The sequence below is a fragment of the Homo sapiens genome, chromosome 8 (assembly GCF_000001405.40).
Source record: "Homo sapiens chromosome 8, GRCh38.p14 Primary Assembly".
In the NCBI taxonomy this organism is placed as follows: domain Eukaryota; kingdom Metazoa; phylum Chordata; class Mammalia; order Primates; family Hominidae; genus Homo; species Homo sapiens.
Genome location: NC_000008.11, coordinates 36,754,965 through 37,043,322, shown reverse-complemented (window position 1 = coordinate 37,043,322; position 288,358 = coordinate 36,754,965). Strand labels below are relative to the sequence as shown.

Sequence of the window (288,358 nt, the reverse complement as noted above, 5' to 3'; positions counted from 1 at the left end):
TTATAAAACCACCAGTTCCACTCCCATGATAACCCACTAATTAATGCATTAATCCATTAACCCATGAATGGATTAATACAGTCATAATATCAGAGGCTTCCTGACACAGTCACCTCATAAAGTATCCACCTCTCAATACTGCCATATTGGGGATTCCATTTCAACATGAGTTTTGGAAGGGACAAATATTTAAACCACAGCTCACAGTGAGGCTAAGTAATTGTTCCAAGATCACAGAGCTAGAGAGAGGTTGAGCTTGATTTAAAACTTATTTTCTTGAGTTCTTATCCTATCCAAGTCCATCTGGCTTCTGTACTTGTCACTCCCTCTGCTCTGCTTTTAGCAGAGTCATCAAAAAAATTACCTGCCAGACTTGAGTAGCATTTCTGAAATGTTGCTTGTTTTGTCAGCAGTATTTCACACTGTTGACCACTCACTCTTTTTCTGAAATGCTTTTCTTCCTTAGGTTGGTGACTCTGTTCTTCCTATTAAGTGTTAATTTACTTGGCATTATTTTACCTGATATATTATAACAGATAGTAATGCCCACAGCTCATATTTATTAAATGCTTCATATGTTCTAAGTCCTTTACACTGTCTCCTAATTGGATTTGTATCATTCAAATGGGAAGTATCTCAATAGTGGGAATTATCTTTCCCACTATTTGGTGGATGAGAAAGCTGGGGCTCTGAAGAGTTCACTACATTGGATACAGTGTATTGGACACCGTATTGTGGTGCCAGAATAAAAACCAAGGCTCATCAGGTTCTAAGCACCTGATGGCTGGATGCCTGTGTCTCTCAATGAGTGTTTTTTGTGCTCTTTTTTTTTCACTCTACACACTTTCCTTGAATAACGTCACTCTAGGTCATGCTTCCATTCACCTCCCAAATGCCGATGACTTCTGTATCTCTCTTGAGCTCTAGGGCCTTGTACAGATGCTCCTTGACTTATGACTGGGCTATGTCCCCATAAAGTCATTGTAAGTTGAAAATATAATAAGTTGAAAATGAATTTAATATACCTAACCTACTGAACATCATAGCTTAGTGGGACTTACCTTAAACATGATCAAAGCACTTTCAGCACAGTATTCAATAAGTTACATGAGCTATTCAATCCTTTATTATAGACAGGCTTTGTGTTGATGACTTGACCCAGTGTCTTGAAAGAGTATCATACTAGATATTACTAGCCATGGAAAAGACTAAAATTCAAAATTTGAAGTATGGTGGCTACTGAATACATATCACTTTCCCACCATCATAAAGTAAAAAAAAAAAAAAAAAATGTAAGTCAAACCATTGTAATTCAGGGACCATCTATATTCAAATGCCTACATGGGCATTGTCACCCAGGTGTCCCCTAAGGCCTTCACACAAGCTCCAGACTGCCCCGTTCATCTTCACTGTGTCACCTGATGCTGTCACCTTCTGTGCAATTTGTCTAAGCCGGAAACTGAGAGGAGTTCTTAGAGTCCTTCTTCTCTTGACCTGTTCCACATCCAAACCTAAGGATTCTTCCTTCTAAAAATCCCTCTCACTTATCTCATCCATTCCTAAGTTCTCCCTGCTTCCCCTTGAATGCAGGCTCTCAGCTCCTCTCCTGTAGCCCAGGAGGACCCTCCTTACCTGCCTTCCCTCCTTCTAGCCTTAGGGCCTCTGTCTCATCTGCACCTTAGGATCTCCTCAACGTCAAGTCGGGTCACATCACGGTGCTTAGAATTCTTAGAGGCCATCATAATTGTTTCCTTCTATGCTTGTTTGTTTAAGCAGTGGAATCTGATTTGCATTGAAAACTTGTAAGGAACCTGATGTTTAAGACAGGCAAAGACCATAGAAGGAGGCACAGAAGGCTTTCTCTTTGGCCTTCCCCTTCTTCCCTGATGGACTTCATTCAATCATGCTTTGTATGTGTTTACTGAGTGCCAAGTCTGCCTGAGCACTGTTCAAGGAACTGGGAATAAACCAGTGAATTGAGATAAACCTAAGCAACTCCTTCACAGAGCTTGCATTCTAGCCATGGTAGACATAGAAGGAACAGTTAAGAATAAATTAAACAAAATTTAACAGACACACGAAATCATTTAGGACAGGTTATTCCCGACCGGCAGGAGAGAGATGTTGGCCTGACCAGGATGAGTCAAATGGAAGACAGACTCTCAGCATACAGCAGACAGGGTTTTCTGATGGAGTTGTGGAGCAGATCCAAAGCATAGGTTGAAGACTTGAGGGCATGTGAGATAAACCTCTGCACACCTTTACAAAGTGGAGAGCGTCCCTCGTGACCAAGTCCTCTGCACATGTCCATCCTATGGGCTTTCCTAGCCTCTGCACATCATATGCTGCCCTTGTGCTTGTGACATGCGAAGCCCAGGACCCTCTTCCCAGCCTTTCTGTGGGCTGTTCCATCTTCCTAGATCTTGAACCCCTTGCAAACTCCACCTTTAAATCCCAGCTCAAATGCCTCTCCTTCTTTTCTTCTTCCCCAGGTCTGTCTAGATGCTTCTTTATGCTTCAATTTAACTTGTTCTTAACTCCATTAAAATATGTACTTGGTGTATAGTATCTAGTTGCTCCTTTCTCCCCTAAGACGTTGAGCTTCCTGAATGTCAACCCAGAGTTGTTTCAGCTTGTTACTATGATACTGGTATGTAATGAGTGCTTTACAAACACCTATTGAACAGTAGATAAATGCATTCCAACTTCAAAACCCACTTCAGAGTATTAGTGGTACTTTAGAATGTGAGTTCAATTTTAGTAATAAGATCCTCAGGGCTAAATTTTCCTCTAAGTTTTTCCATAGTGAGAGTGAAATTTTGGAATGTGACTCCAATGGAATAATTGCAACTTTGCTTTTATAAGAGTGTTACAAATAAAGTATCCACCAGTGAGTACCCTGAGTTGGGAGAACAGGAGCCAGAAGAAGCATCACATGGAATGAAAGATGGGCCATCTCTTGTTTGGGACCCATGGGCCACTTGGGGAGCTTTCTTGAAGTTAAATGAAATAGTATAAATTGACTTTTTGCTACAAAACCTTTAAATTTTACAGCATATGAAAAGTATATGTAGGACACCGGCCAGTTTCAGCATACCAGAAATTATCTTGTATTAATAGATGTATGATGAGACTCATGGTCTATGATTTACACACTGGACACTTTTCCTAAACTGGGAGGTTTCTTTAGGAATGGAGAACTATACTTCCAGGGCAAACCTTGGCTTGACACCATAGCTGAGGTGTGATTTGTATAATCACTTGTCTTCTCAAAGGTGAAAACAAAAACAACACTAGGATCAAATACTCCTTTATTTTTTTCTATTTTCTTTTTTATGTTTTTGAGATTGTGTTTCACTGCTGTTGCCCAGGCTGGAGTGCAATAGCATGATCTTGGCTCACTGCAACCTCCACCTCCCTGGTTCAAGCGATTCTCCTGCCTCAACCTCCCCAGACTAGCTGAGATTGCAGGCACGCACCACCACGCCCTCCTAGTTTTTGTATTTTTAGTAGAGCCAAATGTCCATTGTTAGCAAAAGCTTGGTTGCAAATTAATTTTCAAGTGCATTTGTAGTAGTTGTTTATTTAAAACCAAGGAGTAATGTCATATCACAGATGTGAGCTGTGGCATCTGCATGTTCCTGAGAATGGGAAAGAAAAATTCCGACGTGCCTTTTCTTCCCAGGCAGTGTGTCTGACACTTCACATATTTTATCTCATTTAATTCTGACAATAGCTTTTCAAGGTATTTTATTCCCGCTTTTCCAGTGAGAAAGTAGAGGCTTAAGGTCACATAGCTAGTTGGGAAAGAGAGCCGGTTTTAAAACAAAGTGCTGTCAAATTACAAAGTTCTTTCTATTACACACTTCTGCCTTCCTGCTTTGGTTATTTCTCATAATGAAACCTTTTGTTCCACAGACACATGCACTGTTTAAATAAGCTCTTTTGGTGGTGTCTATAAATCATCTTTGAGTAAGGTGACCTGATGTCTATGTTTGGCCTGGATACCACTGGTTTATGCCTGTTGCCTTGGTGAAATTATTAATAGCACCGCCTTCCACTCTCAGAATTTCCCAGTCTGGAAGGTAAATTAGATGGTCACCCTCTCTTTGAACTTGCAGATCATACCACTTACTCAATTGCTTCATGGTGAATCCTTTGCCCAAGCTCTAGGGGTAATTTTTTCCTCCTTTGCTTCTCAGCTCCTAGAATCAATAGGTCTTTAGAAATGTAGGAGAAAATTCCAAACATAATCATTATACCATAAAGTCAACATGACAATGTAAGCTGATTTTAGTTCACTGAACAGATTGACTGAAGATTTTTCCAGTTGTTCATCTGGAGAACCAGATTTAAACTGTGTTGTGTTAGAAACATTGATATGTTAAAAAAGATATATACACATATCTTTTTGAGTATATATATGTGTGTGTGTGTGTATAAAAATTTTATGTATACACACCAGACATATACACACACATATCATGGTGGAAAGCAGTTCTCTGTAGGGCTGACAGTTGTCAGGCAGAGACCCTGTGAATTTCAAATAAGGTACAAGTTGATTCTCTAAGCCCTATACAAAAATAACTTATTCTCTTTCTTGAGATCTGGGGTTTCCCTTTGATGGTAAAGAATGCTCCTGTTTTAGGTTGTCCAGGTGTGAAACTAGACAAGCCGACCTTTCTTTTGGCTTAGTAAATCTGGTCATGAGGGTAAAGATCTGGAGATAAACCTTTAAAATATGGGCTAAGCAATACCCCAAAGCCACCCCCTGCTTCCCAGCCTTGTAAGGGTAGCCATTCTTCATCTGTATGAGTTATTTCTGTGGGACTCCTCTTCCTGTATTGCTCTTGTTAATTGAATTCCCTAGTGGGATGAAAGCATTTCTGTGCTGGCTTGAGAACAGAAGAGCCCAAATGCATCAACTGTAAATACTGATGACAACAGAATCTCATCCCTCCTGTTGTTATTTATTTTGAGATTTTTGCTGGGGCAATAGTTTTACGTTTGACATTTACATAGGTCATGGTGAGCTAATAGCCATCTGCCATCTGGGGACTCTTTTATAATGAACATTATGGAAGACTATGGAAAAATTCTCTGGCATTTCTGATTTGCACACAAGCTGGGATGTGGTTGATCTTGACAATATGCTATTCCAGCTCACATTAGTCATGTGCTTGACTAAAGTGCTCACTCAGCCTCATACACACAGGCATGGTTTCCTAGGAGCCTGGGCTGGGGTGAGTCAAACCTAATTTTTTCATCAGTCTCAGATACATCTTTTGGCAGTGAAGATGAATTCTGGCCTTAAGTTCAGAACTTCAGGGAATCTCACAGTGGATCTAATGGCACCTGGACAAGACAATGTGCTTTCAATGAACCTCCTAAGTTAGTGTTATGATTTCAAAAGAACAATGACTACAGGAGACCATCCTGAGTGTGTTGCCTGCAGATGGCCTGTTTCCATTAAAAGAGCATATACTATTTATTTAGAAGACCTGAGACCATTCAAATCTAGGCATTCACTTGAACCCTTTCAGCCTCCATTTCTTCATCTATGAAATAAAAATAAAATGTCAACTTCATTTGTTTTGAAAATTACAGGACATTGTAAATAGCAAACACTGAGCACAGGCCTTGGTAAATAAAATTCTGTCCCCCTTCAACACTGAATTATTCATTTTGCTTTTTATTCTTCATCTACTCTGTCTTTCTAGTAACCAAGAAAGGTAGACATAGGTGGGGAGGAAGAAAGGAGAAAAACTTCTTTTTTTAACCCATGCTGCTTCTGCAGCTCTACCAGGAATACCCTGGGCAGTGAATCTAGTAATTAAAAGGGTCCAAGCAATTCTGGATGGTTTGTGGATTTTGGCAAGGTCAGCTCCGTCTTTCCCAGAGGTGTATGTTCAACAGCCCATGGAGTAGAAGACAAGAGAATGCGTTCATACTCCCCATGACCAATGAACAAACCTGGGCTACTTGGTGAGGCCATAGGGAAGAAGATGAAGGTGGGTAAGGACTGTCAGGCCACATCCAACGGAGGTGTGTCTTACAGTGAGGAGGTAAGCCTATGTAGGTGGAACGTCTCTCTCTCTTTCTCTATTGGCAACTTCATGCTGCACAGTGGGGGATATGCACATTGCTAGGGTCCATTCTTGCTGTTTTTAGGTAACTTCAGTTCTTTTGAATATGCAGTAAGATGTTTTCCAAATCATTCTGAACCCAAAGATGGATAAGAAAAGAAAGACTGTAGACTAGCACACCCGATTTTATTCGCAGCATGAGAACTGGCTTGTCAGACCAGAAAACTCTTCACCATGTCTCCATCCCACCTGCTGTTTCTTTGATGATGGAATGAATGCCTCTTATTCTATCTAAAGTGAACAAAGGTATAGCATTTGGATCTTCTGTTACCAATTATACTGCTGAGATGAGATTTCTGATGGGACCATTTGCTGATCCTAGAGCTTAATGGTTTTTGTTTTGTTTTGTTGTTGTTTGCTTACCGATATGGAGTGAAAGAAAAGCTTCCTTCTACCTGCTGGAGATTTGCTAAAATAAGATAAAAATAGATTAACGGAAGAAAAGGCATACACGTTTATTAACATGCACAGGGGAAAATCACAAGTGAGTGAATACTCCACAGATCAAAGAGACTCAGAATCTTTTTTTTTTTAGACAGAGTCTAGCTCTGTCACCCAGGCTGGAGTGCAGTGGTGCAATCTTGACTCATTGCATTTTCCACCTCCCAGGTTCAAGTGATTCTCCTGCCTCAGCCTTCTGAGTAGCTGGGATTACAGATGTGCACCACCACGCCCAGCTAATTTTTATATTTTTAGTAGAGAGGGGTTTCACCACATTGGCCAGGCTGGTCTGGAACTCCTGATCTCCAGTGATCCACCCACCTTGGCCTCCCAAAGTGCTGGGATTACAGGCTTGAGCCACTGCACCAGGCCGAAACTCAGAATCTTCTATGCTGTTCTATGTATGGGAGAGGGATATGGGGGAATGTAGGCACTCTTGAAGATAGTAAGTGACTTTTAGGAGAATTGAATGGGCCCAAAGAGCAGACAACAGTTTGAGGCAAAGTTCCTCTGAGCTCTGGGAGCAGTAATGACAAGTTATGGGAAGGTGAGAGGTGGAACTTCAATGTGAAAAGGGTTGTCTTATTATGTAGATAAAGCCTCCCAGGGAATCTCTTGGAGCTGCCTTCGGAAGAATAGATAAAAAGTCAGTCTGGGCATGGTTGCTGATGATTTTTAGTCTCTTTTCTTCTTCAGTGGTTAATTTTTCCTGGTTGTTTGATGAAATTTATAGGGGGGGGGGTTTCAAGATAACTGCAAACAAGTTTTTCTCAGTTAGATAAAAGAACTTCCAGAGAGAACCCCTTCCTGTGCTTTGGAGGTGGTTGGGTAGGAGCTGGAGAAGGTGAGAAAGTCCTTGATTCAGAGGTATCTTCTTAAGCCTTCCAGTTTCTTTAATTCAAAAGTGCTCAGCATGACCAAGCTCCATTCTTTGGGGTATCACTGTCTGAGCGCCAACACCAATGATGTTACTGGAATTGAATTTTAAACATCTCTGCCTATGCAGCATTAATCTAGTAACTTGAGAACAGTCATCTCCAGCCTCAGACAGAACACATTCCTCTCCCTCTTTGCTTTATGTTTATTCTCTTTTGTTAGCTCTGTATTTATGTATTTCCTCCACCAGTCAACAAGCTTTGCTTAGGACAAAGGCACATCATTTCAACTTGGTATGTTCTTAGCAGCTAGCACAGTGATTTGCACATAAGTATTTAACGAAAGTTTATTTAGGAAAGAAAGAAGTGACATTGGGTAGCGTAAGGAACCTGCTTTTGCCCTTGAACCACTGCATCTTCCAATCTCAGTATAAACAGCCACCCCTCAGAGAGGCCTTCTTTCATCATCCATTCTAAAGAACCCCACTCCTGTATTTGTTTTGTCCATATCACTCTCTCTCTCTCACTCGCTCTCTCTCTCTTTTTCTTTTTTCTATATGGCATTTAGCATCATCTGTAATTGTGTTTATGTAGCTGCCTCTTGACTTATTGCTCGTCTTCCTCTGTGGACTATAGTAAACTCCATGAGGGGAAAATCTCATCTGTTTTGTTCATCACTGGATAGCCATACCAAGCAGTTGCCTGGCACATAGTAGGCACTTAATAAAAATAACTAATGAGTAAACAAAGCACCTGTTTAAAATGCTGATCTAAGAGCATTTTCTAGTGACTATGAGACCTAGTGTAGCCTGGTTTTCTACTCTTGGTGAGAGAGGAGGGAAGGGAAGGAGGGATCAAAGTAGAGGCTGTGCTCCTCTGCAGCAGGATGAGCTAGGCAGTCGCGGACTTGGGTTTCAGCCCTGCTTGCCCCATTAACCAGCCAACCATCCTTAGAGAACTCACCTCTGGATAAGTTTCTCTCTGGGTCAAGGAAGGGTTCGCAGTAGCTTATATGAAAGGAATTCTTCAGCACTACCACACCCTTTGGAGCAATAAATACACCTAGGGATGACTTTTCCCTCAGGGCTAAGCATTCCTGTGTCTTTTAATACATGTTAATAAATGTAAACAAACACAAACTATTTATCTACTCCAGACACGTAAGGTTCTTTAACCTTTAGAACTTATTAGGAAAGGATGGTGCTCTTTGGGGACGTTGGCTATAATACACTTTCCCCTCCCAAGAGCTCTTATACACAGTGCTTATTTCCTACTACCAAGATAGTAAAAGGCACCTCCTTGTTATTATGTGTGGATAGGAGGAGAAGGGAGTAAGTATGAAGGGGAGGGTGCGGAACTGACTTCTGATTCATACAAAGGATGTGAAAACTGCATGTAAAAATCCAGGCTTTCTGTTTTCCAAAGGAATATAGATATCTGTGGTATATCAGTGAGTTTCAGACACACAAAATAATTAGGGAGATATTGAAAACAAAGAGACTGGAGGCATTTAGCAACAATAATTATTAATATCAAAAAAGAGTGAATGCCTAATATTCTGTGTTCCCTGATGAAATAATGCAACAACAGCACTATAAGCTTGCCAAAAGGACCGAACAAGAGTCTGATCAATCCTTTTGGTCCAATTTAAATTTGTATTCCCAATTTATAGGGAATACAAATTTCCAGAAGAAACATAACGAACTGCATCCTGAGTTTGCAAAATTCAAACTTTAAAAACTCTACAGGTCTAATAGGCCCAGGGTCTTCAATAGATAACTATATAGAAAACAAAAGGATGGAGAAGAAGTCTGTAGACTAAGTGAGATTTAATGGACATAAAAAAAATTGTTTTCATTGGCAAGATTAAACTTTAGCATCAAAGAATGGACACATAGTGTTTGAATATAAAGAAAGGCAAAGAGCTGATTACTGTGGATTTCAAGATACTGGCTACTTTTGGAATGAGGGAGGGAGCTGTGATTGGAATGGAGCTCATAGAGGGGTTTTTGGTGTGGCTGACCAAGTTCCATTTCTTGACTTGGGTACAAGACTATTTGTCTTATAATTCTTTGAGTGTTACATTTGTTTAGTATGGTTTAATTTTAACATGAAATAGTTTTAAAAAAAAGGAAAAAATGTACACACATACTGAATTCACACTTTAAAAAATTAAGCATATGAAAAGATATTCATTGTTTTTGGATAAAATAGTTCAATATCATCAAGATAGTAGTTCTCCTAATTAAAACATTGCCATTGTTATTCTGGAGCTAGAGAGGTTAATACTAAAGTTTTATGGAAAAAAAGCATGCCACGATATTTAGCAAAACAATAGAAGGAAGATCTCAGAGGATGACTCCAGATGTTGAAAGATACTATAAAATCTCTGTAATTAATATATTGTAGAACTAGCATGGAAAAGAAAAAAGCAAAAAGAAAAGTAGAATGCAAAAGAAAGTAAAAAAAAAAAAACAAATCTGAGTACATCTGGAAATTTAGAATATGATAAAGGTGGCATATCAAATCATTAGAACTAATATGAACTTTTCTATAATTGATGTTAGGATAACTGAATAGCCATTTAGACAAAGATAAAATGAATCCATTTTAGAAACATAAATGTAAACGTTTAATTATATAGGTATTTTTAATGGGTCAATTTTTCTTTTACCTGGTTTTAGGGAAAGGCTTTATACTGTAATTCAAAATCAAGATGCAAAAAAAGTTTAATAAAATTGCCTACATTAAAACAATACATGGCAGAAAACAATGTGAGCAAAGTCAAAAATAAGTGAATTGGCAGAAAATATTTGGAACATATACAACAAATAATGGACTAATAAACAAGGAACTCTTAAAATTGAAAAAAAAGACCAAAGTTATATAGAAAAAAAAGCAAGGCATACGAATAAAATACACACAAAATACCATTATTATTCTTCATAGAACTAGAGAAAGCCATCCTAAATTTCATATGGAACCAAAAAAGAACCCACATACACAAAGCAAGACTAAGCAAAAAGGACAAATCTGGAAGCATCACATTACTTGACTTCAAGCTGTACTACAAGGCGATAGTTACCAAAATGGCATGGTACTGATATAAAAATAGGCATGTAAACCAATGGGATAGAATAAAGAACCCAGAAATAAAGCCAAATACTTATAGCCAACTGTTCTTTGACAACCTACAAAAACCCTAAAGTGAAGAAAGAACACCCTATTCAACAAATGGTGCTGGGATAATTTGCAAGCCACATGTAGAAGAATGAAACTAGGTCCTCATCTCTTACCTTATTAAAAAAAAAAACAACACTCAAGATGAATCAAAGACTTAAATCTAAGACCCCAAACTGAAAACCTGTGGAAGATAAGATTGGAAAAACTCTTCTAGACATTGGCTTAGGCAAAGTGTTCATGACCAAGAACCCAAAAGCAAATGCAACAAAAATAAACAAACAAATAAATAAATGTGACCTAATTAAACTAAAAAGCTTCTGTGTAGCAAAAGAAATAATCAGCAGAGTAAATAGACAACCCACAGAGTAGGAGAGAATATTCACAAACTGCATCCAACAAAGGATTGACATCCAGATTCTACAAGGAACGCAAACTAATTAGCAAGAAAAAACAACCCCATCAAAAGGTGAACAAATTGAATAGACAATTATCAAAAGAAGACATACAAATGGCCAAAAAATATATGAAAAATGCTCAACATCACTATCGGAGAAATGCAAATTTAAACCACAATGCCATATCACCTTACTCCTACCAGAATGGCCATAATTTAAAAATAAAAAACAATTGATGTTGGCGTAGTTGTGGTGAAAAGGGAACACTTTTACACTGTTGGTGGGAATGTAAACTAGTACAACCACTATGGGAAACAGTATAGAGATTCTTTAAAGATCTAAAAGTAGAATTACCATTCCATCCAGCAATCCCACTACTGGGTATCTACCCTAAGGAAAAGAAGTTATATGAAAAAGACATTTGCACACACATGTTTATGGAAGCACAATTTGCAATTGCAAAAATAGGGAATCAATCTAAATGCCCATCAACCAATGAGTGGATAAAGAAAATGTGGTATATATACGCCATGGACTACTACTCAGCCATAAAAAGAAACCAAACAATGGCATTTGCAGCAACTTGGATGGAGTTGGAGACCATTATTTTAAGTGAAGTAACTCAGGAATAGAAACCAAATATCCTATGTTCTCACTTATAAGTAGGAGCTAAACTATGAGGATGCAAAATCATAAGAATGATATAATGGACTTTGGGGACTCTTTGGTGGAACTGTTGGGAGTGGGGTGAGGAATAAAAGACTATACATTGGGTACAGTGTACACTGCTTGGGTGATGTGTGCATCGAAATCTCAGAAATCACCACTAAAGAACTATTCCATATGCCCAAAAACTAAAAATTAAAAAAGAACACAATATACACACATACACCCCCCCACCCCGCACACAGATTAAACATATGAAAATATATTCAACTTCACTTACAAAAGTATAGTGAAGTACACTGATGGACTCTGTTGGCAAGACTGTGGGGAAATACACACAGATTGCTTTTGAGAATGCAAAAAGTGTTACCCGTATAGAATTATCTAACAAAACTACATATACACTTGCCCTTCGACCTGACAATTTGTCCTGAAGATACACCTCCAATAACGTAAGAATACACCACCACAAGCTTATTTATGGCAGCATTATTCATAATTGCACAATATTAGAAATTACATAAATGCTCAAACACAGGAAATTGATTGAATAAACTGGTATATCCACATGATGGAAGACTAAGAAAAAGAAGAATTAAGAAGATTTCTGGCCGGGCGTGGTGGCTTGCGCCTGTAATCCCTGCACTTTGGGAGGCTGAGGCCTCACTTCAGGTCGGGAGTTCGAGACCAGCCTGACCAACATGGAGAAACCCTGTCTCTACTAAAAATACAAAATTAGCCAGTCGTAGTAGCACATGCCTGTAATCCCAGCTACTCGGGAGGCTGAGGCAGGAGAATCACTTGAACCTGGGAGGCAGAGGTTGCAGTGAGCCGAAATCGCGCCATTGTACTCCAGCCTGGGCAACAAGAGCGAACCTCTGTCTCAAAAAAAAAAAAAAGAAGATGTCTATGATTTATTATGACATGAATTTCAAGATATGTTAAATGAAGAAAGAAAATTCAAAATAATGCATAGATTGCTGCTTTGGGATAATAACGGAAATAAGGAAATTAAAAATATCTGTTTTTTTTTAAAACTTTTTTTGGAAGTAACTTATACTTTTCCTGTTTGTTTGGGAGAAAGGATATTCAGAAAGTATAAATCAGAGACTAATGGAATTGGTAATCTACCAGAAGTGCAAGTAGAGGGAAAACAGTGGTTGGATAGGACGAGGAGGAACACTTCTTTGGATATACCTTTCCATATAGTTTTGATTTGTGAAATCATGTTATTTTTCTATAAATTTAAACATTAAATGTGGATGGGGAGAAAGCCTTAAAACTGCTTGGAAACAAATAAATAGACATAACTATGTTTCAATGAAATGATATAATCACACCAAAGAGAGGAATACAAATTATTCCAAGTAACTTTTCAACACAGTGCCTTGACTATATATGTCTTCCTCTGAAGAAAAGGATACAAACATATCTTGAACTTTTCTTAGTCATTTTTTTGTAATGGTATGGATGCAACCATTTTAAAACTATTTTGCTTTTGAGCCTTGTAGGATTGAGGAAATAAATAAATATTCTTTTTGTTTGTTTCATGATCCAGGATTCTCACTGTGAAGTAAGTATATAAAAATATAAAATAGAGAAAGACAAGAAACATCACTGAAGAGTTGGTTTGTATTGGTATCAATATAAGCAGATAAGTTAAAAACGTATATTCACCGATTCTATCTGTCAATCGCCCCTTAAAACGGTGGTATCCCAATGGCAAAATAAGTCACTTGATATTGGTTCCTAAATACTATTTTCCACTTAGAGGAATCAGGAATCCTTGGAGAAAGGCTGATGTCATGGATAGGGCAGGGAAACACAAAGGAGCCTGCAACATCTGGTATTGTCAAAAAGCAAGAAAATCTCAAAAAAAAAAAATTAAAAAAACAGAGAGCACGCCAAAAGGACAAAGGAATGCTCAGTGTGAGACAACTCTACAACCCAATGGATAAAAGACAAAAAGTTCACTGGTTGCTTAGTTCGTTGTGGGGGTTGGTGAAGAACAGGCCATTGACGTGGCCTCAAAACATTCCTTGCAAATTGCTTATTAATTACAATAGGAAAATAGTAACTGTACAGCAGAGAAGCCACTGATCACAATTAGCATCATGGATAAGAGGCAAACAAACTCAGCGTGCATCCAGATGTGCCTCCAGAATGTTTGCCTCCAGAATGTTTGGATTATATGTTAATACTGTGATTATTCAGTCTACGTCAGCAATTGAGGAGTAGGCTAGGAATTTTCATAGTTGTGTCTGGTTAAGGAGTAGGCTAGGAGTAGGCTAATTAAGGAGTATGCTAGGGCTTTTTGTAGTTGTGTCTCCTATACCCTGAGAAAAACACAGCACTGCTCATGTTGTGATTCAGCCAAAAGGGCACTATCTGAATCTAATACTGTGGAACCATCAGGCAAATCCAAAATGAGGGTCTTTCTGTGAGAGAAATGGCCTGCACTCTTCAACAATGTCAATTTCAGAAAAGACAAAGACAGGCTGAGAACTGTGCAGATCAAGGTAAACTAATGAGACGTGATGATTAAGTGCAAAGATGTGATCCTATATTGTGTCCTCTATGACAGTGGTCCCCAAACTTTTTGGCACCAGGGACTGGTTTCGTGGAAGACAATTTTTCCATGGAAGGGAGTTGATGGTTTTGGAATGAAACTGTTCTACCTCAGATCATCAGGCATTAGATTCTCATAAGGAATACACAGCCTAGATCCCTTGCATGTGCAGTTCACAACAGGGTTCATGCTTCTGTGAGAATCTGATGCTGCCACTGATCTGACAGGAGGTGGAGCTCAGGTGGTAACGCTCACTGGTCAGCCGCTCACCTCCTGCTGTGCAGCCTGTTTTCTAACAGGCCATGGCCCAGGGATTGGGGACCCTTGCTCTATGGGGAAGATGCCATAAAGGACATCATTAAGACAATTGGTGAAAGTTGAAAATTGATTAGATAAAAGTATTGTGTGAATGTTAAAATTCCTGGATTTGATAACTATGAAAGAATGTCCTTGTACTTAGTGAATACACATTGAAAGAATAAGGGGAAACAAACACAGAAAAACCTACTCACAAATGGTTCAGGAAGAATACGTGTGTGTGAATATGGGCAGATATAGAGCAGAAATGTGGCAAACAACTACAAATTGATGAATCTGGGTAAAGGGCATATGGAGACTTTTTGTACTATTCTCACACCTTTTGTAAATTTGGAATTATTTCAAAATAAAGTTAAAAATATTAAGACATCCAAACTTTTTTGTGTGAAGTTGCCTGAGGGGCAGAGAAAATATGGAGTTATATTATTCCCTGTGTGAACTCTTATTTAATGTTATTTTACCAGGTGTTTATTGTCTACTTTGTGCCAGGAAATGCGCCAAGTTTTAGGCTTTGCCCTGCCTGTTCCCTCATGCTTTCTCTCATCCAGTAGGGGGAAGAGGGCACTGAACAATTTTTCGCCCCCTTTGTGAGTCAAAATCTCTCTGGGTCCCACTCTTCTGATTTGTACAATCTATATAATGAACCAAATGATTTCTAGTTCTAACTCAATGATTCTAAGTCTCTCTACCCAGTTCTTCTAGTTCTTATCATTTCCTTCTCTTTGTACTTTTCACTCTCTTTTCTGGACTTTTCTTTAAGCTGTACCTGAATGGCTTTATACCAGGTGTTTCCATGGTTGGATCAAAGAGACAGACTGCTACAATGGCCTTTCTTGAATAGGAAGGGCAGCTGGAATCCATTCAAAAAAGTCTAAGCTGGCAGAATCCTCTTCTTCCCTCCTGAGCCATTGTCTCTTTGGCTCTGAAAATGCCCAGCACCTATGCAGCTAGGAGCCCATAGCAGTCTCTCAACCACAGTCCAGACATGCTAGTTTGAAACACTGGCGCTTAACATCCCAAATTCATCAATATTTGCAAATGGCTTAGAGAAACTATAACTCAAACGTCATGTTGGGCATCACACCTCTCTCCTTCCACAACAGAATGGGAAGGTGGGCACTGGGGAGTTCCCTTATAAGTCTAAGGCTTGTAAAGAAAATAATAAAATGAAACTAAAGCCCAAACCAGCAAAAAGCAATTGGGATAGTTAATTTTATTTCCTTTATTTTGAGTTTAACAGCTGGTCACTGTTTCTGATTAAGAAACTTCTGAGTGGGAACAAGGGCCTTTAAAGAGAAACACGTTGTGTTTTGGCAGAAAACCTTAATGACTTAGAACATAAACTTCTGTCAAAAGAGCAGAAGGCCCTGATGCTAGAGAGATCCCGGGCTGAATGAGGCCATAACTCATGTTGGAGCTCCTCATCTTGTTCTCTCTGCTTAGTACAAGAAGCAGGGGGCCTGAAGTGGCCTCCTCATATAAATTAGCTGGCTGTATTGTGTCTATGGAGAGGCCTATTTATTTTCCTAGACTGAAGCCAATCCTGAACTTGATGAGAGCCCTGTTCAGAGGCATAGAGAAGGAGAAGGCAGTGGTATCCGAGAATTAGTTGAATTTATCTTGTCAGTTTGGGAAATGATGCCTAATGGAGGACTTGGCCAGCTTGTGGGGATCATGGGGGAAAATGCAGTGCCTGGAGTATGTTATTCTCATTCATGCATCCATCATTTTCTTCAACATTTATTGAGAATCTTTCTTATTTTAGACTTGATGACAGAGGCTGGGGTACTGCAGTTGAGTAAGGCCTTCATGGTAATGCAGGCAGGTGAGCCCCCAAATTGGAACTTAGTCCAAGAGGGTTCTTGGCTTCACCCAGGAAAGAATTCAAGCGTGAGTGGTGGTGTTAGACAGCAACTTTTATTAAAGCGACCATGCACAGCAGCAGCAGAGGTACTGCTCCTTGTAAAGCAGGGCTAAGCCATAGGCACTGAGCCCAGAATAGCAGCTCAGAGGCAGTTCTGTAGTCATATTCATACCCAGTTTTAGTTATATGCAAATTAAGGGTTGGATTATGCAGAAATTTCTAGATAAAGGGTATTAACTTTCAGGTGTTGCCATGGCAATGGTAAACTGACATGGCACATTGGTGGGCATGTCTATGGGGAGGTGCTTTCACCCTGTCCCTGTTTTAGCTAGTCCTCAATTAGGTCTGGTGCCCAAGCTACACCTCCAGAGTTGAATTCCACCTCCTGAGTCAGGCGCCACCTCCTACCTCAATGGGACATAGAGTCTGTTCGGGTAGACTGTCTTATAGCTAGACAACTACAACATGGTGTGGTAGGTGCTGCTTTTGAAGTTTTATGGAAATACAGGAGAGGATAAACTTCATTCCGCCACAGCTAAGGTGAGGACTAGGCAATGGAAGTCTTTACAAAGGAGGTAATATTTGTGCTGGACCTCAAAGAATGAGCACAAGTTCATAGTGAAGAGGAAAGACATTTTAAGCAGGGGAAAATGTTAGACCCTTAGGAAAAACCAACATATATAATTCCATTGGATTGAATTTTATAGGATTCTATATAGTGAGGGTACAAGGTAATACAGGGAGGGTGGATTGAAGTAGGATCTTGGAAGTCCTAGTGCACTATGTTGAGAAGCACAGTCTTGATCCTACCCATGGGTAATAGGAAGCTAGGAAGAGCTGTAAGCTGGAAAGTGATGCAATCACCCCAGGAGCTATGTAGAGGTAAATTACAGAGGGGATTAAAATTTATAATAAGCCTGGTCAATATAGCAAGACTCCATCTTTACAAAAATAAAAAACAAAAAAATTAGCTGGGCACAGTGGTCCATACCTGTAATCCCAGCACTTTGGGAGGTCAAGGCAGTAGGATTGCTTGAGGGCAGGAGTTCAAGACCAGCCTGCAAAACATAGTGAGACCCTGTCTCTAAGAAAAAAAGAAAAAAAGAGAAAGAAGGAAGGAAAGAAAGAGAGAGAGAAAGAAAGAAAGAAAGAAAGAAAGAAAGAAAGAAAGAAAGAAAGAAAGGAAAGAAAACTAGTTGGGTATGGTGGCGCATGCCTGTTGTCCCATTTACTTGGAAGGCTGAGGTGGGAGGATTGCTTGAGCCCAGGAAATGGAGACACAGTGAGTTATGATTGCATCACTGCACTCCAGCATGGGCAACACAGTAAGACCCTGTGTCAGAAAAACAAAAAAGTTTTTAAATAATAGTCAAAATTGCTGTAACGTATGGTAAATTATATTATGAAAGTTAGGTAAATGTGGAATGGACATAGATTTCTAAAATAGAACTCAAAGAGAATAAAGATGGGAGTGTGTGTGTCTGTGTGTGTGTGTGTGTGTGAGAGAGAGAGAGAGAGAGAGAGATTGGGTATATTTGAAACATATTTACATTCAGATTTTTTACACAAGAAACAACTGCAGTCTGAAGTGGAAGCTTATGGATGCATAAGCCATTCATGGGCAGACCTCATCCTCCTCCTGAGCCCTAGCAGAGAGACAGCAGACATGAGATTATAAAGCAGTGCTCCTTTCCACGTGGCTACTCAAGTCCAGAAGAGAGAACTACTTCTGGTGTTCAAAGGATGCAAAAGGTTATGGAGCTTACGATTCACATAAAGGGATTGACCAAGGTGACTTGAGCTCTTTAATCCAACAAAATCAGTTGAGCATGCACTAGTGGCAGTTCTTATTCTAGGTGTAGGGGATACTCCATCAAACCAGACAGAAGGAATGTTCAAGGCTTTCCTTATGGCTGCAGGGGTTTTCCCTTGCACAGGAGCACCCAGCTGAGGGGCTCAGTGGGGAACTCCATTTAACCAGAGCTCCACCTGCTGAGTCCTGGACCTGAGGGCAGTGACCACCTAGGTGGGTTAGGAGTGGTGCCATTTTCTGATTCTTACTAATATTTCTTATGATTCCCAGAAGGTTGTGCAGATGGAAGACTCTCCTCTCCAGGAAGAATCGCTGCTCTCAAGTGGGGGTGAGAGAGACATTAAACAAGTGAACATCTTATAAATAAGGAATTCCACAGTTAGTGTTGTAGAGACACCTCTGGTGCCCTTGTCAGTCCCTTTGGCCCAGGAGCCCTTTGGCCAGTAGCAGGCCAGCAGTGAGGAGTGAATATGCTTCCCAGAGAAACTCTCCACTAGCAGGGATAGCTGGGAATTGGCGTATAGATTCTCCAGTCTCCTAATCTTTTAGGTGAACGGTGCTGGACTGTGTTCTGAGCTCTTCTCGTCTTCTCAGGAGGCTGAATGGAGCCAAGCCCCTTTGCCTACAGCAGGGACTGTGATATGCATGTGAATACTAGCTTTTCCTCTTTTTCCCCTTCCTCCCTCACTTCTGCTTCCTGGGATCACCTGCCAAAAACACTTTCTACACCCAAGTCCTTGCCTCAGGTTCTGCTTTTGAGGGAACCCAAATTTTAAGACAAGCTTAATGAGACAAAAACAAAAACAAAAATACAGGGAAAGCAATATAGTGAGTAGTATGTGGGAGGGAATGACTTTGACTAGAGAAGCTTCTCCTAGGAGAAGATACATGCACTGGGGTGATCACTAGTCTCTCCAACAAAAACCTGCTTCAACTGTCATCAGGGCCCCATGTGTTTTTGGTATGGGGAGGTAATTATGACAGTAACTTCCAGGTTTGGGTTCACAACCCCGACCTCCCCCACCGAACACCAGTATCATCAGTGGAGAGCAGCCTTGCTGAGGACTTAGGCACCTGCTAAACAGGACCTGTGCATCTTTGACTGGAGCAGGAGTAAGGCCAATCATTCAACTTTCCCCTGCACCACATGTCCCTAGACATAGTATCCCCAGGGAGAGCAGAGATAGCAAGGAAAGGCTCCTGACATGACTTTATATTTCACATCCAGGAACCTGCCTCCCAAAAAAGATTTAAGGCAACTTACAACAAGAAAATCAGAGAAGGATGCATCAGATCTGGCCTGGAAGGCAGGATGCGTGATTGACTAAGATGATAGGGAAAGTCGACCTCAGGCAAGTGGGAAAACCTAAGTGCTAAAGAGGAACAGAGGCAGGAAATCCCAGATAGGCGTGAGGCCAGAAGTGAAACCAGCTCCTGTTTCTGGTTCTTTCCTTCATTAGGACTCTATAGGAACATTTCAGGGAATACCCACAAGAAAATGGCTTACTAACAGAAACACCCTTCATCTCTGCAGTTCTTAACCCTTCGCAGCCAATGAAGTCACTGTTTCCAATGATGATACAATTCCAGCAACATTAGCAAGGCCAGAGCGTTCAACCTACTCTAGACAGGGGCATAAAATCAGGCAGGGCCGTTTTCCACACCACACTTCTCCACACCCTGGAACAGCCAGGCCTTTGGAAACAGTTCAGTAACTAGGATTTAAAATTAATTTTCCATCCCACTGTTCTTCTCAGTATTTATTCCAGTGTGCTCACCCTGGCGTCTTTTGGGTGACCTTGCTTAGTGTCTCAGCTATGGGATTTTGTAGTCTGTGATGAATGACCTCCATTCAGACAAATCAAAACAGGCATGCTCCAATGTCAAGTTGGTGCAAATGAAGCTCATTTTACACAATAATTTGTTTCCCACAAGTTGTGTATAGATTGCTTTTCTTGGCTTATTATTTTGGAGGAAGTGAGCATTCGCTGCCTAACCTCCCTATCCAATTGTTCACCATTTGGTCAGATGGCCCCCAAAACTTGCAAATGTTAATGTTCCTGCCCTGCTCCAACCCTTTGGTTTCATATACAAATGTCTAAACAAATTTCAGGGGATTACCAATGAATCACTTGTAACACGAAAATCTTCTTATAATTGCAAAACACCCCACACTCTCCTCTGTTTTGTGACCTCTCTTTAGCACTCAGCACTGTGGGCCAATGACTGCCTTTGCCCACTGTCAACCCTGTTTCCCACCATCTGACCTTCCTTTATTGCCATAGCTGAGCCAGGTTCTGTGCTGCAGTTTCTTCTGATGTTTGGGTTTTTGCCCACTGAATTTTCAGAAAGTGGGGCTCATTTATATTGTGAAATTTGCTTTGGCTTGACGATTCTCCAGTAAATTCTAGACCATTAGAAAGGTCAGTATTTTAGGTCGGGGGTAGTTCAGGAAGTAGGTTGCTTAAGTTGGCCTCTCCACTTCTTTTTCTTTATTTTATTTAAAAATTGGTTTTTAATATAAAAGTAACACATCATTATGATAAAAAATCCAACCCCTTGGAGGTAACCACTCAGCGGTATCTCTGCTAAATCTGTTATGTATCTTTCTAAACATTAAATACATGAATTTTAAAAACACACATATTTAATGTAAGTTGGATTTTATTACACATACTCTTTGCAACTTATTTTTGTCATTAAACAGTAATTTTTTCACCTTTGAGGAGGCAAACTACTTGAGGAGGTTGTTTGTTTTCTTTTCCCATTGCTACCACTTGTGAAAAACTCAAGTGGCTACTTAGTGGAGAAATGTGTGTGGATGCGAGACCCAATAAACACTCAGGATTTGTAAGGAACGGGGTTAAATGGGTAGACTTAAGAGGCAGAAGTTGGGGAATGTGCTTGCCACTGAGATGGGCTTTGAGAGGTCCAGGTAAGGATGAGACTGGTACACATATGCTCAAGATTGTTGTATGTGAACTCGATTAAGTGTGTAATGACTACAGGGACATTTAATTTCTGAGACATCTTAATTTCTGTTTCTATGTAATCACAGCGGCATAGTAATAGTTTCTGCATCATCCAATGTTAAGCAGTGGGACAAAATACATAATAATAATTGCTACCATATTTTTGCCAGCTGGCTTTTAGAAAATGCTCAAACAAGGCCTAACACATAACTTTGCATTGTGTAAGCATGACCTCAGATGCTACCTGGTAGATCGTGTTGGCCACATTTTACAGTTAAAAGAAATGAGGCTCAGAGGGTAAGCATTTGCCCAAAGCCTCAACCCTAGTGCCAGGCAGAGCCTCACTCAGATACCAACCTGCCCATCTCTAGAGTCCATATTCTTTCCACCACATCACATTGGCTCACATATGGCAACATCCTTTTAAATTTAAAAAAATAGCAAAGGAGAAAAGCATGTTAATAAAATAGGAAAAAAACTATAAGAAAGAGAAGTCAACTAAGCCTATAACATTTTGACTAGGCTTTGAAGCTCAATCATGCTGCTTGCCACCTTTTAATGGGACCCACAACCTAAGACCTGAAGCCAGAGACCTTATCCCAATAATTCCACTGTACTCACAGAAATGAGGTGTAGAAGGCAAGCAGAGAGCCTTTTAAAATGAGTTTTAGCATCTCTTTGAAGTTTTTTTTTTTTCCTTTAGTGGAAGATTCTTATGACATGGTTAAGATTAAAATGCAAGCTGGTAAACACAGGAATTTTATCTTCCCAGTCTGAATGATTTGACAGTCCCCACTGCCTGATTTTGATTTATCTGATTCCAGTGTGTCCTTAGCATTTAACTGCTTGAGTTGTCAAGGGAATGTGGTCCCATTTTAATTCCTAAGGGAAATATAGATTGCTTTAATGTCATAACTCCCAAAACAGCCTGAGAGATTTTTCTCAAAAAAGAAATACGTGCATATGTGCAAGATCTATGTGAATAGGTTGACTATACACAAGCATGTCCACCTTTGGGCTGAGACCGAGCATCTATGTTTTGGCCAAGGAACAGCTCTGTTTCCTGGAGCGCTGGTGGAATGACGGGGAGTTCTGACAGTCCCTGTCCATACACAAACTTCTGAGATCAAATTAGTCCAGTCAAAGCAAAGAGGGCGTCCGTCTGGCTGGAGCAACTGTGTAGGCTGACAATTCTCAGCAGCTTTCAGCAGCCCCAGTATGATAATGGCTGAGCCCAGCAGTGAATAACCTAATCAAGCCATTAAAGGAAACAGAAGCCCTCTGCCCTGTTTGATTTCTTCGCATAATGATATAAAGTACAGTTTAATGAAGTCAAAGAGGTCCTGGGCCTCTCAGTGTGTCTAGGTCTTTGGAGGCAACACTATTGAGTCTGCCGCTGATGTTCATTACCAGTCTGCTGCTGGCTGCCCCAGCCCACAGACCCCGCTTGCAAGCTGCACTGTAGCTGGGGTTTTCTGGGGCAGTTTTCCAGTTGCCACAGCCCCGCCTGCATTTTGTCTACATAAATTAGACCTTGTGCAGCATATTGGCCTGTCAGGGGACTAGGAAGAAACTGTATATTGTTTCTGGCATCCCTGAGCCCTTCTGCCCCTGACATCTGCTGCGCCTGTGACAGGGAATACATTCTTGACTCATTATCCGAGCAAGTGGAATCCCACCCTGACAGGACCATTAATCAGAATCAAGCAGTCCGGCAAATAAAAAAGGGAGAGAGTGAGTGAGCATGTGTGTGTGAGAGAGAGAGAGACTAAAGAAAAGAAAGGAGACACTTTCTAACTTTGGCTTTGGTGTCATTCAGGGGTCTGGACAACTAGCAATCTATCTTTCTGAGTGACAGTCCTGATGGATGGCATTATTTATGCTTTTGTGTATTAAAAGACAGCTCTGGCACTGGCTTGTCATTTACAGAGAGGTTTACAAAAAGTTGAAATTTAATTTGGAGGAAAAGGAGAGCAGAGATCAGACGAGGCTGGTGAGTTGACAGTCTGCAGTGGGAAGAGAGGGAAATGAGAGCATTTGAGTGCAACGATTTGCTGGACAGAGGTGGGTGGTAGAAGTGGTGGTGTGAGTAGGAGTGTGTAGTGTGTTGCGGCTCTCACGTATCTGGGTAGGCTATGGGTCTCTGGAGCTTTGAAATGAAATTCAGCACGTGGTAATCATTTTATTGAGATGAATGTTTGGGTTTTTGCTGAGAAAAGATGCAAATGGAAAATATACTTGAGTGTTTGGGAACGTGTGTTGCGCATATATGTGGAGAAACTTTAAATGGTTATTTTCACCACTGGAACATTGCCTGAAATTGGAACTTCATAAATATAATGGGTACTTCTGTTACCCATACACATCAAGTATTGGATAACAAGGACATGTAATTTACCTAATCTTATTGATTAAACCGTCATGGTGGGTCTATGAATGTGTATGAGTGTTGGGTAGAGTGGAGAAAGGCATCGAGATGCATAGGGGATACACAATTCTGTAGCACAAATTTCTTGCACTCTGTCATCACTGTGACCTAGAATAAGATGCAGGATGGAGAATAAAGGATATAACTAAGAGATTACACCAATGCATATTTATAACCTTCATTTATAACTCTATGCTCTTGAATGACCTTATACTTCCACAGACATCTGTTTTTGAACCCAACAGCCAGAATGCATCATTTGCTTTAAATTAATAACATAGAAAACCTCTAGTCCTTGGTTTGTTCTCTTTTTCTATCCTGGCCCTGCTGACACCTTCCTACCTTCTCCCTGAGGGTTCCACACACCGATGATGTCATGTGTGGGACCCTTAGGTTGTGTGGGTCCCACACACTGATGATATGCTTTGGCAAGGCAGCAAAGCCCAGGCCCATGTTCATGAATCATGGAGAGGAAAAAGCCTACAGCTCAAGTGGGCCCAGCATCAACCTCCAGCCCAACCATCAGCTATTCTTCCTCTCCCTGAGTCTTTCTCTTTCCCTGGAAAGACGTGTATGGGGAACCTACTCATTAGCCTTGCTTTTGCCAAAAACTCCCTATGTGCTACCAGCTCTGGGCCTTGACCCTGGGGGATCATGAGGTTATAAAATCTCTAGTAACACCTGAGAATATATAGATGGCATGGTAGTACAGGGCATAATATTCTGGAAGGTAGACCATTTTAAGTTAGGGTTAGATTTAGTCTTAATGGGAGGGCTTAGAACAGGATAAGGGTCTAAAATTTACAACTGTATCATAATAACAGCTTTTCTCATTTAGAATGGGGCCACATGCTCCAAATTTGCATAAACAGATTAGCCAGAGACATCAAATTTCAGTGTTTAGATTAACAGGCATTAGGCTGGGCACGGTGTCTCATGCCTGTAATCCCAGCACTTTGGGAGGCTGAGGCTGGCAGATCACAAAGTCAGAAGTTTGAGACAAGCCTGGCCAACATAGTGAAACCCTGTCTCTACTAAAAATACAAAAAATTAGCCAGGCATGGTGGCACATGCCTGTAATCCCAGCTACTCAGGAGGCTGAGGCAGGAGAATCACTTGAACCCAGGAAGCAGAGGTTGCAGTGAGCTGGGATAGCACCATTGCACTCCAGCCTGGGCGACAGTGTGAGACATCGTCTCAAAAAAACAAAAACAAAAGCAAAACAAAAGAAAACAAATAGGCATTAGACCAACAGTTGGCTGGCCAATAAATTGATATCAACTATCAAGCTAAGTGGAAGAAATATGACAGTCAAAGAATCCTCTTGGGAGAAGTTGGAATTTAGAACTCCTGAGCTACCCCATATACAGGTTGAGTACCCTTATTTTGAATTTTTGGGTCCAGAAGTGTTTTATATTTGGAATGTTTTTAGATGTTGTAGTATTTGTATATACATAATAAAGTATCTTGGGCCTGGGGGCCAAGTCTAAACACAAAATGTATTTATGTTTCATTATATGCCTTACACACATAGCCTGAAGGTAATTTTATATAATATTTTAAATAATTTTGTGCATAAAACAAAATTTGTGTTAAGTACTTCTGTGTGGAATTTTCCACTTGGAGTGTTATGTTAGTGATCAAAAAGTTTCAACTTTTGGAGCATTTTAGATTTTAGCTTTTCACATTACAGACACTCAACCTGTATTGGCCTTGCTGTGAGATGGTACCAGTTTCGACTGTTGTCCCCATTATTTTTAGCCTTTCACCTCTCAGTGTCTTATCAATAAAATAAGGATAATTATAATTACACCTTTGAATTGTGAAGTTAAAATATGATAACATATGTAAGTTATATTACAAAAATGATGGAACATCTCATACTCAAAGCATCCACGAATTTCAAAGGAACTCAGTTTCCTTTCAGGAGTTTCAACAATGTTTTTAGTTTCCTATGTCTAACTGGGAAATCATTACTTTGAAAGAATACCTTGAGCTTTCATTTATCATGATAAAATGTCATATACTGTAGTATTATGGACTATATCTCAATTGGAAACTAGAAGTTCAAGGATTGGAAGAGCGGAGGATCAAGTGATGTGCTGGTAAGTATAAAAACCAAAAAACACAATAGAGACTTTCTAAATATGACATTTTCTCTGCCAGAACACATCTGATCATGTTATGCTTGAGGTCATGGAGAGCAGGGCTGACACATCCCTCAGTGACCCTGCCGGGGCTTGGAAGTCTTGCTTCTCCCAGGAGAAAGCTTACCCTCAGGGATTCTGTGCAGAAGCTGTGGCTAACCATTCCAGGCACACTAGCATGCCTCTGCCTCTCTGGTATAAACAGTTGTTTCATAAACAAAATGAAAAGAAGTGAGCTCATCTCCAACTAAGTAACTTTAAGTCAGGTCAATTAACATTGATGGACATCAGTTTCTTCACTGGTGACATGGAGATGATAATTTTTTCTCTAGAGGGTCATTACATTACAGATATTGTATGGAAAGTGCCCAGCCCAGCATATCGCTTGGAGCATAGGGTTGGGCTTTCAATATTATTCCATTATTATTGTCATCGTCTGGCATGCAGAAAACAGGTTTGCACAAATGGACTGGGCATTGACCCGGGGAAAGAATCTATATGTAGTAACTCTCCCAGCCACAAAGGTCCTTTAAGAAAAGCCTAGTAAAAATGGGCTTACTCCTGTATTCTTTTCTTCTATTTTGATTTGAGTAGTAGCTGAAAGTTTTAGTCACTGTTAACAAAGATATTTAGAAAAAGAGGAAATTTCTGGTTGGGAAGAGAAAAAGGGCATAAAGTGAAATAGATGATAGAAAGAGTAGACATAGACATTTTTCCAGGGCTGCTTTAAGAGAGGAAAAGGAATTGGAGACAAACTGAACTTGGCTTTAGGACACATTATTGTGTTCATAGCAAGGTAGGGGCTGAGGCTTGATGAGGGGAATGGGCAGAGTAAGGTCGGAAGGTTCTGCTGCATTCTCATGCGATGTTATCATCAAGGGTGGAGGAAGGCTCCAGCATTGGTGATGGTGTCGTGGGTGGGGGTTTGGTTGATAAAGTCTCACATTTTCCAGTGCAGAACTCCAAGTTCCAGTTCTTCTCCAGGTCTGTGGTGGGAGCTTGGAGAAGAGAGGGGCCCAGGAGGAGGGAGCTATTGACTGAGTAATCATAGACAAGATTCTGAACACCTGGATGGAGCAGCCACAGGAAGGAAATCCTCTTGGTATCCATATTATCTTTGCTACTAATTAAAAGACATTTCTATGCATCTTTCACTGTATCTGAGAAGAATGAGAGAGTCTGAAAACATTCTAGTATGGTGGGGAGGGGTAGGGTACATGGAAATCAGTGGTAGACTATGGTAATAATCAAACATCTGTAAATTGCTTTCTGATAGTCTCTTCAGTATATTGTCTTCATTATTTTAGCAAACCTAAAAATTACTCATAATGGCTTCCTTTTATCCTCTTGTTTCTCCTATTCTGTTTTTCTCAAAATATTTTAAGCTTTTATTTACAAATTCTTCTACTATGGGAAGAAATAGTAGAAGAACTCCCCCCCATTGGCTTAGGTGGGAAATACTACATACATTTGACCTTTTTTTTTCCCTGGTGGGTTATGGGGGTGACTTCCTGCTGAACAGATGACCTGATTGGACAGACTTTCATCAGCTTGTCTCTGATTCCCATTCTGGAGCTTCTCTGGGCTAGTCCTACCATCTTAATCAAACTACTTAAACTGCTTCCCCATCCATCCCCAATCCTTGGTTATGCATTTAAAAGTCTCAATATACTGCTTTCAAGGGTTGTTGAAAACTGTATGCAAATTTATTAGCACAGTGTCTGGCCCTTGCTATAAATGGTTTCATATTATCACATTTCTATGAGAGCAGTGATCAAGTACAAATGACAGGTCTAGCGCTCATACATTTTATTTGATTGAGAGGGAGAGAAAAGCCATGTGGAACTGGAAGATGAAGCAAACCTCTTCAGGAAGACATTCTATCATCAGTTATTTCCAGAGAACAGTGGAATGATCTCTCTATCAGGTGTCAGAGACACAGAGGGGAAAAGACAGTCCTTGCCCTCATTGTCCAGTGGAGGAAATAAACACACAAACATATACCCCAGTTATTGAGATAGGCACAGAGGAAGAGAGGGATCTGCAAAGAAACAATCTTTAGGAACCCCCTTGGGCCTGTTAGCTGACCCCACGTGGCCAGCTCTTTGGAGAGCTAACAGCAGTGGAGTCATCTGCAGTCCAGAGAAAGGAACTCTCTTGCTTTCAGCTCAGAAGTTCCAAGCCCTCAGTAGCCTCCCAGGACAAATCTCTATTAGGCAGGCAGTTTGCTTCTGGGTCCCTGAAGTTCATTTGGTGGACTCAGCTGTTTGTGGAACCCAAGGGAATTATTCATTAACATCGGTAAGAAATGCCTGACTAACATCTGGCTTGTTGGGGGCTGGGCTTGGTTAATTCTACTTGGAACAACACCAATATTAGTTCTGCTTGGATTAACACCAGCACTAATGATGACATAAGACTCTTACTTCATTAGCCTGATGAAGGGAAAATCTTGCATGTTCAGCCCACGCCAAAGAATAGAGTCCAGGTCCCAGACTCAAGAGCTGAACTAATGAGTGAATCAAGCTAACTGGGCACAGAAAACAACTCAAGCATAGAAGGGGGCTGTGATGGCGTGTTATAAGGAATACCCTGAACCGAGACAGATGCAGCGGGAACACCTGAGTACTTAAGAACTTATAGAGGCTGGAGGAATACTGATCTGAGTCTTATTTTTTATGGGCAGTTAAAACAACCAGAGAGCTGCTTCAGGTTTTATATCTCACATGTTCAAGTGCTTACTGATAATGGAGAGATGGCTAGTGCTCAGCGAATGAAAGCTTCCATAGTTTGAGTGGAAGTTCTTTCTCTTCCTTTCTAACTCCCACCAGTGGCCTCAAACATGTGCCTGCTTATAGACACACAACTTCTCTGTTATCCACTCAGATTGCAAATATGTAATAAGTATATGCCGTAAAGCTGGCAAGGTACCAAGGATGCAGTAGTGGACACGGGAGACATGGCCTCCACCACATGAAATTCATACTGGAGTTGGGGGAATACTGACAAGGAAGAAGACAATGGAGAGTATTAAGGAATTGCTGAGGGAATGGCACTGTGCTCAGACTTGGGCAGAAGAAAGAGGGTTGTGGAGGAAACCCCTGAAGCCCAGATGTACAGGAGCTATTCAAGAGAAGAACACTGGAAGCTCTGGCCGAGAGGATAGCTTTTAAAAATCCTTCAGCAGAAGGAGCATGGGGGTGCAGTGGCTGGGAGAGGCTTGGAATAGAACTGGAAATAGTGAGAGGAAGAATGCAGAAACAAGCAGAAAGCGAATCCTCATCCTCACCGGCAGCAGAATGAAGGCATGTGTCAGCATCTCTGTCTCAGATGACACTTTTCAAGCTCTCTAACCTGGAAATGTGAGGCAGAAATTCACTTCAGAGAACAACTGCAAAGGCCTACCAGCCAACGTGTTCCCACTATTCTTTCTCAGATCTGAGCTATTCCACTAAGCTTACGGCTTTGTGGTTTGAGTTCAGATTCCTCAGCACTCGCCTGTTTCTCCCAGCCTGGAAAAGACCAATAAGGAGAGCAATGACTGTGTTTCTGCTGTCACTCTGACCCAGGCACAACCAGGACACCAACTAAGGGCTGCTGGTCCAAGAAGGCCCCAGGTCTGGAGAACACTCTTGGATCAGGACCTCCTGGGAAGAAATTGGCTGATATGGTTTGGATCTGTGTCCCTGCCCAAATCTCATGTGGAGTTGTTATCCCCATTGTTACAAGTGGGGCCTGGTGAGGTGATTGGATCGTGGAGGTTGTATTAGTCTGTTTTCATGCTGCTAATAAAGACGTACCTGTGTGAACGCCAAAAATTTGAGACAGGACTCAGTTAATTTAGAAAGTTATTTTGCCAAGGTTGAGGAAATTCACCCATGACACAGCCTCAGGAAGTCCTGAAGACATATGCCCAAGGTTGTTGGGGCACAGCTTAGCTTTATACATTTTAGGGAGACATGAGACATCATTTAATATATGTAAAAAGTACATTGGTTCAGCCTGGAAAGGCAGGAAAACTTGAAGCAAAGGTGGGAAGACTTGAAGTGGGGAGGGGGCTTCCGTGTCACAGGTAGATAAGAGACAAATGGTTGCATTCTTTTGAGTTTCTGATTAGCCTCTCCAAATGAGGCAATCAGATATGCATCTATGTCAATGAGCAGAGGGATGACTTTAATTGAATGGGAGGCAGGTTGGCCCTAAGCAGTTCCCAGCCTGACTTTTCCCTTTAGTTTAGTGATTTTGGGGCCCCAAGGTTTATTTTCCTCTCACACCTGAGACTGGGTAATTTATAAAGGAAAGAGGCTTAATTGACTCACAGTTCCACAGGACTGAGGAGGTCTCAGGAAACTCACAATTATGGCAGAAGGGGAAGCAAACGCGTCCTTCTTCACATGACACCAGGAAGGAGAAGAATGAGAGCAAAGGTGGGGGAAAGCCCCTTATAAAACCATCAGATCTCATGAGAACTCACCGACTATCACCAGAACAGCATGGAGGTAACCATACCCATGATTCAATTACCTCCAATTGGGTCCCTCCCATGACATGTGGGGATTATGGGAACTATAATTCAAGATGAGATTTGGGTGAGGACACAGCCAAACCATATCAGAGGTGTATTTCTCATGAATGGTTTAGTATCATCCTCTTGGTACTGTTCTCACAATAGCGAGTGGGTTCTTGTGAAATCTGGTCACTTAAAAGTGTGTAGCCCCTCGCCCCTTGCTCTCTCTCTCTCCTGCTCCTGCTGTCATCATGTGAGACAGTTGCTCCCCCTTTTCACCTTCTGCCTTGATTGGAAGCTTCCTGAGGTCTCCCTAGAAGCACAAGCTGCTATGCTTCCTGTGCAGCCTGTAGAGCCATAAGCCAATTAAACCTCTTTTCTTTATAAATCACCTAGTCTCAGTTATTTCTTTATAGCAATGCAAGAATGGACTAACACAGTGGGGGACCCCTGAGAAACAAGAAACCCCTTCTTTGGAGTCTGCCTGCCTTCACCTAACACTCAGTTGCCCAGAATCCCTCAATCCTTGGCCTCAACATAATAAAGTTTTATTTATCTCAACTGTTCCAATAACTCTTAAGGTTCAGCTGCATATATGTGCAAATCTAACTGAGAGGCTAAGGAAGGAAAGAGTCAACACACTTGCTATGACTACCTTGTCAGATGTGATGAAGTACTTCCATTGCCTCAGAAGGTATTTCTTCTTTTGTTTACACATTGTATTAAGCAAGTCACGAGTGTTAAATGAATCAAATAGCCCCACAAGCTCAGCATCGGCCCCAGATCCTTAGGAGCCAGCAGAATTCATTAGTGTCATGAGATGCTGTAACCTTACTCCAAAACCAAACATCTAGTTAGAGCGGGATTTGAAGAGTATAACTTAATTTCCCTGAACAAGCAGAAAACAGTTTGCTAGTGGAACTTAGTTGAGTTTATTACAATTGACAATATTAAAATTAAAAGAAAAAATTGTTTTTTTGCTAGTTCTGCTTTTCACTGACCTAATGAAATGGAAAGGGACAGCATACAAAGGCTGGCAATTTTGTTGTGTTTTTAGTGTTGTGGGAAGAGAGCTGAGGTCGGAGGTCCACTGTGGTTTGTTAGCTCTGCCTGTTCCCTTGGCTGCCAGAAAGCTTGGAGGGAGGGGAAAGGAGGAAAGGAGGGAGGGGAAAAAAGAGCAACAAATGCTGGGCTCCGAGTTTCCCACTTTCCCTTTCTGACTTTCTGATACTTCCCAAACAGGAGGTCTTGACTGCCTGGTGCCAACCCCCAGTAATAAGAGCAAATGGCTATAAATACTTAGTAGGTTTCTGCAAATGTAAAATGTTAATGGCGACATCAAATGGAAGGATAGAAAGTCCAACTTTAAGTTTAGGATTTCCTGGCAGTTAGAAAAACATATATTCCATGAGTTCCAGTTTAGGAGGTGAATGGGTAAGTTAAGATTTGCATCAGGAGCAAGAGTTTTGAAAGAAGTAATTGCTGTTGATTAAAAAGAACAGTCAATTCTGAGTTCCCTGTTTAAAGAAGGTCATCTCAGATATCAGTTGGATTCTGCAGAATATTGAAACCAATATTGCTTTCAAGGGGATTTAATTTTGACTCTGTGTCTATATTTAAATAAATTGCATACATCATTCATTTAGTTCTTCAACTGTCGGAAATAGACACTGGCCTTTCTTAGAGAAAGGAAAATGGGACTCACAGAGATTAAATCACGTGCCTAAAGATACACAGCTAAGTATTGGAGCTGGGATTTGATTTGATTACAGTGCTTGTTCCTTTTCCACTGTACCTCCTAAAGGGCATGGGAAAATGTGGTGGTGTTTAATGAATACTTCAATTTTTATATTATCTGTGTAACTGCCCTTTTGTGTTATTTTCTGAGTGAAGAAGTTGGAAGCATCAACTGGATCATCCACTGTGGGTACATACTCCTCCTCTCCGCCCACCTAGTTCCTCAATTAATCAACTGTGGAGGAGTTAATACCCTCCCTATTTCAGGTGCTGCCTTGGCCATAATTTCTGCAAAGGGAACATGCATGCATACACACACACACACACACACACAGACACACACACACACACACATCCACACACATCACATGTGACCTAAGAAGCCTCAGGCAATTTTTTCACTCAGGGGCTGTGGTTCAGATTGCAGAGTCTACCCGGAAGTTGAGGGTCTAGTGAACTGTGTTCCCTTCTGTGTAGGAAACATGAGGATCTCCCTGTGCAGATCATCAGGGGTCCCATGTGGACATCCACGAGTTTTCAGAGGGTGTTCCAAGAAAATGCTCCCTCCTTTCTTAAGGAGACTGCATTTGTCTGTTAAATCTTGCCTGCCCCCCGAAGTCCTCTCTGCCCACTCCCACTTTTTGACATACCACCCCTCCTTCAGAAACCATTAAATCCCAATATTTGATGTGAAAATTGCCCTGTCTCTGGTGCTTGTTGTGAATCCAATGTCTTTTTTCTTCTGCCCATTTTTGTTGCTCCAAGAAGGGGAATATGAATGTCAGTGTCCTTGTCAGGTAAGGGTGGGGGTGGGTGGCACACAGAAGATTGTTTCACTTTTCCCTCAAATAGCTAAAAAAAAAATGTAGTCACATCTCATCCTTCAAGAATGAGATTTTTATTCAAAAAAACTTCATTGTGCCTTGTATCTGCATAAAGAAACATTTTTCTTCCTATTAATATAAATTTGACCTTATTATGCTAAAAGAGCAATTATCTGCAAGCCCTTCCTACACACTATGGATTACGTGTCAAATTTCTTTTTCGCTAATCTGACTTCTTACAAATTCCCAGACTTCTCTCCTGGGTGTGGAAGGAGAGATCAAGGGGCATGCATGTGTGTTTTTTGTTGGGGGGTATAGAGATCATAATCACATTACGTGTAAAACCTACAAAGTCATGGTGGGTACTCATCGGCTTGTTAGTTGTCTCAACTTCCAAAGGAGCCTGGAATTCTCACATGCTGCTTTCCATTGTAATTTCAAAGTAGAACTCAATTTGGAATTATGTTCCAAGCCAACCAGCATAAGTCAGATGTGTTTGTGGTCTTGCATGTCAGATGCTTTTGTTACCTCCATATTCTGAACACACACGGCAAGAGTTAAATTCTCTGGGTTTGCCTCTCTGCAGACTTTTGGTTCTTGTAACCCATCAGTCTTAGTTTTCTAGAGGTACCGTACAAATAACTACAACATTGGTGGCATAAAATAACAGAAATTCATTCTCTCACAGTTCTGGGGGCCAAAAGTTTGAGGTCAAGGAGTCAGAAGGGCCATTCTGCCTCCAGAGGCTCTAGAGGAGAACCCATTTCTTGCCTCTTCCAACTTCTGGTGGCTGCTGACATTCCTTGTCTTGCTATGTCTCTCTCTGCTGCATCTTCACATCACCTTCTCCTCTGTACATCTGTCTCAAAACTGCCTCTGCCTCTCTCTGAACAGGTTACATGTGATTGCATTTAGGGCCCACCCAAATAACACAGGAAAAAAGCACCTCCTTTCAAGTCCCTGAACTTAATCACATCTTGTGCCATGTAAGATGCCATGATATTCACAGGTTCTGGGGGCCACCATTCAGCCCCTACATCATCTCTGCCTGTATTTCCTTTGCCCCGCCTCCTGCCATCATTCCTTGTAGGGGGGAGTTCCTGTTCCTTCTTGAGCCAAATCACTGAAATGATTTATGATCTTCTCTCCCCAAAATTATCTTCAGGCTTCTCAGCTGCCAGGGGCAATGGAGCACACTTGTGCCTGACAGTGGTGGCCACCTTCAGTCTGTTTGTTGCTGTTGTTGTTGTTTTATCTTTACTTTCTTGTCAGCTGTTTCAGAGCCTGTGATCCCTTATCCAAGAGTCTGTGATGCCCTGTACCCTCCCTTCCCTGATCCATCCTATCTTGTACCCTGCCAGAGCAATGGCAACTCCCCACTGCAACACCACCTGGTTAATATCAAATACTGTAGGACTGAACAGGAATGTATCTTGGTCCTGGATAATGAAAATCAAGAAAGAATAAGAAAAAAAGCAGCTAGTAGCTTAAGGAAACTTTCCATCTTCTTTAAAATCATTGATTTTCCCTGAGCTAAAATTCATTAGAAGTAAAGTGAGAAAAATGTCCAATTCATGAAAAGATATTGAGTCCCAGAAAATAAAGCCTTGGCTGGTCAGAAACTGTCATTCTAGGCAAAGTGTTCTCTGAGATCAGGAATGGAGAAGAACCACAATTCACCAACAACCGTTGGATGTGGGAGTCAGGAGACCTAGGTTCAACTCTTAAACCTCTCACTAACATGTTATGTACTTAGGAAAAAAATCACTTCATCTTTTTGGACCTCAGTTTCCTTATCTGTAAAATGGGGATAATAATGTCATCCTTGCTTACTTCACAGGGTTATTATGAGGATCAAATAAGACAGCAGTTATGAGAATACTTTGGAAAGTTTAGAATGCCACATATGATTTATAGCTTTCTTCTTGCAAGTAGACAGGAGCGTGAACTTGCTTCATGTAGACTAACCTCAACTCAGGCTTCTGGATGCCTCACGCTTCTTCACCTTCTCCTCAGTAAGTCACTGGATTTAGAATCTGCAGACATAAATCATAATCTTGCCCTTCATGTGTATCTGAGGTGTCAGGTAAATCTTACTATATTTAAGTTTCAGCTTCTTCATCAGTAGAATGGGTATACTTGTTCCTATTCAATTTAGTCAGATAAAATAATATATTGAAAAAGCACTTTTTGAAATTACAAAGCACTGTATACATTGAAAGTCATGTTATGAAGATGATTGAATACCCATTGTCCTTCTCCTCTGATGGCCTAAACAATAAGGACAAGCTACAATACACAGACCTCTTACCCATTCCTGACCCCAGGAGCGAATGCAACTGGACTGTGGTCTTCCTTGTCTGAGTGTGACTGACAGTGGAGATGCGATGGGAGTAGACAGACACATCTCAGATTTGTTTTATTTTGTGCATTTCACCAACTAATGTGATATATTAGTCAGGATGGGATAACTACTGTAATAAAATTAATAAATCAGAGTTGGCATAATACAAGCAAAGACTGTTTCTTACATTACAATCCAAAGCATGGTAGGGGGAAAGGTAGAGACCTGGGACCCACATAGTCATTGAGGGACAAGACTTCTTTGTAGCACTGAACAGGAATGTTTCTTGACTCTGCCACCCTTCTGAGCTCCAGAATCTTCCACTTTATTCTATCCATCCAGCCTGTTGACGAGCACAAGGAGAGACCCTGGAGCCCTATGTGGGGAATTTGGAAGGCTGGTCCTGGCAATGGTGTATCACATTTCTACCTATGCCTCCAAGGCCAGAACCCAATAAATGGCTCCACCTAACTTTAAGGCAAATGAGAAAGGTAGCCTAGCAGTGTCCCTAATATGAAAAGGGAAGATATGCATATCTATGAGCACTAGGAATCTGTGCCACAGTGGAATCCTTTAGGTTGATTTAGAGATATTTAAATCAGGATTGATTTTCCTTGGTCTGCAGCCAGAGACAATAGACTGGGTCTAAAAGATATTAGACATTACTCAGAGAGAGAGAGAGAGAGAGAGAGAGATAGAGAGAGAGAGAGAGAGTGCATGCATGCACAAGCATATCCCATACCTTATGGATGAGTGAGGTTCTTAAGATATATGTATAAGTCAGTTGTTTAAAATTTAAATGCATGTCTTACAAAATCATAGGCAGCTGTAGACTATAACAGTTAAGGTATAACTCTTAGAGTCAGATGGCCTGGGTACAAATCTAAACTCACCATTAGGTAGTTGAATAGCCTTGTAAAGTTAGTTAATCTAGTGGCTTTCAGACACTTTTGAATATGCATACAAACATGTCATATATATACATACATATATATGTGTATATAGGTATACTGCCATATTAGTCCATTTTCACACTGCCAATAAAGACATACTTGAGACTGGGCAATTTACCAAAGAAAGAGGTTTAACTGGACTTACAGTTCCACGTGGCTGGGGAAGGTCTCACAATTATGGTGGAGGGTGAAAGGCACTTCTTACACGGTAGTGGCAAAAGAGAATGAGAGAGAAGCAAAACCCCTGATAAACCCATCAGATCTCATGAGACTTACTCACTATCATGAGAATAGCATGGGAAAGACCAGCCCCCATGATTCAATTACCTCCCCCTGGGTCCCTCCCACAACACATGGGAATTCTGGAAGATACAATTCAAGTTGAGATTTGGGTGGAGACACAGCCAAACCATATCAACTTCATATACATATCATATATATATATATATATATATATGTATGCAGCATATATAAATACATATACATATATACTGTGTATGTATATGTATTTATATATGTTGCATATATGTTATTCATATATGTTGCATATATATGTTATCTATACATATACAGATATAGTATATATGTATATGTATAAATACTGTATATGTATATGTATTTGTATTTACATATGTTGCATATATATAGGTTGGATAGAGCCAACTTAATTAATTTTCCACCTAGTAATGGGTCATGATCTTCAGTTTAAAATTTGACTTAACCTCTCATTAGTCTTAGTTTTTTCAACCGAAGAATGGGCTTGTTGAAAGAATCAAACCAATTGATGCTCATGGAAGATTTCGCTCACTGAGCACTTCATACATGTTACCAACTATTGTTATTATTATATCATTTTAAATTATAGCCTACTAAAATTTATGCAACTAGTAAAAGGTAGAGACAAAATTTAAGCAAGAAATTGTTGTCCTCTTTCCATTTTAGCACCGTAGGATCATTTAAATTTAATGATTCCTTCTTACCTCTCTTCATTCAATCAAGATAGAAAATGTTTATTTAGGGCAAAACATGTGCCAGATACTGTGATCACACTGGGAATACAAAGCTGAATAAATTACAACTGCTGTGCTGATGCGGCTTGAGTATCTAGAACTGTGCTGCGCAGAATGGTGGCCACTAGCCATACGTGGTTATTTGCATTTACATTTAAATTAATTAAGATGAAGTAAGATTAAAAATGCATTTCCTCATTCACACAAGTCACATTTCAAGTGTTCAGCAGCCACAAGTGGCCAGGAGCCACCATAATCATCAGCACAGACATGGAAAATTTTCACATCATAGAAAGTTCTACAGAATAAACAAAGAGCCTTGAAAGAAAGTCACTTATGCCTCAAATTTGAAGGAAAAAGAGAAGTCACGTGAAATGGGCTTTACATGTTGAAGATACTTGAGAATATTTTAGACAGCATTTCTGCAGTGCCACCCCTGGTCCTGCTGCATGCTATTAGGTTGCTGCAAATGTAATTGCAGCTTTTGCCATTGAAAGTAATGACAAAAACCACCAAAATTACATTTGCACCAACTTAATACTTTCAATTTGTCCTGTTCTTACATACCTGGGCAGGTGTCCCTTGTTGCCTGTACCACTTCCTTTTGCTGAAGGAAGTGTCCCCGAAAATTCCAAGTTGTTCTACCTGGATTGGGAAAATAGAACACTACTCATGATGAAACAAAAGGGACATGTCCGATTCCAAATACACACTTTGGTCCCAGCTGGAGTTGTTGCCTGCCCAGCCCTCCCCAGCTGTCAGACAGAATGCAGCCCTTTCTCTGGAGCCAGTGAAAGCCAGATGTAGTGGTGTCCTGGGAGCATCTCCTCCACCAGAGTGGAGGCCTCGGAAGTGCCTGCAGGTAAAGTGCTAGTGTCCTCCTGGGGAACCTGGCCTTAAAGGTTGAGTACAGAGTTATATCCTCTCTGATCACCACTATGTGTTGATATTCTAACAGGATTTTGATTCCTGACGAAAGTCGAGCCTGCCTGCTCAGCCAGGGAACTTGATCTTCTGCCAGAGAACTTGACACCCCTGCCTTCAAGGTGTTAGATTCCACTTTGGTGATTCACTGGCTGGACCTCACCTTAGCTTGGACAATTCTTCCTGGACCTGTGGACCTGACATGTCCCTGACACCTAAACTTATCAAAAGTTAGAAGCATCTATCATGTTATACTCTCCCCACCTAAAAAAGATAACCCTTGCATAGAAGAATTTCCAGAGAGCAGAAATGAGTCTCATTTTGGCTTGATGACCTGGTGCAGATGGGAGTCATAGTATTTAATATATGGGAAAGAACAAGAGCTTTGGAAACTGGCCTGGGTTCAAAAGCACAGCATTTAGTAACTGTGAGCTTAAACAAGTTACCTATTTACTCTCACTGGTAGGTTCTTCAATCTGTGAAACAAGGATCAGAATGTCTATATATATTGTTTAGGAATTAACAAAAATGTAAAGGGATTTATACATCATTGGCATAGTTTTGTTTTTCCGTTTCCTCCACATCCTCTCCTGGAGACTTACCTGTCCTGGCCTTGGCTATCTCTGCCCCTGAACCAGCTCTCCTCACAAGCTCTGTGCCTGGGGCCTTGGAAGTTCTGTTTCCTAGTCCCCAATCTTCAAAGAATAAAGAAAAATATCTAGAGGCAGAGTGATAAAAAGGCTTCATCTAAGTGAGGGTTGGCATTAGATTCTCTAATGGAGTGTGACTGAAGTCCTAATCTGGGTTAGGACAGATGGTGGTTGTCTGTATTTTATGCTAAAGGGTAAGAATCTTTCAATTCTGCAGGCAAGTTCACCAGGAGTTTATGACCTGATTATAGGAAAGCAGATTATAGGACATGAACAATTACACATTTATACAATCAGTCTGTTTATTTACAACTCCGTAGCAAACAGATATTTCACATGGACATGCAGAACATAAGTGAACTCCCTCCTAGAAGGAAAACATGAGAGGACTGACAGATGAGTGATGGGGTGACACTGCCCATCATTCAGGTATTCAAATACCTAAGCTCTTTCCAGCTCCAGGATCTTTGCATGTGCTGTTCCAGGAAAGCTCCCCTCCCTCCCAATTGATTTTTGTCCAAGCCCTATCCAACATTTACTTCTCAGCTACCCATGAAGCCACTCCTGATAGCCCAATGTAAACCTTGCCTCTGCTCATTGTTCTGGATTATATAGAAAAGCTTTATCTGTAATGTTTATCAGAATATGGGGTTACTATATGTTCCTTTGCATGATTACTTGTTTAATATTTGTTTCTTAAACTGGCCCATAAGCTCCTCGAGGGAAGAGACCATGCTTGATTTTTTTTCTCTTCTGTAAATACAATGTCTAGCCTAGCAGCATCACCCCTGGTTTCAAGACATGCTAGTCCTTGAAAGCAAGAAGGCTGTGGTCCAGGTGCATCTTGTGCTTCTTCTTTAGCTACTCACAAGAGGTGAGCTGAGGTTGAAGAGTGAACGAAGGTAGGTGTTGATCAACAGTCTGGAGAGACAGAATGTTACAAGAGGTGAAATTAATGTGTCAGATGATGACCTAGAAGGGAGTTGACTAGAAATTAGGAGTTGTAGTGTAGTCACAATGCAGGGAGACTGTGTTGGGGCCAGCTTGCTATGATATCTGCTCAATTTGCTGCGTTTATCAGTGAAAGGAACACATTCCTCCTGTCTATATCTTCCTAGACTTGTGAATAAGAGTGTGCCTGGCTCAATATATTTCTTGAAAGAATGGCAGAGTTCAAGTGGCTCAAATTAAACTGAAAGTAACAATTAAAAAATAAACAGGATAGCAAGAGCCGAACAGAGACTAGATGCTTTCTGAAGGCCTTTCCAACCAAGAATCTATGTGTGTTCCAATGACACTTTACATTCTGTTTGGCTTCTGTTTGCTTCTCTCCATGAGAGAGAGATTCCGAGTTCCAACTTAGGAAATGAGGACACATTCCCTCCTCATTGAATAGAGGAATTGGCAGAGGCTTTTTCCAAATAAAAACAGAGGCTGCATTTGGACATATCCCTGACCCAATTAACCCCAGCTCATTCTGAGTGATAAAGACAGATTCTCGGCCAGGCACGGTGGCTCACGCCTGTAATCCCAGCACTTTGGGAGACCAAGGCAGGTGGATCATCTGAGGTCAGGAGTTCAAGACCAGCCTGGCCAACATGGTGAAATGCTATCTCTACTAAACTACAAAAATTAGCTGGGCGTGGTGGCAGGCACCTGTAATCCCAGCTACTCAGGAGGCTGAGGCAGGAGAATTGCTTGAATCCAGGAGGCGGAGGTTTCAGTGAGCCGAGATTGTGCCACTGCACTCCAGCATGGGCGACAGAGCCAGGCTCCATCTCAAAAGAAAAGACAGATTCTCTGGCATTGACGGGACAGGGAGGTGGGTGTAGTTAGAACTGTGAGGGCCCACTCCAAAGCTAAATTCTCTGACTTCTTTCTCTCTAAAAAGCCATTTATTTGGTATTTGTATGTCTGAAGATGCCTCTAAAAGGAAAGTGATGAAAGTGCCGCCATTATATATCCTTAACCAACCACTGCCCATCAAAGCTCCCTTTGGGACACAGAGAAGCAAACTTCTCCTTCATCCTTTAAGATCTAGTTCAATTCCTTGGCCCCTCCTTCCATGATGGCTCCTTGGACCACTCCCTAACAAGATGTGCTCTCTCTTCTTTAACCTCCTAACACTTGTTGCACCTCTTGTTTTTTCACTGGATCTTACTCACACATCACGTTGTAGCAGCTCTTGCCTGGTTGAATTATATTGCCAGGGTATGTGTCCTTGTAGGCATGTACCATGGGATTTCATAGAGGGCACTGTAGTAGACAGAAAAATGCTCCCCAGTAATGTCCAGGTCCTATCTCCTGTTACCTGTGGACACATTATGTTACATAGCAAAAGAGATTTTGCAGATGTGATTAAGTTAACCATCTAGAGAAGAGAAGATTATCCTACACTATTTGGATGGACCCAAAATAGTCACAAGTGTCCCTGTAAGAGGGAGGCAAGAGGGCCAAAGTCAGAAGAGGTGATGCAAAGTGGAAGCAGAGGTTGCAGTGATGTGGTTTAGCAATGAAAGAAGGGACCATGACCCAGGACACAGCAGTGGCTTTTAGAAGCCGGAAAAGGCAGGTACACAGATTTTCCTCTAGAACTTCCAGAAGAAATGCAGCTCTTCCAACATCTTAATTTTAGCCTGTAAGACCATTTTGGACTTCTAATCTCATAAAGTGGAAGATGAAAAAAAATGTGTTGGTTTAAACTATGACATTCATTTTGATTTGCTACAGCTGCCATGGGAAACGAAGGCAGACATGCTTAGCAAACTCTTGATTACCTGGATTCAGGCCTTGCGGGACATTCCACTTTCTGATACAATTTTGAACCTATTTGGAAAACCATGAAATGGCCATGACATTTTTATGCAATCTATAGAAAGAGCGTGGTTAAATGTGGAGAGCCCCAGAGGTGAGATAAGAATGCAGCCCCAGCCTGCTCTAGAACTGAGCAGAGTCTGTAGGCCCAGCCACGCTTCTAGCTTGAGAAGCACTTGTACGGTGGCATGGAGATGTTTACAAAGGCCAGCTAGCTAGGGGTCACACATTTGGGAAGAAAATACAGTTTATAATTTAGCTTAAAGTGGACAAAGCCTCTGCCACTCACATCACGTGACCAGTCCCAGCCAAATGTGGCAGCCTCTCCTTTCCTCCTGTAGACTCTCCAGGACTTTGGTGGAGGCCACGCTGTTATGTGGAAGTCAAACGCCAAGCTGCCCACGTGGTGAAAGAATTCAGTTCTGTCTGGTTCACGGTTGAGGGTTGAGATGGTGGCAGTTAAGCACATTTCCTCCAAGCCAAGGAAGCCCAACTCTGCCAGAGAAATCAAATTAAAACAGGAAGGTGGAGAAATGATCTTCATTAAAAGCATACCTGCCACACAATTGCTTCAAGCCAATTTGGCAAGGAACTTTGCCTCTCCTGCTTTTAATAAGTGTGAACTGATGTTTTATTTAACTGTCCACCTTCTCCAGGCTTCTGATTCTGCCTAGAAAAATAAAGGTTTTAAAATTTATTTCTGATTTAGCTGGCCATGAGTCCAGACTGTTTCCAGGGTTACAGCCTCAGGAAGACGTTAGGAAGAACCCTCGTTTTTTCAGAATTACATATTTCATTAAAAAACTCCTGAGTCCCTATCAATTCTGTTTGGAGCCATTTGAGTTCTGTCCTTTGTTTGTTTGTTATTTTTATTTTGGTTGAAGGACGCTTATTTTTGTTTGAAGTATTTTTCCTTTTTTTTTTTTTTTGAGAGGGAATCTTGCTTTGTTGTCCAGGCTGGAGTGCAGTGGTGTGACCTTGGCTCACTAAAACCTCTGCCTCCAGGGTTCAAGCAATTCTCCTTCCTCAGCCTCCTGAGTAGATGGGATTACAGGCGCCTGCCACCATGCCCAGCTAAGTTTTGTACTTTAGTAGAGATGGGGCTTCCCCATGTTGGCCAGATTGGTCTCAAACTCCTGACCTCAAGAGATCTACCTGCCTCAGCCTCCCAAAGTGCTGGGATTACAGGTGTGAGACACAGTGCCCAGCCTGTTTGAAGTATCCTTAGTTTTTCTTCCCAGTGGTTATTAATCAATTTAAATGTTCTTACCTTTGTTGAGAAAATTTGAGTAACTTTAATTTTTCCATAAAATACTTGTTATCCTTTTTTTTAAAATTTTACTTGTATACTATCAAATAAAGTTTTTTTTAAGTTATCTAATTTTTATTAAATCTGTGAATATACCCCCTTTATCACTTCTAGTATTGTATATTTTCTTTTTTTTTAAATTTCTTGAAAACTAGTGGATTTATCTGTTTTATTCTTTGGCATTTATGAAGCACTAATTTATTGAGTTTAGTTTTTATAAGTGTGAATTTATTTCATATGTTTTCTTAGATTTGTTTACTTATTTTTCAAATCTTTTGAATTAAATACTAATTATTTTTACCAATTCGTATTTGGTAATAAGGTTGTTTAAGGCTGTGAATCGCCCACTGGAAACAATTTTGTTTGCATTCAGTAAGTTTGATTATGAGTATTTTCTTTATTGTTATTTAATATTTTAATTATGATTTTGACATTCTCATTGATTCTCCAATCAATGAGATTGGAGTTTAAAATTTAGAGTTTAATTTAGAGTTTAAAATATTTAAGTTTGTCAATTATTTGTACGTCTGTTACTTATTTCTCATTTAGTTGCATTGTGATAAAAAAAGTGTTGCTATCTTTGAAATTTACTTAAATTTCCTTCACATTTTGTATAATCAACTTTTTTAAAAAATGTAAATTTTGCACATAAACAATAGAAACCTTTTTATTTATCACCTATGGGATTTAGATACATAGAGTTTGAAATGATACAGTATATATCAAAACTTTACTTGTTATATCATTCAGAACAGGTATAATCTGTTTAGTATATTAAGTGTATCTTATATTTGAATTTGGACAGTGTTTAAGTTTCCTATATCTGGTGTGTTTCAGTAAAATTTTCACTTCATTTTAAACAGATTTTTATTTTATATAGTTTAATTTAATTTTATTTGGCACATAAAGTGAAGGAGAGTTATATGTTCATTGGGCATTACGTCTTCAATAAAATAGGACTCTTTTTGTCCCATTTAATTCTTTAATTTGGAATTCAACATTGCAAGACATAGTTATTGAAAATCTAGTTTCTTCTGTTTCAGTTGTATGTGGCTTTATTTTACTTTTCATTTATCTGTTATGTATTTGCTTATCATTTTTGTTTCAGTCTTAATAAATACCTTCTTTATAGCTATGTTTTTTGTAGCCTGAAGTTATATCTTCATTCTAATATTTTTCTTTGAGTAGGTAAGTTATCAATTACTTTTATAAACATAAATGTAATTGATATTTTTGGTTTTATATTGTTATTTTATTTTCTGCTTTTATGCTTTCTCCTTTTTTATATTGTTTCACATTTTACTTATTTATTTTTCTTTTAAAATTTTTTTATGTTGCCACGTGGTCTGCGCTCACTTGTGTATCTTTTGCTATGTTTATGTTCCTTGCTGGGTCAGTTTTTTGAGAACTGAACATTTTCATCTGGTTGTGAATATTTGATGTGTTTAACTAATTGCTAAAACACAATTATAACTTAATACAATTGAAAAGGTAAATAATATTAATTTTTGTCTATTAAAGATGAAGAAACCAGGTGACTTAGACTTTAATATCTGGGTATTATTGTTATATTCACTTTCCTAGCAAAATTATTACTACATTATATGTCAGTCAGTATTTTCTATGTAACATACTTTGTCTTTGAATAATTTGATATTTATAATATTTTTGTTCAACATAATTAACAAAACTACTTGGGTCCAACACTGTGTTTATATAGATTAAATGTTCAAAATTACATTTTTCAAATAATTCTTCATTCATGACTTGTTTTGATTAATTTCTTAGTTGGTTAGACTTTATCCTCAAGTAGGTTTTTCGGAGAATGCTATGCATCAACTTTTGAGTTTGCTTTTCTATTGTCAATACATATAAATAGAATTTGGCTGGATATACAAAATTTCATATTTCATTTCCCCTCCCCTTCAAAACTCTACAGATACTTTGCCATTTCCTTCTGGAATACTTTGTTTTTGAATATTTGTTTTGAAGTCAACCTGACTATTTTCCTTTCTAAGTTACTTTTGCCACCCTGCCTGTAGCATATTTTTTAAATGTTGAAATTCACAAGATTTATTATAATATATATTTAATTGTTGTTGGTAATTTTGATATTTATGGTAAATTCTTTCAGCCAGCAGTTTGAAATCTTCATTAACTTTAGGAATATTTTCTTCTGTGATGTCTTTGTGTACTGTTTCTGTCCTATTTGCTCTATTTTCTCGTTAAAGCCCATTTGTTGATCATATGCATGCTTATTTATTTATTTATTTTCAGACAGTTTCTCTCTCTGTCACCCAGGCTGGAGGGCAGTGGTGTGATCTTGGCTAACTGCAACCTCCACCTCCTGGGTTCAAATAATTCTTGTGCCTCAGCCTCCCAAGTAGCTGGAGTTACAGGTGCACATCACCACACACAGCTAATTTTTGTATTTTTGGTAGAGACAGGGTTTCACCATGCTGTCCAGGCTGGTCTCAAACTCCTGGCCTCAAGTGGTCTGTCCAGCTTGGCCTCCCAAATTATTGGGATTATAGGCGTGAGCCACCGCACCTGGCCTCATATGCTTGTTTTCTGCCTATTCTCCATACATATTACTACTTTTAGTGTTTTGCGACTTTTCCCTACAGTCTAGATGCCTCTTCTGTAAGCCTGCTCATTCCCCAATAATGACCCCTGCCCAACCCCTTACTAGTCTTAAAACCTGAATTCATTTAGAATCTACAAAATAGTCTTCATACTGCAAACTTTATTTGGTTTTAAAATTTTCTCTAAAATCTCAATTTGTGTCCCTGATTCTATTATTGTATTGTTAATTCTGATCTTTGCTAAATTTCCTGTCACTTAAATGCAGTGGCATTATCATAATAAATTGATTATTAATTTCTAGCAACTCTTTTAAAAACTAAATCTACTAATTATTTCACTTACTCAATTTGTTTCATAAAGTCCATTTTCTTTAATTTCTTTAAAAGCATGATGTTGTCTACATTTTCCTCATATTTTCTAACTAAATCTCATTCCAGAGGATGAATTTCATCTAAAACTTATCATTTATATTCATTTTCATGCTTTGTGTATACATTTGTCATGCAGAATTTTCACATAGCTTCTGTGTTTGCTTGCTTGTTTCATTTGTTTTCCTGTTCATTACCTTTTAATGACAGAAGCTCTTTCTGGGCTTTATATTTGCATGACTGAAGTAGATTCTTCCTTTTTCTATTTTTAGTTTGCTTGCACACTATTCTATTCCTCCCTTTATATTTTATCTGGAGACTTGGATGGGGGGTTGGAATGATTAATTCGGTTGTTCAGTAGTCACTGGGTGAGGAGCTCTAGCCATGGGCAGCTAAGGAACTTAGTGTGCAAATTCAGACTTCGTATCAAAGTGGAAACACCTATACTAGGGGTGTTTCTACCTCAAATCATGTTTCTACATATTAGGAAGGGTTTGTCTTTCTTGCAGAGGCAGCCTATGCCACCATTAGAAAGTCATGTTAGACAAAATAAAATGTGGCGTGACTATCTAAACTTCTGTTCCAAAAGTTGGGTTTATAAGGCATGTTTGACCTCAGTGCAGAAAGAAAATCAGGGTAAGGTGTTTGCTTTTTTGCCTATAGCCTGTTCATATATCCCATCTTCATCTTAATAAATTGGGGATTAGATTCTTGTGAAAATTATTAGATAGAATTTCTTTTCATCTTCCCACAGCACTGCATAGATTTCTTGGAAAGTGGGTGTGGGTTGTCAGCCTTTGATGACTCATTTCCGTTTGGACCAAATTGTATCTTACATGTATTTGTCAGTGTTTGTGACACAAAGTAAGATTATTCTCCAGGATCATTAATCATAATAATTAGTGAGAAAGTATTTTTCTCTGTTTTGCTTATTTTTCATTCTTTTGGTCTGTACGTAGAAGGGAGATTTTATAAATCTTCACTGAACATTACCATCTTACCCCCAAATTCCCCATGGGATTCTGCTCTTTACTTTGCTAAGCAGCTATTAACACAGTAATCTCTAGTGCCCTCTCTCTCCTTTTATCTAATCTAATGCCTTTTCCTTTTTCTAGAAAAATAACTACCTCTGTCTATGTGAAGTTTATTTATCACCCAAGACCCTGTAGAATCTTACTTGATACATGAACTATTTTTTGAACATCACACTCCATAGTAATGTCTTCCTCTCCAACATATTATATATGTGTTTACCATTTGAATATACAAGAATATAACATTTTTCTATGTGCTCTATACTCTATCTTCCCCCAACTATATTTTAATTGTCCAGTATATGATTTTGCACATAACAGATGGCCATAAATTTTTGATAGTTTATAACAACGGGCTTTAAAAAGGAAAAAGAAGAACTATCTTTTCAACTCCCTCCCCAGTAATGACCCCTGCCCAATCCCTTCCTAGTCTGAACACCTGGATTAGTTTAGAATCTACAAAACAGTCTTCACTACTCCAAAGTTTATTTGATTTTAAAAATTTCTCTAAAATCTTAATTTAAAGGGTCATCAGTAGGCCAACTGTTTAAATATCTCCACCAGCAATGTAAATAGTGAGTCAAATTACCTATTCATTCCGGAGCCCTTTAATTCCTTCTATCCCTTCTTCACTCCCTCCCTTTTTTATTGTTCCCACTCACTTTATCCGTGTGGCAAGAAAAGTGAAATGAGACTGAAAAAAAAAATGCAGCTGATTAAGGCAGAGAGCTCAGGGAACTATCTTTCTAAGCCCAATCAAGTCTTTAAAACAGATCAATTTCATTTTCCATAGACAGCCTGGCACCTGAGGTATGGGTGACTTTAAAACCTCATTTGTTTGTGCTTTCTGGCTGAGCTTTAGGTTTCTAATGCCAAAAGGAATAACAGGAAAAAGAAGGAAGAAGCAAGGCTGTCAGAGCCTTGATATTTTCTTGATTCTTCTCAGTTCCCTGAGAAATCTCTCGGTAAATAATTTCCACAGGATCTTTGATGGGGCAGTCTTGTGAAGGAGGTGACAATTAATAGCAAAATGAGTCAGAGAGGGAATGAAAGTGTTGAGTCAAATTCTATGCCCTATCTGCCATACACACACAGGGCAGCAGGGTAAGTCTGCTTCACTCTGAGCGCTCACTGACCCGTTAGGTCAGGATCAATCCCTACGATTGCTACTGCCTTTGGGATTCCTTTGGTGTAGTTCAGGGACCTGCTATTCCTCCTGGACAGAAAATCTTTAGGAATTTATATTCTCCCCCTTTTATCTGTGTTTGTTCCTGCCAAAGGCCTGCATTAGGGTCTGGCACTCTTCCAAAAGTAGTATGTCCAGTGTTTAGAGCACTATCTAATTTCAGATGATGGAAGGAGCAATGAGAAAGTGGCTACATCCTGTGGCTGCTGGTGCTTGCAGGTGGAGGTAAGGCCTGGAGCTAGTGGCATGGCTGCCAGCAGAGAATCTCAAGGCTCTGTTGACAAACCATGTGTGTGGAAAAACCCCAAGACCAGCATCAACCATCTAGTACTTATTGATGGCCTAGATGTCAGGCACTGAGCTGGTTGCCTCAGATGCTCATATGAGCTGGAGGAGAGGGGATATACACAAATAACTAGAGTAGGCCAACAGCATGTACTAAGAGTAAGATCAAAATCATATGCACATAGCCATAAGTACAATTATGTTTCGGGGGGAAGAACATATGTGAAACAAATGGTGAAACAAGCCCCCAGTGATAAAGTAAGATGCTCCACCCAGCTAGACAATGTTGTTGTCTTTCTTGATCAATGGTTAGAATTTTCTGACTTATCATTGCTGGCAGCCCCTCGTACAGAAGATGTCATGATTAGGGGGCTCTGGAGAGATGACAAGGAAAGCAGGAGTTCTAAGGTGACTGATTTCATGAGACTGTGGGAGACAGGAAGCTGATTATGGATACATTTTTGTCAGCATTCTACGCTCCCAAGGGAAAACTGAGCTAAATATCCCAGGCAGGTCATAGGCCAGCAATTCCAATGGGACGATAGATGATATGCCAGAAGTAAGGAAGAAATCCGATTTCAGCAAAGTGGAGCAATAGAGTGTGGCCTCTGCTGATTCCAAAAAGGCACGTCAAGCAGGTCAGGTCACAGTCACACCCAGGATCTCTTGAGCAACAGCATCTGGGTTATGTTATGAGCCGGAATGTACTGGAACTCTAGAAGAACTCTTCTGAGGCCTAGTAGGTGGGTTAGAGGTCCTGACTTAAAGTGTTTCCATCTCATGGCTTGATATTATTATTATTTCCATCAAGTCTATTCTCTACTGCCCATTTCATCATTAATATTCATGATCGTTTGCTTTCTTCCTTTTTCCTTTTGTTCCTGTCTTGTCAATTTGCTTAGAGCAGTAATTCTCAGGTGCTGTTCCCAGACCAGCAGCATCACCATCACCTGGAAACTTACTAAAATGCAAATTATCTGGCCCCACCTCAGACCTACTGAACAAGAAACTCTAGAGCTGCGGCTCAGCAATGTGTGTTTTAACAAGTCCTCCGGGTGATTCTGATGCATGCTAAGGTTTGAAAACCACGGGCTAAGAATTAAGGTTATCCTAAACAGTAGTAGGTGGCAGCTCTCAAAGAAGAAAGTAGACCTACAGGAGTTGTCAATGAATATTTAACAATGTATTTCTGATGCTTCCTGTGATAGAGACTGCTAAGTTGCCTTACAAATATTTGTTCCATTTTTCTCTCTCGAAGGAGGTTGTAGTTTTAGGTAGGCATGTTGTCCTCTGGCTAAAGACTAAATTTCTTGGCCTCCCTTGCAGTGAAGCATGGCTATGTTTCTCAGTTTTGACCAATGGGATGCAAATGGATTGGTAATGTAGAAGGGAGCTTGCTTATTCACATTTCTTTACACATCTTGCTATTGGAAAAGAATGTGACGGCTGCAATTATGGCAATTGTCTTGAACCAAATGAACAAAGACTATAGACCTTGAATTTGGTGCAGCCAAAAGTAGGAAGAAACTTGATTTCATCCTGACAACGTTGTAACTATATAAGTCTTGGAGTTATCTATCTCCAAATTCTCTTATGTGACAGAGAAATAAATCTCTACCTAATTTAGATGACCTTTTTCTAAATCCCTGTTACTTAGAGACAAATATAATCCTAAATAAGGTAATCCTTACTGAATCTGCAAAACAATACCCCTTCTTTTTCTCTACTTCCTCAATCCTTGAGAAGACGAGGTGATTTTATATGACTCTGCTAGTGGTCTCATAGGAATTCAGAGCATTTGGTAGAAAATTGCCTAATTCATCCACATGGTTTAGATTTTGCTTCTTGGCTGTTAAATGAAGCAGTGTATAAAGGTAAAAATAATTTTCTCATAGATTACTTTTCACACCGCAATGCAGCACAAGCTGCATTAACACCTACGGGAATATTCAGCGTCTCAGAAAAAGGCTGAGAGTTGTTCTATTTGTTTTATAGATGAGCAAATTAAGCCTAAAGACAGTAAAGTCACTTTGGTTTTAGATTATGTAATTGTACTATGAGCTCCTTGAGGGTAAGAAGTGTGTCTTATTAATATCTATGTCCTGCATGCCTATAAAAATATGTGGGATATAGTCAAGTCTTCAATAAATTTTGTTGAATCTGTAATTAAATGAAAGAGAACTAGGACTAAATTCAGCAGCTTCCTCCCTCAATTGATCTATTTTAGTGAAATAAATCAAGTAGAGATGATTTCTGGGTTGTCTGTGATTTTCTGGACTGAGTTTTAGCCTTAATTTTAATTTGGGGCACTTGGGGAGGTCTATGGAGAAAGGAGTAGTAGGGAATGTAGAATTTCCAAACAGGAAGATGTAGTAATTTTTTTTTTTTTTACCATGACAGCTGAAGGTCTCTTTACAGTCCTAATTTTGCCTATGGTAAGCTCTGATAATCAAGATGATCAAGGAAAAGTTGGTCTGAATTTCACTGGTTTAGTCATATTCTATTCTCTGACTGTTGATTATGGTCTGTGTCAAGAGGAGAAAGATGTGATGCTATTAATCTCATCTTTAACCCCAAGCCTGCCCCATCGTGGGGCTATATCATGAGCCTATTCCTCCCATCATTACTCCATAAATGGATTTCTCTTCATTTGTAAACCGTATCATGAACATGACACCACAACCAGCTTATTAACCTAAGTCCTTAGTGCTAATTGATGTCTCATTTAAAGGTATCTGGTTTTAATTGCTGGCTTTGTTACCTACTAAGCTGTATTTATTTGGGTAAGGTATTTAACTTCTCTGGACCTCATGCTTCTCGTATGTAATATGAAAATAATACTGCATTTACAGGGCTAGTGTAATAACAAAATTTTAAAAATAGTTTGAATTACCCCTTGGGTTATTTTCCACCTTCATAATGCAAGCAAACCCAGAGACTCCATATTTTACATTATAGAATAATATTTTATGTGGAGAAGAACTTCCCTAAGGTTCAAATTTGTGTCTCTGGAGATTTATTTACCCTTTCCTCAGGATTTATTACTAATTTGTACTCCCACAACCATTGTTCACTTTTAATTAAAGCACAAGTCTAAACTCATAGGCTAAAATACTTTTAAATGACACCCCCACAAAAAAAGAGAGGGGTAGGGGAAGTAAGTGTGAAGAGTAGCATGCAATCCACTTGTAAGTTCTACCTCATTCGTCTGCATTCATCCGACCAATCTTAGTGTTCACTGGTTGCTAGATGCTGCAGGCCCCTGGATGTTGAGTTACATGAATGAGTGAGTCTTTGATCTCATGGAGCTTATAATCAGAGCATCTCCTTGCTTCAATTCCAACCTGTTCTTTGTGGTAGGGATCATCTTTCCATCACCTCCCAGAAACATAAGAAAAGTAGAGACTTAAGAGAGTAAGGACCAAGGAAAGGTATTTTTCTCCTTGGGTAATTTCAGGCTGGTTCCAGATTCCTTCCTAAAACCCAGCTCTTCCACAGATACTTGACATGAAGTCTACTCACTTCAAGTAGAGACTCCACCCTCAACCAAAAGGATGTGGGCTACTGCTGATAGTTTACAGTTGTTACATCAGCACACAGCCAACATAAACTGCAGGTTACATTCTATTACATCTTGTCCTGAGCTCTTTAGTTGCATAGTCTGTATATAATGAATCTTAGTTCTATCCCTCATAAGATAATAGAATCCAAGTACCTTTGCTTTGGAGTCTTGATCTTCTATCATCTGTTCTAACGTTGTATCACATTACTTCCTTACTTGAACTCTCTGTTTCAGCCTAATTGAGCTACTTGTTGTCCCTAAATCAGATTATGCCTTTTGTTCATATTTTTATTCTCGTCATAGAAAATGTCATTTCTTATCCATTTATTTAAGTATTTGTTCTTCAATATCATCTCAATATGTGCCCTGTCTAGGAAGACTTCATGATCTAAATGAGCCCAGTCAGACCTCTTCCTGCCCAGTATTGATTATCACATCACTTAGTTGGTATTTATTTATGCTGCTGCATGCTGCTATTTATATGTTGTGGCCAAGTTATTTCTTTGATTGGACTGTATTCTCCTGAGGGGAGTGGAGAGTTCCAGGCCATAGGTACAATGTGTTTCCTGTGAAATTTATAAATGTTGAAAGTAAGTTTTTGATAAAATTTTGTGTTTTATTGAACACATAGATTGTAGAATTTTCTTTTTAAAGTTTTAAAAATGTTTGTAGACAACCAAAGTGTAATAATAACAGGGTCAGTGGACATTGATCCTAGTATTAAAAAGCAGTAGCAAGGTTTTGCTTCCAGTAATAGCAGAGTAGGTCCAATTGGGCCAAATCTTTTACAAATAACAACTACTGATTCTGGACATAATTAATACCAGAAAAAAAAGTAACCTAAAAGCACTTAAGAATGACCTCAAACATAGAAACTAGAATGCAGGGCAACATTTGGCAGAGGGGAATGGCATTGGGAGAATTTTCTGATTTTATGATTTTATGGCTCTTTGACTAGGTGTAGGCTTTAGTCTGGCCTCCTGTGGAGTGGCTAAAACTCTGGTGGAAACTTGTAGTTTTGCTGACTGAAGAACCAGAGGAACGACCACAGCAACTGGAAAGTAAGGGAGTATATTTTAGAGAGAAGACATTTAAATTCTGTGCAAAAATGACCCAAATATCTGTTTCATCACTGAACTACATAAGTGCAGGGCAAACTTCAAGCATCTAAATCTAAAAAAACTGAACAGAGATATCAGCTGCTTTTTACTATAGAGAAACAGTTTGGAGTTTGAGTCCTGTCAAGTTAACAGCCTGCTAGGATCAAAACAAACAAACAACATCAACAAAAAATCAAGACTCTTTCAAGGAATATAAAATATAAAAGTTCTACAATCTCTGTGACATATCATTTACAATGTTCAGGATAGAATCCAAAATTGCTAAATGTGAAATTACTAAATGTGAAGATAGGGAAACATGGCCCATACTCAAAAGAGGAAAAAGAGCAATCAATAGAGACCAACCTTAGTATTACCAAATGGTGGAACTAGCAGAACAGGGTTTTAAAACAACTATGCTCAGGGATGTAAGGGAAAATATGCTTGTAATAAATAAATAAATAGGAAATCTCAGCAGAGAAATATAAACTATATAAAGAAACAAATGAGATTCTAAAATTAAAAAATAAACACCTGAAATAAAAAAAAAATCAACTGGAGAGCAATAAGTACACAGAGCACTCAGATCTTGGTTTGGAAATATAATTCTTCCAAAATGAATGAATAAATAAACATAAACCCAGGGCTCTTTGGAGAAATGGCTGATTCTAGTGCTAGGACAGATAAAATATAATGTGGGCCTGGAGCATTTTGTATACCAGAAAGTAAGGAAGCGCGCGCACACACACACACACACACACACACACACACACACAGACGGATGAAGATTTTCAAAGGAACACAGGAGCCCGCTGAAAGAGCACCTACTGGTCAAAGCAGTAACAATTAAAGCAACAAAACAAATAAAGTAGTATTGAGTTATTACTTAAAATTCAAAATAAATATCCATGAGTTCGTACTGATATAAATAGATGATTGAATTAAAAAAATGCACAGGGGAGAAGAGGCAAACCATACTTACATAAGAATTCCAAACACTACATGTAGAAAATCTCTCCTTCAAGAGGTGGAGCTTACTCCTCCTTATGTCCTCAAGGGTGGGCTAGATTTAGTCATTCTCTTTGAAAGGATATAATAAAATAGGGAAAGCAAAAAGTAGTAACTTTAAGGTGGAGAAACCTGGCAAACAGGACATCAACTGATGTGGCGAAGGTTAACCACCAGTGGTGTCGTGTAGATATCATGTACTCTCAGGCATGATCCAGCAAGGAGGATATTTCTTCCCTGTTGTATTCTTGCCCAAAACCCTAAAGCCCATTTTAGTCATAAGAAAACACTAGACAAACCTAGATTGGGGCATTCTATGGGCTAACTGGCCAGTACTCCTCAAGACTGTCAAGGTCATTAAAAACGAAAAACAACAAAAAACTATCATGGATCGGAGAAAACTGGGGAGACATGACAGCCAAATGTCTCATCGTACCCTAGACTGGGTGTGGAACAGAAAGAGAACACCAATGGAAAAGATGTTAAAATGCAAACAGAGTCTAGAGTTTGGTTAATAGTAACATATCAGTGTCAGTTTCTTAGTTTTGACAAATGTACCATGGTAATGAAAGATATTAACAATGAGAGAAATTGGGTGGAAGGTGATAGCACACAGGGGAAGCCTCTACTATTTTTCTAACTTTTCTGTTAGTGTAAAATTATTCCCAAATAAAAACGTTTATTTTAAAAAATCACTGGAGAGGCTGAAGAACGAATTGGAGATGACAGAAGTGTCAGTAAATTTGAAGACTGAGCAGTAGGAAATATACAATCTGAAGAACAAAGTTAAAAAATTCCCCAAACCAAGATCTTTCATAAAAGCACATAACGACACAGCATGTGGCTGTCTTCCCTTTTGTGGCCATCACCAAAGTGGGAGCAGCCAAAACGACGTTCAATCCCTTTGTGACTTCTGACCAAAGCAAGAACCACCAAAGGCATTTCAATGCACCTTCTCACATTCACAGGAAGATTATGTCTTCCCCTCTTTCCAAAGAGCTGAGACAGGAGACAGAAGTGCAACATTTGATCCATGCCCATCTGAAAGGATGGCGAAGTTCAGGTTGTACCAGGACACTATAAAGGTCAGCAAATGGGCAAAATAGTCCAGGTTTACAGGAAGAAATATGTAGTTGACATTGAAAGGGTGCAGTGTGAAAAGGCTGATGGCTCAACTGTACACGTAGTCATTCGCCCCAGCAACATTTCATCACTAAGCTAAAAGTGGCCAAAGACCGGAAAAAGATTCTTGAACAGAAAGCCAAATCTCACCAAGCAGGAAAGGAAATGGGCAAATACAAGGCAGAAACAACTGGGAAGATGCAGGAATGAAGTAATCTTATATATAGGCTTTCATTAAAACTTGAAATGAAGAAAAAAACTAATATCAAAAGATCTAACAAAAATGAAGTATCAGAAGGAGAGGAGAGAGAGAATGGAGCAGGAAAATAAAATTGAAAGAATGATTTAAAAATTTGCCAAATTTGCTCGGGCACAGTGGCTCACATTGTAATCCCAGCATTTTGGGATTCTAAGGCGAGTGGATCACCTGAGGTGAGGAGTTTGAGACCAGCCTGGCCAACACTGTGAAACCCCGTCTCTACTAAAAATACAAAAAATTAGCCAGGTGTGGTGGCTCATGCCTGTAATGGTAGGCTGAGGCAGAAGAATCGTTTGAGCCTGGGAGGCAGAGGCTGCAGTGAGACGAGATGGTGCCAGTACACTCCAACCTAAATGACAGAGAGAGAGTCTCTCTCAAAAACAACAACAAAAAAAACTTCGCCAAATTTGACGAAAGACATAAATTTACAGATCAGGAAGCTCAATGAACCCCAGGTAGAATAAATAAAAACGCCCTCCCCCCGCCTAAAAAAAACCCCCACACATTATAATGAAACTACTGAAATCAAAGAAAAGGAGAAAATTCCAACAAAAGTAGAATGCTGTTTGGCTACATACATCAGCGTTTGGAAATCTCGCTGCGGTACTGGACTCGAGTAGAGGGAAGAGAGAACAGAATTTCCAAGCACATTAATGTAAGCTGTGTCTCTTGGTATTTGCATGCATTCACGTCACTGCATCTTGCTTTCTGTTTACGATCTGACTTGGGGAAAAAGTTAATTTGCTACATAGCAGTGGGTATTCTCTGCCCTTACTAAGTACCATGAGTAAGGGAGGGAAAAATCAGAGCTCAGAGACTAGAGTCTTCTCCATCCAGTCTCTGGAAGGCTGAAGTTAATGTTCAGTGCTTCACAGGAGCACTGGAAGCCCTCCATGTATAAAGTACCATGGAGCTTTCATGAGGATTGCAGGAATTCAGGGAGTATCTGTCAAATTAACCTCTTGCAAGGAAAACTGGGAGATCTGGGCTCTGGCAATACTCAACCTTTCCCCAAATCTTAAACTCCTATGTATTGACACTGGCCCTTGAGAAAACAAAGGACCTCACACATCTTACTCTACCTTTCCTTGTAGTCTTGATCTCTCTGAGTCTTTCCTTCTCCAAGTATATTATTCTTCTAGTAACACTTTTCCTTCCAACATGGCTCTAGGGTACTTAGGAGCCAATGTGAAATGAGTGGGCTGAGAAGGCTCTAAGGAACAGGATGGGGCTTGTGGTAGGGGTGACCTTGGCAGGATGTAGCAGGGCTGAAGATGGAAACCAGGGGGTGCGAGGATCCTGGGAGGAAGGAAGGGGAAGCCAACCTCCTCACAAGAGGCTGGTCTGTGCTGCAAGGGAAGAATTCCTGACTTTACTTATGCCATCTTATCATCATTAGGTATTAGATCCAAAGCTCTACTTCTTTGAATACGTATATTATGAATTCCATCCCCCATTCCTGCAATGACAGATTTGTCAGCTTCTGTGGATGTTGGCAACCAGGGAAAGCAGAGGAGAGAAGCCCTTTCATCAAGAGGCACGCCCCTGTGAAGCTCGCACTCACCTCATCACACATAAAACTTTTCCCATCAGCAGCACACTTTCTTCTCTTCCCCACCTTGTCTGCTGATCCCCTCTCCTGCCCAGTGACTCTCCTCCACCACCTAGACCGGAATGAAGGCTTCTTTCAGCAAAAGGGATTTTTCCACCTGGTTGACTTGATGAAAGCTTTATGAGTTGACATTATGTGGAAAAAGAACAAAGTGAAGTCAGAATGTGTGTGTGTGTGAAAGAGAGAGAGAAAAAGAGAAAGAGAGAGTGTTTGCAGGGGCAGAGGTTGCAGCAGCTAAAAAGAGCTGCTGAAAACTTTATTACAAACTAAGAGATGTTAGGAGCAATAAATCACTCATGTGTCTGCCATGAGGCACAGAAAACAGGGCTGGCTTTCAGGGAGAATTGGACGCGCAGGCACCTCCTCTGTTAACAGTGAGGGTCCAGTTGCCCCTTGAAGCAGGCGTGGGCATTGTTATGGACTTTTTCTTTTTCTATTTGTCTCTCTTTTCTTAACCCAAAGAATAAATAACGTCACTGGAAGAGCACAGAATTTTTAAAAAGGCCATTAGCCGCCTGGAAAGTTGAGGCTCCAGTTTTCCTTTGTCTCATGAAGGAAAGTTAAGAAATTAGGCATAAGGAACCAGTTTCCTCAATCAGATGTATGTGTCTCAATTTGTGTGCATGCGTGCATTCCCACGCGCGCGTGTGTGTGTGTGCATGCTTCTTCTTGGGTCTTCTTAATTTTCTTAAATAGGGAAGATAAATACTTAGCCCTTACATCATTGCCAGTCCCTTCCAAAGAAAAATGTATGCTCATTGAAGTGAAAAATAAGGAAAAATATAGAGAAGATGCCAAAAATCATCCACAACTCCCATCACCCAGAGATATCTACTGTGTCTTTATAACATGGATTTATATGTCCATAACAGTTGTAAATATAGTATTTGTACTTCTTCAAGAGTTGAGATTATTTTTGTGGCAGTCTCAGAGAAGTTTGTCCAGTTTCTTTCATCACCTCTTAGATGCCCTCTGGAGCCATAAAAAAAGGTAAATCACTCCGTGTTGGCTCAGGGTGGGTGATTCTTCATATGAACGATTTTAAAGGTGGCAACAGGGTTCGGTATTGGAAATTAGAAGATGTCGTTTGCAGCTATTGTGACCAGAACACTCTTGACCCAGCTAACTCCATGGAGAGAGGCCTTCAGGGAGAAAATCCATCAGCGCCAAGGATAAAGCTGAAGTTTCTGGAGAGTGTGGTTCATTTTCCTTTTGAAGGGGAATCATTATTATTACTACTACTCCTATTACTAATACCACCCCTGAGTCACCCTGTAATTGTTATTACAATAACAACTTTTACACTGCTTTAAAGTTAGGCAAAGTAAGACATAAAGAGGATTGGTTGCAAGGTCTTACTAGGTGCTAAACGCAAAGCCAGATCTTAGCCAGTTCTGTCTACAGAGCCAATGCTTCTTCTGCTACCCCCTGCCTTGTGGATTCACATATGACAACCTTTAAATCACATTCACTCATGTTATCTCTTTTAATTCCTATGAAATTTCTTTAAATTATGCATGACTTATCCTGGGTTCTGTCCGATAGGATTGCCTAAGAAGACATGTTACAAGAAGGGTTAAGGGTGAGTCAGTGACCTTGCATTTCATGGAAAGCTCTCTTCCAGTATTGTAAAAAGAAAAAAAGAAAGAAAATAAATAAATACATAAAAGGAAAGAAAAGAAAGAAAGAAAAGAAAAGAAAGAAGGGAGGGAGGGAAGGATGGAAGGAAGGAAGAAAGAAAGAAAGAAAGAAAAAGAAAACAAAGAAAGAAAGAAAAAGAAAAAAAAAGCAATGTGCTCAGACATCATGGTTATCTCCTAAAATTAGGCAGGTAAGGAAGCTGAATTGCTCCCTGCAAGGTTTATCCTAGGCTCCGCCAGCTCTCCCAATTCTTCAATAGAGGTAAATTAGGGAGAAACTCCCGGAAGAGCTCTCTTAACAGAAATCTTCACCATCACTTAACTCCCTGTCACCCTCCCTCCCATAATTACCAGCACAGCCAAATTGCCAAGCAAAGCTTTTCACAATCAACATACAAGACTCCCTCCCTCCTCCTCCAGCCTGTCAGGCTGCAGTGCTGTGTTAGCTATGCCTGCATTCGGCCTGTTCTTGGTCTCTGGGGCGCTACTCTCTGGGATGCATTTTGCAACATAAGCTATTCTCCTGCTCCATGAAGCAAAGCAAAGAATTAAAGACAAGCCTGAAATTAGAGCTACCGTGGCACTGGGATTCAGAGAATCATAAAATCATAGAATTTTGTTTTAGTTGAAAGGGGCCATAGAGATATTTTCAACCTGCTAATTTTACATAATAAGAAATGGGGAAGGGGGAGATGGAAAAAGGAGAATACTACAGAAATGTCCAGTACAGGTGGTGATGTTAAGTTTTAGATCATTAGTGGGTGACCAGGGTGGGAAAAATAAGAGGAAACATGTTAAGTCTTACTTAGAGTTTTCTAGTGAAAGTCTGAGTGTTTAATTCTCTCTGAAAGTGCTGTGACTTTGAAAAGGCTAAACATTTTTAGAAATATAATCTAAGTCACGTCATTTCCTTGCCCATCACATACCATTTTCCTCCAAATAAAGTGAGATGGCCAAATGCTTTCATTCTTTAGATGTGGGCAGAAAAGAAAAATGTCCCTTATGTCCCTGAATATCATAGCATATCAAGTTTGGCTCGTTTATTTGTGTTTTTAAGCAAAGCTGATAAAGTAAGAAAAATGCCCCGAGGGGCTCTTCTTTCTGATGTCTCCAAAGATGATAATAATAATAAAAAAAATCTGAGGAATCTGAGAATCAAATTTTTTCTCCCCTAGAATAAAGGACTCAAGTACCTTTCAGGGAATAAGAGTTGAAGTGAGAGTTGCATTATTTATTCCCCCAGATTTTAATTCTTTCACCTGACCAGGCCATGAAGGGCCTACCTCTTCAGAAACATCTCATTATCACCTGGAATTTTATTCCCTTTCTCCTTCTCAATCATCAATCAAGTTTCCAGGGGCCTTAGGGCATTAAGAACCATAGTTAGATCACTGAGGTTTTGAATGGTTTGCAAACTTGTATGTGTATGCACATTTTCCAAGAGGGTCCCTAGCCTCCAGCACCTTCTCAAAGGGGTGTGTGATCCTCAAAGTTATAAACAAAAAGCCTGGATTGTTAGGGCTGAAGGGGTCCTAGCTCACACCTTCCTGTATTCACTGACTAGAGATGTCATAACAAAGTTCTGCAGTGTGGGTGGGTTAAACAACAGAAACTCATTTTCTTACCATTCTGGAGGCTACAAATTAAAGACCAAGGTCTTGAAAGGGGAGGTTTCTTCTGAGGCCCCTCTCCTTGGCTTGCAGATGGCCCTCCCCTTATCTTCACATAGTCCTCCCTCTGTGCTTGTCTGGTTCCTAATTCCCTCTTCTTGTAAGGACATCAGTCATATCAGAATAAGGCCCACCCTGATGACCTCATTTAACCTTAATGATGTTTCTAAAGACCCTATATCCAAATAAAGTTGCATTCGGAGACACTGCAGGTGAGGACTTCAACATATGAATTTTAGGTGCAGGACACAATTCAGCCCATAACACCCTCTACTCCTTTCCTTATTGTGTGGGTAGAAAATTGAACCTTGGAAAGATTTGACAGTTGACCTTGAGGATATAGTAGAGCCAGCTTTTGAACCCAGGCCAAATCCCATGCTCCCATCTCTGTCTTCAAAACCCCTGACTTTTTTATTTTATTTTATTTTATTTTATTTTATTTTATTTTATTTTATTGAGACAGAGTCTTGCTCTGTTGCCCAGGCTGGAGTGCACTGGCACAATCTCAGGTCACTGCAGTCTCTACCTCCTGGGTTCAAGCAATTCTCGTGCCTTAGCCTCCCGAGTACTTGGGATTACAGGCGTGCACCACCATGCCCAGCTAAGTTTTGTATTTTTAGTAGAGATGGGGGTTTCATCATGTTGGCCAGGCTGGTCTTGAACTCCTGACCTCAAGTGATCCACCTGCTTCAGCCTCCCAAAGTGCTGGGATTACAGACATGAGCCACTGCGCCTGGCACAAAAACCATTTCTTTAAGGAGTTCACAGTTTCAGAAAGATAGCCTGACTCATAAAGTTCTCAGCAGCCATACACATTGCACAATGCGGTTCTATGTGCAATGCTGAAATGGGTAAGGGCTTGAGATTTATGGGGACACAGATGATGGAGCAATCACTTCTGCCACAGAGGGGCACAAGTTCAAAGTGCTCCTAAGAGTCCTAGTCCGTGGGCTCTCTCACTCCATAGGGAGGCCACGTGTAATGATGAAAAGAAAACTGGACAAGAAAACTGAAATTCATATTCCCGATACACAATACCCTGTGATTCCATTTTCTGGAGATGTTTGAGGTGGGGATGGGGCCAACAGAGGCAGGGACAAGACGGGCTCCTTCACCCAGTGGAGGTGGTTCCTTCCTTCGCTCAGGCCTCGCTGACAGGTCTCTGATTCTGTAGCCTGATTTCAGGAACTTATTCTTGGCTTTTGCTTTTCTCAGGGTAATGAGCTTTCAGCCTAGCACTTGCTAACACTAACAAATGAGGCCAATTGCAGCTCGCTGTGGATCACCTTTCAATAGTGGGTTGACAAGGAGAACAATGCATTTGTTTGCGGCTGTCGAGTCTTCAGGGAGGATCTGTCATCTCCGAGGTGAGTGTCAAAAGGGTTTCAGGCTTCCTGTGACTGTCAGAGGAGAGGACAGGAGGAAGGCGAGTTCAGGCCTGCTGACACTTCTAGGTGGAACTTGCAGCCACCTTGCCCTCTTCTGAGTTTCTGCAGGAATAAACTTTGTTCCAGTTAACGAGGCTTTTAATTATAATAATAGCATACTGCCAATTACTGGGTTTTCCCCCTAAAGAATAGTTCCCCTACACAACACATACGCATTCATGGCTGCATGATGGGAGAGGAATATCTTGGCTTCTATATATAGAAATATACATTTCTGCCTAAATAGAGCAATTGTTTTCACCTTCATTTCCCTGTTGGTATTTTCTGGGCTGCAGGTGGTCTCATGCCTCTTGGAAGATTTATACCAGCTATTTGGAAGGCAGTGAGCAGAACAAGGTGTTCACTGCCAAGTCTCTGGCGAGGCTGCCCTTCCATTAGCTGGATGACCAGGTGGGAGGCCTGGCAGGGGTCTCAATTATTAAGAAATTTACCCTGAAGCACTGGGCATAACCCACTGACAATAACAGTCCTCTGCATTTCTCAAAGGACAGGAACTTGATGGCATAGGCAAAGCTGTACAGACACCTGGGAAGGGACTTGGTTCACATAAAATTTCAACCTTCGATAATTTAACTATTATTGGCAACCCCCAGAGGGAGGCCACAGGGAGCAGTGCTGAAATGGAGCCTCTTGTTCATAGGACATCTGTTTTCTTATGATGCTCTGAAGTGATTGTGATATTATTTGTGAATTGGGTATTATGTCACAGTTCCCACTTTCAGACACAATTTCTATCAGGTTTCCCTATGACCTACTTTTTTGCAAGAGCATTAACTTGAGTGTCTCACAATTCCTATCCAGTTTGATAAGACTACCTGCTTATAACTCAGGGATGCATTCTTAAAAGAGAAACATTTAGAGAAAACAAAAAAGACCCTTTGAAATCATTTAAATTAACCCCATACTTCCCTTCTCATCTATACCTTTGTGAGATCACAATCCAAAATAAGGTTTTTCTTCCAGATTTGATTGAAAAAACCCTTACTATTCATGGATAAGAATGAAAGAGGAAAAAAATACCACAAAGACCTATGGAAAAGAACGATTAAAGACTGAAGGAGAAGAAACGTCATTTCTATGATTTGCTCCTGCACTTGGTTCCGAATTCTTTTTGGTAGCCCTTGACCTGCATTCCACAGTTCAATATATAGATTATTTATCCTGCAGGGGAGCTCCCCAGACTGAAGCTGTTGTGGTCCCATTAGTCAAGGGGTGAGAGTGCTCAAACTTTATCTCATGTTGTAAAAAAGCAGAATTCAAAATCTGCTGGGATTTTGAATCACTTTTTCTCCCTACACCTCACCAAAGATAGGACTACCCAAGTAGCATTTTATGTTTAAAAAACGATGTACTACAAAACTTCCTACCTCTGGCAATTGAGACACTGGTTAAAGGTTCTTTGTCTACTCTTTTCTGAAAGAACATTCAATTAAAAAGTCAAGAGACTGGCCTTGTGACCAGCTGACTTGCTATGATTTGAATAGCAATGAATGAAATGTGTCCCTCCAAATTTCTATGTTGAACCTAAGCACAAATGTGATAGTATTAAAAGGTGGGGCCTTTAGGAGTTGATTAGCTCTGAGGGGTCCAGCTTGATAGATGGGATTGGTGCCTTCTACAAGAGCTTGAGGGGGCAAATTTGCTTCTTCTACCCAATGAGGATGTTGTGGGAAAGCATTGACTGTGACAAATGGGTCTTCACCAGACACTGAATCTGCCAGAAACTTGATGTTGGACTTCCCAGACTCTTGGACTGTCAGAAATACACTTCTGTTGTTTATAAATTACCCAGTCTAAAGTATTTTGTTACAGCAGCCCTACTGGACGAAGTCATCACTGTAATGAAGATGTTAAATGGCTCAGAGTTTAAGAGTTTTCTCGTCTCAAAATCTTTATTAATTTCCCCCCGACTGGTACAATCCACCCATCTCCTCCACTCAATTCCAACTCTCCTTCTTTTGTTAAGTTGCCATGTGCTGTGCCCTTTCCCTGTAAGGCCTCTCCATTTGTTGTGAGTCCTTCCTCTTGGACGTGGACTACCTTCTACTCTGTATTGTTTGTGAACATGTGGCTGCATCTGTCCTGCTGGATAAGAAGCCACTGGTCACTGGCCCCTAAAGCCCCTCTGAGCATGTCGAGGAGGGAGAGTTTTCATGAGTGGCTTCATGGAGACTGGCATCTGAGGCATCTAGGGTGAGTGTGGTTCTTCCCTGTCAATCCTCATCCCTGGTGTCGTCCAAACAGCAGCAACAATTTTCTTCAACTCAAGATTACCATATTGCTCCTATTTATAAATAATAATAATAAACATCAGAAAGTGACTTTGTAATCAATAAGTCACTCTAGGATAACAAGCATCTTGGACACAATTGGTAGTACTAGTTGAGGGCCACAGCTATTTTTTGTGGGGAGGCGGGGAATAATGTAGAAAGGAGTAAAATTCCATTTTTATTAAATCTTGCAAAAAAGTCTAGGCATAGAAATGAAATTGGGATGCACGTTGAGGCAGGGGTAGAGATGAAAATAATTAGGATTGACATCTTCTCTGAGCTCTCACCTATCCCTTACCGATGCAAGTAACTTTTAAGGTAACCAACTACACAGGATTCCTGATTACTAGCCTGAGACGACTTCTGAAAGAATAAGATGTTTACAGTGCCATTTGGAGCTGTTGGCTTCTCTTAGAACTGAATGACCACCAGGGGCCTGGAGAACCTAAAGTCCAGTGACTTCTTACAAAATCTAGAACTTGCTGCTTTTGGGATTAGGTGGCTTGTCCTTGGACAGTGGTGGATACATTGATTTCTGTGCTGTGATTGTAAGCTGAGGCTATAGCCTGCTATAGGAAACCCTTCTGGTATTTTTCTAAGCTGTGCCGACTTTTCTTTTTGCAAAAGCAATGTTAATAATATGGCCAACCTATCCTACACAAGGTGGGTTGGCAAACTTTTTCTGTAAAGATCCAGATAGCAAATAATTAAAGCTTTCCAGGCCCACCATCTCTGTCGCAGCCACTCGACACTGCTGTTGTGGTGCAAAAGCAGCTGTAGACAATATATAAACACATGAGGGACACTATATTCCAATAAAACTTTATTTATAAATACTGGCATACATTTCACAACATTTCCAAGGGTCATCACATAGTTTTGTTTTGATTTTTGTACCAACCATTTTAAAATACAAAAACACTCTTTGCAAGTTGTCTGTACAAAAATTAGGCAATTGGCCAGGTTAGCCTCTGGGCCATGGTGACGGACCCCTGCTTTACAGGAAAACTATTTACCATGGAAACCTGTTCCTTCAAGTGCTGGGTGCTCACACTGACCCTCACTCTGACAGTTGAATTAGGGTGTCTCTTCAAATCCGTGAAACTAAATAAATGAGGGCAGGCCCCTCTTACCATCCAGAATGCAGCGTGTGTACACCAGTGTTATTTCACGTATCAGATTTCTGCATGGAAAACATTGGAAAACACTGTCACGCCATTAATAATCTTCAGAGGAACACCTTGAAACTTGACTCGCTGAGGGCACGTTGCAAATGGGCTCTAATGGCTTTTATTTCTCATTCTTGTCACCTCAGATCTAATCAGCTGTTTTGTCATTTTTAATTCCTACTTGGCAGGATTCTCCAACTTCTCTAGCCTTTCAGATAAAGGCTCAGAGGAGAGCCTGAGGCTCTTAGGACTGGGAAGCAGAGCAGAGATATTAGGCAGCGTGGATGGTGGCCTTCTAATTTGGCTGATTCGGGAGGAGTTGGGAGGCAACCACATCCTCAAATGACCCCTGCCCCTACCTTCCACCTCTCTATGGGGGCTCATCCCTGTTCTGAAATTTGGGGACAGGATCTTTCAATTCTCCATTAGGAATAAGTTTCAAATCTCATATTGTTCTACATTGGTTGGGAAGAAGAAAAAGCACTGAATTAGAGACCTCTAACATGTTTCCTTTTTTTTTGGCTTTTTTTTTCTTTTTGAGGCAGTCTTACTCACTCTGTCACCCAGGCTGGAGTGCAGTGGCGCCATCTCAGCTCACTGCAACCTTCGCCTCGTGGGTTTAAGCAATTCTCCTACCTCAGCCTGCTGAGTAGCTGGGACTACAGGCGTGCACCACCACGCCCGGCTAATTTTTGTATTTTTAGTAGAGACGGGGTTTCAACATATTGGCCAGACTGGGTGTGAACTCCTGGCCTCAAGTAATCCACTTGCCTCGGCCTCCCAAAGTGCTGGGATTACAGGCATGAGCCACCATGCCCGGCTGAAAATGTGTAGTTTTTTCTTACGCAGAGCACTTGAGCTCCGGTCCAGCTCCCACAAACCTGAATTTCTATGCCCATCTGGCTGTGAGCAGCCAAAGCACCACTTTTGACTAAGACCTTACTTTCCATGGATTGTGAATGATGAAAACAATTCAATTACATCACTGTAAATGATGTAAGGGATTGTGAATGATGAAAATAAATTTCTTAAATAAATATAAAATTATAATTTAATACAAGATCCTTTCAAATAAATAAATAATGAATAAATAAAACTAATAAGAGCTAAATGGTTTTTACTGTTTATCACGTCCCAGGCATGATGCTAAGCATCTTTCTTATATTAGCTCATTTCATCTTCAGAATACTTATTGTTTTCATTGTACAGATCAGAAAAAGAAACTCAGAATAAAGCATGTAGTTTCTCGAGGTCCACAGCTGGTAAGTAGCAGAAGTGCTTTACAATATGCAGATTCATATGGCTTCAGAGTGTATGATCTTCACAACCCCTTAGGTGGCTGTGTGTCTTTGCCAAATCATCTTACCTCTCTAAGCCTCCATGTCCTTAGCTCAGAAATGAAGTTTCAGACTATAAAATCGCCAACCTCACTTCCGAGTCAAAATTCTAAATCTACAATTTTCACCCTTCTCTTTTCAGGAGGGGTACAAAACTAAATATGTAAGTTCATATGGTAACTTAGTGAAAAAAAAAAAACCTAAATTTTCAGGCTATGACACTTTAAGTCAGTGTTTATTTAGTAAAAACTCTTACACCCTCTTTGCATAAACTGGAATACCATCGAGACCATCGAGCAGTAATAAATAATGAGCACTCATGCTCTGCTAGATGTGGGAAAGAGACAACATGGGGACCCGCTTTGATCTCTCCTTGCAGAAGCTTGTAAACGATCCCGAAGGGTACACATAAATCAGAGCAAAGAGGTTTTCAATAAAAAATTCAAGATTCTGAATTATTTAAAAAAGCATTATGCTTATTACACTGTATTTATTAAGTCAGAAAAATAGTTGCTACCAAGATTTTTCAGGAGGAGTTGAAGCTCTAGGTGTTTAGGAGTTTAGCAGAAACTTGTTTGATGAATTATTTAAACATGAGCATTTCTGTTTAATTCTGTAATCTAAAGTAACCAATTAACTAAAGTTCCCCATTCCTGGAGTGTTCCAATATTAAGTGTCAGAGATCGAGGGAAGGATCAGGGCTGGAATAATAAAACCCAAAGCCCTCCCCTGAACATTTCCAATTTTAAGGACAAAAGACTGGAGCAATTGCTTTTAAACCAATTAAAACCAGAAATCTGGAGTCCATCCCAGCAGGGACATGGGGAATAGGTGGAAGATGAAATCTCTAAATCAAACCCAGTGATGTTATCCAATCAGCTCACAGGGAGAAACCACTACCAACCTTCCCAAAGGATATAAGCCATGACATTATTTTTTTTAAGTCAAGAGTTAAGTAGCCAGCAGAAGACTGCTTTCCCTCCCTGTCTAACAGGCCCTAGCGAATGACCTGTTCCTAACTTCATTTATGTGCCTCATTTTGGTCTTTCAAATATTGATTTTTAAAATATTCTTCAGGAGAAAGCCACTTGGGGACCTTTAAGTTGGGGTTCACAAATGATGCATACCCAGAGGTGTTTATTGCAGGATGGAAATATAGACTTTTTCCCTCTTCTCATTTCCCTCCACCTAAGTATCTCTTTATTCATTACTTTAATTACCTAATTGTAAATTTCTTTAGGGGGTTACTTAGAAAGAAAATTAGCATCAAAGCTTGGCAGTAAATTCAGGGGCTTTTGGAGACAGTCCAATCTGTTTCACCTGTGATTAATTAGATGATTTTTTTTCCTTTAAGTGCCAGAAGGCTGTTGAGGTCTTTAAGCAGTTACATGACTGCCGGCGGTGCTGCAATTATGATTGATGCATGCGTCTGGAGTCTGAGGCTGCAGCCTGGCTTTTGTTGGCGGGGTGTGTGTGTGTGTGTGTGTGTGTGTATGTATGCGGGCATGCGTGTCAGACTGAGGGACAGAGACAGACTTGGGTAGCTAGAGCTTGGAAAAACTCCAAGGGTTTTAAAAACAGTGAGGTGTCTCTTTAATATTCTTATAAGTGCATGTCTTCTAGAAGCTCGAAGCCAGAATCTCCTATGAAAATATTTCAGCCATTTTAGAAATGTTGGTTTAGTAGGCCTCTTCCTAACCATTGGTTATTGTGGAGTCTAGCTCTCTTTATGGGCAGATACACTAAGGAAGGCATATTTCCAACAATTCTTTTGCTACATATAAAGCAGAATAGCCAAGCCAATTTTTTTTTAAAGATGGGGTCTTGCATGTTGCCCAGACTGGAGTGCAGTGACTATTCACAGGAACAATCCTTGCACACTACAGCCTAGAGTTTGAGTTCAAGGGATCCTCATGCCTCAGCCTCCAGAGTAGCTAGGACTACAGGTGTGTGCCACCACACCTACTTCAAACATTCAAAGAGTCCATGTCTCTGTAACATTTCACATGCTGAAAAACAAGAGAGAAGAAAGTGGTCTCTACTTCGTTGGGAGTAAAATTATCCCCAAACTCTAGCAATAAAGTCAAAGCCACCTCTTGATAAATTTGGGAAAAACGCAAATACTGCTCATCACAATAAACATGCATTCAAGGATACAATATAGAAAATTGGTGATTGTTTTATTACTAGTTTCAGTTTATCATTTTTCCTTTACTCTTTATGTGGAGGAAAGAATTCTGAAAACCATTTGACTCATTCATGGTAGCAGGAAGTTTCAAAGTTTTTGCCAACTTTTGCTGAAGTCTTTATGAACTTCTAAACCCCTAGAAATTGAGGTTATTCATTACCTAACATATATTCCTTTACCTGTCCATAGGATCCCATAGGGTAAATGCACTTGCTAGCAATGATTTAAGCAGACTCTTAGAATGACCTTGTAGGGCAGATGCACCTGAATGTGTGTTCTGAGCTAGGGAATGTGGGTGTGGCCAATCCAGAGATTTGTTCCTTATTTATGATAAACATCCGAGCCCCGAGCCTGTCCTGTGGAACACAGGCCATGCAGGGGATTGAGGTCCCCAGTTTTGGGTTAAATAAAGATGGCCAGCTAGAGGCCTTTGGGTGGAGGATGTGAAGTAAAAATGCCATAGAAACTGCATGATGTTTGCAGGTGGCCATGGTTTTCCTGGCCAGCCTGCTGTCCCCGGACTGTAGGAGGTGGATCTCTCGTCCAGTCTGCTACCACTGGACTCTTTCTCCTGTATATAAACCCCAAATAAAATCCCATGTCTCTGAGTCTCTTCTTGAGCCTCTCAAACCTGGTGCCTTCCCTATTGAGGTTAATAGGGGTCTGACACAACACAGCTATGAATTATTTATTTTTTGAGACAGAGTCTCTCTCTGTTGCCCAGGCTGGAGTGCAGTGGCACAATCTCGGCTCACTGCAACCTCCGTCTCCCAGGTTTAAGTGATTTCTGGCTAATTTTTGTATTTTTAGTAGAGACGGGATTTCACTGTGTTGACCAGGCTGGTCTTAAACTCCTGACTTTAAATGATCCACCCACCTCGGCCCCACAAAGTGCTAGGATTAGAAGCATGAGCCACCACGCCCAGCCCCTATGACTATATTTAAACAATAAATTAAATATCTGGGGTTCGCCTGTCTTCTGAGGATGAACAGAAATGTCTGTCACATGGGTTCCTTACAGAGATTTCTGCCATCCTGGTCAGTGCAGCCTAGAGTAGGGGCTGGCAAACTCTCTCTGTAAAGCAGGGCCAGAGAGTAACTATTTTAGGCTTGTGGGCTGTTAGGTCTTTGTTGCAAATTATCTGCTCCGCTATGGAAGTGTGGAAACGGCCATGAGGAATGGGTAAAGAATGGATATGGTTGTGTGCCAATGAAAGTTGTTTGCTGATCCTTGGCCTAGAGCACTGCTTCTCAGACTTTAATGAGCATATGAAACACCTGGAGAGCTTGTTAAACTGTAGACTCCTATTCATCAGGTCAGGAGTGAGCCTGAGGCCTGCCTACCTAGGACATTGCTAGATGATGGTGGTGCCACTGGTCCACAGATCTCACTCTGTCACCCAGACTGGAGTGCAATGGCACGATCTCAACTCACTGCAACCTCTGCCTCCCAAGTTCAAGCAATTCTCCTGCCTCAGCCTCCCAAGTAGCTGGGATTACAGGTGCCTACCACCACGCCTGGCTATTTTTTTTTTTTTTTGTATTTTTATTAGAGACGGGGTTTCGCCATGTTGGCCAGGCTGGTCTTGAACTCCTGACCTCAGGTGATCCACCCGCCTCAGCTTCCCAAAGTGCTGGGATTACAGGCGTGAGCCACCACCCCCGGCCTGGTTCTTCCCTTTTATATCCAGGGCATTCCGCATAACATCAAGGCTCAGAGAATAGACACGGGCTCTTTGTTCATCAGAAATATTGCTGTAGGACAATGTTCTTCAAATCTATGATCTTCAAACTTTCCTCTAGCACTTCACCCCTTGGGGAGCACCCAGATTTCCCTCTCCTGAATGTCACCTTCCTTTTGTCACCTTTAAGATTGGTCGTTGAGGGTCTTGCACTCCTAAATGGACAGATGGCTCCGGCCGTGGTGCAGCTGCACACACATCTCATCAAAGCCCTTCACGCCAGCTCTGCTCCCTAACTGCTGCCCTTCCCCGCCTCAGTGTGCAGGGCTCTAATGACTGAGCAGAGGGCCCTCTGGCCCCTGCCTAATTGGCTGCAATGCAACAGCTAATGTAGGTTGAGAGACCAATTAACTGGGCTTGTATCTACCAACGCTGCATCTGAACATCAATTATGCTAAACAACACGCTCTATTAAGACATTTCCCTGCCACTGTCATTTGCTATGGGACATTTCAGAGCAAAGCAGAGAGAAGCTGCTTCTTGTTGACTGCCTGAAGGGTTTCTCTCTCTCATTGTTACAGAGGGCTGGCAGTTGGGAGTGTGATTTTAGAACTAGAAAAACCACAAAGCATGGTCTCTAGACCATGGGGATTAAGGTCCAAGAAACCAGAGAATAGGCTGGATGAGAGATTCTGGTAATGATTGGACCATTCCATTTAGAAATGGAAAATGCCAAGCACTGGAATTTTCAAAGGATCCTTTACCTAAAACTTACACAATAATGACAGAAAGTTGTTGGGAAGAAGAAGATTGTATTTTCTTCTAAAGGTTTAGCTAGTTTTGAATTTCATTCCCCATCATTTCATCTCATCTCAAGCTCCTCCCTTGGAAGGCACTTCTTGATTTCTCACATTCACACTTTGGTCCTTATGTAGCTCAATTTTATTTATTTATTTATTTATTTATTTAGAGATAGGGTCTCACTCCATTGCCCAGGCTGGAGTGCAATGGTGCAATCACGGCTCACTGCTGCCTCAAACTTCCAGGCTCAAGCCATCCTTCCACTTCAGCCTCCCAAGTAGCTGGGACCACAGATGTGCACCACCACTTCTGGCTAATTAAAGAAAAAAAATTATAGAGGTGGGGTCTTGCCATGTTGCTCAGGCTGGCCTCAAACTCCTGAGCTCAAACTATCCTCCTGCCTCCTTGGCCTCCCAAAATGCAGAGATTACAGGTGTCAGCCACTGCACCCGACCTTTGATTCATTTTAATGTGTCATTATTGTGTAGTTCCTTTGTACCAAACATGCTGAGCAATCCAACCAAGTTTAAGACACAATCCCCACCCTGGAGTTAACAGTTTAGCTGGAAAGACTGGACTAATTTAGACATCTACTTCTTAATCATTCATCCATTCAACAAACACTTGTTTATCATTCATTATATTTCAGGTGCTTTGCTAGGCTAGACACACTGTTCCTTCCCTATCTAGGGTTACTGCTATACGGAAAGCAGGTGATCAAATAAGCACTAGTAATGCCGTGTGAGCCATGCTATTATGACTGTGACAGTACAGCTACTAAGGGAGATACAAAATAGACAAAACACAACAGTACAATAAAATCATGTATAGGCATTATACCATTAAAATGTAACGTAGGTTTAAAGCAGAGTGTTATGCCCTGTTCTATTCCCTACAGTGTTTATTTCAAACTTCTACCCCTCTACTTAAACTTTTTCATACTTCAAGAGACAACTGAGATTATCAAGCTTAAACACCCTCAATCTCCAGCCATTGAAAAGCTGTTCATATTTGCATTTATTTTCACGCCCTCCTTCAGGTCTTGTAGGAAGAGCTGTTATTTATCTTGTTTAAGGCCATTCCCTCCGCCTGTACCCTTGACTGACAATGCTCCTATGACCCCAAGGACCCTGTTGCACCTGGGATTCCCTTTCTCCTTCCCAAATGGGCAAGTCCATCTGGATTGGCTCCTTCTTCATATCATAAAATTATGATCAAGCATGTTGTCCATCTTAAAGTCCTCCCCTGATCCTACACCTCCTTTTCTTTTCTTACCATCCAAGCCTACAAATTCTTGCTTCTTGACTTGTTTTCCATCTGTCCACCTCCCAGTTTTCCTTCTTCAAACAAACTGCAGTTTGGCTCCTTCTCTCCCTGCACTCCACAGAAACTGCTCTGGCAAAAGGCCCCCGCGATCTTCTTGCAGCTACACCAATCCTACTCTTCGTTGAACTGCATCTTCCTTGACCCTGACCCGGCATTTTGTATCCATGGCCATCCAATCCTCTAACTCCCTTTGCTTGTCTTCCAGTTCTCCTCCTCCTCCACTGGCCAATCCTTCTGTCCTTTGCTGACTCATTTCTTTGTGTGCCCTCTAAACATCATGTTTCCATGTTTCTTCTTTGGACGTCTTTTCACTTCATATTCTCCCCCAGTGATTCCCTCTAATCACCTGCTGTCAATTTCCCACCATCTTCTGACTTTGAAAATGAAGTTTGGTTAAGAGCCTCAGCCTCCTCTACCTACTGCTCAGGCATCTCAACTTGCTTTAAACCTAAGCCACCAATTTTCCACCAAAATATGCTACTCCTGTGTACCCTGTCATAGTGAATAGCAAGATCACTTGAAACTTGAATGTTTTTTTTTTTCACTTTGACACTCAATCAACCAATAAGTCCTATCATCTCTGTTTCACTAACATCTATTATATTTGTCCTCTCTACTTTATTCCTTCTGCTCCTGCATTAGTTCAAGACTCATTACCCTTTATTTGGACAAGGACAATTAGATTATCTTCTAGCTTTCTTGCCTCTGATATTATCTGTGATTTTACACCCTTTCAGTCTATCCAATACATTAAAGCCAGGATTGCCTTTCTAAAGTACAAATCTGGTCTTAAACAAAAGCACACTCAAAAGTTTTTGTGGCTGGTCACTTCCTAACATGGTTGTCACCTTAAAGGAGAGGTTCGCTCAAGTGTTTGCAGGGAAGGCTGGGGAAAGAAGGCAATTTGGGCTTTGAAGCGTAGACATCCTTTTTCTGCCCCCAGCCCCTAGCTTAGTATTGTGCTGGCAAATGTTTAACAACCAGCTCCCCAAAAGTGAAAAGAAAAACCTCCCACAAAATCCTTATTTGTAGATTTGGCTAGTTTCTATAATACAGACACTCCCACGATGACCAATTTCAAGCTACCAGCATCATGAGATTTTGGAAGAAATGTGAAGTCAGCTCTAGTGCACCACTGACTCCACCTCCTTGACCATACCAGGGCCTCAGCCAGAAAGACTCTGCCTTTATCTGTCGCATACATACTTGGCTTCCTCGTGAGCCAGGGATGGAAGATAGGTGTTAAGTCATGAAAACTCTGATCAATTGTTAATAGCTGTCTAGAGGACTCCAATGAAGAATTTCTTAAATTGCCTCCAGGCTCAGGGAGTAGAGTGCTATGATCAATTAGTAATGTCTGCCATGGGCATGGAAAGCTACAGTAGCTGCCTATGCTACATATTTTTACTCTGGCTGCTATAAGTGCTAATGGGAATTCAAGAGTAATTAAACAACTAGAATATAGTTTGAAAACATACAAAACAAAGCCAGAGCTCACTAGCATAAAGTACAAAGTCCTCCATACTGGCCTAGGCATAATTTGGCCTTAACTTTTTCTACCCTCCCCCAACACTCTAAGCCTTAATCATACTGAAGAACTTGATGAGCGCTGAATACACACCATGGTTTTCCACAACTCTGTGCCTGTTCTCACCCTCCTAAGACTGCTTTGGGTGTGCCCTTTCATATTCTTCCTGTGTGAAGAATACCCACATGAATGATCCCCAGAAAAATCTCTTGAGTTATCTGGATGCTCTAAGCTGTTTAGCTTTTAATAAGGACCTTTCCCTTTGCTCACCAAACTCTCACCTAAACTAGTTGAAGCCTGTAAGTCTTACGATTTAAGCAAGAGAATGCAATGTTGTAATAGTTCAGTAGCTTCATTGCAAATGCCCTGTGGTTTGGGAGGACTTGTGGATTATCTGCTTAAATGTGAGTGGCCTGCAAATGCCCTGGCTGCTCTTATCAAGAGCCATGATGAGACTTCTGTTGGCCCCTTGAAATAAGTATGCTGGTCTTCTCTGAACACGCATAGACACATAACAGGACTACACTCTGGCCTGTGCTGTTCTTCTTTCTTCTCATCTGGAGAGATGGACTCCCAGTTCCCTCTTGGCTGAAACTCTGAACCTCTGGGATCGGTATGTGTTGGGCCCTGCCTGCAGGGGTGAAAGCAAATTCCGCATCAGCACCAGGGGACTCTCCTTCCTTCCCACAGGGGCCAGAGAGGTGACAATTGACAATAAAGTTTGCTTTCGCTTTGTACATATATGGCAAGTCTGTGTTCTCTCTGTAAGGGCGCATTTGGAAGCTCTTAGTTCTATCTTCTGAACTTTATTACTAGTTTTTTAAAATATTTAATTGACAAATAAAGATTGCTTATAAACGAGGCATACAATGTGATTCTTCTATATATGTATCCATTGTGTAGTAATTATTACACTCGAATTAATTAACATGTCCATCACCACCATGCTGTACGTTAGATTCCTTGAACTTGTTCATCTTACAACTTAAAGTTTAGACCATTTGACCAACATGCCCTGACTTCCCCCATCTCCTACCACCTAATAACCACCCTCCTACTCTTTGCTTCCATGACTTTTTTAGATTTCACATTTAAGTGAGATCATATACTTTGCCTCGCTTATTTCACTTAGCATAATCACCTCCAGGTTCATTTTTGTGGTTGCAAATGGTAGGATTTCCTTCTTTTTAAGGCTGAATAATATTTCATTATTTTCTCTGTGCATTCACAGATTATTTGTTTTTAATCAGACTATACTCACTTATGTTCATCCATAAAATGGGAGTAAGGGCAATTTAGTTAATTTTTGTGGTTGTTTTGTGAACGCAGAAGACACCACCTGTAAGTACTTAACACAGAGACCAGGACACAGTAACTGCTTTAAAATACAATTGTAACAATAAAAATCATAACCATTAGCATCCTTCAGAATTCACTTACATGAAGGCTTTCTTTACCATCTTATTTAGAATTGGCTTCTCCCTTCTTTGTGCATCTGAAGAACACAGTACAGAGATTTCGCCATGGTAATTATTATTTAAAGTATTAACATTTATTAAGAACTGACTAAATGCCCAAATCATGCTAAGGATCACATGTATGATCCTATTTTGTCCTCATTACAGATGTATGAAGTAACAAAACTGGAGGTACCGAAGGGCTAAGTAGGTAAAGACACCCAGTGAATAGATGGAAAGGTGGAATTTGGAGGAAAGAAGTCCCTGTTTCTACAGCCCATACTTTTAAGCACTATGCATTGCTACCTCCTCTTTGCATTGTGCTTGTTTTTGCAGACTGCTTCTCCACTATGAGCTGGGAGCTACTTGAGGTGAGATAGCTTTTTTCCTCTTTATAACAAGAGTTTTAGCATCTTGTGCCAAGCCTGGCATCATTCATAGAGGCTGAGGTAGAATAGAGGAATTAGAAAGGAGGACATTTTGTTACGAAGCCAATACTGTTCAACAATGGAGAGTGTTTACACCTTTAAAATGTTTGACACCTTCCTTATTTGATGTTCTCTTCTTTAGACTGTCTCTGATCCGTTTTCAGGTGGCCACTGACAGATGAGATACCTCATCTGAAGAAAGAGAACAAGAGCTGTGGGCTGGAAAGACGGAAGCTCCAATGTTTCCCTGGCCACCTCTGGTCCACTGTAGGGGAGGCTTTGCACAAGCCCCACCTGGAACCGGCAGAGCCTGGATGGACACAGGTCTTGCTGTGAACTGCACTGGGCTTCAGGAAGAGGCCATGCTGGGCAGAAACTCGATGCTAATTAATGAGATGCCTGGGCTCTGTAATCAGAAGATGAAGGGGAGCCAGTGATCTCAGTAACACTAGGCAGTTGCTTGTGCAAATGCCCATTTTTCCATACAGAGGACAGGGAGGTGCAATAAAGGGCTCCTCTTGGTCCTGGGCTGACCCACCAGCATGCTGATGTCCTCTGGCCAGCTTGCCTGGAAGTAGCCTTCCCTGATGACACTGCCTCTGTTCTCCAAAGCAATACATACAACTTTTTTATTACTGTGACCAAATGGATTACTCCTTTCTGCACAAGAATGTATGTCATTGTCAACATCAAAAACTTCCCTGCTTTACCCTGACAGCACATGCCTTATTGATCAGGTGCCTCTGAACAACTCACTTACACAAAGCACTTAAACCTGTATGACTTCAAAAAGTAAGGTAAGACAAGCCACATTGAGCAGTATAGCACACACCTAATATGATTATTTCTCTTCTTCTTGGTGATAATAGAATTATGCAAAAACGGCCTTGACCCAGTAAGCATTTGCTCTTCAGAATCAAATCTCTGCTCTCCCTTGACTTACAATTCCCCCCACCCTCCCACCCTCCTTGCTTCTGAGTCCCTCAACATGGCAGCACTCATTTTTGTACCATCTGCTAAGGCAAAAGTTTTCTGAACTGTCAAGTACAACAAAACAATGAAACATGCGGCTCTACTTATCTAGGAAGTAACTGATGAAGAACAATCTCCATTTTCATTTGTTAATTCATTCTGCAATGTTTATTGATCATCTCCCACATGACTGTGTAAGTCAGATTGAGTAGCTACATTTAATTTAATGAATGAGACTTATGACAACTGTCTCAGGACTCCTCATTTCTTACTTTCCCCAAGTTGTGTGGATCTTGGGAAGAGGCAGGCCCTGCCACTGGTGTTAGTTACAGTAGTCAGTAACAGCTGATTGACAGTGGCCAAAAGAGAGCCCTTGGAGGGATGACCCAGAAGAGTTTTCAAGAGCTTACCAGTGGCCGGGCACAGTGGTTCTTGCCTGTAATCCCAGAACTTTGGGAGGCCAAGGCAGGCAGATCACCTGAGGTCAGGAGTTCAAGACCAGCCTAGCCAACATGGTGAAACCCCATCTCTACTAAAAATACAAAAAAACTAGCCAGGCATGGTGGCACATACCTGTAATCCCAGCTACTCTGGAGGGTGAGGCAGGAGAATCGTTTGAATCCAGGAGGTGGAGGTTGCAGTGAGCTAAGGCTGTGCTATCGCACTCCGGCCTGGGCAACAAGAGTGAAACTCTGTGAAAATAAAAACAAAAAACTAGCTCCAGGCATGTGGCCTGCACTTTTCCCATATGTGCCAGGCCAGGTAGATTATGCCCACACTTTACAAGCACCTTGCAAGAGAGGCATATTGGCAGCCTTTCTCAGGTAGGAAAAATGAGATTTGCAGAGAGTAGGTTACTTCCTCAAATTCATGCCCCATAAAGCAACAGAGGCAAACCTGGAGCCTGGGCCTCTCTGATATTACAACTAGCTTCTTTTCTTCATCTTCCATTTTACCCATTTCTGGTACTCAGATTTTTATCACCTCAATAGGAAGGTGATGTTTTCCAAGTGGGGTTAGATGAGGTTATTTGGGTTTGGGATTATTAACAGACAATAATAAAATGGCCATACAGTGAGGAGAATATTTGGGAATTGTTGGAATGACTTAAGAAAGTAGGAGATTCTATTAACTGTGGAATTTTAATAATATGCTCTAAACACATGGATTAATAAAGGGCATACGTTCTGAAGAATATCTTCAAAAGGATAATTCTTTTTAGACTTCTTGGAATACTAATTTTTTGGCAGAAGGCTAGTAAGATTTCCTTTGAGTCGTGGATCAGAACCCCATGAGTGAAGATTCCCAGATGGAGTATCTTTGATAGCAACAAAATAATGAGCTGCTATTATCCTGAACAGTTTCTGCTCATGTTTTCAGTGGTATAAAACTTCAGGACACATGTTCTGACAAAGAATTTATAAATTTATGGGTGAATTAATTGAGAATTTGTAAAACTATGAAAAGCGCTCTTTTGGTATGAAACCCCACATTTATTATTCATTCATTCAACTAATATCTATTTAGCATCTAATATGTACAAAGCACTCTTCTAAATGTCAATAATACAGTAGCAAATGGGACAAATGAGTCTTTTACAGAATCCTACCTAAAACAAACTCAATTAAAACTTAAAACAAGAACTGTTAGGAGGCCAGGAAAATTGCCCAGTTGTGAAGTGAAGAACTTGAGTAAACTAAGAGATAGCAATTTAATAGAGAGACAATGAGTTTACAGAACCAGAATATGTTTGAGAAATAGAAGTGACAGATTTGCTAATAGATTGGATATGGATATAAGGAAAGGAGAGGATAAGACCTTTCTCCTTTGGCCTGAGAAATTTGGTACATGAGGGTGGAGTTAACTAAGACACAGAGTAACAGAGAAGATGAAGCCTGGGGCCCAGGGAATGGTGGAATTCATTGTTTTTCCTTGACCATATTGAATTTCAGATGCACCCAACATTAAGATGCTGATGTTGACATTAATAGACACATGGAACTCAGTGGGAAATGTAAGAGCTGAAATATAAATTTTAGAGTCATTTGCATTTAGAAGATACTTAAAATTATGGACTTGGATGATATCACCAAGTAAGACAGTAAACATGGAGAAGAGGAGTCAGCCTTGGTCTGATCCATGGAACATTCCAACTCCAGAGGTTAGATAATGGGATCTACCCAATATGTCTGGGAAGGAGTGACCAGTGAGAAAGGAAGAAAATCAGAAAAGTGAGATATCATGAAAGTGGGCAAAGCAAGAGTTTTCAGGAGACAATGATCATGGATGTTTCTTTGGAAAAAGCCCAGGGCTTATTGAGTATGCGTTTTGTAGATTTATTGCCAAAGTAAAACTTATTTTAAGGCTATTTCAGGGTCCAAAACAACACAATTTCAGAGATTTATTCAGCTGAGATAAGTAGTTGCCTGCTTGTATTTTACGAGAATGAGGGTGACCTCACAAGAAGTATTAATAGCAATCAAATATCTGTTCATTCTATTTCCATTTTTCAATAGAATAATCATCAGGTGAAAGCAGATTTTAATCGTGACTCTAGATAGCATTGTGCTGATTGGACTCTCATCACCCGACTCTGAGTCAACTGATGTCCTTGCTTGGAGGTTCAAGCACCAAGTGCAGGTAAAATCCATGTGTAAAATCAATTGACCACTCAGAAGAATTGTTAAACTATTAAGGTGATTGGTCTTTGCTGTTTAAAATAACTATCAACAAGGAATTTTATAATCATAAAGATTCACTTCAATAATAACGATGAGAGATATATTTACACAGATCTAAAAACTGAGAGAATTTATCACCAGAAAATTGCTACAAAAATTTCTTAAGCAATTCTGAAAGAAGAAACATTATTACAGGAAAATGTTTTGAGATGCAAGATGAGGTGGTACAGATAAAGTAAAAGAAATGAATGCATTTTTAGAAATGTACAACTTACAAAAACTGAATTATGAAAAAGTAGAAATTCTGAATAGACCTATAACTACTTGGGGGAATAAATCCATAATCAAAATCTTCAAAAAAACCAAAAAAGTGCAGGACCACATAGCTTCACTGGTGAATTCTACCAAACATTTAAGGAAGAATTAACACCAGTACTTTTTAATTACTTTCAAAGAATTGAAGAGAATAGACACTTCTAAGCCGATTTTTTGAGGCCATCATTCACCTGATACCAAAACCAGATAAAAATGCTACAAGAAAACCATAAGCCAATATTCCTGATGAACATAGACACAAAAAATACTGAATAAAATACTAGTAAACTGAATTCAACAGCACTCAATGGTCATATAATATGACAAAGTGGATTTATCCTTAGGTGCAACATACACCCATCAATTAATGTGATACACCACATTAATGGAACAAAAGATAAAAATCACATGATCATCTCATATATACAGAACAAGTATTTGGTAAAATTCAACACCCTTTTATGATTTAAAAAACATCCTCTCGACAAACTAGAGATAGAAGGAAATTACCTCAACCTAGAAAGGGTACATATGAAAGGTTTAAAATTGACATTATACTCAATGGTAAAAAAACTGAAAGCTTTTTCTCTAAGATTCAGAACAAAGCAAGGATGTCCACTCTTACCACTTTTACTCAACATAGTACTGAAAGTCCAAGTCAGAACAATAAGCAAAAATATAATAATAAAAATAAATAAATGAAAATCATCCAAATTAGAAAAGAAGAAATTCTCTCTCTTTGCAGATGACAGGCTTTTACATGTAGAAAACCCTAAACACTCCACAGAGACAAAAAAATTTGTTAAACTAATAAATGAAATCAGTAAAGTTGCAGGATACAAACTCAACATTAAAAAATCAGTTGTAAGGCCAGGTGTGGTGGCTCACACCTGTAATCCCAGCACTTTGGGAAGCCGAGGTGGGCGGATCACGAGGTCAGGAGATCGAGTCCATCCTGGACAACATGGTAAAACCCTGTCTCTACTAAAAATACAAAAATTAGCTGGGTCTTCTGGCACGTGACTGCAATCCCAGCTATTCAGGAGGCTGAGGCATGAGAATCGCTTGAAACCAGGAGGCAGAGGTTGCAGTGAGCCGAGATTGCGCCATTGCACTCCAGCCTGGTGACAGAGCGAGACTCCATCTCAAAAAGAAAAAAAAAATCATTTGTATTTCTATAAACCAATAATAAATTTTCTGAAAAGGAAATTAAGAAAATAATCTCATTTATAATATTAATATTATCACAAAGACTAAAATACTTAGCAATGAACTTAAGGAGGTGAAAGTCTAATACACTAAAAATTTTAAAATGTTGATGAAATAAATTTAAGAAGATACAAATAAATGGAAAGATATCCCATGTTCTTGGATTCATGGATTTGAAAAATTAATATTAAAGTGGACCTACTATCCAAAATGATCTATAGATTCAATGCAATCACTGTCAAAAGCCCAGTGGCATTTTTTACAAAACCAGAAAAAAAATCCTAAAATTTACAGGAAATGACAAAGAAACCCAGGTAGAAAAAAGGTTCCTGAAAAAAATAATGCAGCTGGAGACATCATACTTCCTGATTTCAAAACATATTACAAAGCTACAGTATTAAAACAGTATGTTGCTTGGACAAAAACAGACATGTAGAGCAATGGAATAGTATAAAATCCTGAAAATAAATGCATGCATATATGGGCAACTGATCTTTCACAAGGATATCAAGAATACATAGTGGCGGGGTGGGGGCTGGGGGAAGGATAGTCTCTTTAATAAATGATGTTAGCAAAACTGTATATCCACATGCAAAAGAATAAATTTTGACCTTACTTTATATCACACACAAATTAACCCAAAATGAATTAAAGACTTAAACATAGAACCTAAAACTATACAATTCTTAGAAAAAAAATAGGGAAAAATCTTCATGGCATTAGATTTGGCAATGATTTTTTGAATATGACACCAAAAGCACAGGAAACAGAAGCAAAAATAAACAAATGGGGCTAAATCAAACTTAAAACTTCTGCACGGTAAAGGAAACAAAAAACAGAGTGAAAAGAAAATCTACTGAATGGCAGAAAATATTTGCAAACCGTAAATTTGATTAGGAGTTAATATCCAAAGTATATAAGGAACTCCTTCAATTTGATAACAAAAAAACAAATAACCCAATTAAAAATGGGCAAATAATTTGAATAAACTCTTCCTCAGAAAAGCCATGCAAATGGCCAACAGTTACATGAAAAGATGCTCAACCTCACTAATCACCAGGGAAATGCAAATCAAAACAAAATGATATGTCATCTCACCTCTGTTAAGATGGCTATTATAAAAACAAAAATTCAAAAAACAGAGATAGCAAATGCTGGTAAGGATGTAGAGAAATTAAAATCCTTGTATACTGTCCATGGGAATGTAAAATAGCACAGCTGCTTTGGATAAACAGTGTGGCGCCTTCTCAAAAAATCAAAAGTAGAAGTACCATATGATCCAGCAATCTCACTACCTCAATTTCAAAAGAACTGAAAACAGGTTCTTGAAGAGATATTTGCACTCCCATGCTTATTGCAGCATTATTCACAATAGCCAAGACGTGGAAACAATTTAAATGTCAATTGGCAAATAAATGGATAAAAAAATATGGCATATACATACAGTAGAATATTTCCCAGCCTTAAAAAAGAAGGAAATTCTGCCGTATGTGACAAGACAGATAAACCCTGAGGACATTATCCTATGTGAAATAATCTAGTCACAGAAGACAAATACTGCTGATACCATTTCTATAAAGCATATAAAATATTCAAATATGTAGATGTAAAGTAGAATGGTGGTTGCCAGGAGCTGAGGGAACAGGGAAATAGGGATTTGCTATTCACTGGGCATAAAGTTTCAGTTATGCAAGATGATTAAGTTCTACAGATCTTCTGTAAAACATTGTGCCTATGTTTAACAATAATGTATTGTTCATTTAAAAATTTGTTAGGAGGGTAGATTTCATGTTAAATATTCTTACCATAATAAAGAAGATGATATGATACAAATATAAAATGTTAAATCTCCAGTAAATCCAAATAAACATTGTCTTTATAAAATTATCGTAAAGATGATGTTTAATTTGAGATGTTTATAAAAAAGACTACAGGGGTTCTTCTTAGAATTTAGAAAGCCATAAACAAAAATCAACCTCAAGCTAATAACAATGCATAAACCACCCCCAGGTAATATACAAAACAATCACTTTTCAAGAAACCAATGGAGAGCTGAGTATGTGAGGCAACTTGGTGCCATAAATTCCAAAATCTGACAAGACCCTCTCAGCAAAGACAAGACACACAGATCTTTTCATCTTTGCAGAGCACAGAAGGAAGAAGTGACCCACATAATAGTAGGTAAGAATAAACATCCACATTTTGTAATTCCAAGGGGCAGAATAACATTGAGATTTCCTGAGAACCTCAGACACAAGAGGAGTCCGCATGCCCTACAAAATTATTTTTTATGGTCCTTCATCAGGTGCTCATTCAAAAGACTGTGGACAGAGCAGGAGATCTGAGAGAGACTCCTTGGAGGTGCACAGGCATGAGACCTCTCCTCATTCTCTAGTCCCTTTCTCTCATGCAAAGTACAAACCTTTAACTGCTTGAGGGAAAGCAGAAAAGGCCTAAGCAAAAAGGCCTAAGCAAAGAAAAGGCCTAAGCAAAGATTCATTGTTCTGGGGTAGGAGCAGGGGAAAAAAGCCTTCTGACCCTAGGTAATGGGCTAAGAGACCTTCCTGTCCAGGGTCCCAGGAAAAGGTGAACTGATGCTGAGATAAGAGTAGAAGTCAAACCTGTATGCTCCTAAGGGAGATGTAGGAAATATCCTTAAGCACAATCCTTGTGCTGAGTAATAAGTGAGAGGCAAAGGGAAATGCATTGAGGGAAGAGTGAAAGAACTCTTTTCCACTGGGAAGGGGAAAATCCTGCTGAGTTTAAGGATGTTGCATTGCTACAAACCAAAGGCTGGTGACCACTGGGGAGGGGCAGGAAGTGCTCTCTTGCCCAAGATCTCCCTATAGGTAGCTGGCAAAGTTTGGCAGCCACAGAAGGAAGGGGCAGTCATACTGAGAAAACCCTAACCATGACATCAAGTTTGCAGTGCCTGACTAAAACTGAGGCTGAAGCAGGAGAATCCAGAATCTCTGCTCCTTCCATACATCGTATACCTGTTAACCAGTAGTAGCATTGCTTGGGGGAAAGTACTGCTTGGGGGAAAGACAGAGCATAAAGAGAAATATTCTATGTGGTAGAGGGAAACAAGACCTACAGAAGCTAAAATTGAAGTAGAAGAAAAGCCTTCAACACCCCATGCCCAACATTGACCACAAACTTACACCCCACACACAACATTGACCACAAAGTTACAATAGCTGCTGCTGGAGGAATTTGAGGTCCATAGGGCTTTCAAAGTAACTATTTCAACAACAAAACCCAAATACACTGAATTGTTAACTAAACCCCAAACTCTTTACCTGAAAGAAAAAGGTATGTGCTAATTTTCAACACAAAATTTTCAAAGATAATTTTCAACACAAAGTTAGCACATAGGCCTCAGCATCTGCTGTTCTACGTACAATGTCTGGCATTCAATCAAGACTTGTGAGACAGAAAATAATCAAAAGAAAAGTAATTATCAAGAGATACAGCAGTCAAAACAATTAGAGGTGGCCTAGATGTTGGAACTATCAGATGAGGACATCAAAATAACAATGGTATATATGTTAAAATAACTCATGGAAAATATTAACATTATACACAAGTAGAAAATGTCAATAGAAAAAGGAAAGCCAAAGAAAGGGGTCAAATAAAAATGCTAGAATTAAAAAAACCACAATATGAAAGATAAAAAATCTCAATGACTGGTTTATCAAAAGTTTGATACATGAGTGGAAAGAATAAGGGAATTTAAAAAGAGACCAAAGAGATGATTTGATCTGAAATACAAGGAGAAAAATAGTTAAATAAAAAATATACAAACAAACAAAAACTGAACAGAGTATCCAAAATCTGAGGGATAATATTAGATAAGTAGCATATGTGTAATTGGATACTGAATGGAAAACAGAAAATAAGCCAAAAGGAATATTTAAAGAGATAATGGCTGAAATTTTCCAAATTTAATGAAAGACAATAGACCATAAATTTAAGAATTTCAGAGAACTACAACTAAGGTAAACACACACACACACACACACACACACAGACATATACACACACACCCCTAGTCACATCATAGTTAAACTGCTGAAAATCAAAAATAAAGAGAAAGTCACAAAGGCAGCCAGAGAATAAAGAAACTCCATATGCTGAGGAATAAAGACAGATTTCCCATAAGAAACTATGAAACTCTGAAGACAATGTTTTTAGAATACTGAAATTAAAGAAATAAAAGTCATTTTTGCTTTCCAATATTGTATTGGATGTCCCAGACAGTGCCTTAAAGAAAAAAGGTGTAAACATTAGAGAGGAATAAGTAAAACAAACTTCATTCAAAGATGACATAAGTATTGATGTAAAAATACCCAAGGAATCTGGAAAATGTTAATATAACTAATAAGTGAGTATGACAACATCACAGATACAAAGTTAATATACAAAAATCAATAGTACTATATTCTAGCAACAGAAAACCTGTAATTCAAATGTTAAAAGTACCCATTACCACTATATCAAAAATTATGAAATACATAGGGATACATATGTGCATGATTTGTACTCTAAAAACTACAAAAAATTTTGAGACAAATTTAGAGCGCAATAAATGAAGGGATATATCATAGTTATGAAACTTCAACAGGTTTAATTATACACATAATCAAAGTCCCTGAAGGGAGGTAGAGAACAAAAAATTCAAGAAATAATGGTTAAAATTTTTCTAAATTGAAAGAAAACTCTAAACTCACAGATATGAGAAACTCAATGAGTCATCAATTACAAGAAACAGGAAAAAAGCTATATTAAGACATTTCATAATAAAATTATTCAAAACCATTGATGAATAGAAAATATTAAAAGCAGCCAGAGAGGAAGAAAATTTAAGGAAAAAAATCATGTAATGATAGGCATTCACATATTCTACAATCCTGCAATTACATTTTTGTATTTCTGGATATATATTCTCTTGATACTATTGCACATGTGTACCACATCAGTAAAAATGTACAGAAGAGTTTATAATGATGAATAAAACAAAACAAAAATTTAAATGTCTATTGACATTAGAAATGGTTATACTATACAGCCACTGGCATAAATGAATGAGAAATATCAAAACATCACAAATTAGTCTTAGAAACATAATGTTGAGAGAAAAAGGTAAGTGTTAAAACAATACAATAGGGTTTAAAACCCACCAAAACTAATTTAAAAAACCATTTCAGATACACATTTAAATGTGATAAAACCATATAAAAGGTACGCAGAAATAGATGCAAGTTATTAAAATTTTTTAATTCTTGGGTTGGTTGGGAGGCTCAAGGATGCTGACTATATTTTGTATTTCATAATATTCATATCACTTATATTATTTTAAATGTATTAAATATGTTTAAAAGATGATAAAATGTAGATAAATAGATTAAGTTTATATATGTCTCAATGAACAGATCTATAATATGTTGAATAAAAAGAGTAAAATTCCATATTTGCACATTAAAAACACTGAAAAGTATACATAATTCACAAATATATACGTATGTAAAAGTTAAAAATAAATTAGAAGGAAATATACTAAATTCATGGTAATGGTTACCTTTATACACATCTATTAGGAGGACAGATTGGGATTAGGTTCGGGATCTAATAAAATTTAAAATGTTGGCTGGGCACTGTGGCTCATGCCTGTAATCTCAGCACTTTGGGAGGCTGAGGCAGACGGATCACGAGGTCAAGAGATCGAGACCATCCTGGCCAACATGGTGAAACCCCGTCTCTACTAAAAATACAAAAATTAGCTGGGCATGGTGGTGCGTGCCTATAGTCCCAGCTACTCGGGAGGCTGAGGCAGGAGAATCACTTGAACCCAGGAGGCGGAGGTTGCAGTGAGCCGAGATCGCGCCACTGCACTCCAGCCTGGTAACAGAGCAAGACTCCCTCTCAAAAAAAAAAAAAAAAAAAAATTAAGATTTTTTCTGTAATATCTTCTTTTATTTACAAAATTGAAGTAGGACAAAATGCTGGTAACAATCACTCACAAATGATGGAAACGTAAATGTTTTCTGTACTATTTCTAAGATTTTATTCCTCAGAATTAAAATCATAATAAATTAAAGATTCTATGAAACCACAAGTTTCGAAGGGTGGTTCCTAAGCCTGGAGTCTTTTTATGTTCTTTTGTTCTCTCTTTCTCTCTTTCATGGACATTCCTTTAAATGTTATTATTCCTTAAAAATCTCTAAATGTCTCCATTTATATGTAGGCTTATGTCACCATCTTTTTTAAACAAACATTAACTCTGGTTAGGAACAGGCCATTTATTAAAACAATTGTACCCTGGGGAAAAGGAAATACTCAGACCTTTAAAAAATTACTAGACATTGCCCCTGCTTTGATTCTAGTTCCTAAGGCCCCAGAATGCCATTGTGGTCCCCTAGCCAACCTGGAGGCTTATAGTGATAAGGTAATAGCCAGAATCCCTCTCTCATTGGCTCCAGCTGGCATGTTGACTCACCCCCACATGTAGTTCCTGTGTGTGTAGTTGGAACAGACATACTTGAGAATTGGCAGAATTTGCTCAATGGCACTCTGGACCCATGGGTGTGAGTGCTATCATCGTAAAAGGTGCTAAGTGAAAGTCTCTGGAATTTCCCCTCCCTACCAAGATAGTAAAGCAGGAATAATCCCTCATCTCTGAGAGAGCTGCAGAAGCTAATGCCACATTCAAAAGCTTGAATGAAGTAGGGGTTAGCAATACCTATTTAACTCTCACTTAACTCAGAGGGTGGCTTCCTAGAAATTGTATCAGCCCCTCAGCAGGTGGCATCCCAGTGAGTTGTGTTGGCACCCAAGTGGGGGCTTCCCAGAAAGTCACACGTCACCCAGATAGGTTTGTTTCTAGTGATTTTCACCTGCACTCAAGGAGGTGGTTTTTGCTCACAAGTTCCACCCATTGGCACCTTAACAATTTCTCTGGCACCCAATGGGCCACAGCCACACCCAATGATGCCCACAGCTCAGCTTTGGGGGCTCTTGTGTACTTCTCCTCAGCCCTAGGAGACAGGTAATGGCTACTTCCTAAATATGCTGTTCTTCTATTCTTCAGACTTCTCTTTACCCCTCTTAACAGTTAATCTTTTGGTATCAGTTTATAATTTATTTTATTAAATCTCTTTTTAAGTTAGTGGTGAGATTTCCATTCCCTACTGGACTCTGACTCATACAAGAAACCTCCAGATGTTTTGTTTATACTGAAAGCATAATTTTTGATAAATTATACTTTTCAGGGAATTTTTCCCAGTTCATCCATGTTGCCAAATTTATTATATAAACTTGTTCATATCTCCTTAATATGTAAGATCTATACAATGTTTCCTTTTTAAGTTCTAATATTGATCATTTATGGCTTTGCTATGTTTTTCTTAGTCAGTTTTGATAGAGTAAACCAATTTGATTAATGTTACCAAAGATACAACTTTTGGTTTTGAAAATTTCTTTGTTGTATTGTTTTCATTTTATTAAATTCTGTTCTTTATAATTTATTTACTATCAGTTTCTTTGGTTTTGAATACCTTTTCTTTTTATAACTTATTGAGAAAGATACTTAGATTCTTAATTTTTAATCTTTCTTTTGAATATAGCTATTTAAAATGATAAATTTCCTAAGTATAGCTTTAGCAGCATTTCTTAAATTTTGCATATATTTTCATTGTAATTCAATTCCCAATGTATTCTAATTTCTTATTTTTTCCTTGCATTTATGGATTTTTTGGAAGTATATTGCTTGATTTCAAGTCATTTGAGAGGCTTTCTAGATTTTTAAACATTGATTTTTAGTTTAATTTTACTGTGCTCAGAAAATGTACTTTAAATATTTTCAGTCCTTAGAAATTCATTGAGATGTTCTTTATGATCCAAATATGATCAAATGGTAAATATCCCATGTGCCCTTGGAGAAAATGTTCATTCAGCAGTTGTTGCATATCATGTTTTATATTTTTCCATTAGGTTGATTTATTCTATTTTGCTACTTAAATCCTACATATCTTTACTGATTTTTTTCCTCTTTAATCTACCAGTTACCAGGAGATGTTTGTTAAAATGTTTTACCTTTTGTATTTATTTTTTCTGTCTCTGCTGTCATTTTTTGTTTTAAATATTTTAAGAACATATTATTAGGTAAATATAATTTAGAATTTTTAAACATTCTCATTGGATTAACATATTTATTATTACAAAATGTCCCTGAATATCTTTATTAATGTTTCTTACCTTCAAGTTTGTGTTATTTGCTTAGTGTAGCTATACCAAGTTTCTTTCTGTTATTTTTATGGTATAAGCTTTTCTATCATTTTTTTCAATCTTTTTGTGCCATATATTTAAGCTGTGTCTCATTGGCATTATATACATTGGGATTGTTTATTCTGTTTAGTCAATCTGAAAGTTTTTATTTTTTAAGTAAATCGTTTATTTTTATTTTTAAAGCCTACCATCTTGCTACTTGATTATTAGTAGCTTTTTTCTTTTTTCTTTTTGTCTTTTGCCTTCTTTTGACCAATCACAGTTTTTTCCATTTTGTTTTTTATAGTTCATTATGTATTCTTTTTATTATTCTTTTAATGCTTACCCAGTAAATTATAATGAGTATCTTTCACTTAATAAAGTTACTATGAATTAGCATTTTCACCAGTGTTTCAATCATTTTCCAGCAATGCATAAACCTTAGATATCTTTACCTCCATTTAGCAACTCCTATGCTTTTTTTAAATTTTAAATCTTACAAGATAATTACTATCATTTACCTTAGTCAGTATTAATTTGTATTTATCCATATATTTACCACTTTTTTTGCTTTTCATTCAGTACTGTATTTCCATATTACCATTTATGGTCTCTTCTTTTGATTAAAGAATTCCCTTTGGTGTTTCTTATAGTATAAGTCTGATATAGTATAAGGTGATGAATTATTTCACTTTCTGTATTTCTGGTAATGTTTGTATTTTGCCTTTATTTATAAAGTATATTTTCACTGGGTCTAGGATGCTGGCCGGTTAGTTTTCTTCTTTTTCAAACCTTAAAATGTTTTATTCCACTGACCTATGACTTTCATTGTTTCAATTAAAAAGTCAGCTATAAATTTTATCATAGCTTCGTTGAGGATAATGTGTCTTTTTTGTCTGGATGTCTTTAAGATGTTCTATTTTAGTTTAATACAAAGAAATTATACCATGATGTGTTTAGGAGTTCTTTTTTTTCATGTATGAGGTACAAAAAGATTCTTGAATGCCTGGGTCAATGTCTTCAGTTTAGAGTAATTCTTGGTTAGTATTTCCATAAAATTCTATCCCACTTGCTCTTTCTTTTCTGTCTTTCTGGGGATCTAATTACATTTTAGGCATTTATCACCATGTCTCCTACACATATTTATGCATGTTTTCTTTTTTTCTCTATGCTATACTCTGATTTTATTCTGCTAACATTTTTTCCAGTTCTCTAATTTTACCTCCTTTTTTACCCAAACAACTGTTAAACATGTCTCTTACATTTATAATTTTACCTCTTGTATTTTTAAAATAGTTTTGGGATAAATGATCATTTTCTGGTAAATTTCTCCATCTTGTCATCCAATGTCTTGAACGTGGTAATTAGAGTGACTTTAAAGTCCGTGTCTTATGTATGATATCTAGATTGCCTGTGGGCCATCTCCATTATCTATTTTTTTCTCGGTTTCTGGTTTATTATTATTTTTTTGAGTTTCTCTGTTGCTGCCATTCATGATAATTATTTACCTATTTATTTCTTGCAGGGGTAAAAAAGGAATAAGAGATGGCCAACATTTTTGTAACTCAGAAAAGAAGAAAACAAAGTTTGCTGCCCTACCTAAAGAGTAAATAAAGGCAGAGATAATATTGAGTCTAACCATTTTTCTTGAGTGCTTGATACGGTGTATAAAGAGCATAGAAAAGCTCTGAATAATGTTAACTTCTAGCAGAGAGAATTTATCTTTTTTTTTTTCTTATAGGCAGTTACAGTAGGAATTGATCACCTTCATATAGTCAGGGAACAGGAGACACTGAACTGGATTTCAGATGTTGTGAGAAGTGCTCCATTCCTAGTTTGATGTAATCCTAAAGTAGGGCCTTTTGAGGACCCCAGTGGAAACAAGAGATGGTTTTGGGGGTCTATTCCCCTTTCCAGGATTTGAATGCCAATTTTCATCTTTCTAGCACTATGAGAAGGGCAAAAGCTCTGCTTACCTTTCTAGCTTTTTAGCTAATGCTTTTTTCTTAGGTGCTCACCCTCTCATGCTGAAAATATTGGGAATAAATTTCTCAAGGAGAAAAGCAGCACAGGACCTGCTTTCCAGTTCTTTTCTCCTGAACTGAGTCCCCTCAAAACCTGGCTACCTTGATAGCCCCCTGTCCAGTTGTTTTCTTTCTCCCAGGACCATGAGTCTGCTGAAAACTAGAGCCTTACAGTTCAACCTGATCTCTTGTCCAGTACCACGTACTAACTGAAAGATGCCCTAAGGAAAAAGTGGCAGAAAATGGTGAGCTTACCTCAAAGTTTTTCTTTTTACTTGGATTGTAGCCTTTCAAGGTCTTACTGACTTCGTTGCTCTCTGATTACTTCAAATAGATAATTTTAAAAATGTTTATCTAGTTTTAATTTTTTTCTTGGAGTGAGGGTTGGTCTGCTACAGCTACTCTTTCACAGTCATAATCTAAAATTTGAAAGGATAATGTCATATAAATATCAGAATTGCCAGTTTCTCTTAAAAATTAAAAAAAAAAATCTAGCAACTTTGAGCCTGCATTCTTGCATGACAGCAAAGGCTAGAGGCAAGTAGCTCCTGTCTTTTTCATTTCAGTTATATGCTCTCCAGTATTTTTTTTGTCTGCCTAACTAAGGGATCCCTGAGAGTGAAAAAAGAAGACAGTCCATGATCAAGCTTTGAGTGATTCCAGTACTTAATTATGTTGTAGAAAAGGAGAATCAAAAGTAATGTGAGAATGCACAGCCAGAGAAGTGAAAGAAAAACTAGACGATTGTTATATCATGGAAGTCGAGGGAAGACAGTGTTTCAGGTTGGAGAAGGAGGATCAACTGTACTGAGTCCTGCTAAGGCTTCATTCAAGTCAGGCTAGCACGAAATATTCTAGTATCCTGAGTGACACAAATGTCATTGGTGATCTTAGGAAGAGCATTCTTAGTAGATTTATAGCCAGCTTGGGTGGTTTGAGTAGTGAATCAGAGATGCTGAAATAAAGTACTGAATATAGACAACTAGTTACCAAGTTTGTGACGAGAAGGCAAGAGAAAGGATGGGGGCAGGAGAAAATCGTGTCGTTGAGCAATAAACAGAAGAGTGGTCCTTCTTTACTGCCTCCTTAGCACATAAGCTGGCCTTTCCCATTTTCTTGCCAGATGAAATGCTGCAAAGACATTTTCTTGAAGGCAAAGAAGAGTAAAAGAGCTGGTCAGCATTTCCGTATCTCAGAAAAGGAGGAAGCAAGGCTTGCTGGGCTATCTGGTGGCTAATTTAGGTTGCTAGAGAAAAGAGTAAATTAAGGCAGAAGAAAAGACTGACTCCCACCATCCGCCTGACCTGAGGAGTCACTGCATTTGTATTGTATGAAGTCATCTTTCCTGCCTTTAGAAAAAGCAGCACTCAGAAGACAGCAGCACAGGGGCTGCCTTATTTTTTGTTTTCAAAAACAAGAGGAGGGCTTGGACATTTCCCCGCTAGCTTCAGGGATCTATTAATTGGCTCACCAGTAAAATTACAGAAGCAGCCTGCCTGATAATGATTGTAAATGACAGAGACGATCAGGTTTACCTTGGGACGTCCCCAGGGGACTTGCAGCTAGTTTAGTCTGAACTTAGCATCAGCTGCTCAGGTTCCTTTCTTCTCAGCATGCCGTGGCTGGCCTCATCCTGTAGTCTTTCAAACCTAATTAGTGTTAGGGCCTTTCCTCGCTGGCTCCCTCCCATCCCCAGCAGCCCTTCATTCTTCTCACTGCCTCCTTTCCTTCTCACTGTTCAGAGCGCCCTGTGCATGCAAATCAAGGAACTGACTTGAGATGACTTTCAGAGCTCTGTCTCTTGTGTTTCTTTGGCCTGGAAGAAACAACGCCTAAGTTTTGAGCTGTAAGTTGTTTTTCCTCCAGGAAAATATACATCAACCTCATTGAAGTTTAACCTTCCTTAACTCCTTTATGGTTTGAAGGTATGCAGCTTGAGAATTTTATAATTAATTGGAGGTGTTGGTATATGTCTTAAATAGAAGTTAACATGCCAAATAGCAGAATGTTGGTGGAGGTCGTTTCATTAAAACCAAACCTCCAGATCTTTTTAATTTTTCATAAACTACTGTGTGTGTGTATCTATATCTATATGCATATGCATATTTGTGTATATATATTTGTGTATGTGTGTGTATGTGTACTATATGACACATATATATTGCATACACACATTCACATGTATATGTTACTATAATGGAGGTAGTTTTCATTGAAACCAAACCTCCAGATCTTTTTTTCAGAAACCACTGTGTGTGTGTCTGTATTTATATGTGTATGCATATATGTGTATATATATTGGTATATGTATGTGTGCATGTGTATTATATGACACACATATATTGCATAAATACATGCATATGTATATATCCCTTGAAAATATTACTTTTCAAACTTTAATGTATAAATCATTTATCAATCTTGTTAAAATCCAGATTCTGATTCAATAGGCCAGGGATGGGGCTCGCTTTCAGATAACATAGATGTTGCTGGTTGGGGGACCATATTTTGAACAGCACATCTTAAAGAGATTTTCATGTATTGCCTCCAGCTTCTTCATCTTACCCTACTCTTCAGTTCTGTTCAAATGTTGCTCCAATATTTCTTTAGGCTACTTAAACAAAACAATCATTTGATGGAGGATGTTTTCCCTATTTCTCAAAATAACAAATGGTTAGCTACTGAGTGAAGCAGAGTCTTGATTTGTGTTCTGGTTTCCTGTTCCAGACAAGTTTGTTGGGAAATATGAAGACCGATGCAAAATTCCTTTAGACTTATGTCAGTTTACTCCACCATTCTTTCTCTTATTTACTATAATAAATTGAACGACTAGCTTATTAATTTTTAAGATTTCATCTATTCCTACATATGCATATAAAGTTACAAATTCACTTCTTTCTACTAATTTATATGTATGTAACAATTTATTTTATTGTGGTCAAAAACACATAACATGAAATTTACCACCTTAACGATTTTTAAGTTTACAGTAAAGTATTACTAACTATATGCACACTGTTGTGCAACAGATCTTGGGAACTTTTTCATCTTGCAAAACTAAAACTCTATACCCATTAAACAAACTCCCCTTTACCCTCTACCCCAGCCACTTGCAACCACCATTCTACTCTCTAAGAGTTTGACTTTTGATGCCATATATTAGTGGAATCATGCAGTATTTGTCTTTTTGTAGCTGGTTTCTTTCACTTAGTGTAATATCCTCAAGGTTTGTCTATGTCGTAGCATGGATACAGTATTTTCTTTCTTATTAAGGTTAAATAATATTTCATTGTATGCCTATACCACATTTTCTTTATCCATTCATCTGCTGATGGACATTTAAGTTGCTTTCACTTCTTAGCTATTGTGAATAATGCTGCAATAAGCATGGGCATATGCAATATCCCTTTGAGATACTGTTTTCATTTTTATTGGATAATCAGAAGTGGGACTACTGGATTATATGGTAATTCAAGTTTTAACTTTTTGAAGAACTTCCACACTGTTTTCCATAGTGGCTACAACATTTTACATTGCCACTAACAGTGCACAAGGGTTCCAATTTCTCCATGTCCTTGCTAACACTTGTTATTTTCTGTTTGTTGTTTGCTTGTTTTTTTTAAGACAGGGTCTCACTCTGTTGTGCAGGCTGCAGTGCAGTGGTGCAATCATAGCTCACTGCAGCCTTGATCTGGACTCAAGCAGTCCTCCCACCTCAGCCTCCCAAGTAGCTGGGACCACACCAGGTGCACAGCAGGTGCACACCACCACAGTTGGCTAATTTTTGTTTGTTTGTTTTCTAGAGACAGGGTCTTGCTTTGCTGCCTGGACTAGTCTCAAACTCTTGAGCTCAAGCTATCCTCCCACCTCAGCCTCCCTTAAAATGCTGGGATGAGAGGAGTGAGCCACCTTGCCTGTTGTACAATTCATGGTGTACATAGTGATGTTTCAATACATAAAATGTATAGTGATTAAATTAGGGTAATTAGCCCATCCATCATCTCAAATATTTATCATTTTTTGTGTGTGTTGGGAACATTTAAAGTCCTCTCTTATACATATTTGAAAGTATATAATAATGCACTGTTAACTATAGTCATCCTACAGTGCTATAGAGCAATATAACTTATTCTTTCTATCTAGCTGTCATTTTGTATCCTTAACCAATTCCTTTCTACCCCACTCCCACCCCCTCCTTTTCTCACCCTCTGGTAACCTCTATTCTACTCTTTACTTCCATAAAATCAACTTGTGAAGCTTCTGCATGTGAGTGAGAACATGCGGTATTTTTTTGTTCCTGGTTTATTTCACTTAAAATAATGTCCTCCAGGCTCAATCATGTTGCCATAAATGACATGATTTTATTCTTTTTAAAAAATGGCTGAAGAGTACTTCATTGTTGATATCCATCACGTTTTCTTTACCTGTTCATCTATTGATGGACACTTAGGTTGATACCATATCTTTACTTTTGTGAACAGTGTTGCAAACAACATGGGAGTGCAGCCATCTCTTCAACATACTGATTTCCTTTCCTTTGGATATATAACCAGCAGTGGGATTGCTGGATCATATGGTTCTTGTACTAATTTTCTGAGGAATCTCCATACTGTTCTACATAATAGGTATACTAGTTTATATTCCCACAAACAGCGTATAAGAGGTCCCTTTCTCCCCACACTCACCAGCATTTGTTGTTGTTTTTTATTGTCTTTTTGATAGTAGCCATTCTAAGTGGGTTGAGATGGTATCTCATTGTGGTTTTGATTTACATTTCCCTGATAATTAGTGATGTTGAGCATTTTTTCATATATTTGTTAGCCATTTGCATGTCTTCTTTTAAGAAATGTCTATTTGGATTATTTGCTGTATTTTTAACCTGATGACTTTTTTTTTCTCTTGAGTTTCTTATACATTCTGGATATGAATCTCATGTCAAATAAATAGTTTGCAAATATTTTCTCCCATTCGGTAGGTTATCTTTTCACTGTATTGATTGTTTTCATTGCTGTGCAGACACTTTTAAGTTAGATATAATCTCATTTGTTTATTTTTGCTTTTGTTGCCTGTGCCTTTGAGGTCTTATTTATACAATCATTTTTCATACCAATGTCCTGAAGAATTTATCCTTTGTTATTTTAGTTGTTTTATAGTTTTGGGTCTTACATTTAAGTCGTTACTCCATTTTGAGTTGATTTTTGTATGAGGTAAGAGATAGGAGTCTTGTTTCATTCTTATGCATATAGATATACAGTTTTCTCAGCATCACTTGTTGAAGAGACTGTCCTTTCCCTAATGAATGTTCTTAGTGCCATTGTCAAGAATCAGTAAGCTGTAAATACATGTATTTATTTCTGGGTTATGTATTTCATTTCACTGATCTATGTATCCATTTATTTCTGGGTTATATATTTCATTTCACTAATCTATGTATCCATTTTATACCAATACAATGCTCTTTTGTTTATCATGCATAGCTTTGTAGTATATTTTGAGGTCTGGTAGTATAATGCCTCCAGCTTCGCTCCTTTTGCTCAGGATTGCTTTGGCTATTTGAGAACTTTTGTGGTTCCATACAAATTTTAGAATTGTTTTTGCTATTTCTGTGAAAAATGTCATTGGTATTTTGATAGAGAGTGCATTAAATCCCTAGACTGTTTTGGGTAGTATGATCATTTTAACAAAATGAATTCTCCCAGGTCATGAATGTGGGATTTCCATTTGCTTACATCTTCAGTTTCTTTTATCAGTGTATTATAGTTTTCCTGGTAGACACCTTTCACCTCCTTGGTTAAACTTATTCCTAGGTTTTTCTTTTTTTAGCTATTGTAAATGGGATTTTTTTAAAATTTATTTTTCAACTAGTTTGTTGGTGTGTAAAAACACTACTGATTGTTAATGTTGTTTTTGTGTCCTGTAAATTTACTGAATTTGTTTATCAGTTCTAAGAGTATTTTGCTGGAGTCTTCAGGTTTTTCTATATATATTACTATGTTGTCTGCAAACAGGAACAATTGTATTTCCTATTTTCCAATTTGGATGCTCTTTATTTATTTCTCTTTCCTAATTGCTCTGGCTAGGACCTTTAGTACTATGTTGAATTAGAATGGAGAGAGTGAACATCCTTGTCTTGTCCTAGTTTTTAGAGGAAAAGCTTTGATCTTTTCCCCATTAAATATAATGTTAGCTGTGGGTTTATAATATGTGGCCTTTATTGTGTTCAGGTACATTCTTTCTACACCTAATTTATTGAGAGTTTTTTTGATGAAAGGATCCTGAACTATATCAAATATTTCCTGCATCTATTGAAACGATCATATTGTTTTTGTTCTTCATTCTGTTGATGAGTTATATCACATTTATTGATTTGCATATGTTGAACCATTTTTGCATCCCTGAGGTAAATCTCACTTGATTATCGTGTATAATCTTTTTGACGTGCTGTGGAATTCAATCTGCTAGGGTTTTTTTGAGAATTTTTGCATCTATGTTCATCAGAAATATTGGCCTGTAGTGTTGTTGTTGTGTCTTTATCTGGTGTTAGTATCAGGGTTAAAGTGGCCTTGCAGAATGAATTTGGAAGAATTAGCCTCCCTTCAGTTTTTTGGAATAATTTAAGAAGAATTAGTATTAGCTTTTTAAAAAATGTTTGGTAGAATTCAGAAGTGAAGCCATTGGTCCTGGGTTTTCTCCTTTGGGGACTTTTTTTTTTTTTTTGAGACGGAGTCTCCCTCAGTAGCCCAGGCTGGAGTGCAGTGGCGTGATCCCGGCTCAAGATTCACGCCATTCTCCTGCCTCAGCCTCCCAAGTAGCTGGGACTACAGGCATCTGCCACCACGCCGGGCTAATTTTTTTATTTTTAGTAGAGACGGGGTTTCACTATGCTAGCTAGGATGGTCTTGATCTCCTGACCCCGTGATCCGCCCGCCTCTGCCTCCCAATGTGCTGGGACCACAGGCATGAGCCACTGCACTCGGCCCCTTTGTAGACTTTTTATTGCTGATTCAACCTTATTACTCATTATTGGTCTGTTTCAGTTTTCTATATTTTCTTGGTTCAATCTTGGTAGGTTGTATATATCTGGGAATTTATCCATTTCCTCTAGATTTTCAAATGTTTTGGTCTGTAGTTGTTAGTAATAGCCTCTAGTGATTCTTTCTATTTCTGTTGGTATCAGGTGTAACATTTTTCTTCATTTCTGATTTTATTAATTTGAGTTTTCTCTTTTTTTCTTAGTATAGCTAAAGATTTTTCAAAAAAAATTTCAAAAAATTATTATTATTTTACACTTTTAAGTGCAGGGGGTACATGTGCAGATTTGCTATATAGGTGACTTGCATGTCACTGGGGTTTGGTGTACAAATGATTTTGTTACCCAATAGTGAACATAGTACCCAATATGTAGTTTTCCCACCCTCATCCTCCTTCCACCCTCCCCACTCAAACAGGCTGTGGTGTCTATTGTTCCTATCTCTGTGCCCATGGGTACTCCATGTTTAGCTCCCACTTATAAGTGAGAACACGCAGTACTTTGGTGTTCTGTTCCTAAATTAATTCATTTAGGATAATGGCCATCAACTGCATCCATGTTGCTGCTAAATACATGAGTTTATTCTTTTATGGCTGCATAGTATTCCATGGTGCATATATACATTTTCTTTATCCATCCCACCATTGATGGCATCTACGTTGATTCCGTGTCTTTACTATTGTAAATAGTGTTGCAATAAATATATGAGTTTATGATTTTTTTGGTAGAATGATTTATATTCCGTTGGGCATATAGCCAGTAATGGGATTGCTGGTCGAATAGTAGTTCTCATTTAAGTTCTTTGAGAAATACCCAAACTTATTTCCTTAGTGCCTGAACTAATTTACATTCCCACAGCAGTGCATAAGCATTCCTATTACTCTGCAACCTTGCCAGCATCTGCTATTTTTTGACTTTTTAATAATAGCCATCTGAGTGGTATGAGATGGTATCTCACTGTGGTTTTGATTTGCATTTCTCTAATGATTAGTGATGTTGTGCATTTTTTTCGTATGCTTGTTGTCCACCTGTATGCCTTCTTTGAGAAGTGTCTGTTCATGTTCTTTGCCCATTTTTAAATGGGCTTGTTTTTTTCTTGTTGATTTGTTTCTTATGGATTCTAGATGTTAGGCCTTTGTCTAATACATAGTTTGCAAATGTTTTCTCTTATTATGTAGGCTGTTTATTATGCTGATAATTTCTTTTGCTGTGCAGAAGCTCTTTGGTTTACTTAGGTCCAACTTGTCCATTTTTGTTTTTGCTGCAATTGCTTTTGGGGATTTCGTTCTGAAATCTTTGCCAAAGCCTATGTCTAGAATGGTATTTCCTAGGTTTACTTCCAGGATTTTTATAGTTTCAGGTCTTACATTTAAGTCTTTAATCTGTCTTGCATTGATTTTTTTGCATATGGTAAAATAAGGGGTCCATTATCAATCTTCTGCGTGTGGCAAGCCAGTTATTCTAGCACCATTTATTGAATAGGGAGTCTTTTCCCCATTGCTTGTTATTGTCATCTTTGTTCCAGCTCAGATAGTTGTAGGTGTGCAGCTTTATTTTTTGGCTTTCTATCATTTTTCATTTGTCTATGTGTCTGTTTTTGTACCAGTACCATGCTGTTTTGTTTACAGTAGCCTTGTGGAATAGTATGAAGTCAGGTATGTGATGCCTTTGACTTTGTTCTTTTTATTTAGGATTGCTTTGCTATTCAAGCTCTTTTTGGGTTTCATATTAATTTTAGAATAGTCTTTTCTAAATCTGTGAAAAAAATGATGTTGGTAGTTGAATAAAAATAGCATTGAGTCTGTAAATTGCCCTTGGCAGTATAGCCATTTTAAGAATATTGATTATTCTTATCCGTAAGCATGGAATGATTTTCTATTTGTTAGTGTCATCTATGATTTCTTTCAGCAGTGTTTTGTAATTCTCCCTGTAGAGATCTTTTACCTCCCTGCTTAGCTGCATTCCTAGGTATTTAATCTTTTTGTGGCAGTTGTGAATGGAATTGCATTCTTGATTTGGCTCTCAGCCTAAATATTATTGATGTATAGAAATGCTACTGATTTTTGTAAGTTGATGTTGTATCCTGAAACTTTAATGAAGTTGTTTTTCAGTTCTAGGAGCCTTTGGGCAAATACTATGGGTATTTCTAGTTGTAGTATGATATCATCAGTGAAGAAAGATAGTTTGACTTCCCCTCTTCCTATTTGCATGCCTTTTATTCCTTTCTCTTACCTGATTGCTCTGGCTAGGACTTCCAGTATTATGTTGAATAGGAGTGGTGAGACAGGGCATCCTTGTCTCATTTCAGTTCTCAAGGTGAATTCTTCCAGCTTTTGCCCATTCAATGTGATGTTGGTTGTGTGTTTGTCATAGATGGCTCTTGTAATTTTGAGGTATGTTCCTTTTATACCTAGTTTGTTGAGGGTTTTTAACATGAGGGATGTTAAATTTTATTGAAAGTCTTTTCTTCATCTATTGAGATGATGATGTGGTTTTATTTTATGTTTTGTTTATGTGATGTGATAGTCTCAGTTTTGTTTATTTCTGCTGTGATCTTTATTACTTCTTTCCTTCTCTAGTTTTGGGTTTGGTTTGTTATTGTTTTCTAGTTCCTTGAAGTGCCTTCTTAGGTGGTTTATTTGAAATACTTCTACTTTTCAATGTAGGCATTTATTTATTACTATAAACCTGTCTCTTAATACTGCTTTTTTGTGTCCCATAGGTTTTTGTATGTTGTATTCCTATGTCAATTTGTTTCTAGAAATTTTAAATTTTCTTCTTAATTTCCTCCTTGATTCATTGGTTACTCATAAATATGGTGTTGAATTTTTATGTATTTGTATATTTTTGAATATTCTTGTTAATGATTTCTAGCTTTTTTCCATTGTGGTCAGAAAAAAAATACGTGGTATGATTTTAATTTTTTTTTAATTTTTGAGACTTGTTTTTTCATAACATATAGTTAATTTAGGAGAATATTCCATGTGCTGAGAAATAGAATGTGTATTCTGCAGCTATTGGGTGAAAACTTCTATAAATGTGTTAGGTCAATTTTGCCTATGGTGCACCTTAAATTTGGTGTTTCTTTGTTCATTTTCTGTTTAGATGATCTGTCTAATGCTGAGAATGGGATGTTGAAGTCCCCAACTATTATTGTTCTGGAATGTCTCTCACTCTTTAGATATAATAATATTTGCTTTATATACCTGGGTGCTCTGGTGTTAATGCCTATATATTTTCATTTGTTATATACACTTGCTGAATTGATCCCTTTATTGTTACATAATATTCTTCTTTGTCTCTTTTTACAGTTTTTGATGTAAAGTCTGTTTTATCTGACATAAATGTAGCTACTCCTGCTTGCTTTTTGTACCCATTTGATATTCCAAGGGATATCTTTTTTCATCACTCCACTTTCAGTCTATTTGTGTCCATATGGTGAATTTAGTTCTCATAGGCAGCATATAGTCATGCCTGTTTATTTTTTCAACCCATTTGGCCAGTCTATGTCTTTTAATTGGGAAATCAATTTACATCAAAGTTATTGATAGGGGAGGACTTACTCCTATCATTTTATTGTTTGCTGGTTGTTTTGTATATCCTTTTAAAATTTCCTCCTCTATTATTGTTTTTCATTGTGGTTTGGTGGTTTTTCTGTCACAATAAGATTTGATTCCTTTTTTCTTTTTGTATCTGCTTTACAGGTGAGTTTTAGAATTTTTTTGTGTTTTCATGATGATTGTTATTGCCTTTTTACTTCCAAATGTAGGACTCTCTTAAGTGATTCTTGTAAGACTGGTCCAGTGGTGATAAATTCCCTCAGTCTTTGCCTGTCTGGGAAAGACTACTTCATTTCTGAAGAATAGATTTGCTGGATACAGTGTTCTTGGTTGGCAGATTTATTTTCTTTCAGCACTTTGACTGTATAATCCCATTTTTTTTGACCTGTAAGATTTCTGATGAGAAATCTGCATTAGTCTAATGGAGATTCCTTTATATGTGACTTCACATTTTTATCTTGCTATTTTTAGAATTCTTTGACTAAAGAAAATTTGACTATAACATGCCTCAGAGAGGATCTGTCTGAGTTGAAGGTATTTGGGGATTTTTGTTGTTTCTGGAACAGATGTCCATCTCTCTCCCTAGACTTGGCAAGTTTTCAGCTATTATTTCATTTTGTATGCTTCCTATGACTTTTCCTGTCTATTCTCTTTCTGGAACTCATATAATATGAATATTTGTTTGCTTACTGGTGCCCCATAAATCCTATAGACTTTCTTCATTCTTTTAAGTTCTTTTTTCTTTTTCTTTTACGTCTGTCTGCATTATTTCAAAAGATCTGTCTTCCAGTTCAGAAAGTCTTTCTGTTATTTGGTCTAGTATTTCATAGAAGCTCTGGACATTTTTATTTTATTCATTAAGTTCTTCTGCACTAAGATTTCTGTTTGGTTCTTTCTTATGGTATTTATCTCTGTTGAGTTTCTCATTTAGATCATGGGTATTTTTCCTGATTCATCAAATTGCCTACCTTTATTCTCTTGTGTTTTACCACATGTCTTTAAGATTATCATTTTGATTTCCTTTTGTAGCATTTTGTATATTTCCTTTTATTTGTGATCTGTTCCTAGATAATTATTTTGTTTCCTTGGTAGTGTCATGTTTTCTTGTTTTTTCATGTCATTTCAAGAGTGTTACTCGTTTGGAACTGGATGTTTCTTTATTACATTTTCAGTTTCAAATTTCTGCCACACATGGCATAAATTTGAATATTACATCAGCACATTATATGAGCTTGGGGCTTCAATTTCTCATGATAGGTGTTTTTCATACCCAGATTCCTAAGCAAAGATAAATGTTCTTGGTCCTCTTTTGGCCAGTGGAAGGAGGCTATCTATTGCTTCTTGCTCACATGGGCTGGTCCTTCCCAGCTTAAAGTTATATTGGTTCTCAGTTCCCATCTCATCTTATGGCTCCCCCATGACATCATAATCCCAGCCACTGACTAAACAGTCCTACATATTAGTCCTGTATCTCTCACAGACACCCTCTCTGGCTATGACTTCCCTCCTACTTCTGCCTGGGAGTTTTCTTTCTTTTTAAATAACTACTATAGACCAGGTGTGGTGGCTCATGCCTGTAATTCCTACAATGTAATTTCAGCACTTTGGGAGGCTGAAGTGGGCAGATCACTTGAAGTCAGGAGTTCGAGACCACCCTGGCCAACATAGTGAAACACCGTCTATTAAAAATACAAAAATTAGCTGGGTGTGGTGGCAGGTGCCTGTAGTCTCAGATACTCAGGAGGCTGAGGCAGGAGAATCACTTGAAACTGGGAGGCAGAGGTTGCAGTGAGCCGAGATTATGACACTGCACTCCACTCCAGCCTGAGTGACAGAGCGAGATGCCATCTCAAAAAAAAAAAAAGGAACTGCTATATATATATTTAAAATTTATTATAGTTTACCTAGCATTTCTGAGTGTTTCTAGCAGAGAGAAAATCCATTTGAATTCAGTTAGTTATACTTCTGAAACCCTAAGTGCCACAGTAATCTTTGAAAAATATACAGTTGACCCTTGAACAATACAGGGGTTAGGAGCCCCAACCTGCCACACAGTCAAAAATTCACATATAAATATTGACTCCCTTCAAACTTAACTACTAATAGCCTACTCTGGACTAGAAGCCTTACCAATAACATAAACAGTTGATTAACACACATTTTTGTATGTTATATCTATTATGTACTGAATTCTTAAAATAAAGTAAGCTAAAGCAAAGAAAATATTATTAAGAAAATAATAAGGAAGAGAAAATACATTTACTACTGAGTGAGAGTGGATCATCATAAACTTCTCTTCCTTGTCATCTTCACATTGAGTAGGTTGAGGAGGTGTCATCTTCACATTGAGTAGGTTGAGGAGGAGTAAGAAGAGAAGGGATTGGTCTTGCTGTCTCAAGAGAGGATGAATAGCTGTATACCATGCAGTTCAAACTCGTGTTGCTCATGGATCAGCAGTAAATCGCATCACTCACTCCAGTATTTAAAATTGTTAAAGAGCTTCTCATCACACTTAGAATCAAATGTAATCTTTTTTGTCTATAGAGTCTTTATTAATTAGGTCCTGCCTATCTTTCCAGTCTCATCTCATGTAACGTTTCCTCTGGTTTATTCACTATGCTCTAACAATGCTAGATTTCTTTCTTATTTTCTGCCTCCTTCAACTAGAATGTATGCTTCATGGAGAAAGCAACTTTGTCTTGGTTACTGCTCTATCCTTGGCATCTAGCACAGTGCCTGATACATAGTACGAAGTGAAAAAAAATGTGTTGAATAAACGAAGATGGAAGTAATGCTCAGCATCTTCTAGTTCAACTTTATCCTTTTGCAAACAGTAAAATAAGCTGAGGAAGGTTTTAAGACCTTGCCCAATATTACAAACAAACAAACAAACAAACAAACAAACAAAAAATCTTTAATGAGATATCCAAAGCATGTACTCAGGTCTCTTGACTCCCCTCTCCTATGTTCTATCTGGTGACCACTCTGCTGATTATAAAAAGTCTGTATCAGGGATTTTGAAAGATAATAAATAGACTATAGTGTGATCCATGTCCTTCTTCCCACTTACATGAGGAATTTTGTGAAATATATGCATATGTAAATTTTTCTGGGGAGGAAGTCTGTAGCTGTCATCCAATTTTGAAAGTATTAAAGTGTCAAAAAACTTAAGAACTTCTGGTCCCCATATTGTTTGTGAACTAAATTCCTTGTATGTTTTCCCTTGTCTTCATATCAGTTCTTCTATTAACAAGAATCAAACAATTATTATGGATTAAATATCCACCATATTGCCAAAGAACTTGGTGTTTATGATTTGTATTATTAAAATGTTGTCACTTACAGGTGAAGAGTTGGGTTCTGGAGCTATAGAATCACTTGGCACATAAATTTAGGGATACTCTGCCAACTTCATTTATCAATACTGACAATATGAATGCTCATACACTGGCTGTAGTTGCAACAGATATTTCCTTAGCCAGATTTCCAGTACTCATTTCCTTAAAATACTGGATTTTGAATATCCATAGAGCCAATCCATAATTTCTTTCTCGGGAACATTTTGTCTCTACTAAACCTGCTATGTGTACAGACTGGCCAGGGGAATGGGGAAAAGGGACTAATACTGTCTTTGCAATAGGTTTTGGTGTCACTTCATCCCAGGCCATGGACCCTCCTCCCTCCCCTGAGCACAGTCCTTCATTCAGAGGCACCCTGATCCTCAGCCGTTAATAGTTGGAATGGAGTGGCCAAAGCTGAGCCCATCAAATACTTTTAAAAATTAGGATTGGGATTTAGAGACAGTCAGTTAAAGCTTTGATATGCCTAGAACTCTACCTATAAATTTGGAATTGCAGAAAGATATATCTTGCCATATATATGGAAAAGCAAAGTCTACCTGAAAAGGAGGAAGGATGAAAATGACTTTGGGAGACTTCAAAAAAAATTTTTAAATTTCCTTGGTTCCTGACAAATTTCCTTACAATCACTCTATTTTCCACATAGATTGAGTTGATTTCTTTACAACCAAAGCTTAACTGATGCAAAATTTTATTTCCTCTCGATGGATATTTTTGTGTTTCTTTAGTTTGTTTTATTTTCTTTATTAGTGTATTTCAAAGTATAATGTCTACAAGTGCTGGAGTGAAATAAACCAGGTTTGGATGTTGATTCAATCACTTACTAGCTGAATGGAATAATTTGGACATACTTATAGTAAAAATATTATTTATTCTTTTATCAGAAATTTATATTTAACTGGGCATGTTTATTTGATCTGGCAACACTATTTGTGACATAGTTTCTTGCCCTGTAAAACAGAAGCAATAAAACCAAACCAGCAAAGATATTGTTAAAAATGTCAAGGATATTATAAATGTTATGTAAACAATTTACATAACAATAAATGTTATGTAAAACAATTTAAGAGAAATGGTTAATTATTTTCTTTCTCCCTCCACCCCCCTTCTACCTTTGTTGTATTGATAATGCAAGGAGCTTGTTTACAAAGTTCATCATTGTAAGACAACCAATTGGGAGTGGATACATCCTAGATATGCTGAACTTTTGTTTACAATGTAAACAGTAACCTCTAGGTGAAATGACTTAATTGTAAGATAAAGTTTATAGAGCAGTGGATTGGTTTGCTTTGGAATATGGAATAGCGAAATGTTTCAGACCTTTTATGCAATGATATCTCTGTTCTTGAATTAGATAATTTGGAAGGTTACATACTTTAATCTATCTTATTTCACTCAGGCACCCTATCCCAGGGTACTCTAACATTCATTTTTATGAAACCTCTACTATGTTCCAGGCATATGCCCAGGTCTTATAGACAAATTGTTTTCCAATTCCAGTCACATCTCCTCATCTGGTGCTTCTCAACTCCTATAAAAAGAAATGAAATAAAAATACAATGGAATAACGAAAAATACGATGGGGAGGGAAAGAGGGAAATATATACTAGTTTACTATTTGCCTGTTCTGGGATAAAAGAAAATGTAAGATTCTTGACTGAAGGGGGTCTCTTTACTTCCTTCCTATGTCTGAGTAATTCTCATTTTTATCTTGATTACCTGTATTTCCTGACCTGGGGAATCCAGCAAGTACTGGAGGACTTCTTTAATGCAGCTCAAATTAACATGTTTTCTACTCAGGAGCAATGAACTTTCCTTACAGAAGCATTGATCATATATTTCTTTATTTATCACACAAGATCCAGTGGCATTAGACTTTTGTCTCACCCAAAACAGTGTGGCCTTCATGAACCACTAAGCAATGGGCAGAAAAATGGCATGCTTCCATTCTTATTTTCTTTGTTCAAAGTTAGCATCTCAGGAGATGATTTGTAAGCAGCAAGTTAAGAGCACGTGAAGAATATGGGCAGGTCTATAGTGGCTCTGAATATGCAAAGGGATCCTCATCATAAACCTCATCTGAAGTTTTCCTTTCATTTTCTTTTGCATTGTCACCTAAAGGTATCTGAGATGATATAATACTGTTTGTTCTACTCTGATTCCATGCTATTTGCTTAGGAAAAGAGAGGGAGTTAGTTCTCGGCTGGTAAGAATAGACTGGTGAATACAATGTCTCAGTAACTGAATCAATGGTGGGAGGACAATTTGTGTCTGAATGTGTCTCTGTTGTCTGTGATGCTTTATTTACAATTTCATATGACTTTTGCAATGAGAACTCTTCATTCCTTTTATAACAAGCAGTGCTGAAGGGTATGGCACAAAACACAAGATCTGAAGGCAGCAGCTTGAACTCATTGGCTGGCCGGGTGATCACAAACCTGTAAGACAAGTCAAAGATAAATGCTGAGGTTCTGCAGCTGGCCAGTGTGGCAACAGGCAGTGACCCAAATAAAGAGGTCATTTTGCTGGGCCCAAAGAGGAAACGTTTTTGTTTTGTTTTGCTTCATGGGTTTCTGATTAATAGTAAATAGCTATTTAGTACTTACTCCTGTAGCACAGTGCAAGAGGAGAGGTTCTAGAGTAGGAATGAGGGGGCTGGCTTTCATCCCTGCCTCTGAACCCAACCACTTCTGACTCTGGGCATGGTGTCCTCCTTCTCTGGGCCTTGCTGCGCTCATCTTTTGTTCCAGTGGGAAGAGGGGGAAGACGGTGATTTGGATTGGTTGATGTCTAATGGCCTTACTCCAGGTCTATTTGATTTTAAAAGACACTATACTCATGAATTCAGCTGGCACAATATTGACCACGTAGCCAAGCTTTGTCAACAGAAAGATGACATATATTTCAGGTATTTTCATCCTGACTTAGACCTACTCTAACCTAATGCTTATGCCACCGACTTTCCCACAGAATGTAGCCTGGCCAATGGAGAAAAGCATTAGAAAAAAACAGTTTCATTTGAAACCCTGACTGGCAAGCAAATAGTGAACGTTAATGAACCCTAAAGAATATCCAGAACTGTTAACACAGCATCAGGTACATAGCAAATGCCCAAAAATGTGAGTTGAAGTAATGAGTGCAGCAGTGCTTATGTGGGAACATTGAGGCAGGGTAGCCTTGTATGGCTTTCATCCTGCATTGCCTCACTAGTGCCTCAAATGATCAACTCTTTCCTAGCATAGATCTCAAGGCACCATTGAATTTCCTTCACTGAATAACCTACCCACTTGTATTTTTCCCACTGAGTCCTCTGTAGCCTCAATTCTATTTTTAAAAACATCAGCTGAACAAGATCACATATTCTGTTTAAAACAAAAATATCAATTTTTCCCCTGAGATCAAGTATTAATATAAGCTGTATATTTTCCCAGTTATCATGTTGCAAGAGCTGTACAGAGGTGTTTGGGGGAGGGGTGGAGTTCAGGTAGAGAGGGAGAGAGAGAGCTATTTCCAGAACATCACTCCTCCCCCATTGTCTTGGTGGTGGGTACTATAAAGCCATGGCACCTTCCTTCCCCATCCATCAGAGTCGTCTGTAGACCTCGATGCTTATTTTGCCCTTTAGCACTTGACATGCTCTTTCTTTCAAACTCTAGTGCAGCCATCTTTTTACATGCCTACAGTGTCTATGTGGTTTACAACTCCAGCATTCAGACGTATTGCTATGACTTCCAGTACCCAATGATCTTTACTTCCAAATCACTTTCCTGGCCGTGTCCTAGCTGTTTTAATTCCTAACATTGTTCCACCTCTAAAATGTTACATTTCAATAAATCACACAGCTGACTACAACTTCTCATCATACTTTCTCTCTCACTCCCTTAACTCTGAGTACATCTACTATTCAATGCATTGGGATTTCCAATCTTTCTTCTTTCACTGTATGGTCCAGGATTGCTTCACAAATCCACAGTAAGCCTCCTCTTCCACTCCTCTCAGCAGCTAATCTAAACATTGACTCCTTTCTCAACTCCTGATACTATTTCTTCCATCTTTCTCTCAGCAATGACTGTGCACTGAGAAATCCTAGTGCAAAATAAAAATTCCCATAAACACAGCCCTCACCTAGAGCTAGATCTGCCTTGGCATCTCTTCTTTTCCTCCTTTTCTCCTGTGGGCCAAAAAAATTGTTGCTGTTATTTTTCTATTCAAGACCACTCCACTTTGAGTAATTTGGCTTCCTTCTCCTTTCTCCTGGAACAAGTTCCATCCATCTATTTCCACTCTATTCCTTTCTGTTTCTTCTTCCCTTCTGAATCCTTTCCATTCCCACTGTGAGGATCTTAGTCTGGGCATACACAATTGTGTTGTCTCTAGACTGTAACCTCTCTTTCCCTTTCCCCTCCACATGCATTTCTATCTTCCTCAGGGCTGTCAGAGTGGTCTTTCTTTAAATTGAAAGCCGAACATATCACCCCCATGATTTATATGTAAAAAGCACCATGGCTAGCAAAGTAGGTCTCAATCAATATTTACCCAATGAGTCCAGCAGAAAACAAGTACATCTTTCAAATGTAGATAGTGGAATTCAGCTTTAGAAAGTTGTACAGACATGGATGAGGAGTAAGTTACAAAATTGAAACATGGAGCTGATTTAAAATCTAGCTCCGTGTTTCAATTTTCACTGGGGGACAGAGACTCCATTCTTCTTATATAGCCAATATTAATAGGACCCTAATTATTCAGGTCCCCCTTGTTTATACCAATCCCTCCTTATTCTTACATAGTTTTTTATTTCCCATGCACCCTTCCTTGCAACTGTGGACCCTGAGCTCTGGAATTCTCTTTCACATTGAATAAAGTAGCTTTGGTTCTTATGCTTGAATGGGTGGATGGTGCTTTCCAATCTAGCACACTCCCCTTTTGTTTTCTGGGTTGAGCTCCTCTTCATCAATTATTCGGTATAAGCCAACACACAGGATTCCAAAAAGATCTAATGAGCCACAGAACAGTTGTCCAAAGGTGTTTCTTGGCTGGGGAGAGAAGAGACAAAAATATGTCTGCTGGGCACTTTGATCAAGCAATTATAAGCACTCACTGGAGTGTCGTTTGCTTTATCTGGTAGTAGAAGCTTGGAAAGCCATTTCCTAATATCTTTGTGGTGGCACTGCCAGGGCGATAGGTAATTAAGAGTATGATTAGTTCTGAAACTCTAATCCCAGTGATGGTTTTTATCATTCTGGCTCTTTCAAGAGCTTCTGGTGGGTGTGGTGTGACATGTTGTTGTGCTTGTCCTTATTACCATTGCCATTCTGGTAACTACTATGAATTAACAATGAGCCACAGGTTGGAAAATGCAGCTTTTGAGATATATAATGAGTTGGGATGTTAAATGAACTCTTGAGGAGTCATCTTACCCTACTGTAAAACAGATCACAGTCCCAAATACTCATCTGGACCTTATTCTCGGGCTATAGCCAACAAGATCATTATGAATAGACAACAATTTCAAGCCCCTGCAGCAGCAAATGGGCTCAGCAAGATCAAAAGGGATCAATCCATACAGTTCTGTAATTCCTCAGGATAAAGAACAAAGGGAGGAACATGGCATAAATGGAGAGAGGAGGGAGAGGAGTGGGGACAAGTCTACCATCCTCTTTGATGCCAACAGGAAGTTGCTAGCAACAGTTTCCTGGGCTTATATACACTTACAAGTCCACCTGTAGGTGAGCAATCCGGGACTACGGAAATGCAAAGGACCAGACTACAAAGAGGGAGCTTCTGGAATGTGGTTTACACCTGAAATGCTAATGCACAGAACATGGGTCCTGCCCCTTTTGGCAGCACACATTGACATGCACCAGGTATACTGTTCTACCTGGGGGTTTTGCTAATGTCCTCTGAATCAACAAGAGATGTTTCCTTGGAACAGCCTGCCCCTAACAGTAACACTGGATAACTGAATGCAATGCCAATTAAAACCAAACCAGAAGGCACCACAATGACAAGTAGATTTCTCATTTCTTGGCTAGACCCTACTCTGATTCCCAAATGCCTGGATGCCCTGTTAGAATTTTCCAGAATTATTATCTTATCCCTTGCTGTAATCTACTGTTTACCAGCTCCCTCAGCTAAGAAAATGCAAGCATTTTCCACTGGCCAGTGCAGCCAGATTCTTAGACCCACGTACAGAAGTCTTCTGCCTGATTTCAGCTGACCTTATCAGATTTCTTTAGCATTTTAAGTATAGGGAGAGTAGGCAGGCCCAGGGTCAAACTGCTGTAGCTGGGTCCCTGCTCTGACACTGATTGACAATGTGGTCTCTGGCAAGTCCTTGCTTCTCTGAGCTCCAGTTTCTTGATCTGTTAAATAGAATTAATAATAATGCCTACCATATAAATCCATGGGCAGATTAAGTGGAAAAAATACTAAAAAAGACAAGCACAGAGAAAATACTCAATAAACATTAGCTGTTATAATTATTATGAATACTCTTGTCAAGGTACAAAGTTGCCAGGCCTCTCCGATGCTCCCTGTAGATTCAGGTTATTTATCTAGAAGATGGGGATAATAACAACTTCTTTATCTACTTCCCATAATTATTATAAAAATAAATATAACATATTAACACACTGTGATTTGTAAAATACTCTATGAATAATATAAACTTGTATTCTTTTTTTGTTATTTTTATTGTTATCATTTCTGTGCTATGGGACATCTATGAACCCAAATAGCCTGGACCATTTTCAGAAGCTCAGAGAGGTAAAGAAGTGAAAAACTGAATTCTGAGAAGAGTAGACTCACATTAACGTCTGATAAAATGGTTTCGTGTAAGGACAGAAGCCCCAGCTTACACCGGTTTCTTCCAGACAAGAGCGACGTGCAGCTATCTGCCACACCATAGACTTTATCCTTATCTAAATGTTGTTCCAGCTGAGAACTTACTCCTCCTGTCACCAGCATCTGAAGCAATTCCAGGACATGATAATTGTAGAAGGCCTGGAAAACAAGGACAAGCCACATGCAAAGTCAGAAGAGCCAATATGTGAACTGTGGAGGGGTAAAGGCTTGGAGATTTAGTGGGCATTGCTGTTTAACATGGACCTGATGGTGTAGAACAGTGTTTCTCATTATTATTATCTAATGCAGCTGAAGGATGGCAGTTTGGGTACTGTGCCAGGTTAGGCCAAGTGCAGAGAAAACAATACTGACCCAGTTCCTGTTCCTTGGAGATTACACTTCGGATGAAGAAGAAAATGGATAATGATACTGACACCAGGCATTCCCCTCTTCCCAAAATGACCAGAGGGGGTATACATGTCAGGTCACAGATACCCTAATCATCATCGATGTATATTTAAAAATACATATATTTACTGAGACGTTCTGTAGATTTTCCAGTGGGGAACTAATGATATTATTGTCATCTATACTTGAGCCTTGTGGATGTGGATTTACTTATAATCCTTTTGTTTGTGACCTACTTAGGGACATATATTGACATAGGTCTTATTAGTATTTGGATTTCCCATAGCTCTCATTATACTTTAGAAATTATAGGTGTTTAATAATTAAATGGATAGGGTTTCAGAATCTTTGACATCCAAATGAAACCAGAGGAAGATATGGCAAACTTCTTATTTTGAAATGAGCTTGAGTCTGAATAATCCCAGCCATTTTAATAAAGTCTCTTTCTCCAGGATTGCTACCACATTCATTGTGGACCAGGCATTAACATACATGGAAAGGTCATTGGAATATATTACCCACTAGGTTTTCTCAAATTTATTGAATATATATTTTTAATTTTTCATCCTTCATTTTATCTAAATTAGACTTTTGCTTTATTAAAAATGAGAATTTCTATTTTATATATTATCTAAATGCAATCATTTTGTTTTTATAATAAATATCAGGAATAACTTCAATTGTTATTCATTTGCCATTTATTTTCTCTACTTTCAAATTCAGGGATCCATCTTCTGAAATCTGGATTATCATAGGAACCTCTTTACTTCTTGTTCTGCCTTGATTTTCTTCTCATCTGCAACCCATTGTTTACAATGCTTCCACAGCAATTCCCAGAAACACAAATCAGATCGTGACCTCCACCTCCTCAACCTTTTAGTATCCTGACACGAAACCAGGCCCTCTGTCTCCACCGTGGCCTTCAAAACTTTCAGGATCTGATGCAGTCCCCCTTCCCAGGCTTGTTTCCTCCATGACCTGTCCCCTCTGGGGCACGTTAATCTATCTACAGTTGCTTAAGCGGTTCTTTTACTGCTTCATGCCTTTGCTTCTGAAACTCTGGTTCATCAGCTTTGTGACTCTTTCCTGGGTCTTCTAAGCAGAATGAAATTTCTCTTTCTTTGGGATTCCATGGGCACTGGGTTTTACTTAATTTCATTCTTCTATATTTTACAGTTTTTTACAGTTAGTTGCTTGTATGAAACACACTTGAGTTTGAATCTTGGACTGTCATATCCTAGCTGGGTGCCTTTGAGCAATTCATGGTTTTTTTTTGTTTGTTTGTTTTTTGTTCTTTTTTTTTTTTTTTTTTTTGAGACAGGGTCTCACTCTGTTTGTTGTCTAGGCTAGAGTGCAGTGGCACAATCTCGGCTCACTGCAACCTCTGCCTCCTGGATTCGAGCAATTCTCCTGCCTCAGCCTCCCAAGTAGCTGGTATTACAGTTGTGCACCACCACACCTGGGTAATTTTTTAGTATTTTTAGTAGAAACATGGTTTTGCCATGTTGGCCATGCTGATCTCAAACTCCTGACCTCAAGAGATCCACCTACCTTGGCCTCCCAAAGTGCTGGGATTACAGGCATGAGCCACTGTGTCTGGCTGATTGTTTTTTCAGCAACAGTTTTATAATCTTTAAAGTTGACATGGCAATACTTACCTTTTAGCATTGCTTGCAGGATTAAGTAAAATATACTGCACACATTGCTAAATTCTGTTTTCTTTATCATTGCTTCTCATGTATCTGGATCATCTGAAGTGATATTAATGAGTGTAGATTTCTGGGATCCCAGATCTCCTGGATCAGAATATATGGACAGGAATGGGAATCAGAATTTAAAGGGCACTCTGAGTGGTTCTGACACTGGTTGTCCTCAGATCAGACTGAGCAATACTTCCTGAAGATGATGTGCTCCTTCAGAAGATAGGCTGTGTCTGCATAAGACTCATATCCTCAGTGGTGCACTGAACAAGGCAGGTGTTTGAAGGCTGTAAGAATATTGACTTCAATGGATAGGTAATTTTTAACAAATAAATATTGCTGGTAAAATGTAGGCGTGATTGGGATAAGTTGACAAGAAATAATATAATCTATATGAATTAGAAGATAATAAAAATAACTTTTACAGTATTTTTTAGGTTAAAAGATGACTTAGCCCTAGTCCCCAGACTAAAGGAATTTCCTGAGTGATGTCTTCCTCCTTATGTTTCTTCTTTGTTACATCCCACTACCACCTGGGAGGGTGCTTATGGAATAAAGTCCCCGATATCTGGGCTGGGAGCGGGAGAGTGGAGGACATAAATCCAGGTTGAACCACAATCTGTTTAAGAACATGTGGCCATAGTGTAGAGTGATCGAACATAATGCCATTAGAATAATTCTCCACTGATTAAAGAAAAGGTGTAAATTCTAGGGTTATCCTGGTATCAATAGCTCTAGGAAAACATGTGCTTTACATATTTAACTGAGAGAGGCTTAGCTTTTGAATATATCATTTCTTCAGTTCTGGCATCATCAAAAGGATTATAATTTTATATTGAGAAAAATAATGGGATTTACATGTCACCCATGTTCTGTGAGCTCATCTCCTATTCTTACTATTTGGGGTTCTCTGCCACAGACCTTTCTCAATATCTCTTTCTTTCTATCTTCCCTTCCCTTTCCCTCCCTCCGTCCCTCCCTCCTTCCCTCCCTCCCTCCCTTCCTTCCTTCCATCTTTCTTTCCTCTCTCCCTTCGTCCTTCCCTCCCTCCCTTCCTCCCTCCCTCCCTCTAGTTCTCTCTCTCCCTCTTGTTCTCTCTCTCCATCCCTCTTGTCTTTCACAAGAAAATCTGCAAGTTGAAGGGCACTTGAAATATTTTGGACTTTCAAATTTGGTCAATGTTTCTAATATCATCTTATTTACTGGAACTTGGACTTTCAATGTTAGAAAATGTTGCTGCCCATAATGTTTTAACTTTCAGCTACCGTGAATGTTGTGGTTCCTGTCATAACCTAGAGTATTACCTAATGGTATAGATGCTAACATCCTAGCCAAATGCTGCTTTTCATTCTGAGAATTCTCAAAGACCTTAAGATCAAACATTCTTTGGGAAATACTTCTAATCTCAGAGTGAGATTATAGGGTAGGAAAACTGCAACTAACAAGCCAAGTGACCCTAAGAATGTCATGTAATTTGTGTGGGCTTGAATTTCCTTAGAAGTAAGGGAAAGTGCTCCCCAAGTTCAAATCTAGTTTTGAAAGTCTTTTGTTGCAGAACCAGATAGGAACCCTGCATATGGGCCTGGCTGCCCCACCATATTTGAATGTTTACAGCATTGAACTGAGAGAGGATTAAAGGCAAATCTGAATTATATCCTATAGGAATATTTCTTCAGCTGGGTCAGGAGTTTAGGGTAGTATACCAGGAACACTTGAAGCCATTTTAATGTCAACTGTATCAGAAGGTTTGGAGGGAAAAACCTATTATTCTACATTGAAAAAACCAGCACAGGTCTAACAAGGGATAGAATTTTTAAAATTGCCTGAAAATTTAAACAAAACCTTAGTATTTCTAAGCAGTGACAAGTTCACAGCACATGACTGTGGGCTTTGTTGCCTTCTTGGGATTCGCACATTTATTCTTGGTGTTTATTAGGGGCGGTGGAGAGAGAAAGGTGGAAGAGCACTATGGAGGTGTCTGAGTATACATGGGAAGGAAGAGGGCCCTTAATATCCAGTTGAAAATATAGTTCACTGGGATTGAAGTAATGGCTGGTGTTCTCATCTTGTTTCAGAAACTGCTGAAGCATTAGCAGATACATTCAGGGAGCCTGTCCTGAATGCATCTGCTCTTAGCCTTGACCTTCTGTATAGTGTGGGTATCAAGGAACCCAACGTTTAGAGTCTAATTGTAACCTCTGTAACCTCTTATGTTGCAGTGGGACGCAGATCTCTCAGTGCATTAAGCTGGGCTGCAGGTTGGAAGTGTCAAACCCAGAAGACAGTCTTTGTGGAGGGATATTATGGATAAAAGGGACATGCAAAATTGGGCAAAATGACTGACTCCTGCCTCCCGCACCAGACTTCTGGCTGGAAATTGGAAAACTGTCTCAGAATAGAGAAGAATAGGATTCTGTTTATGTTATGCCTCTCTGTTGGTCCTTCATCCTAACTTCAAGGGAATGAGTTCCAAAATCCTCTTAACAACAGACGTCTCTTGTGCAATTGAATCTTATGCAGGCGCCTCTAATATACCACAGATGAAAGTGGAATTGCTCTGATGGAGGGGAGAGATGTGGGTGGGCAAGGCAGGGTGGGCACATCTCCTTCTTTCTGCACAGAACATTGTCAGGGAAGGAGCCCTCTAAAATAAACTTGAAAATCCCTGTGTTGCAAGAACACTGATCATTACAGAAATAGATTTCTGGAGGGGCAGTTGATTGCGGCAGCGAGGAATGACTCTAGGATCACATACACTTGGATCTGAAAACCAACTTGTTACTGGTAAATGATGCAGCCTTTGGCAGATTATTTACCCAGCTAAGCTTCCGTATTTGACAGGATAATTAAACCAGGTAATGGAGGTAATGCACTTAGTGAATTCCTTGGCTCTGGGTAAATGCTTGTGAGATGTTACTCTTCTTAAGATCAATAGCTATGATTCTTGATATTATCTCAACAAGAAAACTCATCTAAATAAATTGCCTAGAGATCTATGTAGGAAAAGGTATGATCTGGGGGACGAGAACTGTGGTCATCAGCAATGTCTGCCTTGGGGGTCTGTAGGGGTCATAGCTCCAGGACCCACAACTGCCTTTCTAAGTTAATGGGGAGATCGAGGTCATTGCCTTCCTACCAACCCTCAGCCAGGAGATGCTCCAGCACATACGGAGAATAAATGAAGTGTTTGAGAACGTATTCAGGAGCTGCGGTAGTGACTCTAGATGTTGTTATTGGAAGGTGGTAAATGTTCTCTTCCTCTCCGAGGGTATTTCCATGTGACCAGGTGGTAAGATCCAGAGTCCACCCAAAATCAAATGGTCCCCGGAATAAAGGAGACAATGAGATTGGAGGCTCAGTCTTGATCCTTGGGTCTTTCTTTGGTGATGGGAAGCCACCCCCACACTGATAAGGGCACATAGAACCAGTAGAATCAGGTGCAGGGAGAAGGGAAACGAGAAGGAAAACAAAAATTATCAGCATTCACAATTATTTCCAATGGCCCAGTTCAGCTCATCATTAAATAGTGTTACAGTGTGTTCATTTTGCTGTGGCGTACAACATTAAAGATTCATGAGCTGGGGCAGAAAACTGCTAGGTAGAGATTTAGAGGTTCAAGATTCAGTCAGCACCCTTGACATAGAAGACGCTTTCTTCCCTGATGCTCCATTGCCGTCCCTGCCCAAATTCAGTTGAGCAAATGCCAGTCCTAAAATAAGTACTTATCAAGAGTTCTGAAGGCGAAGCTGATGATCCACTGTGTGTTGTGATCTCATGCAATGACCTCACTTTTAGGTCACACTATGTGGCCTTTATTCTCTATATAGCACATTTTGTTTTCCAGCAAGAATCTTCCTCTTCCACCAAGTGAAGCCCATTGACCCAATATCTGAAGGCAGCCTGGGAAGAACCTGCACTCTTTAGACCACCCAAGGCCAATGTCATGATCAGGTGCTGAGTGGTGGGAGGAATCAGGCTCATGACCAAATCTGTGTTCCTCATACTGGCTTGTGATTGTGTGTTCATTCGTTGTTGTCCTTACTCTTCCAGCCCTTCCCTGTCCATCCTGCCCTTCTGATCAACTCTAAATAAAATCTGTGGCTCTATTCCTGCCTGTGTGAGCCAGTGGTGTTTAATTGAGTCTCAATTTTAATTTAAGGCATGAAGCTGCCTGACATCTAAGGATCTCTGAAGAGAACTGGGACCTGAAACCCATCTGAAATGTATCTGCAGACAGGTCAAGTTCATCGAGAGTCACCTCCTGCCTGACACTCCAGTCATTAATTCCAGGTGAGTTAATTGACATATCAGTGACAGACAGTGATATAACACTTTCTCTGACAGAGCCACCTTCTCAGAAAAGTAACCTGACTTGACTTCCTCTAGTACCTCCCTAGCTCAGTGAAGGCTGAGCTGCTTAACTCTTTAGGAGCCTTGCACTTTACCAATTTGTTTAATGTTAAACTACCACTGAAGTGGTATTCTCTCTCTAAGAGCTTGATGGGGTGTATGAGACCCCTACCACGGCTTAAAGAGGCAGAGCCCAGGGCAACACAATCTCATGCCGAATGGCATTGATGTCAGGGAGGGAGTGGATATGCCCAGCCGTGCTCCCTTAAACTTGCAAACTGTGCCTTGAAGCATTCCTGAAATTCAGGCATGATGCCTCTCACTGTGGACCTCCAGGAGGCAGCAAGTTCATCAACTGTGCTCAGATTCTTCTGCATTTAAGCATCTGCATATTGACATCCAGCCATTTTGCAGCTCTTCCCTTGAAAATCCCGGGTAGGAGGAGTGTGGGAGGCAGTGGGTTATGTGGCTTTCCTTTGGAAGAGTTTTTGCAAGTCATTCACAAATGGCTACACACTGATCTCATGAGTCTCAGTCAATTTGAAATTCCTTTAACACCCTGGGGTGTACTCTGTAGAAAGCAGAAAAGTTCCTCTTCAAAGCTCATCTTGGTTTAAAAATAAAATAATAGACACCAGGAATAATAGCTCCTTACTCTAAAGCCTCCTGTCAACTATTAGTTCTTACACTTTTGCCCAGTTATTTGCTTTGGCTTACTCAGGCATGCCTGGACAGACCCAGGCAAGTCTTAACTCATAGCTTATGCACCTTCTTTATGTGGAAATGTTATTGCTTCCTTAAACCTTTCGTAAGCAACCTCCTCTCCTTCTTCATTCTTTCTTGCACTTACCTATTTAGAAAAGTTTTAGGTTATTAGCAAATTGGGTATAAGTTTAAGACTGTGAGTTCCAGCTCCAGCCAATGGATGCAGGACCCAGCAGTAAGGATGACCCAAATGCATAAGGGATAAATATGTCTGCTTTTCCTTTGTTCAAGTGTGCTCTTGCCATTGTTCCATCTGCCACTGAACACCCTTTCTGCAGAAAGTAAAGATTGCCTTGCTGAGAGGTCTTTTGTCTCCATGCTGACTTTTCTTCGCAGCACCAATTATCTATTTCTAACAACTCCCACCTCACTGCTTCTGAATGCTGTGTTCTCTCCTCTCCCCCAGAGCTGGGGTCACATGCTGCCTTCTCAACATCGCCTTCCCTGAGAAGGCAATGTTATTGAATCTTGCAATTCCTTCCCCAAATTTCACATTTCCTATCTCACATCTCCTTAGCCCTTTAATTGGCATCCCTCTGTGTTACTTATTTATCATGCACATGTCAATCCCCTCCACTCAGCAGGCCCCATGTGGATAAGGCTTTTGTCATTCTCACACTGCAGATTCCCCAGCACCCCAACAGTGCCCTGTGCAGAGTAGGTGTTCAGTGGGCATTTGTACAATGAATTAATTCCACCCAGGGGAATCCTAATGGATGGAAAAGGTCTGCCAGGTGGCTAAAGAGGTGCTGAAAACTAAAGAATAACCATGTAGTCAAGAATGCCCCCCATGAGAGGAGGAACATGGAGGGAGATTTGACTTAGCTCTGAGCAAAACTCACCAGCAAAGGCCAGAGCTTCTTCCTTGAAACTGGGATCCCTTTATGGCCAATTTCCACATGAGCTGTTTGGAGGATTTCAGAGAGAAGGGAAAGTGGTATCTCCTGAGCTCTGATGCCAAGGGACCTGGTCTGCAGCGATGCCTTAGAAGCTGAGAGGCCGACACTCACTCTTCCTGGCATCAGGGGTTCTGGCTGCAAGGGCCTCAAGTTTTTAATCTTGAAAATGTGAAAATGTTGCTTCCCACACCAAGTAGTTATGAGAAAAGATAAATTAATGTATGGGAACAAGCTTGTTTTTGAAAATCAAAGAGAACTTAGAACTGTGAGGTGTTATCATCTACTCAGCCTTATACTACCTGTTCACTTCTCTGCAGAGGGCTTGGTTTTGGGGGCTCCATGGCTTAGCTTTTCTTACCGTGGCCAGCAGAGAATCCAAGAAGCTGCCGGAAAAAACAGTGCCCGTAGAAAAGGCAGTGCTGAGATGCAGATTTGTTTCTTGGAGGGACCCTTCCAGTCCACCAAGCTGTTCAATAAAGTGAATGTTGGAAGGATTTTCTGCAAGGCAAGAGGCAAAAAGGAAAGACAAGCAGATCAGGTTAAGAATATAAGAAGTGCCATCCATGCAGGCCAAGGGGCGACCACTTGATCAAAAGATCTGATGTCTACTTTGGGGTCTCTGTGGGATCAACCCCTTTTTCAGTACATTTTTTTTTTCTTTCCTTTCCAAATATCTTCCTTCCCACAAAGTACATAGTTCTATTGGGTACATTCACCATCAAGGGGACATTGCTGGAGCACAGGCTCAGTTTCTCAAGAAGTGTTCTGATTGTCATCCTTGTATAATTTATCTTTCAAACCAGGATATTTTGGGGGAGCAAAAGGGAGCATGCTCGAAAATTGCCCTGGAATCATAGGAATAAATAGGAACACATGGTCACCCCAGTTAAAGTCTTTTATTTCTCAAAATACTATGAGATAGATGACTTGGTATTTACTTGGGTTCCTAGAGTCACTTAAGCCCAGTGCCTTTCAAAATGTAATGCACATATGAATCATTTGGGGATTTGGTTGCAATGCAGATTCTGATTCACTGGATCTAGGGTGAGGGCTGAGAGTCTACGTGCCCAGCCAGTTCCCAGATGCTGCTGAGGTTGCCGATTCATGGATGGCACTCTGTGTGGCAAGGGCTTAGGGAATCATCCTAACTGAGGCCAGTACAGCAGTAGCCAAATTATCCATCAGCATGTCTATACTGGCCCCAGGCTCCAACTCAGACCCTGGTAGGCAGCCTCTGAGGTGAATACCGCTGGTCACTGTGGTCCGTGAGAAGAGATGCACAGGCTGCCTTTGTTCCTAGACTCTTCTTTTTTTTTTTTTTTTTTTTTCCTCACTTCATCGCCCAGGCTGCCCAGTGGTGCAGTCACTGCAACCTCTGCCTTCTGGGTTCAAGCAATTCTCATGCCTCAGCCTCCCAAGTAGCTGGAATTACAGGCATGTACCACCATGTCCGGCTAATTTTTGTATTTTTAGTAGAGATAGGGCTTCACCATGTTGGCCAGGCTGGTCTCAAACTCTTGACTTCAAATGATCCACCCGCCTCAGCCTCCCAAAGTTTGTTTCTAGAATCTTCTTTCAAGAACGTTTGTCTTAAGAACAGCATTGGAAGATAGAGATGGTGTCTCCCATAGGAGCAAAGGGAAGGCATGCTTACTGCCTGTTTTAAAAGACTCTGGTTTCCTGAGCTCAGGTTCCTATCCTAAAGAGCAATCCACTGTGGGTACAGGTGTCACTTGGCCCTCTTCATGTCACCTGGTGGAAAGCAGGGCTTGAGCAACCAACACAAAAATGAGGATACTGTGGCTGCTGTTATTGCTCTGAGTAATAAACTGATTGGTTTTGTTTTGTTTTGTTTTGGTCTCTGATCCAGGAGTCTTATATCTTCTGCCAGCATCCATGAGACTGGGGTAGGTGCACTTGTTGGTTTGCAAATAGGATAGCCTTAGACTCTCCACAGTTCTTGACATTACAGTTCTTGAAATGACCAATCCAAACAAATCTGCTGGACAAGCAACTCAGAATCCATTGCTTGCTATGACTGGATTATCCCCTAATGCCTTAAATTATTCCTCAGTATGTTTAGGGGAAGTGACATTAATGAATGAAGTGATATTAATGAATCATTTTCTTCTGAGAACAGCTTTATTTTCATAAAAGATGAGCAAGGTATGACTAATATCAATCCACATCTCCTGTGCACTTCTACATTTCTCTCCCTGCATTGTGAGCCCTCCACACACACACATGCGCACGTGCGCGCACGCACACACACACACAAATATCCCATGAGCCTTTGTCCAAATTCTGCTGTATCATCCTAAACTAGTGGCCTCAGCTTTCCTGGCCATTTCCTTCAGATCCCCATCCATTCTGTACCAAAGTGGTACAGACCTGCAACTCCCACATCAACATGACCCTTTCCAGCCAGCCAGACAACAAGAACCTGGACAAGCTGGCAGGTAGGTTGTTAGGCTAACTTGACAAGGGCTACATGGTGCCAGAAACAAAGACTGTAAGTCCCTGGAGAGTGATCAGATGCACCTCTGGGTCAGTGAGAAACTGGCTGATTTCTTCGCAACCACTCTAACTTACACTCTTCTTTGAATTAATTCGTTTGGTGTATACAGTTGGCCCTCCATTTCCACATGTTTTGCATTCAAGAATTCAACTAATTGAATTCTTGAATGGAAACCCATGGATACTGAGGGTTGACAGTACTACACCATTTTATATAAAGGACTTGAGCATCATGGATTTTGGTGTCTGCAGGAAGTAGAGCCAGGGGAGGAGTGGAGAGTGAGTGAGTTATGGAACCAATGCCTCACAGATACAGAGAACCAACTGTGTACAGCTCAGGAGTTAGAGATGGTTCAAAGGGGAGGAAAAAAGTAAAATATAATTAAAAACTGCAGCAGACAGCTTCAAGGTGGTTCCAAATAGGCAGGCAGGTACTAGGATCCAGGGGTCTAGGATCTTCAGAGCTGAACTTCAACAGCCTCTGCTCCACAAAATGGTCAGGAAAGCTAGGTAGCAATGAGGCAGTGCCTCACCTCTCACCTGCTACACTGTCACTCCCAGCTCAAGTGGCAGTGACACCTACTGATTCCTCTCTAAGTTCCCCTGCTTTGTTTGCAGGACTAAGATTTCTAGATGTTCACCTAATTTGGGATAAATCCCAGTGGTTTTGGTAATCTTGCTCATAAAATGCCCATTATGCATTTTTCTGGTTAGTAAAATCAGGTCAAGTCACAGCCAGGACCAGTTTTTAGAGATCATCTCTGAATTGGTTCAATCTGCGCTAGTGGCACCGTTCTCCTCTTGCCTGGGATTTTCTCCTTTTCCCTTCGACTATACTCAGTATAGTTGAATACAGACGCAATGCGTCCCCTGGTGCCCCAGCAATGCACCCCACCAAAGGCACTTGGGCACCCTTCCTTGCCTTCCCTCCCTTGTCTTCTGTTCCCACAGCTCCTCGTGCCTAGGGAAGTTTTGTACAGGTGTTGGTGACAGATAACAGCATATTCTGTTAATTCTTCGAGAGTTTTTTTTTTTTTTTTTTGCCTATTTTAGGAAAGTATCACTCAGGGCTTGGATTAAGGTGACGGGGGGAAATACATGGGACACAAAATTTGGAGACACCAAGGGTGAGCACCTCCTCTAAGTCTGTACCCCACATGCCTCTCCTGCCTTACCCTGGCCCCAGCCCTGGTGTCACTGCTGGAAAGGAAGGCATCTGACCCGAAGTCCTGTGATGGGTTTGACTAGTCAGTACAGGGAGATTCTTTCTAGCAGTCTTCATATCGATGGCCCCTCCCTCTGAATAAGACTAAGCTAGTTGCTGGTCCCCCTCCCTCTGCTGGTAACTAAAAGAGTGGAGAAGGCAGATGTCATTTCTGAACCCTGACACCAGATATACCGATGTCCCCAGTTGGATCAAAGCCCAGTGTAACATCCGGGCAAGCACTTAAAGCTCTGAGCCCCATTCTGGTTCCTGAGTCCTGTGATTGTGCATTCTAAAAAGATCCTTGGAACATAAATTATATATCACAAAAATTTCTCCATTGAATTTTCCCCTCGAAACACCACTTACTCAGTTCAGTAAGGATAGGGACTTTTCGGCAGTTTGATTTCTCATTATGTCCATTTGTGTAACCTGGAGTCTCCTCTGCAAAGAAGAAAAGAGGTGATAAATGCAAACACAATGCCTTACAAAACTTGTCAAAAATGTAGAAGAATATAATGTAACTTGGTGCTTTATCTTAGCAAAGTTACTTTCATGTATAAATCCCAAATCCTTTACTATGTTTAGACAAAAAATTGTTATGTGGGTCTCCTCAGCATCTCCTTTAGATAAATGTGGGGAGGGGAGTGTGTATGTGTGTGTGTGTGGTGGGGGGGTCTTTCTTCTTTTCTTTTTTCTTTTTTCCTTTTTTGAAACAGGGTCTTGCTCCATCACCGAGATTGGAGTACAGTGGTGCCATCAGAGCTCACTGCAGGCTCCAACTCCTGAGCTCAAGTGATCCTGCTGCCTCAGCCTCCTGAGTAGCTAGGACTTCTGGCACATGCCTCCATACCCAGCTAATTTATTTTTTTTTTTATTTTTATCTTTGCAGAGATGGGGTCTTGCTATGTTGCCCAGGCTGCTTGCAAACTCCCAGCCTCAAGTAATCCTCCTTTCTTTGCTTCCTGAAGTGCTGGGATTACAGCTATGAGCCATCGTGCCTGGCTATGTCTATTCTTTCTCAATGGCACTTCAAATGACTTACAAAAAAGGCAAAGCTCTCCCAGTAGTTGCTTATTGATGTCACAATTAAGATATGCTTACTCTCCACTGAGTGGCTGTGCTAGGTAACAATTCAGTCAGGCAGTAGCTCAAACCACATCAATTTGCCTGTAGTATTTTTCGGAAACTGCAAATATATGGGTGGTGCTGTCCCCATGAGTGCTTTAGGACACATTGCAAGTGGCTGCTGGCTCCAGGTATTCTCTGCCTCTTTGAGCTCCTCACTGGGCTGAGGCACTGCTGTTGTCTCTGCAGAACTGGCTGCCTGCCTGTCTCCATATGGAAGGCTGTGGGGTTTCTTAAAGCCTGAGCTGGGATGTCACTCAGAGAGCCCTTGACCTCTGTGCTCAGGTTGTAGACACATTTCCCTCCTGTCTTCGGAGATAAGGCACTGCAGTAACCTCTGTGAGACTCGACCCCAAAACAGGGCATGCACAGCACTGGCCTGATACAGCTTTATCATGTGGTGAGTTTCAAAAAGAAGTATGACATCAGAGGTTTAGTCTCCAACTTAAACTAAAAATGTAAGAGGAAAGAAATGGAATAGAAGGTTGGGTGCAGTGGCTCACACCTATAATCTCAACACTTTGGGAGGCTGACATGTGAGGACTGCTTGAGTCTAGGAGTTCAGGACAATCCTGGGCAACATAGAGAGACCTGTTCTCTACAAAAATTAAAAAAAAAAAATTAGCTGGGTGTAGCAGTGCAGAGCTGAAATCCCAGCTACCTAGGAGGCTGAGGTGAGAGGGTCGCTTGAGCCCAGGAGTTCAGAGCTTACGGTGAGCCGCCATCACGCTATTGCACTCCAACTTGGGTGACAGACCGAGATCCTAGCTTAAAAAAAAAAAAAGAAGTTGGTGGGGAAAATGGGAAAATAGGGTGCCATGAAAAAGAAAAAGAAAAACACACCATAATGGCATTGTAAGTTGTGCTTACAACTGTTGTTTACTTTCTTAAAGTTTTCTGAGGATGTAAGAGGAAAAAAATATTGTAAACCTTCAAGATCTACTTGTAATTAAGATTCCCTGCTGCTTAGAAGAGAGTGAAATCTTTGGAAGGTCCTTTGCTCCCTGAGTGGGGTAATTGGTAGGGCTGAAAAGTGGAATGAATGCAGTTGAGCTCTGTGCTAAGGCCCCCTGAAAAACAGACAATGGGAAGATGACAGGGAATGGAGCCACTGAGGTGGAGACCAGGAAGGAAAAGGGGAAATCCAAAGAGAGGTTTGTTTCCAGAGGGAATGCTATGTACTACAATATTTCACACCTTTTCCACCTCACTACTGAGATGGAAAAGAGCCACTTCTTGTTAATGCAGAGTAGAGCTGAATATATTTCTGATTTCTACTAAATTTCTGAGTAATGAATGTAGGATAAAAACTGAAGCTCCTCATGAAGAACCCAAGATATTTGGTTTATGTCTAGAACCATCAGTGACCTCCAGAATTTCGCAAAATTTTTCAGTTTTTGGTGAGGAAATGGAAGCTCAGAGGGCTAACTGGATTCGCACAGCTATTAAAGAGGAAGGTTTACACAGATGGCTAGAGATCATAATTCACTGATAATTCTTACTCTTGATGGGATCTAAATACCTTAAATTGTTTTTCCTTAAAAATATCTCTGAAATTTCCATAATGCAGGAAGACTTGGGGGAATTAAAGTTCTATTTTATTCTCAGATTAAGATGCCTTATCTGTTTCATGTGTCCTCTTTCCCTCCTTTTCTTCTCCCTTCTCTTCTATTCCCTTCCCTCCTTTCGTTCCCTTTTTCCTTTCTAATTTCTTTCCTTTCCTCTTTCCTTCCTTTCTTTCTCCCCTTCCTCATTTCCTCCCTGTCTTCCTTCCTTCCTTCCTTCTTTTCTTCCTTTCCTTTCCCTTCCCTTTCCTTCCCTTCCCTCACCCCTTTCCTTTCTTTCTTCCTTTTGTTTCCTTCCTTCCTTCCTTTCCTTCCTTTGTTTCTTCCTTCCTTCCTTTCTTTGCCTTCCCTTTCCTTCCCTTCCCTCTCCCCTTTCCTTCCTTCCTTCCTTCTTTCCTACCTTCTTTCCTTTCCCCTCCCTTCTTTTCCCTTCCTTTCCCTTCCCTCCCACCTTTCCTTCCTTCCTTCCTTCCCTTCTTCTCCTCCTGTTCTTTTTTCTCTCGTCCCTTTCCCTCTTCTCCCTTCCTTTTTCCCTTCTTCCTTTCCTTCATTCTTTTCTCTTTTTCCATTCTTTCTTTTCTTCCTTCCTTTTTTCCTTCTTCCCTTTTCTTCCTTCCTCCTCTTTTCCTCCTCCCTCCCTTTCTTCCTTTTTAAATATTTTAAAATATCTACTCCATGATAGAACTATGTACAGTCCTCGCCCCAGTTACATACCACATGTTGCAAATACAAAATATTTTCAGATATTGATGAGTTTGAGAAAACCCCAAACTTTAGAGGATAGTCATTGAGTTTGGAGACATGACTTTAGATAAGGTCCCAAAGGGGGGCTTCTCTGACATTGAGACAGAATCTGAGGAAAAAGGAAAAGTCATCCTGGCAGAAGGGTTGTGATAAAGAACCCATGGTGGGAAATAGCCAGTGTGAACAGGGTGAAGGAGGGGAGAATCCAAGTTCCTTGCTGGCTTGCAAGATCCTAGATTTTCCTTTAATTGCCATGAGTCAACATTGTAGAATTTAAAGTAAGGAAATGAGATTATCCGATGAATATGTGTAAAAGAGCTCTGGCTGCTGTAAGCAATGGACACTGTAAAGAGATAAGAATTATATAATTGTTACATGTACTCTGTGAGTTACCCATAGTGAGATCATCTTTGATGATGAGAAAACTGCAGCCAGGATTTACATACCATGCCCAAGATCACAAGGCTTGTAAATAATGGAAGTGGCTTCACAGCCTGATCAGCACCAACTTCAAAGCCCATACCCTTTTCAGGGTACCTACTTAAGTTGTAGCCCTATTACAATATACAAGGTTTGACTGGAATTTTCAATAACATATTGAAATCAGTTTTCTTCAAAGGGGAAACCTCTCTATGGGTAAATCCCCCTTTGAACCCCACTTTCTGATTCCAGTTCTTTGCTAATAAAGGACTTGAAATATCCTGACTTTTAGAATCTAGTGTTCTAATCGGGTACAGACACAATCACATCAGCTGAAGCAGCTGTATGAAAATCTGCTTCTGATGCCGGCTGAAGGACAGCATCTGAATTTCCACCTTAACTCCATCTCCTTTTCGAGCAATGGTTAATTTGAATGTGTCAGATCATAGCCTGGGTACATTTTACTAATGTCAATATTTTTGTTACCTAATAGTACACAGTATTATACCTGAAATCTTCCAGCCTGGCAGGGTGCTATTACAAAAGATTGCTTAATTGTAGATTACTTCGGTACATTTAAATTTCAGTAGCATATTAAGTTGTCAGGCTTAATTACTGTTATATGTTTAGATTATGCCACAGATTATTTAGTTCAGTACCTAGGTTTGCCAACCTGTTCTCCTTGTGATGTGACAGGGCAGTAATTAGAGTATTACAGAAAAACCTAAAATTTCCCATGGAGATGTCCAGGAGGCCTGGCATTCTCACTGATTCTTCAGAGATTCCTCACTCTGCTGCTCCCCCAAAACCCCCCGCCTCATCCAATTTCCGTTGGTGAATTTCTGCAGTGAATAGCCTTGATGGTCCTAGCTTGGCTTCGCATTTATGTTTATCATTACTACAAAGATGTGGAAAAGCCCACTGATCCCTCAAAGGCCTCACCAGATAGGTTAGGGCGGAGTTTCTCCACCTTGGTACTGCTGACATTTTCTAATTGTGTGAGGCCGTCCTGTGTATTGAAAGACGTTTAGCAGCATCTTTGACTTCTACCCACTAGTGGTGATAGCATTCCCACAGTGGTGAAAATCAAAACTGCCTCCAGCCATCATAAGGTGACCTCAGGAGATAAATTGCCACTGGTTGAGAACCACTCTATCCCCTAGTGAAAGGGATAGAAAACTGCCTAGCAGCAAATCTTATTTTAGTGCTGATTGTGGACGATGCTTTCTGCCTCCTGGTAGAATCTCATGATCCTTTATAATTTCAGTTCTTGGGGGTGTGTATTCCTGGTTCTACCTCTTAATGCTTGGTGGAAGAGGAGTATTATTATGGAATGAGAAGAATGATTAAGAAAGCCAAACAGGCTTCTGTGAAGATTGGGAATTTCTATAATATTAATACAAACTCCAGATAGAGACTTATGATGCCAGAGTAACTGGGGAAGATTCTGGGTAATAGCCCTTTGCTATTCACAGGTTGCCTCAAAATGTTCTTAAAATGTGACCTCATGGCCAGGCGTGGTGGCTCAAGCCTGTAATCCCAGCACTTTGGGAGGCCGAGGCAGACGGATCACAAGGTCAGGAGATCGAGACTATCCTGGCTAACACGGTGAAACCCCGTCTCTACTAAAAATACAAAAAATTAGCCAGGCATGGTGGCGGGTGCCTGTAGTCCCAGCTACTTGGGAGGCTGAGCCAGAAGAATGGCATGAACCTGGGAGGCGGAGCTTGCAGTGAGCCAAGATCGCACCACCGCACTCCAGCCTGGGTGACAGAGTAAGACTCCGTCTCAAAAAAAAAAAAAAAAAAATGTGACCTCACTGATGTGACAGTGCCAGATAAGCAGACCTGATGCCTTCATTAGGTGTGTCCTTAGAGCCTATCTGCATCTATATTTCCCCGTCACACAAATGGGTATGATCCCATTCAAACAAACCCAACTTAGCACATTCTTCTCTAACCTTTTCTTTCATCTTTTCAAGTAAGCACACTCATACTCATAATGATTCAAATACTTTGGCATTCCTTCCTTTTCTCTTTGCCTTTCCAATTTTTTTGACATTCCTTCCTTTTCTCTTTGCCTTTCCAATTTTTTTTCCTTCTTTCCTCAACCTCATTCCCCCAAAACCAGTCAGCTCCTTCTTTAAGGGCAAACTTCTTGCCTGTAACAGAGTACCCAACATATCATAAAAAATCAATATTTTTTTGTTGATTGAATGAATAAAGTAGGAAAATCACTAGATATAAAGGAAACTAAAATTATAATCATAGGTTTACGTTTTGTCTAGTCCATAAAGGAGGTGAAATTTCAATAATAGTAATAACAGGAAGAACTATTCACCTAGACCATCAACTAAATGACTTATGGTGTTGTCAGTTATCCTGGGCTTATATTGTGCATGCATTTTCATTTGTATATGGATTTATAAGCTTTTTTTTTTTTTTTTTTTTTTTTTTGCTCTGTCACCAGACTGGAGTGCAGTGGCACGATCTTAGCTCACTACAGCTTCTGCCTCTTGAGTTCAAGGGATTTTCATGCCTCAGCCTCCCGAGTAGCTGGGATTACAGGCGTGCGCCACCACACCAAGCTAATTTTTGTATTTTCAGTAGAGATGGTTTCACCGTGTTGACCAAAATGATCTCAATCTCCTGACCTTGTGATCCCCCCACCTCGGCCTCCCAAAGTGCTGGGATTACAGGCGTGAGCCACCGCGCCCTGCCTATACTGCTTTTAAAATGAATACTTCTTCTTTGTCCAATTATGGACAGTTACAAGCATGCACATGCACACACACACACACACACACAAATGATGAGTGAATCCAAGGAGTGACCCTAATTGCTAAGCTAAGGATTCCTATGGCAGAACAAAACAGCACTTTTATGAATATTCAGATTTGCTCAGCAGAGGTAGGGCTCACCCCTCCTAAGTCTGGCTGTTCATGGCACTTTGATATTCATGAAGTGCCTTGTTATTAGCTCTGCTTTGGAAAACACCCTGAAACCCTAGTCTCTGGGTCAGGATTGGTTGCTTAGTGAAGGTCTGTCTAATAGCTGACTCAGTTTGCCCTCCAAAGATTAGATTACTGTTTTATTCCTTTGTGCCAATAACCTTATATTTTCTTGCATAGCAACAGTGTCTAGGAGTCAGAGAGAGATTTTTGGTTTCCCAGTTTCAATCACGAACATTGTTATCGACAGCCATTATCATGAAAAGCCTTGCAATGCCTTAAATGCTAACCTCTTCAAGTGCCATGCAAAGTGGGACAGCTGTGGTCAGAGGCTGCATGGCCCAAGGATTGAGTACCTGATCTTGATACAGAGAATCAATTGTCCCCAAGGAACATAGCTTGATCCAGGGGATTCCAGTCATGACTTACTTTTATTTCTAGAATTGGAAATCTGTTTTAGATACAGAAAATTCTTCAGTAATAGTACTTTTAGATTAGATTGAGGGGATGGTAGTCAATTTTTAGAAATAGACTAATGTATAAGCTTTTTCCCTTTTTGAGGGAGAAGGAAAATCACAATTCTGTCATGGGAATTGACCATAGGCACATTTTGAGCATAGAGAAATGTGTGGAAGCTCCTCAGGTGTCACAGCTCATTTGCTGCAATTCAACAAGTATTTGTTAAACATCAACCGAATGACAGTAATTGCAATAGGCACTGAGAGAAACACAAAGGGAAAAGAGACATGATCCCCATCCTGGAAAGACCCTTGCATCTCCCTCACCATCTCCTTCTAGTCTGAAGTTGAAGTATGACAGTTTTAGTCTATAGCTGTTAGAAAAGATCTTAGTCTTCTAAAATTCATATACTGAAATCATCTCAAAAAGTAAAAGAGAATCATGGTTCATTCTCTCAACCACAAAACTAACAATTTGACCTTGATTGCATTAGATCTATAAGATCCAATGAGAATTTCATCATAATAATAACTATAGTGGTACCTCATTAATTAAAATAATATACCACATGCTATGTTCACTGATCATAACAACAAAAATGATAACACTTCAAAATTATGTTATTTTTTCCTTAAAAATTAAAAAAACTGCGTTAAGTGCATTCCATTTAGAAGATGCACACCATCATCCATTTGACTTAGAATTCCAGGGCACTGAACTGTGGGCTATTTCTACTATGGGATTCTCAGGATTGGAAGGGACCTCAGAGGACATCTGGCCCACCCTCCTGCTCCCCATAATTAAAATACTTCAAAGAGGAGTTAATTATCTCTTTTTTTCCATACGTCCTAGTTTCTTCTTTTCAGGGGTGCTGTTCTCACCTGACACTGAGGGTGACGGGTCAGAGGAGGAGTCAATTTGCAAGGATCCGATGGTGAGGGTTGCCATGATGGCTTCTGTGTCTACCAAAGTCTGGTTGCTTGATGGCTGGGGTGGGGGGGACAAGACAGCACACATGGAGCATTGCTCTATGTTGGCCGCATGGAGGTCTCCAGAATAAAGTGCACATCCCTAATGAGAGGAAAAGAGAGAGGAGGCACTGGTCGGATGGAGGGATGTTATATCATGGCTCATGGTGGTGGCTCTTTGTGAGTGATGTAATTTTTGAGCTTTGAGCTCCAACCTTTGCTGACTTGATTTTAAAACTTAGTTACCTCATATCTGACACATTTAACCTTATCAAACATTAATATTTTAGTGTGAATACATTTCATAGATTCTTTCCTGAAAGCAAGTTTGGATGAGACAGAGGAGAGTGGGGAGGGAGGAACGTAAGTCCGTGCCACTGACTCAGGTGGAAGAAGAGAGTAGGGTCAGGGTAACAGTGATGAGGAAAAAAATTCAGAGAAAAGAGAGGTTATGGATCTAGAGGCAAAATGTGCATCCTCACAATATTGCTAGTACAAACAGCTGGCCCTACTTATACTCTCTGGGTTAACTAGCAAAGTGGCAGTCGCTTCTTTCTTTGGTGGAAAAACAGAGATCAATCTGGTACTGTCTTCCGGTAGGTTGGAGTCTAATATAGTGGTAATTCCTAACACTAGCTGGATCAGATTTGCTCTTATTTTCTTCCTTTCAATGGACTTAAGCAGGAGCGGTAGTACAGGGAAACTTACAGTGGCTTTTTAAAAAAGCAAATGCAATTTGCTTCTTGAGATAATTATTTTTGAAATTTGAAAAATATTCCTTACATTAGGTTGGTGCAAAAGTAACCACGGTTTTTGCCATTACTTGCAAATATATTGCCAGCATTATGAAAATGCTTTGGTGCGTATCTCATGAAAATGAAATGCTTTGGTGCATTTCACAGTGTACATAATGGACTCCTCAACCAGTGAAATGGTGGCATAGAGTGGGACATAGATCTATGCAAGTTCAGGAAAAATATAGTTGCAACCGCCATACCACATAAGTAAAATCCCTCCTCTCCATACAGCTATCAGGGACCATGTGGCATTATATGGTCCATATAAAATGTCTCCAGAAAAGATGAAAAAGCTAGAGCACAAATGCTGGCCAGTATTAGCTTAGGTGTAGCCATTAAATTATAATCTGACTCAGAAATGCAGAGAAACTCTTATTTGTACAAAGACCGTAAAACATGGTGATTCGAGCATTAACTCAAGAGCCACAACATCTGGATTTAAATCTTAATTTTGTTAGTTACTTACTGGCTGTACAATCTTGGTCAAGTTACTTACTCTTCCGGTGCTTAAAGTTCAATAAATTTAATATCTACCCCATAGGGTGGTTTTGAGATTAAGTGAATTAATATAGGTAAAATATTTAGAACAGTTTCTGGCATCTGGCAAGGACTGTAGAACTGCAATATTATCATTATTAATTCTAGTCCTATTAATATTGAAATCCTTATAAATATTAACTTTTCCTTATATGATACTTACAGGCAGAATGTATATCTGGGGAAAATTCCAGAGAAATCGCCATTCTCTCTGTAGATAGTCCAGAGACCCAATGAACACTATGTCCTTCAGCTCCTTCCTGGTATAGTTGCTGGCTCTCAAGGGCATTACAAAGTTCCGAAGCCCCATCGGGGCTGAGTGGGCATCTCCAAATACACATGCTACAATATGGTTCCGAAACTTATACTTTGACTTGCCAGTTCGTTTCTAAGGATAAGGATGCCACAGTCTGGTCATTTTCATAAGCAAGATGAGAATCCCTCCAAGTAGGCCCCCTCTTCTCCTCCCAATTCTTCTAGGTACATCCACAGCTCTACTTTCATAAGGTGAATAGAATTTTGCAAATTGTTTATAAAAAACAGAACTCATGCACAAGTGGTGCAATTACACCTTTTACTTTTTTGTGGAATTTCTTTTTATTTCACTTTCTTTCTAGTTTTCTATTAGCTTGGAATGCATCAACTAAAACTCAGATTAGCATCATTCCTCAGGGTGTGAAATCATTAGACCAAATGGAGAAAGTATTTCTTGATTTTTATTTCACATTTTTAGCCTTGTATGTGCCATAGTAAAATTCAGTGAAAGCCTAAGACATTCCAGATTCAATGCTAAATTATGTCTTCTAGTGAGTCCTGAAAATTACAGCAAGCTGTATAACATATTGCAGTATTAAGTGGGTTTTCATTCATTAGTTTGAACCACATGAATTTACCTTTTTATGGGTCAAAAATGGTTGAACAATGGCAATTTCATATGGTTCAATTGAATATACTGAACTGATTCTATAGACTCCTGCATCAAGGAAATTCATCACGCAAAGTGCATACAAGAAAAAGAAATATTATAAAAATTTAATTTCCCCATCCTGTGTCCAAGTGTTCTCATTGTTCAGTTCCCACCTATGAGTGAGAATATGCGGTGTTTGATTGTCTGTCCTTGCGATAGTTTTCTCAGAATGATGGTCTCCAGGTTCATCCATGTCGTGGGGTGGGGGGAGGGGGGAGGGATAGCATTAGGAGATATACCTAATGTAAATGACAAGTTAATGGGTGCAGCACACCAACATGGCACATATGTACATATGTAACAAACCTGCACATTGTGCACATGTACCATAGAACTTAAAGTATAATAAAAAAAATTTCATTTGATCTCAAACATTTGAATATGTCTCATACTACTATCAGCATTGCCAATTGTTAACAATGCCCCTGTGTCTCCAAGTTGAAAACAAAAGAATATGCATGGAATATACTTAAGTTTCTCCCACAGTCATAGAGACTCATAAAAACAATAAATGTAACTTTTAAAGAATGATATTCCTGTGGGAAACTTATTGTAAGCCTATGTGTGGTTTCTTTCAGAGTATGGCTAATGTCTCCTCTTAACAGCACTGGGATGTAACAGAAAAAACCCTGGACTCGGAGTCAGAAGACATGATTTTGTATTCTGGTACTATTGTTAGCTATATGACTGAGCAAATTACTTAACCTCTCTGGTTCTCAATTTCTTTATGTTTAAAATGGAAAAAAAAACCAAAGAGTTAATTTTGTTGTAGGACATAATATATTCAAAATGTTTATTTCTTAACTCACTAAAAGTTGTTCAATAACTATCAATCAAATCTAAAAGTTATTGAATTTCTATATTTTCAAAGGAGGACATTTAGAAGCTGGTACAGAGTAAGTTTAATTTGCAGCATGAGCATTCCCTGCATTCCTAGACACACAAAGACTCAGAATACTTCAAATGGATATATCATTCTTCTTTATGCCAGTCCTTTGCTGGGTTAAATGGCAATCTTCTATGAAACAGGCATTGATGAAGTCTAACAGGATAAATAAGTAACATCTGACATTTCAACAATTAAAGTTTACCAAATTAGCATATACTGGGAAATACTGTACTGTACCCTCCTTCCAAGAGAGATCTCCCTGCGAGGGGAAATAAAGCTACTTGTCTGGAGAGCCTTCCTAGAGTGATATGAATCTTAACCAAATCTATTAAATAATTGTCTCTAGCTAATCCGATTAGTTTTAACTTGAATAATGAAGCCTCTAACGGTATTTAATGTAACATGTCTAAAGTCCAACAATTGCTTTTCTGAGTAGAACTAAACAATTAGAAACAAGATACATGGCCAAGTGCATTAATGGGCACAGCTAGAGAGGCAATTTCTCCAAGAAACTGTGGCACTAAACTGTCTCCTGATTAAGAAAGATGGTGACTATTGGAAGAAGGGGAGGATGTCCTATTTGTTCAAAATAACTTAAATTGATCATTTCTACTTGACCCTTTTGCAAATGAAACCAAGTTTAAAGATACCCCGAATTTTGCAATCCAGATATTTCTTTCCTAGAGGCTCACATTTCAAATTCCTTAGCAATTTTAAAGCTAGAAGGCATCCTAAACTTAACAAAAGACCTGGTTGGTATTCTGAACTATATTCCATATCAAGTATCATAAGGGAAATATCAATCATGGCAACCTGTCTGCATTCTTAATAAATATGATCTAATAAAACTTCTGCTATTTCCATCGTTTGGTCTCAAATGTCTCAATCTGCAACCAACTTCCTGACCTTTCTAAAGATTTGCCTCCCACTGAAAATATGTTTGGCTTCCTGCTCAACGGATGTTTATTTCGTACAGTTCAGAATAAGACATAATTGCTAAAATGGTGAGTTTCAGCAACCCTAATAGTCTTCCAGTTGGTATGACAGCTCTGACAGTTTCGTGTTTCTGATCAAATGATGGATCATGCTTTTACAAAAGTTGAAATATATTCTGTCAGGACACTGGCACTGAGCCACAAAGATGTGTATGTATGCATTTGTGCATCTATCAAAAAAAGTGAACTAAACTACTTTTGGAAAGCAAGAAAATATATATAAGTATCAATTAGTCATATATGAAAAAATATATATAGGGTTCATACAGCATGCAAGCAATCATTTTTATTAGTTAAATTTATCAGCTACTACTTGTAAGGTAAACCACTAAGATTATACTTGAGTTTCCAACTCCAGAAAATTACAGTAGGTGGGCATCTAGAAAGCAGGTGCCAGACCCTGGGTTAGGATACAAGACTTTTTCCATCTTAGTTGCAGGCATTTCTGTGAGTTGAGTTAGTTTGTCTCTTTGAGAAGAGAGACAAGGACATGACTGTAATATCTACAAAGATTCACCCCGGTTGTACGGAGTGTTTAGGAGGCATATTTGTGGCTAATGTGTTAAATCTAAGTAGAGCCAGCTTTAAGAAAAACCACTACAGAAAAATCCGAATTTCAAAACCAATACATTAGAAAAGTGCTTATTTACTTAAAAAAAAAAAAAAGACTGCAGAGTCCTTGTAAACAGTAGGTTTCCCTGGTGCATTTAAATTAATTAGATTTACTAGGAAAACAGCAAAACTTCAGGAGAACATTATTCTGAATAACTGAGTCAGCTAAACTGTCAAAGGAGAGAGGAAATAGTTGAAGACATATAATTGTTTGAAATTCCAGCATATTACTCATGTAGGCTTTGTCAAATGCCTCATGTGTTACTTTGCATATTATTCTTATGGCTGGTGAGGGATGTGGGTTTTTTTCTTTTTTTGACAAATTCACAGTTTACAAAGGGAAGTGACAGGTGCTTATGACTAACAAGAACATCACTTACCCTACGAAATGCTTTATCTTATTTGAGATTTGATGATGCAAGATCACCTACCAGAGTCACCTTGTCCAAAGAGGTTGGTTTGCACCAGTGAAACATCCCACTGCTATCAAGCTGGTCAGAATCTTGTTCTACATCATGTTGAAGAGTCCTAAATAGGAAGAATGGAGAGTTAGTTTGAGACTATTTGGAGCTCCTCTGTAACAAAGCCGAGATGTAAAACTCATTAGAGCCTTGAGCTCAAAGAGGAGAATAGCATAAGTAGAATGACCTCAGGTCTGTAAGACTCTAGAATAAAGGCTTAGGTCTGAAGAGCACAAAGAGCCCAGACTGTATCATAGTTGAAGACACTCTAAGCATTTTGGGCAAAAGCCACATCAGGATTTTTTTTTTTTTTTGCCTTAGATTATATGTACCTTGAAGATAGTTATTTCTGCTTTTAATTTTGATACTGTATGATACTGTTATCCATTGGCAGATATCATGAGCAGTGTTTTGGGCACCTGAATATAGAATTTAAACAGCTGTGAGAGATTCAATCATGGGTGATATTTCTCTCCTTAGCCTATTTTCCTCCTGTCTCCTTTCCATGTATTTTTCTGAATGGGTCCCTGTTGAAACATCCTGATTTAGTAAATACTTTTTGCATTCTTTAAAGCTTTCATCACTGGTCTGCATTTGCCTAGACTTTGCTCTGATCTTGATCTAAGTCTTGGCAATGTCATCCCCATGGTCACCCCACACTGCAGTTAGACACAAGCTTGTTTCATAATGTATTCAATCCCTGACAGAGTTGGATGTTCTTTTGAAAAATCCCACTTTCATCCTAAGGAATGCATATTTGCTTGTGAGAGAATAAGAAAACCCTTGTCAAATTACAGAAAATCGAGGATTAGAAAGACCTGTATCAGCCAGGAAAAATCTAGGCTTAACACTGCAGAAACAACCTCAACATCCCCAGGGCCTGACACAACACAGCTTACTTCTTCTCACCTACACTATATATGTTACTCAGATGAAAAGGTGTCTCTCCTCCACACAGCCATCCGGAGCCTGGGGGACAGAGGCTCTACCATCTTATGGCCTCAACATCTGGAACATGCATCCTCCTCAGTCACCAGGCAGGAGAGGAGAAAGGAACTGGAGAACCAAGCCTAGGCCTCTAACTGCCTTGGCTCAGGGTGACTCACTTCATTTCTCCTCACATCTCATTGGCCAAAATTAGTCACATGGCTCCTACTGACTTTAAGAGGCCTGGGGAACATGGGAAGTAACTTGAAATGTTCAGTGAGCATTTCTGTCTCTGCCAGAAGCTTTAAAGACTACCCACCCTTATTTTATGGATAAAAGTCAAAGAGCCAACAAAGTGCAAAACTGGCATTTGAATAGACTGTTGAAGTTGAGGTTACCAACCTCACCATATCCAGTTCTGCTTTCCTTCCTGAGTGTAGGGATAGGTAGGTGGGGCCATGTGACTAGCTCTGTCCAATGAAATGTGAGAAGAGACAGGCCAGGCAATGAGAAGCTCTCAGGTGAAGTTCTCAGGGTCTCTTCTAGCCTAGCTGCTCCAGTGGGCACCTTGAGCTGAGTGCCCTGGCCTGCTTGGCCTGTGCTGGACATGTAATGTGAACAACAAATAAACCTTTCTTGTGCAGCCACTGAGATTTCATAGCTGTTACCAGGGCATAAGTCCATCTCATTCTAACACCAATTCCTTTTGCAAAACACATGTTCCATGGTACATTAGTAACTGGAGACATCCTAGGAGTAACCAAAGTTTGAGAGGAATGGCCCCTCTTTGACAGCCACTGATATGGTCTGGCTGTGTCCCCACCCAAATCTCATCTTGAACGGTAGTTCTCATAATCCCCATGTGTCATGGGAGGGACCCAGTGGGAGGTAATTGAATAATGGGGATGGTTACCCTCGTGCTGGTCTGGTGATAGTGAGTGAGTTCTCAGGAGATCTGATGGTTTTATAAGGGGCTTCCCCCAATTCACTTTGCACTTCTCCTTCCTGCCATCATGTGAAGAAGGACTTCTTTGCTTCCCCTTCCACCACGATGGTAAGCTTCTTGAGGCCTCCCCAGCCATGCTAAACTGAGTCAACCAAACCTCTTTCCTTTATAAATTACTCAGTCTCAAGTATTAGCAGTGTGAGAACAAACTAATATAGTCACAGTGCACTTTGGCCTGTGAAAGATTCTGACAACAGCATATAAAAGGAATTCTGCAATATAGAAATCCTTTAAAAATTGTATAATCCAGTGTTTCACAACTTATCTGACCACAAAAGCTTTTACTATTTACTTACACACTTACTTATTTTATTTATTTATTTAAAAGTATCTGTTATTGTCCCCTACAGCCTTTTGGAATATACTGTACTGTGTGTCACATTACAGATTCAGTCCTGCTCATCTCAGATGTAACTGATAACAATGTTCTCCCATGCGATTTTACTCTACATCTTGGGAGAAATACAATCTATTCCCCTTCATGCTGCAGGGTTAGGGGGTTTCCTTGTGAATTAATACAGTTTATTATTCAATGCCTCACCCCCAAACTCAGACCTCAACATAATGACAAGCAATTTTGCTTTCCTCAAGCAGGCTAGCTTCTAAATTGATAACTTACATCTTATTTTTTTTTCAGACAAAAGAACTTACTCCAACTTAGATTGAAGTGTCAAACTTAAAGTAATAGGACAGAGAAGACCTAGAAGGAGAAGCCAGGGTAGGGGGAACGGGATACTAGAAACAGGTTTGGAAAGTCAGAGAGGGTAATTCCTAATAAGAGTGGCCAAGGTCTTGATGCAATCCTTAATCTCCTCTTGCACTTAAGAACTACCTATAAACTTAGTGGGTTTAGTGAATTCTAATCATTTGCCTAGCTAGACAATGTAACATATAAGCTTCAAGGTCAGCTTGACCAAAATGGGTTACCCTGTTCATTCAAATTAACATGTCTTTTGGCAACTTAAATATCTATCTATAAGCCATGTGCTCCAACACCAAGTTCCAAAAGCCCCACCGGCTCTCTTAATCATACCAGACAGGACCCTGATGGCAGCCTTATGCCAAGCTTGTTAATGGGACTCACCAGCAAGCACAGCTAATACCTGAGTCTGGTCTTGATTTTCATCAGGATTTGGAGCATTGATGAATGATATAATTCATCCGTAGAACCTCTTTCTATCTAAGAGTCGCTTCCTAGACACTCTCCCTAGGATCCTCAGAACATGTGTTTACATATCATGACCAAGTTGGTAGTGACTGTCTTTCAGGGACTCTTTGAGAACAATTTGGAAATAGCTATGTTACCTTTTAGGTGGTTCCCTGCTGTCTGCCCTCAGCACTCAAGTCTACAGCTGCTACTACTACTTTCCTTCTGGTCACTTTCTTCAGCTTGTCTCTACTTCCCCTCCTTCTCCACCCTCTCCACCCTCATGATAAATGAAGAGTCTTTGGTCTGGTAGTTAAATGCCCTATTGGCAAATTTAAGATGATCTTCTCCCAAGCACATTTTAACATGACTCAGAATAGGGAATCAATCACTGTACATTTTTATCATAATAAAAGTGTGGTATATGTATACAAGCTGTCACAGACAACATTTTTCTTCATTCTAATGTTATGAAAAACAGATATGCCTTAAAGGAAACACCTGTTGGAGACCGATATTTAAAAAATGCTGGAGGAAACCCACTTCATCATAAAGGCATCCATCTGGTGTCCTTGCCAAAGCAAAACCGAATGCAATTTACATCACCATCCCTTAACTAAAGCTCCGTTCTGCCATATGCTTTGCAAATGTCATGATCCTCATAGAAACATACTCTACTAAAGAGACTAATAAATCATCTATGGGAATGTTCAGCACTAGCAGTCTTAGAACATGGAAGCAAAGAATAGAACATAAAGGTTATGCTATAGCAGGAAAAGGTAGCCACGGGGTACCATTCAGGTCAAAAAAGACCTGTCAAAGCCTGACCAAGGTGGAGGGGGCTTTGTAGGAGAGACTGGCAAGAAATGTGGTGGGAGTTGTGTGGGGTGGCCTTCAGCAGGATGTGTTTGGGATAATAGTGGGGTTGGTTCCCTGGTCACAAGTCTTGCTTCTTACTGCCCAAGCAACAGCGTGTTGTATTTCTGTCTGGGAGCATCCAGGAAGCAATGAACCTTGAAATGTTCTCAGGGTCCCATCTCCAGCTTTCAGCTTTGGAAGCTGCTGGATAAGAACAGTTTTTGCAGCCTATCCACTTGTGGCTGTGTAGAGCAGCACGCAAATAAGCATTCCTTTCTGATGACTGCTTTTCTTTGGGTTGCTTTGATATGCATGAAGACTGTGTCTCATGAGCAGAACGTGTTGCCTCATGAGCAGAACGTGTCACTTGAACGTCTTCCAGCAGGGAAAGGCAGCTCTGTTTTCTGCGACCATTCTGAATAGAACTTCTATTCTCCCATGTTCCTAGCAACTTATCCTGTATAAATCCTATCAGTTAAAGGAAAAAATAAATAAACCCTGTGCCTTTGGTTGCCAGTCATGGCACCTGATGAGAGAGAGACCAAACCATGTAAGAAAACTTCTATTAAGAAGGTGGACTAGGTTTCACTGTGCTAGTTCAGGAGGCATGGTTTCCAAGAATGTAAATTTGTCATCATTATTTTCTCCAACTTACAGATTTGACTCAGATGATTCTTGAAGGTGATCTGCCAAAAAATGAGATCTTCCACTGTTCACAATATTTATTAGAAAGTTCAAAAAGCCTCTACAATTCCCTTTTTTTTTTCTTTTGTAGACCTCACTTTCGGCTGTGTTAGGAAATCCTGGCTTATGACCATTCTACTTGAAATTTCCTTAAAACCCCACAGATGGCTTGTAAATTCTTAAGAGAGTTTTCTGGCCTGGATGCAGAGCAATATATTTTTGGGGCAAGATTTGAGTTTTACAAAAATAACAACTTTCATGAAGTTCTAGCATATATAGAAGGAGGGAAAAGCATTTGTGTGTCCAGCAGTTTGAGTGGCTTTCTTGGTTCAATCTTTTGAAAACTCCATTGTGACTGTCTCTTGAGCATAATAGTCAAGTTCTAGCCAAAAATCAAGAAAAAAATCCTGTGTCCCAAGATGCCTTTGATGGTTCTGAGATTTTTGTATATCAAAGGCTACATCTGCCCTCTCTCCAATGACTTTATAAATAGCAAGGCTATTCAGTTTACAACTGACTTGGAAATACTCACTTATTGTCAATTCTGATGACTTCTGTATGTTATGGGGAAAAAAAATCACCTAAAATTGGGGAATGTAAGGGCAGGTTACATAATCAGTGCTTCCCACCTGATCCTACTCACATACCCCCTCCCACACCTATACACATATTGTAGTCAAATATTAAAAACTGAGCCTAATCTTTATGGCCATATTATGATTTAATTTTTCTGGATTTCATCTCATTGCTGTTTATTCTTTATGAGGCGTTTTATTTTACCTTGGAGGGAAATTTAAGGTTTAAAAAATTGATAATTTTATATAGTTCATTTCCCCAGAAACCTGTGTATAAGCAAGCTGAAAAGAGATCCTGTGAGCGCCAAGAAACTTTCAGGACCAAGCAACTGGGGACATAATTCACCCTCCCTGTTAGAAAGGCCTCTGCGATTCCTTCCTTTTCCATGAGGAGTGAAATAGGCACCAGGCTCTGTGTCTTGCATCCAGCTTAGCCACTTAATCCTTGCTGTTACTCCTTTACCGGGTAAAATTTTAAAAAGACCTGCCATGAAATCTCATGGGATGTGACATACGTTGACAGCAGCCTGGTTACTTCCAAAGCACCAAGCCCCCTTGGTTGCCATCTGGGAAAACCTTAGGAAACCATCTGGGAAGAGGAAAATAAACACACTGTCTACCGGCCATTCTGCTTTGCTTGGGTTTCCCAGGACATGGAGACTTTCAGGGTTAAAACTGGTCACTCTGTTGCCCAAATGGCGATACTTGTTTGTGCTAATTTGAAAAGCTCTCTGGGAGGAAGAGGAGGAAAGAAAGAATAAAACACTTGAAATATCATGCCTAGAAAGCCTTCCATGTTGTGCAGAAAACTTTCTACACCTCTGTGTTTATTGAAGAGTTCTGCTGATGTTTAATGGAAGAGAAGACAGAGAAGACAGCTAGGTGGCCAATAGCCCTGAAATGTTTTAAGATAAACAGGCTATGTATTCTTCAACCTCTCTCTCTGCTTCCTGGTCTCTCCTGATTCTTTGCATACACAGAGTCTTCATGAAGTCATTATTAAATTATAAACTTTAATAGTAGAGATAATAGGTATGATTTAAAAAACATCTGTAAATGGTGTTTTTAAAAGGAGGTATATGAAAATTCAGGATATCATTCTATTCAGTATAATCTTATTTCAGTTTACGTAGGAGAATGTAAACTGTGTTCTAAGGTAAACAAGATCAGCTGTGAGCAGAGTGTTCTGTTTGCCTTTAAATGCTGCTTTACAGATGGGCTCTGTCAAACTCATGGCCTCTGTTTTCAATGTTTACAATCTAAAATCTCCACGAAGGCATTTTTTTTTTCTATCTTCTAGCTTAGAAGTTAGACCCAAGATCAGAGTGGCCCCAGCCCAGGTGAGGCAAGACTAGGATAGAGTTTCTATTAGATAAACCCACATCTAAGCCCATATTTGAACTTCTCTCTGTTAAGCTTTGCTTTATTTCTGATGAGTAAAAACTGACAGCTTTTCTGCAGCGCTTTTTCTATGAATTTGTATAGGCATCTCTGAGTATAAATTGTTACCAGATGAAAAGAGAAAGATAAAAAGACAATTTCCCTCTTTCTCACCCATTCTGCAGATGAACCCTCATTTAAATCCCTTTATATTTCATGGAAATTGCATTTGGAATTTTCTACAATGTTAGTACAGATGAGACATGACCCAGAGCAGCAGGTACCTTTAATAAAAGTCAGAGTCTGTGCCCTCAGCTCAGGGCAAGTCTCAATCCTCATGATAGCAATTTCTTCAGCCAATTTTTTTCAGCATAAGGTTGTAGTTTTAGGTGCTCTTTCCCACACTCTCCAACACTTTCTAAATATCAACTTGCATAGTAAGTGTAGAAGTTGATCTAAATAAAAAATACTTCCCTCCCATAGACAGTTGTTGGCATAAGGTTTTCTTTGTGTATTGGACAAGGACCTGAACAATGAAGTCAGTTACTCTGACACTTTCAATCCTAAAACGCATTACTGAAACAAATGCAAATTTCAGACACAAGACTATTTTTTTTTTCTTTTTTCCTTTTTGGTGGGGTATGGAGATGGGGAATCGGAGCATGAGATATCTGAAAACTACCTCCCTTTTCATTGTATTGATCCACTTCCCAAGGTTTTATGGGATTGAGTTCAGGTCAGGGTTCAACATGACATAAATGCTTTCCTTATGCAGTGGGTTGGGAGGCTTGGCCTGGAAAATTATTAACATTAATAACCCCCAAAAGGAATTGGGACTGGAAACAATAGCACCCATCAAAATGTTACTGGTGTGAGGTGCACGTGTTTATGTATGTGAGAGAGGGATACAGGGGGCAGGTATCAAACACTGCAGAGGAAATTAAAATAATTGCAGGGTATATGAATATTTTAATGTCTTTTCTCTAGAAATAGGAAGTTATTTGTGAAGTCTTCTTATCCATATTGCTTAGTTTCTCTGAAATCCCTGTGGCTGAATGTTGAAATGGAGTCAACATAGTGTGCTGGTGATTATGGATTTTTGAAAACATTGGAAGGACCCAATGATGCATTGAGGACCACAAACTTTAAAAATTTCCTCACATCTGGAAGCCATCACTGGAGGAAAGCCTGTGAATACAGGCATCCTGAGTGTTACAACATTTTACTTAGTACCAGCGACCTATCAAGAAGCAATGGAGATAATGGAGATGGAGGCCATTTGGGATCACTCACGACATGGAGTCCTCCCCATCTGTGTGTTACACAATGGCTATTTTTAAAAGGAGGCATGCCTTGATTAAAGATGAAAAGTTAAAATTAGAAGTCTCTTGTGGGAGGGAAAAGGTTATGGACAGTGTTCTTTAACAAGAAGATGTGATTAGTGTAGGTCTGTGACTAGGGATGAAAGGTAAGCGTCAGAATTTTTTAGTGGGCCGTAGAAGTGCAGGGTGAGATAGCCTCCATAAGGCAGGGGCACTCATGCTTAGATGTTTCCTGTGCTTTAGTTTTTTAAATTAAAGGTGAATGAAAATGAAAAGGGGTAAGAAGGAGGATATTCACCCTGCTCTGTTCACCTCTAATTTGAAATGGAGTTTCTAAAGGTCATTAATTCCTCAGCTTTCCTGATGTGTGGCTCTTGGTGACATTCATATTTGGATTCCTTGAAGCTAAGACCTGTTGCATCAAGAAACTATTTAGATGTTCCACTTCTTATTCTAAAGCTCCAGAGGGAAATACTGGAAGTCATTTATTTCCTTGTAAATGTTTTGTACTTAGTTGCAGCCATTTATGGGGGGAGAGAAAAAAGATAGACAGAGAAAAAGAGAGAGAATGATTCTATAAATTTTATGGGAATTTTTCTACAATAGAGGGAGAGAGAGAGGGAGAGAGAGAGAATGATTCTATAAATTTTATGGAAATTGTTCTACAATTTGAAAATCACCACCAAACACACACACACACAGCTTTTGGCAATAAAATTCTGTCTTATGTATAATCAAATGTCTGCACAGTGGAACCACTGTGCATGCTGATAAGTGAGTTTTGACTCAGACTCTTTTTGCTATTGTCCCATAGCAAGAACAAAATCACCCCATGGTTCACCACTAGTTATAACTCAGGCAGAAGCACATGCATCTCTCTTTACTGATCTTGTGGAGTAAATGGAAGATGAAAAATTGTGTACTGTGAAAGTTTTTTAGGTAATCAACCTTGGCTTTTATAGACTAGAATAAATTGGCATCTGTATGAAACTATCTTAATACAAATATAAATAATATCTCACTTCCTGGTGATCAGTTTCTTGATTATTTTGCAAGAAGAAATGTTTTCCTATAATCTCTTTCTTTTTCATATCAAAAGCTCCATTGAAATAGATTCCCAATCATGTCTAAGCTCTTTTTACTGTGTGAAAAAGAAAATAAACTGCATGTTCTCTGAAATCTTCCTCCAACCTCTTCTATTTGATCACCTCAAAGGAACGGACCTTCTTTCTCAGAGTTCCAGGGGTAAAAGTCCAACAGTAAACACACCAAATTTTAGATGTCTTAAAGATCATCGCATTCTATTATTTGATTCCTTTATCTGCTGTACTATTACTTTTTGTTTCCATGGAAAATTGAGATTATATAATTGAGTCAATTTCTCTTTAAAAGTATTATTTACCCCTACTTTTCTGAATTTTCCAACAACCTATTAATCTAAACTCAAAACATTTATTAATAATTTGGAATGAAAATTATTGCTCTTATCAAATTATCATAAATCTAATCTTTGACTATTGTTTCCAGACATCTGATGTGATACTGTTCATCTTAACTATCTAGAACAGAGTTGACAAATTTTATTTTGCAAAGGGCTAGATATAATATTTTAAGCTCTTCAGGCCAAGAGGCTAAATCGATATCATGTAGGTACTTACATAACAAGAAAGAAAATAAGTTTTTATAAATATTCATTGATGATATTTAAAATATAATAGTTTAGTAATTTAAATTTCTTAAATTATAGGTCTACTAATAAAAAAATAATTTTTAAGGGATTTTTAAAAATTGGCATTCATAGTTAATATTCTCTATAATCAAAATTAATTGCAAATGTTCATATGTTAATGTTAACAACAACAAAATTTAACATATTTTATCTTTGAAAAAGTCTTTTCACACAGATAGGTACTATCAAATACCAATAGTGCTCCAAGAGCATAAGATTCTATAATAATTGAGTATATTTATTGCTTAGAAGGCATTTATAGAATTTTATTAGATTCTTCTTTTGATATTTGCCTTTTAGTATGTCATTATGTTGCAGATTAATCACTTGCAATGAAAGTTTAGGTAGAAACTTCTCAGTTGCATTGTTAAGTAAACTTTGAAATATAGAATTTTTTTAGCACTTGCATCAAGGTCTAAAATGACAATGCTGAAACTGAGATCAGAAAATATATCTACAGAAAATTTGTGTGGAAATAGTAATCTCATTTTTTATTTTAACTTTTGACAGCATGGGAAGTATATAAAGAAGAATGACATTAATTGTGATTCAAAGATTGATAATTGTCATTGTAATTATGATAGTATAAGTTTCACATGTTAGCTCTGCTTTGACTTTCAAGTTTAAATTTGTTAATAGAGATGATGAAACCTGCAGTGAATAATAAGTTTTGAAGTCATTTAGTGTTCGGAAATAGTGGTTGACAGCACAGTTCTTCTTATTCAGAAACATTTTAATCTTGATCCAGGTTTTTAAAATAACACAAAAGGCCAGGTACAGTGGCTCATGCTTGCAATCCCAGCACTTTGGGAGGCTGAGGGGGGCAGATTACTTAAGGCCAGGTGTTTGAGACCAGCCTGGACAACATGGTGAAACCCCATCTCTACTAAAAATATAAAAATTAGCTGGGCGTGGTGGTCAGTGCCTGTAATCCCAGTTACTTGGAAGTCTGAGGCAGAAGACTCACTTGAACTGGGGGGGCAGTGAGCTGAGATTGTGCCACTGCACCCACTCTGTCTGGGTGACAGAGTGAGATTCTGTTTCCAAAAAAAAAAAATCACAAAAAACTTTACTATTGTTAAGTTCTTAAACTGATGTGTAGTAGGGTAAGTCAGGATATTCAGATTTTATTTCTTACAAAACTTTATGGAACTAACAATGGCAAAGTTCATGAGAGCTAATAAAATTCACCATTGACACTTCTGGTTCAATAACTCATGATAAATTAATATATTATTCACAAAATACTTTCTGATGGATAACACAATAAGGACTATAGTCTTTATGCATTTTACATTTTACGAACTTTGTAAATTTGTCTAACTAGGACTGTTTCTGGTCTACATGTATTTTTGTATCATCTGTAATACATCTTAGCAGATTCCGCTTCAGATTATACTGAATTAATATTTTCTCAACTTCTTTGAATATATTTTCACAGGTAGTTGTGCCATGCAGACTATTCACAGAGGCCATTTAGGTACTTCAGACTCTGCCTTGACTCCTTGAATAAATAATAACTAAGCTGTATCAGTAACATATGTTAACATATTAAAAGCTGAGAGAAACCACTCACAACTATTTTCCTCATTTTTAAGTGATATTGATATTGCTTCTGATGTCTTCAATTCTTCCAGCAGTGATTTTTGCTGAAAGGTTAATAGTACTAGGTAGTTTTATTTTGTCTGGATACATTTTTTCATCTGCTGCAATCAAACACAATTTAATTGATTCACCATTAGTAAATGACTTCTCTTGCTTGGCTAACAAGTGAGTCACTCAGAAACAAACTTTGATTACAAATTCTGCTGTGCTAAGATGTTCTTTTAAAATTTTATAATTTTTCTAACCATGGCTTTACCATGAATTGAGAATATTGTGATAAGTGCCAAGTTTGATAATATCAACATATATTGTAGTCTTTTACCACAGTATACTTTCATTGAAATTAAGCACAATGCTTTTGTATGGCAAACCATATAAAAACAGGTAGTGAAGTGGATTTTGACTTCTAATCTAGAAAGCAGCCTGACATCATTTTAAAATAGCATTTGCATAGACCAAAGATATCACAAATACTCAGTGGCATTTGTTAATCGAAAATTTTTTCATGAATTATCTATATTTCTAACATTTTTGGATTTTTGGCTTGCAGATTAAAAGTGTCAAGTTAGAGATGAAGGAAGGCGTTGCTGCAAAGAGATGGTCTTAAACCAGGTTAAGGGACCATTACAAGTTTAATAGGAAGATGAAAAATAACTATAAAAAGTAACTACAAGGGACATTCTTCCAGAATGGCAGAGTTAGGGCCTTTGAATATTCACTATTCTACACAAGCAATGAGAATATTGACAAAAAAATTATCAAAATCAACATCTTCAGAGTTCTGGAAATAAACTGGAGACTTGAAACAATATGAGGAGTATTTGTTTAAGAAAAATGGTGAGATCTTGGTAAGAACAATAAGCTTCATGGCATTTTTGAGAAGTGCTATTCCCATTCCACTATCTTTAGTTCAACAGTAGCCATCAAGATCAGAAGCCTTACAATAACAGTAGCTCTGAAAACCAGCAGTCTAGCAGCCACCAGAGAGAAAAAATAGATCTGAAGCTGTTAAATATCCTTATTCACAGAATATGTTACTATTTGAGCTTTCTAGCAGCTCCCTGGAAGTGCACACTCACAGGGCTTATCTTTATTTGGCCTGGGAGTTTTCTCAGTGGAATTTTTCCGGAGGCATTTTAAAAAAATAATCAGCAGTAATTTTTTTAAATTGCAAATATCTGAGTTATAGTTAACAATGTCGCAAAAAAAAAAAAGACCCATAAAAATCTTCAAAAGAAAAAGCTGGAGAATTAGAAGTCTATAGAGAGGGCCAGATGTGGTGGCTCATGCCTGTAATCCCAGCACTTTGGGAGGCTGAAGCAGGTGGATCACCAGAGGCCAGGAGTTCAAGACTAACCTGGGCAACATGGCGAAACCTCATCTTTACAAAAAAAAAACAAAAAAAAACAAAAAGTAGCTAGGCATGGTGGCTCACACCTGTAATAACAGCTACTTGAGAGGCTGAGTCAGGAGAATTGCTTGATCCCAGGAGGCAGATGTTGCAGTGAGCTGAGATCATGCCACTGCATGCTGTCCTGGGTGACAAAGCAAGACTCTGTCTCAAATAAAACAAAAGAAAATAACAGACTTCTATAGAGGGTATTAAAAGGTTTTGAAACATTCACTGTAGGAAACTGAATAAAAATAAAACCATGTGCATGTGCAGAGTTGTAAATACACCCAGGGGAAAAAAAACCTGAGGTATTCCTAATCTCTTCTGGCTGATCTTGAGACTGCACAAACCAAAAATGAAGGCTTAGGCAAAGATGTAAACTGCTAAAGTGTCAAAGGAATTACCTCAACATGCACACAGAATCCCTTGGCAAATATAAGAAGACTTATCAGTTCAAGGCATTTAAGGAAATCTCAGTGCAATCATTAGCTGATCATAAAGCTGAGTAGAGATTTAAGTGTCAATATACAATAAACCATAGCAAAATAGTTTGTAGAGTTGTCATATAATATTATTTAAAATGCCTGGCTTTCAACAAAAAATTATGAGACACAAAGACACAGTAAGTATGGACCATACCTGGTGGGGGGTGGGGGGTGGGAACACCAATAGAAACTGTCCGGAAGGAAGCCCAGACTTTCTAGGCAAAGATTTTATAAGAGCCATTATAAATATATTTAAAGGACTAACTGAAACCATTTTTAAAGAACTAAAGAAAAGTATGAGAACAATATAGCACTGAATACAAAATATCAGTGAGGAGATAGATTATAAGAAAAAAACAAATGGAAATTCTGGAGTTAAGAAGTACAATAACTGAAAAGAAAATTTTAGTGAAGGAGCTCAGCAGCAGATCTGAGTTGGCAGAAGAAGGAATAAATGAGCTTGAATATAAGTCAATGGAGATAATGCAGTCAGAAAAATAGAAATAAAAACCTATTGAAGAAATATACACAGAAGCTTCAGAAAACTGTGGGACATCATCAAGTGTATCAACATACACAAAATGGGAGTTTCAGAAATGGGGGAGAGAGAGAAAGAAGAAAGAGTACTTAGATAATGGACACAAATTTTACATATTTAATGAAAACATTAACTTACATATCTAAGCAGCTAAAGGAAGTTTAAAGTAGAGTAATCTCAAAGAGATTCAGACCTGGATATACCATAATCAAATTGTTCAGAGCCAAGGGCAAAGAGGAATCTTGAAAGCAGCAAGTAAAAAGCAACTCAGCATCTACAAGGGATCCTTAATAAGATTAACAGCTAATTTCTCATCAGAAACCATGAAAGCCAGAAGGCAGTGGAAGAACATATATAAAGTTCTCAAAAAAAAGGCTTATCAGTTAAGAATTCTATATCCAACAAAGTATTATTCAAAAATGATGAAGAAATGGAGACATTTTCAGATGAAGAAAAATGGCCAGAATTGTTGTTTGCAAACTTTTATTACAAACGATACTAAAGAGTATTACAATTCCTTTAGGCTGAAATGAAAGGATGACAAACATTAACTTGCATCCACATTAAGAAACAGAGTGTCAGTAAAATTAATTACATAGGTAAATAGGAAAGATAGTATTATCTCTCTATGCATCAGTCCATCCATCCATCCATTCTTCCAAGCATCCATCCATCCATCCTTTTGTATTATCTTGTCTGACTTAAAATACAAGTTTGCAAAGCAGTTATAGGATTGTGTTGATGAACCTATAATATTATAAAGATGTAATTTGTATGATAATCATAGCATAAAGTTGGGCAAAGAAATGGAGCTACATAGAAGTAAAATAGTTATGTACTAGTGAAAATAAGACAGTATTAATATGAACTATATTGCTATAAGGTGTTAATTGTAATCTCCAAGGCAACCACTAATAAAATAAAAATACTCTAAAAGAAATCACAAGAGAATTAAAATGGTACAATAGAAAATATCTATTTAACAATAAAATAAGGCAGTAATGGTGGAATAGATTAAAAACAGACAAGAGACATATATAAAAAATACCAAATAGCAGACTTAAATGCTTCATTATTCATAATCAATTTAGGTATAAATAGATTACACTAATAAAAATACAGAGGTTGTAATAATATTCATAAAATATGTATTTCATTTACAAGAGACACAATTTAGATTCAAAGCAAAAATAGGTTGAAAGTAAAAGGATGGAAAATAACGGCATGAAAATAGTAATTAAAGGAGAACTGTAGTGGCTATACTAATAATAAACACAATAGACATCAAGAAAAAAGGTAATAAGTGTTAGCATGATTTATCTTTCTTCATTATTTTATTTTTAATCTGTCCAAATATTTATATTAAAAGTAGATTTCTTATATATAGCACATGTTGAATCTTGTTTCTTTATCAACTCTAACAATAGCTGTCTTTTAATTGTATTTATGCCACTCATATTGAAAAGATTGTTGATATGGTTGGATTAATGTCTACCACATTTGTAACTGTTTTCTAATTTGTTACATTTGTTCTTTCTTTCCTGTCTTCTCTGGTTTTGATTGAGCATTTTATATGATTTCATTTTATCTCTTTTTGTAGCACAACACAACACTTATATATATTTTTTTAAATTAGGAGTTGACCTCAAATTTGCAATATATATTTTTAACTGATTTAAGTTTCTCTTTGAAAAACACTACACTGCCTAATGTATAGTGCATGTAGCTTATTGCAGAGTATTTCCAACTCATCCTTTCCATCTCTTATGATGCTGCTGTCATTCATTTCAAGTATCTAGGTATATTGGTCACCTCATACAATTTTACTATTAATACCTTAAACAGTTATATTTTAAGTCAATTAAAAATAAAAAAAATTAATTCATTTATTCTGTCTTGAATATTCTTTATATAGATCTCAGTTTCTGATCTATATAATTTTCCTTCTGCCTGAAGGCTTTCTTACCATCTTTTGACATTTCTTCTAGGGTAAGCCTGCTGGTGATAAACTGCCTCAGTTTTTGTTTGAGGAAGTCTGCCTGTTTCCTTCAATTTTGAAGAAAATTTGTTTGAGGAAGTCTGCCTGTTTCCTTCAATTTTGAAGAAAAATTTTACTGCAAATAGGATTTTAGGTTGATGGGGTTTTTTCTTTCAATACTTTAATTCACTTCACTCTGTTCTTACTTATGGTTTCTGACAAAAAGACAACTATAATTATTTTCCGTGTTTCTCCATGGGCAAGATGACTTCTTTTCATTTGGGTTCTTTTGCAATTTTCTCTTTTTTTTCTTAGCAGTTTGAATATGATATGCATAGTTGTATATATTTTGTTATGTATCCTACCTGTTTTCTGAGCTTTCCAGGTCTGTGGGTTGGCATTATTAATTTTAGAAAGGTCTCAGCTACTATTACTTCAAACATTTCTTCTTCTCCATTTTTCTTTCTCCTCCTCATATTCCAGTTATGCATATATTCACATTTTAAATTTGTCCCACTTTCTTTTGATATTGTTCTTATTTTGTATTCTTCTTTATGCCCTTTTATATCAGTTTGGAAAATTTCTGAAGATGTATCCTCAAGAGTACTTATTCCCTCTCTTTCTTAGTTTAAATGCATTTTATTTTTAGACAATCTACATGACAAGTTTTTTTTTCCTTAAAAGTGATGCCTCCACACCAAATAAGTCAGAGTCAAAACAATTAAAAAGCTCAAGATGACATCAGTCTCATTTGTCTTAATCTCTGGTGTTGTGTTGATGACAAGTGGCAGCCAGTTATGATGACAGGTGATAGATCCAAAGTAATTACCAAATTTCTTAACATCTTTTAATTTCTAAACCATTCCTTAAAAAATCATATATGGGGTCATACTGACCATCCTTACGGTAGTTCAGCAGAGCAACCATGCCAGGTGGATTTAGGTTTTCACCAATAAAGAACTGGTAGTTTTGCTGGGCATATGGCTCATACCTGTAATCCAAGCACTTTGGAAGGCCAAAGCAGGTGGATCACTTGAGGTCAGGAGTTCGAGATCAGCCTGGCCAACATGGTGAAACCCTGTCTCTACTAAAAATACAATAATTAGCTGGGCATGGTGGTGTATGCCTGTAATCTCAGCTACTGAAGAGACTGAGGCAGGAGAATCACTTGAACAAAGGAGGCAGAAATTGCAGTGAGCTGTGATTGTGCCACTGCACTCCAGCCTGGGTGACAGAGCGAGACCCTATCTCAAAAAGAAAAAAAAATGGAACTAGTAGTTTTTAAAATTAGCAAAGATGTGCTTGATTTGTTCTTCATTCCTGTTATAAAAAGTTTCACTCTTTCTGGTCTCTGTTCTTCAAGTTTTTCGTTGATTGATTTCATGTAATCTTTGATATACTTCTTGTAGGCTTCTTTTGTGAAGATGCTTTCCTGCAAGTGATGGTTTGTAACAATATCAACACTAGTGATTATCGTGCTTTCAGTAACTTCATCCTCAGTACTTTCAGAGGAGGAATTTCTGCCAATGAGTGAGTCATCAGTGTTCCCTGTTGTCTTACTGAGCATCTTCTGCTCCACTTCCAGGCACAGCCCATTTGTGATCTCCCAGATCTTGTAAATGTCAGAGAACATCTCATTGTGGCTGATGAGGTCCTGGAAGATAATCGTGATGGGGCTGAAGGGAGATGAAGGTGGCACTAGCTTAGCAGAAGCCTGGAGTTCAGAGCACGGTGCAGCCAGAGTGGTGTTGTGGGGGAGGGAGGAGTGGCAGGAAAAGCTACTCTCCTTTTCACACTGTCCAGTCTACTGGTGAGCCAATCAAGGCATTTTCTATTTCTGTTACTGTGGTTTTGATTTCTAGTATTTCCTTTGATTATTTCTTAGGATTTCTACCTCTCTGCTTACATTGTCCATTCGTTGTTCCATGTTGTCTATGTTTTCTATCAGAGTCTTTAACATATTAATCATACTTATTTCAAATTCTGATAATTCCAAATTGGCATCATCTCTTAGTTTGTTTCTGTTACTTGGTTTTTCTCCTCTATAAAATAAAAATAAAATTCTAAATCCCCCTTTCCCCGACCAACTGAACAGACTCCCTCTTGGACAAGGGCAACCCAGAAAAATCTTTAAAAACTGAGTTCCCAGCCATGACAGGAGAGGAGATTAGATGAGCCTCATGATACCCCCGTCCCTTCTATTGTTTCAACATAACTACTGACTAGTATTAATGTTAAAATAGAGATTATAAGACTGACAGAACAGACACTTTGTGGCAATAAGATACCAAATTACAAATGGAACTTAAGGCCATTCTAGGCAAGGGTTAAGTCATGTACCCTACACCTAAGAAATAAATGACATTCTAACTGCCACAAAGCTTTTTGTTTGTTTCTCTAGCAGCTAAACAAGCACTGACCTCAAGATGAGCAATATTAAAACAATTTGTAGTTCACCACCACATTCTGACTAACTAATCTCTGTTCTACCAGCCATAACTACAGCTTTTATTGGACAAGAGACTGATTTCAGCACTTTCTACAGATAAGAAGACCATCAACCATGGATTGGTTCTGGCCGGTTTCCAGAAGATACACTCTTACATGCCTTCATGCCCTGAAAAGGCATTTTGATGTTTAGGGCCTAGTTGTGATACATTTAAATGTCTCATTTCTCCAAAAAAAAAAAAAAAAACAAAAAAAAACAAATGGCCAATAAACATGTGAAAAAATGCTCAACGTTTTCAGAAAAATGCTCAACTAATCATCAGATAAATGCAAATTAAAACCACAATGAGATATCACCTTTACTCCAGCCAGAATAGCCATTATTAAAAGTCAAAAAACAGTGGATGTGGCAAAAAGGGAATGCTTCTACACGGTTGGTGGGAATGTAAATTAGTACAATCTGTATGGAAAACAGTGTGGAGATTTCTTAGAGAACCACAAGCAGATCTACCATTCAATTCAGCAATCCCACTGCTGGGTATCTACCCAAAGGCAATATAAGTAATTATGTCAAAAAGACCCCTGCACACATATGTTTATTGCAGCATAATTCACAATTGTAAAGATATGGAAACAACCTATGTGCTTATCAACTGATGAGTGGATAAAGAAAACGTGGTATATATACACCATGGAATACTACACAGCCATAAAAAAAACAAAATAATGTATTTTGTCACAACTTGGATGAAAGTAGAGTCCATTATTCTAAGTGAAGTAACTCAGTAATGGAAAACCAAATACTGTATGTTCTGACTTCTAAGTGGGAGCTAAGCTATGGGTATGCAAAGGCATACAGAGTGGTATAAGGGATACTGAAGATTCAGAAGGGGGACATTGGGAGGAGGATGAGGGATAAAAAACTACATATTGGGTACAATGCATACTGCTTTGGTGACAGGTACACTAAAATTTCAGACTTCACCACGATGCAATTCATCCATATAACCAAAAAACCACTTGTACCCCTAAAGCTGACATTAAAAAAATATTAAGTCTCCACCCCAAGGTAAACATGGGTCTTATGTTGCATGCATATCCATAGCTCTTCCTGTAACCTGTTGAATACGTTTGTTTTGCCAACCTGTTCAACATAAATCTCCTACCTCAACCCCTTCTCCTTTGAAATTCCTGTTTCTGTTTTTTTCTGGAGGCACACTTCCCGGCTTGTGGGATGGCCACCTTACAGGCTGTAACCTTTTACAAGAAATAAAGTCTCCTTTCCGAATTTATAAATGGTGTGGTTTTAAATTGAACATCTCAGAGAGAGTTTTGTTTTGTTTTTGGCTTTTTGCATTCTTTGCAATTTTGTTTTACAATAGGATATGTTATATTGGATAATAAGAACTGAGGTAAATAGGTGTTCAGTGTGAGGTTTTATGTTAATCTAGCTAGGAATTGCACTGTTTGTTTGCTGTAGCTGCAGTTTTCAGAGGCTCTAAATTCCTCTAGTGTCATTGCTTTTGTCTACTTTGTTGTCTTTGGGTTTTCCTAAGAACTCCTTCTTGAATAATCTGTTCCTTGCACCTCTTTCAACTATAATTCACTTTTGTGATACTGAAGCCCTATTGGTGTGGTGGTAATGTGTGGGATACGGGAAGATTATATGATTGTATGATGAAGTCTCAGATTTTTCGTGGGTCTGTTTTTGGAGGCTGTGACCATCAGCATGGATCTTAACTCCCCATGTTTCTCCTTTCTTCTTCAGGTGATACAGGGGTAGAGTAGGAGACATGCCATTCCCTCAGCTGAGGCAAAGCCCTGGGAAAGTATTTTTTCCCTGGAGAGCAGGTCCTTGTAATGGAGAATGCTCTGATTGTATTTCTTTTTTCCTTTTTCTTTTTTTTTAGACAGAGTCTTGCTCTGTCTCCCAAGCTGGGGTGCAATGGCACAATCTTGGCTCACCACAACCTCCACCTCCTGGGTTCAAGAGATTCTCCTGCCTCGGCCTCCAGAATAGCTGGGATTACAAGCGCCCACCACCATGACCAGTTAATTTTTGTATTTTTAGTAGAGATGTGGTTTCGCCATGTTGGCCAGGCTGGTCTCGAACTCCTGACTTCAGTTTTTTTTATTTTTTTAATTTGAGACAGAGTTTTGCTCTGTTGCCCAGGCTGGAGTGCAGTGGTGCGATCTCACACACTGCAACCTCCTTCTCCTGGCTTTAAGCGATTCTCCTGCTTCAGCCTCCCCAGTAGCTGGAATTATGGGCACCCACCAACATGCCCTGCTAATTTTTGTATTTTTACTAAAGACGGGGTTTCATCATGTTGGTCGGGCTGGTCTTCAACTCCTGACCTCAGGGGATCTGCCCGCCTCGGCCTCCCAAAGTGCTAGGATTATAGGCGTGAGCCATCGTATCCGGCCACTGGTTGTTATTTCACAATGGTTACTTTTTCTCTCACCCTGCCAGTCTCTGAGGGACTTTTTCTAGGCCTTTCATTGGAAAATTCCTAGAGCCTGGTAGGATTTCTGAAGGCAAAACCCTCCAAAGTGTGCCCCCAGGAGTTTCTCATTCTATACCTTATCCACACTCAGCCTCTAGTAATTTATCCCAGTTATCATGTAAATATTCCTACTAGTTTACAGCTTCAGTGCTTCCCCCAGTGAGCAGATCTCAGCTGCGATTCTCCACATTTCTGGATTTTGCCCTATAACCTCAGTTTCACTGATGGGCCAAGAAAAGTCTCCAATTTTCAGTTTGTTTAGTTTTTTTGTTATTGTAAGGACAGGAGTGATGACTTCAAAGATCTTTACAAGCCAGAGTTAAAACTGGAAATTCAACCACAGCTTTCCTTATTCACTAAGACTGCTTCTCCTAGGCCACAGAATCAAGAGGCTTGGTTTTCTTTCTTTTTTTTTTCCTGGTTTTTATTTTTATTTTTTATTTTTTTGAGATGAAGCCTCACTCTGTTACCCAGGCTCTGTTACCCAGAAGTCCAGTGGCTCAATCTTGGCTCACTGCAACCTCCACCTCCTGGGTTCAAGCGATTCTACTGCCTCAGCCTCCAGAGTAGCTGGGAGTACAGGTGTGCACCACCATACCTGGCTAATTTTTGTACTTTTAGTAGAGACATGGTTTCACCATGTTGGCCAGACTGGTCTGGAACTCCTGACCTCAGGTGATCCACCCACCTCAGACTCCCAAAGTGCTGGGATTACAGGCATGAGCCACCGCGCCCGGCTACTGGTTTTCAAATGTGGCTCACATCACGGCATACCCTGCCACGCATTTAACCTGAAAACTCCCCTTTCAGTAATTAAATACATTTGCTTCACGGGTCATTATGATGTGATTTATGACATATGTGTAATTGTCAGAATTACTGTGGGTAATTAAAATATGAAGTGAATGCTGCCAGAGGCTTTAGTCCCTCTCAATGTCCTCATTAAAAATCAGGAGCTGACCAAATTATAAATAGACTGGTTTGCACAAGTTCCCAGCAAAACCTAATTATGAAACTTATCCTTATTCTATCAGAACTCACTCCATTAGTCATGCAAATTCTGAAAATGATTAAGTTATTTTATGTGCCGGAATTGTGGAATTAATAATAAAGAGGTGGGTAACAGTAATTAGCCATTACTATGAAACTTCGTTATCTCAGGTCACTCTGGGTCAAAGTTGCAAGTCTTCCCAACCCCACACCCAACACACTGAAGAAGCATCCCTACCTTTCAGATAGTTTAACACATGAATTAATGGTTTTAGTGAGTTTATGATAACTTTTTAAAATGAAAGCTAAACTAGGAGAAGGAAGAGGATTTATGAACTCTGCATGAGGTAGTATTTTGCAACTGATTGGACACAGATATTTGGCAACTATAATCAGCAGAAGTCTTTTTTTTGAGACAGGGTCTGGCTCTGCAATCCAGGCTGGAGTGCAGTGACATCATCTCAGCTCACTGCAGCCTCGACCTCCTGGGCTCAAATGATCCTCCCACATCAGCCTCCCAAGTAGCTGGGACTACAGGCATGAGCCATCACACCTGGCTAATTTTTGTGGTTTTCTTTTTTTGTAGAGACAGGGTTTCACCATGTTGCCCAGGCTGGTCTTGAACTCCTGGGCTCAAGTGATCCTCCCACCTCTGCCTTCCCAAGTGCTGGGATTACAGGCATGAACCATGTTGCCAAGCCAGTGGAAGTCTTTCCTCCCAGAAAAGGCAAAGCACAACAAGGAGAAATTAGTTACCCTGAGGTTGTTTCTAGATATGACAGCGGGAACAGGAGTAAATGATAAAGTTCAAAGCTTAGATGATTATGTCTCATTTTCTCTCTAATTTCACAGATAGGGGATTTAGCCTGGAAAGAATATATGACTGCCAGTTACTAAGTGAGCCAGACATCAAGCCTAGTGCCACGTGTCTCTTCTTTAAAGCATGATAGGTCACCAACTGAAGAGGAAATTGGTGAGCATCAACTTTCTCAGCATGGTGAGAGAACATTGATGGCTGGTTCATGCTAAATGTCCAGAGGAAAGAAAAGGTAATTCACTGATTGTTCAGCCTGGTGAATTTTAACCTCTCATGAGACAAGAAAATTACTATGTGGAAACACAGACATCATGATGCTTATTCAGAAGATGCTAAGAACTTTGATGACTCATTCAATATATCTTTGTAAAAGTAAATGAAATGCAAAAGATAAGGAAGGCAAAAAAGAGATGGATAGAAAAGGAAGGGAAGGAGAAGAAAGAAAAAAGAGAAATGCATATTTTATAGAATGATGCAATATTTAACAGTTAAACAAATGTGGCGGGTGGGCCTGGTGGCTCACGCCTGTAATCCCAGCAGTTTGGGAGGCCGAGGTGGGAGGATCACCTGAGGTCAGGAGTTCGAGACCAGCCTGACCAACATGGAGAAACCCCATCTCTACTAAAAACATAAAATTAGCTGGGTGTGGTGGCGCATGCCTGTAATCCCAGCTACTCAGGAGGCTAAGGCAGGAGAATCGCTTGAACCTGGGAGGAGGAGGTTGCAGTGAGCCAAGATCGTGCCACTGTACTCCAGCCTGGGCAACAAGAGCAAAACTCCACCTCAAAAAAAAAAATAGTGAAATGTTTATGTATCAGCCTATGGGGGCTCAGTGCTGCCAATTTGGTGAGGACGATGGGGTTTATGCAAATGTCCTTTTGTAGACGCAATGAGAAAAAAGAGGCAGAGAAGGGGCAAGAGGTATCTCTCACAGGAATACAGAAATTCTAGCTCTGCATACATAACTAATTGACTGCCTGTATAAACTCAACTATCTGAAATTCACCCTTTTACACACTCTGTCTCTGGGTTAAGGACAGAAAACTTTCTGTGCTACTCAAGAATGAGATCTCAAATGAAAAGGAGCAACGCTGTGAACTTTGCCTGGAAAGAAACATTCCTCCACAGCCCTGCTGGTTTCAGGTGTGATTGGTAAATATGGACTTTTAAATGGGCTTATCCAAATGACATCCTCACATGAATGAGACAAATAGAAACTCATATGAAAGGTGCTTTCGGAAATGACATAAAAGAAGAAATGATTGAGACAAGGGAGTCAAGAGGTGTGGTAAGAGAGAATGGGTCTCTTTTTGGAGAGGCTGTAGATGACTGTCTGCAAATCGCTCCTAGTAAGGTAGCACTTTTAAGAGATGGTGGAGAAAGGGCTGAACATTTAGGGATCTGGGGATGAGGAGATGAGTAACAGAGATTGATAAACTTGTGAAGATGCAGAGCTTTATAGGAGAGAAGGTAAGAATCTGGCTATAACATGGTAACTCAAATACCTATCTTTGACAAATGTAGGGGCCAGTAAACTTGAATGTGTGTGTGTGTGTGTGTGTGTGTGTGTGTGTGTGTGTGTGTGTGTGATTTGACTTTTCCCAGCAACACCATGAGGTAGGCAGGAAAAAATATTTTTATCCACATTTTATGATGAAGAGAAATTAAGTGACTCACTCAAATTCTCAAGATGGTGAGCAATGAATTTGAATTCCAGACACTCAGGTTTGTGTCTATTTTCTGTTCCTCTATAATATGCCAGTACTTTGTACAACTACTCAGAATGGACGTCATAGTGTGTGTGGAGACTAGGTGAGGAAAATTTCATGTTTCCCCCTCCTCTTAAAAAGTTGGTTGGCTTGGCCAGATGAAATGGCTCACGTCTGTTAACTCCAGTGCTTTGGGAAGTGAAGGTGGGAGGATCACTTGAGGTCAGGAGTTTGAAATCAGAGTGGGCAACAGAGTGAGACCCTATCCCTACCAAAAATTTAAAAAATTAGCTGGGCATGGTGGCTCATGACTGTAGTACTAGTTACCCCAGAGGCTGAGGTGGGAGGATTGCTCAAGTCTGCTATGATGGTGCCACTGCACTCCAGCCTAGATGACAGAGCAAGATGCTGTCTCAAAAACAAAAACAAACAAACAAAAAAACAGTTGGCTGGCCTTTTAGTGAGTTAACTTTCTCTCCTCCTCCAATGGTTGCAAAGCCTCAGAGCTTTGTAGAAGGGCTCCCGAAAGGTTTAGTGGCTGCCCGGTCTTGTCAGTGGCGGCAGCTAATGACCCCTAAGGGCACATTGCCCTTCAGTGTGTAGGAAGTCTTGGAGCACCATGTTCCTCCCTCCTCTGTGAGATGCTGAGAACTTCCAGGGTGCTCCTTTTATTTTTTTTTATATTGATGCCCAGGGCCCTGCAAAGCAATCCACATTACTCAGAATCCTTCATGTCCCATCCCCAAGCCCAACAACAGGATGTTTGCAGTATTAGTCACTCACTCAAAGAATATTCAATTCTTTCTGTGCATCTTTCTTTTTGTTCTACCAGGTTTTTATTTTCTCAGCTTTTTAGGAAAAAAGTAATATGACACATTTACCTCCAAATGTGGAGGTGGATGCCTCAGCAAGAGGCACTCAGGAAAAACATGCATTTGAAAACTGCAGTTTTTGGCTGCTGGTGCCAGATACAGCCACCTCATCTCTTGCTTGAAACCCAAACAGGGTGACTGCCAGTCAGGGATTCCAACCAGCTGGTGGGATTGGCCTAAAGCATCTGACAAAGGGATCCCTTTCCTCAACAGCAACTTCCCCACCTCTTTCTCTCTCCTTTTTGCTTGAGAACGCAGTTTTGCACTTGTCCTTCATACCAATAACTGGAGGGTGGGAATTATTCAGAAAGCCTGTGTTCGACACCCCATCTGTTCATTTCTGACAGCAATATATAATGTAAGGCTATAAAAACTTGAAAAATAATGCAACATAAAAAGGGATTGACTCAGCTCCAAGAGGCCATAAATGGTAACAAATACCACTGGATGATTTATTTCATGCTGCAATCTTTACAGTAAGTCATCTTTCAGACATTTCCTTGTGACAGGTTTTAATAATATTAATGCCCAGAGCAATCCAAATCATCGCCAATAGACGTATTTATCAAGCTGCCAATCCGAGTAAATGAAATTCTATAAGCAATAATGTAACATGTTTAAAAGAAGCTAATAAAACAAGTCAGCAGAGAAATATTACTTCAAAGTATTCTCTCCCTCTAATCCAGTCCTGCATGTTATACAGCCAAAATGCAAATCTTTCCATACTTGATTTATTGCTCCAAAAATACCAATGACCTTTTCCCAAGCTTCTGTATATTCACTCTCATACATTCATAAAGCCTGCAGTACATCCTGCCAGAGTTGCTGTACGCTGGAGTGCTTAGCATTTATTGTTATGTTTGTCTTGCTTTTACGCAAGTACTTGATTGGCGGTTGGAGTGAATAACATCTAAGTTTCCAAGCCTTATTAAAATGTAACAAATACCCGAACCATAAACCAATCTTTTACAGTGCCCACTCGAGGCAGGCCTTCCAGAAGATCTGAGAAAGTGACTTGAGCAAAGTCCTAGTGATTTACTATTACAGTTGCCAGGTAAATTTCACCTGAGGGAAAGCCAATCAGGTTTGCTTTGCTTTGTACTAATTTTTTTCTTATTCCTACAGATCACAGAATGCCAGCTGTTGAAGCATTCGGCATTTTAAATGCAGCTCAAGACCTGCCTCCTGCAGGAAGCCTTCCTTATTAATTTCCCCAATTTTCTGATCTCTAGCACAATACCTGACCCATCCCTCAACACAGCTTTCTCATTAATAAATTCATGAAAGCACAACGCATATCAAAGGCACTCAACAAATATTAGATGGAAATATGCTCTGCATTAATTTATTCAATCAATTCTGCAATTAATTGATAGCTAATTTTTCTTGCATACCAGACATACATTTCTCAAGGTTAGATTTATACCACAAGTGTGTGCTATACCACTGAGTACCTAGTAGGTATGGCAAACATGTAATTTTATATAAAATTACAGCATATATGGGTATATATATAACCTAAAAATATATTTTTATATATCTCATATATTTCATATATGTGTGTGTATATATATATATATATATATATATATACACACACACACACACACACATACATATATGCCTGAATTGCACAAGTACTTGATTGGCAGCTGCAGTGAATAACGTCTAAGTTTCCAAGCCTTATTAAAATGCAAGAAATACCCAAGCCATAAACCAATCTTTTACGGTGCCCACTCAATGTAGACCTTCCAGAAGATCTGAGAAAGTGACTTCAGCAAAGTCCCGATGATTTGCTATCATAGTTGCTAAGTAAATTTCACCTGAGAGGAAAGCCAGTCTGAATTTTCCTATATATAAAATTGTTCATATATAATATATATAAAACATATATTATATAATGTATTAAAATGTATTATATATTTATATACATATACAATATAAATATATATTTTATATAAAATATGTAAATACTTTTCAGCATTATCCTATCAATTAGGGCAGATATATATGTATAATTATATTTTATATATATAAAATATACACATATGTCCTAATTGATGTGATAATGCTTAAAAGTATTTATTTACTATGACTATTGTTCTTGTGCTTATTTGGAATAAATCCTTTGGAGTTTCTTCCAAGTCCATATCTGCACTCCTTTACTTCTTTGAGAACTATTTCATCCCCTACCCAATGGTCAAGTTTGTTCCCAATGTCTCCATTTCCTGATATAACACAGAAAGCTGACTTGAGCTGAGTCAGTTGGATACTCTCTTCTTGTCATGAGAAACTGGGAAACTGAGAAGCTAGTCACCTAGTTTGTGAGCAGGGATATGACTTCAGCACAGGGACAACCATCTGCTGCTTTACAGAGGTAAAGAGAGCCTTTGTATGGAGGGTGAGGTCTACACCACAGCTCACATGGACCCGTGGTAGAGTGCAGCTGACAGAGCAGCCTCCTTGGGTGGGGCACACAGATTTCCCATTCCTGGTTCCAGTCTCACCTGAAGGCCAACATCACTTTCTCCCTTAGAGTTTTTCTGATCTGAAATTCCTTATCAGAAATTTTCTTGTCTTTATTTTTAATTGGTTTCTCTTACTTGCAACTAATTGGGCATTATTTTAAATACTTTTATTGCTAAATCAGCTTTTTAAAATACCACATAAGAGACATATTTTTGTTTGAAAAGAGATCATTCTTTATAATGAGAAGCTAGATATTGTTGGGATGTTAATAAAATACAAAGTCCTTTTTATCTTGGTAATCTGGGGTATTTAGAGTTGAGTTTTGGAATATTCTTGGAATGCAGTGAGAATTTATTAGGCAAAGATGGGAAGACAGAAGAACATTCTATGTATACACACAGGACCAAGGCAGATAAGAAGTATAATGCATATTTGGACAAGTGAGAGGGTAGAATATAGTTCGAGTTTAGAGGGCTTTTGAGAGATAGGAGCTATATGATAACGGGCATTGTTAAGGATTTTGATCTCATTCTTAAGGGCATGGAGAAACCATTCCAGGGAAGCAGTATTTCACATTTTCATTTTTTATGCATCCCTCAAGCTGTGATATAAAAATAGAGAAGAAGGGACAAGTGTAGATATGGAAAGACCACACCAGAGTATATTTCAGTGTTTGTCTAGGAAGAGAAGACAGTAGCTTGATTTGGGATTAGAATTAAAAATGGAAAAACTAGGCCAGGTGTGGTGGCTCATGCCTGTAATCCCAGCACTTTGGGAGGCCGAGGCAGGAGGATCACCTGAGATCAGAAGTTTGAGACCAGCCTGGCCAACATGGTGAAACTCCATCTCTACTAAAAATACAAAAATCAGCTGGGTGTGGTGGTGGGCGCCTGTAATCTCAGCTACTTGGGAGGCTGAGGCACGAGAATTGCTTGAACCCAGGAGGCAGAGGTTGCAGTGAGCCAAGACCATGCCATTGCACTCTAGCCTGGGCGACAAGAGTGAAACTCCATCTCAAAAAAAAAAAAAACAGAGGAAAAACTAGAGATTTAAGAAATCCTTAGGAATAAAATAGAGAAAGCAAGAGGCTTGACTGAATTGAGGAGAGAAACCCTTCTCACATCTTCCTCACTTGATTCTATGAATCCTTACCCCAACTGCTAGCCCAGATGTGAGGAATCTGCAGCCCCTGCTGGGTTCACTGGATCGTCTGCTTTGCCCTTCATTTTTGCTTATTTTAGAGTGTGCTTCTAAGTGCAGGTAACAGAGAGTTAGAGAGAAATCAGGTGCTTGGGAAAAGTGTTGATTTTATAATTGCATTCTCTAATTTGGTATAGTAAATTATTTTTCCAGAATCCAGTTGCTCTTCCTACTTCTCCGTTTCTTCTCTTGTCTCCTCATCTCCTTTCTGCTTCAGTGCTCCCATCACCAACATCTGGCCTTGTGTGTGTGCTGTGATTCTCAGGGTGGAAACAGGCCAGCCAGGGCGTATATTATTAGACAAGGGTTTGAAGAAGCCTCTTATCCCCTGACATTTTTATATCCATACCTACATACACACCTACCTTGAAAAGTACTGTTTCATCTCTTCTCTACTCTTATTTCTTGGCTTGAAAAAATACCAGAACCAAATGTAGTGGCTGCAAGGTGAACTGAAGGAGAGGAAAGGAGGAAGAAGTGGGAGGAGGAGGAGAACTTGAGGCAGCGCCACAGATCTGGAGGTGGGGATAAGAATGTCTGGTGACAGAGCACCTCATTAGGAATGCCTACCCTGCCCTACCTCCAAGAAAGAACATGGTTCTAGATGGGAAGATAGACCTTGAAAGACTGTTGGAAGGAGGGATAGAATCAGGGTTGACAGAGATGATCTGCTTGTGTAATTATACAAACATGTTTCTTCTGTGATCTTATTCCTGATTCCCTAAAGACTGAGAGTCCTCTGACATAGCTCTTTGACTTTGAAAAACAGAAAAATGTAAAAGCCACCCAGGATGGTTCCTTGTCTGTTTTCTTTTTTAACGCATTCACCCAAATCTTTCCCAATTAGCTGTAAAGAAACACAGATAGAATCTATGTAGAGAAGTCAAAGCCTTATGCCAGTGGGTTCATAGATTTTGTATTTTTGCTCAGCTCAGAACTTGTCCTGTGTCGGCCTAGGGGATGCATGATGGAAATCGATTAGTTTGAGTGGGACCTCGGTGGCTGTGGGCAGGAGATACTGGAACTGTTCCTGGAAGACTAAACTCACAAGCCAAGCAGATACTTGACCTGGCCCTAAAAATCCCTTCAAATTGTCTTTTGCCTCTGGGCTATCTCTAAGTCTCTTAAAACTGGTTTCCAAGGCTGATCCATTAAAGAATTTCTCAAAGGAATAAAACAGAAGTCAAGTGAGAAAAAAGAAAGCACGTTGCCCATGGTCCTGGCAGCAGATATCTATGCTGTGGGCAACAGCTGAAACCAGGGATTTTTAGAAAGAAGGTCTCTGGATATTTATATTTATACCTAAACAGTGTAAAATCCAGGCACCAGGCTTGACTGAGTATAAAATCAAACAATATTTCAGTTGAAGCAAAGCTAGCTAATCTGCACGAAAATATTTTTCATAAAAATATTATTCTATGAACTAGAAATTTTAATGTGCTCTTTACTTGTAATAAAATGTGAATATAAAGGTATTAATCATAATTATTACATGCAATAAGTAAATAGAAACTGGACATTTTTATTTTGGAAGGTCATTTGCATTGCTCTCAATTACAAAGCCCTATCACTGGATTAAAAGGCCACTTTGAATCAAAGTCTGTAAACTTTGCCACTCCTTATTTTTAGCTATTGTAGATCTTCCAGTATATATATAATATATCTGTAATGTGTGTGTGTGTATATATATCTCTGTAATGTATATATGTTATATATAATAACATATATAAAACACTATTATATATCTGTAATATATATTATATATCTGTAATTATATATGTAATGTATGTATGTATTGGTATGTATAAATAAGTCATACATATGTGTGTATATACATACACACACATACATGTGATTTATTTTGGTTGATTCTTATGTATCAACACCAAAATCTTTCCCTAAAGAGTAATTTATCTGCAATATATGCACTATCAATCCTAATAAAATGCATTAAAATATTTCTTCCATTATCTAAACAGAACATTTTAGAAGTTTGAGACGGACAGAAAATGGCAGCTTCTTTCACATTTATACATGGCCTTATGATTTTTTTTAACTAGCTTTTTCCCCACTGGTACCTTAAATGTAGATGAGATATAATACCACTTACATTCATTAGGAGGAAACCAGGAAGCAGAAGGGCAACAACCTGGCTGCGTTATGATTGGAAGTGGGCTTAGAACCCCTCTGGGAGGAACAGAGGGGTTCTAAGGAAGGAACAGAATCCCTCTGGTGGAACAGAGAGCAGGGAGGGAAAGGGACGTTCAAGGAGAAAAATCTGTTAAAGGTGCCTTTTCTTAACCTTCTCTCGGTAAGAAAGGTTTTCCCAATTAAATCGGGACTGTTACACACTCCATACTCATTTGTTCTTGATGTTTATTTTAAAAGGTATAAATAATTGTACGAAAGCCAATAATATATTGTGTTGGGTAAGCTAATAATCTATAGTGTTGGGTAAACAGCCTTTATATTTGATGCTAAATTGAGGAGGACAATAATGGTTGTGTCCTCACCTAACCCACAGAGCCCCAAACACTCCTCATGGGATGAAGCCCGGCTCAGGGATGATGCCACCAAGACCTCCTGCCCAGGGAGGGCACGTGGTGGCACCTGTGCCTGGGACATCACATGAATGTCCTGCCACTCTGTACCATCCTTGAGTGAGGGTAGAGTGGCGTTCCCACTATGACCCTGTGAGCAGGGGAAACTCCAGATTTTAAAATGAAAATGAGGGCTTATTTCTTATCTTTACATAAGGACTGCCCCCACAGAATTCTATATAATAATCTACTCATTTAGAGTGTAAAACAGAATAGCATTTAGGAAAAAAAATGATTTCCACATGTTTTAAGGAACATGACTATTGCTTAAAGCGAGATGGGCTTATAAATAAAAAAGAATGGTGACTACTCGGCTTTTCCTGGGGCTTTGAAGAGAATTGAGTAGGTTTCCAGGGAGTCAGATTATTTGGTTTACTTCTTAGCACTATCTGCAGCAATATTTCAGAGTGAAATAAGTAAAATATCTGTTCCTTTTCATTTGGCAGCAGAAAAGATCTAGGGAAAAAAATAAATAAGAAATATGTAATCCCCACGGTGTAATCCCACGGTATGGAAACTCACTTCTCTTAAATACCTCCCTCTGGCATAATTGACTTTTCATGTGCATTTTAATAATGATATTTCAGCAGGTTGCAAGAGATTTTTTTTCTCCTGTTGTTGTTGTTGTAAATTATGACTTGGAAAAAAAGTGTTATAAATCTAATTACATTTTCACTTATATTAACAAGTCAGCACAATCTTCCAGCATGTTTACCAAGCAATTCCAATATTTACAGCTGACCTAATTGGTTGTGGGGTAGAAGCAATGAACAATATTTTATTGTCCTGATCGTTGCGCATGTGCTTAAGAGAGCTGCCAACTTGTAAAGCTGCCCAGCAACCCTGAAGTTCTGCCTGCCTTGTGCTTGCAGTCCTCAGCCAGCTGTGGAACAGAGAGCAGGGAGAGAAAAGGGCGTTCAAGGAGAAGAATTTGTTAAAAGTGCCTTTTCTTAACCCTCTCTTAGCAAGAAAGATTTTCCCAATTAAATGGGGATTGTTACAGATTCCACACTCACTTGTTCCTGATGTTTATTTTAAAACGTATAAATAATTGTATAAAAGCCAATAATATATTGTGTTGTGTAAGCCAATAATTTATAGTGTTGGGTAAACAGCCATTATATTTGATGCTAAGTTGAGGAGGACAATTATGGTTGTGTCTTTGACTTTCACTATCAAAACTGGCGTGGTCTTAGGAGCCAAGCATGGGTCTAATATAGGTGGAGAATTCTTACATTCTCATATCTTTAAAGAAAGGGGTGGGGGTTGGGGCCAGGGGAAGGAAAGAAAGAAAGTAATTATTCTTAGTAGGCAAGGACCACATTGCTTCCTGGGGAGAATGAGACAGGGTCTACCTCTCTTATTACTAAAGGTGAGTTCTGCTGCCACTTTGCCACCCCCACAGGATGTAAATTGTTGGGGTTTTTTGTTTGTTTGGTTGGTTAGTTTATTTTTTGAGATGGAATTTCGCTCTTGTTGCCCAGGCTGGAGTGCAATGGTGCAATCTTGGCTCACTACAACCTCCACCTCCCAGGTTCAAGTGATTTTCCTGCCTCAGCCTCCTGGGTAGCTAGGATGACAGGCGTGACGGGGTTTCACCATGTTGGCCAGGCAGGTCTCAAACTCCTGACCTCAGGTGATTCACCCACCTTGGCCTCCCAAAGTGCTGGGATTACAGGCATGAGCTACTGCACCCAGCCCAAGATGTTAATTGAAATAACATTCATCTCTAAGTCCTCTGTCTTACCTACTCAAACTGTTGGTGTTAGCACAAATGCAGAATTTTAATATTAGCAGAAAGCTGCTTTGTGGTGACTCTCCAGACCTTGACTTCAATTATTTTATGGGAAACTCCTGACTCTTGTGTAGTGATAATTGCTAGCATTTATTGAAGGCTTACTACTCAATGCTGGGAACTTCTCTCAAAGTCTTATACTTAATCTTCTCATCATTTCTATGAGATTGTATTATTTATTTTACTGGATGGGGGATCTGAGCCACAGGACAGTAAGTGACTTGCTTATGGTCACAGAGCATGAACATCACAGAGCTGTGATCTGACAATCTACAGTTTACTGCTGGAGCCCCCACCATAGTTACAGGGCGGGGCGGCGTCCCCCTTTATCTCTCTTTCTGAAGCCAAAAAGCTAACATAGCATAGCATGCGATAGGCTTCGAGATGTGGTATTGGATGTACATAGAAGACTCTTATTGGATGTTGCCTAAAATTATACCTCCCCTATACGTTGACACCTGAAATTTGTTAGTTAGGGCTTTGTTCCTTAGCTGAAGTCCCTGATCCATGATGAAAGGGAAGCTGCCCCAGAAGGGTTAATATTTTATTCTTCTGTTTTTGCAAATGAAGTTTTAAATAATAGATGTTGATGAGGACATTTAAATACCTGGGGACTGTGAGCCCCTGAGAAAGATGATGATAAGGTGTTACTCAGAGGGCAAATAACACAAAGTGAAAATCAGTGCGATTTGCCTACTTCACATTTTTTTTTCTTGGAAACTATGCAAGTCATGTCTCAAGGCCTTGAAGAGAGTTTTACTTAGAAACAGTGACTAAGCTTCGCATAACCTTCACTTTGTCTTATAGAGTTGGTCTTTTATATATGACCCTAAACAGACAAGGTCTCATTCCTGCCTTTTAGGAGATTATAAATGAAATGAAGAATAAAAGCATGCAAATAGTAGTTAACTAATGCAAATAAATATATGCACTCAGTAAATGATCAGTCATCCCATAGTAATTTTTATCGCAATGATCTGAGGGCCACTTCCTCATCTTAGCACCCAGCCAAATCAATTTCCATACCCGTAATTCCAGGAGAATTTGTTTTTAGTTTTTTAAAAGACCTGTCCACAGACTCACAAAGATATTTACAAAATGCCTTGTCTCTCCTTTATTATAGTCTGTGAAGCTAGGCAGGATGAGGGAGATGACAGTAACGAAGAGAGATGCTGACTTTTCTATGGTACAATTCTGATGCTTTTAAGAAGCCTGAAGCTATTTTTCTGCTATTTTTAAGCAATAACAATAAAATTTTGTTTGTTAATCTAAAGAATCAGATTATTCAATACATACCTGATGAATTATTGCTCGCTCTCTCTCTCTCTCTATGTATATATATATATATATGGTACTTTGCTAGGATTGTGGCACATTGCTTCCCAAAAATGGGATTTTCACCTATGAATACAAAATAAGAACTAGAAAAGAGGTATTTAGAGGATCTGAAGGAAAATATCTAGTCATCTTTTCAAAATTCTTATTCTTATATTCCCTGCCACCCTAACTCTTTCATCTGTCTTTGGAACTCAGGCTCATTGTGATTAAAAGTATAGTTTTTATATGTATATGTGTATGTATATTTTCAATCCTACCTCTAGATTATCCCTATAATTATATGAGAATATATTTAGTCCTGCTGTCTTCTTTGGTCTTGCTATTGAGACCTGATGAAGATATTTATTAAACTTCATTGCAGACACATAGCCCTGCTAGGGATTCTGGTGGTCCCAAATTATACCATCAATTAAAATGAGAGAAAGCATATTTTAAAGGTTCTAAAATCTCAGGTGGAAAACCATAGAATGGGAAACATAAGTGCCAATGGGACTCTTGGGGAAAGGTAACTCTGAAAGATGAAATACTGGCCATATAGTGTTAAGTGAATGTAGATTTCCAGAACATGATTTGAAATGCTACAGTAAAGGCATCACTCAGTAGGCTTATATGAATGAAAGAACCAGAGAATGCTTTTGATTTACTAGTTATGGGCTACATTACACTCAAATAGGAAAGCCTATGCTTGTCTGGAGGGAAAGTAGTTTTAAAAGCTTAATATAAAATAAGAAGGGATAAAAGGAATTGCTCAGATAATCTCATCTGATCAGTTTCTGTAGAAAGCTCAGATATGACATGAAAAGAGCCATGTACGGTGATTTGTATCCGATCTTCTGCCCCCACTAGGTGGACTCAGAGGCTGGCTCTCAGTAGGAGTTCAGACATCATTGAGGCTAAAAGATGGGGATTCTCTTGCCTGAATAGTTTGGAACACAGAATTCGATAAAGTGTACAGAACTGAGAGTAAAAAGGGAGGAAGGGCTCAGCTTCTTTTCCTGAGACAACAGGGTATGTATGGCAGAGGGGGCATGAAAATAAGAGGTCATAGGGACAGGTGTCTCAGGAGTCATGCGTGAGCATAAATTATGTAGGGCTGGAAATAGATGTGCCAGAAAAGAAACAAACAACTTATCCCAGTTGGATTGAACCTCTTACATCTTTATGGCCAGTGCACTACTTACTAGCAAGCTTCCAGCTTGGCAAAGCCTATCCTGGCAGTCCTTCTGGATGGACTACAGTTTGGTTGGAAATGAAAGACTGCCATAGGATTACTGGAAGGCACTAGAAAATAGCCAAGGAAGGAGCTGGAATTGCCATGGAAAAGAATGTTCTGGAGGGAGAATGGCAAGCTATAGGCCGACTTGGACATGGCAAAGTGACCTTACCAATGGTAACTACTGCATCGTAGATCTTCACTGAAAACCCTGCTGGTATGCTTGTCAGGCTGGTGGTCTATAGATGGTGGTTGTAGACAGTGAATTAAATCTTGCGAGGTCTTGAACTCTGTAACCTCTCCACTAAAATGTGAAAGAAAGTGGTAGCAAAAACGTAGAAGTCTAAGAACCAGAGACATGACGGCAGAGGGTGACAGGAAATACAATGACAACAACAGCATGAAACATTTTTCACTTGCTGTATTTTCACTATGTATATTAGGCACTACATAAGAATTGAATCAGTCCTGTCTCAACCAATCCTCACAACATTTCAATTAGATTCTAATATCATCTCATTTTACAGATGAGAAAACTGAAGCTTATAAGCTAAGAAGATGGCGATCTGGAGCTCATGTCTGCCATAGGTGCTATTGCTCATGGCTAATATTTGTGGACCACTTATCCTTGAAAGAACTAAGGCTGACTTGGACATTGGCAAAGAGAGAAAAAAATAGCATTTACGGTCCCTGGTATCTGTAAAAGAACATAAAGAGGATGGAGATGAAGTTGATATTATAAATGTGATCTCATTCATAGATACCATTAAGACATGGTGAGAAAGGATGTTATATGGAAAAGTATTTAGATTTCAATATGGGCCATAAGTTGACTTAAGCAGACCCAATAGGGAGAATTTCCAGGGAAAGTGTGATAGGGCCAAACAAAACAAGCATTTCTATTAAAAACGTTTTCCTCTCCTGGCCCAGGTCTGTTATACAATGCTTGGAAATTTCTGCCTTGTTTCACCGATTAAATATCTTTCACTACTCACTTGAGATTATTCGCACCTACTTTTTAGAAAGCTGGATAATTTATTGTGGTTATGGTGTTATTAGTCACAACATCATACAAATCAGTTGTATCTAAAACTTTTCTTTCTAATATCTAATTAAAATCAGTTTTACTAAAGAAGAGAGTTTTGATAGAGAAGAAGCAGAGAATAGTAAATAATTGTGTAATAGGTAGAATGGGCAAAACTGTCGTAACTCACCCAAAGTGGAATGGCCAAGGTAAAGAAATTGGAAGCTAGGACCAGGGAGCTCCAGAAATGAATGAGATTCATTTTCACTTACTATAAAACACTGCACAGGTCTAACTTTATCTCCCTGAAAAGAAACAGGAAATACTTTCTTTCTCTTATATCATGTGATCCCTTGATTTAAGGACATAAAATTCAAGCAAATAGAGCTAATGTTTGTATACTTATTCATTCAACAAATATATATTTAACTACCATCTATTAAACAGTCTTTTGTGTGCTAGCCTGACAACATAACTGCTGTTTATAACATTGCTTATTCTATGGGAAGAGAAAGACATCAGGGATACCATAAAATATTGGATAATAACTTTTGTATAAGTTAGGGCTGTCTGTAATGCTTTAAGTACTAAGAATAGAAAATAGTAGTTTCTGAACTTACTGGAAAACCCACTGGTGGCCTGAAGATTACATCTTTAAAAATATCAAGTTCATTGTCAGCAAAACTATAAATAATAATATGTTGCTTTTGGTTTGTGAATATAAGACTATTAAGGCATAAAAAAAATGGATCACAAATAGCACATAGCACATACTTTACATTTTTTTTCCAAAAATGCCTACTAGTCTCTATTAAGCCATCCAGTTTATTTTACCACTCATTGTTGTTATGGCAAACATAGATCCTCTAGACATATGTTGCCAATTTGCTAGCTGGAACTCCCTTTGTCCTACAACATAAACACAAAACAAACACAAACTGTTTTCTATGGTACTAAGTGGGAGTACTCTATCACTGACCCATTAACACGGTACGTAAGTCACCTGAACTAACCAACTCTGTTGATGAAATATCACAGAGACTCACCCTCAAATGGAACATATTTGTTCAAGGATATACCACCATCTAAAAAACTCTGAAGCGTGGCTCTCGTTTATTTCTTTAAAGCTCTTTAATTCATGCAAACCTACCTTGATTTTGAATTAAGAAGTGCAAGGGAATTAATCATCAGCTTTAGCAATCATCTTCATGGGTTACTATCACAATCTCTGGTCTACTTGGGGTCAAAAGCATATTTAGGGATCCCCAACCAGAAATAGGGCTGACAGACTGGGTCTACAGATGAACCAGGTTGTCTGGATCCATTCTCCCTTTAGATGCCTGCTTTAAACCATTTTCTTGTTTATTACAGACGAGAATTAAAACCAATGGGAAAAATTCTGATATGTTAAATTATTTTTGTTTTTACAGCTGTGCTAAAGAATAGAAAGAAAAGCCAGTGAAACTGAATGGGTAAAATTACATTTGAGAATTTTCTGTGGCGTTTGATTATCTATGGCTCGCCAACCCTTTACCATCACAGAGAAGACGTGTGAGAGAATAAACAAAAGCACAAACATGATTGGAGCATTTTCTGTGTTATCACATATGTTGTCTTTATGTCTTCACAAACAATTTTCAAGTTTGAATCATGTTTTTATAACAACTTTGCATTAACATAAACATAGTGTACACACACATGCATGCATGCACAATACCAAAATCCAAGACTGTGTTCTTGATAAATTTGAGACTTTCCCACGGCACTCTACTGTGCATTCTCTCCTCTCGTCAGGCTGGCTAGCTGCTGCATGGAAAATGCCACATTCCCCCCAGGCTTTATCCATGTTACACTATTCACAGAAGTTGAGATTCCCACTGTCTCCCACCTTTCTAAATCCCACCCCCAACAGGAAGCTTTCTAGAACAATCTTTCCAGCTCTCATTGACCTCGTCTTCCCCTACCTTCTGCCAGAACCATCAATGTAGCACTTGACAGACTACCACTTTATTTGGCTTCTGATTGATTAACTGATTGGCTTTTATTATGTGTTTATTTTGAACTGCAAAAATTTTTTATTGTGAAAGTTTTCCAACTTCTTTCCCTTGTACTTTTTAGGAAAGAAAATTAACCTCTCTTTTCTGTATATTTGTACTGATGCATAATATTTGTACATATTTATGGGATACACGTGATATTTTGATATGTGTGTAGAATGTGTAATGATCAAGTCAGGGTATTTAGAATATCCATCACCTCACGGGTGAACCCTTTCTTTGCATTGGGAGCATTTTACATCTTCTCTTCTAGTAATTTTGAAATATGCTATATATTGTTATTAACTATAGTCACTTTACGGTGCTGCCAAAAACTATCACTTATTCTTTCTTTGGCCTCTGATTCATTTTATGTGAATCCATCTTGTTCACCCATCTAGACAGCATGGAAGTTGAAACATGATTTCTACATTTACAAAAGCATCAAGCATGGTGCCTACTTAGCACGTACAGGCTACTCAATAAATGCCTATTTACCAAGGATTTTTGGAGAAAAAGCATCTGCAGATTCCAGTGCTCATCTGTGACTGTTTTGTTGTTGGAAATAGCCAGGCAAAATTTGGGTCCCTGAAATGCCCCAAGACCTTTCCTTCAACTACTTCTCAGTGCTTTCCCATAGGCTATCTCATCCACTTTATAAAATCTGGGATTGGAAGGCAGGAAGGGCACAAACTGTAATTCCCGGACTTTTATATTGCTCTTAGAAAGTGCATAAAAGGAAGGGAAAATTGGTGGCTCAGATGTTTGACTCCAACCCCACCTTTGGGAGGGTACAGGAAAATTTCCATTAACCAGACCCAACAATCCAGAATCCTCAGGTAAACGGAAGAGGACTCTGTGTGTGTTAAAAGAAATAGGTAAATTGTATCAAAACCAAGTACAAGTAAAAGATTTATTGCAAAATCTACATCATTGGAAGGCTCTGCACTTATTACACTCTCAGCCCAATTCTAAATACCTTCCTCGCTATGAGAATTGATCATTGCAATAATAAGCAGCATTTAATGAGGACATACTAGCAGCCGGGAATCAAGCAAAGTGATTCCTTGGTACCTTTTGACCAACAGCTCCCCATTTCCCCCACCCACCACTTCTGAAAACCACCATTCCACTCTGTTCCTATGAGTTTGGCTATTTTAGAGTCCACATATAAGCGATATCGTGCAGTATTTCTTTTTCTGTGTCTGGCTTACTTCACTTAGCATAATGTGCATTAGGTTCATCCGTGTTGCTGCAAATGGAGGAATTTCCTTCTTTATTAGGAGTGAATAATATTCTGTGTGTGTGTATGACATTTCCTTTATCCATTCTTTTTTTTTTTTTTTTTTTTTTTTTGACAAGCTCTTGCTCTGTCACTCAGGCTGGAGTGCAGTGGTATGAACACAACTCACTGTAACCTCAAACTCCCGAGCTCAAACAATCTTCTCATCTCAATAGCCCAAGTAGCTAGGACTACAGTTGTGTGCCACCAGGCCTGGCTCATTTTTTTTTTTTTTTTAATTTTTGCAGAGACAGGGTCTTTCTATATTGCCCCAGGCTGGTCTTAAACTCCTGGGCTCAAACAATCCTCCCAGCTCAGCCTCCTAAAGCACTGGGATTATAGGCATGAGCTGCTATGCCCAGCCCTATCCCATTCATTTTCTGAATAACACTTAGGTTGTTTCTGTATCTTGGCTATTGCGAATACTGCTGCAATGAACATGGGAGTACAGAATTGTCTTTGAAATACTGATTTTGTTTTCTTTGAATAAATGCCCAGAAGTAGGATTGCTGGATCATATAGTAGTTTTATTCTTAATTTTTTGAAGAACTTGCATATTGTTTTCCATACTGGCTGCAGCAGCAAAGTGCTTTAAATACCTAATCTCATTTAATCACTATTAAAAACGTACAAAATATTTATAACATTATGTAATGCCACAGTATAACGACTCTTTGATAATATATTTACCCTTAGATAATCACAGTTTTTAATCATCAAAGATCTTCCTGGTATATTATCCCTAATAAACTGAAATGTTGTCAAGATATTACAGAGTCATTTTCATTAAAGTTTGGAATAATAGAACTTTTGAATTGCCCCTCTAATTAAAATCAACTAAGCAGGTCATCCTCCTCCAACTCTTCTTTCTGGTTAGTGGAGGTTTTAGTGTACTAAAAGGCTGCAAGGAAAAGGGCAGGGAGGAGGGATTTGTTGCCCATATTTTGCAGATGCAAAAACTAAGACAATCACATCTTGAATGTATTGGAAATAGGGGATTGATTAACAACAGAAAAGCTATTTGGAGCTGCTAAAATTTGGCTCTAACTTACATTTCTAAAGTGCCTGAAAGGTGGTGTGAAAGAAAGTTGGGTATCTAACTTTTGGGTTATTATGGGTACAGATGATTTGAGCAATGGAAGAAAGAGGTGTATTTGATTAGCTTAATGATATGGGCAAGGTGGAGATGATCTCATTTTGGGGAGGAACAATTCCATTGGTCAGTATAGGAGTTTATAAAGCAAATATTCTGGTTTAAATACAATATATATGGCCCACTGATTCTCAAAAAAACTATAGGAGACCAGGGTTCTCTGCAGCTTTTACCTGGTGGTGAAGTTTGATATGCTCGAAGTGCTTGCAGATACCCTTGGCGGAGAATCCTGCCCTGATATACGAGAGGAGATTCCCTTCAGACATTTTTTCATTCTCTTTACCGATGGCACTGCAATAGGATAGAAATCTCAGTGAGTTGGCACATCTCTTCACAAGGGATTGTTGGAATATTCCCCTTGGCTGAGCCATTTATAGACCCTTGACTAGGGAAAGGCTGGGGAGTCTCAGCTACAGCCTAGTTCTAAGAGGATGAATTGTAGCAAACTCTTTGCTTTCCTTCTACAGAATTAGGGAGTGAGAGAGAATTTCAGTTCCATATGGTGTGTTTAAAATAAGTACCTACTCAATAGCTGCTGCACCTTTCTAATCCATCACCCCTCCCATTTCACCCAAGTGCATTTGCTACAGCATGTCTAGAGGCACCTTAGGACGCTAAGAAAGCATCACTCTACAAAAATCCTGTCTCCTTCCTGCAGATGCTGCCCAGGCTTGCAATTCATTCTGCCTGGACATCACCTCCTTTTGCTTTATGTTTTCTTTGAGGCTTTCTTTATTATTAATTTTGACTTTTGAAGAATCTCGATCTTACAGTAAATGCATATCAAAACTTTTGTGTATTTCCAAATCTGGAAATAACACAAAAAGAAATCATTTTCTCTCCTTCAGTATGGGGATACTACCATGACTTTGAAGGGTGATTATAAGGATACATGCAAGAATGCTGAAATTAATAGATTCAATGAGCACCATGAAGCCACTTTAATAGGGAAAAATGTGACAGGTGAGCCATTACTTCTTCCTGAACCCATATGTTGATATACAATCATGCAGTTCTTATCCTGGAACCCAGATTCAACCCAAGAATCATTTCCAACCCTCTGGGCTAGGTAGGCATTGTCACACAATAAGAATTTGCACTTGCTGTTGTGATTTTTAAAAAACATATTCTAAACAATGCTTTGCAAATTAAATGCTTCTCTTCAATTTTCAAAGAGCCTGTGTGATCCGCTTGCCAGAACCTGATTGCTTGGTGATCAGAGATGGAGAGATTGTCTGAGCAGAAGTTCCTAAGGAGGTGGACTACATCAAGGGGCAGTCATCACTGATACTCCTCTTCCCCTGCCCACCCAAGTGGAGAAAGGAGACATGACCTTTTCCTACTGTCTCAACATAAGCATTATTTCTGTGCTTGGACTAGCCACAGTGGGGAGTTCACGTGGGACAAGCCCTTAATCCCACTTATCACCTCATTTTGATCAGTGGCAGACAGAAAAAGCCATGAAAATGTCTTGGTATCCCTCTTTCTTTTGATGTAATTATTTTCTGAACCATTCTAATCCATAAAAACATCAACTAAGTCAAAACACACTTCTGGAAGAAGAAGGACATCCTTTGGATATGTGATTTCTCAACTTAAATTGGCAGTGATTGCATCAGCCAGGTGTGCTAAGAGATGGGTTTGGAATTAAGTTTACCCTACCTGTAATCCTCAGAAGCCTTCACTTGACTGATGCTTCCTTATTTCAAGGTTACATTTTGCCCTGGGGGGAATGGCTCGGGAAGGGAACACCCGAAGTAAAATCTGAGCAAGGACTAGCTGTGTTACCAACTGTCAGTCTCTAAAGGCTGGCTGGTTGTGATGGAAACTGGGTTATGGAATGTCTAAGACAACATGCCCGAACTAGCCTAGGAATTATAGAACTTTTAGGACGTCTCTCCTTTTCTCAAAGCCTAACTCTCCAGCCAATAACATGTGTCAGCTGTTAAAAAAATGAGGGTTGGGGGAAGGATAAGTGGGAGGGGTGAGTGCTTTCTGTGAAACTCTCAAAATCTTTGCTAAAGCTTTGAATTTTTCCTTGAATCATTCTTAAAACCTCATCTGAAAACACATTAATGACTTTTATAATTTTGAAAGCTTTCATAATTATGGAAGAAGGTGCATGTGTGTGGGGTGGACAGAACAGCTTGTATGGGGATTGCTGATGTTTCTGATTGGTGTTGACCACCTGAAGGTCAAGGACAAACTGGCCCAAGTTATGTCTTCTGATTCCTTCCAGGTCTAAATTCTATAATTCTAATGGCATTCAAAAAGGAAATTGAAAATTGTTTATTTACCAGGTTGCAAGATAAGGCAGACAAAGAAGTTGCAACAGTTTATCCCCAGTTTCAATATTGCTTCAAATATTTGAGGAAAAAATTTAAGAAAAAAATAAGACAAAGTCCCTTCCTCAAGGCAGTAGATAAGCAATGAAGTTTCTCTGATCTCATTCTGTTTGATCATTTTATTTATATTTTTTCTATCTATCTATTATCTATCTATCTATCTACCTACCTACCTACCTATAGCTAACTATTTTAAATCTATTTTAGGCGAGGAAAGTTGAAATGGATTTTTCCTAACACTTTAGCTAGACTGTTAATGTCTTGTCATGACTTACCATGAGTTCCCTATGGATACCTTACAGATTTCTAGATAAAGCACTGGATACCAAAAAACAAACAAACAAACAAACAAACAAACAAAGAAAACCATGGGATCTGAGACCTGTAAATGACTAGAAAAAATGAAAGTCCTTCTAAATACATGGCCAACATTTTGGTTACCTTTCTCTTTCAAAAAGCAATTCCCTTGAAAGCAACAAGCAAATCTTTCCTTTTCTGGAATACGTGATAGGACTTCATTTTAAGAAATGCCTCATATGTGATTTCCATATGGATAGCAATAATTCCACTTATTTATATCTCCCTCAAGAAGTTTTATCATTGTTCAAATGAGTGAAAATAATGCCTATATTATTCAGATTATCCCGAATCTTCTCCAATTTACTAAATAGCTAAATTGTTGCAATTATTTATAAAATATAGTACTTTACCACTCATTGTGACATTCCTAAAAAGTGATATTACATATTCTAGATAAAAACCACTAGTTTTAGAAGCCGAAAAAGCAACAGGGCAACAGAGCAAGCTCATGCCTTAGTCTTGCAGAAGTGGGGTAACAGTCGCCTATCTATTCCTTATTTATTTATGTATCCATTCATGATCAGAATGCCATAAAAATTGTTATAGCTAAGAAAAACATCATGGATTGGCATGAAAGGAGACCAGAGCCAGGGAGACCAAGTAGAAAGCTATTGTAGTCACTAGGATGAGAAAGAAGGCCTCAACTGGGGCAGAATTAATGCTAACGATTGGAAATCATGGAAAGCCACACTCAACTGTACCATTAGAAGAATAATTGCAAGTGACACAAATATAGGAGTGCAATATATCTGTGCAGGGTCTTTACAGACTTGTTACCAAGTTGCTTTTCTTTTTATTGAAATTTGGTGGACATGTGGTCCTGAACTCTTAGAGAAGAAAGTATGCAGAAACCATCTCCTATTCTTTCTCCTACCTAACCTAAGACCAGGGGACTTCTGACTGTTCTTCATTGCTGTTAAATAAGCTAAGCTGGGAAGATGAGCTGGTAGATTCATTAGGGTAGGTAAATCTCTACCTTATGTGTTTAGAGTTCTCCTCCCTAGGAAACGTTGGCTGGGGTCATTCCTCCTTAAAAAGGTCAATTAATAGTCTGGAATGTTTATAAAAAAAAAAAAAAGTGACCCAGGGCCAAACCTAAAGAAAACTGTAAAGTAAAATAAATCCATATTTGGACCACCTACTCAACTCATTTCTTGTCATTTTTTTTCCTGTCCCTAACTGTTTTTGCACCCTCTTTCCAATTTCCTTTTCAGAATTCTGCTTTCCATTAGATTTGACTGTATTGCAGAATATTAGCATTTTAATGCAGACTCTAAAACAGTTCTCAAGGGATGGGGATTAGGGGAATTTGGGCACAACTTTCCTAAGGGCTATTTTCATATTGCCCATTCCCTCTACTCTATCACATGTAAAGATTCTTATGCACCCCTCCTTGCCCTGGTTGAATACTACTATTCTTAAATCCTAGGTGTTAGAAACTGCAATGAAGAAATAGCAGGTAGTGAACTGTAGAGTTGAGGCTGAGAAACTTCATGCCCAAAAACTTATCTAATTCCATTAAGAAGAAGGTCAGAAAGACAATTATTCCTCCTACTCTGAAGGCTTAGCCCTACTGGTGTTTATGCTGTGAACCCAAAAATCATCAGGGGATGGGCCAGGCGCAGTGTCTCACACCTGTAATCCCAGCATTTTGGGAGGCTGAGGTGGGTGGATCAAGAGGTCAGGAGATTGAGACCATCCTGGCTAACATGGTGAAAACCTGTCTCTACTAAAAATACAAAAAATTAGCTGGGCATGGTGGCGGGTACCTGTAGTCCCAGCTACTCAGGAGGCTGAGGCAGGAGAATCACTTGAACCTCGAAGGCGGAGACTGCAGTGAGCTGAGATCGCACCACTGCACTCCAGCCTGGGCAACAGAGAGAGACTCCATCTCAAATTTAAAAAAAATCAGGTAATGGGTTAAAATAAGTATAATCTACTAGGAATTCTCTTTCAATTATTATTTTATCTGTATTTCATTGATCAAAAAAAATAAAAAGATTCCTTTTGAGTTTGTGCTCCCATGGGTGGCATAATAATTATCATATATGCAGAACTTACTATTGGCCAGCCACTAGGCTTAATGCTTTTTATATTAATATAACCAATTTATATATTCTTTATGTACTGATATTCTCATTTAACCTTCTGAGATATGCAATGTTATTGTCAACATTTCAAAAAACTCTGAAGCACCTTGAAAATTTCAATAATTTGCCTAAAGTCACACAGTTAGTAAATGGCCAATCCAGAATTCATGTTCTTAACCAGCACTCTATGTTTCCTCTGTAAAATATTTGATTATGAATTTAATTGGAGAACCTCTAGTGTGGTTCTAGTTTGGAAAAATGGAAGTAATCAAAAAAAGAGGGATTCAGAATTATAGAGCACCAGAGTTGAAAAGGGCCATAGACACTGAGAATTCCCCTCTTTGGAGATGATTACACTGAGAACCCAAAAGCTAACATGTTTTTCGCCAACCACAGTAATCAGTGGAATAGCTGTGATCACAACTCAAGTCTTCTGGGTTCTCATTGAGTATAGTAGCGGGGAGAAAGTAGTGGGACCAAGGAAATTTAATGAATTCATTAAAGAGATAACTGTTTGAAGGGAGTGGACTGAGGATATTCTTAACTGGCTCTAAACCCATAAAATATTCAACCTGATAATTGTACTAATTCAGTCAGTGTAAGGTTTCTATGTTGTCATTTATTGATAAGTTCCTAAGCCCTTTTTGAAAGTTAATTCTCTAAGAGAATGCCCATATGTTATCATGACATTTAAAACTATGTGGTCAAGCAGCCTCTTTCTAAAATAATGTTCTCTTTTGGCACATTTTAGTTAGAACCAGGATCTCCAGATTCAAATTGACACACCAAGCCATTGACCTGTGAGCATTTCATGGTACTCTGCTGCCATCATCTGGCAAATTGAAGTCAGTAACAGTTGATCATTTGCTGCTTGTTGCTTTAGAATCTCAGTACCAGATTAATAGAGTTCCAGCTGGAGTGGAATAGACTTGGTAATACTGGTGATTGGGGATCAGTATAGGGTAGGAAAAAGAAATTATTCTATTTTAAGAGTAATGAAAGATTCTGGAGAGTATGATGACTACATTGAAGCTAAGAAACTAGATTGAAAATTGAAAGTCTCATTAACTTATCCCTAGATATCATAAAATACATGTCATAGAAGTGGGTAAAATTTGGCATGTCTACAAACATAAAGGCAGAATCCTCCTTTTTATACAGAAATATTTTAGCATTTATACTAGAGCAACTTCCTGTTTTAAAATATTTATAGTAAAGTCATAAAAGTCAGCTAAAAAGGGATGATTATTTATCTTTATAAAACATTTTTGTTTGCAGAATGACAGAAGCATATGCATGTGTGTGCTTGTATGTGTAATTTCTTTTCAGAAAGTTTGGTTTGTACACTGTGTTTAAAGGCCTATATATACTGCATGAAACTATACTAAATTTACATACAATAGGATGACATGTATAGTGAGATTATACTTTTTAGTATATTATCTTGTTCTTTTATATGGGCCCTTCCTCTAATGGGACTTTCTTCCTATTTAGTCAGACTCATCCATTGCTTCAAAAAAGATTCACATTTTTACTGAATGTAAGGAGTCCATGTTTAAATTTCCAGTCCCAAAATAAAGTCTTGAAGACATTTTAAAAAAAAATAATCTTCAGATTCAGGCATTCAGTTGAATTACCCTGTAGAAATAGGGATTTCAGTATGTAGATAACAGGGATTTCAGGAAATTACATACGAACAGTTTTTTTTTTTTTTTTTTTTTTTGCCATCCTTGAAATTGTCTTAGACTTTCAAGGGGAAGTACAAAGATTCACAGAAGATAATGTTAAGACAGAGCCTTTAGTTTTGGGTGTGGAATAGCAGCAGCAGAAGCTTCATAAACTGGCTCCTCAGTGAAACAGCCCTAACTAGTGAAATTATCAAAACATAAACAAACACACATTGAAAATCTCTAGAAATTGTTCTGTGAACATATAGCAAATGAAGAAAACTTGTGGCTGGGTGCAGTGGCTCACGCCTGTAATCCCAGCACTTTGGGAGGCTGAGGCGGGTAGCTCACCTGAGGTCAGGAGTTCAAGAGCAGCCTGGCCAACCTGGTGAAACCCCATCCGTACTAAAAATACAAAAATTAGCTGCATGTGGTGGCAAGCGCCTGTAATCCCAGCTACTCAAGAGGCTGAGGCAGGAGAATCACTTTAACCCGGGAGGTGGAGCTTGCAATGAGCCAAGATCAAGCCATTCCACTCCAGCCTGTGGAACAGAGCAAGACTCCTTCTCAACAACAACAACAAAAACAAAAACAAAAAAACAAAAAACAAACAACAAACAAACAAAAAACAAAACAAAACAAAGAAAACTTGTATTCAATAAAATATACTAAATCTTAGTAAGGGCAGAAAGAATCTTTGGCACTTGAACCACAGACTGCTTCCTTTCCTCCAAACCCAGTTGGGTGTGATAAAAGCTTCATTCTGGACAGGTGTGCTCAAGAATGCAGGGCTCCCCCTCCCTCCAGCTCCCAGTCAAATGCTGTGCTATGTCCCTGTGAGGGACACAGCCTCAGTATTTCTCATCCCCTTCCCACTCTGTGTTGCAGAAACTAAGTTTCAGGTGAGTGTAGCCTAGAGGATAGAGACTGTCTTACTCTTCACAGCTCTCATTTATAGGTGAGGCTCTGTTTAGGTATCACAGGATGAAAACAATGAAGCATTAATCTCCCTGACTCCAGCTCACCCCCAAGGCAGAGGTTTCACAGTGGGAGAAGCAAACAAAGAAAGCCAGAGGCTACCACCAGTGCTAGTGTCCTACTCATAAAACAGGTGTGTCACTTCAACAGAGGAGGTCTTCTTTTCCAACACCACCCACCATCCTGCAAGCTCGGGAGCAATGGCTCAGAGATTTTGCCCAGGAGGAGAGGCAGGCCATAAGAACAAAGAGCTCTGAAGCTCCGCCCAAAGGAATTGATTTTACTTGGAACAGAGTATCAAGAATTTCAAGCCCAAGGGTGCTTTTTGACAACAGTGATTTTGGTGGTAAACAATTAATTAGAGGCTAGTAACTCCATGAGAACAAGATAAACCATAAGTCAGAATTTACCATAGTGAACCAGAAAAAGTACAGTTAATAACCGTTCTCTTAGGGACAGAACAAACTGCAAAGACTGGTCTTAGAAACCACTCTTACAAAGGGGCCCAAATTTAATTGCGTAATACTGTGGAGCAATAGATAACTCAGGCATAATAAAAAACAATAATAGGCAGCCTGCTAGTGTAGTCTAGGAACTGGGTGTGATACTAACAGAAGCGGAGAGCTTACCATAGAGATCAGGGAAAGAGACCATTAAAATGAGCCCTGCTAAAACCACTATAAGCCCAATGGTTGTTAACCACTGTAGTCCAAGGCTGCACTCTCCAATGAGCAACATCAAAAGCTTCAAACTTAGGGGAAATTTATTTTATAAAACAGTTCAGCCAAGTCACTAGCCAACTAACTAAACAACCAGTGACAACAACAAGCCTTGGTTTTCAGAGCTGCTATAATTATCTACAATATCCATTTTCAACACAAAATATGAGACATGCAAAGTAACAGGAAAGCATGAGACATGAAAATTAACAGGAAAGCATGAGCTATACACAGGGTGGGGAAAGCAGGCAAAAGAAACTTTCTGTGCAAGAGTCCATGTCAGAGTTAGCAGAAAAAATATTAAGAGCCAATATTCTAAATATGTTGAAAGAAATGAAGGAAATCCTGATTAAAGAAATAAAAGCATGATGACAATATCTCCCTAAAGAAACATTATCCATAAACAAATACAAATTTTAAGAAGAACAAAATAGAAGCTTTATAGTTGAAAAGTACATTAACTGATGTTAATTATTCACTAGAGGGGTTAATAAATTGGAGACTGTCTCCCCAAATATTAATATGTGTCTACCCAGAACCTCAAAATGTGACTGTTGTGGACTAAATTGTGCCCTACATCACAAAAAATCTTGAAACCAGCACGAGAAAAATGTGGTTTACATGTGAAACAGCTGACTTCTTATCAGAAAAAATGGAGGTTAGAAGGCAATAAGATGTCATTGAAAAGTGCTGAAATAAACTGCCAACCAAGAATTTTATACCCAGGAAAACTATCTTTAAAAAATGAAGACAAGATACCAGAAAAAAAATAAAATAAAAGGTAGAGGAAGGACACGAGATAGGCCGCCCCTCCATAAAAATAGAATAAACTGGCAAAACTTGTGAGAATTATTTTTTTTTCAGAACTCTGGAAACTAACCAACAGGAGCCTTGAAAACATTTAGTCGAGAGAAATAAATAGATAGCAGTAAGAGATATAAGATTTGTGTTATTTTAATTTACACTAGTTTCATCTCCAGCTCCACAGCTCATCGATAGCTTTCAAAACATAATACTCCATATTCTTGGCACTAGAGGGAGTACAGCAGAAATACAGTTCTTCAAAAGCCTTATTTCCAAAGAAGAGTCATTATTTTGACTTGTCTGGTGGTTCCCTGCATAACCCTACTTGAATGGCTTTTCTTTTTCAGCCTCATTTGCATGTATCTAGTGCTACAAGCCTATCCCCAGGGAGTGTTATCAAATATATTAACGTCACATGTGCCTGAGGCAACAGATAGCAGGGCAAATTGAAGACCAAATGAAAGCATAAAAGGAAAACTGAAGAATAAAATGTCTTCTTACTTATAAGGGACTTTGAAAAACTCTGGAATATTACTGGAAATCTAAATGACAATGAAGATGCCCAGAACTGTGTAAAGCTGTATGCATAAGCAGAAAGGCCTGAGAAGTTCCAAAGCTCTCATCTCTAACTGACCTTGAGGTTTCATACAAGCAGAAAATGAAGGCTAAACACAGTTGTCAACTTTACAGCTGACTATTGAAGGCATGCCCCAACACAAACACAGAATCCTTTGACAAAGACTGAGAAACTTCTTGGTTCCAGGTGTTTAACAAAAATCATTGTCCAATTATAAGCTTACCACTAAGTTGAGTAGAAAATTCAATGGCCACAAATGACAGAGAGATAGACTTTGGGAAAGTCTACTGGAGAATCTGATTTCCATAAATAACACACTATAACCTGTGTAATGTCTAATTTTCAACAAAAAGTTATAAGACTTGGAAAGAAACAAGCAAGATAAAAATACATAGGAAAAAGGCTCTCAATAGACACCATCCTTGAGAGAAGCTCAGATATTGTACTTACTAGTCAAAGACTTTTAAAATCAGCTAATTTAAATATATTTGAAGAGCTTTAAAAACCTATATATAAATAACCAAAAGGAATATGAGAATGATGTCTCACAAAATAGAGAATGTCATTAAATAGTTACAAATTTTTTTAAGTAGAAATCTTGGAGTTCAAAGTACAAGAACTAAAATAAAAACTTTACAAGAGGAACTAAAGATCAGACTTGAGCATGCAAAAAAAAAAAAAAGAATCAGCATACTCAAAGATAGGTGAATGAAGATTATACAGTTTGAGGGACAGAAGAAAAAAGGAATTAAGAAAAATGAAGACAGCCTAAGGGACCGCTGGGACATTATCAAGTGTACCAAAGGATTTAATGAAAGATCCAGGAGAAGAGTAAAGAAAGGAGTAGAGTGAATATTTGAGAAATAATGGCCAATAACTTCTCAAAGTGGTTGAAAAACATTAATCTACACAACTAAAAAGCTTAATAAACTCCTAGTAGGATAAATTTAAAGAGATTGACACATGGAGACCTGTCATAATCAAAAATGTAAGACTCAAAGACAGAGGGTCTTCAAGTCAGCAAGACAGAAGTGACTCATCGTGTAGAAAGGATGACCAATCAAATTGAAAGCTATTTCTAATCTGAAACAATAGAGGCCAGAAAGAAGTAGGATGAAATATTTAAAGCGCTGAATGAGAAACAACTGCCAACAAAGAATTTAATAGTTAGCAAAACTATCCTCCAAAAATAAATGATAAATTAAGACATTTTTAAGATTAACAAGAACTTAGATCTTGTTCACATATGACAAACCCTACAATAAATACTAACGGGATTCCTTGAGTTTGAAATACAAGCACATTAGGCAGTAATTCAAATCCACAGGAAGAAATAAAAATCACACACACACACACCAACCTATACTTAACCGACCCTATAAACCAACTATACTTAACAGACATCCATATAACATTCCATCTAACAACAGAATAATACATGATCTTCCCAAGTATACATTGAATAGTCTCCAGGATAGACCATGTATTAGACAATGGAGCAAGTCTTAAAATACTATAAGAATTTGTCATACAAAGTATGCTTTCCAACTTCAATGGAATTAAATAAGAATACAATAAAAGAGAAAATTAGGAAAATTCACAAATATGTGAAAGTAAAAACAACACATTTCTTAACAATGGGTCAAAAACATACAAAAAAGAAAACAGAAAACACAGGGAAATTATAAAGTATTTTAAATTAATGAAAATAAAAACATAACACATTAAAAATACACCATGCTTCTAAAGGTGCTTAGAGGGAAATTTTTAGATATAAATGCCTACTTATTTATTTATTTATTTTTTGAGAGAAGTCTTGCTCTGTCAACCAGCTTGGAATGCAGTAGCATGATCTTGGCTCACTGCAGCCTCTGTCTCCCAGGTTCAAGTGACTCTCCTGCCTCAGCCTCCCGAGTAGCCGGGACTACAAGCATGTGCCACCACACCTGGCTGATTTTTGTATTTGTAGTAGAGATGGAGTTTTGCCATGTGGACCAGTCTGGTCTCGAACTCCTGATCTCAGGTGATACGCCAACCTCAGCCTCCCATAATGCTGGCATTACAGGTGTGAGCCACCGCACCTGGCAGCCTAGTTTTTTTTCCTTTTTTAAAGAAAGGAGAAATCTGAAATCAGTTACTTCACTTAATGTTTCACCTTAGGTGATACTGAACAAAGGAAGGCAAGTTAACCCAAATCTAAAAGAAAGGAGGAAATAATAAAAATTAGAATGAAAATAAATCAATTGTAGAATAGAAAAAATTAGAAAAAAATCCATTAAGAAAGTTGTTCTTTTTGAAAAGATCAACAAAATAGATAAACATTGTAGCAAGTTTAGCTGCAAAAAAGAAAGAACACTCATGTTACCAAAATAAAAAATGAAAGACAGATTAGTACTACTGGTCTGAAAAAATAAAAGAAATATAAAGCAATACTTATGCATATCATATGTACACATAAGTATACAACATGTATACTTATATGATCAGATGTATACTCATACGATTAGATGTATATAAATCAATAAATTTGATAATGTGGATTAAATGAACAAATTGGTAGAAAGATGAAACTACCAAAACTGTCTTAGGAAGAAGTAGAAAACCTGAAAAACTTATAACTTGTAAAGAGGTTGATTAATAATAAAAAATGTTAAGTTAGGCCCTGATTGCTTCACAAGTAAAATTCTTTTAGATGCTTAAAGAAGAATTAACACTAACCCTTCACAAACCGTTCCAAAAAATAAAAGAAGAGGGAATTTCCAATTCATTCTATGGGGTGAGTTTTCATATGATGGCAAAAGCAGACAAAGACATACAAGAAAAGGAACCTAAAGACCAAAATTTGTATTGAATATAGATTCAAAATTCCTCAACAAAATGCTAGCAAATCAAACCCAACAATGTATAAAAAAGATTCTATTCTATGACCAAGTGAGATTTCTCTCAGAAATACAAGGTGAGTTTAACATTTGGATATCAATTAATCCAATATACCATATTAATAGAATAAAATATAAAAACCACATAATTATCTCAACAAAGCAAAAAAAATGACAAACATCAAAGCCATTCATGAGAAAAAACCTTGACAATATAGGAATAGAACAGAACTTCCACAATCAAATAAAGAGCATCTATGAAAAATTCACAGCCAACATCATAACTAATGGTGAAAGATTGAATGCCTTCCCCCTATGGTCAGGAACAAAGTAAAAATACAAGCTGTCACTACTTCTATTTAAGAAGGTACTGATGGTTCTGCCACAATAATTAGGCAAGAAAATGAAATAAGAGGCAATCAAAAAACTGTTAGAACTAATAAACACATTCAGTGAGGTTGCATGATATAAGACCAATATACAAAAATCAATTATACCTGTATATACTACAAATGAACCATCTAAAAATAAAGCTAAAAAACAATTTTATTTACAATAGCAATAAAAATAAAATACTTAGTAATCAAATTAACAAAAGTAGTACAAAACCTATGATGTGAAAACTATAAAACACTGTTTCAAGAAATTAAAGAGGATCTAAGTAGATATGAAGACATCATATGTTCATCGTGTATTAATCAATTTTCACACTGCTATAAAGAACTGCCTGAGACTATTTTATGAAGAAAAACGGTTTAATTGACTCACAGTTCTGCATGGCTCGGGAGGTCTCAGGAAACTAACAATCATGGCAGAAGACAAAAGGAAAGCAAGGACCTTCTTCACATGGTGGTAGGAGAGACAGAGAGAGAGAGAGAGAGAGAGAGATAGAGAGAGAGAGAAGGGAAGTGCCACACTTTAAACCATCAGAACTTGTGAGAACTCACTCTCACAAGAGCAACGTGGGGGAAACCATCCCCATAATCAATCACCTCTCACCAGGTTCCTCCCTTGACTCACGGGGATTACAATTCAAGATGAGATTTGGGTGGGGACACAGAGCCAAACCATATCAATAAATCAGAAGATTTAATATAATTAAGATATTTCCAAAATTTATCTATAGATTCAAAAGGCTCACAGTTAAAATCCCAGCTAGTTTCCTTGCAGAAATTAACATATTGATCCTGACCCACATGGAAATGCAGAAATCCAGATTAAACAAAATAATATTGAAAAAGAATAACAAAGTTGGAGGACTTATTGTTCCCAGTGTCAAACTTACTACAAAACTATAGTAATCAAGACAGTGTGGTACTTGCATAAGGTTACACATATAGATTAATAGAATACAATTGACACCCAGAAATAAATCCAGATATTTAAAGTCAATTGTTTTTTGACAAGAATAGTTTTTGAATAAATGAATTTTGGGACAACTGGATAGCCACAATGAAAAGAGTAAAGTTGGATCCTCTTCTTCTACCATAAACAAAAATAGCTCAGAATAGATCATAGAGGCTGGGCACATCGGCTCATGCCTGTAATCCCAGCACTTTCGGAGATTGAGGCAGGTGGCTCACTTAAGCCTAGGAGCTCGAGAACAGACTGAGAAATATGATAAAACCCTATCTTTACAAAAAATGCAGGAATTAGCTGGGCATAGTTGTGGGCACCTGTGGTCCCAGTTACTTTGGAGGCTGAGGCAGGAGGATCTCCTGAACCCAGGAGGTCAAGGCTGTAGTGAGCCATGACTGTACCACTGCACTGCAGCCTGGGTGATGGAGTGAGACCCTGTCCCAAAGGAAAAAAAAAAAAAAGATCACCGATTTTGTAAGAGCCAAATACAGAATTTTTAGAAGAAAGTTTTGGGGTAAATCTTGGTGACCTTAGATTGATCAAAACCTTCTTAGATATTGCACAAAAGCACAAGTGACAAAATAAAAAATATATCATTGAACATCATCAAAACTAAACAATTTTGTGATTCAAAATATGTAACAAAAATGAAAAGCAAAACCACAGAATGGGAGAAAATATTTGCCAATCATACATCTGATAAGGGACTATGTATTTAGAATATATAAAGATCTTATACAACTCAATAGTAGAAAGACAATAATCAAATTTAAAAATAGGATCTAAGTAGATATTTCTTCAAAGAAGATATGTAAATGGTCAATGAGCTCCTCATGAAAAAATGCCATTTAGGAAAATTTAGATCAAAACCATAATGAGATACCACTTTACAACCATTAGGATGACCATTATTTTTATAAATGAAAAGTAAGTGTAGGTGAGAATGTAGAAAAACTGGAACCTTTCTGCATTTCTGGTGGGAATATAAAATGGTGTAGCTGCCGTGGACAATGGTGTGGTGATTCTGCAAATAATGAAACATAGAATTTGCATTTGATTTAGCAATTCTACTTCTGGGTGTATACATAAAAAAATGGAAAGCAGGAACTTGAACAGATATTTGTGCCCCAATGTGCATAGCAGCATTATATACAATATGTAAAGGGTGGAAACCACCCAAATGTCCATCAATAGATAAATGTATAACAAAATGAGGTATAGATCTATATGACAGAATATTATTCAGCAAGAAAAATACAACAGAATAATATTCAGCAAGAAAAAGAAATGAGGTTTTTGGTGGGTTTTGTTTGTTTGTTTGTTTGTTTTGAGACAGTCTTGCTCTGTCACCCAGGCTGGAGCGCAGTGGCCTGATCTTGGCTCACTGCCAACCTGCACCTCCTGGGTTCAAGAGATTCTCCTGCCTCAGCCTCCCAAGTAGCTGGGATTACAGGCACACACCACCACACCCAGCTAATTTTTGTATTTTTAGTACAGACGGGGTTTCACCATGTTGGCCAGGCTGGTCTCAAACTCCTGACCTCAAGTGATCGGCCCACCTCAGCCTCCCAAAGTGCTGGGATTACAGGCATGAGCCACTGTGCCTAGCTGAAATGAGGTATTGATACATGCTACAGCATGGCTGAATAAAAGGAGCCAGACACAACAAGCCACAAACTATAGGATCCTTTTTTTTGTTTTTCGTTTTGTTTTTTTTGTGTGTGAAATGACCAGTATAGGTAAATCTACAGTGACAGAAAGTAGACTAGTGGTTTCCAGGGCTGTGGGTTGAGGAGAAGGAAGAGTGACTTCTATTGGCTATGGGGTTTCTTTTTGAGGTGAGGAAAATGTTCTAAAATTGATTGTAGTGATGACTACACAACTCTATTTGTATAAAGAAACTCATTGAATTGTACACTGTAAATGGATATATATTTATTTCATGGTATTTGGAATATATCTGAATAAAGATGTTATAAAGATAGGACACAGCCTGATCTCTGAGAAAGAACCCAGTTCTCCACCCCCCTCCCCCACACATATATACAGTGCTTCAGGTTGATAAGGGGTGACTAGGCCAGGAAAATGTGATATTTGTCTGACGTGCAAGGAGAAAAATGAGAGAGATGCTTCCCTTTTCATATGGATTCTCAGTGGTGTGCTCTTGAAACCATGTCTAGCAACAATGCAAGAGGACTGCAGAAGAAGAAACACGACAGTGTCTGTACGCGGGGAGAAATGTGGAGAGAAACCCACTGAGGTTCCCATGTCCTGACAGACAAATGCATATAAAGGAGGAGAGTTTAAAATCCCAAACAGCAGACAGACTAAAATGACGTTAGGCCAATGAAGTGCCACAAACACACCAAGTGGAATGGATCCACTTCAGTAATGGTGCTGGGGAAACTGGATATCCATATGCAGAAGAATGAAACTAGGCCCCTTTCTTTCACCCCATATAAAAATTAGCTCGAAATGGATTAAAGACTTAAATGGAACACCCAAAACTACAAAACTGCTAGAAGAAAATAGTGGTTCAAGATTTTAAACTAGGCAAATATTTTATTGCTAAGACTTCAAAAGCACAGGGAACAAAACCAAAAATAGACAAATGGTGCTATATTAAACCAAAACCTGCACAGCAAAGAAAACAATCAACAGACGGAAGAGACATCTGTAGAATGGGAGAAAATATTTGCAAACCATTCATCTGACATGCGACTAATATCCAGAATATACAAGGAACTTGATGGCAAAAAATATATAATCTGATTAAAATAGGAAAAAGATCTGAATAAACATTTTGCAAAAGACATACAAATGGTATATAAGTATGTTTAACATCATTAATTATCAAAGAAATGCAAATCAAAACTACAATGAGCTATCATTTTACTCCAGTTACAATGACTATCATGAAAAAGACAAAAAACAAAACAAAACAATAGATGCTGACAAGGATGTGGAGAACAGGGAACTCATACGCTGTTGGTAGAAACATGAATTAGTATAGCTGCTATGGAAAGCTGTATGGGAATTCATCAAAAAACTAAAAGTGGATCTACCATATGATCCAGCAATTCTACTACTGTGTATCTATAAAAATAATCAGTGTATCAAAAAGATATCTGCACTTCCATGTTTATTGTAGGACTATACACAATAGCTAAGTTATGGAAGCAACCTAAATGTCCATCAAAAGATAAATAGATGAAGAAAATGTGATACGTATAAACAATGAAATACTATGCAGTCATTAAAAAGGATGAAATCCTGTCATTAGCAGCAACATGTATGAGACTGGAGGATATTAGGTTCACCACATGTTCACCCACACATGGGAGCTAAAAAACAATTGAGCTCATGGAAGTAGAGACTCGACTTGTGGTTATTAAAGGATGAGAAGGGGAGAGGGAGGGGAAGATGCAGAGAGATTGGTTAAAGAATGCAATGTTACAGCTGGACAGGAGGAATAATTTCTAGTGTCCTTCATCGTTAAATATAATTTATTGTATATTTTCAAAAGACTAAAAGGGAGGATTTTGAATGTTCACAACACAAAAATGACAAAAGTTTGAGGTGATGGATGGATATGCTAATTACCCCGATTTGATCATTATACATTGTATATCTATATCAAAATATCACTCTATTTCAAAAATATATGCAATTATTACATGTGAACTAAAAGTAACAGAAAAAAAATTTAAAAAGGAATGAAAAGACAAGGACTACTGAAAAGAGTTTTGCAGACTTCAAGACTAGGAGAATGGATTTCAGTAACAAATGATAGAGCCTGACCCAAAGCCAGGAGGAGCAGATTCATTGGTTGTTGATGCAGAGGTGACAGAAGGTAACAATTACAGACCAAAGTTAATGAGGAACCTCAGGAGAAATCAGTGAAGACTTGCGGTTCACTGCAAGAACACTCATGATGCTAAGCCAGCTTACTCTTGCATTTAAATAGCATTCTGAGAAGAAGGAGAGAACAAGAACCTCAGGGATGAAAATAGACCTGATAGAAAATTCATATTTTGAATTGACTAAGGTTAAATTCTGAAACACTGGGGTTTTACACATAGAGTCTGAATGTACCTGGACAAGGCTAAGTTTTTTTTTTTTTTTTTTCGCTCTGTCGCCCAGGCTGGAGTGCAGTGGTATGATCTCGGCTTACTGCAACCTCCGCCTCCCAGGTTCAAGCAATTCTCTGCCTCAGCCTCCCAAGCAGCTGGGATCACAGGCACACGCTGCCACGCCCAGCTAATTTTTGTATTTTTAGTAGAGACGAGGTTTCACCATCTTGGCCAGGCTGGTCTTGAATTCCTGACCTCATGATCCACCCCCCTTGGCCTCCCAAAATGCTGGGATTACAGGTGTGAGCCACCGTGCCCGACTGAGGCTAAATTTTAAACTAGAAGGGACTAAGTGATTATGAATGCTTGAGATTAATTTTTCCTTTTCTGCCATTAAGTGGAAAGGGGTGTTGGTAAACTGCTGAGTTCAGTTAGAGAAAATAGAGAAAATTACATTCCCTCGGCACCATGTCAGGATGAGTAAACTTTAAACTTCTTGCTATCCATTAAGGAAACAGAGTACTTAAGGTATGGTCATGAGGTAGCATCCTCGTGGCCAACCAAGTGGTCAGATATAGGCTGAATTTTCAGTCTGAAGTTGTGAAAAACTGTGAAATCATGAAAAAGCAATGGGCTGAAAGTCAGCATGCCTGGGATTGAGTTTGGTGATGCCGCTAACTGGCTATGTGACTTTGGACAAAGTGACTGGATCTCTTAAAATGCATTTGCCTGCTTTTAAAGGAACTGAATTCGATAACTAGTTAGGTTTCTTCCAGCTCTAAAACACTGATTCTCACCTCTTGTGTGGTCAGTGAGGAAATGTCTGCCACTTCCTGGCCAAGTTCAAATGGACATTGCCTTTTAAGAGATGGAACCCTCTTCTCTTTCGTCAGGCAGCTCCCTAGAGGCTGGGCTAAGGACAGCCAGAAATAAAGTGCAATTACCTGTGATGTGCTGCCGGCTTCTGCTTTTGCAGCCACAGTTTGTAATTAGCTCAGGAATGAACACATCATCATGACAGACTGAACAGTAAAACAAGGCTCTGGACAATGAAAGAAAACCAAGAATGAATTATGTGAGTCTTAATGCAAAGGAGGCATGGTGCTGACTCAGTGGGCCTCCCATTAAGCTGTAGTTGCTTTAGTGCTTTTCCCCCATAAAATAATAAAATTACCTTCTGACGTCCTTTGGAGTTTCAGCAATAAAGAACCCTAATGTGTTCTTACGTATCCTCACTTGTGGAGGTGGATTTAGTATCAGACCACTGGAAACAAAAAATAAACACATGGTAATGTTTCCCTCTGATTTCAGTGGCAACAGTTGGTGCCTCTTTCTGTTATGATCAATGGATTCTCTGAGTTGCTAATTTAATCGTATTCAACCTCCTCTTACTGCCAAACACAGTGGAGAATGTGAATTTGACATTTGTAATTCTTTGTTTGATTGGGGCTGACTATGCAGAGGGGAGCCAGGGAACAACTTGATCAGTGAGCTGAACACACAGCGGACCTGCGGCAAAGCCTCTCCCGGATTCTGTCATGCATCTGAGATGGTCCGACCAACTCAGGTGCACAACATCTTGCTGATTTAAGCTATCAAATGACAAATATGCCGAGACCACACAATTGCCAGGCTTAGCGTCATACTAGTAGTGCTCATCTTTAGGCCACTTGCCATTTAAAGTTAACATTTAATTAACCAGCTGGATTCAAAAGTTTCTTCTATTCACCTATGCAGTTTTTGAGGTTGTGCGTTTCTTTTGACTTCAGTTTTGCTTATTTTGATTGCCAGATTTTTGACAGCATGTGAATTATTTCTATTGTTATCTTACTTGAACCTTTTGATTTTCTATTTTCTTGTGGTTTATGTGTTTGAGAATATTGTATTATAATTTTCTGTCCATGATACTCTTTGATGCAGTACTCTGCTATGGCTTTTCAAATTACCCACATTTCTCCCTGTTTATCAGGATCTCCTGCCTTTATTTCCTTCAATTCAGATGTCTATGGTGAGGTCTCAAAACCCTATAATTCCCCTCACTTCTTTTTTGCAGAACGGAAGTTCTCCTTTCCTCCTTTAAAAATCATCCCTTCTCTTGTATTCACATCGAAATGAGATGAAGTTTTAATTCTGGCAAAGCTTATTCTGTTGCTGGGATACTTACAACTTTCAAGTGTTAGAGAACCCTCACAAAAATAAATGAGCTTGCACAGCCAAAGTTCTTCAGCCTTATGCCAAGAATAGACCCAGGCTATATAGCTGTGTTCAGGTAGATTACTACCTCAGACAATGGATGGCCTTTTCTGAGTATTTACTGACTTATATTAATGAGTGAAATAATTGGTTTTAACTTTGGAAGGAAAATACAACTGCGGCCCCTTAAATATTATTGGCTGATGCTCACTAACTAGCAGATGCATGCTTAGTTGTGTCTTACATAGCCTTTTTTTTTTGTTTTTTTTTGAGACGGAGTTTCACTCTTGTTGCCCAGGTTGGAGTGCAATGGCATGATCTCGGCTCACTGCAACCTCTGCCTTCCAGGTTCAGGTGATTCTCCTGCCTCAGCCTCCCGAGTAGCTGGGATTGCAGGTGTGCACCACCATGCATAGCTAATTTTTTGTATTTTTAGTAGAGACGGAGTTTCACCATGTTGGACAGGCTGATCTCAAACCCCTGACCTCAGGTGATCCACCTGCTTCGGCCTCCCAAACTGCTGAGATTACAGGCATGAGCCACTGCGCCTGGCCGCTCCTTTCATTTTTTTAAAAGGAGAAAGGTTTCTCTGAACTCATATTAAATATCTAGCTATGAAGATACTGTCACAATAAAACATATATTTGACTGTATTTGAGAAAAGAGGTGAGCCTCTCTTAAGGATTTTCCTAACATGGTGTTATTAGTTGATTCACTCTTTATGATTTGGCTGGTTGCTCTATCAGAGAATGTTTGTCCCTGGAACAAAATCATTACAGTAAGTGATGGGGTCAGATCCAGCTTCATCTGTTAGCAGGTGACAAATAATTCCGTAAGAAAAATTCTTATAATTCTCCAAGCATTTTGCAAGTCGTAGGATCTCTTCAAGCTTGCCAATTTGAAGAGGAGCTAAAAAGTGAGAAAAGATAGGCTTTTTCCCCAGAATTTCAATATATTTGCTTAAAGTCCAACTATTTAAACATGCAGTCTTCCTTCTACCAATAATGGCAGCAGTGAATTTACTACAGGGTGGTTACAGAAGCACAGCCCTGGAGCCAGAGGACCTGAGTTCAGATCCTGGCTCTGCCACTTGGGTGTTGTGTGAGGTTGGGAAAATCATTAAAACTTTCTGGGGTTCAGCTTCCTCCTCTGTAAAATGAGACTAATAATAGTACCTATCTCACAGCACTGTTGTGAGGATTATTCAAGAGTTAACATATGTAACAGGTCTATAGCAGTGTTGGTCACAAAGTATCAATCATAGAAGGGAATGTTCTTATCAATACATTTGCCAAATCAGAACTTAATCCTTTTGATTCACCAGACTTCCCAGTGAGAAGACAAAGTTAAATCTCTGTTTCCATAGATCCCCCCTTCATTGAGGTACATGTGTGTTAGGTAGTAAACAGGGCCTCTTAAATCTACGTGAGATTAGTTGCTAAATAAATATTCATGTTTCTGGTCTGTGATGTCCTAACCGTCATCTTAATAAAGTTTACAGAAATCTAGAATGTTAAAGGTGGAAAAGATCTTAAGGGCATGTGGTTGTAGTTTCCAGATTCCAGTGAATAAACCAATGATATCATGGAGACTTGAGAAAGAATTCTCAGGCTCACCCTTGAAGATTTGGTTCTGCAGTCAAAAGTAGGGTTTTGGAATCTATAAGTCTTTAAAACTTATGCAAACAGGCTGGGCACAGTAGCTTACTCCTGTAATCCCAGCACTTTGGGAAGCCGAGGTGGGTGGATCACCTGAGGTCAGGAGTTTGAGAGCACCAACATGGTGAAATCCCGTCTCTACTAAAAATACAAAAATTAACCGGGTGTGGTGCACACACCTGTAATCTCAGCTACTCAGGAGGCTGAGGCAGGAGAATCACTTGAACCTGGGAGGCGGAGGTTGCAGTGAGCCGAAATTGTGCCATTGCACTCCAGCCTGGGCAAAAAGAGTGAAACTCCGTCTCAAAAACAAAAACAAAAAAACTTATGCAAATAATTCTGACATATAAGCCAGGTGATTGAAAGACAAACTTGTTACTAAAACTTGATAAAATTTTGGGCCAGTCTGAAACCCGAACTACCTGGCTTATGATTCCAAGTCTACCCATTTTACTATGACCTGTTTCTAGTAGGAGGCTCATTTATGCAGATGTTTACATTCAGAGGTTTTGATTGTGAGATTTTCTTGAGCACAGCAGGATTTTTAAACAGAACTTAGGCAGCCAGACAATACTACTTGTTATTCTCTTCTTAATGACTTGCTTTTTACAATCCCACTGACATCTTCTACCCAGATGCTTTCTATATCCTGTCAACTCAGACAGGTCTTTGATGCTTTCCCAACTTTTCACATATAATAATTCCTTTATCGCCCACCTGATATAATTGAAAATTATTGCATTTTGAATGTTTTCCTATAATTTTACAATTTCTGGTAATGTCAATTTTAGAAAAGGAAGGTGTGTGAGAGATTCTTTAACTCTATTTCCTCATTCTACAAATGATGAATCCTTATCCACGGCCACAGGGCCAGCAAATCAGTCAGGATCAGAATCTAGTCTGTTAATTCCTATTTAGCACAAGTTAATTTTTCACTAAAAAGTACACATGAGCCAACACACAGTCTTTCTTGCCCTCATCCCATTTAAGCCCCACCCCTTTTCTTTTTTTTTTAACAGATCTTTTTCTCTATATTATAGTATCTATTTGTCTTTCTTTTCCACCTTTTCTTCCATTTATGTTTATGTATATTTCATTTGCTCTGAATTTTATTTTGCATTATGTGATAACTTCTCTTACTTTCATATTTATTCACTTATGGGTTTTTGGGAAATGCTGATGTCTGGTGATGAGGTCTCCTTTATCAACTCTATCAACAAAAGCCTTTGTCCGGTCGGCTGGTCAGATTCCCATTTTGCCATAGTTTGTCCTGTACTTTTTTTAAAATTATTTTTTGGAGACAGAGTCTTGCTCTGTCACCTAGGCTGAAGTGCAGTGGTGTGAACTCAGCTCACTGCAGCCTCTGCCTCCCAGGTTCAAGCAATTCTCATGCGTCAGCCTCCCAAGTAGCCGGGATTGCAGGCCCAGGTGCACGACAATGTCCTGCTAATTTTTGTATTTTTAGTAGAGACAGGGTTTCACCATGTTGGCCAGGCTGCTCTTGAACTCCTGGCCTTAAGTGATCCGCCTGCCTCAAACTCTCAAAGTGCTGGCATTACAGGCATGAGCCACCATGCCCAGCATTGTTCTTTACTTTGCATGGCCAGTGTTTGTGGGAACATTTTTATCACAAATGATTCAATTTTGTGGTATTATTTCATGGTCAAGATCTGGTAATATTATTAAGAGAAACAGATTTGAGAAGGTGACCATTTCTTCTCCTCTCTGCTCCTGAGAGAGAGGTGGGGCAGGGTCCGAGGAACAAAAGAGAAGTGTTTGCCCAAGAGGGTCACCACCCTAACCTGAGCCATCAGAGACAGCACAGCAGAGGAGCCAGAGAGCCCCAGAGGCTGCCTCTCAGCCAATCCACCAAAGGGAAAAAGCTTAGTTATAGCTGCATCTTTGGAAAAATTCTTAATCACAAAGAATCTCCAGGAAAAAAAAAAAAAAAAAAAAAACAACTGAAGAGATGAGCAGACTTATTGGTACCAGAAACCATCCGTAAAGAGGGACTTGTATTCGATGGCTATCAACAGGAGGTGCATCTTCAGAAAGCAGAGCCTGGGAAGGAAGACGAGGAGTCAAAAGGAGAGCAAGCGGTCAGTGAACAACAAAATAACTAACACTCTGTGCTCTGTGCCTAGGAGGAAACCAACATCTTAGAGGAAAGAACTCCCAATGTGGAATGATCCCTTGTAAGTGAATCCACCTAAAGTAACCAACAGCCACTGCACCAACTGGGACAGAGATGAAATTGCCCCATCCCAACTGTAAACTTCTAAGTTTCAGGGACCCTGGGCTGTCCCTTCTTAGATCTTCAGTTTGTAATGAAGCCTGGCCTATAGTGGGCCCTCAGTGAACGTTGTTGAAAGAATGCTGTTGTCTGAAGAATGAGGGAAGTATTTCACTTCACTTACCGGGCAACTTCAGGAAAGCTCATTCCAGCAAAGTCATCAGAGAGACGTTGGGTCAGAATTTTGTTTTTCATGCTATTCAAGAAGTGTTTCTTCCAGGTCTGTTTAGGCATAACCTGGAATACATAATCATGCCACACGAAGCAAAACGACAAGGAATGTAGAATGTTAGAATTCACATTGCATATTCTGCTAAGCACAAACAAGTCTTCATTGCATGTAAGTCATAAAAAAGAGATTTATCTTAGTGCTTAACTAGAGAAATGTTAAAGGAATAACTAAAAAGCTAACTCCATCTCAACTATTTTCACCAGAGTTCAGGATGAGGCAGACACATCATTACTTATTTTCTTGCAGATGGCGTTCAAGTTTCCTTGCTGGCAGTGAGAATTCTCCATCACCCAGTCCTGATTTCAGCTTTTCAGTTAGTAAGAATCAGATGGGAAAGTTAATGTGGAATCTAAATTATCTCTCTCTGGATATGACTACTCAAGATTGGTTTAAAATATTTTAGTTTTCTACTAACCATTTATCTCAAAGAAGAAAATATTCATAGCTTCTGTCCAGCATCAGAACCCTTCATAAGTTCAAATGAACTTCAAGGGCCATCCTGATGCATGGAAGAGAGAATGGAGAAATCAAGGCAAAAAGTAGGTTTCCAGAGAAATGGGAGATGTGAAAGGAGAAAGATATCTCAAAATGGCTAAATGCACCCAACCCAACAGAAAGGCTGTTAGGAACTCGTGGCTGACGTTTGTGTAGGACCCTCTCCTCATCCTTCTCCACCTACTGCCATGAGAATCACCACCACACTGTTCTGATATGGCAAGACAGTCTTCTTAAAACCGAGAATCTCAGATGAAAATCTTGAATTTCTAAACGTTTAGGAGCACTGTTGCTATGGAGAGTTATGGCTGGTTCAGAAATTATCTTCAGATGGTCGTGATGCAGTTTGGAAAAAAAGCAAAACAAAAACAAACACATAGACAAACAATTCTGCCCTACGAAAAAGGACAGACTATTTCAGGCATTCCAGTGCCTGCTTCCACCACGAAGATTCAGCTGAATGAATCTTTTCCCTTTTCCCACTTTCTTAAAGTCCTCTCATGAGGCGGGCTCTGATTATTAGGTGGTTCATACCACTAATTTCCAATAACTAAATAAATTGGCTTAGTGCTTCTAATCTAAATGTTTCAATGTTTGAAAGAAGGTAAAAAATGATAGCGTGGGGATGGAGAAGAGTTCCAGAGATAGATTTAAAAAGATCAGAAAGGAAAACAGGAGGATTTTGGATAGAAGAATCTGGGTGCTCAAGTAAGCCTGTTGGATCAGATCTAATGTAAATTTAAGTTTAAGGCCATGCTCTGAACCCAGGACCAACTGGAAATGTTCTTCGAGCTACAATTTCTCACAATATGATCAATATAATTAAAACACATGGCATTGACTCAAGGCCTTTTAATCTGAGTTCTCAGAAGTTTTACAAATATTAACTCAATACTTGGAAAAAGCCAGTTATGAGATTAATAACTTTAATTTTATAGATAGAGAAATTGACAGTCAGGGAAAGTAAGGGCCTACTCTGAGAGAAATCAGTCATAAAACTCTGGAGTCCCAGCCACTAAACCAAAGTCGATAGTTTGTTATAGAATTGAAAGCACCAAAGAATAATGCAGCTTTCACATATTTTGCCTGATGCTGTTCAGTGAGGATTCCTGAAAGTAGGTTTCAGACTTCACTCAAAAAAACATTATGGAGACCATAAATATCTCTCAATTCCTGTAAGCTAAAATCCATCTTGTATAAATAATGACAGGTGATCATCCTCAGTGGGGAGGTTACAACTCTAGATCTTATTTTTATTTCATTTATTGGTTTTTTTGAGACAGAGTCTCACTCTGTCGCTGAGGCTGGAGTGGAGTGGCGTGATCTCAGCTCACTGCAACCCCCACCTCCTGGGTTCAAGCAACTCCCCTGCCTCAGCCTCCCCAATTGCTGGGGCTACAGGCTCACGCCACCATGCCTGGCTAATTTTTTTATATATATTTTTACTAGAGACAGGGTTTCACTACGTTGGCAAGGTTGGTCTCAAACTCCTGAGCTCGAGTGACCCACCAACCTCAGCCTCACAAAGTGTTGGGATTACAGGCGTGAGCCACCACACCTGGCCACAACTCTTTAAATAAGAAAAATACAAGAGGATGGTTTTACATCCCTGTCTTCTATAGTTTCATGAAGGAGGATAAGTCTTCATATAGAGTTCACATTCCATTTATTTCCATTTACTTTCTCCAGCCATGGAGATTGAAATCACAATAATCACAAGAAATATTGAAGTTCTCTGCCACTTTCTAAATATACAACACAATGACAGTGTCCTTATCAACCATTTTCTAGGCTGCATACAGTGACCACTACATGAAAGTAAAAGCTTGTGTGTTGTAGCTGCATGAAGGCTCATTCCCTCCACCCTGACTACCATTTCTTTTCACCTGTATATTACATCTCTTTACATTCACGGAAGGAATTACAGAAGCATTCCGTTTGTTGCAGTTAGGATATAGCTGGCCAGAGCACCTCTTACTTCTTTTGCTTTTCGTTAAATAGCACCAGGGAAGAAACAGAAAAAGATGCAAATATTTGTACTGAACACAGAAAAAAGAGAACAGAGGAAAGAGCGAGCAAAGAGAGGTCAAGAGGGAAGTCACGTGTATGAAAGGCAAGCATGGACTCAGAATTAAATGGAAAGTAAGGTCATTCTCTGCAAGCACTTTAGAAAAGGAAGACCAGGTCCAGCCAAGGGCTAGCACACCTTGCCTGGAGCATTTCATGGAAATGATATTTGGAAGACCACCTTTTGTGCTACAAAAATTTATCCCAAGAGTCACTTTTAGCCCCTTACTTTGTCTCAGACAAAAATATCAAAAATCTTGATGTGAGACATTGTGTGGAAATAACACCAGAGGCATACAGCATTGTGGTAACAACACTGTGGACCAGACAGTTCTAGCTCTGCGGCTCACTAACTTACTGCATGATCAAGTTAGTTAGCTTCACCAATTCACTGCTGGGATACTAACAACATATTATTGAGGGGAAACACAAGACAGTAGGCACTCATCATGTGGTTACTGTTATTATTCCTGCATGGAATGCTCCCTTAAACAACCTGGAAAAATTAGATTTTAATTACTATTTGTATCATTTCTATTTGATGAATATAATTATTATACCAATTATTATTTTGGATTTAATTTATATTGAAATATATGAATCCTTCATTAATAATATAACCTTTATTTATATTTTCACTTTCGATAACTCAATGCTTCTACTTTGATGAATGTACTTTGATTTAAAACATCCTGGACTGTAGGTAGGAAGCAGAGTTATATTTTTTCTGTTTTGTAGATAAATATTCTTAGGCAGGAATAAAATAAATGATTTCTTCAAGGTCAGTGTGGTACCTGGGACTTTTAAATTCAGATCTTCTAATCCCTTCCCAGCTCAAGCAGAAGTCATATCTCATTGCTTGGGGCCTTGATGCTTTTCTCAAATTTTTTTCCTATTTCTGATCTTAATATGTAGGACATAGGAACAGAGCCAAGAATCAACAGTAATTTACAAGGTTACCTTTTTGTTTTGCTCCACAAATAGAGATGTTAGGAAGGTACACAAGCCTGGCACCAAACAGCCTTGGGCGATAAATCCAAGTTTTAATTCAGCAAAGCAGATGATGTTGTCTCCGGTGTCCCAGTTCCAGCTGGGAATCTTTGGCAGATAAACCTGTTCCATAGCACAAAGCAGGTCAAACATTAGGAATAAACACACCTCAAGAAAGCTCTTGAGGATGGATGTCTTTCTTTTTTTAAATTTACTTGAAATCATATATTCTTCATTTTTGCACACAAAAGTGGTGCCCAGGTCAATGAAAATGATAAGAACAAATTCAGCATTTGAAAGTGGTTAGTGGTCAATGGCTCTCATTTTTTGAAACAAAAATAGCTAGAGTTGCAAAATCAGGTCAAATGACTTAAACTTCTAATTCTGCCCCCAATTTACATTGTTAAGTGATTATCCATCTTAATAAGACTCCAAATTTTACCTATGATTAGCAAAAACTTTTTATTTACACATCCATTAGAAAATTAAAAAGTTCGTCTAGCTATATAGATAAAAGGAGGAGATGGAATATGCTAGAATGTTACTATACCTTGTTATGGGATTGCAGTATCTGTATGATGATTCTGGTGGTAGAATCATAGTTCTTGATAGAGAGCACCCTATATAAACCCCAAACACTCTCATTAGTCATGTGTCATAGCCAAAGGGCTTTGTAATATAATTTAATTCAGAGTTAAATTGATATGTAGGTAAGTGTAGAAAAACTTGGCATATAATAAAGTTTATTGTTGTGTTGTTTTCTAAAAATGTTTTTAGTAGCCTACACAGAAGAGCATCATTGTTTTCATGACTTTGCCAACCAAATCTATGGAATGATTATCTCTTGGTGTTAGAAGACTGTGTTCTTCTGAGACCAATTCTTGAGGAGGAAATCAACAGTTTCATGTTTTAGCTTTCAAACCCAAACCTAATAATTACAGGTAAAAATAGAAATTTGATGGTAGTCTATGGCTTGAAATAGCTCATAGACTGTCTAATTCAACTTCCCCATTTTACAAATTAAGAAACTAAGATCTACGTCATATTTACTGTACTATGTATGGTACAGATTTTCAGCTGTTTCTTGCTATATGTAATGTCACCTTCAGCTATCTGTGTTTATTTTACTCTGGAGATTGGAAGTTCATCTGGATTAGCCAAAATGCCATTGTCATCATAATCACAGTTATCACAAGTCACGTTCTTGCTAGAAGAGTTCACAGTTTAATGTAATAACACTGACTCTAGCCATCTTGAAAATACTTGCCGATGGTCAGGCCAGGCGCAGTGGCCCAGCCTGTAATCCCAGCACTTTGGGAGGCTAAGGTGGACAGATCATCTGAGCTCAGGAGTTCAAGACCAGCCTGACCAACATGGTAAAACCCCATCTCTACTAAAAATAAAAAATTAGTCTGGCGTGGTGGCACATGCCTGTAATCCCAGCTACTTGGAAGGCTGAGGCAGAACTGCTTGCACCGGGGAGGTGGAAGTTGCAGTGAGCCTAGATCACGCCACTGCCCTCCAGCACAGGCAACAAGAGCAAAACTCCGTCTCAAAAAAAAAAAAAGAAAAGAAAAGAAAAGAGAATACTTACTGATGGTCAAACAAAAAGCACGTCATACCGGACCACGCATAATCTTTCACCACAACTACTAGAGAAAAATCCCAATAAATAACGTGCACTAATAGGGTTCATAAAATTGCATCTTCATTTTTGAGGAGAGGATATTAGTTATAATGGTTCTATCTGAACAATAATCAGTTATTTGTATGCTTGCTTCTTAAATTCAGATGGCTACTATAGATATGAAACTTCAGGGAATTATATGGAGAAGCACATTCACACTCAGGATGCTCCGTTTTTATCCTTTTGCATCCATCTGCACAGTCTTGGGGAGCAGGCAAAAAGTAGGCAGAACCTTGGAATATGATGAACCTAGTGATATGATAGACGACATTTTCTCCTTTTTATGCTTATGTACCGGGCATTACTTTAAAAGAGATAGAAAAAAATAATCGTTATAGCATACAAAACACAGCTTCTTACCTCATAATGTTGGAAATATCTTCAGCATGGGAATCACTGCACAAAGGATTGGCTATAATCAGGCATGCCTCTGCAGATTCCACCTACCCTTCAAGATCGGACAGGAGCCATCTTGTTAATTACATGGGAAATGCTCTGGTCTTCCCCTTTCGGGTTTTCTAACAATTTTGTAATAAAATTGCTAACACAAAAGAGGACACACTTGGGAATAAGTTGTAATGAGGATGTCTTTACATCAGGATTGTTGTCCTGCAAATGCTGCAAAGGGCAAGGGTTGCAGCTGATGGGCTAGGACACAGGGTCTCTGACATAGGTAAAAGATTGCTTTCAAATGGGTAAAATAAGGCGTTATATTTTTCCTACCATCCATCACCATTATTTGATGCCTAGTGATAAGCCCTAAGGCCTTTATAAGCAACCGTCTGTGTATTTACTTATCTTTCAGGACAGTTAAAAACAGAGGAACTGGGAGTCTACTTGGCTCTAATAAGCAGTTATTCAATATTGGTGGAGTGTGAATTTCAAAGTTCTAGAAAATTACTGAAATGGCTCTTACAGTACTAAACTGCAGGAAAGAGAAATATTTTTCTGGGTCTGTCAATTCTTCATGTTTACTCTATAGATCTTGGCTTTCAACAGAAACTTTTCTGTTTGTTGATTCTCCGAGACTGAGAACATGACAGGAAGCTGCCTTTGATCTTAAGCCAAACCTGTCTAGAGGGTTGGCTGTTGCTCATTATTTTGCGTCACAACTTTAATGAGATTTCTACTATTTTCCTTTATGTTTTTCCTATTGGAAAGCATATCCATGCATTTAGGAGGAGAAGTTGATTAAAGCTGATGGACTCAGAGATCTGCCTTCTGGTAAGAATTCTATTTGTGTGGTAAGATCAAACACACCTTGCTATCCATACCTTTTTCAGACCTCTTAGGCTGATAAAATAAAACTGATTTAGATAGAGAATTTTGAGAAATAAATAATTTAAATATAAGTGTTGGCAAACAGTGAGGTCTGCTTGACATTTCTGAAATCAGATTTGGGGGTCAATTACTACACCTCCTTTACAATTGTTTTTAAAGTTGAGGAAGTTATATTTTCCACCAATTAAAGAAGCTGAAATAATACCTTTTTTAAAAAGCAATATATCCTATTATTTTAATTGTTGCAACTAAGGAAAACTACAAGGAACAAAAACAGCTAGATCTTACCGCAACTCGCCTCAGATCCTCCCACTTCATTGCAGATCCAGAAATGAACGTTGTGTAGGCCAAGTAGCATTTAAATATGGTTTCAAGTTCCAAAGAAGGAGGGGTTCTGGACAAAAAAGAACGTGGCAGCAATGAGGGAAAAAAGATGATTGACTCTGGGTTTAGAGGTTTTTATAACTAATTTGGTGCATTTAGTAGAATCCCTCATAGTGATATGAAAAAATACAAATCAAGTTAATACTATTTTTTTAAAAAATGTAATTACTAAGGATGAAGAAGTTCACTATTTAGTTTAAAAAACTGAGTTACTGAAACAGGCATAACATTTTAAATCAACTATGCATTTAATAAAATGGCTTTTAAATATAAGAAGCAAATATGAAAAAAATTAGAAGGAGAAATTGATGAGTCTGCCACTGTTATGAGAGATTTTGACATATCTTTTTAAACTATTGATAGAGCAAGCAGAAAACAATCATCACAGATTTTGAACACACATGTTTAATATTTATAAATTCTGAAAAGAACATTTAGAGGAACTAATTTTTATAAAGAACACACAAATATTTATCAAAACGGTATTTTTCTTGACAGACAATGAAAGCCTCAACACATTACAAAAACAAAGTTATTACATATAATGATCTTTGATCACAATACAATTAACTTAGAAGTTAACCAAAACACAAATAAAAATAGTTTTCAGATTTAGGAATAAAAAAATAGAGTGCTAAAAATATTATGAGCTTGGAAGAAATTGCAACAATTCTTTATCATTATTCTTAGAAATATGTTGAAAATATTAAATATATATGCTTTGAGATACAGCAACAGCCGTGCTTTAGGAATAATTTGTAGCTTTGGAGATGTATTAGAATAGGATCAAGGAAATAAAAATAAAAGAAATGATGAAAACAAGAATAAGAAACAATGAAAAAGGAACAAAAAGATAAAACAGAGAAGATAAACCACATCAAAAGTCAGTTCTTTGAAAAATAACCTAGCATAATAGGCAAAAGTTTTGTAAAGTTAATGGAGAAAAAATAAAAGACAAAAATGATGCAAATATTGAACAAAGAAGATACAATACATATAGTCAAAGTAGAGATTAAAAAATAACAAAAGTAGACAGCAAATAACTGAATGTCAACAGCTCTGAAAACTTAGCCAAAATGAACAAATTACTTAAAAGTGTATCTTATCAGAACTAACTCTAGAAAAAATAAAAAGCCTAAACTGTTAAAGAAATTGAAGCTGTGGTTTCATGCTCATGGGTAGGAAGAATCAATATCGTGAAAATGGCCATATTGACCAAGGTAATTTACAGATTCAATGCCATCCCCATCAAGCTACCAATGACTTTCTTCACAGAATTGGAAAAAACTACTTTAAAGTTCATATGGAACCAAAAAAGAGCCCACTCACGAAGTCAATCATGAGCCAAAAGAACAAAGCTGGAGGCATCACACTACCTGACTTCAAACTATACTACAAGGCTACAGTAACCAAAACAGCATGGTACTGGTACCAAAACAGAGATATAGATCAATGGAACAGAACAGAGCCCTCAGAAATAACGCTGCATATCTGCAACTATCTGATCTTTGACAAACCTGAGAAAAACAAGCAATGGAAAAAGGATTCCCTATTTAATAAATGGTGCTGGGAAAACTGGCTAGCCATATGTAGAAAGCTGAAACTGGATCCCTTCCTCACACATTATACAAAAAATCAATTCAAGACGGATTAAAGACTTAAACGTTAGACCTAAAACCATAAAAACCCTAGAAGAAAACCTAGGCATTACCATTCAGGACACAGGCATGGGCAAGGACTTCATGTCTAAAACACCAAAAGCAATGGCAACAAAAGCCAAAATTGACAAATGGGATCTAATTAAACTAAAGAGCTTCTGCACAGCAAAAGAAACTACCATCAGAGTGAACAGGCAACCTACAAAATGGGAGAAAATTTTCACAACCTACTCATCTGACAAAGGGCTAATATCCAGAATCTACAATGAACTCAAACAAATTTACAAGAAAAAAACAAACAACCCCATCAAAAAGTGGGCAAAGGACATGAACAGACACTTCTCAAAAGAAGACATTTATGCAGCCAAAAAACACATGAAAAAATGCTCACCATCACTGGCCATCAGAGAAATGCAAATCCAAACCACAATGAGATACCATTTCACAGCAGTTAGAATGGCAATCATTAAAAAGTCAGGAAACAACAGGTGCTGGAGAGGATGTGGAGAAATAGGAACACTTTTACACTGTTGGTGGGACTGTAAACTAGTTCAACCATTGTGGAAGTCAGTGTGGCGATTCCTCAGGGATCTAGAACTAGAAATACCACTTGACCCAACCATCCCATTACTGGGTATATACCCAAAGGACTATAAATCATGCTGCTATAAAGACACATGCACACGTATGTTTATTGCGGCATTATTCACAATAGCAAAGACTTGGAACCAACCCAAATGTCCAACAATGACAGACTGGATTAAGAAAATGTGGCACATATACACCATGGAATACCATGCAGCCATAAAAAATGATGAGTTCATGTCCCTTGTAGGGACATGGATGAAATTGGAAATCATCATTCTCAGTAAACTATCGCAAGAACAAAAAACCAAATACTGCATATTCTCACTCATAGGTGGGAATTGAACAATGAGAACACATGGACACAGGAAGGGGAACATCACACTCTGGGGACTGTTGTGGGGTGGGGGGAGGGGGGAGGGATAGCATCGGGAGATATACCTAATGCTAGATGACGAGTTAGTGGGTGCAGCGCACCAGCATGGCACATGTATACATATGCAACTAACCTGCACATTGTGCACATGTACCCTAAAACTTAAAGTATAATAATAATAAATAAATTAAAAAAAAGAAAAAAATCTCTCAAAACACAACACACACACACACAAACACAAACCTACACATCCAAACACACACACACACCCCTCAAATAAAATGTAGGAAACCACTAGTTCTACATGGTTTCGCGTTTAACTTCTACCATACTTTAAAGCAACCCATAATCTCATTTTTCTACAAAGCCTTTTAAAGACATTAAAAATAGGAAATACTTCCTAACCAATACTAAAAAAGACAAAATAATCATATTACCAAAAATATCCGTGAGATTCACATTAACAAATTAAAAAACAACACTTATATAATCACCTCAGACGCAGAGACAAATTGATAGAAATATTTCTTCAGAGTTAAGAAATACAACTCATGGTATATTAGAAATAGAAGATAATATTTTTAACCCAACAAATATCTTTAAAATAAAAAAGATATCTTTAATGAAAAAATATTAAAGGTGCTTTTAAAAATGAGAAGTAAAGAAAAGATATCATCACTGCTCTTTTTCAACGTTATATTTGATGTCTCAGCAATAATTATACTATTTCAGACAAATAGTTTATTTCCTTCTTTCTAATCCTTATGTGTACAATTTATGTTTTATTATAAATATTTATTTTATTTATAAAGATTTACAAATCTGGATTAATAAAGATTTATTTTATTTTATTACAAAGATAAAATAAAGATAAATTGTTTTAATGTAAATAATTATAACTACACAAATATAAATAATATAAATATAATTATTTATATGGAAACCCCTAATATTACTACAGAAAAAAATAAAATTTATGTGGTTAGATATAAGACTAATATACAAAATTTAATTGTGTTTTTCCTGTACTAAGAACAAACAACTAGTAAACCCTACTGGAAGATATTACTTTTACTAATATCAGAAAATACCAAGTACCTAGAAATAAAAGTTAGTAAGCTCTCTACCTGGGAAATTATACCACATTATTCAGGGGTACTAAAGGAGAACTAAATAAATGAATAAACCCAGCATAGTAAAAGTTGGAAAGAGTTTGTAGCATAAAGCAGTCAATGCTGCATCTAAACTTTCAATTAGATTCGCATTAAATTTCTGCAGTTTTTCATAATAAAATAATATACATGATAAAATAATTTTAAAATTTATATAAAATATAAAGGGCCAAGTAAAGCTTGTCAACTATAAAAAAAAATAAAAGGTAAAAAGACTTGCTCTAGGGATAGATAGAACTAGTTATAAAGATTTAGTAATTAAAAGACTGTAGTATTAATGCAGTAATAGAAAATTATACAAATTGTCACTCTATAAACCCCATCGTTACTCTACAAAAAATTCTAAATGAATTAGAGACATAAATGACGAAAAAAATTTAAAATTATTGGTAGGAAATGTAGTTCAACATATTTTAAACAGTGGAATAGGGAAAAAGTTTCTAAACAAAAAACAATAAGTGCTTTAATATAATAGAAAATATTCAATATTTGACTATAATAACATTAAAAACTTTTAAGCATCAGAAGATATGTAATATTCAGCAATAAGACAAATTATAAACTGAAAGAAGAAATTGCAGTTCCCACAACTGATGAAGAATTATTGCAAATAATATATTACACATCCCTAAAATTAAATAACAAAAATCACACAAAATAGTTAAGTAAAAAAATAAATAGGCAAAACACATGGATGAGTATGTCACGGAAAGAGAAAAGATGTGTGCCTAGTAAACATGGTGAAGGTCCACATCTGTAGAGCTAAAGGGCATAGAAATCAAAACCACAAGAAGGTTCCATTTGACATTGATTTCATTGCAAAGCTTAAAACATATAACCATACCAGTTGTTGGAAAGAATGTGTATGTATATATATGTGTGAAGTCTCTTACACATTCCTGATAGGCTTGCAAATGGTGCAATGACTTGGAAAAAATGACTAATGGCCTAAAAATGAACATTCACATTCTTGACACTATTAAGCACACACACGTACAAGCACAAATGCACATAAACATGCACACAGAAACACTATTTCATGTGTCCACCAGGAGCCATATACAAGCATGTTAACAACAAAACTATTTCCAATTGCAAAATATAGAAATAACACTAATCACACCAAAAGAAGAGTGGAACTGAGGGAAATGAATATCACTAACAAGAACAACCAATTAACTACAGCAACATTCAAAAATATGAAAGCATCTTACTAACATAATATAAACTGAATAAAGCCCCAAAGATTACATTGGTATGATATTCCTTCTATAAAGTTAAACATGTCTAAAGTAATATGCACATTTTAGATGTGAATATAGAGGTAATAAAACATAGGAGAAAGAAAGAATGGTAGTGATATTTAAAAAATTGACCATAGGTTGAAATATGGGGAGGATTATACAGTTAAATATAGATTATTGTCCTAAATTTGACCTTGGTGGTGAGTTCATGCATTGGTGCTTACAACATTATTAAAAAGAACTAGTAACATAAATAACCAAAATGTGCTTATGTGTAAACCAATTATGAATGTTATGACTAAGAATTAAAATAAATCTCATCCTGATTTTCTAACACTCAAAGAAGAAAACTAAATCTTAGTAGGAAATGTAGTTCAACATGTTTTAAACACTGGGGTAGGGAAAGATTTTCTAAACAAAAAACAAGAAGTGATTTAATATAATAGAAAATATTGAATCTTTGACTGTGATAATATTAAAAACTTTTAAATATCAAAAACATGTAATATTCAGTAAAAAGACAAATTACAAACCTGAAGAAGAAATTTGCAATTCTCACAATTGATGAAGAATCATGTCTTTCCTCTACTCGAAGTACTCCAACAATCAGAACTGACACAGAGAAAATTATCTTCCTTAAAGCCAAGTCTCTACAATGGTACAATGGGCTCAATACACCTTTATTTTCACTCCCACTATCAATTACAATATTTTCAAATACTCTGAAATTATCAGTCCTTATGAGTGAAACTTCCCCCTTTTCCTGAGAACACTTTGGATTCAGTATGTGATACATGACCATCAGCATATGTGGAAAAGTGAGAGCTCTGTTTATGTTTGCATACATACAATATTAACAGAGCTGAGAGCTTCTACTTTCAAGAATAATAAATTAGGTAACTTCAGCCAACTCCCTCCTGAAGATATATAAAAAAGCTGGATGAAATATTAAACATGTCTCCTAAGAAGTCATCAATTATATAAGCAGACAATGAAGAGTTATCAGGCCAAAACCTGAGAGAAATCAATAACTCGGGAGTTGAGTCCAATTTTCTTCCCCTGAACGCATTTTACAATTCAGAAGAAGCAGCTACCAATCTGAGATAACATTTCGTGGTCACACAAGTCAAAGGACAAAAAAGTGCAGTTCCCCTGACATACAAAATGAAGGGTTTGATATCTTTTCCAAAATATAAACTGGCATAACAAAAGCATAGAAGCAAAGAAGAAGGGTAAAATTGAATAAACTAGCTTATAATTCGGCTGTCATCCTGAGTTTGTCACCTGGGAAGTACAGAGAGTTTCAAGCATTGAGCTTGGATTAGATGGTCCTGAGGCAGAAGTGCCCTGTTGTGTTTCAAAGAAGTAAAGAAATACACTCTCTGGAAGAAGGTAACATCATCTGTCTAAGTTAACAGTGTTTCCATGTATAGTTGTGCAAAACAGGAATCAGTGCATAATGTAAGACAATAGGCACACACACAAGAAAGAAAGAAAACAAGACAGTGTATGTAACATCTAGCAGAAGCCACAGCCAGTAAAATCAAAGACGTGAGGCATTCAGTTATTGAAAACTAGCTACAGTATATTTATGCGTATTTTGTTGAAATACACAAAAGGTAAGGTAAAAATGCAAAAAATAAAAATAAAAACAGGACAGTTTGATAAAGAATCAAAAATAACTAATGGGTACTGGGGTTAATACCTGGGTGATGAAATCATCTGTACAACAAACCCTCATGACACAAGTTTACCTATATAACAAACCTGAACAGGTACCCCTGAAATGAAAATAAAAGTTACTTTTTTTAAAAAAAAGAATCAAATGTAAATTCTAGAACTGAATAATATAATAACTGAAACTGAAAACTTAATGGATGGGTTTATAAGTAGATTAAACACATAAAAAGAGCTAAGGTTCTGGAATCTAGGTCAAAACAAATTATCCAGAATGCAACACAGAGATATAAAAAGGGAAGAGAGAAGTTCAAAAGAGAGGGTAAGAAATTCAGTTCATACGGCCTAGCGCAGTGGCTCACACCTGTAATCCCAGCACTTTGGGAGGCCAAGGTGGGCAGATTACTTGAGGTCAGGAGTTGGAGACCAGCCTGGCCAACATGGTGAAACCCCATCTCTACTAACAATACAAAAATTAGCCAGGCGTGGTGGTGGGCACTTATAATTCCAGCTACTTGGGAGGCTGAGGCAGGAGAATCACTTGAACCCGGGAGGCAGAGGTTGCAGTGAGCCAAGATCAGGCCACTGCGCTCCAGCCTGGGTGACAGAGCAAGACCCTGTCTCAAAAAATAAAATAAAATAAAATAAATAATAAAAAATAAAAAAAATCAGGACATATAACTGGAACAATAAAAAAGAAAAAGGCTAGCAGAGTTAACCTGTAATTAGAATCCCGGAAGAAAAGGAGAAACAAAAAGGTGACAAGCAACATTTGAAGAAATAATTATAATAACTGAGAATCCTCCAGAAATGATCAAAGACACCAATCCAGAGGTAAATTAATAGAAATTCAAACCTATACACATCATAGGAAAATTATAACATACAACCATATTAAGTAAAATGTATGACCTTTGAAAAAGATAGCTCTTTCAACAAGGTAATTCAACAGACTTCTTCATAGCAACAACAGAAGTCAGAAGTAAGTGGAATAAAATTTCATGGTTCTTAAGTAAATAAACTGCCAGCTTGTAACTCTGTATCTGTGAAATTGTCCTTCAATGAAAAAAAAAAAGACATCTTTACACTTAAAAAAACAAACAACATCCAACAGAGTTAGTCACTGGTAGTTCTGCATTTAAGGAAAATTTAAAAGTTTTAGGGGTTGGGAGATGAGAAATTACTTAATGGGTACAATGTACATTATTCAGGTGACACTTACACTAAAAGCCTAGACTTCTCCACTGCACCATGTTTCCATGTAACAAAACTGCACTTTTACTCCTTAAACTTATACCAAAATTTTTCTACTTTTTGGCATGAAGAAAATCATAATAGGAAGGAAGAGCAGAGGTGCAAGAAGAGATAAATAGAACAAAAGGTTAAATGTTAGGGTAAATTTAATGAAATTTGTCATAAAACTTAAAGTTGGTAGATTTTATAACATGAAATAAGCTTAATCCTGCATGTACCTGACAAAGGCTCGAATCACATATCACCTTATGCAAATAAAAAAGGTCTAACGATTCAGCATAAAAATGGTCAAGACAAATGGATCATCATTTAATATGAGGGAGTCCAGGTGGCTTATGGATCTGAAAAGATGCTTGGCCTCACTAGTAATGAGGAAAATGTTAATTAAAACCACAAGAAGTACCACTATCTTAATAAAGTACTACCCACAAGAATGGCTACGATTAAAAAGACTGCTGTTTCTAAGTGTTAGTTTGTCGAGTTACATTTCCAGTGTTAGTAGGATGTAGGGCACCAGGAACTCTCAGGGATACTGGTAAGGTGCAGATTGTTCATATCATTTCGGACAACTGACAGTTCTACCTAAGAAAAATATTTAAACTTTATTACCTTACAATTATATTTTTGGGTACCAAGATACATATACAAAAATTTGCACAGCACCATTCTTTATAATAGCCAAAGTATAGGGGAGAAATGCCACCAATGGCTGAATGAATTAAGACAAATTGTGGTGTATTCATAGAATATTGTCTACACAGCAATAACAATAAGTATTATACAACTATTTCCAGTTGCAATATGGATAAATATAACAAACATAACATTGAGGTAAATAAATTTATATTCCATTTATACACATTTAAAAAAACAGGAAAAGGGAAATAATATTCTAAATAAACATAGAAGATAAGACAAAAAATAATAAGATATAATGTCCGAACTGTAGTTATTTCTAGGAACTAAAGATGGAGCTTCAACTGCAAAGGGTTGTGTTGGTGTGCTAGCTATGGAATATAGTAATCCATCCTTATCCAAAGGGGATACATTCCAAGACCCCCAGGGGATGCCTGAAACCACAGATAGTACCAAACCCCATATATACAGTACCATTTTTCCTATATATACATGCCTATAATAACATTTAATTTATAAATTAGGTACAATAAGGCATTAACAATAAAAACAAATAATGAAATAGAATAATTATAACAATATGCTGTAATAAAATGTACGTGTAAGCAGTCTCCCTTTCAAAATACCATATTGTACTGTACTCACTAAGTTTTAGAACACGACTGACCATATGTAACTGAAATTGTGATAAGAAAAACTGCAGATAAGGAGGCACTACTTTATTTCTTGACTTGAGTGGTAGTTATATGGATGTTCACTTTATAATCACTTTAATTCTAAGTGATTTTTTGAATTATATTTTGGAATAAAAAAGGCTTAAACAGGGGCCGGGTGTGGTGGCTCACGCTTGCAATCCCAGTACTTTGGGAGGTAGAGGCGGGTGGATCACCTGAGGTCAGGAGTTCAAGACCAGCCCGGCCAACATGGTGATATTCTATCTGTACTAAAAATACAAAATTAGTTGGGTGTGGTGGTGCATGCCTGTAATCCCAGCTACTTGGGAGGCTGAGGCAGGAGAATCACTTGAATCTGGGAGGCGGAGGTTGCAGTGAACTGAGATCGCACCATTGCACTACAGCCTGGGCAATAAGAGCAAAACTCCTTCTCAAAAAAAAAAAAAAAAAAGGTTTGAACAAGGAGATTAATTATTTCCTTGCTATTTTAGACGTGAATAAACATTCTGGCATATTTTTTCTATAGTCCAATGACCCATTTGCAACTCTTAGAAATTTCTCACTCAACTTTTGTTCCTATTGTATTATTACATATTGGAGAAATTGGAAAATATTTATTGGCATTCATATGGTACCTCTATTATATATACTATATGATATAATATATATGATAAACATAAAATGAAACAATCACTGAGGATTGAAAATAAAATTTTGAGGAAATATACTGTTATCCTTATACACTTTTACTTGAATCTACAATGAACAATATTTATTTGCCGCAATGATATAAACACTAATTGTGTAACTACAGATTTAAGATCATAATACCGAAACAATAGAAGTGATGCAGAGTGTTGAACAATTCTCATTTGCAAATCTGATGGTTAATAAATACCATCTATAACTGAGGAATCAAAAAGTGGTAAAATTTAGACTTAAAATTTGAAGAAATATTAAGTCTGAAAGAACTGAAAGCAGTTGTCTCTGAGCAGTAGGACTGGGGAAAGGGAAGGAGAGATAAATACTTCATGGTAAGTATTTTACTTTTGATGTGTAACTTATGGTCATGTACTGTTTGGCATTACTTTTAATGGCAAAACCACAATTACTTTTGCACCAATCTAATACTTTCTTGAATGGTACTTTCTTCTGAATGCGTATTCTGATCTGCCCCATCCCCTAACAATTGCTGAATTAGCTGCCCCCTCTGTTATGACAACACTCACATGCATGCCTCTCTTTATCCCTATGTTTTGATTTTCACATTTCAAGTACATGGAAGTATACATGATTTATTGTACCTTCTCATCTGAGAACTGATTTCTTCTGTCAAACCTAGAAAGTTCTCACCTTTTAAATTTTATTGTAAAAAATAGTACATATACAAAATGTATAAGACACATGCAGTCAGCATAAAGAATGACAAGGAAGTTGACCTTTATGCGCCCACTCATAAAACAAATTACTCAAGGAAAGAGGTATCACAATATCACTGCTCCTTGCTGTGTAGTCTCTAAGCCTAGTTATCTGGCTTTTGGTGGTTTTAAGAGCTGTGTAATATCTATTTGTGTATTCTTTTCTGCTTAATTTAGTCATAGTTTTTCTTGCATGCAACTAAGCAGTCTGACTTATGGAAATATAAGTTAATATTTTATTTTCATAACATTTCATAGAGTAATATGTTAGATACTGCTTTGTTCAAGCAATAAACAAGTAACCAAAGAAAGAAAATGGTAATACTGTATCATTTATGTATTTTTGTATAGAATCTTACAAGAACCTTGTAGCTTAAATAACAAGTTATTATTTTTTGTATTCCTTGTTTTGACTGGGCTCAGCTGGGTGATACTTCTGTTCCCTGTGGTTTTGTTAGAGTCCTTTATAGGACTGACTTTGGCTGAGAGCTTTAGTGGTCTAGAACATCCAAGATGGCATCATTTACATGTGTGCTGCCTCGACTGAGCTAGCTGGAAAGACTGGCAGTGGGATAGGCCTTATTCTCCAACATACATACATACGTATGTATATATGTTTGATACATATATACATACATAGATGTGTGTGTATTTATTTTTTATAGTTATATTTCAAGGCTCCAAGATACTAAAGCAGATGCTGTCAGGAGTCTTAAGGGCTGGCATAACCGGCATACTGTCACTTGTTGATATCTTCTTGGTTAAAATGAGTCAAAAGGCTAGCCCAGATTCAATAGAAGGGAAAATGGACTCCACTTTTGGTAGGAGGAGCAGAATACAGACACTCCTGAACTTATGATGGGGCTACATCCCTATAAACCCATCATAAGTTGAAAACGTGGTAAGTTGAAAATGCTTTGAATACAGCTAACCTGTCAAACATCGTTGCTTAGCCTGGCCTACCTCAAAGATGCTCAGAACACTCACATTAGCCTACATTTGGTCAAATATCTAACACAAAGCCTATTTATAATAGTGTTGAGTATCTCATATTATTTACTGAATACTGCACTGAAAGTGAGTATACAAAATATGGTTTCTACTGAAGGCATATGACTTTTGCACCATCATAAAGTAAAAAAAAATTGTTTTAAGTCAAAGCATCATAAACCAGGGACCATCTGTATGTATAAAGAGGAATTGCTATTAGCCATCATTAAACTACCACAGTCTGCATCCTGGCCACAAGAATCCACATCCCTCCCTTGTACAAAATACTCTCACATTTCCTCCCAAAGTCTCATCTCTTTATAGAATCAGCTCAAAGTCCTGGATCTTGTCATCTAAATTAGGCCTAGACCTGGATGGGGGCTCCTAAATACATCTAGTCCTGATGTGAACACCTGTGAACTGAATGGAGAAGTGAATACCCCAACTCCAACAGCCAGCTTACCATGATGACACCAACAGGGATAGGAAAATTGCAACAGGCAAGCCCCATCAAAAGTGGTAGGGGTTGTAACGGAGGGCACTGAGAAATCACGGGTCTACAGAAATTCTGAAATCTGAGCATGTGTTATTAGGGGTAGAGAATGTTTCTCAATTATGGCCCAGTTCTGTGCTCACGAGTTAATCTACTGTCCGTAATTCTTTTCTCTGTCCTCTGATCCTGAGTCATCATGCTTCCCTTTCTTTAACAAAAGGTCTATGTTTATACTTCAGTAGCTTTCTCTGCCTGATTCTTGTGTGTGCTAAATTGGGCTCAGAAGCATTTCTTTTTTTCATTTTCAACTCTTTCTTTCCCTTCTACTTCAAGTTGGTAGGGCTGCTATCAGAAAAATTCTGTTTGAAGCAGAATTCTGTTGAGTATTTTCTATAAACCTAATTCAGGTTCATGTCATGCTTTAAAAGTCAGATCCATGATTCCTTGCAGACAGATCTCTCTCCACTTTGACAATGTCAGGCTTCCGAGAAGAATGTCTGTAAGCTTCTTTGCAGCCCCTTTGCCTGACTGAGAGCCTCTGTTAGTCACCACCTTAAATCTTTCTGAGGTCTTAACAAATGATCTTACAGTTGCATCCTTGATTCAATTTTGACCTTGAAGTCAAATGTTATAGATTGCACCCTAAATTTGATTTTTTTTTTCTCTCTGAGGTCATTCTTCCTTTTTTTGACCATCTGGAGAGATTGTTCTTGGCCTTCTGTATTGCTTCTAAGTTCTGCTCGAAAACTAAAGAATTTCTTTTTTTTTTTTTCTGAATTTTCTTATAATACCTTAGCATGCATGATTAAACTAGAGTAAATGACTTTCTTTTGGGAAATCTTCTTAGCTTCACAATTTCATTAGGTACATTTCCTGTCTTCCATATTATTGCTGGTGACAGTGTTACTAAAATTCTGCCATAAAACCATGCATGGGCTGTTCTTCCTCCATCACCCTACAGCAATTTCCTCATTGCTCTTCCAGCCTTTACTGAGTCTCCATGCAACTCTTCTGGCCTCTGTCTCCACCAGTTCCAAGGAAAAGGCCACATTTTGGCTCTTGGTATGCTAGCACCCTTCGAGTACCACTTGTTGTATCAATTATCTATTTCTGCAAAACAAACCATCCTAGAAATTATAGACCTTAAGCAACAATAATATACTATGTTCATGATTTTGTAGGTTGGCTGGTCTCAGCCAGGTTGTTCTTCCGTTCCATGTATTGTTGACTAGGGGCATCCACGTAGGTACATTCATCCAGGAGCTTCACAAGGAGCTGGAATGTCCAAAGTGGCTATACACATGACTGTTGCTTCAGCTATGTGACTAGAGTAGCTGACAGCTGACTGGGCCTTCTCTCCAGCAAGGTAGTATGGCTTTTTACATGATGACTCAGGGCTCTAAGTGGAAGCTGGAACTGTCAATCCTCCTAAACGCTAGGCCTGAAGTAGCAAAGTGTCACATCTTCTGTGTTCTATTTATCAAATTAAGCCACAGGTCAGCCCAGATTCAAAGGGAGAAGAAAGAGAATTCACATTTAAATGGGAGAAGGGGCAGGAGTATATAGCAAAAGAAAGAAATGTTAACAGCTGTGTTAAAGGAAACTCTACCACCACAATTATAGATTGTGATAATTGCTTTAAAGGAAATAAAATAGAGTAATGAGATAGAAGGAAATTAGAGGACACCAATTTAGATAGAATGGACAGGGACTGTCTCTCTGAGTGGGAAGGATGGGAATAAATTGGTCACATAAAGGGAGAAGAAGAGCTTTGGAGCACAAAGAACAAACAAATAAAGTGGCCTTGAGAGAAATTTTGGGAAGACAAGATTTAACTATGAATAGAGTTGTGATAGTGGAGAATAAATGGTAGAAACAGAATTAGGATTTACATATGGGACAAAATTAATGGTATTGATGAAAATGTATATAAGGATTGAGGGGGACAGGAGTATCAGAGATAATACTCAGTTTTCTGTTTTAAGGAAGTATATTAATGAGGTCTCATTTACTAGGATAGAAAATGTTGCTTGCTTTCCTTCTTTGATTTTTGTTTGTTTGCCTTTGAGTTGAGAAGGGGAACACAAGATCATGAGTTCACTTTTGAGAATGTTGAGCTTGAGGGGCCTTCATAACACTAGGTTAAAAATATCCAGGAGGCAATTAGTTGTGTAAATATGAAGCCACAGAGAATGTCTAAGAGAAGATGTAAATTTTTGCAGGCATCGGAGTATAGATGAAAGTAACAAAATTTTAGATAGATACTTTCCACATTTTTCACCATTAAAAAAAATTTGTTCATTATCTTGGCAAGTACATACAACAACGCATGTTAGATCATAAAAGTGCAACAGTGGTAAAACACGTCACACATCTATTGATTTCCTCTCTGTCTCAATTGGATTATAATAATTAGCTTTTAATCCCTAGTTTTAGTACTCTTTGTTTTTACTGTTTTCTAACAAAAGATTTAAATAGTGCACAGATTGCTAGAAAGATGGACACACTGATGCTACTTAAACGGAATTCTTGGCTGTCAGTAACATCATAGAGTGCTTCAAACTGCTATCGGTTATTCCATACATGAGGGCCCAAATTTATGGTGAATTGAACATGTCATAATGCAAAAGTAGAGTGCTCAACTACACAGTGCCAGAAGATGGAGGCGATGCTACATACAATCCTACGTAAGATCAAAATGTCATTTCAAAATCTGGCTGACTTATTTAGTGAATGATATTTGGGTAACCGATGAATCATTTGAGAAAAGTAAAGAAGTTAATTCTCTACACATCAGGCAAAAGCAATTCCATGGATCTTAAACACTAAAAGAATGAGCTGACTGGAGTGCATGCAAATCAAACACTTCTGTATGAAAATAAAAGCACGAAAAAAATTAAAAGGTGAAGTTGGAAGAAAAACATGTATAACATATAACAGGAAATGGCTAGTAACAACATATATTGAGTAGAAAAGTCAATAAAGCAACAGGTAATCCACTTAATAGGAGAGGATGAAAGAAAGAAAGAAAGAGAAATTTCAAAGAGAAAAGCCAACAGTCAAAACATAGAAAATTAGTCAATCTTACCAAATTGAAAATTACAAAATTAAAATATAAGAAATCATTTTGTGTACCTAAGCTATACTTAAAATCCTTCTGTACTAAATATGTATTTCCTAGTGCTTGACAAAATATTTGACTTAGGCTCTGCTAGTGGAAAGATAGACTGCACAGAACAACAACAGCATCAAGAACAATCATTTCTGTATTGATTTGAACTTCACATTTCTAATTCTGAGAATTAACAGAATAATAATTATAAAGTGCACCAGGCTTTTGCATAAGATTATAGTCATGTATGATAATAACGTGTAGAGTAACCTAAATGCCAAATGATAATCACTTAAATCATATTAGTACCTATGCAGAAAAACATCTGACAAGATATATTCCAAAATATTTGCAGAGATTAGCTTGGTCAAAGATTTCTTTTCTTTTTTGTTTTGTTTATGATCAATACCTACTTTTTCTATAAATATTGTGAAGGTAATTTTCTTGCATTAAAAATATTCACACGTATTTTAAGTATTAATTTAGAACCCATGAGCCATACAGATATACTTACTCTCCCAGGAAAACAATTTCAGTGTTGATCTCTCCTGACTTGTCGCGGAGGAAATTCCTCAGGAAAGCGGTCACACTGTCCACAGTGATGTTTCCACAGACCACAATAAACCTAGGCAGCAAAAACAGGTGAGGTGGATCATCCGAGGCACATAAGCACCTTCCTGTCAGCATTTAGAGATAAATAATTGGCTTAAACTTAGTTTCCAATAAATATGGTATTTGCATCACCCAGATTTTTTTTTTTTTTTTTTTTTTTTTTGAGATGGAGTTTTGCTCTTGCTGCCCAGGCTGGAGTGCAATGGTGTGATCTCAGCTCACTGCAACATCTGCCTCCTGGGTTTAAATGATTCTCCTGCCTCAGCCTCCCAAGTAGCTGGGATTAAAGGCATGCGCCACCACGCCCAGCTAATTTTGTATTTTTTTAGTAGATGGGATTTCTCCATGTTGGTCAGGCTGGTCTTGAACTCCCGACCTCAGGTGATCCGCCCACCTCAGCCTCCCAAAATGCTGGGATTACAGGCACGAGCCACTGTGCCTGGCCTGCATCACCCAGATTTTAAACATTGAAACACTAAGGACTGCATTTCTAATACAAAAGAAGCATCAGATATCCACAGTCTTCTATCTCATCTCAAGTAGAATATGAAGCCAAACATTTAAATTGCACCCAGCTTTTTAAGAGTACAAGAGCAACTATTACTATTGCTAGATTTTTCACATTTATTTATAACTTATAATAGATTTTTAACTTATTTTTTCACTTAATTCCTAGTTGTCTGAGAGAGGGTTTTTTGTTGTTGTTGTTGTTGTTGTTTGTTTTTTTCTTGAGGAGCAGAAAAGTTCATCAATTTTTCCATTTCTCACCCAAATATCATGGCTGAGAAAGCACCACATTCCAGATTGTTTCAGCTTATCTTCCACATTTACGAATATCTAGTAGTTACAAAAACATGAGCCCAGTGGAGGGACATTGAAGACAGGTGCAGAACTCTATGCATATAGTTTTTGTCATGAAAAATTTTCTTACGTTTAACGCATTTAAAGGAGCTATTTTCCTCCTATTAGCCATTGAAGAAAACTGAAAACATAATTTTAGCCTAAGTTAACATTAAAGTTCCCAGACCTATTGACTGATTTAGTATGTGCCCCATAGGCCTTTCCTGAGACAAATGAGGCCAGATTTTGGCTTATCTAGTTAAATTCACTGCTTCTCATTATTTATCTTTTGTTCATTTCATCATATTTTTCCTTTCCTCTTCATAGTCCCAGGTCAATTAAAGTTTTCATCCAACTGTATTAAGAGACTGCTTTCAGGGAGCCTATCTCCATTATGCCTCTTTCATTACAGCAGACAGGGATTAAGTTTTTAAAAGGATCACATCTAATTTAAGATCTCCATTTCATTCTTTTTGTCTTAGATGGGAAAAAAAAACCTAATGGAAGCTAAGGTAACATGAATCCAAGAAGAAATAATATAAAAACAACTCCACTCCATTTTCCTCCTGGGAACACATGGCTGTGGCAAGGAAAAAAAATCAGTCATCTAGGAGGCGCTATAGAAGACAGGGTAGAAACTTCTCATGCTGGCAAATCCTCATCCGTAAATGAGCCCCCGATGGTTTAGGGGAGCTTTGGCTAAGACAACTGAACTAAATTATTTTAAATTGGAATCATGGCTTTAATCCGATCCATTATGTAAAGTTAGCCATAAGTTACCCATACAAGGAAAATGAGTAAGACAATTGGTAATGGCTATAGGAGAAGTTAGTGGAAAGGAATGTACAAATAGTGCCATAATCAGTAATATTTATTGACAGTGAATTACAACATTATCTGTCATTTTAGTTGATTTAGTTTTCTTATGAGCATCTATGTAGTGGTTTGGGTCAAGTAGCAAATATCATTTTCTTACGGTATTTAGTTTAGCACAGTCCTTTTTAGTGAATACGGGATGTTGCTGATATATTCACCTTGGGTTCTACAGCTAAGCCAGACAATAGATGTCTAGAACGAGATATATGGCTAATAGAATTTCTTAAACTGTAGAAATTATACTTAAAACACTACTTACTTCTTTCCTTTGAGTGCTTCATAGGAACTGGTGTATTTCCTCTTGTTAGCAAACAGTTCCACCATTTCAGGTATATAGTTCGCAAATAATATCTAAAATTGATCAGCAAAATAAAACCTTAGTTCTCATTATTTTGATGGATACTCCAAAAATTTCAAGATTAGAAAGGAAAAGGAGGGTACATAAAACTTTCTGTCATCTAAGAGCACATGATAGCATGTTAAAGGGACCTCGTTTTTCTTCCTTATTTCAGCCTTTGAATTTTGTTAAAATTTAATATAAGGCTTTTCTGTATTCAAAATGATGAAAGCAAAGGACAGCAGCAAGGTGATTTCCCCACATGTCTTATCCTTTCATCACTTTTGTTTTTGTTTTTGTTTTTGAGACAGAGTCTCTGTCTGTCTCCCGGGCTGGGGTGCAACCTCTGCCTCCAGGTTCAAGGGATTCTCCTGCCTCAGCCTCCCAAGTGGCTGGGACTACAGGTGCCTGCCACCATGCCTGACTGATTTTTATATTTTTAGTAGAGATGGAATGCCTCCATGTTGGCCAGGCTGGTCTCGAACTCCTGACCTCAGGTAATCCGCCTGCCTTGGCCTCACAAAATGCTGGGATTGCAGGCCTGAGCAACTGTGCCTGGCCCTCTTTTTATCGCTTCTAACTTCCCGTCTCACTCTGACTTTATTCTATTTGGGGCTTGGAAAAATGAAAGCATATGGGACAGAGGAGGGTTAAGAGACAATGACTGAAAAAAAGGGATGTGAGACCGTGGATGGGTAGATATCAAAAAAGTGGAGTGGAGAACTCTGTTGTGGTTTTTAAGGAATTGAAATGAAAGTCACTAAAAGAAAAGAAGGCTTTTGCCTTTGCTACATTCGTAAGCCAGGCACAGATGTTCATATCTCTAAAGTTAAATGCTGTTTTAGTGAAAGGTTACTCATTTGAGCTGGGAGGAATGGAATTTTCTTCAGATCAAATCTCAAATATCCTTCCTCTTTAGAAGAAAGACTTTAAGTTGATGGGCAAACTATGAAGGAAGATAGGTTTTCTCAAATCAATGTAGAGCTTAATAAGGAAAGTCTGCTTCCTTTGCCTACTATCCTTCATCCCTGGAAACCAAGCAATTTTATCCTGAGCTCCAGGGGATGCAGTTTGGAAAACATGGGATCTGTGCATGTTTTCATTTGCCCTTGACATGTGCCCCAAGTAATGCAACATTCACTCTTAAACCTATATTGTTTCATTGATTACCATTAACCAAATATTTCTGGTTTATGTAGCTATATTCAAAATATATTAAAAATATTCTTCACCAAACTCCCCAGTGTGAAGAACATGATGAAGGTCCGTCCTAAGGATGTCTTGGCTACCACATCTCCAAATCCAACGGTTGACGTTGTTGCCATGACCAGGTAAATTGACTCAAAATATGATATATTCTGTGAATTTCTACCTTTGAGCCAGGGATCACCAGAATTTTCCACCTGTCCAAAGAGAGAAGACTCAGGAAACATCTGAATAGAATCCAAGAGAAGATTTTTAAAGAATAGGCAAAACATTAGATTAATTGCACTTCATTCAATCCAAATGAAATACCAAATGGCTTTCAGGTTGCTATGAAGAGTTTACATAAATGGAAGAGTTTGTAAATCATGGGTAGTGAGTGTAAAGTCTTGGTTTCCTTAATCGTGATCATTGCCGAAATCTGAGGGGGCTTGTAGCTGCAGCACAGCATTTGAAAAGCTCCACCGGGGACAGATGCCTCTGGGCTCTCTTTTCAAGTGGGCACAAGCATTGCATCCTGGAGCCAGGGTACTCCAAAGGCCTCAGACTGAGCAATTATGACATATTCTCACTTTTTAACTAGATTAGGATTATCATTAAGGAAAGAAGCACTTAAATGAGCACTTCATTTCAGTGAGCTTAAGCACATAGAATGCTAGTGTCTACAGAAAAACAAACCAATTTTCCAAGTTATTTTCCTCTTTGCACAATCGTCTTTTCAGTGATTTTTTTTTTAAAAAAACCTTTAAAAATATTTTCCTCTGATTTTTTCTTTGAGTCTTCACCTTTCAAGAAAACTAGATTTATCAGATTTTTAATATTAGATAAATGAGGTAACTTAGACATTTATATCATATATAAATTTTTTATAAATATATGTAAAATATTGTGTAACATAATATATTATATATAACATACATTTATACATGTATAGTTTATAATAAAATATTTATTTCTTTGTTTTTTCTTTTAGACCTTTTTTTCTCCTCAGCTCACATATTTTCTAGATGTTTTCCATTTCTATTTAGCACAAAAGATGATAAAATCTTAGAGATGTCTGACTGGGGGAAGTGGGCTTTTTGTTTTGTTTTTAAGAACTAGGATGGAAATTAGAAACCATGCAGTTTGCTCAGATATTTGTTCCCTTTTTAAAAGTGATGTGCCAAGTGCTGATCCTTTCTTAAATTTAATGAATAGGTTAAGAGTGTGGACCCCTATAATACTCCACTCCAAAGTAAGAATGGGATTATATGTCTGTTCTTAAGTCTTATGGCTGATAGCGGATACTGTTGCAAAGTCACTGACTTCTGGAGTCTTCACTGTTTTCCAAGACATACATTACAAGAAAACCAAATTTAAGTCACACAGATTTAAATCATTCATATTTACTGGCACGGTTCCCTTTAAGCTAAAATCCCATAGTGTCTTTTACAATGTTGTAGTACAGGGATTCAATATTATCCCTGCACAACATGTACAAAGTAAAACTAAATTTATTTTAAACTGGAGATATCCTTTATAATTTTTTAAAGAACGCTTTAAAATTTAACTCACTGCCCTTATGAGTAATAATTTGGTGTTTCAAATCCCTTTCCACTTTCTCAGTATCTCTTTAGTTTATGGAGGAAGGGAGATGGCAGCCTTCTGTGGGTCCACTTATTCACACTGTTCTTCCTCTTAACCATGTTACATTGACCCATCAGTCCAAGGTGGGAAATATAGTTAAGGTAAAGTATTATGGACTAATGTTAACAGACTGAATCATTATCTATTTTAACTCCATATTTCAAAACTGAATTCTTATTATTTTAAACTTTGTTTCAACTTTAGATAAGATACACTAAGAAGAAAAATATGAGGACACTCTATCTTCTCCCCTTACCTGTCCATCAACATTTATATTAGCTATATTACTTTTATTTGTGCATCTACATTCTAGTCTGTAGTGATAATTACCTTGGTTATGTCTTAGCTCTATTTTTTATCCATTCAGTAATCATTACCACTACTTTTTTTTTTTTTTTTTTTGAGAGGAGTCTTGCTCTGTCACTCAGGCTGGAGTGCAGTGGTATGATCTCAGCCCACTGCAACCTCCACCTCCTGGGCTCAAGCAATTCTCTTGCCTCAGCCTCCTGAGTAGCTGGGATTGCAGGTGCCTGCCACCACACCTGACTAATTTTTCTATTTTTAGTAGAGACAGGTTTTCCCCATGTCGGCTAGGCTGGTCTCGAACTCCCAACCTCGGGAGATCCGCCCCTCCTTGGCCTCCCAAAGTGCTGGGATTACAGGCATGAGCCAAGGGGCCTGACCAAAATATCAGAGTTTTTTTGTTGTTTGTTTTTTGAGATGGATTCTCACTCTGTCACCCAGGCTGGAGTGCAGTGACATGATCTCAGCTCACTGCAACCTCTGCCTCTCGGATTCAAGTGATTCTCCTGCCTCAGCCTCTAGAGTAGCTGGGATTACAGGTGCATGCCACCATGCCCAGCTAATTTTTTTATATTTTTAGTAGAGATGAGGTTTCATTAGCCAGGCTGGTCTCGAACTCCTGCCCTCCAGTGATGCACCTGGCTCAGCCTCCCAAGTAGCTGGGTTTATAGGCACCTGCCATCATGCTCGACTAATTTTTCTATTTTTAGTAGAGATGAGGTTTCGCCATGTTGGCCAGGCTGGTCTCGAACCCCTGACCTCCAATGATGTGCCTCCCCTGGCCTCCCAAAGTGCTGAGATTAAAAGCGTGAGCCACCGTGCCCAGCCACTACCACTACTTCTTACCATGGCTTCCCCATTCTTGAATTCTCTTTACATTAATCTCCTGTGTGGCTGAATTTTATCATTAAGCTATTAATACAGATTCAAAAGAAGCTCACTGGTGCATTTCCCCTTGCATGCTTAAAATGACAGGACAGGTTACACTTTCTTTTATGCAAACTTTATGGACACTGCTGTATCATCTTCTGGTATTGACCAATGTTGTCAAGAAACTTGAAGCTAGTCTCATTGGTTCCCCCCTGTATAGACCCTGTTTTGTTCTGCTTGGATTATCTTTTTTATCCCAGGACGTCCGTAACTGCTCCAATATATGATTAGAATTAATAATTTTGAATTATGTTTCATGGAATACAGTCTATCCTTTAATCTACAGGTTCAACACCTTGTTTTAAAACATCTTTCTGGTGCCATTTATTGTGCTATTTTCTGTAATACCCTAATGATATTTACAGTAGGTTGAATCAATATTGTCCTTTCATGTTTCTTCTTTACAAACATTTGAGTATCTTTATTTTCCATGTCAAGATTTTTGCTCCAGTCCTGTCCACCATGTTTCTGAATGTGATTTTGTCAAATTTGTTACATTTTGCTTCCCTCTAATTTGGTTTTCAGGTCTGTAATACACTTCTTCTTATTTTTCTCTGATATCTTTTGGCCCACTTTCAATTACTTCTATTGTTTAATAATCCCTTGGTTCAAACCGTATAAATATTCTATGAAGGATCATTTCCAGTTTTTCTAAAATCTTATTTTTATTTTTTAAATATAAAGGACATTTTTTCTTAACTTTTCCTTTGTTCCCTTGGGCAAATTATCTTAATTGTTGCTCTCATAACTGTTTTATTTTGTAACTTCTATAATGCTAATGTTTCTCTGCTTTCCAACACACCTTCTTGTTATTTTTAGCAGAATTTAGGCACAGGTGCCATATTGATTCCTTTCTAGTTAATACTCGTCTTTGAATGATATCATCATTTAGCTGAAGGATAGTGTGAGAATGGGAAGATGGTGAGTTAGGGCAACCATAGCTTTTATTTTGGCTTGTCTTTGCAAATATCCCCTCAATAAAATCTGCTATTTTCTTTTCTCTGGGATATAGCTTTTCTAGGTTTTTAATATTCTAGAAACTGGTATGGCTCAAAGTGGCACTGTCTAATTCACACGCCATCTGATTGTTTCTCCTTTTTTCTGTGCTTACTTCCTTGCTGGAGGTCTCCTTTCCTGGGAGACCAGATGTCCAGCAGGGAAACATGCTCACATCCTTAGAGGAGTGGAGCAAGACTATAATGATTTCAAGTAGGCCTGGCAGAGACTGTGTTAAACCCAAGAGCACCTGCTGTACATAGGGAGAAGCTATAGGGAGAAGCTACTTTTTTTTTTTTTTGAGATGGAGTCTTGCTCTGTCACCAGGCTGGAGTGCAGTGGTGCAATCTCAGCTCACTGCAACCTGTCCCTCCCAAGTTCAAGCAATTCTCCTGCCTCAGCCTTCCAAGTAGCTGGAACTACAGACGCATGCCACCACGTCTGGCTAATTTTTGTATTTTTAGTAGAGACAGGATTTCACCATGTTGGCCAGGATGGTCTTGATCTCTCGACCTCGTGATCCGAAGCTATTCTTCAGCTATGGCTGTTGGTGGCCTTGGGAGAGTGGGATTATTAGAACCTTATATTTTCCCAAAGAATTCAGAAATTCTGATTTTTATATGAGCTCTTCATAAAAGTCAGCGAGTGACAAAAAATAGCAAACAAAAAGTGAAAACATAATTAGGTCAAATATAGTAATATGCTTGTAGGCCACATTAAGCCTTTGAGCCCCTCATTGAAACAGCTATTAAAGGAAAAAGAAAAAAAAGTCCTAATGACTTTTCCTTTAGCATCCTGTGGTGGCCACGAGGTTTCTACAGGGACACTAATGTCTGCTTATCCCCTGGTGGGCCCAGGACTCTAAGGTTCAATTCTCTAAATCTAGGAATCAGCCTTTACTGCTGTGACACTTCAGGAAAATCTCTCTCCTTCCTGAGTGCTGAGGAGGATGTAGAGAGCTTCAGATTTCTTGAAGGTTCATATCCTTGTTTGCATTTGACATTTTTCTTGTTGAATTGAACAATGGTAACTTTTTAATGGATTTTTAAATTGTTATTGTTTTATATTAATTTTGAGAGAAGGGCTCAGATAAAAAAGACCTGTTATGCATTCTGTTTTGTTTATCTCAAAGGCTTTTGCGGGCTTTTAACATCTCCCATCAATTTCTGTATTTGCTAATGACTGCTCTTCAACTGTCCTCAAGAAGTAAAGTCCAGGAGTTCCTTTCCTATAGCTGAGATCCATTTCCTAGATTTCTCATTATGTGGGATAAGAACCAGACTTTCCTACAGGCAAAGGAGGCAGCTAGGTGTACAGATTGATTTCAGGAGGATCAAGAAAGCCCCCAAACTCCCCTTTGCAACAGTAAATCCTCCCTCATAAGTCTCCAGCATTTATAAGTCTGAAATCCTGTAACTGGCTTCATTTCCTTCACTTTTTAATCTTTTTTTAATGCTAGAACCCTTATAAGATATAGTGATACATTTTACCTATTGCTGATACCTTTGGAGCTTACTAGGTCTTTCCTTAAGAGTAGGTTTTGAAAGTTGGAAGAGGGAACAGAGACACCTTGATTGTAGGAGATGCATATTTGTGAGAATATGAGGGTAAAGAAAACCTGAAAATGGGAAGTAGAAAGACACACCTCCAACTGGCTTACAGTGATGGAGACAGGGGCTCAGCAGGTTCCCTTCCATTTTTCAAAAAATGGATGCTGGTAACAACAGACACCACTAGGGATTGTGATGAGATGCTTACCAGGTGAATGAATCCCGCAGCTGTGAACCAGGTACTGAGAATTATTGACAGCAGTTTGGAAAACTTCACTGAGTTACTAGAGGAAGAGAGACAAAGAGCTGTTGGGTCTAACAGATTCCAGAACAACACAAACACCTCATCCTCTAAGATGTTGCTACACAAAGTGTGGCTCATGGACCAGAAGGAACGGCATTACCCGAAAACATATTCGAAATGCAGCATCCCAGTCCCTGCCCCGATCTCCCAATCTGCATTGGTACAAGATTCTCTGCTTGATTCATATACACATTAGAGGTTGAGAAACACAGCTCTGAAACTCGCCCAGTCACATATACTTGTTTGGGAAGTTTGACTTTTGCTGCGATATCCACTAGCCTCATATCACTTTTTAAAATATCTACATGTGGATCATAGAGATTGTTATATTGTCCGATATAATAATATACAATTCATTATGCTAGGAATCCAAGGGGTAGAAATCCAGGGAGCAGATTTGCAAAATAAAATTCTGAACAGAACACAAAAATATAAAGTCACACAGACTGCTGGACTGATAACAAGGTCTTTAAGTGAAGAAAGATCAGAGGGGCCCTTGTCACCTAAGGAGAGCCCTAGAGCTTAGCTGAGATCTCTCTGGTTTTCAGGCAGGACCACCCGTCACACAGGACCAGGCTTTCCTCCTCCAGCTTCTCCATAATTCATAAACACGTAGCAGTGAAATCCACCTGGCCTCTAATATTTGATGCTTCTAGTTTGACTGTCAAGGCATGGAGATTTTGACTGGGTAACAGACCAAACTGCTCAAAATTTTACAAGTATTGCTGCTCAAAGCTAGTTTGGATTGTGTTCTTATTGTCTGGAAATACTTAGGTGGCTATATTTCTGCAAGCAATAGTTCACTGCTTGCTGCTGCTGGGTAATGTATGCTTCGAGGAATTGTCTTACATTCCAATGCCTGAAGAAGTGTTTCTTTTTTTTTTACCTAGCCAGGAGAGACATGAGTTACTAAAGCAAATATATAGAACCAATGCCTCTGAATTGCTTTGACTTTTTTTTTTTTTTTTGGTGGAGGGACCTAGAATTAAAACCTAAATAAACTTATACACCATAGCTTAAAAAACAAAGACTAAACCAGCTCTTTAAAATGATTGCAAAGTTTTCAGCTAGTGTAAGATGTAATATAATGGGAGAATGTGAACAAATAATATTTTGGCAGCTGAGAGATTTCATGATCTTTGCACTGAAATTCTGATAAGAAATGCATTGAGTTTAGGGTCCAGTTAATACATTCATTTTCTAATCCAAACTAATAAGTAAGCAGTACTTCGGTCAGGGCTATTTACCTGGTCTTGATGGCTCGTAGAATTTGCAAGATTTGAGGGAGTTCTAGCAGGCGCAAGGCTCTTAGGAACCTTAAACCTACAAACCAATGGAAAGGAGAAAGCTGCCAAAATCAGAGGGTCACTCCAGAGGGAGCCTACGTTATAACAGCATTGGAATCACTTACATTCTTTTTCTTCTAGACGTGTTCCAAATCTATTCTCATGTTATAGGCTTAACAGCATAAGCTGTAGTTCAAATACTAGCCCTGACGCTGTTGTAACCTAAGGCAATCCCCTCGCCTTCTCTAGTTCCTTATCTGTAAGATGGGAATGTAAAATGTAAAATGGTACTATTATAATAGTACCAACCTCACAGAGTTGTAGCATCCATATCAAGCATGTAGAAGCATGCCTCACATATTATGGGGACTATTCATTTTACTCTATTTAACTCTTCTTTAGAACGGAGAGCAAAATTTCCCTTAACTACTTAAACTCCTGACTATACAATCTCTATGATATGCTTCACAATGTTTGTATGATGTTTTACTTTAGGTGGTATGATAATAACATTAGCAAGGAATGGAATTCATATTTATTTTATAGATAATAAATCATACAATAAAATTACACGAAACTGATAAAAGCTACATAATGTCCATGCACTGTCAACACATTCACCTTAAAGACAAAACAACTAATTAAATAATTATCTAAAATGCCATAGCACATATGGAGATGATGATTAGCTTTTAATGACAAAGGGAGGTTTTTCATCTCCCCCAGCTCCTGTGGGATCCCAGCATAAAGGTGCTACCAGGGGAATGAGATATTGGAGTCTTGCCTCTCACATTACAAATGCAGTCAATTCTATCAACAACTATTGAACACCTACTGTGTGCCTGCTGCATTGCTAAGTGTTAAAGTCAAAAGGTTTCTGCAAGTGTATGACAAAACCATACTATTAAGGTGAGAGGTTTTTAAAATGACAGTCAGGCATTAAGAACAAATGAAAAATAGATACTTACAAATGAATGTTGAGTTTTTATTTTATTCATAGATATTGCTACCCGTTCCCAGAGCACACTTACCTAGCCAATTGCTCTTCAAATAATAAGAAATAAAGGTTGGTGGGATGGTAAAGATGTCTACGATTGAATTCATCTCCAGCCAGAACTTGATCTTGTCATCAGCTGCCATAAACTATGAAATAGAAACAGAATAACACAAATTCTGTTACCCTCAAGAATTTTAAGTGAACACTAGATAGCATTATTCAGCTGCATTTTACTTATCAGCTGAAGCCTTGATCTCCTTCTATTTTACATATACACAGACACATATATTTATATGCTATGTGGATGCTTTGGGAGGCCAAGGCAGGCAGATAGCTTGAGGTCAGGAGTTTGAGACCAGCCTGACCAATATGGCGAAACCCCATCTCTACCAAAAATATAAAGATTAGCTGCACGTGGTTGCAGCTGCCTGTAATCCCAGCTACCCAGGAGGCCGAAGCAGGAGAACCACTGGAACCTGGGAGGTAGAGGTTGCAGTGAGCCAAGAACGCTTCACTGTACTGCAGCCTAGGTGACAAAGCAAGACCATGTCTAAAAAAAATAAGATGTTTTTATATATAGCATGCCTATATATACATACATATATGTGTATATTTTATATACACACATTAGTCTCCCACAAACAAGAAATGAAGAGATTGAAATCTAGATCTAGAACAGGTCTTAATAAATACCTCTAAAGTGAGAGAAATATTTAACAAATGAGTGTAACAAAATGAAACAAAGATACAAAGTTATTTTCCACAGTTGTATTGCAGGCATGCCACCAGTGGAGCTAAGGACATCTCCAGAGACTTGCTACTCAAGTTCTGCTCGCTTGTCATTATTAGTAAAGATGGGAAGCCAGTAAGGAGGCCATGGGAACACGATGATGGCATTTAACAAAAGAATTACTTTCGTGTTGTGTTGGAACTTTTAACCTGGTTTAGCGTTTCACGTGCAGGAGAGAGAGTTTTTAGGGATCAGTATATATTTAACAAGTTAGGGCACAGATTAGCTATCTTTAGAGTTGAAAACTCGGGCAGATTGTAGGACTGAGACACAGTTAGTTCTCTGTATGTTGTGCCTGTGGTGTTTGGATATTCACTCCCACTTTCAATAGGTACTTACCCTCAATCCAAAATAGAAACTAAAGAAAGCATTGAAAACCAAATCAATAGGAATGGTTTTGTCTTCATATGATGAACAGCTTCCAACAGGGCTGGAAAAGAAAGAAGGACAGTTTGTGAAGATCAACATTTTTAAAGTGGTGTCTATATAAGACCAACTAAAGGGAAAGAATAGGAAAATTTTTCTTTATTCACCATGAATCCAGACACTTAAGTTAAGATCTCAAGGAAATTAACTTTTCTCTTGGGAGTAGAGGAATGCATGAACAAAACCAGTGGACTGCCAATAGCACTGGAAATAAGAGGAAAATTACCCATAATTTGTTTTGTAGGATGTATTGGTTCTATTTCCATTTTAACAATGGGGATTCAGAGCCAGAGAGATGATGAGGCTCTTCTTGGTTTGCAAGATCATCTATCTAGTCAGTATATTTTGAATTAATTCTCTTCTGATACAGAGATACTCTAGATCAAATGGATTGATCTGAACCAATTTCAAAGAAAATCTCCTAAAAGATCTCTTAGGAATTCACAATGCAAAGACAACCAGTTTCCCTAGGTTCTCTAAAGTTGCTTGGCTTTCTGTGGCCCTGCAATCCCAATTCCATTTTAGCTAGAAATCCAATATAATTCCCAAGTGATTGACATGGAATTCAGATTAGATTGGGCTTTGTCCAAAATAGCTGCCCTAACCCTGAAAAATAAGGAGGGGATGCTTTCAGAGGACAGCAGGCAACAATTTGCTTCTTTGTCACAGGTGAGGGCTGGCATTTTCCTTTCTCAATACCATCCGAAGTTGCTTGAAACCTATGAGAAACCCTGAAACTACGACAGCGTTTCTGCTCCAAATCTAAGGAAACCAAAGACATATAAAACCTTCATGAGTGGCCTAAGTGAGGGAAAGAAAGCTGAAGGCTGGTGTCCCAGAGACTCCAGAGTAAATCTCGGGTGGGGGTTGCAGACCACCCTGACCCCTAGCAGTGGAAAGTGGCAGGATACAAGGAAACTCTTGTATATTTTGCAGAGCTGGGCTTAGTGCTTACTGGGAGAAGCCAAACATATCACTTTTTATGAGTTTGTGTGTGTGCGTGCATGTGTGTGTGAAAGTATATTAAGCATTATTCCTGAGGAGAAAATTCCAAATTAGCCGAGCAATGTACTGATATAGCAGACAAGTGTGACTGGACATTGTACTCACTCAGCAGAATTGATGAAATAGATTATAAGAGACCCAATGCTTAGTACAAAGACAAGGATCACCTGAAAATGAAAAACAGGGACAAATGTCTAAATCCACTTCATTTGCATTAAATAAATCGACAAAAGTGTGTTTTCTCTTTTTACCATGCCTGTGTACGTGTAGCCATTTATTCACATATTCACTTATGTTAGTATTCATTCATTCATTCATCTGTTTATCGATTCAAGGTCCAACTTGATTGGACCTTTTCTGAGTATTAAAAAAATGAATATGTACCCATTTTACTTATCTAATTTTAACTTGCGCACACTTCAGAATACACAGTTTGTCCTTCCTGCTGCTTCTAGAGGCTTTTAATCTTTGATCTCAAGATGTCCTTTCCTGTGATCACTTATTCACTCATCAAACATCTATTAAGTGCTTAATAGGCTTTATGCAATTTATCACATGCTAGAAAAGAAGGGGTTATTGGAAATAGACCCTGGATTTGAATTGTTGGTTATATTATAGAAAAAATTCCAGACATGTGTTCCCTAAAGGATAGCCAGAATTTTCACAGTAGGGGAAATGCTACAAGTGAGAAGAAGGTGATTTTTTTTACCATGCCAGTGCCTCTGTAAAATAGGGTATCTCGGGGAATGCAATTGGAAACTGTCCATTAAAAGCCCTGGGGGTGTTTGGATAAAATCTTTGGCAGCTTTCATGATATTTGAGGTTAATTTTAGGTAATTTAACATTCCTCCAGTTATTTCTAGTTTCCAACCATCCAGCTTTTGAACATGTTCAGTCCAGTGTAATTCTAATAATGAAACTCTGGATTTCATTTAGGATTAAATCTTCTCTTTATTTTAGCTCAGATATTCCTTGAGTGGGCTACGTATATTGTGAAAGGACTCAGTTTCATCTCTATTAACCATTTCTAGGTTTTTATTCCTAGATTCTGCTGACTAGGCTACCTCTGACCTCTGCAGAATTGTAGCTCCATGTGGGGAGGGATCAGAAAGGGGAGATCAGAGAAGGAACTTGCTTCTCTGACTGGTGTTAGATCATGATGCTCACACCCTGCGGCTCTCTGGGCATGAAAGGTCTTTAATGTTTACTTTCATGGGTGGTCCCATTGTTCTTTGGAGATTCCAACTGAATTCATGTTCAAATTCCACAAACATTTCTCTAGCTCCTCTTGTGACCCAAGTACTCTTCTGTTCATCAGTGATCAATATACACAAAGATCCCTGCCCCCACATTGACATCACAGCCTGGATGACAAATGAAGATAATTAATATGCAAATCATCTGATATGTTAGAAGTGAAATACTTTGAAAATAAAACAAAGCAAAATAAAGGGGGAAAATGCCAGGGGAAGGGGAAGAGGAAAGACAATCTTTTTGATATTTAATGGCTAAGCATCCCATTTGCGGTTCCCTTGATTTCGGTGAAGCCTGTTCTCTCACGGCCACTCTTCTCTCACTACTTCTCACCCTCCTATTTTCTGCTGGAACTATTATCCTCCCAGATTCCCCATTCAGCTGGTTATAGAAGTCTCTCCCATGTGATTCACGTCTGGCACATGGAAACTCTTAAGGTTTCTTTGTTCCAACAAACACTGGAAGGGACAGATTATGTCCTGGGTGGCAACTCGTCTGACACAAAGCAGCTAGCCAACAATGAGCCACAAAGTAGCCACAGACCCGTCCTCTGTGCTCCCAAAGTTCCAAGGAAGGCAAACTGAGATTTCTGAGTGGTCCCTATTCAGCTTCCTGTCCTAAGTTTGAGATGAGAGGAAAGTACCCTGACATTTCTCCAACAGCAGAGCTCCTTCCAAAAACGCTCTTCTATTTCAAATTGACCCTAGTTTACAAGTGATTGGGTAAGAGGCTAGGAGCTTCAACTGGTTTTCTTTCAAGAGCTTTGTAAGTGGTAGTGTTGGGGTCTCAGCTCTTATCGTAAGTTCCTTTTTTTTTTTTTTTTTTTTTTTTGAGACGGAGTTTCGCTCTTTTCCCCAGGCTGCAGTGCAGTGGCGCAATCTCGGCTCACTGCAACCTCCGCCTTCCGGTTTCAAGCAATTCTCCTGCCTCAGTCTCCGGAGTAGCTGGGATTACAGGCACTCGCCACTATACCTGGCTAATTTTTGTATTTTTAGTAGAGACGGGATTTCACAATGTTGGACAGCCTGGTCCTAAACTCCTGGCCTCAAGCGATCTGCCCGCCTTGACCTCTCAAGTGCTGGGATTACAGGTGTGAGCCACGGCACTTGGCCCTGTAAGTTCCATTTTAAAAATCTAGGTTAAGTGTTGATGAAGATAGTACTAAGTTTGACGGTTTCATGCAGATATTCAGTTGCAACTGTGGTCTGAAGCTCAGAAAAGTTGTTGGGAGTGGAGATATATATATGTGTGTGTATATATACACACATATATACATTTAATAGCAGCATATTGATAATTATTAATAATTTTAAGGAAATCCTTTTGCTTTTCTTTACATATGATTATGTACATTTTTTCTCTTATGAAATCCCATAAAAGGTTCAAGTAAAAATCAAATATTGACAGATTTCTGGAAAGATGATGGCATATATTACTTACGTTTACAACCCCCCCAACCCATGGAAATGAACAGAAACATGTAAGTACATTTAAAAAGAAAAAAAAAAGATAGAAACAAAGAATTGAATACCACAAACCCAAAGATTATTACCCAGAAATCATAGGAAACCAACAGCAAAATGTATATTAAAACCAAAAGAAGGCACTGGGAGCTGACAGATTTGTGGACACTAACGAGAGGAAAGATCACCTGGTGCCCATCAAGCAGACCATCCAAATTCAAAACTCCTTAACTGAGGAATTTACAACTAATCAGACTTTCCTATTATCTAAAGCAGGCATCTGGTTCTATGTTTCTTTCCCCCAAATTTATAAGTAACTAGAATTTCTATACATCTCTGGATTGCATGCATGTAGAAACTCATTGCGCAACCCTTGTTGACATCAAGGCACCACAATGTCTACAAATGTAATCATTTATGATGACCCATGTGGCTAATATGGTTCAAATTTCCCTTAAGCTCCTGCTTTAAGGTCCAGAAACACCCCTAAGGAAAAATCCATCTCAACATACTCAGTCCTGTTTTGCTGAAGCACCTTGCTGCACACTCAGTCCTGTTTTGTTGAAGCACATTGGTGCACACTCAGTCCTGTTTTGCTGAAGCACGTTGCTGAACTCTACTGCAGTTTTCTTTCCTTCCAATAACACTTTCCTTTTTCAAACCTATACTGTTGTCAGTCATTCTTACCAACTCGCAAGATGACTACTTTCTGATGCCAGGGCTCTGACTGACACTGTTCAGTGAGTCGGGTAGGAATGAAAGATAATTCTGAGAAGAGCTGTACATTTTTCATTGGGTTGGAGGAGCAAAATCTGGAAGAGCTGGCTGTTCAGAGACAGGTAGAAAGCCCTTTACCTGAGCCATGGAGGCCATGGATTGGAGATGGGGCCACCCAGCCAAATAGTGGCCGAGAGGAGACACCCTGAGGCTGAGCACTCTCAGAGGAGGAACCTCTTGGCTAGTGACAACAGCTCTTTTTCTAGGAAGCACATCAGAAAGAAGTCAAAGAAAAATTAACTGAAAGAGTGGAGACCTCATCCAGACAGAGCCTTGTTTGTAGAGTTGCTGGCCCCAGCCTTATTCCCCAAGCTTATCTTTATGAGAAAACACATAGAAACCTGGGACTTTGATTTTCACAATGGGATCTAAAAAAACCTGTTTAGTTACAGGATAGTTGTGGGGGGTCTTCAGATAAGAAACAAAATCCAATGCAGTTTAAAAGGGGCACCAGGAGTACTCTAAACCTTGGGCATATTAACATACCATGGATAAGTGCCTGTTTTATGAGAAGTATAGGAAAACAGGAGGATCAGGCAAAGAAAGTATATGGAATGACTTTCATGAAAGAGTTAACACAGAATCTGTTACGATTCAGCATTTTAAAGTTACAATTAGAGTTTCTAGTGAGATTTGAGAGGATATTATACTGATAAAATAAATGCAGCCTACAATCAGAAGGAATGATAAGAAAGTGAGAGAAGTCTTAGGGCAGGAGGGAATGTGATTGACAAAATTAATGTCTCAATAGAGGTACTGAATAGCAGAATGGATACTGATGAAAGTGAACTAGAATAAAGGAATTCTCCAAAACCACCAAGCAAAAACCTGAGATAAAAATTATAATTAAAAGTGCAAGGGCTGGGCGCGGTGACTAATGCCTGTAATCCCAGCAATTTGGGAGGCCGAGGCAGGAGGATCCCCTGAGGTCAGGGGTTCAAGAGAAGCCTGACCAAATGGTGAAACCCCATCTCTACTAAAAATACAAAAAAAAAAAAATAGCCAAGTGTGGTGGCGTGTGCCTGTAGTCCCAGCTACTCAGAAGGCTGAGACAGGAGAATTGATTGAACCCGGGAGGCAGAGGTTGCAGAGAGCCGAGATTGCACCACTGCACTCCAGCCTGGATGACAGCAGAGTGATACTCCATCAAAAAAAAAAATGGCAGGGAGGTTAAATGCAAGGGAAACAACTATAATGGGCATTCTAAAAGGATAAGACAAACACTTCTACCCTGCCCCCCCTCCCAAAAAAAGAATAGCTAAATAAAAAAGCAAAAGATGATTCCCTGAACTGAAAACTAACCTGAGTCTAGATCGAAAAGGCCCACCAAGACTTGTCAGGGAGGAAACATTGAAAGAAGACACACACACAGCCATATCATGGCGAAATTTCAGATTTTGAAGATACGCTATACCTTTCTATATTGGAAAATATAAAAACATGGGTTATCTGCAAACTAAAGAGAGTAAGACTGACTTTGTAATTCTCCTTTCTAATCTGTATCAGTCAGGATGGGGAAGGGAAAGCAGAAGTCACACCAGTCATTTTAAGAGAATTGAATTTTAAAAATTTATTAAGCAGGATTGGAGGATCAGAAAGGCAGAAAGAGGAACACGGGCATAACTAACTGTGAGCTTCTGCACCCCGGTGCCTGGGGGATCAATAAAAAAGAGGTTGGAATTCTCAAAATTTAGTAGTTTAAAAGAGGTGCTCTTTGGAGTTGGGATTCAGACTGTCGACGATAAGAGTCAAATTCTGTAAAATATTTGACGAGATTTATTCTGAGCCAAATATGAGTGACCATGGCCCGTGACACAGCCCTCAGGGGATCCTGAGAACATGTGCCCAAGGTGGTCAGAGTGCAGCTTGGTTTTACACATTTTAGGGAGGCATGAGACAGCAATCAAATACATTTAAGAAATACATTGCTTTAGTCCAGAAAGGCAGGACTCAAAGCAGTGGTGGGGAGCTTCCAGGATATAGGTAAATTTAAACATTTTCTGGTTGACAATTGGTTGAGTTTGTCTGGAGACCTGGGATTGATAGAAAGGAAATGTTCAGGTTAAGGTAAAAGACTGTGGAGACCAAGGTTCTTCTGAAGTCTTATGATGGCTGCCCTCAGAGACAATAGATGACAAATGTCTCCTATTCAGATCTTTAAAATGTGCTGGACTCTTAGTTAAGTTCTTCAGGATTGGGAAGGCCTGGAAGAAAAAGATCTAGCTATGTTAATAGAGATTCTTTACAGATGCAAATATTCCCCCACAAAGGACAGCTTTGCAGGGCCATTTCAAAATATGGCAAATAAACATGTTTTGGGGTAAAATATTTTGACTTTCTTCTTCTGGCATAATGTTATGCCATTCAGATTGGAAAGTAACTCACAATATATAGGGTTAAATAAAACCCATCTGATGAGAATTTATGGTTTGTAGGGCATGACTCCCCACATCCCTTAGATAGGAATTTGGGCAAGATAAAATAATCAGAGCTTAGTCCTCAAGACCTAAGAGGAAGGAGTCCAGCACGGATGGTAATTGTGCCTCTGCAGAGACACTGTGAGCTGCTTGTGGCAGTGTTGGAAGAAAAAAAAATGGAAACAAGAACCAAGTACAACAACTGGACTAAAAATCTGTTGAGTAGGTGGGACTGAAAGGAACAGACACGAAACACAGAAGCAACAAACGGTTCCCTTTTCTGACCTCTAGGCTTCATGCCTCGTCTTGTACTCCCTATTGGCAGTCTAGGAGCAGGCTTACAGAAGAGACACACTTGCTGAGTTCTGGCCCCGCCTCACAAAACAGAGGAGAGAGGCTACATTGGGAGCTGCTAGACAATAGCTTAGTACCTGGCATGTGGCCCTCAGTGCTAGAAAACACTGGAGCAGCTTTTACAGAGTTTTAGGAAAAACAGATTGCAAGCCAAGAATTCTAAACTCAACCACATTGTTGTTTACTTGTAAGAGCAAGAAAAAAACTTTTTTGGACACTCAAAGATTCAGAAAGTATACTACCCACACTTCCCCATGGCAAATGAATATGGGCACTTCTTTAAAAAAAAAAAAAGAAGAAACATTCAGAAAGAAATAGTGTGTTATGTAAGAAAAACTGGTACATAATAAAACTGATAAAATTAGGTTTCAATGTAATTTTAAACTTTAAAGCGAATATTAAGAAGAAATCATGCTAGATGTATAATGCTACCAGAACTCCCGTGCAATTATTCTCATACAAAAGGAGCATATAGACATAACAAACACACAAAGATACACAGAGAAATATAGGGCAGACAGTTTGTTCTGTATTTGATTTACATAATCCCTATAATAGTCTATTAAAATTAAATTATCCACATTAGAGGATGCCAAAAAATAAATTAAAGTAATAAAAAAAAAAGTAGAAATGTAAATATCAGCCAGTGGTCAGTGCTTACTCTGCCTTGAGTGGTTTACATGTATTATGATAGAATTCTCCTTGCAACACTCTAATGGGTGTTATTATAGCCTCCTTTATATTCATATTATGTGAATGAATTCCAATTTAGAAAAATTAACTCACTCAAGATTACATACTAGGAAGTGGAGGCGCGAGTGTTTGAACCGAAATCTCCTGAAATTCACAATCACCATGTAGTTCTGCCTCTCTGGTGAGGTAGGAAATTCAGACCCTAGCAGAGCTCCTAGTGTGTGTCCAATACCTGTTCTCTCTTTCTTGCTAACAGATCTCCCATTTGTTTGTTTAAGCCACTAATATTTAGATATTCTATTATGCAGTATATTTAATCTCCAAATATTATAATATAAATACCAATAAAATAGATCACCATAAAGGAAAATGATTACATTCTCCTGGCAAATTAAAAAATAAATGTATTTTTAATACAACACAAGAACAAAAATCCAGCTATATGACACTTCCAAGAGACATACTTAAGAAGAAATAAGAAAGAAAGATTGAAAGAGAGCTGGGCAAAGATATCCTAGTCCAGTAGGAATACAATGAAAACAGGAGGATCAATGTTACATGCTAATATTGCATTCTAAAATATTCCAGCAAAAGCAAAACAAAGCCAAAAACAATACAAAATTTGGCAAAGATGGATATTTCATATTGATGAAAGGCACTGTCAACCAAGAAGATACAATAGGTGACTTTGTATATCAGTGGATATCGTATAAGAATATATCTTTCAAAGTCTGCTGGAAATACATGACAGTCAATAAAACTAAAAAATTATAAATGAAGCTGTCTGACATGTCCCTTTCAATCATTCAGCAAATAATTAAGGATATGGAAAACACATATAACATAATTAGTATTGCTTATACATCAAATAGACAGTCTTTCAAAATACCATTACATGGTAGTAAAAATTGATCATGTACTAGGCAACAAAGAATTTCTCCATAAATTCCGTGAAGTAGAAATCATAAAAGCTTTGACATTCTTGGACCATAAATTTCTACCAAAGTAGAAAAGATAGCCACTCTATCCCCAATCGAAAACCCCTCAATTCGAGGAAAGTGAAAGCATACAACATTTCTCTAAATAGATAATGTATCAAACAAGAAACCAAAATTAAAATTTAAACAACTGAAAAGATGAATTATGCATCAATAAAAATAAGAGCATTACTTGCAGAGTCTCTGAGATATAGCCAAAGAAGTACTCAGAGGAAAAATTCGGATACAATTAATTTCAACTCAAGAAGCTGGAAAATTTGGCCAGCCCAGATAGCTGTTTCCATGGTGAAGGCTGTGCAAGATGGTGGGACCTAGCCTGGGCTTGTGGTGCTGTCCTGTGCCTCTGGGCTAAGTTGAGGGAGATGATGAAACTCTGGTCCTGAATACAGGGATACCCAGACTGACAACAAATATTACCCCAAGCCCAAGGCCAAGCTGATCCAGAGGGCAAAGGATGAGCTGGATCTCAGAAAGACACTCATCAAAGCTGCCCCAGCCAAGAACACAAGTTCTGTGTTGGAAGATCCAGTGGTCCAGTGAATTCATCAACTTGATGTTGGAAGAAGGAAGTCAAGTACAGCCAGATCCTTCAGGACACAGACTCAGGGAACTATGGACAGGAGAAGTTTGGAAAGTACCACACTGCTTCTGCAAAGGAAGGGGCAAGTGTCCAGCCCAACCCCCACATCACCTTCCACCAACCACTGAGGAACTTTCCTGGGGTGCCAGCCTGGGATGGATCAGGTACACACCATCCAGGCGGCCATTTCTACCAAGTCCCTGTGCCCCTCGTTGACCAGCCACTTCCTGGCCTTGAAGGGGATGATTACTGACAGCCTGGACAAGGCATGGATGTGGATGCCAGATGTGAGGGGGGTTACTGCTAGAGCTGCTGGGTATCTGCAATCAGGGTCAGTGATTAAGAGAAAGTGCCAAGTGCATGAGACATCCAAGACTAGTCACTGCTGGTGACAGAGGCAGATAGAGGCTCCAGGGGGAAGGAGCCCAGGCCCGTCTGCCAAAGCTAACAGTGTGAGCCACTGCCACTGAAAACACCTGTCCTGAGGATGTTCTTTTTAAAGGGCAAGCTTCACAAGAACCATTGAGCAATGTGTTTATTACCCATTAATCCTTTTTTGCCCTGTGGGGTAGAATTAGCTCTCCCTGCCCCATCTCCTTGCAAAGAGGAAACGTGGATTTAGGGATTCCTCCCAAGAAATTTAGAGCCCAACTAGGCTTCTCTTTCTTCAGCTTGGGGTGGACTTTCATTTCTTATGTTTTTGTTTTGTTTTGTTTTGTTTTTGTTTTTGTTGAGACAGTTTTGCTCTGTTGCCCAGGCTGGAGTGGGTGGTGCAATCTCAGCTCCCTGCAGCCTCAGCCTCCTGGGCTCAGGCAATCCTCCCACCTCAGCCTCTCAATTAAATAGCTGGGACCACAGGTGTGTGTCACCATGCCTGGGTAATTATATTTTTATTTTTTGTACAAATGAGGTCTCACTATGTTGCCAGGCTGGTCTCAAACTCCTGGACTCAAGTGATTCTACTGCCTCAGGCTCCCAAAGTCATGGGATTATAGGAATGAACCACCATGCCTGGCCAGGATGGACTTTTGGATGGTAAGAGGAAGCAGTCTGGGTACCAGAAAAAGTTTATGAGAAAATGCTCATCCTGAACTGGTTGTGTAGCATGTGATATGTTCATATAACTGACTAGAGGGGGAGAAAAGGAAAATTAAGATAAATTGGAAAAAAAATACTAAAATTAAGAAGGCTAAGGAAGATATTAATTATACATATGTGTATGTGTATAAATTGTACTCACACACTGAGTTATATATATATTTATGTATGTAGAATTAATGAATAAAGCTACTTTTTCATGAGACTAATGAAACATATACATCTCCAAAAAAGCTAAATGAGATCAAAAGGTAGGAACATGACCCATGAGGAAAGGGGAAGAAAGGTGCAAATTAGAGAAAAAGAGGCATACCAAAAAAAAAAGGTTCTTTCTAATCAAAGCTGGAATTTAATCTGTGGGGCCATCAAGGAGACAAAGTTGTCTTCTCCCTGTTGGCTCCTCTTCTTTGGAAAATGACCTGTGACTTGCTTTCATTTAAAACAAAGGTGACTATATTATTTATTGTCCTAACATATAGACCTTTTTTTTTTTTTTTTTTTTTTGAGAGACAGAGTCTCGCTCTGTCACCCAGGCTGGAGTGCAGTGGCATAATCTCAGCTCATTGCAACCTCTGCCGCCCAGGTTCAAGTGATTCTCCTGCCTCAGCCTCCTGAGTAGCTGGGATTACAGGCGAGCACCACCATGCCTGGCCAATTTTTGCATATTTAGTAGAGACGGGGTTTCACCATGTTGGTCAGGCTTGTCTCAAACTCCTGACCTCATGATCCACCTGCCTCGGCCTCCCAAAGTGCTGGGATTACAGGCGTGAGCCACTATGCCTGACCATATATAGACGTTTAAGAATAAAAGAGGCTCTATTAACAATTACACTAGGACAACTAGCAGAAATCTGTGTTTATGATCATCCTAGTTACAACATAAAATGTCATGTTGATTAGTAATTACTGCTTAATGCCCCTAACAAATATTGTTTCCAATAATAAACAAGCGGAAAAATTGGAGAGCACATTTGAAATCTCAAGATAGGTGCAAGAAACCAAAAAGGAATCTAAATTTCTTGACATCTGCCTCAAAATATTATTTTATATATTTTTTTCTGGATTGAATTGTCATTATAATTTTCATTAAACAACATTATAAGCTGATCATTACAAAACATGAAAAGTAAAATTTTATAAAAAATTCATCCATGAGATGGATTTTTCTTTTTATTTATTTATTTTTATTTTATTTTATTTTTTATTATTATACTTTAAGTTCTAGGGTACATGTGCACAACGTGCAGGTTTGTTACATATATATACATGTGCCACGTTGGTGTGTGGTACCCATTAACTCATCATTTACATTAGGTATATCTCCTAATGCTATCCCTCCCCCCTCCCCCTATCCCACAACAGGCCCCTGTGTGTGATGTCCCCCTTCCTGTGTCCAAGTGTTCTTATTTTTCAGTTCCCACCTATGAGTGAGAACATGCGATGTTTGGTTTTTTGTCCTTGTGATAGTTTGCTGAGAATTATGGTTTCCAGCTTCATCCATGTCCCTACAAAGTACATGAACTCATCATTTTTTATGGCTGCATAGTATTCCATGATGTATATGTGCCACATTTGGGTTTTTCAAATTAATGTAGGTATTTATAGATATCACTTATTGTTAGAATGAGACAGGGTTCAACATCAATATTAGTCATGGTTTACGTTTATAGATATAAGTCCTGAGATATTTTGTTTATACAAATATTAATAACAATACCTATATATACTTATTATATGCAGAACCTATATATATTTTACACTTATTAACTCGTGTAATAATGACAACACTATAATAATGATTATAATGTTAACACATTCTTATATTTTAGCTCATTTATTGAAATCTATAGACAGCATTTTTCATCCCCACTTTATAAATTTTACATTGTATTTCTATGAGATATGTGTCAGTTTCCTCATTTAAAAAGCAGGTAATGATAGTGCCTCTCTTGAAAAACGGATTGTGAAATGGTAGTGGGGGAAAGGAAAACGAGCATGTGGAGTTCGCAGCTTCATCAATGTTAGGAAGTAGAACCTAGGAAAGTTGGAGAACTGTTCCACCTGCTGACCCTTCAGAAACCTGTTGACATCCTTCCCTTTCTCGCAGGGTCTATCCCTATTTGAAGACAGGATCTATGGACTAACTTGAATTCAGATCTAATTTTACCTCCACTGGCTTCACGAGCCATACACTTTATTACTCTCCACAAAGAAGTGCCACAGAAGTAACACATTATTTCAAAATTTTTATTTATAGATACAATTATGGGAGGAGAAGAGTATCCTAAGTGGCCTGAACACCTAAATAAAATAAATCTGACAATGTTGCTGAGAACTTGCAGAGCTTTGAAGGAAGAAACTCATGGCAGTAGGTACTTGCTTCTGGGGATAGGGGTAAGGAAGGAATTTAGTTTTTACTTTGTACTTTTAAAATACTGTATCATGTGCATGAAAATATAAACAATAATATCCGTAAATGATCAGTGTAGAAAAAAACATAAACAAGGTAATCATCTGCAAAAAATTTTCTAGGAAGATAGTGTAGTGTTTCCTGACAGTGTTTTCTTTATTTGTAGGATAACGATCTCTAAACTGTATTCTCATGCTACATACCAAAATAAATTCTTGATGCTTGATGGTATATTCAATATAAAATATGGAATAAGGAAAGGAAGTGGAAAAAAACAAAGATACAGCTCATCTCAAGGTGGTGGAAAAGGTTTATTTTCACATAAACAATGCATATAAAATATGAAGAGACTGATCTTTTCCAATATGTTTTATGTTTTTCTCATTTTTTTTCCGAGAGGTTGCATTACATTAGGAAAATGAGCAAAAAACAGCAAAATAAGTAATTTAGTCATTCCAGGCACCGTTTTTGAAATATTCTTTCCCATTTCCAAATGAATTATGATGCTTTATTTGTGCACTTAGTTCTTCTGTATACTAAGGTTGAAAACTGTTGTTGTTGCTAGGGGCTTAATTTATCTACAGAGAGGATTACACATTCACAGAAAAGGTTATGCATTTACAGAAAGGATTTAAGGCAGAATACAAAAACACAAAATGCTAGATTACCTGAAGAAAAAAGAAGCCAGAGAAGCCAGAAAAACAGAATGTGAACATACAGTAGTGCTTAGGATGATGTTAAAAATAGATACATTTGCTAAAAATAAGCCATAATTTTGGTTTTACATTTTCTAGCCACAAAGCAATAGAGAAACACAGTCAGTTATGTAATTAACAACCACACAAAATCTCAAAAAGAAATAAGATAATTGCTTGAGAATAGAACCATATTTGGAACTAAATTTAGAAGAAAATTTTTTTCCGCAGGTAGTTGATATAACACACCTAACCCATAGATGCACTAAACATCAAACCCATAGATGCTACAGAGTTGATCAATACCTTGTCATATTCTATTAATATTAACAACATAGGAAGACCTCTAGAGGACATGCTTTTTTGAAGGGAATCTTTTTATTTGACTGTTGGAGTTCCCTTCTCACGTTCCTACTTCCTCTTTTCCTCTTTCTCCTTTTTCCTTTTTTTTTTTTTCCATCTTCCTATTTTCCTCTTCCTCCTTATTCCTTTTCTTTGTCTTCTATTGAGTGGTTGCCCATGTATTCTCCCTCAAAGTATTAAGGGCATTAGTTTGTAGGGTATATAAAAAGTTGCTATTTGGGGGGATTTTCATATAAGTACTGTGTCTTCATTGGAAAAGAAAATGTAATGCTTTCTTTTCCATGACCTGGAGCTGTTTAATTAGCATTAGAGATATCTATTCCTTGAGGGTTTTGTAGACTGGTCCTTGAAATCATCCAAGTCTCTCATCGAAGGGGCAAAAAGGGAGGGTGGTGAAGATGATTATGGGTCTTTGACAACTTTGTTTTATCCAGATATTTGGTCTGTTTAAATTTCTCCTTTTATGGATAGTTTTGGTAATTCATATTATCATAAGAAATCATCCAGTTTTCAAAATTAATTACATATATATTTTCAATTTCCTTTTTATCTATACTTATTTTCTCATTTAAATGTCTTATTTCATATAGTTGTACTTTTTCCTTTTTTTTTCCTTTTTTATAGACTAGCTATTTATTTCTCTATTTCATTGTTTGAAGTAATCGGCTGTTTTATAATTCATTAATTTCTAACTATCTTTTAAATTTATTCTGCTTAGATTTAATGTTTTTATTCTCTAACTTTTTGCATTTGATACTTAGTTCACTAATTTTAATTATTTTTCATTTATCAAAATAACTTTTTAATGTTTTACATATCTTGAGGTTATATTTTTGGTGCAGTGATGTTAATGATGTTATATCTTCTTTGTGGTTTGTTACATTTATCATTTCAAAGGTTATGGTTGAATTTTGTTGAATTTAAGCTTATGTGATATTAAAACTGTATTCCTAATTTCTACCATCATTTTCCTGGCTTACTTTTGACAGTTCCTTTATTTTCAGCCTTTAGTGCCTCTTGAACCTTAAAATATAATCAGACCATGTCAACTCATACTTTAAGATCTCAGACATCCCTTTACCTTAGAATAGAGTGATTCCCTTTGAGTCTTGTAGCTCTTCCCTATGAATCTTAAGACACTGTGCCATTTTCCAGTCTCTTCTCAGACCTCGCTGTCCCCTGCCCTCCATGTCCCTAGCATAGGAGCCTCCTTCTGGTACTTGCAGTAAACTCTTGTGGAGCTCTTTGCCTCCGCAATTCTATTCTCTCAATCTGGAACTCTATTTCCTTAATTCTTCAATTGCTTTATTCTTTGTTATCATGCTTTAGCTCAAATCTTACCTTTTTAGAGATTTTTTTCTCTCACCACTGTGATCTTACTCTGTAACAACCATACCTCACAAACACTTCACTCATATTTCCCTCATGGCATTCCTCATCTGAATTTATCTTATTTATGTATGTATGTAATTTTCGTATCTACCCCCACTAGAATTTAAGTTTCTTAAATGCAAGTCTCTTGCTTGAACTTTCCACTATACCTAGAGTGTTGGCCTAGCATGTACTTGGCAAACAATAAATATTTGTTGAAAGAAGTAAAAGAATTACAAAGGAAGGAAAGAAGGATAGAAGGAAGGAACTATAAGACATTTTAAGAGAACTTAAAACTGTACTTGGGATCTCTAAGAGACTCAGTTATGCCTTTCCATGCTAGAGTGTTTTTTTTTTTAGATGGGGTCTCTCTCTGTCGCCTAGGCTGGAGTGCAGTGGCATGATCACAACTCACTGCAGCACTGCAGCCTTGACCACCTGGGCTCAAGCGATCCTCCTATCGCAGCCTCCTGAGTAGGTGGGACCACAGGTGCAGGCCAACACGCTGAGTTAACTTTTAAATTATTTGTAGAGGTGAGGTCTTGCTATGCTGCTCAAGCTGGTCTTGATCTCCTAGGCTCAAGCGATTCTCCTGCCTCTGCCTCTCAAAGTGCTAGATTACAGGCATGAGCCACTGCACCCGGCCTAGAGCATTTATTCTAATCTAAGCTTTACTCCTTGCCTCCTGCTGTTCCAACTAGCTAATCACCAGCTGTTATAGGCTAAAATAATACAGTTTCCCTTCATTAAATAAGTCATTTTTATTGGTATGTAATTTTTCATCATTCCTTTCCCACCCACTTCCCATATGCAATGCTCATATGATGGATGTTGTAAGTTCCCTTCTCCCTCACCCTAGTGACCTTTAATATATTATTCCCAAAGTTTCTCACACAAACATGACTTGAACATTTGAAGAGATCCTAACCAACAAATCCCTGATATCATCAGAGAGAATTACAAAATCCTTCTTCAATGGGTCATACCCACAGAGATTTCAGGAAAAGAGATCAAAAACTTCGGAAGACAGAAAAAGGAGAGGCACATTTCCAGATGATTCAACATTCCCTGCAGCTTTTATGAAAGCAGTTTTACTTAATACTTCCAACCAAGCTTTAGTAATTTATTAGATCAGAATTAAACAGTAACTGGAAAAGAGCCATGTTTTTGCTAGTTATAAAAAACAGAGGATAATCTTTAGCTCACATGAAACTACTTCCACCATAAGACCAACTGATGGCAGCATACCCCTAATTACAAATTTCATCTTTTCATATTTTAGATCAAACTACACTACTGAAAGGAGGATCAGGGCAATCTTCATTTATAGGGCATCTGCTATTTCCTGACAATGGGAAATAAACATTTCCATGACATAGTCTAGACAGGAGCTCACTGTACTCTGGGAGAGACAAGCATGTGCACAGATAATTTTAATAGCAATGCTCAACGATTATTAAAGAAGCTAGAGGAGGAACTCTTAGCCTAATAAAGAGGTAAGGTTAGGATGCCCCGAGAAGATGATGCCCAAAGTGAGATTTAATACATTCAAATTACCGAGATTAAAATAGGAAGTAGAGTGATAAATATCATAGAGGGACACTAAAGGCTAGTTTGCATAATGAAATAAAGAGTCTATTGAAATCAAAGGAGAGGAAACTAGCTATACATTTCAGGTCTGATTAGTTTACTAAACATTTTTTGAAAATATCTATGTGCACACCCATCTGCATATATAAGGAGAACCAAACGCTCACAAATATTGCCCTAACAAAGCTTTCTTCCTAGTGGAAAGACTGAAAATAAATATAAAATATGATTATAATACATAATTAGTAATTATATAATTATAAATATATAATTAGTCAATATATATTACTATTTATAAATATATAATTATATAATTAGTAATTAACTATAATTAGTAAGAATATAATTACTAATAATTATATAATATTCTATACAATTACATATTATTACGGATAATGTATTATACATTATTAATAATATAACATTATTAACAACATATCATATGATTTATATTAATATTATAAAATTATTATAATAATATAATCTAATTATTAGTAATCGTATTCATTCCAGAGATAAACAAAGCAAGATAACGGGTAAAGAGTGGTAGACACAAGGAGATGGGGATGGGGAGGTGGTGATATTATAGATAAGACGACCAAAGGAACGTCAGTTGTTTACCTAGGGAATCAATTGATTTGTGCTGACTATAATCACACCTATGGCTAAAGTTTGTTAGCAAGCTAACACTGAAAATGTACTTACCAACACTTGCCCCACAAAGGTCTGGGCTGAAAGCAACATTTCTATATGATCACGAAATTGTCCCTGGAAGTGGAGGCTTCTTACATGGCTCCTAGCGATGGTACCTGATGTGAACAGTTCCTACAATCAAGAGAAAGAAATTGACAATGTGAGCTGGATCTGAGAGAAAGAAATCTGTTCTACTTACGTTGATGGAGCCTCTTGTGATGGTATCAGTCGAAAATCACTCCACCTTGTCCAAACCAGGGAACCCTGAAGTTGCTTATTCAATATTTCATAAAACGGATTTTACTGGGTTTGCATTTTCCTGGTTTTCTGCACAGCTTTTTTTCTACTGAATTCTGCAGTCTTCCTCCATGTCTTTCTCATGTATACCCGGTCCCAGACCCTTCAAACTGCCATCATTGCAATGATCAGAATTGGGAGCATCATGCCTCCTTCTGCTCTGGGTATAAGTGTAGCAGTTTTCATCAAGATACGTGGACAAAGAGAAAAAGATTACAAATTGATTTTTTAGCTGATTACTTAAGTGTCCGCATTTTGTGAGAGAAGGGGGAAGTTTTCAGCAATTTTGTGTTGCTCTTAGTTTTTTGCCTGGTGTTATATTCTGAAATTATAATCCTTCCTCACATTTATAGAATGTCTTTACTTATTATATTTAAATGTTACGGTAATCTCATATGATAAAGTTAGGCATGACTAAATACATTTTATATTGATGTGGATACCAAGGTATAGAGAAATTAAATGACTTTCCTAATATCAGGCAATGAGGAAAGGCTGGGGCCTGAGCTGGCATTCATTGTTTGTTGATAATAGTCTAGAACCACCACAAAGAAATACACAAACCAACTAGGACTACCCACACCAAGCTAGATGAGTCCCTCTGACTTTCAAAAAAGCTCATTTTATATGAAGCCAGGATTTCAAAATCACTTAATTTTTCTACTCATATTTTCTGAATGATAAAAAGGGAAGTCTCATTAAAAAACTCTTTGATAAAAGTTCACATCCTGATCAATGATTTGCCCTCTAATAAACATGACTCATGTCGGTTTCTAAATGTTGTCTGAGAATTAATTTTAAAAAATCCTAGGTATGACATTAATATAGAATACTCATTTGAATTCCATCATAAAATTGGAGCTACCTTCTGTGGAAAAACAAATTGGTCCTAAGATATAATAAACTCATATTTATAGATGTAATACATGTTTTAAATGCACATTTAAGGAGAGAAATTGTAACTCTCCAAATAATTTTTAAAATAACTCTTCACAGTACACCTAGATTTCTGATTTTTTTTTTTTTTTGCATTTGTCCAACTTCTCCAAAGGCTTAGAGAAAAACAGGTCACTCTTAATTTGATGTAATAAAACAAATCATTGAAAAGTAACTCAACTTGATCAAACTCTTTCCTCAAGATTCAAAAGCAGAATGGTACAGCATTCTGGTTGCTCAGGCTCACTTCTTAACATTTTGTAACATTTGCTAAATATTTGTAATTAAAGGGTATACCTGGATCGAAGTGTAGACATAAATTACACCCAAAGTAAGAAATGAAAAATATAGGAAATTGACAAATGTACTGTCACATTTTTGTAATCACACAAAATGAACATAATGGAGAAGAAGAACATTGCCTGGAGCAGAAGACTAAGAAGATTTAAAAATCCTACAAATTCAGTTGTGCATTAACAACAACAAAACAAGGTAGAAACAAGGAGGCAGATCCATCATAGCTATTTACCCATATGTCAGTATCCCAGAATTCTTTCTCCAATTATTGTGCCACAGCTTAAAATCCATAATGTAGAAATAATCAATAGAATAAACTTGTTTAGGAACAAAATCTATAAGCTTCAGTATTGGATAATTTTCAAATATGGAAAACAAAATTCCATATTACCAATAACTTTAAAAACTTATCAATTTATGAATTATATTTTATGTAGGTTTTAGCACTAAAAGAAATGTTTTAAGCAAATTTTCAATATTATGATGCACAGGTGAAATGTGTTGTGTTATGGAAATTGCTATAATCTATCAGAGAAAGAAAGTTTGGGAAGCAAAATTGGAAACAAACTACACAGGGTATAGTAAAACTCTTCACCTTTGACCTCTGGTAATAGAACATCCATTACACAGCATTTGAGAGCTTTATTTCAAGCTCTTAAGCAATGCCTTATCTGTATAATACATCATTTATTCTCATCATCATCATTTGCCAGCTGTTATTCAACAACATCAACTCCTGCTAAGCTTGTTTGGGTATAAGAAATGTCCTTGCATCTATGCCTGGATGGCACAGGCATGTATGCATGGGCTTCTCTGTGTATGTGCAACTCAATGTGTTGTCTTCATATGGTATACAAAAGGCAATGTACACGTCAGTACATATGCATTATGCATGAACAATTTATGAAAGCAAGGTTGATGTTGATGTCTTGTTCCCTTTCACCTCCTTTCTATGACCTAGCACAATTGTCTTGTTAAAATTCGAGATAGAGGCATGGACATAATGTTTATGAACTTTTTTTCAGAACAGTGACCTCTGTTTCCAGAGCTAACATTAATCATTATCCATACAAGACATTGCTTTTTCCAGTGATGGGAGAGAGAAGAGGCTTGGCCCTGTCTCTTCAGGCCTCAGAATGTGGCCTGAGGTCTGGCTTACCACCCTTTCTGAGGCACCAGGCTATAGAAGCTGACTCTGTTAGCTTGAAAAACTGAATGAAGCTTAGATCTTTTACTAAACACAAAACTACCCCAAACTCATCTCTGACTTCACACAGAGGGATCCCTAACAAGGAAACTGACCAAGATAATTCCTGTTCCCTTGATGATTTGCCATTTTTTAACAGATCTCCAGATCAGCCTGAAGATCAACAGGATGATGAGTCCACTGAAGAAGGTCACAAAGGAAGAGAGAATGAATGCTGCTTGGATCTCAGTTGTGCAGGACATTTTTGGCAAGTCTTCCCAAGTTTCATTTCGTAGCTTAGTCTGAAACATGTTCGAGACATCAGTAGACGGAATTGCCAGGTCATTTGATGACGCCGTGGTCGCCTGGTAACAATTCCAGGAATCAGAGTTCACTGTACCACAGTGTTCCAACATTAGGCGTGATAACCAGTGAGAAGTTCCAGGAACAAGGGTCTGCCAATCCCCCGGTGCCAGCTCATGGGTTGTGAATGAATACACAACTGGAGATGGCTGGGGCCTACAATATGAATAGTCAAAAAAATCATAATTCTAGATCGGATTGTTACGACTTTCTCTATGCCTTGAAGAAATCCCATTATCTGTAGCAATGATCAGCTGGTTATCAGTTCAGTTAATGCAGTCAAATAATTTCAAATCAACTCTTTCGGAGTGAAACAACAGCCAACTATGTGTGTGAATGAGTTGGTTCTCTATCTGGGAGGATGCCACGTGCTTAGTAGGCTTGGAAGGACAGAAGAGAGAAGTACTTTAAAGTTTTTGTTTATCCTTTATACAAAGGAGCAGATATGCAGAATGAATAAGTCTAGAAGATCTAGTGTGCAGAACAAAGAACATAATTAATAAAATTATTTGTATTCAGGATTTTTGCTAAAAGAGTAGATTTTAAGGGCTCTTGTTACACGCACACAAAAGATGATTAACTCTGTGAGATGATAGATATATGAATTTGCTTGACTGTAGTCACTGCTTCACTATGCATAAGTTTATCAAAAGAGCATTTTGCGTTTGTACTTGTATGCGGAAGCTAAAACAGTGGATCTCATAAAGATAGAGAGTAGATTCATGGTTACGAGATGCCGGGAAGGGTGGCTGAGGAAAGAAGTTGGATAAAGAGAAGTTGATTAATGGGTACAAATATTTGGTTTGATAGAAGAAATAACATCTAATGTTCTATAGATCAGTGAAGTGACTATAGCTTATGATAATCTATTGTACATTTAAAAATAGCTAGAAGAGAAAAATTTGAATGTTTCTAGCACAAAGAAAATACAAATATGTAAGTTGATTGATATCCCAAGTACACAAATTATGTGAATGTATTAAATTATCACGTGACTTGAAAATATGTGTATCTGCTGTGCATCAATCCAAAGAATATCACGTTGTACTCCTTAATTACACACAATGAAAATCAAGATTATCTTGAAACAGAAAAAAAAAGGTTTTGTTTATTCTTTACATAAGAAAGGCATAGTATAGAGTGCAGGTATTGAAGAAGACAATTTAACTAGTGTGGTCATTGGTTGATTGTTATTTCAGCCCATAAATCCATTCCACTTATCTCTTCTTTATGGAACTCTCCCCTTTCTTGCTTTTATTACTGCCCTGGCAGCAAACCTTTTGGCCCAGCAGAGGTAAAGTTCAGAATGAGAGAAATTTCTTTGATTTTCCCTGATGTTTTCAAAGGTGTAAGAAATGTCATGCCTTTCAGTGTGCACAAGTGGCAGGCAAAATGTCAGAGCCCAGTGGAGGGCCTAGTTCACCCCAGTTATTACCAAGATAACCTGACACCAGGTGAAGAGGCCCAAGAGGAATCATCACGCTGTCCTTGGGAGCCCGCCATGACTCCACACTGTTTGGCAGGCTGTTTCAGAAGATAACTGTAGCATTTCCTAGGACTGCTGCCACAGTTACATTTCCTGCTTTTAAGCTTACCTATCATTTCTACAAAATCCTGTCATTGAGCTAGCTAATAACAAAGGGCGATGTTTAAAAGAACACTGGTCTAGGAGTTAGGAGCCCTGCGTTCCAGCCCAGTCCTTCTATTAAGTTACTGTGTGATTTCTAACAAGTCATTTTAATGTTCGTAGTCTTTTGATTTTATGTGGAAGATAATACCTACTTGATAGAATTATTGTGGGGATTCAAGAAGGTAGTGTGAACATATTTTGAAAAGCATAAAACTCAATATAAGATGCCATTAGCCATTTCAGTTCCTTTTTTGAATGGCATTAATTATAAAGACAGGAGGAGGAAGAAGTAAAGGAAAGGAGGGAGAGAAAGAAGGAAGGAGGGAGGCAGGGAGGGAGGTAGGGAGGGAGGTAGGGAGGGAGGAAGGAAGGAAGGAAGGAATGAACGGAGGGAGGGAGGGAGGAAGGAATGAGGGAAGGGAGGGAGGAAGGAAGGAAGGGAAGGAGGGAGGGAGAAATCACTTGTTTATCTCTTTCACATATGTGTGTGTGCGCACGCACACACACACACACGCGCGCACACACACACACACACACACTTACAGCTATGTGGACAAGATCAGACTTTCCAAGCCAAAATTCATCCACATCCTTTACTTAGTATTCTCCCTTTTATCTATCATTATCACTTTAATTTTCTTATTTTCTTCCCTTTTACTATTTACTGTTTGTTAGGATGGAGAAAAGAAACAGAGACAAGGGGAGGTCGCTCAACAGCAACACAGGTTTATTGGACAAAGACTTGCAGAAGGGGAACACCAGACAGCGCTGGAGCCCAAGCCCCGCTTACAGACTGGAGCAGTTGTAGGTCCCGACAGGAGAGGTGGGGCAGTATGGGTCGCTGCAGGGCAGGATGTGATAAAGGAAGAATTTCCTGCAGTCAGACGGTTAGGCCTGGGACCTGCCAGGATGTTTCTCATGGCCCGAGCCCCTCCAGGGGAATTTTCCACCCTAACCAGGGTGTGCAAAATGGCAGGGGTTTACAGGATGGCGCTGCTTGGGCTAACACTATTTTCAAAGTATTTCGATTCTGCTGTATTATGATGCATCCTGGGCACCTCTTCCCTTTTTGCAGATATTGCTTTATGAACACAAAAAGGATTCCATTCAATTCGAACAGGCAGGTAGTTTGTCCCTCTAATATGCTGTTATCACGATAATAATATTACTGTCTGCAAATGAGTAGAAAAATGTGCAGGTGGTTTCAAAATCAGTCTCTTCAAACCCATCTTGAACCTACAGTGACGAACAGTCCCTGTTCAGAACTGTCCCAGGTTCAAAACTGAAAGTCCAGTGACTGGAGAAACCGCCTAGTCCTGGCAAACCACAGAGACTGGTCACCTCCCATCCCACGACACATCATCTATGCTGCGCTCCAATCATACTGCCTCCTCTTAGCTATGAGGACATGCAAACCTTTTCCTGGTCCAGGCCCTTATAGCACAATGCCTCTGTTCCCTCTGCCCAGAGCACTCACTTCAATAGTGGCTGCTATTTTGTTGTCCTTCAGTTCTCCCTTGGTCTCTCTTACGGCTTTCTGACCCTTTCTTTTATAGCACTTCATGGTACTCAAGATTTGTTGTTATGTGATTTACTTGTTGCCTGGTTTATTTTCTATCTCCTTTCACAAGACTATAAGCTCCACAAGCACGGGATATCATTTCCGCTTTACTCATCACCGATTACTCTGTGTCTAGTATTGTACCTGGCACATACCTGGGAATGTGTAGACTTCGTAAATATTTGGCGATTGAATGAATACATTGCTGATCCTCAAAAATATTTGTTAGGTGAATGAAATACTGAATCTGCATGAACCTTAACCTAAGTTATCCAGATTTCTCTGCTCCATATTCTCCATCTTTGACGGCAAACTGTTCTTGTGATGAAAGCATCATCCATAGTGTGTAATGCATGGTTCATAGTGTGTGTGCATGTGTGTAAGTGTGTGTGTGTGTGTGTGTGTGTGTGTGTGTGTAGTGAAAAGGGCACCTGATTTGGATCAAGTGTCAAAGTGTCACCATCTTTGCAAATTTAAATTTGGTAATTATGGCCAGATGCGGTGGCTCACGTCTGTAATCCCAGCACTTTGGGAGGCCGAGGCAGGCAGATCACCTGAGGTCAGGAGTTTGAGACCAGCCTGGCCAACATGGTGAAACCCCCCTCCCTAATAAAAATACAAAAAAATTAGCCAGGTGGGGTGGTGGGTGCCTGTAATCCCAGCTACTCGGGAGGCTGAGGCAGGAGAAGCGCTTGAACCCGGGAGGTGGAGGTTGCAGTGAGCCGAGATCATGCCGCTGCACTCCAGCCTGGGTGACAGAGTGAGACTCCGTCTTAAAAAAAAAATGGTAATTATTCTCGGTTAGTGAGTTATTTGGTGATGGGTGGACATGTGACTAGGCAAAGCCCTTCGTAGCTTGGTAGCAGTTCAGTGTTCAGAACTTGGAAGGTAGGGAACTTTGAAGCAATGATACCCTTCACAGTAATTAAGATAGTACTCTCCTTGTACTTGATGGTTTGATAAGGATAAAAAACAGTAACTATTTTTTTGACTACCAGCTGCAAGCTAGAATCTTCGTCGTGTGTGTGTGTGTGTGTATGTATGTGTTTAACAATTACCTTATACCAAGGACTGGGAGCACCAGGGACACCAAAACAAATCTAGTTCATTCCCTCATAGAAGAGAGTCAACTGAGGAAGACATTTACAATAACAAACTGCAAAAAGTGTTTAGAAAATAAACTAATCTGGTGAGGATCGAGGGGGTCAGGAAAGCTACCTCAAATACGTCATGTTTGAAGCTGAGGTCTGTAGAATGAGAAGCTTCCCAGGCCAGGACAACAGAAGGGGTTAAGGAGGCTGGGGTAGAACATGATCAGGCTGAGAAGATATGTGGAAAGGAGAATGCACTTTCTTTCTTTCTTTTTTTTTTTTTTTGAGACAGAGTCTCGCTCTGTTGCCCAGGGTGGAGTGCAGTTGCGCGATCTCGGCTCACTGCAAACTCCGCCTCCCCGGTTCACGCCATTCTCCTGCCTCAGCCTCCCGAGTAGTTGGGACTACAGGCGCCCGCCACCACTCCTGTATTTTTAGTAGAGATGGGGTTTCACCGTGTTAGCCAGGATGTTCTCGATCACCTGACCTCGTGATCCGCCCGCCTCGGCCTCCCAAAGTGCTGAAGTGCATTAATCATCGGCCAGATGGAACACAGTGACCCAAAAGAAGGCTGGGCGTGTATAAAGGTGTTGCAGGACTTTTCCTTAGTTCGGCTAAAGACGGGGTCCTTGTCCGTCCCATGGCCGTGAAAATTTAGGCTCATAGACGGTTTGAATGGTGAGTAGGAGAGAGTAGTATTGATTGAAGAGGAAGAAAAGAGGCTCGAATCAGGGACTCTCGCAAGGCGAGCCCCTGCTAGAGCGCTTCCCGCCTGCAGCTTGAATCCCGGGTTCCACACAGGAAGAGGAGGGACCAGGCTCCTCCCTGCTCCAAAGGGCACGAACTTCTGTGTCTCCACCCCAGTGCGCATTTCTCCTAGTGCGCAGGCTCGTTGGAGGTTTTCCGGGGACCCTTTCCAACCTGGCTGTCTCAAAGGGAACCAGATTATGCAAGGCTTTGTGTTCCAGCTTAGGCTAAACCAAGAACAACTTTATCCTAAGGTCAAGAGGAAATATTTGATAGGTTCTAAAGAAGGGAGGTAAGTCATTGCATTTCGATTGTAAAAGCATCACACTGGTTTTCATGCAGAGACTGCTGGTCTCGATAGTGACAGGACGCTAGTCCTGATGGGATGGGGCTGGTGGGAAGAGACACAAGTGGGCAGGTGTGAGTGATGTCTGGGGAAAAATCAGCATTTGGGACATGAGGGCCAGGAAGCCTCAAAGGTGATCCTGGGTCTCTGAGTGATACCTCTGGGTAGTTCTGGGGGCTTTTCACTGCCATGCCTTTAATAGTAAATCTAAGAAGTGAAGACTGTGCTACGGAATCTTTTCTTTTTTTTTCCTTTTTTTTTAAGTTCAGATGAATTTTTTAACATGTCAGTGATTTGATTAGAAAAATTGCTTCACTTTGTACACATTTCTGTAATTTACCTCTGGGCACTCAAATATTCTGCAAAATTATACTTTATAATGGGATTGAATAAATGTTTAATTTTAAAAATTTATTCTCTTCAAGCAACATGCCATATCTGAGAAAGGAAAGTAAGAATTACATTTTTAAGTGTAGATAGCAGCACTCAGGAATGAGTGTGTGTGTGTGTGTGTGTGTGTGTGTGTGTATTTGCAATGCTTCTGGAAGTAATAAGTTATATTGTAATGTTGCCTTTTTAAGTGCCTAAATCCATCCATTGCACTTAATGCTATAACCCCACATTTCTCTATTTCTATAAGCAGAGCTTTTTTTTATATCCTCAGAGCACATTCATACCATTGGGAAATTGCACTGTTGAGAAATGCTAAGCCTCAGTCCTCAATTCATGCAGCCAGTCAATGGCAGAAGCAGGTCTGAAGTTGGGGATGGAAACGGCTGTAATGCCACAGAGCACTAGAGTCATGGTGAAAGCCCATTACAGCCAGCTGCTTCCAGGGAAATCTCTCCTTGCTGAGTTCTTATATCTCTCACTAAGGAAATTGACTTAAAGATTACAGCTTCACTTTCTCAAGGTGTGTACATGGAGTTATTTAAGTCACCAAGTCTTTACTTAGACCTCCTTAAGGATTCATTTTTGGTTTAACTCCTCTTTTTACATTTCACCAGTAGGGTACATAACATATTAATTACTTTCCGAGAAGCTTCTTTTTGAGGGAACCTTCCTTTTTTCTACAGAGTCTCGCTCTGTCAGGCAGGCTGGAGTGTAGTGGTGCGATCTCAGTTCACTAACCTCCCAGGTTCAAGTGATTCTCCTGCCTCAGCCTCCTGAGTAGCTGGGATTATAGGCACACACCACCACGCCCAGCTAATGAGGGAACATAATTCAATCCGTATTTTGTTTAGACCCATGACTTATTGAGACTTACCCTTTGAAAAAGGCACTGTGTTTTCTCTGCAGTCTGTTGTTCCCTGTTTATTCTAAATGGACAAACCGCAGGAAGATGTTTCACTGTGATATAAATGTTAACCCAATAGCAGGATGTCTGTGATGCTCTGTTGTGCATATGGATCTGCTTTTAGAAACTAACAACTCTCGAAAGAATATTACAAACAATATAATGCATTTAAAATCCATATGGAAACCCTGAGTTTTATTTGTATTTTTTGTTGAATTTGTTAATATACTTCTGAAATATAAGACTCAGAACAAATTTCTTATGCTCCCTGAAGCATAGTTTTCTCATCAATGTAGAGTCTGAACTGATCTCTGAGATCCCTTCTGGCATTGACATACTACCAATCTTTTATTCTATAATCTTAGATTATTTCTGTAACAGACTGTAAACACCTTACCATATTTCTAGAATCTGACCTCATTCTCCAAATGGACTCTTTTAAAAAATGAACACAAAGGAAGAAGCATCATTTCTGAATGGCTTTTTATTGAAGGCTTCCCCTTTAATAATGTAACTTGAAATCCAATTTGGTTTCTTTTTAGACCTCACGGAATTACTTTTCTTCATAGAGAGAATGTGGTTACCTTGGCCACTGTCTCTGATTTCATCTCTAACGCCACGGCCTTGTTCCCTATGTGGTCTGATTTGAAATATCCTGACTGGCTTGACAGAAAGATCATCTCTTACCGTTGCTCTCCCTAGTCTCTCAATTCCTTTTTTCTCACCAATTTGTTTTCTGCAGTACTGCAGATCTGTGCCTCATTTTAAGTGTTTGCAAAGTGCATTTGTATGTTCGTACCTATATCAAATACGTGGGCGTATGACCTGGGTCTATTGCTAAATACAAAGTAAAACATTTGTCAGTTTCTTTAATTTTTGGATTTGCGATTCCTAATTTTTTGTATTAAATACTTGAAGAGTGGTGTTCATAAATTGTGGTACAAATTCAACAACAAGAGTTAAAACATGAGTCTTCTCCATTCAGCCAGTAGATGGAAGTATTTCATAGGGAATTAGCAAGCAGAAGCTTTTGTTGTTTTGGGCCTTTTTTGGTGTTTTTTTTTTTTTTTGGTGGAGGGGGTGTTGTTTATTTTTTGTTTATTTATTTTTTAAAGAAGATAGAGGAATCTCTCTGGAAAAAAAGTGGAAAGGGGAAATGAATAAAAAAAAATAAAAGACTAAGAGAGGGGCACCCAATCCCATAACATGCAGGGCTTCCAAACTCATTCAGCCTCAGCAAAAACCTGTTTTCTGTTCAGGCTCTGTCTATTGTCTTCTGTGATTTTGTTCCTTTTGAGAGAACAGGAGGATAAATTAAACTGTCGATAACTATGGAGCTTTTTCTTTTTAATATAATCTCTATAGATCCTTGAGAGTCCTAAAAATCTTTTCATGAGAATGAATAATGCAATCAGTCTCCTCAGCAATCAGGCCAGCTGAGCATCAAGCTGGTGATTTTATTGGAATGCTTAATGTCCACCACAAAGCGGAGTGAAGGAGACAGCAGTGGAGGCTTACTGTTGGCAGTTCTGACCAGCAACTCTGGCCAAGCTTCTGATGCCAGCCCTTTGCCCATCCTCTCTACCTCTCCTGTTTGGAATTAGTGGTCTATCATTAAAAGACTAAAGCAAATCACCAAGCATTGGCCCAGTGACTGGTTGCATTATTTCCATGGGTGCTGTGTGAATGTGTTTCTGAAATCCTAATTACAATGAGCTGTGTATTTGTTTGAGTCCCAACTTGAGGCTTAGGTTAAAAAACAGTTGTCACCCCCCAACAGCATAGGAAATGAAAGCCATCTTTTCTGTATCAGATCTCGTTGAATTGCACGTTCATGCAAACACTCCTCTCCACAGCCTCCTGTCGCCTTGCGAGCTCTGGCAGGAGTTGAAAGGACTGGCCGTTAGGTCCACCTTTGGTTTGAAGACAGCCCAGTAGTTTTTCAGTTAAGAGAGAAACTAAAACACCATAGATAAAATAACTCTCATAATATAATTTATTGTAATTCACATATTTACAAGAAAATACAAACAAATGCTATAAGGTGCATGCATGAGGCAAATGAAATACCCTGGACTGATTAACATATTCTTTGTATTGTTATTATTATTATACTCTAAGTTTTAGGGTACATGTGCACAACGTGCAGGTTTGTTACATATGTATACGACGTGTGCCATGTTGGTGTGCTGCATCCATTAACTCGCAATTTACATTAGGTATATCTCCTAATGCTATCCCTCCCCACTCCCCCCAACCCCACAACAGGCCCCGGTGTGTGATGTTCCCCTTCCTGTGTCCATGTGTTCTCATTGTTCAATTCCCACCTATGAGTGAGAACATGCGGTGTTTGGTTTTTTGTCCTTGCGATAGTTTGCTGAGAATGATGGTTTCCAGCTTCATCCATGTCCCTACAAAGGACATGAACTCATCCTTTTTTATGGCTGCATAGTATTCCATGGTGTGTATGTGCCACATTTTCTTAACCCACTCTATCATTGTTGGACCTTTGGGTTGGTTCCAAGTCTTTGCTATTGTGAATAGTGCCTCAATAAACATGCTTGTGCATGTGTCTTTATAGCAGCATGATTTATAATCCTTTGGGTATATACCCAGTAATGGGATGGCTGGGTCAAATCGTATTTCTAGTTCTAGTTCCCTGAGGAATCGCCACACTGACTTCCACAATGGTTGAACTAGTTTACAGTCCCACCAACAGTGGAAAAGTGCTCCTATTTCTCCACATCCTCTCCAGCACCTGTTGTTTCCTGACTTTTTAATGATCGCCATTCTAACTGGTGTGAGATGGTATCTCATTGTGGTTTTAATTTGCATTTCTCTGATGGCCAGTGATGATGAGCATTTTTTCATGTGTCTGTTGGTTGCATAAATGTCTTCTTTTGAGAAGTGGCTGTTCATATCCTTCTAATTAAACTAAAGAGCTTTGCACAGCAAAAGAAACTACCGTCAGAGTGAACAGGCAACCTACAGAATGGGAGAAAATTTTTGCAATCTACGCATCTGACAAAGGGCTAATATCCAGAATCTACAAAGAACTCAAGCAAATTTACATGATTAACATATTCTTATGCAGAGCTTTACTTATTCACCCAGCTTTGTTCTTTCTCCCATCAAAGGGTAATGTTGCCTTCCTTATTGGTATTTCTGAGTTTCTTCATCAGTATTGTAATTTTAATTGCATTTGTCTAAAAGCTGCCTTTCTATGCAATGCCCTTCATGTGGAGCTGTTTGCATTAATACATGTATTTTCTTTTTTCAGCATGTCCTTGAAGTATGGGTCTTTGGAATATAAAATGCAAAAACTATATAGATAAGTATTGGGGTACAAGAGTCATTGAGCATTAAATCTGTTTAGCACTTAATCCTGTTCATTCTATTTAAAAAGGAGGAAACTGAGACCCAGGCAGAAGAATTTGTTCTTCAAACTGCGAAAGCAGAGCTACCCCAATTCATCCACACACATAGTATTTCAGAGAAAAAAAGAAAACCCTATGATGGCAAGCAGTCATAAGGATGAATGGTAAGCTTATTTGGCAAAACCTTTGATTTGGCAAATCCTCTGAGTTTTAAAATATCTTCTAATCTCATTTCTAACAAGCATTGAACTGATGGGAGAAAAGGGAGTACTACAGATGAGATAAAGATCAAATCCTTTGTGGCTAGGAGAGACAGTGAAAGGAGAAAGCACAGCAATTTGGTGGCAAGATTTTATTTGCTTGTCAAGGTAGCAACTCTCTATGGAATGGCCAACTCTGAGCAAGTGACCCCTTCCTCTCCGCATGCACGTATGCTGTGTCCCGCGCGCCCTGTGTCCAGTCCCTGATGAGCCAGTGTCATTGCAGTTCCTTCAAAGCAAAGGTCGCTCTTGGGAAATTTTGCCACCAGAGGGCAATACTGTCTAACTTTTGCTCTTAGGGAACTGCCAACACCCCCCCCACAACTTCCATCACTTCCACCCCCCTTTATAAGGAAAAGTTGTGTGGTTTTTTTTTTTCTTTTTCCCCCAGGGGTATGCCAAATAAACCCTTCAGAAATCACGTCTTTGCAGTCCCTGATCAGAATAGGGGGAAAGAAATGCAGTCCTGATTAACAATGAGATACAGGAGAGCCCTTGACGACTTTCCTGGCAATTACCTTGGTGCTCACCTCAATGAAACTGGAAGGACAAGTGTTCGGGGCTATGGATATGAATCTCATTAGTATAACTAGGCAGGGTGGTTGCGTGTAACACAGGTAACGTGTGAAAATCCAGAGAGGATTTAGGTTTGCAAAGTTCATCCTTGTCCTGGATCACCATCCTTGGATTAGTAAACTTAGTGAAAGAATTAAAAAATAAACTCGTTTATTGCATCTCCACTCAAAATGTCGTCCTGAGCATGGGCTTTTCTTGCAGGAAAGACCATGTTACAAGATGATCTCAGTCATAGGTTATCAAGGTCTAACACAGAAATCAAGACATAAGTGTGAGAGTCTTAACAATTTTCCCCATTTAATATGCCCATACAAAACAAAAACACAGAAAGGTAGAAGTTAATTAACTCATTTTCCCCAGAAAGATCATGGTGATGTTAGAAGGATCATCTAGGACTTTCTTCTTGGCTTTGTGAGTTCTCCCTAACCCCTTCTCCAGCTAGAAAATAAGCTTCTGGGAGCTCTTTTGGTTTCTGGAGTCTTCTTCTAAACCTGTCTGTCACACACTGGTTGTCATTTTCCCTCCCTGACCCATCTCATATCCTTCTCACTGCTGGGTAAGGTAACAGTTGGCAGTGGATATGTTCAGAGTCTAGTACCCGGCCTGACCACACAACACCCAGATAACCACATTGTTATCCTTCCCACCCAAGGTGAGCCTGGGGACAGTGGCTCCTAGGGAGGCAGAGCAGCCAGTTCTGCTTCTCTGTTTGCTGAGAGTTTCCAGTTTGAAAGACACACATCCCCCTTTAATGGACCATCTAATGGAAATCACCTGCTCCTCGAATAATCATTGAACAAATTGATAGCACACAGTAGCGAGGCTTCTGGGCTTCAATACTACCTGGCTGATTCCAGTAGATGGAATGAAAACAAACCAAACAAACCACTGTTCGTTGTTTAGAAGCTCGTTATTACAGGGGAATCACGGCCTCCGCAAATTGGAGCTCCTCTGCTGGAAAGGCAAGAGCGCCTGTGGCCAGGGGAAAAGTGCCCTGGATCCTCTAGGGAGGGCTTTGAGTCCTGGATTTGCTACTTATCAGATCTGGGAAAAAACAAAAAAACAAACAAAACCCTACAGAATCCATGGAGATAAAATACCTACCTTACCCTGAAGCCTTGTAGACAGTATGAGGTCAAGTTAGGTACTATGAGGAAAGCTCTTTCTCAATTTGAAGTATCAGGCCCTCAGTGTGACAGCACTCGGGCACCCAATACAGCAGTCCCGTCATCCACAGCTTCACTTTCTGTGGGTTTTAGCCACCCATGGTCAGCTGTAATCTGAAAATATTAAACATGAAATTTCAGAAATAAAAGATGTCTGCGTTTAAAATTGCACACCATTCTGAGTAGTGTGATAAAATTTTACATCATCCTGCTCTACCTCCATCAAGGACATGAATCCTTTTAACCAGAGGACCCACGCTGTCTCTACTCCCCGCCCACTAGTCACTTAGGAGCCCTCTTGGTTATTAAACCGACTGCGGTGGAATTGTAGTGCTTAGGTTCGAGTCGCCCTTATGATACAGGAGCTAAAAAGAAATTATTTAGGCAGATAGTGAGGGTAAGAGGGTCCTCGGTGGAATTTCCCTTTTAATAAAGAGCAGTCCCCAAATTATTTCTTTTCTCACAAAGAGCAGCCTGAAAAATGGAGCTGCAGACCTAAGCAAGCTGGAAGATTGCACAGGTGAGTGCCAGCAGCTGTGCCAATAGAAAAGGGCTACTTGAAAGCCAGGTATATTCAACATGGAGGCTCCATCTTCCCTTTATTTTTGTCGCCACGTGTACAGTAAAGAAGCAGGCAACATGGCATCGGCCAGGTAGAGAACCGGTCTGCATAATGACAGATTCGGCTGGGGCAGCCAGCCTCTTTGCACACTATGTAAATGGCACATCTGGTCCAAATAGTTCTTTGTTCCCTATGCAAATCAGACACCACTTCCTCAAGGTAGTCTATGAAACCCTGTTCATTTCACAAAGGAACTGGCAACTCATTTTCTCTGGGAACCCTCTCTGCAGTTAGAGAGCTTTTCTCTTTCTTTTGCCTATTGAACTTCTGCTCTGAACCTCACCCTGGTGTATCCAAATCCTAGTTTTCCATGGCCGTGGGACAAGGAACCTCAGGTATTACCCCAGATGAGTGACGCCACTTCATTTATTCATAATTGCCCCCAAATGCAACCTTAGTGATGCTGGCAATTCAGATCTGCCAAAGAGAAGCCATCAAGGGCTTTTTTTAAGTGAAAAGGTGAAAATTCTCCATAAGGAAAGAAAAGAAATTGTATGCTGAGGTTGCTAAGAGATATAGTAAGAGCAAATCTTCTATCTGTGAAATTGTGAACAAGATAGTGTTATAATTGTTCTATTTTGTTATTAGTTATTGTCGTTAATATCTTAGTGTGCCTAACTGATAACTTAAACTTGATTGTAGCTCTGCATGTGTAGGAAAAATCGTTGTACTATATGCACGTATTGGGTTTCAGGCATCCACTGAGAGTCTTGGAACATATGCCCTGTGGATAAAGGGGGACTACTGTAATAATAGCTGTTATTTATTGAGCACAGAGTTCTATATTAAACAGTTTTTGCAGACTGCCTCACTAAATCATCTCAACAGTAAGCACATAGTAGTGTGAAAGGAAAACAAATCTTGGGACCCCCAAATCACTAAGTTAAAGGGAAAAATCAAGCTGGCAACTGTTTGGGGCAAATCGGCCTCCCATTCTTTTCAAAGTCATCCCTCTGTTCACTGAGATAAATGTATATCTGATTACTTCCTTTGGAAAGGCTAATCAGAAATCAAAAGAATGCAACTTTTTGTGTCTTATTTACCTGTTACCTGGAAGCCTCCTCTCTGCATCCAGTTGTCCTGCCTTTCTGGACCAAATTAATGTACAGCTTCATATATTGATTGAGGTCTCCTGTCTCCCTAAAATGTATAAAACCAAGGTGTACCCCGGCCACCTTGGGCACATGTCGTCAGGACCTTCTGAGGCTGTGTGACAGACACGCGTCCTTAACTTTGGCAAAATAAACTTTCTAAATTGACTGGAGACCTGACTTAGATATTTGGGGTTCACCGTAGACATACATTGATCCACTTTAGAGATTAAAAATTTCAGGGGCAGAGACATTCATTGATTTGCCCATGGTCTCTGAGCCAATAAGTGGTGGTTTTGACTCACGGTTCAGTCTAGCAGGCTCCAAAATCTTTGCTCTATTAAGCTTTACAGGCAGATCTGTTGCAAGCTGCTGCCTGTATCTTGGACAGTGAAACCTTCAGCATCTGAGGCTGCTTCTCTGTAAAGAGGTTAAACCTCCTTCCTCTTTCTGGCCACATGGTTCATTACAAAGGGGCACTCCATGTTAATGAAGGATCTTTAATGGCTTTAGGTAACTCCTGATTGCCTCCACCACTCTGATTTGGAAATCATGCTCTATCTAAGGGGACCTCTTCAGTCTAACGAGAAAAGGGACTGGGAGTGGGAGAAAAGGGAAAAGCACAGGAAAGGCTGAAGCCAGTCACCACACCTAATTAGCTGCATTTGCAGCCTGCACAGACAAGAGCTCTCCTGAGGAGCAGCCAAATGAGGAGGGTGTGGTTCTTTGCAGGAAATGTTTTCCCCTAGGAGACAGGAAGAAGTGGGTTCTAGCAGGTGGAGCCAAGGTCATCTAGAAGTATTTCAGTTTGAGGTCTGAACTCTGGAGACTGGGAACAGCTCCAGAGTTCTGAAATGCATCAGGAAGAGGATATAACCTATGATACATCATTTGCCATTCCTTGCTTGGTGTACATGTCTGGGATTAGTTTGTCCGTTCCCTTTATCTTTTAAAAGTACTATCTCCTTGGTTTGGGTAGGGTAGGAAGCCTAGAGTTTCAGATCTTCTTTTGCATCCTCCACAACATCTAGCAAAATCTGTTCATATTTTAAACACTGAGTTTGCTGGAAGAGATAGCTATGCGATGAGAGGGAACACACACACACACAATGAAAAACTATGAAAAATAAATTTAGTACTTTATTATAACCTCAAGAATGCAACCCGAAGGAGGGATGTGAGATCAGGAACTGTTTTTAAGGAAGAGATGATAATAATGACTAGGTAGAATTTACAGGATAAAGGCGACAGAGTCATTCCAGATGAGAAAATGTCAGGAACTGTAAGAATGAACATATGTGAAAAGGGGAGAAAGAGGAAGAAATAACATTTTTGGGATCTAGCCATTTTATAGTTCCTTTACAATAACAGTCCCAGATAATTAGTGTTATGATACCCAATTAACTCTAGGATGTGAGTTGATGTGTCTAAGATCACAGACTTAATTAGGAATAGAAAGCCCAATCTTCTGATCCCAAAGCATGGATTTTTTCCATGTCTCCTCTTAATTTTAGAGTGTGATTTACTAATAAATGTCTTTTAAAAAGAAAAAAAATTAAACCAGAAAAAAAGAATCCAGTTACTATTTATATGATATGGTAGGGGAAAAGACTTTCTAAGCATAAAAAGAATGAAAAAAGTAACCAAAAATAGATTTCTTTGGTTATATGACAATTAAATTCTTTATAGTTCATAAACATCATAAAATTAAAACCAAGCAATACATTTTTACAACAAATAATTGGTACAAAATTTGGTACCTCTTATATATAACTCATAAAATTTGTAAGCAATACTGAACACTACTGGCAAAATGAAAAGAAACGTGAACATTCAGTGATGAAGACAACAGCTAATATTTGATAATGATATGAAAACTCATGTAAAAGAAAGTTTTCTTTGTCATGAGTGCAAAAATATTGCCTCATATACAGCTGTTAAAAATGTAAATATTGCAGAAGTATCAAAATATTTACTTTGTTAACTGAGTAACTTATTTATTTTTTTTTTGAGACAAGAGTGTTGCCGAGGCTGGAGTGCAGTGGTGTGATCTTGGCTCATGGCAATCTCTGCCTCCAGGGTTCAATTGATTCTCCTGTCTCAGCCTCCTGAGTATCTGGGATTACAGGCACGCCCCACCACACCTGGCTAATTTTTTGCGTTTTTAGTAGAGACAGGGTTTCACCATGTTGGCCAGGCTGGTCTCAAACTCCTGACCTTAGGTGATCCGCCCGCCTTGGCCTCCCAAAGTTCTGGGATTACAGGCATGAGCCACTGAGCCCGGCCTAGTAACTCATTTTTAAGGTATCTATCCTCAGGAAGTAATTACAACTTCAAAATAAACTTCAAAAGAATAATTTTTGTTTTTAATGGAAAAATAATGGAAAGTACCTAAGTATTAAATGAAAAAAAAAATAAAGACATCCACTGGTGGGTTATCTTGCCATTCATAGTATGGAAAATTATCACAAAAGAATATTAATTTTTTTTTTTTTTTTTGAGACGGAGTCTCGCTTTGTCACCCAGGCTGGAGTGCAGTGGCGCCATCTCAGCTCACTGCAAGCTCCGCCTGCCAGGTTCACGCCATTCTCCTGCCTCAGCCTCCTGAGTAGCTGGGACTACAGGCGCCTGCTACCACGCCTGGCTAATTTTTTTGTATTTTTAGTAAAGACGGGGTTTCACCGTGTTAGCCAGGATGGTCTCGATCTCCTGACCTTGTGATCCACCCACCTCGGCCTTCCAAAATGCTGGTATTACAGGCGTGAGCCACCGCGCCCAGCCAAGAATATTAAATTTTTTTTAAGTAGCAACATTAAATGTACAATATTATCTTTATTAATATTGAAATATGTATGTTTAGAAAAAAGACCAGAAGGAAATTTAATACAGGATCATTTGCTATCTTTTAGTGTGAAAATATAGGCATTATATATATATATATGTTTGGTGAGGCACAGTGGCTTATGCCAGTAATTCCATTATTTTGGGAAGCTGAAGTGAGAGAATTACATCAGCCCAAGAGTTTGAGACCAGCCTGGACAACATAATGGGAATCCCTTCTGTAAAAAAACTAAAAAAATTAGCCAGGCATGGTGGCACGTGCCTGTGGTCCCAGCTACTCCAGAGATGGAGGCAGGAGGATCGCTTGAGCCCAGAAGTTCTTGAGGCTATGGTGAGCCTGGGCGAGAGTGAGACCCTGTCTCAAAAAAAAAAAAAAAAAGTAAAAAAAATTGTTAAAATATACTTTTTATTGTCTTTAAAATGAAAATGCCCTGTATCATATTAAATATTTTAAGTAAAATAATCAACTAGCTTGCCGTTGTTCCTTTATTCATTCATTCATTGAACAAGTCATTGCAGAGAAGCTTGTATGTGGTGGCAGGCACTTGCCCACTATGCTACACAGAGTCTCTGCTCCCAAGGAACTTTCAAGTGTATGATCCAGTGTAAAATTACAAATAAAAATAAGTACTATGAATGAAGATGATAAGTTTCTATAAGAATTCAGAGGCTGGGCGCAGTGGCTCACTACTGTAATCCCAGCACTTTGGGAGGCCCAGGCCGGTGGATCACCTGAGGTCAGGAGTTTGAGACCAGCCTGGCCAACATGGCGAAACCACATCTCTACTAAAAATACAAAAATTAGCTGGGCGTGGTGGCGCATGCCTGTAATCCCAGCTACTTGGGAGGCTGAGGTAGAAGAATTGCTTGAACCCGGGAGGCGGAGGCTGCAGTAAGCCAAGATCGTGCCACTGCACTCCAGCCTGGGAGACAGAGTGAGACTCCATCACCAAAAAAAAAAAAAAAAAAAAAGATTTCAGAATAAAGTAACCTGCTCCAAACTACTGGAGAGGCATGGTTCTCAACTCTGATATTAGAATCACCTGGGACACTTAACCGACAACAATCCCTAGCTTGCTCCCCACCCTTCTCTCCTCCAGCCCAGGTCCCACTCTCCAGGTGACATAGCCTTCAACCTGGTGGTTGGAGAACAACTGGGCTGAGGTGAGGAGAAGATGCAGACAGTGGAACTGGACATGGCTAGAGTCAGGCCAAGGGTGTGAGGCTCTTGGATCCTGGGATTTTTATCCTGTGCATTTTTTTTCCTGAAAGCACTGGAAAACCTTTGAAGCATTTAAGCCTAGATTTGACAATAGATTTACATTTTCTAAATCTCTCCTCGCTCTGCAATGAGAAGAAGAGATTGGTGGGGAACCAGAATGAAAAAGGGTGGTCAGTGCGCAATCATAGGACAGCGTGGAAGTGGATGAGGGTGAAATAGAGAAGGGTGGGTGAAATTGAGAGATATTTACGAGTAAAATAGTGATGACTTGTTTATGACTGCATATGGGAATGGTGGCAAGACACACTAGTATTTATCATGTGAAATCTAATTGAGATTTATTTCCTAGATGCAAAGAGTTGCTAACAGCTGGTGAACTTTATCATAATTGTAGGAAAAACGCCCTTTATGATGTTCCCTTAACCAAAATGAATTTGTAACAGAAAGATATTCCAAGATTAAGTACAAATAAAATATAATTGAATTGTTCAAAGTCCCAAATATGTATGTAATAATGAACAGGGCCTGTTCCTAGGTCACCAGTGAGAAGTCTGGGCTTCCAGCATGTTGGGCCACATTCTAGACCCTTCATGGTTGTCAGCATAATGAGGCCAGACTTTGTCTTGACAGACTTATCCAATAATTCTGAGGTGACTGGTATTTTCTAGGTAAGGAAAGAAGAACATGACTATAGAATGTCTATCTCTATTTTATTTCATGCCAGGGACAGTGAAATTTGATTCCTAAACCATACTTTTACAATGCAGTTTCCCCCTTTCATTTGCTGTATTAACTGACATATTTCTCATTCTACTTTCATTAAAGAAAGGACTTGATAGGTCATGGTAGATTTTAATCACTTATAATAGAGGAAAGCATTTGCTTTGGGATAATGTGGGAAATCAGACTGGGTTGTATAAGACCATAGGGGTATCCCAAAAGCATGCATTTTAGACTTTTCCTGCTTCCATCCCACTAATAATCTGGGCCTGAAGTGTTTGCAGATCTTTTGTCAGACAAATAGGTAAGTGCTGAGCAACTGCTAACGTGTTTATCACTGGGCTACAGACGAGGTTAGGAACACACAATAGCCACCTCAGCTAATTGGAAGTGGGATAGGTAGGCAAAGGAAAATATTAAAAAATAGACTCGACATGATAAAGTGTCTTACTAGGAATGAAACGCTATAGGAAAACAAAACTTGGCATTTTGGGATAACATTTAAAATTTTGATTATTTTGGAACATAGTAATTAATAATTTTGCGGGCATCATGAATTTGTTTTTTTTGTTGTTGTTGTTTGTTTATATATTTTTTTTGAGACAGAGTGGCTTGATCTCGGCTCATTGCAACCTTCGCCTCCTGGGTTCAAGCAATTCTACCTGCCTAGCCTCCCGAGTAGCTGGGATTACAGGCACCCTGCATCACAACGGCATCACGCATTCGAATTTAGTATTTTAGAGTGATCTTAATAGGTGAGTACATAATTGGCTTCCCTGTATCTAAATCTAGACGCAACTCTGTTCTCTGCTCAGCACTGCCTCTTGGCTATGGGTAGTGATTGAATTAAACAAAACAACAACAACAACAAAAACCAAACATGAAAACACACATTTATTTCTTTTGAAAAAATGACCTCGAAAAGAAAGTCAGTAGCTAAGTTTGGGATAAAAGTTAAGTGGTTCCAAAGGTTATACTTCTTAGACAGAAAAGAAAAAAAAAATAGAGTCAAATGATGAGTTCAACTCAGTATTATCATGCACTCTACAGAGAAACAAGAGTGAGCAATCTGTGGAACTATTTCTGCAACTATTTCTGCCAGAATTTATTTTAATAGCTGTGTAAAAGCCTTCAGCACTGAATTTATAGAATCATTAATTGTCTAAGGGGGTCACTTAAAATTTTAAGTTGTACTTTATATAGCATTTTATGGAAAAATGATATGTAATAGGCGTATTTTCAGATTTGCAAATTTGAGAAGGCCTAGGGATATTCCCCTCATGAATGTATATTTCTCCCATCCAAGTACTGCTTGGCTTCTGAGATCAGATGAGATCGGGCGTGTTCAGTGTGGTATGGCCGTAGACATGAATGTATATTTCTTAAAGTGTTAATGATCTGATAGAGATGAAAAGAACAAAAAAGAATTCCCTTTACCAAGTCAGATAAGGATTTGGAAATAAGGCAGTTTTAGTAACCAGAGTCATAATAGATTGATAAGGGTAATAGTAATGGAATAAAAGTGGGTGGGGGACAGAGAGAGAGAAAGAGAGAGAAATGTAGTGATATAGGTAGGAGGTTGGAAGCCCCTGAAAAACGCATACATGCATATTATGGTTAAGGAAAATTTTTGTGAGCCAGTTTCAGAAACGTTCAGTGGAGAGTTCAGGGACTTCAGAATTCTAGTCCTGGTTCTGTTCCAAACTAACTCTGTGACTTTGAGGAAGTCGTTTATCCTCTCCGATCTTTAATTTCTTTTCTGAACCTTAATTTCTTCATCCATAAAATGATCGCAGTGGCCTGGGTAATGCCTGAGGTACAGTTCAGTGATTTTATGGCTTGTAGGTAATCATACTATATCGTTTTGCATCTTTTTTTTCCTTCTTTTGAACATTATATATTGAATATTTTCCACGTCACTAACATTAAGACATCGTTTGAATGACTGCCTAACACTTATTACATTATCTTAATTATTTAGCCATCTCCTACATATTTAGGCAGTTTTCAATGTTTTTATGATTAAAATGCTGCATAAGCATCTTTGTAAATATTTGTTTCCATCTCTAGTGAGCTCCTTGGGTTGAGTCCTAAAAATAAAATTACGATTTTAAAGACGATGAGCTCTTTTAAAATGTTTGATATTTGTTGCCAAATCTCTTCTTAGAAAGCTTGAAATATTTTTATGCCTACTGGAACTCCTAGGTCTTCTGCATTTCACCCACATTATTATATTTAACATTTAAAAAGTATAGGCCGGTGCAGTGGCTCTCACCTGTAATCCCAGCACTTTGGGAGGCTGAGGTGGGTGGATCACCTGAGGTCAGGAGTTCGAGACCAGCCTGACCAACATGGAGAAACTCCGTCTCTACTAAAAATACAAAATTAGCTGGGCATGGTGGCACATGCCTGTAATCCCAGCTACTTGGGAGGCTGAGGCAGGAGAATTACTGGAACCCGGGAGGTGGAGGTTGTGGTGAGCCGAGATTGTGCCATTACACTCCAGCCTGGGCTACAAAGCAAAACTCTGTCTCAAAAAAAAAATATATATATATGTATGTACATATATATGTATATTAAACATATATATGTATATATATGTGTATATATATATATGCTCAGTTGATACATCTTTTATCAATTTAATTTTTATTTTTTATTTTCAAATTGAGTATTTGTACTTGTGCATTTATAAGTCACAGTCCTTCACTAGTAAATTATCTATTGATACAGTTTGACTTTTTTTTTTCCATTGGAAAGCCAGTCCTTTCTTTATTTGAGTTAAGAACATCTTTTCCATTGAGGATAATATTAACACTTTGGTTCTCTTATTTGTAGCTCATAGGTGTCTTGACCTCACCTACCAGTGATTACAAATATTTAGCAATTCCAAATTCCACAAATTAGAGTCTCCACCTCCTGATGGAACTCTACTGGGGTTCTCCTCACCCTATTATTCCCTAGAACTTGGTTAGGGAAAGGGGAGGAACTGGCAAGAAAATCAGGCATCTGTACCTTTCCGTGATGGCTGCTCCTTCTGTCTCATCATCCTTGGCCATCAGCCTGATGCTGTTCTCCGCGTTCCTGAACCAACAAGGGGATCTTCTCTGTGACTGACTGGCAGGACCAGCTCTTCAGAAAGAGCTTTCTACACCAGTTCACTGGGTTCTTGGAAACAGAATTCCTTCTGCTCCTTCCTGCCTTAGGTTTCTCCTTCTCAGATAGCAGAGGGCTCCAAGAATAGAGGGGCTGCAACAGGCATGGCCAGGCCAGCTTCACCCACTTCTTGAGCAGCCTTTTCACTGATCTTTAGGCTCTGACACGTTTGAAACTGTGCTCCAAAGAGGTCAAGAAACCAGTAGCCAATTCTTGAGTTTACATGATGACATTATAAAAAATAAAATCAGCTTGCTGAAATGCCAAAACTCCCTCTGCTTATAAAATAACAAAACTGGCTGAAATTGGTTGGAACCAATATGGCCAACTGAAGTTTGCACAGAACAAGCTCGTTCAAATGTTGGCTGCATGCTTCATACTAACTCCCTGTGAATTTATGCATACAACCCAGGAGTAGGCATGAAGAGACAACTACATATGTCCGAGGATTTTCCAGACCTCCCCTTTCCTTCCACCAGTCACCTACTAATCCCCAGATCCACCCCCTAAACCTTTTCTAATAAAAATACCAGGCCAGCACTGGGAGAAAGATTTGAGCTTGACTCCACTCTCCTTGTTGGTTGCTCTACAATAAAAAGCTTTTCTTTGCTTAAAAATCCAAAGCCATGATGTTGGCTTCTAGTGCATCAAGCAGCATGCCCTTTCTTCCAGACACACTCCTCCATTTCCTGCTTTCTGTCCAGTCCATCTGTCAGATCTGTGGACACATTTAAATACTGATTATGCTGAGGGTTGCTGTTCTCTCTTTCTCACTGGCTCCCAGATATTTCCAAGTGATGGGCTCTGTGCAGCATCCCTGCACTGTCCCTGAGCATTCTGTGGTGGTAGGGCCTTTGGGAGTTTGATGGCAGGTTGAGGCTGGTCCTGAGGATTGTTTGACTTGATTCCTTAAGAGGACTCACAGACTCTGTCTAACCCCAACACAAATACTGCTACATTCCCAAGTTCGGTTCTGGTGTTTTGCAACATACTAAAGTTATTTTTATTTTTTATTTAACTTTATTTATTTATTTATTTATTTTGAGATGGAGTCTCGCTCTGTCTCCCAGGCTGGAGTGCAGTGGCACAATCTTGGCTCACTGCAACCTCTGCCTCCCGAGTTCAAGTGATTCTCCTGCCTCAGCCTCCCAAGTAGCTGGGATTACAGACACGTACCACCACGCCTGGCTAATTTTTGTATTTTTAGTAGAGACAGGGTTTCACCTTGTTGGCCAGGTTGGTCTCGAACTCCCGACTTCAGGTGATCCGCCTGCCTTGGCCTCCCAAAGTGTTCATATTTTTATATAATCAAATTTAAGTTTTTTTTTCCACTCATGATTTACTCCATTGTCATTGTACCTTGAAAGTGCCCTAATAGGTTGAACTCTAACGTCCATATAAAAGAGACTTCCTCTGAAAAGCTTAAAAGGGGAAAAGATCACACCTGTAATCCCAGCACTTTGGGAGGCCCAGGCGGGCAGATCACGAGGTCAGGAGATCGAGACCATCCTGGCTAACACGGTGAAACCCCGTCTCCACTAAAAGTATATTAAAAAAAATTAGCTGGCGTGGTGGCAGGCGCCTGTAGTCCCAGCTACTTGGGAGGCTGAGGCAGGAGAATAGCATGAACCTGGGAGGCAGAGATTGCAGGGAGCCAAGATCTTGCCACTGCACTCCAGCCTGGGCAACAGAGCAAGACTCCGTCTGAAAAAAAAAAAAAAAAAAAGGAGGGGTGGGAAGAAACTTGTCCTACTAGTTATTACCAAGTTTATCAAGTCACAGTAATGAAAACAATTTGGCTTTGCCAGAACAGTCAGACAAATGCATCCAAGTGACTGAGTAGAAAATCCCTTTATCGCTATGTAATATATCATAAAACATTGCATGTTAGCAGGAACAAAGCTTACTATTCTATCAATAGCAGTAGGAAAATTGGCTATTTGGGTGAAACATCAAGGTAGAACTTCATGTAACTGTGACTTAATTTCAGGTAGGTAATTTTTCTTAAAATGTCAGACACTATTCTAGGTACTGAGGTTATATCTGTGAAATAGAAAGATGAAGACCTTGCTTATTCTAATGAGGATAAACATACACTAAACCAATGAATAAAATAATTAAAAAAACTTCAGAATATACATGCTCTGAAGGAAATGAACAGGATGATGGGCTAGAGACGAAATGGGGTGGAGGTAAAGTGACTTCAGATGGGGTGGCATGGAAGGCTCCTTTAAGAAGGTGGAATCTGAGCAGAGACCACAAGAATTGTGTATTAGTCTGTTCTCATGCTGCTAATGAAGACTTACCCGAGACTGGGTAATTTAGAAGAGAAAGAGATTTAATGAACTCACAGTTCCACAGGGCTGGGAAGGCCTCAGAGTCATGGCAGAAGGCGAAGGAGCAGCAAAGTCACATCTTACCTGGCAGCAGGCAGGAGAAGAATGAGAGCCAAGCAAAAAGGGAAACCTCTTATAAAACCATCAGATCTCATGAGACATATTCACTACCACGAGGTTTATTCACTACCATAGGGGAGAAACTGCCTCCATGATTCAATTATCTCCTACTAGGTCACTGCTACAATCTGTGGGGATTATGGGAGCTACAATTCAAGATGAGAGTTGGGTGGAAAACAGCCAAACCATATCAAATTGAAACTGTGCCCAAAATAGTTAAAGAAACTAATGACTAAGACATATTCATGAGTTTGTAGGATGGGAGATTAAATAACAACAAAAGACTTGCTGAAATGCTGGAGCTCCCCCAACTTACGAGATTTAAAAGACTGCCAAAAATTGATTAAAATTGATTGGAACCAATATGACCAACTGAAGTCTATAAAGAATGGGCTTGCTGACGTCACAGCCCAAATTTCGACCACATGTTTCATACTAATGCCTGTCAAATGTGCACATGCGACTGACTCATGAGAAGGCAGTGAAGAGACACCTGTGCATGCCTGAGAACTTTTTAGTCCTCCTCTTTCCGCCTACCAATTACCCACTAATCTCACAATTCACCCCCTAAAGCTTTTCTAATAAAATGACTGCCTTGGAGCCAGTACATGGAGACAGATTTGAGCTAGACTCTAGTCTCCTTGTTAGTTAACTTGCAATAAAAAATGCTTTTCTTTTCTCAAAAACCCAGGGATAAAATATTGGCTTCCTGTGCATTTAGGAGCAAGCCATTTTACTTGGTAACCTCTTCAGTTAAGAGATGGGAAAGAATGAGATGTCTGCAGATGATAGCAAGGAGGGAGCAGCATCTCTGGTATATTCTGGCGGCTTGAATATCGGAGGAGGTGGGACATTGCAGGAGGAAGGAGAAAGGATATGGAAGAGGCAAGAGGGAGCACGGAGAACACTCATACTGCCTCATGGCTCTGCAGTGTGGGGAAATGAGAGAGGGATATAAAAGGCCTTCAACTGGGGGAGTTTTGGAGAAATGGAGTCCATTGGGGAAAGTCAGCTTTCAGTAAAGGCACAATCAGCAAATGTTGAAGAAGGACTAGCTGTTTCCAGGTGAGGCTACCTAAAGTGCACAGTGTAGGCTTTGCATGGGCAGGAAGGGGAAGGCAATGTACCAGACTATGAGGGGTCCCAAGCAGGAAGGGGACAAGAGTGCAGGTGGTACGTAAGGTCAGCAGGGTTGCAAGACATTGTGGGGTTACCTCTGATGGTTCCTAGAGGAAGGGGAACAATTAGTTCAAAGTACAGTAGCAAGAAGTTAAATGATATGGAGTGATTACTTCCTCTGCAATTCCAGATGATGTTTGTGTAACAACCTTGACTGAGAATAAGACTGAGGGAGGGGAAAGTAGGATGGAAGATTCTCACTGGGAGTGAGAGGTAAGGTGTTGGTCTTTGGGTGACTACTTTCTCAATTGTTTTCTCTTATAATGGTCAGTCGAGAATAAGGAATTATTTCATAAGACAGTTACAGACATTGATACCACAAGCCCCAGAGGGGACTGTCTCAAAAAAGAAAAGGAAGCTTTTTATGCCAAGATGTCATTGTTATTTTAAAGTTGTGAAGGATATATTTGTATGCCAGTCTATGGGCTATGATCATTTGGCAAAAATTTTTAAGCCCTAAGAAATGTCATCCAATATTTGTCAACAGTGCTAAAAATGATGTGGATCTGTATCAGTTAGAATTTTACTTGCAAGAAATAAAAGTTGACTCTGCAAGCAGGAGAGGGATTTATAGAGGAATATTGAGCAGCTCACAGTAGCTTGAGTAGCTAGAAGTGCTGTAGAACCAAGCTTGAAAGCCATCTAGGCACAGCAAGAGTCAAAATTGTGCCATAAATCTGGTCTGATGAGATGCCAACATCATTTCCAATTTTAGTTGGCAGAATGTATCCCAAAAGATATCCACACCGTAATTCCAGAGCCTGTGACATTACATTGTTACTTTACATGACAAGAGGGACTTTGCAAATGTAATTAAGTTTATGAACCTTAAAATAGGGAGACTATTCCATGTTGCCCAGGTGGGCCCAATGTTATAATATGAGCCTTAAAACACAGAACTTTTTCTGAAAGGAGAAAGAAGAGATCTGATGGAGAAGTTGGAGAGATTTGAAGCATGAGAAAAATTGCACCATTGCTGGTGTGGAGATGGAGGTGGCAACATGATGAGGGTTGACTGGAGCCTTAAGGAGATGAGAGCCATTCCTAGCAGACAGTCAGCAAAAATGGGAGACTCAGCCCACATACACAAAAAAACTAAATTCTGCCAACAACTTGGATGAGCTTGGAAGCAGGTCTCCAAGCAAACCCAAGACAAGGCAAGACTCGTTTACTGTTTAAACTAGTAAAAATACAATAAGCCACTTTTAGATTCAAACAGCTGATTTACTTATATAGACAGCAAGAGGGAAGATTAACCAAGGGCTGCAGTTCCCTATGGTCCTAATACCTCACAGCAGAAAGAATGATACAGAAACAAAAGGGGGCTGTAATATGGATTACGGGCTATGGTGTTGCTGAGGAGCTAATTCTACACTATAGCTAGGCAGTCTCATATCCTACAGCTCCATTTTCAGAGGAGCAGAGAAGACATTCCCATCCCTCACCATAACCTGGGAAGCCACAATAAACCATATCATCTCATGAATGCCTCTTGGGAGAGGTAGGTTCAGTGGGAGATGGCCTCACAGAAGCTCCTCATCATCCTCCTAGCCTCTCCTATTCTGGAAGGGTCACAAAGCATTCTTCTAAAGCTCAGGTAAGCTGTGGTTCAAGCCTTTGCATGCATGAGCTATGTAAATACATGAAAAGTCACCAGGAAACCATGGAAGAGCCACTCTTCTGCACAGATTCTCCCCAGAGCCTCTAGAAATTAGCTCAGACTGGCCACTACCTTGATTTCTTCCTTGTGAAACCTGCAATGGAGAAGTCAGTCTTACCCACCTGGACTTCTGCCATACAGATTGGTGAGAAAATCAATGTGTGTTGTTTTTAGGGCTAAGATGGTGATAATTTGTTATACAGTAATAGAAAATTAATATGATCCCTGAGCACTATAGTGGGCATCGAGCTCATTGTGACACTCATCACTGGATGCTGTTGCTGGCATTTCATAGCTTGGTGACCTTGGAAGCTAGATGTACCTCTCATCTGCTTGCAGAGAAGTTTCCTCCTATCTTGATTCTTTGTTTCATCAGTTTCTTACTCAAGTTCCAGAATGAGTGCTTGTTATTAGCTATGCTTAGACCATATGCCATGCACTAACTACAAAAGAGGCTTGGAGAGTGGTTACCTGGAATAATCAGCTTTTATAGTGGGGAGGTATGTTGTGCTTCTCATCAAGAATTCCCCAAATATTGAAAGGAGATTCAAATAATGGTATTTTCACACTGTTGATAAAGATATATCCGAGATTGGGTGATTTATAAAGAAAAAGGTTTAATGGACTCACAGTTCCATGTGGCTGGGGAGGCCTCACAATCATGGTGGAGGAAAGGCATGTCTTAACATGGCAGCAGACAAGACAGAATGAGAGAGCCAAGCAAAAACGGAAATCCCTTATAAAATCATCAGATCTCTCGAGAGTTATTCACTACCACAGGAACAGTATGGGGAAAACCGCCTCCATGATTCAGTTATCTCTGACCAGGTCCCTCCCACAACACATGGGAATTATGGGAGCTACAGTTCAAGATGAGATTTGGGTGGGGACACAGCCAAATCATATTAAATGATCAGGCAACAAGTCTCATTACTGCCATATACCACTCTTTTCATTGTCCAATACAAGATAAACCTCAGGCTCCCATGGTTTTAAGATTTTAATATTTCAGGAGAACACTGGTGCTTCCAGCAGGAGACTAAACAATGGTTCCATTGTATGTGAAGCTGAGACATCCACTTGATAAATTTGGGCTTCTCCAGCCACTGATTCAACAGAAGGAAAGGAGGTTTATAATATTGGGATATTGGCCAATAAAATTGATCTTGCTTATCAAGGAGGTATATATTTGCTGCTGCATAAGGTGAAATTTTGTGAGAAGACCATTATGTGTATAAAAATAAGAGGGACTCCTTTGACTTCAACCAGTTAAATTCTGTGCCTATATATTCAGGGGGAAAGAGCCTCTTGTTGGTTGCTGTTTAGAGTGGATACCAAGCCTGTGAGCAACACCTCTGTCTCATGTGGTATTTTCTCCTAATTAACATTGTGCCAGAGTCTTCATATACCATTCTATTTTACAGAGCCAGCTGCTTCTAAACAATTGAATAGAGAGTAGGATCAGTGAAACCCACGAGCTTGATCTCCTTTACTGTAATGTTAATTCACTATAAATAGGTTCCTTGTCCAAAAATAATGTTCTGTGGGATATTATTCTATTATCTAAAATGTGTCTGGAGAGTGTGAGGTGTGGATGTGTGTGCAAGTTAACATGAATCTATATTGCAGGGATGATCACATAAATAAAGAATGCTACCCAGCAATTTCCATTTAAAGATGCTTCAGAGGTGGTCGTTTGGAATTTAGAAAACTGTATCCCACAGTTCACACTTTACAGAAGTAGCTACACGGAATATGTTTCACATATCACAGTCTGATTCAGTACTGGAGGGTTTATTAACTGACATAAGGAATATTAAAAATATGTTGTTGGAGAAATAAATAGCATTCAATAGCTGTTGGCTGGAAAAGTCTGTACAGAAAAATCTAGTCTTGCATGATCAATCCTCTGTGATCCCAGCAGGCTAATATTTTTTGAGCAGCACCTCAGCTCTAAAACTCCACTTATTCACAACTTTCTCGCCTAATAGAGAATTATTTGCTCTATGAGACTACAAACATTGCTTTTCTGCCATCAGAGTATTTGTAGGGTTGTCTCAGGATGAGCTGTTAGTGGCCTTGTGGAGTGCAAAAGAGAAGAGTGGGAAGGGTAGAGAGCTAGCAGTTCCTCAAGTTTGCAAGACCTCATTGTTTGCATGTTTTGATGCCTGCTCATTAATAAATATTGATACTTGTTTCAGAATTTGTATTTTTTTTAACATAGCATCTAGCAATAACGTTGTAGAGAAAACAACTGGCTCCAGCCATCACTAGTCACTGGAGGCAACCAATATTTACCAGGGAGAACCTGATGACTCTGAATGGCTAAATTGGCTTAGGTCTATCCTTAACAGAAATCATTAGGGTAAATAAGGCTTTCAGTAGGGCCATGGATG

The 288,358-nt window shown here is 38.7% G+C and overlaps 1 protein-coding gene, 2 long non-coding RNA genes and 4 pseudogenes across 11 annotated transcripts, besides 2 other annotated features; 4 read left to right on the top strand and 3 right to left on the bottom strand.

Annotated features, from left to right (window-relative positions):
- Nucleotides 54,866-55,393, top strand: RPL26P25 (ribosomal protein L26 pseudogene 25; annotated as a pseudogene).
- On the top strand, nt 61,318-79,627 carry LOC105379376 (uncharacterized). Of its 2 annotated transcripts, XR_949674.2 has the most exons (4): nt 61,318-61,390; nt 61,537-61,688; nt 76,120-76,752; nt 79,444-79,627. It is a non-coding gene; the product is annotated as an uncharacterized LOC105379376 (long non-coding RNA). The 2 variants fall into 2 exon arrangements; XR_949673.2 differs by lacking the exon at nt 61,318-61,390 and having other exon boundaries at nt 61,397-61,688.
- Nucleotides 92,769-93,305: an enhancer, noted in NCBI's record as "NANOG hESC enhancer chr8:36807536-36808072 (GRCh37/hg19 assembly coordinates)". NCBI's record gives its function as "activates a minimal SCP1, AML or CMV promoter by ChIP-STARR-seq in naive and primed H9 embryonic stem cells {active_cell/tissue: H9 hESC(naive and primed)}" and the evidence as "EXISTENCE:reporter gene assay evidence [ECO:0000049][PMID:30033119]".
- KCNU1 (potassium calcium-activated channel subfamily U member 1) lies at nt 107,198-258,949 on the bottom strand. Of its 8 annotated transcripts, NR_134267.2 has the most exons (28): nt 258,718-258,949; nt 255,898-256,017; nt 239,235-239,296; nt 238,038-238,128; nt 236,943-237,054; nt 235,873-235,948; nt 234,530-234,605; nt 228,946-229,116; nt 227,636-227,727; nt 225,563-225,673; nt 209,664-209,769; nt 208,455-208,537; nt 206,958-207,027; nt 206,378-206,530; nt 202,748-202,860; nt 202,320-202,391; nt 197,654-197,743; nt 197,424-197,521; nt 178,802-178,919; nt 137,519-137,615; nt 133,788-134,012; nt 132,204-132,393; nt 124,426-124,500; nt 120,694-120,833; nt 120,279-120,340; nt 112,178-112,372; nt 110,291-110,403; nt 107,198-107,808 (listed from the first exon to the last, which is right to left on the bottom strand). NR_134267.2 is itself a non-coding variant. In NM_001031836.3 (27 exons), exons 1-27 carry the CDS (start codon nt 258,910-258,912, stop codon nt 107,403-107,405), a joined length of 3,450 nt encoding a protein of 1,149 aa, NP_001027006.2. In that variant the 5' UTR covers nt 258,913-258,949; the 3' UTR covers nt 107,198-107,402. The 8 variants fall into 8 exon arrangements, 6 of the variants coding, with proteins under 6 accessions (NP_001027006.2, XP_016868633.1, XP_011542728.1 ...); NM_001031836.3 differs by lacking the exon at nt 120,279-120,340; XM_017013144.3 differs by lacking the exon at nt 120,279-120,340 and having other exon boundaries at nt 132,204-132,309.
- Nucleotides 118,116-161,407, top strand: LOC105379375 (uncharacterized). The gene is made up of 3 exons (XR_949672.3): nt 118,116-118,272; nt 118,481-118,611; nt 159,973-161,407. It is a non-coding gene; the product is annotated as an uncharacterized LOC105379375 (long non-coding RNA).
- Nucleotides 118,822-120,021: an enhancer, noted in NCBI's record as "MED14-independent group 3 enhancer chr8:36780820-36782019 (GRCh37/hg19 assembly coordinates)". NCBI's record gives its function as "activates an origin of replication core promoter dependent on BRD2, BRD4, P300/CBP and CDK7 cofactors, and independent of MED14, by STARR-seq in HCT116 cells {active_cell/tissue: HCT116}" and the evidence as "EXISTENCE:reporter gene assay evidence [ECO:0000049][PMID:35650434]".
- On the bottom strand, nt 153,793-154,953 carry TPT1P8 (TPT1 pseudogene 8; annotated as a pseudogene).
- On the top strand, nt 247,356-248,060 carry MRPS7P1 (mitochondrial ribosomal protein S7 pseudogene 1; annotated as a pseudogene).
- On the bottom strand, nt 278,772-278,878 carry RNA5SP264 (RNA, 5S ribosomal pseudogene 264; annotated as a pseudogene).

What these genes read in the sequence shown, in the direction of transcription:
- KCNU1 (NM_001031836.3), bottom strand. Translation starts at nt 258,912, where the DNA reads ATGTTTCAGACTAAGCTACGAAATGAAACTTGGGAAGACTTGCCAAAA. An exon ending in AGGGAACAGGAATTATCTTG is followed by an intron (nt 256,018 to 258,717) that starts GTCAGTTTCCTT and finishes TCTTGATTGTAG; the next exon opens with GAACTGTTCACATCAGGTAC. An exon ending in AGGATCTGAGGCGAGTTGCG is followed by an intron (nt 208,538 to 209,663) that starts GTAAGATCTAGC and finishes CTTGAAGGGTAG; the next exon opens with GTGGAATCTGCAGAGGCATG.